At 38.1% G+C, this 252,262-nt stretch overlaps 2 protein-coding genes across 2 annotated transcripts; both read right to left on the bottom strand.

Annotated features, from left to right (window-relative positions):
- Window positions 1-4,260: 4,260 nt before the first annotated feature.
- LOC150085999 (solute carrier family 35 member G1-like) lies at window positions 4,261-5,388 on the bottom strand. The gene has a single exon (XM_090374765.1). It carries the CDS (start codon window positions 5,386-5,388, stop codon window positions 4,261-4,263), a length of 1,128 nt encoding a protein of 375 aa, XP_090230891.1.
- A 22,671-nt stretch (window positions 5,389-28,059) lies between these two features.
- Window positions 28,060-225,419, bottom strand: LOC150086000 (uncharacterized). Its single transcript, XM_090374766.1, is given in 14 exon segments — window positions 28,060-28,235; window positions 28,934-29,162; window positions 29,896-30,928; window positions 33,273-34,754; window positions 37,716-38,334; window positions 50,560-51,055; window positions 51,058-51,385; window positions 58,424-59,777; window positions 63,185-63,282; window positions 70,251-71,180; window positions 96,604-96,725; window positions 111,138-111,266; window positions 115,695-116,021; window positions 225,293-225,419. Coding segments are annotated over 14 exon segments (7,278 nt in total). The 3' UTR covers window positions 28,060-28,231.
- Between the last annotated feature and the right edge of the window lie 26,843 nt (window positions 225,420-252,262).

The raw sequence follows: 252,262 nt of genomic DNA on the forward strand, positions 1-252,262 counted from the left end.
TTAAACATAAGGAAGGCACCTGGGGTGGACGGGATCTATACAGTTATATTGAAGGAGGCAGCAAAGGAATTAAGAAAACCCTTAGCCATAATTATGACAGATTCCTTGGGCTCAGGGGAGGTCACCATGGACTGGCGGTGTGCAAATGTATCACCACTTCACAAAGGGGAGATTCGAAAGGTGACACAAGTAACTACACACCTGTTAGTTTAACTTGTGTTCCGGGGAAAATAATGGAATCACTGGTTAAAGAAGCAATGCATGATCATCTAGACAAGACTGCAGTAATAGTTAAGACACAGAATGGGTGTGTTAAAGGGAGGTCTTGTCTGACCAATTTGATTGGAAACTATGATGTGGTCACAAAGGAACTGAATGCCAAAAATAATTTTGATATACTTGGATTTCAGGAAAGCTTTTGATACTGTTGCATATGAAAGACTGCTGTACAAATTGGAGAGGTATGGAATTAAGGGTAAGTTGCTACAATGGATAAAGGGATGTTTTTTTTTTTTTTTTTTTTTTTTTTTTTTATGAAAACCCCAAACACCAAAGGTATCAAAACCTATAATACTTAGTACCGTGCATGGGTTGAACGAGAAGTATGGGGGGGAGGGGGATGCCGGAAACTTTGCTCTAGAGACTAAACATGGGTTTCACCACTTCAAGCCTCCAATAAGCAAAGTGGTGGTATTGTGGGAGACGACAGACAGTGGTAATCAATGGACACTGCTCTTCGTGGACAAATGTTATTAGTGGAGTGCCCCAGGGTTCGATGTTGGGCCCATTGTTGTTTTGTATATTTATCAATGATATTGATGAAGGTATATCAGGTTTAATGTCCAAGATTGCAGATGATACAAAGGTTGGCAGGGTTGTTAACGACATTAAAGACAGTATGCTACTCCAACTGGATCTAGATAAGTTGGGAAAATGGGCGGAAAAGTGGCAACTGAAGTTTAACATTGACAAATGCAAAGTACTGCATATGGGTAGCAATAACCGAAGAGAAACCTACCAACTGTCTTACTACACGCAGGGATGTAGAAAGTGAAAGACCTGGGGGTAATTGTGCAATCAAATATGAAGTTCGCTGAGCAGTGCAGACGGGCTGCCAGGGCAGGTCATGGAGTCTTGTCAATGATATATAGGAATTTTGCTAGCAGGGACATGGAGGGGTGCTCTTACCAAGAAAGGCTTAAGTTCTACAAATTTCAGCGCCTGGAAAGTAGGCACCTGCGAGGTGATCTGATTGAGGTTTATAAGGCCTTGAACGGGTTGAGCAAGCTGAATGCTGATGGAATTCTTCCTCTTGCTCAGACTAAGAACCTGAGGGGACACAGTTTCAAATTGAGGAAAGATAGTTGTAGAATAGATGTGCAGAAATTTGCCTTTAGCCAGCGGGTAGTAGATTGATGGAACAGGCTTCCATCTTTTGTTGTGGAAGCTAATAGCGTAAATAAATTTAAGGCTAAACACACATTTGAAACGAATGGAGGGGGTGAAAATGGGAGTTTTTTTTTAATTTTTTTTTATTTTTTTGCTGCTGCTGCTGCTGCATAAGCTTGCTTTCTTGCATCGTATGCCTCTACTAATACTAATGCTAATGCCAGTGCTATTACCAAAATCCAGTATGACGAACGATTGCATACGGCAAACATAGGTTTGCTCTTCCGGATGAAACTACAAGATGCCGTCATCGGATGAGTTTCAATAACAGTGATTGAGACATCACTGTTACATAGTGTGTGTGTGGCATTATTTTTTTTATTAGAGTCACCCGTAATTCATTACATAAACCCGTATTTGTATCTGTAAATTGCGTGTGTTCTCTGGTTGATTTGCCTGATTTTCTGGACGAAAAAACCCAGTTTCTGGAGGAAAAAAACCTCGCAATTTACGCCTGAGACCGACTAACTCAGCCACGGAATGAAAAAAGCCCATTAAAGTTCTTCGCGTCATCGACGGGATTCGAACCCGGAACCTTTCTGCTCGGTTTGGAGAGGACGGTGACTATACCACTCTGCTACCCGCGCAGACTACATGTGGCATGTATGTGTATAGTATTGTGTTGGGTTCTGCTGTTTCTCTGGCTACTTGGCAGCAGGGACCCTAGTTGGACTCTACGTTTTCCGTTACCACCAGTGGGAGGTGAGTAATCATCCTCTGGCTGGTCTCCGCCAGGGTCGCCTGAGCTTCCTAAACGGAGTCCAAAAAAAAGAAAGTGTGAGCAAGGGTAATAGTGGAAGAGTGGGAGTCAAAGCGGGGAGGAAGATTGAAGGACGAGGAAAGAATACATCCTCCAGATGAGGGAGACAGGGAAGGAACGAAGGGTTGGACGCCCTTGGTCCGGGAAACCCGCCGACGCCCAGGGAAAGTGAAAAAGTTGAGGGCAGAGAACCCTGTAAAGAGGAAAGTCATTTGCCATCCTACACCCGAAGGTAAGGTGTCAGCGGTACCTGACCCACTTTACGGTTTACAGGTGCATGTAATCTCACACCTGAGAGTGTCAGTAGCACCTGACTATAATGAACAGATGCATAGTTATCTCACACTCGAAGGTGTCGGCGACAAATCCTACCTTTGTGAGGGTTTGCAAGATAGATTGTTCCTGTTCAGGCCTGGAGGAGTATCATCTTGCATTAGCAAGAAGAACCTACCCCGAGGAGTATGCAGATGAGGTATCCCACACAGGGGTTAGCAAAGCGGAGAATCCCGCACTTAGGGAAACAAAGATTTCATATGCTGGCACTAAGTGACAGAGGTTTTCCTTGGTGTGAGATGCAGACTAGGTATTGATCGTTGTTTGTTTTGCTCGCTTAATTTGAATGACTGGGTGTGCGAACTCTGAAAGAGCTGCGTAGTGATGTTCATCTTGAAGGAAAACATGTTCATGATGACCGGTAAGGTCTTGAATTTTTGTCATCATCCTGAATCTAAATTCCTCAACATCACTGTTACAGTGGCCAGCCATCATCATAATACGTTCTCTGCCCTGTTACAAAGAAGTTGATAACGAGTTTTAGGCGTATCAGCAGCTTAGTCCATAATGTGCTGTATATAATATGTCTGTAAATTGGTTGTATTTTGTGGTAGATTTGCTGTTTGCTGGACGAAAAATACGAGTTTCTGAGAGAAAAAACCATACTACACTCGTCTGAGACCGACTAACGCAGTCATGTTGTGAAAAAAGGCCCATAAAAATTACTCGGGCCATTGACGGAATTCGAACTCAGGTCTGTCCCAGAAGATGTGGAGAGGACGGTGATTATACTAAGTGTGTGCCCACGAGGGCGCCCTGACACATGAGAGATCCATGACAGCCAGAAGTCAATAGCATCTTCATCCTTCTTCCTCTCTCTCTCTTTCTAGCCCTCTCCTTCAGCCCACAATATTCATCAACCTTCATCAAATCATTGAAAATTCCAGTTTAATTAAAAATGGAATTCTGTAATTTAGATGGATAACCAAACATTCTTAGGGCAGCGTGAATTTCTTCCTCAAAATCAGCAACAATATTTTCTTATGGAAACTGAAAATCGAAACTTTCACAGTAGTGTTTATACAAAGTTCAACTCAGTTCTGGTATGTATTTATATTTTTCCTCTCTGTCTCTTACCGTCACCTTCCTAGCCCACATGCAATGCTGAGTGGCCAGACATGAGGGTGCCGTGTGACTGGGGTTCAAGCTCTTGATTGCTAAATACGGTGCCGTTTGTTGTGTTTTCTCTATCTTGTGAACTCCTCTGACCGTGTGGTCGTCCCGGAGTGTTTTAATGTTATATTACATTATAATATAACATTAAAACACTATTAACTTCCACCACGTTCCAGTCATTTGAACTTTTTATAGTGCATAAAAGATATGCATAAAAATCATTTATAAATACTATATATAATTTTTATTTGATGCAATATAAATTACCTCATATTAAAAGAATTTATTTGTCAATGTTGCCGCAAATGCATTTTTTTTCTTCTTTCCCTCATCCAAAAATAAAGAAAGGTAGGAAAGTTATGAAATACTAATAGAAAGGTGCAACATAATCCAAGGTAATTAATTATCTGTAACACAGTGGATAAAATCTTTATTCATGCTAATTTATATTCATACATGTTATGTATTTTAGCTATTAATTTAACAAAACAACTAGCGACAGATAAACCTGATGATTATGTACAAATACGTTTTAACAGTCTTATAACTAAATATAGGTTGCATCGAAGATCCACCCAAAAAAAAAAATTAAATATTGCCCATTATAAAGTAAAGAAATGCATTCTGTTTCTAATACGTGACCCATCCGGTAGCGATAAAATCCATTTTCTCAAGCTAATTAATAGTACTGAGAAAGTTATCAGAATTGCCCCAGAAATGCTGTAAATATCTGGCAACTGTTCAAAAATCGTTATTTGCCAGATGAAGGCCAAAATAATATCAGTTGCAGCTCGTACAACTGACACAGGTCCTGCTTCTTCAAATTGGGTAGAAATAGTAACAAACGTTTGTCCAAGGAAGCTTACAAGTCCAAGTAATAAACAAAGCCAGCGTTCTTGACCACAGTTAGGCATAATAAAATTTCCACTCAAAGAGGTCAGCAGTGTCGTTTCAACAATGGCTACACACGAAAAATTAAAAAGTATTATAGAATGGTGGATTTCTTTGAGTTTTCGAAGCAATATAAAAATAATGGAACCGAATACTAATGATGATAGAGCAGCAATAATTCCCCAGTAGTACTGAGTGGTAAATTCTAGTTGTCTTGTGCTCAGAACCTGGGGCAATTTGGTTATTAACATCAAACCAATAATCGTTAAAAGAAGTGTAATAGTCTGTGTTATCCCGCAGGATTCTTTCAGAAATATCCTTGCAAGCAGTGAAACAAATACGGGAAAACTAAAGATAATCACAGAGGCGTCGGCCAGGGGGAGATAGCGAAAAGCGACAAAATTAAGAAACAGGTTGGTAGCTCCGGTAATACCCCGAATTAAAAGTAGAATCCTCAGGTTTGAAGGTCCTAGGATGTTATCCTTGACAGAAATGGCTACTGGAAGAGATAGGAGAAAAATTCCAATAAACCTAAACATAGCAAGTTCTCCAGGACTGATGTGACTCAGGTATTTAACGATCACAGCTGCTAGAGAGAAGAACACGCTAGAGATGGCAGAATAGATCATGCCTTTGAAGATGTTAAATTTGCTGACATTTGTTTGTCCCATTATACTGTCTAACCTCTCTTCTCCTTCTTCAGAAAAATTTAGTCTCTGAAATAATTTAAATAACTGCTGTCTTTGGTTTTCGATCTTAGAATCATTGTAAGGCACCAGTGATTGTTCTTCAGTAGGCAGATTCCACCGGACATGAAGATTTGAAGCTTTTTTATCCATAAGTTTATTCAGTCGGCGATGGATCTGCAATAATAAGAAAGCAACTTGAAATTTAAAAAATTATTTTTATTGAAAATTTGCAAATAAAATGATAGCATTTTTATGTCCAAGTTTTCTTAGATCTGTGGCGGAGTTGAACTAATGTTCTGGGACCGCTTTTACGTATATATTACATACATACATTTCTAAGTTTTCTTAAAATGCTTATGTTGAAATGAAAAGTTTACAAAAGCTAAAATATACCAAAAATGAAATTAAAAATATACCTACATTAAACTACCTGACGAAGTGGAGTGGTAAAGTGTAGCAGTGACGTTCAAGTCTCACTTGACTGCTAAATATTGTATTCTTTTAAAACATGATTAATTATAAACTCCTCTAGTTTATGTAGTAGTAGCAATAATGGCAAATGATACAGAAAAGCAAACTTATATAGTATCAGCAAAAAAAAAAAAAAAACACACACAGTTAGGTACCCAAGAATTTGTTTAGTTCTTCCTTGAATTTATTCAAACCCATCCACTTCCACAACAGATGGTTCCAACAATCAACAACCGCTGGCTGAAGGCAAACTTCTGCACATCTGTCCTGCAACTACCCTTCCTCAACTTGAATTTATGTCCCCTCACGTAAGGTGTAAGGTGTAAGGTGTGTTGGGGGTCTAACGGCTCCTGGGGTTTCCCCCATCTCCGCGTATTTTCTGTTTCGGGCAAGCCTGAGATTTTTTTTTTTTAAATATATATGGTTCATGAGCTATGTGGCGTGTTGTGCCCTTTGTTCATCCAGCCTATTAGCCGCCAGGCCCCTAGTAGAACCTGACGTTTCCACACCCTGCCACGGGGAGGCTGGCCGGGTGTACCCAATGAGGCTATTTTACTCTGGCGGGGCCTGCCACTTACTTTCCTGAGATTTCAGTGGCTAGGACCTTAAAAAAAATATATATATATATATAAAATAAATATATGTAAAAATATTTACCCCTCATGTGTGTAGTCTCAGCAAGTGGAAGAATGGCATTAACGTTCAGCTTGCTCAATCTATTCAAGGCTTTAAACACCTCAATCAGATCTCGCCGCAGGTGCCTAGTCTCGAGACGCTGCAATTTGCAGAACTAAAACCTTTCTAGGTAAGAACACCCTTTTGTTCCCTTCACCAGTCTGGTTGCCCTTCTCTGCACCCGTTCCCGAAGATCTACATCCCTCCTTAGGTCTGGAGGCCTCCTAAGGTGAGACTTCCAGAACTGTAAACGGTACTCAAGATGCGGCCTAACCATGACCATATACAAAGGGATAATCACCTCCTTATCCCTGCTAGCAAAGTTTCTGTATATCATTGACAAAACCCCATGAGCTGTCCTGGTAGCATGTCTGCACTGCTCAGAGAATTTCATGTCTGACTGCACAATTATCCCCCTAGGTTTTATTCGGTCTCCATTACCCTGAGTGTGGTAACACACAGTTGATAAGTTACTCTGGGGTTACTGCTACCTATATTCAGTACCTTGCATTTGTAAACGTTAAACTTTATCTGCCATTTCTCAGTCCATCGACCCAATTTTCCCAGATCTTGTTGCAGTAGCTCACCTTGATGCCTTTCGTTAACCACTCCGCCAACCTTTGTATCATCTGCAAACTTAGACATTACGCCTGATTTTTATCTTGATCAATATCATTGATAAATATTGAAAATAGTAATGGGCCCAGCACTGAATCCTGGGGAAGTCTACTAATAGCATTAATCTAGTAACATTATGCGGTAGTGCCGGAATTAAAAAAAAAAATATATATATTTTTTTTATTTTTTTTTTGCTTATGTGCCTAAATGAAACTCCACGGCTACTAAGGCATGTGCCTCAACGTTTTCCCTCGAAATCATTACTATTCATCACAAAGATGTCAAAACCAAATCAGAACTGTGAGTATAATGCTTCCCATCAAAACTTCTTTTAGGTTTTTCGTGTGGAGGAAGCCTTTTCTTGAAAGAGGATGATTTTCTTGGTTAAAAGACCTGGATGACTCAATTTTATTGCCAGCGTGGTGCAGCTTTTTTTTCAATTTTTATTATCTCTTCATCCTGAAGAAGTTCAGTGAACATATTCTCCGATGGTGCTTGATAATCAAAAAAAACAAACATTGGCATCACATTGCCTGCAGTTGGTATGGATGTAAACTTCTTTGGTAGTGGCTGTGGTTGGAAGGTGGAAAGACGTTGTGATGGCACTCAACTCACAACAATCCATTTAAGAAATCGTTCACTCTCCTGCCGATATTGAGTGAGATTGCATTTTTACTCATGTTCCATTTTGAACTTGCTGCAATTGTGCACAGCTGTACAGCCTAGGCAGTGTCCTCTATAAAACCTATAAAGGATAGGTGGATAGGATAGTCCCCTATAAAGGATAGGTGCAACAGGACCAGGGTACGTCTGCCAGGGGCAAAGGTTGATGACGTTGTAGAGCGAATATCATCTTTTAAGGGCACAAAAGGTGATATAGTTGTACACGTTGGCACTAATGATATTAAGAGTAGGAGACCGGCAGAATTACTTAACAAGTACAGGTCACTGTTGAACAAAAGCCGAGAATTAGGGTTGAATTTGAAAGTGTCTGCAATTCTGCCCAGACACGATAGGAGAGAGTATATGATGAGAGCCTTGTCGATCAATTCGGCCCTGGAAAGATTGTGCAAGGCTCAAGGGGTAGAATTTTTTTCAGCCTGGACTGTACTTGTTAACAGGAGAGATTGCTTCTACAGGGATGGGATACACTTAAATAGAAAGGGTGCAAGAATATTTGCTGATGCTATCGAGGCAGTGTTAGGTGGGTCGGAAAACTGCTAGCTTGGGGGGAGACAAAGACCAATAGATTGACAGTAGCCACTGACAGAGGTGAAAGAGATTCTTGCACTGCTTCTATTAGAATGAGCAGAAGCCTGAAAAACAAGATGCAGGATATTTCAGAGACTGCTGAAAGCCATTGCGGTACAAGTAAACACATGGGTTGTGTTAGGGTAGCTAAGAATAGAAACAGGTGCAGGTATACTTGGGTGTACATCAATGCTAGGAGTTAAGTAAACAAATTTGATGAATTTGAGGTATTGCTCAAAACATCAAAGGCAGATATTGTTGGGATATCAGAGACGTGGTGTCACACAGATATAAGGGATTCAGAACTGGAATTTGGGGAGTACAACGTCTACAGAAAGGATAGACAGGATAGGAAGGGGGAGAGGGGTTATGCTATTAGTTAAGAAACACATAAAAACCAAGGAAGTGAAGCCAGTCGACATCGCTGGACAGTGCAGTGTTGAGTCAGTTTGGTGTGGCATAAGCATTGGGAGATCAAAATTGAGAATAGGAGTGTGCTATAGGCCTAATGACTCTGATGAGTATAATAAGAAACTGTACAGGGAAATAGAGTGGGCCAGTAAATCAGAGAATCTTATAATGGGAGATTTTAATTTCCCAGATATTGACTGGAATTTGGGGGCTGGTCACTCACACACTAGCAGGGCTTTTGTGGATTTATTACGATTGTTTTCTACATCAGCATGTTCGGGAGGCAACTAGAGGGAGTAATACTCTTGATTTGATTATCAGCAGTGATTCTTCATGCATTAAGAATCTGCAGATAAATGAACCACTAGGTGCAGTGATCACAGTGTGCTGAAGTGGGATTTACTCAAAGAGGTAACTACCATTAGGGGTAAAGGGAAGGGTTATTGCTTTCGTAAAGGCGACTACGATGGACTGAGACAGTATTTAAATTCTATACAGTGGGACCAATTGATGATGTTACCAACAGCAAATTCAAAATGGGAAGCATTCAAAGAACTTATCTTGGAAGCTACTAGGCTTTACATACCAACTAAGAAATATTGTTCAAGGTTTAGGCCAAAATGGATGTCAGATGAACCAATGAGGCATATGGCAGAGAAGAAAAATGCATGGGACACTTACAAATTAACACATGACACAGAAGCCTATGATAGATACAAGTTGATATGCAACCAAGTTACAAAGGAGGTTAGGCAGGCGAAGGCAGATTACGAGAAATCCTTGGCAAGGGATGCAAAGAAAAACAGCAAAGAGTTCTTTACTTATGTAAACTCTAGAAGGAAGGGGATGAATCAGATTGGTCCACTTGATATTGATGGGTCAACTGTTGATGATCCTGCTCAGGTAGCTAACAAACTAAATGAATATTTTGCATCGACATTCACAAATGAGGAGTTATTCAGCGAGGGGAATGCCAGAGGTGTATTCAACTCTAGCAGTAAGCTACAGAATCTTGAAATAACTGGGAGTAAAGTGGAGGAGAAATTGTTGAAGATAAACACAAGAAAGGCACCTGGGGTGGGTGGGATCTATCCAGTTATATTAAAGGAGGCAGCAAAGGAAGTAAGCAAACCCTTAGCCATAATTATGAGAGCTTCCTTGGACTCAGGGGAGGTACCCATAGACTGGAAATGTGCAAATGTGACCCCAATTCACAAAGGAGGATCAAAGGCTGACACAAGTAATTATAGACCTGTGAGCTTAACTTCTGTTCCAGGAAAATTAATGGAGGCACTGGTTAAAAAAGCACTGAAGGATCATTTAGACAAGAATTCAGTTATAGCTCGGACACAGCATGGTTTTGTTAAGGGGAAGTCTTGCCTGACCAATTTGATTGGATACTATGATGCAGTTACAAAAGAACTGGATGCAGGGAATAGCTTTGATATTATATACTTGGATCTTAGAAAGGCTTTTGATACTGTTGCACATGGAAGACTGCTACACAAATTGGAGCAGTGTGACATTGGAGGCAAATTGCTGCTATGGATAAAGGGGTGGTTGAGGGGGAGAAGACAGAGAGTGGTAATCAATGGACACTGCTCATCGTGGACTAATGTTATTAGTGGAGTCCCTCAGGGCTCAGTGTTGGGTCCATTATTGTTTTCTGTATTTATAAATGATAATGATGATGGTATATCAAGCTTAATGTCCAAGTTTGCAGACGATACAAAGGTTGGCAGGGTTGTCAAGAACACTACTGACACTATGCTGCTGCAACAGGATCTGGAAAGGTTGAGTAGATGGGCTGAGAGGTGGCAAATGAAGTTTAACATTGACAAATGTAAAGTACTACACATGGGAAACAGCAACCCCAGAGCAACGTATCAACTCTGTGGTACTACACTGACAGTGGTAGAGAATGAAAGGGACTTGGGCGTGGTTGTGCAGGCAGATATGAAGTTCTCTGAGCAGTGCAGACGGGCTGCAAGAGTAGCTCATGGAGTATTGTCAATGATAATAATAATAATAAAATTCTTTATTAACATAAATTTTTTATACACTAGTGATTCCTTACACAGAAAGCCAGAGGAATCTTACAATTAGTTGTTTATACAAGTGATTTTGATTTATAAAAAAAATCATAATAATAATAAAAAATAATAATAATAACTAAATCATAATTAATAGATCGAAGCAAAGATAATAGTCAAAATGTAAAAATGAATGAAGTAGTAATTACAGCGAAAAAGGAATACAAGTTGAGCAGAAACAAATTACATAAGTTAACTAAGATCGGCACTTACACAAATGTCCTTTATAAACAGCAAGATAGGACAAGATGCCATCTCGGTATGCCTTGTGTCTATCGTCCTCAGGTCGATGTCAATGTTGAGCGAGTTGAGAGTGTCCAGAGTCACATTAGGGAAGTGTCTCTTGAAATTCTGTAACCTCTGGAGCCTTGAGCATAAGGAGGGAGTACTACGGAGATGTCTGCCTGGCAAACGCCAACCAACCGTGTTCCAGATGTTGATGTGATCCTGCTTAGCTGAGCACAGATGAAGGAATGACTTTATTTTTAGTACATGGGCTCTGTGGACTATGGGCGTATATTGCATGTTGCAGCAGAGAGTAGATTTAGATGTTGTGTAGTTCTGGTGCGACCACAAGTTGGCCCACTTCAGCACCCAGAATTCGAGGCCCCATAGTTTCCTGAGGCTGGTGGGTGGTGCCGCCGACCAAACTTCCACGGCATAGGATAGCACACTACAGAAGTAAGTTGCAAGGTACTTCTTGATTATTTTCTTATTGTGCGTTTTGCACAGATCAATTTTCATTCCCCAGAATGCTCTTAGGGCTTTGGAATACTGTGCTTGGATTTGTTTTTTATAGGTGAGGTTGGCATCCAGGATTACTCCTAGGAATTTGACACTGTCTGTGGGAGTCAGGACATTTCCTGCCAATACCGGAAGTAGAGAAGATGCAGTATCAGTAGAAGTCATCCGACTTGGCGTAAAGATGAGATAGTTTGACTTCTCTGGATTGACTGACAGGCCAAAAAATTTAGCATACTTACAGAATGTATTTAGGTAGCTGTTTAATGATTCAGAGGCGGTTTGTCTTTCTTGTGAAGGACCAACATTGCGTCTGCATGGCAAGTAGCAAACAATATCATCAGCATATGATAGGAACGCTGGAATTTGATCCATTAGTGGAACGAATATTGCTGCAAATAACAAGGCTGAGAGACAACCACCTTGTGGGATCCCTACTTCGACGCTTACAGGAATTTTTCCAGCAGGGATAAGGAGGTGATTATTCCCTTGTATAAGGCAATGGTCAGGCCACCCCTAGAGTACTGTATACAGGTCTGGAGGCCTCATTTCAAGAAGGATGTAGAGCTGCTGGAACGAGTACAGAGAAGGGCAACAAGATTAGTGAATGGAACAAAGGGGTGCTCTTACGAAGAAAGGCTTAAGTTTTGCAAATTACAGTGTCTGGAGACTAGGCACCAGCGAGGTGATCTGATAGAGGTGTATAAAGCCTTGAATGGTTTGAGCATGCTCAATGCTGATGGGATTCTTCCTCTAGCTTAGAATAATCACCTGAGAGGGCATAAATTCATATTGAGAAAAGACAGATGTAGGATAGACGTGCGGAAATTTGCCTTTAGCCAGCGGGTGGTTGGTTGGTGGAACAGACTTCCATCCCTTGTCATGGAGGTTGATAGCCTAAATAAGTTTAAGGCTCAGCTGGACAGGTATTTTGAACGAACAGAGGGGTGAAGTGGAAGTGGTTTTTTTTTTTTTTTTTTTTTTGGCTGATGCTGCATAAGCTTGCTTTCTTGCATCAAATGCCTCTACTAATGCTAATGCTAATGCTAAAACTGTTTCAGAGGTGGTGGAGAACCGTTGCATTCAGCCTGGTATAGTGGGCCACTTCAGATGCAAAAATAAAATAAAGAATGATTTGTAACAAGCATATCTGCATAATTTTATTTTGAAAGCATACATCGACATGTTGCTTCACTACTGATCAATATACAATATACAAGGTCGTCATAAAGTAACTTAAAATGTGTGTATGCTTTGACTTTATATTAAGCTGTATACAAGAAAATATAATGACCTAGTTATATTGCAGAGCTCAAAGGAAAAATAAAATATGTAAATAAGGAGCGCATTGATCAGTGTTTTGCAAATTAACTTCTGCGTATATTGCTAAAAAACACTTTGTCAAAGGTAAACATCACATGCCACTGTTTGTTCTCTTATGAGGAACGGGAACAAATCAGCTGAATTTGTAATCACCAAAGTGATGCTTTCTTTGGACCGATACCTTTCTTTTGCCCAGTTATTATTAAAATGATAATAACGTTCTCAAAGAAAGAGAAGAGAACAAAAAATGAAGAAAATTAAAAGTCTTTGCTCAATTTTTAAATTTCTAAGGCGTTGATATTGAATTTTGAATAGATTGGATGCGCCACTGTTGAACAATGAAAAGGTCATCCCTGGATACTGGTAGAAACCGTTGCTGAGATTATCCCAACTGTGAGAGAATTATCTTCAACTTAACCCATAGGAGAATGCAGCAGAAGAGATGTGTTCCGAAAATGGTGGTCCCAAATAAGGGCTGAAGCCCCGCTCCTCATGATAAAAATAATATGGATTTTTTACTACTACATAATGATTAAAGATCAGTGATTCCCATGACTGTTTTTTACTGCTCTCTGCAAAAAATCCTGGAACAGCCACTGCCTCCAGACGTTTACAAATGTCCAAGATATCTGTACCCAAAACAATGACCGAGATCGTTATCTGCACTCATAAGTTCAAGAGTTGTCTCCAACCCAGTAATCTGTGGGAATTTCGCCTACCTGTGTATTCCTACCATGTGATCAATAATGGCTAGATTGCGTTTTATGGTCCAACAAAGTCCAATTTTATCCTCATAGCGCTCTTGATGCGTATAAGAAAGTATATTGAAGAAAAGCCACACGAAATAACTAATAAACCATTACCTGATATTTATTCATTATTATCATGTAACCCCTGTCCTCAAACTGGATAGCTGTAAAGGGACACTTCTTTGGAAATAAATTGTTATTAATAATAATAATAATAATAATAATAAGAAGGTAAGAGGGTTCACATCATATGTGAAACCTCTACTAATTTGATGTATGCAGTCCAATTTGATGTGAAATCATAATTGGACTGCAGTTTTTGTTGAAGAAATTAACTTCGTTATTGTATATCTGTAAATGGACAGGGACACATTAGGAAATACAGTATTCCGGATTTGAAACAGAGAGGAATGTTACCCCCACGTGATCTTTCAACAGAATGCGGCGCCTCCTCATGTTGACCGGCGAGTTATTGCATTATTAAGAGAACTGTTTTTTGGAAGAAACATTGGAAAAGTATTTTTGAAACAAAGTGTCCACCCGACAGTCCTGATTTGGACCATGCTAATTAGTCCTGATTTGAACCATGCTAAAGGTTGTGGAATTATCTGAAAGCTTCGTCTACTACGAATATTACCCAAAAGATGCCGCACAACGAAAGAGGGCGATCCAAATAGAAAAAAAATGAATGTGTTCTCGAGATCACCTTTCCCATGCTGTTCATAATTTCATTACTGGAATCACATATGTTATTGAATCCAAAGGAGTCTGCGTGGGTAGCACAGTGGTATCGTCACCGTCCTCTCCATACCGAATGGAAAAGGCCCGGGTTCGAATCCCGTCGATGACGCGAGGAACTTTAATGAGATTTTTTCACTCTGTCGCTGAGTTAGTCGGTCTCAGGCGTAGGTAGCAAGGATTTTCCCCCAGAAACTGGGTTTTTTTCGTCGAGCAAAACAGGCAAATCGACCAGAGAACACACGCAATTTACATCATAATACATATATCGGTATATGTAAGAGATTACGGGTGGCCCTATTATAATAACAATTTGAATCCAAAGGACGCCATTTTGAGCAATATTTGTAGTCTTGTAAATAGGCTATACAAAAAAAAAAAAATTACGTTAAGTTACATTATGACAGTCCTGTATAGTTTAATAGTCGTTGTGCATAATTTTTAACGAAAATATGAATGTACACATTTCAGAAGCCACACCAAGAAAAACTGATTATTAATGAGACAAAATAATAAAATTGTATAATGCAACTTAAAATTCAAGCTCAGGCTGTCCGTGCCATACTCTTTCTGCAGCGCGTATCAAATTCCTGTTAGTGATTAACTTAGTAATAAATTTATAACTTACTGAAACTACTTAGAATCTTTCTTTCTTTGCAGTCCTCGTATTTATAAAGTGGTGTTCACAACTAAAATTAACTTATTCTCTCATAGACTTTTAAACTGCATCATGTCGATAAACCGACTGATGAAATGCCAGAAAGACACATCGATCCGAATACGAGCTTTCGCAGGTGTTGTAACACGTTTAACAACCTCATGCAGTAAAGACAGATGGTGGAAGACGGAATAAGTGAAATGAATATTTCGTAATAGCAAGCAATTAAAAGGAAAAATACCGCTTTAGCGTTATTATTACTATAGTTGGCAACTTGGATTGGTTTTTCATTATTTTTATATGCCAAATATTCTGGGGAAAAAACGATAAACTAAGCTCATTCTTGAATATTTTCAGTATATTTGGATCTCCTCGAAAACTAATTTTAAAATCTTTCGCTTACTACTCGAATTGGAAAAATATTAATAAATGGAACGTCCATATTTGGTAACAAATCCAAGAATATATTTTTCGCAATACACATAAAAACTTAACAGCAGTTTTCACTGCTGTTAATGGCAGATGTGCTCGAACTGAATGGGCATGAATGCACTCGAACAGCATTCGAATGCATTCAGGCCCCAATTTGAAAACTGCTCTTAATCCAAATAGGGAAATATCAATAATTTTTTTGTTTAAAAGACATTTGCTGGTATCTGCTGAGATTAATAAAGTGACTGAAATTAATAAGGTGAGTAAAAACACTTTTGTCTTTTTATTTCTTTGTATTTCATTTCAGTTTTTTTTTATTTCGAGACCGGAATCATTACAACTGCATTTCCAGTGTCAAAGAAACGGGGAAAAAATTTCTTAGTCTGGTTGCCTGTCATGAGCCCTCGTGGATACAGTTGCAAGGATCGCCGTCCTCCCCACACCGGGTGGAAAAGACCTGAGAGTTCGAGTCCTGTCGTGACAGGAAGAATTTTTATGGGCCGTTTTCACAACGTGGCTGAGTTAGTCGGTCTCAGGTGAGAGTAGCATGGTTTTTTCTCCCAGAAACCAGGGTTTTTCGTCCAGCAAACAGAAAATCGACCTTAGGCAATACACGGAGCAATACAAGCAGCTCAATACAGTTCAAAAGTTTATAGCTCAATTTAGCTGAAAAACTCAAAAATGCTAAATTTGGGTTTACTGTATTTTATTTCTTTATAAATTAAACCTACAAATTCATCAGTAACTTGCCCTTAATGGCGCACTGCTTCAATCTGTAGGCAATCTTCATGTGAAACAGTGTCAAAAAGCTTTATGATGTCAAAATTATATTTTACATCAAGTTCCTTTGTTACTGCATCACAGTAGCTAATCAGATTGATCAGACAAGATCTCGCTTTAACAAATCCGTGGTGCGATTATCGTATAACTGCACTCCTGTCAAAATGATCCTACATTACTTCTTTAACCACTCACTCACTCAAGATTTTCCCTGGAACGGAAGTCAAGCTTGTAGGTCTATAAATACTCACCTCACTCACCCTTTGATTTGCCTTTATGAATAGAAAAGACATTTATGTACTTCCATTCTGTAGGGACTCCCCTGAGCCCAATGACGCTCTCGTAATTATGGCTAAAGATTTACTTACCTGTATTACTGTTACCTTTAATACAGCTGGGTAGATTCCGCCGGCAAGATAATTTTAATGAAATAAATTTTCCGTTTATATTGCGGAACAACAACTTCAGGTCAGAGGAGTTCACTATACAGAACGAATACAATAACATCGGCGTATTTAAACTCAGTTATAACTTAGTGTAATTCTGGTATCTCCATCCTTAAAAACTTCCTCACGCGTGAATGTAAACAAAATGTTTATTCAGTTTGTGAGCAACCTGAACAGGATCATCAGTCGCTAAGCCATTCATATATGGTGGACCAATGTAGTTCATCCTTTTTCTTCTAGCGTTAACATAAACGAAAAATTCTTTGCTACTACTGGTATTTTTTTACGCATTATCATTCCATGCATTTTTTTTCTCTGCCACTGGTTTCTTCAGTTCATCTGACATCCATTTAGGTCTAAAATCCAGCATCTCTGTGTTGGTATAAAAAGCCTAGTAGCCTCTATAATTACTTCCCTGAATGCTTTCCATTTAGAATTTGTTGTTGGTAACATCATCATTTGGTCCCACTGAAAGGAGTTTAAAAACTGAGACTGTTGTAGTGACCTTTTCGAAAGCAAAAGCCTTTCCCTTTGCCCTTGACATTAGTTGTATCTTCAACAAATCCAAAATCAGTACACTGATCATTGCCACCGAGTGGTTCTTTAATTTGCAGATTCATAATGCACGAAAAGTTATTGCTGATAATCAGATCAAGAGTAATACTTTCTTTTGTTGCTTTTCTTACATGTTGATGTAAAAACAGTCATTTAATAAATCCACAAAAGTTTTGCCAATTGAATCTATTGGTGTTCATTTATTGGTGCAGCCGACAGGTTTGCAAATTTTCTAAAAGCTGCAGAAAGATCGAATGTGAGAATTTTGGCTAGAATAAACGGATTCTAGAATGAATTTGATGGGATGGTTTAGGGTGGATAAATTTATTTGTATTTTAATGTATTTTTGTAAGTTTAAAAATAACTAAATTAGTTTTAGATGTGAGTAAAGAGGGAGAAGTCAAGAGTAAAAAGACACGAAGGATAAAAAATGTAAAAGGATAAAAGATGAGAGTAAAGAGAAAAATATTAAAGAGTTGCTGTTGTGGTTTTTGTCTTATTGAAATTAGGTTGTACCTATTGTGTCTTCTTTATTGAGACAGCCATCCAAGCTTTATAAAACAAGTAAGTATTCGCTAATTTTTAAATTATAGAAGTTTATCACGTAGTATTTATGTAATATTATTCTGTAATATTAAGTAATTTTTTCCTATCCGATACTTGAGAGCTTGTTGAGACTGTGGAACTTGTCATACGGCGATGCAAATACGCAAAAGTGCATAACTGCAGCCGATCATCAACGGCTTATAGAATAAAAAAAAATTTGTGACTAGTACATTATTACCTAGCTGTAATAGAGGGGTTAGACAAAATAATGAAAACACCTGTGATAAGCGTTACAGGTATGCACTAATATGGTGTTGGGCCACCGTTTTCTTTTAAAACAGCTCGTATTATACGTGGAATGGATTCAAATAAATATTGAACTATCTTAAGTATAATATTGGATCATTCTTCATGGAAGAACGGTTCAAGCTCCTTGAATGATGAAGATGGAGGAAATCTGCGTCTCACTCTCCTCTCCAAATATGCCCGCAGTGACTCAATAACTTTTAAGTCTAGTGATTATGCAAGATTTGACACATCTGACCATTATCATCTTGAAACATGGCATTGTTTGTGGAAACAGCGTTTTCACTATGCGATGAACCTGGTTATTCGGAATATTAAGATAATCAGTGGCAGTAATTGGCCTGTTCAGGGTAATGATAGGACCTAAAGAATACCAAGATATTGCTATCAAATCATTGTTGATCTTCCTCCTCCATGTTTGACGGTTCGTACAAGACAGTCAGGATGATGCGCTTCCTTTGCTATTCGTCAAAACTCTCCCTGATCTTGGAAAAGGAATGAATGATGATTCGTCTGAAGTTATGACGTGTTTCCAATCATCAAGTGTCTAGTTTTTGTGCTTCTTACACAATCGCATCCTCTTTCTAGCATTGCCATCAGTAATGAGTGGCTTGGCAATAGCGTCTCTGCTATAAATTTCAGCAGAGTGGGAGAGCGCTCACAAATGCTCTACATGAGACCTAGCTTAAGTGTAGTGAGACGACAGAGAATGAAATTGGAGTTCCCTACGATAACACCCCTTCCTACGGCCAGGGGCAATTGCAAGAACTAAAGACAACTGAACTGACCACTAGCCTTCCAAAAGTACAGCCAGAACAAAGCTCAGGGCAGCAATCGCACACATTTCTCTTTGTGCAAATTTGCAGCCTCGTGAAGTGGGACCAACCTTGGCAGTTGCTAAACCACTAAGAACTACCCATCTAGAACCCAGGGTGCAATTGTAACATCTGTTACTTGAACTGTGCTCTCAAATGCTCTACATTAGAGGCCTATGAGACGGTGTAATGGTTTTGCCACTTGGCACTCGTGTGGAGGGTTTGCTTGTTTATTTGTTGTAGGGGGTTTTAGGCGCATCAGCAACTTTACAGACATATATGTCTGTAAATTGTATGTTCTGTGGTCGATTTGCTGTTTTATAGAAGAAAAACCGGAGTTTCTGGGAAAAAATCATGCCACCCTCGCCAGTGATAGACGGGAATCGAACCGATTCCCGTCTATCACTGAAGGAATTTAAGTCTTCTTCAATCGAAGTTAGCCGATCTCCAGTGGAAGGAATGGGATTTTCTGTCTACATCATACAAATCGGTTCGCGAACACGTTTGTACAGACATAAAAAACGACAGTGCAGTGTGGTCTACGTCGCTGATGCGCCCACAACAACAACTTAAGAACCGATGGCGGTTAGACAAAAACGCGAACCCCGAGTTAGAAACCTCTATCACGCGACTCTTGCCACAGACAACTACTGAACAAATCGAAGTTGTTGCCAAAAGAGACCTTCTTTGTTCCTATTTTTTTCCTTTTCAATTTTTTTTCATGGTTGATTTCTGTTGTTTTTCTTCTTTTTGTAACTGCTTAAGATATCACTGGGAAATATTATCTACATATCAAAATATAAGAAAATAACCCAACAATTAATACTCCCCGTTAAAAAACATAAATAAAATAAAACTTTAGTTACAGTGAAAAAAAATAATAAAAATACAAAAGGCTTTAATTCTGCCACTTCGCGTTGTGAAATTTCAAAACATTACTAAGATAGGCCAAGAGCAATTACTGTAATTGTTAAAGCTTAAATCCGCATCTTATGTTAGTGTTGTTGTTGGAGTGGGGTTTGATGGTGCAAGGCCAAATTGCGCCCTTATGTTAGAGAAGTCATGGCCACAGGTCTATTGGAACAATGGAGTCAGTTCGGTGACCCGCCTCCCGATGTGAAAAAATAACGTAAAAAAAGTGTTATTTTTACATAAAATAACGCCAAATGTTGTAACATTTCTTGATAACGAAAAAAATTATACAACCGATGTGAAAAATCAGCAGTGCAGCAAAACACATACCGCAGAGCTTTCCAAAGTGCTTGTTACATGTTCGAAAGGGTATCGTCAGATTTCTGCATCATATCAGCATTTTATTCAAAGTGATTCTTTTCATTGCATATAATCGATTGATTAAAATACAATTATTGATTAATACACAAAATGCTTCATACTTGGAAGTCGTTTTCTCTGGACACGTTCTTTTTCTTTGAAGGCTAATAACTGACCCAGTCGATTTCAAAATGTCCCTAGTTCATGAGGTACTACTAGAGAAAGCTGAAGATCGATCATTCTGTTCCCCTTCAGAAAATTATAGTCCTCATATCTCAGATATGAATAATTACTAATTTTGCAACGTTAACTTTACCGATAAACCATGACAATTCCATGGAAATTCGAAAACCATGAAAATTCGAAGTTACCCACTCTACCTCGCCACTTCGGTGAATATTCCTGCTTCTATCTCTTGGAAGAGTCACTTCTACTGTTATACTATCCAAGAATGTTTTGTACATAAATTATCTTTTGATATTTTGGTAAAATTTCTAATATATATATATCACTTGAATTAACTCGTTAGGCTTAGTTGTTGCTCAGCCTTAGTGCTTTCTGTCGCAAAGACCGTCATGCTTCTCTCTCTCTCTCTCTTTTTTTTTTTTTTTTTACAAGAGTTTTACTATTTGCAAACACCTGCACGACATTTTTCAGATCCACTAACCTTATTAAAATCATTAAAAGTATCATTTTTGTTTTACATTAAATGCAAGTGTGCTATTTCTTATCATCGTTATGCTTATTGGTCAAAGGTGGGCTTCCTTTCTAATTGCTTACTAGGTATTTGCCAATTTAATTAATTGGGCGCGGTGCAAAACCAAAACTATTGAATACCTCACCTGTAAACTGTGTCGTACTAAGTTTTGCATAAAATATAGCGAAGTTCACTTTAAGAAGAAATCTTTACCTTCGCCGAAAAATTTAAAGCGCTCTAAATGAAAAAGCCAAACTCTCAAACCACTTCAAGGCCACAATTCATTCCGTCTTCTTGTATCCCCGTACACAACTAACGCCTTAACCGCCTCACTGCTCATTGACAGTGATTTTATTCAACCAAATAATTGTTGATACTGCACATGATCAACGTGATTCATGCTGACTCAATGCTGCAAGAATTTCATAAATGACGAAAACACGTTCAAGAAAAGTGAATTATCAAATATAGGATCGGTTCACTGGAAGAAGTAAGCATCAATTAAAATACTTTTAAATAAAGCTATTGAGACCATAGCGTTACTTATAGCAGTCGATATTCTGCTGGCCTCTAAAGGCATAGTCCTCAGTTACTGATTTATTGCTGGAGACGCCCACCCCCCAACTCAAATCTTACCAACAACAAAATAACAGGTTTCCTAATATTCTTCTGGTACCTAACGTTAATTTGAAAGAAAATGTTTGTACTAGACCTTACGTGACACGACCACTGGAATAAGCTGATAACTAATTTTACCTGTAGACGAAGCTTCATGGCACCACCATGACAACTCTGCATGAAGGTTCGTCTATGAAGACTACAAAAGGTGGAAATTGCATCTCTAATTTCATTGCTACTACTGAAAAAGTTCTGAATGGCTCTATTATTATTATTATTAATATCAATTTATTTCCGAAGAACTGTCCTTTTACAGCTATGCAGCTAGAGGACATGAGTTATATACAGAGAAAAAAAACATAAAATACAGACATATGCATTGCATACAGAGCCAGATACAATATACGGCCTTAAACAGCCACTGGTGAAGATACAAAAACATAAAGTTATAAGAAATACAAAAACATAAAGTTACAAGTACAAAAACATAAAGTTACAACAAATAAAAGTGCATCCGAATACATCGAAGCGTGGATATTGCGGTATCACAGAGAGTCCACCTAGAGCTTGACTAAGGCATACATGTCTGCAAGAATGGAAGATCTGTAGGTTCTGTCCTTGCAAAGTTTCTCAGCGTCTATGGCTAATCTGTTAAATATTTGGAAGGAGTTGTGTGGAAACATGTTGTCCAAGGAGGACATGCTACGCAGCTTCGACCTGTATGGGGAGGTGTTGGACTGGCATCTTCTACTGTCGGACGGTCTGGCGATGATATCCCAAATATCGGGTGACTTCAGTTTTCCGGATAGAAGCTGAGAGAGGGTAAGAAGGTTCCTAGAGATGATGTGATACCTCCAAGGAAGCGTATTAAGATTGGTGACCAGAACAGATTTTGAGATTGTAGGTGTTAGCCCAGCAACCCTATTTAGCCATTTCAAGATCCAGAATTCCAGGGAGAGGAACCTGGCTTGGTATGATGAGGGTGCTGAGGACCATATAGTCGAGGCATATAATGGAATTGGGAAAATACAACGAAGAATGTATTTGATGATAAGGTCCGGGTTATGGAAGTTGGAGATCTCTTGTTTTACTGCCCATAAAGCCGAATATGTTTTCGTTCGAGTGGCATTAAAGTGAGGCAAGAAGGTGAGGTCTTTGTCCCAGATGATACCCAAATCTTTATGTTGGGTGACTTTTTTAACTGGAGAATTCGCAATAATGATGTCCACCTCGTTGGTATTTTTCTTCTTAGTGATAGAGAGTTGTGCAGTTTTCTCTTTATTAATGGAGAGCCCAATCGCATGAAGGTAGTTTTCCAGTTCATGTAGCTGTCGGTTGGAGCTCACAGTAATAGACTGGAGAGACTGGGGGCATTTTGTGATGACGAAGAACTTAATATCATCTGCGTAGGTGGTAAAATTAGTACGGTTTGATAGGAAGGGTTCTAAAGATCAGTACATACTAACTGAGCTCAACAACTTTATCAACAGTGATGCTTGTAGCCTTCCGTATCAGGGACAATAGTGGCTCTACATCAGTATCTTCACCTTCAGATTGAGTTGAACTGTCAGTTCAACTCAATCTGAATTTCCTGATAAAAACCGACATTGTTAAGCAATCGGTCTACGGCTGAAGATGCTAAATTATGAGTAATTGCTAAAGTACACGTCAAAATTACTACTCCTACTTCAACTATAAACATTATCTTATATCGTTATCACCAAACAAGAAGCATATTGCTTCTGTATTAGGTTCTAAAAAAAGCATCCTAATACACTCAGCTACTTTTGAGAAGTTTTTTGACATTAATCTCCCATCGGAGAGATGATACACCACTTTGCCATACAGCTTGGAATGAAACAATGATCGATCGTTTAATTGGTCAGAAGGTTTACAGTAGAACCTCAGTTATCTGAGCTTCTGTTACCGGGCTGACTGGCAAAACCAAAAGGAAAAATAAATAAAAAAGAATGTTAGAAGTTAAAATAATTCACGACTTATCCTGAAGTGAAAGATTTCGTGTCAGTCAATAGTGCTACTCTCAGAACTGTTTATTCAACGTGTACGGACAGATGAGCCATATCACTCTCAACCAAAACTCGAATTGGTAAATATTAACACCAGGCAATAGAATTCTTTATTATATGTACAAGGTACATTCGCTGTGTCACGAATACAAGCCAGGGGTTTACCCGAAAGGATAACATAACATAATGGATAATGATGAGAAAAAAAACCCCAAAAAAATAAAAAAACAGTATTATTTTACTAATTAGACAACCTTATGATTAAAGATTTGAGCACAGACATTAACGATTTTACACAGGAAAATGTGTATACACAACAGTGTGTTGGAAAATAAAATTGTCTAGGGAGAAGTCCTTTTATGGCGCAGGACAGTCATCTCAGCAGGCGCAGAAAAGTTGGAACACTGGTGTAATGGATCCGTAGTGGTGTTACTTTTATTTATCCTTTGGCAGTAAAAAAAAAAAAAAAAAAAAAAAAAATCGCATGCAGACAGGAGCAGATCCAGACTGTTTTTTCCTAAATGATGCGATTTGATGTGTGTATCCGATGATGTGTGTGATTTACGTTGACTGAAAATTAAACTCGAATTTAATTAGCTTTTATTAATATCATACCACATAGTATTTCTCAATTTTTGTATGCTTTCGTAGACATGCGGATTATGCCCTAATTTATCAAATGTTCACTTTTTATCAATAATTTGAAATTTTAAAATATGTAAGAACTTGATTGGACAATTAGAATATATCATCATTTTGTAAGTAGGAAACAGCAAACTAAGTTTGCTACTTAGTGAATCGATCCTGTTGTGGAGACTCTTCACCACAATTTTTAAAATTAACCTTCTATAGCAACTCGCATATCTCGTCACTGCGTTGTTCTGAACTCCACTGTGCCCACTTAACGGCCGATGAGACCCTAAAAGTGCCGAAACTGCGATATGGGTAATGGCGTACACTTTAAATAAATAGCAATATAGTTTTTCATTTGGGCAGTGCCATAGTGAGATCGATGCACTTAGTAACAAACCTAGTTATTTCTTTGCCATGCTCAAAACAATCATATTACCTATTTGTATAATGTTTTAGAGCTCTCGTAGCACGGAGGCTTCTGCCCTACATGTATACTTAAAATTGAATGTAATTAAGTCCTTAAATTATGTTTATCAATCTTAAAATATAAATTAAAAGAAACCATAAGCTTTATTCAAATTATGTATGTACGTCCATCATAATTAACTGAACACAAGTGCATACCTATTGTTACAACAGCAACAGAAAGGAAATTACACTCGTAAACCAATATTACACATTTATATAAAATGTAATACAATACTCATCGCTGTCATTAAACTGAATTAAGTAACTTTATTTCAAGCTTTTTCGAAACCAACCATTATAATAATCGGCTTCGTATTAAAAGCTGTTCGAGCACAGCAGTATAAGTTGCCCCAGCTTTATCTAGCAGAATAAAATACAGTATATACAAGGAATATTGATAAAGTGTCCATTGATAAATGATCAAAGGAACCAGTGGGAAACATTCTAAATAATTTTTATGGATTCCAAAACTAAAGTTTTTACCTGCACGATCGGAACACTATAAAAGGAAACCCTGGCCGTCCTTAGTACTCTTGTAATGAGACGTAAATGGTGAACGAAGGTTATTTTGATGCTGCATATTCAATTATCGTTGAAACTTCGTGTGTAATTATTTGTTGGATATTTCTTGCGTATTAACAGCAAGCGTCTGAATTTCTTGTATTTGATGTAATAACTTCCCATCTCGCTGGATCCGGTGCATAACCATGCACCGGATCCAGCGAGATGGGAAGTTATTACATTACCTCTTTCCGTAACACTAATTTTAGTCTTACATAATGCTTTGTGATTATGTGTTCACATTCATAGAATACAACTCTATTTGCTGATTTTTAACATAAAAATCGTTCAAAAAGAAGTTTCTTTCGGTTTATTAGAACTCAAACTCCATTATGCTTTTGGGAAGGAAACTGAACTACCTTAAAATAGATTGAGTCCCAAAACTAAACAAACTGCAAAATGTAATACTGGATCTATCCGCACCCGTTCACTCGTGATGTTAATCGATATTATATATATACTGGCTATTATATTTCGATCTGTATAATAGCCAGGAAGACTGAAGGTCATTTTTATTTAATATATATCAGGAGGATATTTTTCTGATACCTTTTGCATCACCTCATATCAATCAAAATCCCTTTATTGCCTAGTGTTATGCATAATGGATATACACTGAGTGATCACTGAATTATGACCACCTACCTAATACTTCGTAGGTCCTCCTTTTGCCTTCAGTACAGCAGCTATCTGACGTGGCATTGATTCAACAAGATGTCGGAAGCATTAGGGAGGTATGGCCAACCAAGCTGTGTTTAATGCAGCCAGCAATGCAGGTATGGAGGTGATTAATGTATCTAGACGCCTGATATGCCTTTCCATAGTGTCCCACATATCAATCTCTATGAGATTGATATGTGGCCTCCGAACTCCCCCAATATCAATCTCATAGAGATTGATCTCGTGGGAGTTCGGAGGCCAGTCGATATGCTGGAAGTCAGAACTGTGTTCCTCAAACCATCCCTGCACAAAAGTGCCCGATGGCTCGGTGCATTGTCATCTTGGAAGACACCATCGCCATTCGGCAAAAAGTGTAACATAGCGGGGTGTACACAGTCAGCAAGTAGTTGACGATAGCGGAGATTGGTGATGCACCAGGGGTCCAAGTTCCTGCCAGTGAAACAAGCCCCACACCATACAACCTCCTCCACCAGCCTGCACTTTTGATACCATGCATGATGGATGAAGAGCCTCATGTTGTTGACGCCAAATCCGTATACGACCATCCACGGTGTGGAGTAAATAAGGTGACTCATCCGACCAGCATACCTTCTAGTCTTCTAACGTACAACTCGCATGCTCTTTTCACCAGGCGAGTCTTTTACGCTGATCAACCTTGGTTAGGAGAGGATGCCGTAGGGGTCGCCTGCTGGTATAGCCCATACATGCGATCGTGTGACGCATGGTCATGGCAAATATTGTTCCGGGTTGGCCCATGTTGTATTGAGTAGTCAACTTTTGAACAGTGCTTCGCCTGTACGATACATCAGACCCGGCGCTCACGTCTAACATCAACCTTTTGCTGACCTTTGCAGTTTTGCCGTCGGGTCGTTGTTTGACCATTTTGACTACGGCAGCTCTCGAACACCCCACCAGTTCAGCCGTTTGGGAAATCGATATACCAGCTCGTCGAGCTGTCACAATATGTCCTTTATCAAAGTCCGATAAATCCTTCCTTTTACCCATCACGCTCGGAATTTTACTACCTACTGAACCACTGACACCTTATCTATTCTATGTAGGTGGACTAACTGCGCACTCTCGTAGTCAACGGGTCGCATTCACTTTTCATAAGGATGGTCATAATTCAGTGATCACTCAGTGTATTACTACATGCTGGAATACGCGTGTATAGGCAGGTCACAAATAGTCGAACCGACATCATGATAGTAGCTCCGTATAGTTAGAAGCGTAGCGGAAGGTTATTTAATAGTTTCGACAAGTACTGTGGTCGAATGACTACACAAGTCATTCGATTCCAAAGGAAATTAATGATTCTTTGCGAGTCCACATGTCCTTCATCTCGAGTTCATCGTCGGATTAATGGAAAGGGATCTTGTTTGATTATACCCACTGTTATGTTATCTTGTGGTGATCAGCGGATTACTCATAAGGATTCGAATGAACCTATATGAATGTTTTTCAGGGGTCAACTTTAATTATAAATTTCCTTCGCAACATTTCCATGGTATGAGAAATATTACATGCAAGTTAAAACGCTGTGGATTTGTGTAATTATTATTTAAATTCAATAGCCAATATATTCAGTGTATCCGCTTATCTTTTGATTTACCCACTTCTTTTGTTGAATAAAATATTCATAACTTTTTAAAAATTATTTTATTTACAATGAAATTTTTCTGTCGTCAGAAAAATAATTATAACAGGAAAATATCATTTTCTCTACGAACTCATCTCCTTTTGCAACGTTAAAAAAAATAATAATAATAAAATAAGTAGCCTTAAGAGTTTGAAAAATCTGCAGTTTATTTCTTGAAAACAGCCGTACTTTACCGCACTGAGGTAAAGTAAAAATAAAAAAATAAAATCTTAAAATAAAACAAGATAAAATTAATGACTTCATAATCAACAATTAAAATTTTAATATAGTTACATTACGTTTTAAATATACCCATCCCCACTAGAGTATTTGAGAAAGTGGTATTTTGAACACCTGCGTCTTCTTTATTTTCAAGGCATTAATTAACAAATACAAAATTTCAAGATTAGCGACTGCATTTATTTAATAAGTTATAATAAGTTAGGTTAATATTAACAATAAATTATTAATTATTCTGGTTATCACAGGTTTCAAAACAGCCGTAATGCATAAAAATGGCAAGATGTGCGTGGACTTCATCTAGATAAATGCTTTCAGATACGCACGCAGCAGTCGAGTGAAAATGTTTGTACAAAATGTAAAAGTGTTTCTCGGTATTCAGGTACATAGATTATCACATAGTTGTTTTTAAATTAAGTTTTGCATATGTTTACAAATATACATTTCCACAGCATAGTTCCTTCTCTGTACATCCAGATCAGCATGACAGTTCCTAAGATAAACGCTGATATGATTATGCGGTTCCTGGTAGTAATTCAACGAGTTAAATTACCTAGAATTTAAAAAAAGAGAGAAGATTTTGGTTAATCTCTAACAATGTAATATAAAATATACTTAGCAGAGCTAAAAAAATTTTGGAACTTTTTTATTTTTTTAACTAGTTGGCCAAAGAACTCAATGCTTGTGCACATTTTCTTGTCTGCACATGTGGGAACGATATACATTGTCAATAACTGGCTCAGGAATGCACGCTCAATCACTTTGTATAAGCTAGAAAAGGTAGGTGCTCTTCATCCCTCGAGTCAGGGTAGCCCTTAGCGAGTATTCAAAAGACAAAGGATGCCTACAACTGAGGCAGCATGGGCCTGATTCTCATACATCCGGTATGAGAATCCAAGAAAGTTTCTTGTAAACACACAGACGATGTTTACACATTGAGACATCTTATCTAGCCCAATACGAAAACTACACACTCACCTACTCACTACACACCTACCTATCAACTTCCTCCCTTTTCACAAACTGACTAAGCGAGCATGGCATGCCTTAGCCAATCACTGACTACGTATATCCATACGACTTGCATGTCTAAACAAGAAGATGCGTATGAGCACTGCATCTTTGACTCCTACGCATAATGAACATATTTTAGTTTTTTTCTAATACAAGTATACTCGCGACTCAAATATTGCAGAAGTTTGTACAGATATTTTAATAATATTCATCTGCAGACAGTGTATGGTTACCTACCTATTGTTAGTGCCCATTTCTTCTAAAGGGCCACTTCCATATATTGGGGTTACTGGTTGAAACTGACTTCCTCCATCGTACATGTGCAAAGGATAAAGATCTGTTGCTTGTACTTGTCCAGAACCCGAACTGTCACTTGTGCCATCATCTGAATTCGATCCGATTAGAGCCATACGCGAAGGACCACTGCATTCACTTCCGCATAGTTTAGCAATAGTTGATTCCGAGCCTGGATTGAAAAGTAAAAAAAAAAAAAAAAAAAAAAAAAATAGAATAAATAAAAAATTAATAATAAAATATGTGTGTGTGGTGAGATACAGTTATCAATTTAAAGGTATCATGAGGACGCTAAGATATGATATTAAAAAGAAACTTATGTAGGGCCACCCAAGAACTAACTTACCTGCCCATGTGTATTAATGTCCATAAATTGCGTGTGTTCTTTAGCTGATTTACCGGATGAAAAACCAGAGTTTCCGTCGGGGAGAAAACCGTCTACGCCTGAGACCTCTAGCCTCAGCCTGAAAGAGACCCATAAAAGTTCTTTTCGTCATTGATGGAAGTATAACCAGGACTTTTTCTACCCGGTGTGGGGAGAGCGGTGATTGTAACCACTATGATAGCCACTCAGATACTGAGGTATGGCAGAATGAAACGTCTAACCACTTATTGCTGTAATCTTAAAGTTTTGATCAGGAATTTCTACACTACAAAAAAAAAAAAGCAAACAGACAACGACAATATGCCTGTTTGCTTTTTTTGACTGACTGATCGAAACCTAACAGTAACATCATTCAGCGTGCATGAAGAGTCTACAACACTGAAAGATCATTTTAAACACAACTTACTTCCAGGATTTTTCATGTTCTTTCAGGTTTAGTTATTTCTCTTTAATTAAACTGAAAAATCGAAATGAAATTAATTATGTTGCTAAGCTAAACTAGATTTGTTTAAGTCTTTACCTTGGAATGTCGAAGGACCAATAGCTCCAACCCTGATGGTGCCATAGAGAGAAGAGGAACGCTGTGCCGCATGAATGTGCTGTTTTGCGTTGTGAGCTTCGTACTGACGACTGAGCTTACTGTACAGGTAAACTTTCCGGAGGTAGACGCACAGCATGACCACTGTAGCACTAATCAAATTTGCCACTACTATGGTAGCATCGCGCTTCTCCTGTGGTAGCTGTGTGGACAAAACTGTCCATAGTATCCACACCAGCGCCACTAAAATGCAACACGCTAGAATCCAGCGGGACTCGTAATTATTATCCGGACTCCTACATGTGAGACCGCCGAAAAGTATAGTAATTGCTAGTAAGAGAATCACGTACAGCAGAGAGATGATGAGGTCCTCTTCGAATCTCGCGGGAGGTGTGCATCGCCAAGCTTGTTCGTATACGCCTGTGTCGGGCGGGAAGAATATAAGCCACGAGGAGGAGATGAGCACTTGAATGATGATGAGTCCTATTGCTATCACCAGCACTCCCGCAGGACTGGTAAGTCGCGAAGTATCGGTCATAAGTCTATTTCCATGGTAACCCAGTAGTCTCCAAATATTGATCACTTTCACGAGCATTCCAGAGAATATGACTGCATAGGAGAAACCAAGCAGGAAACGGCGTGCAGCGCATGTGCCATCAGTAGGTGTTAGAATGAAAGCAAAATTTGTTGTGTAGAGTAATAACAGACCCAACAGGATTGTGTAACCAAGAACAGTGGTCCCCACTGTGACAGGGAAAGCCATGAGGAAGTAAATAGTACAGGTGACCACTAACACTACACCTAGTAAGGATAAGGCAGATGCAATGATTCCCCAGACAGTCTTCAAGTTAGCAAATAGCTGTTCCTTTGGAACTATCATATCTTCTAATCTCTGTGCCCGTTGATTATCACACTGATTGCACATGTCTTCGCAGAGAGAACTCGGTGGCTTATTGTTAATAAATATAACTTCATTTCCACTCATAACCAGCTGATCACTCTTCCATAAGCCCACCTAACAGAAAGAAAGAAAAAAAAAATGTGTTAAAATACCGCAAAGTAATATGCAATACAAGACACGCAGTGAATCTGTGGTAATAGAATCGCTATATGTCGATAGATTTAAAGCTCGAAATTGTGAAATACTGCGTTAACCAAAACAAAAGTATTTGGTTCTTTTAATGAGAAATAGATTGTCAAATGTTTTAAAATACCACTGATCCACAGCAAAACTGACTGTGAATCAGTGGTGTACACTATATACGCTCATCCTCTTTCCAGGATCCCACTGCGTAAAAATCTGTTTATTATGAGTAAATAATGATATGTAAATTTATTTGTTGAATTTTAACTATTAAAATGTAAATTTATAATTTTTTAACAGTCCACAATTTTTTTATTAAATCACGACAGGTTAGCCGGTTCTACGTTGAAAAGGGCTTTGTTTTAGAGCACTACTTCTAAGCTCCAGTTATTTCCAGTTCCAAGCTGTTTAGCAATATAATTATTGTTTCTAATTCGATGCGAGATAATACTACGATAGTAATACTGATAATACTAATAGTAGTGTAAGTTAGTTTTATGAGAATACGCTATTCCACCGATACATTTAGAATTAGATTTTATTTACCCCTATCTCCATGTTGTACACTGTCCAACTACTTTATTAAGACCGATAAAGACGTTTGCGTTGAGGTATGGTTATACAAATCTAGGTAAATGAATGTAAAAACAGTTATTTTTTTCTGGTGTTGCAAATTATTGTTATTTGAGTATTCCGAAAGAGTAGAGACAGAAAGATGAATAAAGACGGAGTGACATTTGGGATGGACTGTTGTCAAAGGATAATGGTATTGACTGAATGCCTTCAATGCAGTAACCTCGCAACTCAATTAGCATTCGCAGAGAAGAGAACACAGTCGGCGTCTTGGACGTTAAATGGGAATCTGAAGAGGCTTGTAATGGTGTTACGAGTGGTCTCAGAAAGAAAGTCGTATGGACTGATGAATCTCGCAAACACTTTCCAAAGCGTTTACGAGTTTCATAGATTATGGAGGAAACCACATGTAGAAATCCTTCCCACTTGCTACGTGTGATCAATATTACTGGCTACTAGTGGAGGTTGCGTGTGGGACATGTTTTTCATGGTGTACTGATTCAATTGCCAAGCAATATGGAGAAGGTAGTTGAGCACAATCCCCAGAATTCAATACAGTTGAGCAAATAAACCGGAACTTTGTAATCTACTCTGTTTATATCTCTGCAACAATAGAAAGATATTCTGCAGACTAAATGATATATACTGTTCCTCTTGACACCTTTAAGAACTTAGACTCCATAGGAAGACCTATTAGAGCAGTAATCAGCACTAATAAAGGGGCAAGGGCAACCAGTTCTATAATTAGTCATAATTACATTTCTACTCTCATCTTACACTTGCGACATATCGCTGTCACGTTGCTAAGTGATAATTTTCTTGCAATCGTCTCACAAAATGAATTCTAGATCGATAAACGTATTTATCCCTACATTCCACTATCATAATAGATTCACGCTCTTATATTCACCTTTTTTTTTATTGTTTTGGTATGCAATTTTTACGGCCGGATGCCCTTCCTCACGCCAACCCTCAACCCTTTATCCGGGCTGGGGATATGCGGTGGTCATTCCCTGACCTTCCGTCATCCTCCGTATTTGGTGGTCATGGGCTCGAACCCCAGTCTAATCAAGAAACGTGTGCTACGCACTACTGCTCCTGCCCACCTGACTACGGAGGCGCCTTAAAAATTCCTTGCGTCATTGACAGGACTCGAACTCAGGTCTTTTCATCTTTGGGAAGGCTAGTGATTATACTAACTGTGCTGCCCACGAGGGCACACTCTCTTATATTCACTAACAGCAGAAATAAGCAATTGTTAATACAGAGAGAAAATATATTTGATAAATTTTCAGGTTTCACACGGCTACAGTTGTTGTTGTTCGGTTTTTAGGAGCATTAGCAACTAAGACCATATTGCTCCGTATTGGTCATTCCCTGACCTTTCCGCATTCTTCGTATTTGGTGGTCACGGGCTCGAACTCCAGTCTAATCAAGAAGCGTGTGCTACGCACTGCTGCTCCTGCCCACCTGACTACGGAGACGCCTTTGTATGGAGATGCCTACCTTTTGTAGCATGTCACGGCTAAACACTAGTTGAAAGAGTAATTAAAAATGAATTAAACAAATACTGTACTGAACTATTCATTCAGTTACAATCGTGGAAAGGAATTTTTAACAAAATTTATAATAATGTTACTACAAGTATTCACGTGTCTGTTACATTATTTTTTTCCTGCCATAAACAAAACTATAAACTTACCTGATGGTAAAAATACTTTCCTCCTTTTTTCCTCACTTGGAAGACCTGGTAGCCAAATGGACGCTTAACGGGCTCACATCCGTCTGCACAGTTGACATTGCTTCTCGAGATTGTATTGTGAAATTCGTTGTACAAATATACTGAAAGATCATCTCCACAGTCGTCCATTGTTACACCTATAGCCCCATAGGGACAGCGTTTGATGAGAACCCTGTGAAGACTCTCTGCTATGGCGTCCACTGTTTGTACAGTATGGTACACATACTCATCCTGCAACAGCTTATCTGCTACGAGACGCTCTCTTCCATCGCAGATGTCTACATATTTCTCCTGAACGCTCATATCTTCGTTTAACCTACATCGAAAGTGATACTGCCAGTAGTCTCCGAACCAGGAATCTGGAATTGGCTCATGTCGACCTAGAGTCATATTTTCCAAATAATGCTTAAAGCCAAGGACATCGTAAGATTCTGATTTTATGATAAATAAGTCTGCAGTAGCGCCCTCTAAGGACCTTGCTAAAATTCGGTGATCTCTCCATTCTTCCATTGTTATCCACACAAAATGAGCAAGAAGTGATGCTATTTTAGCAGCCTCCACGACAGTTCTTGTCATTATGACGTCATTAAGTAAAAGAATAACCACATGAGAACCCCTGTGGTCGGATAGTTTTTCTCCAAGTACCACTGCAACATCCACTGATAATGCTTTGGGTTCAATCTGAATGGCTTCTGCTACACAAATGTCATTTACTTTAGCTATTTCAAAGAAATCCCAAAATGCAGTGCGCCCAAAGTCATTATTGCTGTATACCACATGAACAAATTGCCAGTTGTAATAGAGGAGGAGGGAGTGAATTACATGAATGTGAGGTATCGTTGGTAAGGCCTGCCGGTCTGTCTTTTCCCTCTTTTTTTGACTTGTCGTTGGTAGTGGAGGATTAATCACTTGAGGAATTCCCACTGCATCAAGAATTGGTGACAGTTCTTCGCTGACTGGTTCGCCAAAGGTAAGAGCCGCAAATACTGATTTCGGTTTAATGTCAATCTTCGGATAGAGAAGGGTTCCGTCGCTTGCGATGTAACTGAACAGCTGCTCTTCTGCTTTCTGTGGCCTATCGCAGTGATCAAATATTAGTGCACCGAGACGAATTCCAGGTAAGATAGCATCATTTCGATTAATCCGTTCAAGAGCAAAGGTCAGAGCGGCAAGATTTTGGAAAGTAGACTCTGACACCCCACCACAAGCAAATAAATTCCTGCCTGCTCTGTGTACTGGAACGAAAGCCACAATTGCAAACTCGGGAGAGCGAGTTACTTGCATTGTTGATACGCTCCGGTATGCAGCGTCACGGGGGCAGCTCTCCGTCTTTTTACATTTTGACTGCACATCCAGCAAGTTTACTTCATGACCAACGGCATCGTAAGCACGGGCACGAGAAGTATTTATCATTAAGCCTTCTTCACCACTGTAATGGCCAACCTATGGAAAGATAAATAATTAGCAGTACATAAATAATAACAACCTTTAATAGAAAACAAAACAAAATCAAAAAAATAATGGTACAATAAAAGAGAAACAGTTTTTAGTTTCTAATCGGTTCGCCAAAAGTTGAACCGATAAGAAACATCTGTAACGCCTGTTAATCTTATCGGAAAATCGATGCGACCGAGTTACTTATCGGTTCTTCAACAGTATAAGATTATACTTATACATCATTTAAATGATGTATAAGTATAATCTTTCTAGGATGGTCAGAAGGATCTCTTGAGGAGAGACTCAGTGCTTAAGTTTAAACGCAAATTTTTCTTCTCTTTAATCTGAGAAAAGTACAGTACTGAGGTGACAATATAAGAGAGTTGAGGAAATGTGTACAGATGGAAATATTAGTAATGAAATAGGAATTACATAAAATAGGAAGCCGGAAGTTAAAGTGCAGATGTGAGAATTGCAAACTTTTTTGTGCATTGGTTTAGGCACCTAACAAGATCTCACATTGGTATTATATGATTTTGCTATAATTTTTGTATGATATGCTTCAAATCAAATTATGAAAAATTCGATTACATTGTTATAGTTGAATTTATATTGTATAGTTGAATTTTAAGACAAACCGAAGTTTGTACATTATACATTACAGTATTATTATAACTTCTGATATTGTGAAATCCATCGCAACGAGTTGCCTTCCCCATTGGAGAAGTCTGCTGTTACCATTATGCCTGGCATTTGTGGATTATGAAAAGGCATTTGACTCCATACAGCATAAGGCAATGTTTCGGGCACTGGAAAGACAAGGCATAGATACTCCATATATTATGATTTTGAAGAAAATATATGAGAGTGCTACATCCTTTATTAGACTAGACAAAGACAGTAGCAAATTTAAAATTGAGAAAGGAGTTTGACAAGGAGACACAATATCTCCGAAGCTGTTTACTGCTGCCCTTGAGGAAGCTTTCAGAAGATTAGACTGGTCGCAGAAAGGAGTAAATGTGAACGGAGAGTACCTAAACCATTTACGATTTGCAGATGACATTGTGGTCATAAGCCACGATCCCAAAGAATTAGAGGAAAATCTTAATCAGTTATGCATAGTTAGTAAGGATTTTGGACTAAAAATGAATATGGCTAAAACAAAAGTAATGATGAACAAGTATGCCACGGAAAGGGAAATAATGATTGAAGGAGCAGTAATTGAAAAGGTGGAGTCATATACTTATCTGGGACAAGTTATTAGCTGTAATAATGATAAATGGCTGGAAGTCAAGAGAAGAATAAATTTTGGATGGATAGCATTCAGGAAATATAGTCACATACTGAAGAGCAATATCCCAGTTTGTCTGAAACGTAAAATAATGAATCAATGTATACTCCCCACCATGACTTATGGAAGTGAAACTTGGGCACTCACCAAAAGAATGGAAGAGAAGCTAAGAACTACACAGCGAAGAATGGAACGAATTATATTGGGAATCAGACTGTTAGATAAGAAGAGAAACACATGGATTAGGCAGCAAACTCAAGTAAAGGACATTCTTATCAAAACTAAAGAACTAAAATGGTCTTGGGCAGGACACATAGCTCGAAGACATGATGACAGATGGACTAAGAAAATAACAGAATGGTACCCAAGAGGAGCCACAAGAAAACCTGGAAGACAAAGGCGGAGATGGATAGATGAAATTCATGAGTTTTTGAGTAGTAAATGGATGGCCAGTGCTCAAAACAGAAGGAACTGGAAAGTTGCTGGAGAGGCCTTCATCCTGCAGTGGATTGAAAATGGCTGATGATGATGATGCTGTTACTTATTGTCACTTACAGTTGAGTACCACCCAGACGGCACCGTTTCGAAGCTATATAGCCCCTCATCGGTCGGTGGGTAGGTAGGTATCCAGAAGCATAAGTGCTAGCGACCCAAACTGTGTGTTTCTTATATTAATAAAATTTTTGGTCACTAAGCCTCGAACGATGAAAATTCAAGCGATGACACCAGGTACTTAACCCCCCACACACACATACATTTCCAGCTTGGACGCTGAAGTGTTTCAAATTTCGGTGCATCAAGGCCTGTCTAGTGATCACCAGTTGTGCAGGCGTGAGAGGATATTTTTAGCTCCTATTTTCTTCTTCTGGGTGGTAGAGGGGGTTCATAATGGTTATGTACACGAGTCTTCCTAGGTTTGCGTACATAACCGATCTGGAAATGGTGTAAGATTTTTTGTTCTCATCCACTTTACTAGCCAAAAATTTCTTTGAGTGGATTTCAAGTGCTGTAAACAAGATTATTGATGCGTATATGGAGATTGGCTACAAGCATGGTAGAGCGGCGTCGCGAATATCTCTGAGCAAAAAAAAAAAAGTCTTATGAGTTGGATTTCAGGTTTTCACTAAGTCTGGCTGGAAAGAATCCCTTTAATACCTTGGTCTGTGTGGGACTTGACAAAGCAGATTAACGCAAGTTCCCAATATGGACAATAGAGGAGTGTCCATATTGTCCATATGGACAATAGAGGAGTGTCAACCTTCGTTCTACGTGTTCGCAAAAAGGTTGTTCGATGAAATTCCTGAAAGTCTGCGCTTCTGTGTGATGTCTTTTTGCAGGCCAAGAAACTATTTTAACAGCAAGCAGTGGGCTAACAGATTTTAGTTTTCATCAGATACACTACCGGTGTTTAATTTCTAACTTAATTTTTTTTTTTTTATATAGTTCAATTTGGAAAAACATTAAGAACTTTTTTTAAAGCATTATATATACCTAAATCATCGGTCTAAAGACTTACCATGCGACTTTTGTTATATCAAGCAAATAAAGGTTTAATTCAAATTATTTTTTGAGTGAGTAGAAAGTGCTTATACATACAGGGATTGAGATAAATGAATCTTCCTTAGCAGGAATACCTTATTGACAAAGTTGTGTAACTAACTATGGTTAATACTTACCACTGTGAAACCACTGACTCCATTTCCGACATTTCGGAAATTCAGAATATCTAGACGTCCTACCCCGTAATTCTGGTTGGTAAACTTGACTTTCTTACCCTCAACACTAATAAAAGTTGAGTCTTTCGTAAAATTAAATAACATTTCTCTAAACTGAGGAGTTCTTTTCAGGTCTGGGCATATTCCTTGCAAGTAACCGGGACACTGGGCTTTTTGTAAAGCGTCTAAGCCATAGGCTAATGCAAACACTGAATCAATGAGTTTAGGAACGCTAGGCTCTTGGGTGAATTGCACATGAGTGGTTGTCTGAAGACTATCATCGTAACAAGATGCTCCACGACATCTGAACACTTGTTCCCAGTACTCTCGGAACCAAGGATTTCGCGCATTGTTCTTTATATGCAGACTTTCAAAATACTTTTGAAATGCTGACAATTTACTGGAGGAAGGAATGACAACAAGAGTTCCCAATGAGTGTTCCGGGTAAGAATTGAAAACTTCAAGATTATTATAAGTTAACCAGACGAGGTTTCCAGTATTGAAGTGCCCATCTTGAAGTGTTTTGGTAGAATTTAGCAAACAGCGGGTCTGTTCTGCATTGAGAAGTAGGACAACGGCTCTAAAAGAAAAGAAAAGAAATAAAATTATAACAGTTGGTTATTATTATTTTATTAAAGTTAATAAAGTGCAAACCAGAATAATATGAAGACACTGATAAAAGTTTTAACTGCATGCGCTAAATATTTTATTTCAAATTTCTCAAAAGAGAATTTAATCTAAGGAGGGTACAGTAGGGAGGGAGCGAAGTAAAGATCCCATGATCCCAGCAAGGTAGGGAGCCACTATAGGCAGATAGTCAAAGCCTCCTGCAAATTATACTCGTTTAATTTTGTTTAGTTGAAGAAGTTTTTTTTTTTTTTAATGAATAAATATAGTGTAAATTTAAAAAATCGTGGCCATGGGGAAAGTTATTTTAAATACTGTACTGTATTTGGAATGAGCCTATATATAAACAGTTTTCCTAATTCTTTGTTTGCATTTAAAATGGGAGTTTTATATGCAAAGGAAGATTAAGTGATATGGTGAATGTTAGCCACTAAAGCAAGTTGCCAAAGCTTTTATATACTTAAGAATAATTAGCAATAAACATATCATTCCCTGGCTCGCATTGCGCTAACCATAAAAACATTTTATATTTTTGTTTTATCTGTGCTTATTTATTTGATATATTACATCTTTGTACACTGTTTTTTACATATTTAAACTTTTAATTCATTCAATTAATGAATTCGGTTATTGGGCATTTTTAAAATCTGTTTCACCTGGGATAGTCTAAAAACAAACTCACTCAGTGAAATCCAATTCAGTTTTGCTTCAGTCCTTAGCTATACACTCCTGTTTTTGCGTATACTTATTTCAATAACCAGCATTGTGTACTGATGACAGAAGGAAATAATTACTCTGTACAACGTGAATAAATTTTTAATGCCCGAAAGGGATAACACAAAAGATGGAGTTCTGAAAGCATCACCTCCTTTCTAGGTCTTTTCCATGATAATGGGATAAACCTAACGAATTTACATAAGGAGTTAATAATAAGTTTATTATAAGAAGATATAATAAATTTCAGAAAAAAATTACACATTTATATGCAAAAAAGGCTGGCTCGGATTATCGGTAGATTTTATAGATTTATACAGATTATTATAGATATTGCACTGATTGGAACTAAGGAGAAATGAAGACCTTGTAGATAAGAAGGCTATCCTGTAATGTCTGATTTAAACAAACTACTATCAACGTGGTATCGTCGATATTTTGGCGATCGGAGTTGAAAGGATTATGAAGATTTCAGTGTCAATGGCTTTCTGTAACAGTATGTTGGAACAGTTTGTATTTTGTGATTATTTAGTGGACCCTCTATTGATTGAACTGTGGGTTCCAAGTCCGGTTGAGATCGGAAGCTATCCTGATTATTGTTGCAGCTGGGTTGAACAGTTATTTGGCTGTTATTGATGCAGGTAGATAATGAAAACTAGTTGCTGGGAAGGTATTGATACACTTTTGTTAGGCTTCCTTTCTAGGGAGTTGGAGAAGAGGGTTTAGCTGGTGGAGTCAGTGGTTCATCTATTTCTGTTGGCTGAGTTTGAAATAATCTTAAAGGATTCAATCAGTTCTCTTCTTGTAACGTATAGCAACTCACATCAAACACTATCTTCACTGTTTTGTCAGGGGAATTGGTACTAGAGATCACCTGTTATCTGATGAAGGCCCAGTAAGCCTGAAACAGACTTTCATAGCTTTTTCTGTCAAAATTTTCACATGCTCAAGCAGTGGCTCCATTATTATTATTTTTTAATGAAAATCCCAAGCACAACAGCAATTAGAACCTATAGTATTTAGTGCCCTACTTGGGTTGAAGGTTGAGAAGATACTTGTTAACATTAGACTTGAATTTTTGTAGATGTAATTTTCAGGAAATATCTAAGAAGGGAGGTTGTTCCAGAAAATGGAAGCTGAAGGAATAAATAAGGAAGCAGAAAAGTTCGTTCTGTAACTTGGAAGTAGGACAGTAAAAGGATGCTGACTGGTTGCGGCACATATTCGAATGGTTTGGAAGCGAGAGCGGGATTTATAGAATACAATTCAGAAGAACTGTGTCCATGGAATTATCTTTATAAAAGGCATTCAGCAGAAACAGAACGTCTATGAGAAAGAGAGTGGCGAGACTTTATTAGAGATGGTTATATTGATGAAATTCTGAACTGTAACCATAACATTTAAAGGAATTTCACTCTTTCTCAATGAACAAGATGACAACAGTGTCTTCTTCCTGAATACAGAAAAGAAGACCTTTCTTAAATGTTCTTATAAGAATCAAACAACAAAGCCATTAATACTTCCATATACCGGAAACCCACAGACAAAAGATGTGGAGCAATATAGCCAAAGCAGCTTCTGTACCATAAAACCACAAACAACTACAACACAAGACGTTTACTGAACGTCAAATTACAGGCAACATCAGAGCATCATCATCAAGTGCCTGACCATGAGAGCTCTAAAAATCTGCAGCCCTCAAATACCTGGCAACCTAGCTGCAATTCAAACATATCCCACAACTATCCGATCCAATTTATTGAGAAGACTATGCTTTAATACTTATCCATCCCTTCCAGTTCGGCAAGAATTGAGAAGAACAAATCAGGTCAATCGCCCAACGATCCACTCCTTCAAGCTGCTATTGCCAAAATATCGAATTAATAAATATTTATAGATCATTTTATTAAATATCTATTGGTTATTTGCTTTTTTTTTTGTAAATAAATATGTAATTTACTTGGACATTTATTATATTTTACCTTCTGTCATGTATATTTAAGTTATGCTGACTTATTTAAGTTAAGCTTAATCCCATTATCATTAATTATCTTCAGAGAGGGGATAAACGCATTTGATTATTTCAGAACTACCCATTTTTAAATTTCTGGCAATGGAAAACGCTGATTGCTTAGAGGCTTTCATTTTAACCCTGATCAAATAAGAATACTTATAAAATAATATACCATGAGTCAAGCTTTAACCTAATATACATAAAATTTTTGATTTCCATAAACAAAGAAATTAATGTTGTGATACAGTACACAATAAACAAAGCCTGAATTACAAAAATCACACAAGCACGGCAGATTCCCCCTTTTTATTTTATGATTTTAAGATTATTACTGAAATCAATATTTTTGTTCAATAAATGAAAATTGGTTCACTGTAAAAGCTAAATAATTAAATTCATATAATTCATTATAAGTTTATATAATGAATTGGCGCTGTAATCAAGTTTTTTTTTATTATTATTTTTTTATTTACGTAATTAAGGAATTCGTGCTACGGAAGTAACGATGTCGTTGGACAGCAAAATTGTTAATTATCTAACGTTGTAGAGATTTGTACTTAAGTTAAAGTTTTAATTAGAGGAATGTAGTTACTTCCTCAGGTTGCTATTATTTTTAATTGCCGACAACTGATATTTTCAGCAGAGAATCTAGTGAATATAATAGTCGTTAGCGCTTCAAATTATGCAAAATGTTCAGCAGCTTTCGTCGTCTGCGCTGATGAAGTTACTAAACTAGTGTGGTGGTTTCAGGGATAGAATGTATGGAATTATTACAATACTTAGGAAAATTGTTTTTTTCCTTTCATTGCTTTAGCTGCTTTGATATATATATATATATATATTTTTTTTTTTTTGAGAAATTATGTTGGTTTACTGAAACTTGTGGGACCTGCAACTATTTTTCGATGGAACTCTAACGTATGGATTAATTAGCAGACGCTGTTGTAGTGTGTAAACTTGGACTTCCCCATAGATTTGAGATGATTATAGCAAAATGAGCCAGGAAAATACAAGATATTTGTGACGTCTACAAAATAGGTAGGAATGTTTTATTTTACTTAACTATTTACACTACACTAGGGTAACCAGATCAAGAATTTAAAGGCTAGGACAAAATAGGAAAAAAAAAAAAAAAGACATTTTAAAATATATTTATTACTAAAAAATTACAATACATATATTTATCATTACTGCCAATCATTTTCAGTAAGATGTAATTATAAAATGTTTTACAATCCATTTTCAAATTATAAGTAACCAACAAAATACTATTGACGGTATTTGTTTCCAGTTTATTTCTAATGTTGCCCCATTGATTGCTAATTAATGAAAATACAGTACACGCTCAACATTCCTATTGTGGGCAAAAACAGAAAATGTATATTGAGCAATTTTTAAAAGCTCGGAACTCTTGTATTGATTAAAACATTTAGCCCACTTTCTATGGGCTAATAAATTTTCCCAATTATGAGCTTTGTTTTTTTCTTAGAAACAAATTCCTTAAAATTCATAAATTGGTCAAATAATCTATTATCATTGATTTTTACTCCTTTTTCATAAAAAAAAAAAAAACCCAAAGAACTCTGTATATCATCCCATTTTGGAACATCTTTTAATTCCATGAATTGCAAGATTAGAAATTATTCCCAATTTTTTGTTAGAGGTTTCTCATCTCATCGGAGTGTCATTTGAGTTTGAGAGAGACGCTTGGTAGCGAAGTTATAATCTGATTTGTGTCATTTTGAGATAATACAGCCCACTTAATGCAACCAACGCATTGTTTTTATTTATTCTGTTGTATTGACCGAAGGTACAATGCACAAAATATTTAATGAAAATTCATTTTATGATGAGATCATTTTTTTTTTAAATTACAAAAAACTAGGAAGCAAGTGTAGTATCCCTACACTATTAATATAGGACACCCTCCCCTTTTTTGCAATAAAACTTCCAATTTATGATACTGATTTTGCGCAATTTTATCTGTCAGTGAAATCCGAACGAATCGGCACAAGAATATTAAATTTTTCTTAAAATTACGTTTTCAATTTACGTTCTATATTTTCAAACTTTTATTAATTTACCGTGTTTTACGACCATACAAGAATCTTTTCAGTACCTCTTGACAATTGCACAGATTAATTTGCACATTGCTAAGATCAGTCTAACGGGTGGGGGGATAAAGCACTTTTCCGGAGAATCAAGATTTTCCTAAGGGTGAGAGGAGCTAAAGCAGTATTACGAAGAATAATTAGGTTTTAATCATATAGCAGTGAAAATCTACGTATAGTTTGATTATGGGGAGGGGGCTAATAGCCTCTTGAGCCCCTACCTGGAACCGTCACTGTCTACGTTCACAGTGGTATTGCCAGTGCCTTATTTTGTGGGGGAAGGGAGGGAGTAAGTAAAACCGAGAAAGTTATATAAACAAATAAATCTATTACGTTGTCCCATCGCCCAAACTCCTGATGATATCCGCTGAGTACTGTACGTATGGTGAGTCGACTTGTTCTCCAGCTGAAATAATATATATACACTGGTGTTCAAAAAAGTGCATCACCCCTTAAAATTGTAATTGTCGTCCGAATAACTTAAATATATGGCAATGTTTCTTACATATTGCATCAGATAAGATTGACACGCGTAGGTGATGACGTAATATTGCATCTGCTGTTACTTTCAGCTTTTTAAGTACGCTCTGCAAGAGTTGCAGTCATTCCTCGCTCGGCGCCTCCGTAGCCAGGAGCAACAGTGCGTAGCACACGCTTCTTGATTAGACCTGGGTTCGAGCCCGTGACTACCAAATACGGAGGATGCGGAAAGGTCAGGGAATGATCACCGCATATCCCCGGAGCAATATGGCCTTAGTTGCTAATGCTCCTAAAAACCAAATAACAACAACAACATTCCTTGCTTGTGTCAGGATGGCGAGTTTCGTGCAGTTGACGCCACGAAGAAAGAATGCTATTGTTGCTTTACGTAAGGATGATGTTCTGCCCGTCATACTGCTTATAGAGTGTCTTGTAATCAGTCGACAGTGAGAAGATTTCTTTCCAAAATCAAGAATACTGGTTCAGCTAATAGGAAAAAGGAACCGGACGCAAATACAGGACCGCGTTTTGATCGCTTATGCCTTAAAAACCGTAAAGCTTCTTCGTCTGAGCTGAAAAGAGAATGAGAAGAACATACAGGAGTGGTAGCAAGTGCAGTAACAGTCAGAAGACGCCTCTTCAAAAATGGACTTGTAGTCTGTCCTCCTAAGAAGAAGCCCCTACTCACACAAAAAAATGAAAAAGGCCCGATTAATTTGGTGTAAGGAGCATGGCAAATGGACCCCCGAGCAGTGGAAGTCAATTATTTTCTCGGATGAGAAGAAATTCAACCTGCATGGCTCTGATGGGAGACAAACGTTTCGCCGTAGACGTGGTGAAGAATACCATCCAGACTGTATGGTGTCTACAGTGAAATTCCCTACCAGCCAAATGATATGGAGATGCATTTCGTATCGCGGAGTAGGTCCCCTGCAGTTTATAAAAGGTTCCGTAAATGCCAATGGATATCTGGCTATACTGGAAGGCAAATTGCTGCCAACCATTAGAAACTATTTCAACCTGCCAAGTGACTGCATCTTTCAGGACGACTGCTCCTTGTCATTGGGCGAAAGGTGTAAGAAGGCACTTCTGTAGTTACTTTAGCTTCATTTCTGCATTACAGTTTCGACAGTAATGTGTTTACATTTGTTACCTGGCCGGGAAACAGCCCAGACCTGAATCCTATAGAGAACTGTTGGCATCGTATGGAATCTGCTGTTGTCAGAAAGAAACCAAAGACCCTTCGTGAACTTCAGGAAGCCATAATTCGTGTTTGGAACCAAGAACTATCAGTTGATTATCGTCTGAAATTGATCTTGTCAATGCCTCGACGGTGCGCTGCTGTCATCAGGGCCAGAGGCAGTTCAACTAAATAAAATATTAGTTTGCACCTGGTGAACTTTTCATTTTGTTTTCCGTTTAAAATGATAAACTGAAGCAAATTGTGGGCTTCTGATAACATTTCATCCATAATTGTCGTGTTTACCAAAACTGTTGTATAAAGGTTGCAAATGCTCATTTTGGAATGTTTTGAGAGCACCTGTCAAATATTACTTAGCCTTAACTATTAATAAATATCTTTTGTTTATATTTCTATTTGTGATGCTAGTCATTAATGTAACATACCATCGCGAAAAGGGTTAGAAATATGAAATTCCTAGGTTCATTTCTGTGTGTATATATATATATATTTTTTTTTTTTTTTTTTTTTCAAAAATTTTCACATATAACATCTCATTAGAACCAGCAGTAATGATAGCGTACAAATTGTTTCGTTGTACTGAAATTTCCTTCTAATGAACATTACTGACAATTATTTCACTTTTGAAATAAATTTTCAGCAATTCATTCATTGTTATTTGTTCAAATAAATTCTGCTGCTCTTTGCTGCACTTTTATAATACAATATGTATAAATAGTAATTTCTGCTTTATTTTTCTTAACATAGATCTTATATCAAATAAATTATATGTCAATAAATAAATAAAATGACAAAATAAGAGGACCACAAAAGTAAAAAAAAAAAAAAAAAAATTTTTTTTTCAGATAGTGTCGTTGGAAACATTTTGTTTATAATTACAACCACATATTCAGAATACGGTATAGTACAGGCGTGGCGAACCCATGGTACGCGTAGAAATTTTTTTTGGGCAAGCGGAATCCAGAGCGTCGCAATAAATTTTCAAACTTCATGTAGTGATAAGTCGATAATACTGATGAAATCATGAAACGAAATTAAGAAAAAATTCTTATACATATTTCACACATTTATTATCCACATTCAGTATTTAGTGTAGCCTCCTTCATTGCCAATTATGGTTTGTATGTGGGGTGGAGATTATTCTTCATTAATTCCCATAAATTCTCAAAAATATTTTAGTTGCTATTTGCCCTGCACAGATTGTTTAGAATGTCAGCTCAACCAGCAAAGAAACAAAAATGTTTAAATGAAGAGGGGAGAATTTAAAGAATCTTGGAGTGAAAGATTTCGTATGATTAAGAAGGATAATTAAGCATTATGCATTTTGTGTTCGAGAGTTTAAAAATATTTGGCCAATTTTGTGTTCTGGGCATGCGAGGGTAGCTTTTTAAACGATTTAGCCAAATTTGGCACGCACCCTTAAAAAAACATTTATCCACCTTAATATGGGAATTAAACTTTAGTGCAATTCAAAACATGCGGATTCAAGTAGTATAAAGTGACCAGACGTCCCGGATTACAGTCGTTTGCCCCGCATTGCAAACGGTCCCGTTATACCATTGGTTCCCGTAAAACATAATGCATATCATTTGCATTATATTTAACGGCCTCCGTAGCCGAGTGGTCAGAATCGGGAGTGCAGTAGCACACGCTCTTTGAGTAGACCGGGGTTCAAGCCCCTGATTGCTGAATACGGGCGATTTGCCGACCAGCGTGGCAGATTATGGTCCATTTCTCTCAGCATGAATTGTTGAGGAGGCTTCCATGCTGCAGTGGGTTGGTTGATAATGGCTGCACTTTATGTTATGTTTATGGTACAACGGAAAGAGTTTTTTCGGTAGTAAATAAGCTGTGGACATCAGCAAAAGCACCACTCCGTAGAAACGCTGAAAGCAATACTACAAGTTAAGTACAATTTTGCTAATTCTTGTGAAGAATTTTATGAAGAATTATTAAGAAAAATTCACTCAGCGGAAAAATATTTAATTTCTCCTGTTTTTTATTGTTAAAAGAAGTATGTATTATTATTTAAACAAAAATAAAAATCCATTAAAAACATGACTCCTCTAATAAGTGTTTGTTTTTTTTCCCTTCTAATTACAACTATTTTTCTCAGTTCACATTCTTCACGAAACCTTCTGTTCGTTATGTAGCGTAACACGGGGGGGGGGGGGGGTACCGTATATCGAATTTCAGCCTTTCTGTGGAAAAAAAAAAAAAAAAAAAGCTATATACATGATCATGATTTGATCATCAGCCATTTTCAATCCACTGCAGGATGAAGGCCTCTCCAGCAACTTTCCAGTTCCTTCTGTTTTGAGCACTGGCCATCCATTTACTACTCAATGTGTGTATATATATATATATATATTTATTTATTTATTTATTTATTTAAAAAGTGTGATATTTTATTTTATAAGTTTAGTTCGAAGAAGAGTATGTATTTAATTTATATTTTGTATGTGAATAGTTTTTATATATGAAACTTAAAAAAAAAAAGTGTATATTGTTTTCTAAGGGGGTTGGAAATTCTCCCCCGTGATGTCCCGCATTGGAATCTGGTTACTTCAAAGTAGTAACCATGTAGAATTCGGTTACTAATTCTTATCCTTTTTTTTTTTTTTTTTTTGCTGATCGAGTGAACTGCTTACATGAATATAAGCGGAAGAGTTTGAAATAATGAAAAAACGAGGTCTGTTTCTTTACTGCCCCAACTAGCTTTTCGTACGTTTTCTTCGATTTGATTATTATTATTATTTTTTTTTGTAGTTGTTGGCGCATAGGTTCTGTGGCCATAATGCACCTCCCAAGTTTTTTTTTGCAGTACTTTGATCCAAGCCCGAGGCGGTATTCGAACCCGCGACCTTTGTGGTTGCCAGGCAGGTACTTTACCCACCTGGATAGCCCCGGTCGGCCGATTTGAGTATTACAATTTACTCCACACAGAGGCTGTTAAAAAAAAAAACAAAAAAACTACAGGCACCCAAATTCCAAATATGCCGGAGAGGGGGAAGGGGAGCATATGATTCGTTCAGAAATGTGAAAAAAAAAAAAAAAAAAAAACCCGTTCATATTGTGTTTCAAGTGAATGCTCCCGTAACCGTATTTTCAAATTAGGGTACAAATGCCGCCCATAATTTTGTAAAAAAAAAAAAAAATTCTTTCGTTTGAACTTTGAATGAAAATTATGAGTCATTGAATTTTTCACCAAAACCATTTCGTTTAAAGGAGACTTACAAGCATCGACAATAAGGGAAGTCCAACGGGCATAGAAATATATTCATTACAGTGAAAATTTCGTTTAAAACGGTATTTCGCTGTAACGGGATTTTATTGTATTATATTACTTGGCAAGGCTATATTGTAACTTATATTTATGCGAGAAGGTGCAGCCCGTCATGGTTACTATTTATTCATTTGGTAACGTTTACTTCCAGCAAAGGTAATCTGCTATCTTACTAGGGGCTCGAGAACCAGTACGGGCTCCTGGTCCCGCCTTTCCCTTCCAGTTGACATTTTGTGTAACTTATGACAATGGTCCGGATACAGGGTACCGATTCGCCTCCCCATTCAAGACACTAACTATAGACACTAAACGGAGGGATCGTTGGGGGAATAGTTCCAGGTTAAAAAAATGTGCATGTGGATGACTTGACCGTACTTCCTTAACTTGCTCGGTCATCAGATCTCAACACGATTGAGCATCTGTGGAATGAGTTAGACGAGTGTTTGTGGCAGGAATCCGCCGCCGCCGCCCAATCTGAGGCAATTGGGTGATGCAATCAAGTGTACGTGGGTCGGCATCCCAGTGGAACACTTTCGGCGACTTCGGGCTGTTCTTGTGGGCTAATGGAGGTGATACTCGCTATTCGTTTGGTGTATCTATTGAAATGGCCACTCTTATATTGTAGTCGACGAGTTATAATGATAAAAACAAAATTTAAATTTATCATTATAAGTTGAGTAAAGGATAGATTTTAAGAACAGTAGTTTCTTTTGATTGTAATTTTATTTATCCTATGTTGTTTTGAAGAAACATTTGGAAAAGCACTTTTTTTTTTTTTAAATAGGAAAATCCCAAACACGTAAGGTATTAGAACCTATAGTACCATGTGTGGGCTGTTCTGCCCACTTATGTTTTTTCCGAATAGCAGTTTTTTTATTTTTTTAAAATACGATAGAGTAAATTCCTATACCAGAAATGGGCTTACTAATAGTGGCAATAAAAGTAGAGTACAGCATGCTTGGAGTTTAGAATACCATATTAATGGTGTATTAATAAATGGGCGAAGTCTACTGCGGGCTTAACTATAGATCCCCCAGGGGATCACATCTGGGGAGTATGGGCTTGGTGTTATCCTGAGCTGGATAACATCATTCTTCTCTTTCTTGGTGATTCCTTTCTATTTCTCTTTCTCAGGGTAACTCGGGATTTTTTTTTTTTTTTTTTTTTTTTGGCTGGTGCAGCATAAGCCTCAGGCTTCCTTGTACCATGTATGGCTGCTAATAATAAGCCTAGGTTCAAGTCTGTATATATATAAAATTTCCAACTTAAAAATACGATACTGCATTCGAGAGGTGCACTGTATGCGGCGGATTCAACTCTCGGCACAGAAGGAGGCCCTTCTATTCGTTTCTTAAATTGTTATAATGTAATTTATCAAAAAAGAAGGTGTTTCTAAAATCAACCATGCACGTTGTCCCCGGGATATCATTGCACGGTCTGTATTCATTTCAATATACAATACCATCTCTCTCTCTCTCTCTCTCTCTCTCTCTCTCTCTCTCTCTCTCTCTCTCTCTCTCTCTCTCTCTATGTATATACATATATATATAAAATGACAAAAGTTAAAATATAATAAAATAAATAAATAAATATTAAGCTTTCATTAGAGAACCAACATGCACATCCTCCATATGAAGCCAAGATATATCCAATATTTCAAAATAAAATAAAACAAAACATAAACCAGTAGTATGGCAAAACCTGTAGAGCGAAAATTAACATAAAAATAACCCAAATTAAAACGAACGAACGGGAAAGTAAAGATAAGACATAAACAGTAGCCGAAAACCCCCTATATAATTTAGCACTTTAAATCCAGTTAATAAAATCGATATAAAATTTAAAATAATGCCAATTATATAATAATTTAGCGGTATCCCCCCCCCACCCTCGTAAGGTACCAGTTCCGAAAGACGTGAAATATCACCAAAAGGGTTAAAGGACCTACTAAAAGAAAACAAAAAATCAAAATAGACTGACCATTATGGCCCATATCGACAGAGGACCACGAGGCCAATAATGGTCATGGAATCGCTGCGTTTCAATCGCTATACAAATCGTTGCAAAGGCAAAAAGATCGAAGAACCCAACCACCCAATCTTGCTCCGATCGATCCACCAATGCAGAGGATTTGCACAGCAGTGGTCCTTATGCAGCGAAAAATAAATTATAGAACAGACAGCACTATAGAGCAGAGCCACACCACTGACATAATGATATAAGCTGAACCAGCTTATGTAAAAGAAAAAGGAAAATAGATGGCGGCACAGGCGCTGCCTAATTAGCATATCAACCCACTACTACCATTAAATTATATTTAAATAATGACAAAAGTTAAATTACTGTATAATAAAATAAATATATAAACTTACCTTGCTCCATCCTGCTGCTTGATTATAAGCCTACGTACAACTGTATGAAAACTTTCATTAAGTTTTATTTTACAAGTGGGAAGTTTCTGAATCAGCGCGAGACGAACACCTTGTCGTTTGGCCGCATTTTCAAACGTAGTAAATATCTCTTTCTGACCCTTCTCTTCCGAGTACAAGACAGACAGGTAATCCCATTTGAAACGTTTTACCACTGCAAGAAGCCCGTCGGCTATTTGATCGTTTGGCAGTGAAAGCCGCAAAAGGTAAGGATACTTGGCGATATCGTTGAAGTCAGTCGATGTGGTCAGTGGAGCAAGAGTTGTAATGTTCAGTGGCATTGTGATGTCAGTTATAGGCTGAATTACGTCATCAGTCGGGTCCGCTACAAACCCGATCATATGATCGATCGGGGGAAGTCTCTCGTCTTCTGTAAGCGAGGTGAAGAAGTTGGCTACATCCCTTGCTACTCTCTCACGACTTCTGCACGTGTCAAAACCACAGCACCTAGCGTTATCCCAGGAAGGAGATCTGGATCAGAGTTAACTTGGTCCAGAGCCCACAGGAATGCCTCTAGATTCTGGAAACCAGACTGCTCTGCCGGCCCACAGGCCAGAGGATTGGTAGATAATCCATGCACACCAATAGCAGCTCCGATATACAGTCGATCTGGAGAGTCAATTAACAAATAATCCACGAAACCGGAGGTACAAGAGGGGCAGTCTGACTTGCATTCGGATGCTACACTTTGAAGAGGAATTTCACCATTGCCACTTTGGTATCCAACCATATTCACGAGGTCAGTAAGCTGATTATGATAGGAGCCAACCTGAAAATAGAAATTAATCTTCTTAATTCCGAAAAGTGTATATATATATATATATATATATATATAAGTATATTGTGTATGTAGAAAGTGTGAAGAAGATTTTGATTTAAACCTATTGAATATACGGTATACACTGTGAGCTCGACTAAATGGATGAGGAATGAAGTGATATATGGTATGAAAAAGAAGAAATAGCCAGGAAATTAAAAATAAAAGGCGACCAAAATAAGATAACATTGCGGTGTCTTTCACAATCTCAGTGTCATCATCAGAGGTCATCCACCGAAATTATGAAAAAGACAGCAATGTTCTTGCTTCTGTTTCCGACATGTTCTGTATGCTGTGGTGCACGTTTGCTGTTGCCACTTGTTGAGAACGAATTTAAAATTTTTTGCGGTAAGAATAAGGTCTAATAGATTGTGCCAATAAAAGTGGTTATATTACGTAGTGCATAGAGATTTATTTATTATTTATTTATTCATTTTATTACAATGCTTCACCCCTGAACAGCCTTCAGCTAGGAGGGTGCCTATATACATTTATACATTATAAGTTAGAGAGCAAACATAGAAATCGTACATCTAAAGTGAGCAAATAAAGCAGATACAAATATGTACAGTGACACAAGCAAGATAGAGACATATAAACACATACGCGTCCTAATATATGCATTTACAGCTAATACCTATACATACAAAACACAATGATTTAAAACAAATTAATTCATCAGTAAAGTAGAGTTCATGGGAGATTCCATCCTGAAGGAGATAATCAGGAAACTTCTACAGTTGTATGTGGTGGTACATGTCCTGTATCTTCTCAGATCTGTATCATGGATGACCTTAATATTTCTGAATTCAATTATTCTTTACTCTCTCTCTCTCTCTCTCTCTCTCTCTCTCTCTCTCTCTCTCTCTCTCTCTCTCTCTCTATATATATATATATATATATATATATATAAAAGAATAAGAGTTAAAATAAAATAATGCCAGCAGTATGGTAAGAGACAAGAGCGAAAATAATCAAAATTAAATCTAAATCAACCGGGGGGAAGAGAAGGGTAACAAGAGTAAAATATTGCAGCAGAAACTCTCTAAAATAATTTAGAAAATCTAAATGAAAGAATAATAAGCCATTGAATTTTGAAGGCCAATTAAATAGAAATTTAGCGGTACCCCCTCTGTGGGTACCAGGTCCAAATTTATGTGAAATATCACCAACAGAGGTGTTAACCACTACAATAAAATAAAACAAAAATAAACCAAAAATAGACTGACCATTATGCCCCATCTCGACAGAGGACCACAAGGCCAATAATGGTTAGGGAATCGCTGCATTTCGATCGCTGGACAAATCGCCGCAAAGGAAAATCGATCCTCAGATCAAACCACCAATGCAGAAGATTTGAACAGCAGTGATCCTGATGCAGCGAAAATTTAAAAAAATAGAACAGCTACGAGAACTCCAGTGCAAAGCCACACTACTGACAAAGTAATCTTAACCAGATTATATAGACGAATAATGAACTATGGATGGCAGCACATATATATATATATATATTAATTATAATAGTTTTTATATTATTGTACTCTTAAAAATTAGAAAATGTCAACGTTAACGTTTAACCTTGACAAATGGTACTGCAAAGTACTAACCGTGACAAAGTACTGCATATGGGTAGAAGTAACCCCAGAGAAACGTACCAACTGTATGGTATTACACTTAAGGTGGTAGAAAATGAAAGACCTGGGAGTAATTGTGTAGTCAGATATGAAGTTTTCCGAGCAATGCAGACAGGCTGCCAGGGCAGCCTGTCTGCATTGCTCGTCATGGGGTTTTGTCAATGATACAGAGGAATTTTGCTAGCAGGGAAAAGGAGGTGATTGTCCCTCTGTATAAGGCAATGGTCAGGCCACGCCTTGAGTAAAATGATAACGATTAATTCCGATAACGAACGAGACTCTAGCCTACTAAATAGGGGACGGATCAATGAAGTCGGTCCGTCTTCTTAGAGGGACAAGCGGCGTTTAGCCGCACGAGATAGAGCAATAACAGGTCTGTGATGCCCTTAGATGTCCGGGGCCTCACGCACGCTACACTGAAGGAATCAGCGTGCTCATCGCTGTCCGGAAAGACTGCGATGAGCACGCAGTCCGGAATTGAACGAGGAATTCCCAGTAAGCACGAGTCATAAGCTCGTGTTGATTACGTTCCTGCCCTTTGTACACACCGCCCGTCGCTACTACCGATTGAATGATTTAGTGAGCTCTTCTGACTGGCGCTCGGAGCGGCCACCGTGTTGCGCCGGCGTGCCGGATAGATAACCAAACTTGATCATTTAGAGGAAGTAAAAGTCGTAACAAGGTTACGACTTTTACTTCCAAGTTGTAATGAGGCCTCCATTTTAGGAAGGATGCTTGATTTGCTTGAGCGAGTACAGAGAAGGGCGACAAGATTGGTGAGGGGAATGAAGGGATCCTCTTACCAAGAGAGGCTTAAGTTCTGCAAATTGCAGTGGCTGGAAACTAGGCACCTGCAAGGTGATCTTGATTGAGGTGATAAGGCTTTGAATGGGTTGAGCACGCTGAATTCTGATGGGATTTTTCCACTTGTTCAGATTACGAACCTAAGGGGGCATAAATTCAAATTAAGGAAAGAGATGTAGAATAGATGTGCGGAAATTTGCCTTTAGCCAGCGGGTGGTTAATTGCCGGAACAAACTTCTATCAGTTGTGGATCAGTTGATAGTTTAAATAAATTTAAGGAGGAACTGGGCAAATATTTAGAGGGGATTGTTTTTTTTTTTTTTTTTTGGCTGATGCTGCATAAGCTCATAACACTTGCTTTCTTGTATCATGTGCCACTACTACTATTAAGAAATAAGTTCATAAAGTGAAGTACACGACGAAAAGGGATGAAAGAGGCCCGTGGATACATAAGTAAATGTGCTTTGAGTGACTGTGGTTAGAGCCCGCGTGATTACTAAATACGATGTTGTTTCTTGTATTCTGCTCTGACCGTGTGGTCGTTCGGAATATAAACAGAAAATTTATTTTTTAATTTATTTCGCAACATTTTATCATTATGCAATTTACATCCAAGTTACTATACCAGCCATGTGAAAACTTAAAATCGCCGCAAACAAGAAAATTTCGCCCCTTGATACTATTCATTATTATTACTAGCCATATGGTGCAAGGAAGCCTGAGGCTTATGCTGCACCAGCTAAAAAAAATTTTCCAAGTTACCCTGAGAGAGAGAGAGAGAGAGAGAGAGAGAGAGAGAGAGAGAGAGAGAGAGAGAGAGAGAGAGAGAGAGAGAGAGAGAGAGAGAGATCACCAAGAAAAAGAAGAATGATGATATCCAGCTCAGGACCCTGGGTGTGCCAAGCCCGTATTCACCAGATGTGAGCCCCTGGGGTAATTTTTTGTTTACATTGAGACGTACAAATTGTTGTGATAAAAATATCCCAGTGCAGTATGCTCAAATAAATATTAATATTTATTATAACATTTGTAGACGTAATTTGATATCATTAACTTTTTAATACTGGTTAAAAATCCCACTTTTCTGTTTAGAATAATAACTTTTAATAATAAATAATTTGATCATTTTCTTTGCTGTCAACGAAGATAAAAGTTACATTAAATAAAATATTAACAAATACGACAAAGAATTTTTTTAAAATGTTTTATATTACTGGTTCATTCACATTCTCAAGGAACGGAACGAGATATGTTTATGGCACTCCAGTTCACAATGTTTGTTGTGTGTGTATTTGAAAGGCTGATTATGCCGCATAAAAACTCAGAATGACTTATGAGGAAAACTACTCATTACGTCCGAAATCGCTTAGTAGAGCCCCGATTGAAGAAGTCTTTAGGAATTCCTCCAAATTTCGAAACCGGAGCTCTCTAAACAAATGACGTAGCGATTGACATGGGGAAAATATTCTCCCCCTCACCTCCTTCAAAGTTTGCTAGTCAAAACCCAAAAATGGAAGTTATGCTATTTTCAGCATTATTTTCCGTATGTAAGTACTACCATTTTAACCTCCATTCGCCGAATCCGCTACCGAGGCCGTAGCCTATCCGCGGTTATGTCAGAGAATGGGATTTTTCCTAACTTTTAGAATTCAATTTTGTTAATAAATAAATAAATAATAACCGAACAATAAACAATTCCTGTCTGGCCAGTTAGCCTCATGCAAGGAGAATCAACTTTGATTTTCTATCTATTGATCCTAATTGGATGAGTTGACATCCCTGCCACTTGGAGGCGTGCCACTACTACCCAGCAATCTAAATCTTCTTTTAAAGACTTCCGAAACGTACTTATTAAAATAAGTAAATAACCTTTTATCAGTGAACATAACATGGAGTCTCTCTTTCTCCAGATAGCCAATTGATAGTTCCAATTCCATTCTCAAATCAACATAATAATTGCAGTCAAGCATAACATGCTCAGATGTTTCAAGCTCTCCACATTTACACAACCCATTTTCTTTAAGTCCAAGCTGAAAGAGTCTCAATGCCAATCCATGTCCAGTTAACAAAAACGTAGAACAAAGACCAAACTCTTGCCACAACTTTCTTTTAACATCAATTATATTAATACTCGGCAAAAACATAAAGGTCTGTCGTCCTTTTTCAGATGTTTCCCATTCCATTTGCCATCTAATTTTAACTTCTTCTAAAACTCTGTTCTTTTCATTTTTAACATCTGCTCTTGTATAAATTTTTCCTGGTTCTGGACAAGTTCTTATGCTTACTATTGTCTTCATGATGTTTCGCTTAGTAAGATATCCAACTCCAGCTATTAATACTACATACTGGACTGGCAACCTACCTGATATTACCTGCAAGACTTCTGTGGACACCGTCCGACATGCCCGAGTAATCCCTAGTAATGCAAATCTTTGTGCTTGTACTAGGTGTTTTTGAATAACCTTATTCCCAATCCTATGAATCCAAGCTCCGGCAGCATAACACATTATAGGTGAAAATAAACAATCATATAACAGATTGAGGCCTCTACCTTTTATACCCCAATCTCTTCTAATCACCCTCCGGAGCTTGGCATATAAGGTTTTAATTTTAACTTTTAAATACTTAACGTGTTCTGTAAAGAACAAACGTTCTTCAATCATTAAGCCTAAATATATTGTTACTTGTGCATATCGAACGGCACTCCCCATCAGCCGTACAGTAGGAGCTCTATTCATGCTTAGTCTATTCCCTTGAGCAACATCTGAACCGTCTTTTCCTTTGAGACCTGCAATTTATGTTTCCTTGTCCATATTTCTAATGTTCTCAAAGCTTCTTCTGCTTTGCTTTCTATGGAAGATCTGGAATTTCCCTGAACCATCATTACCAGATCGTCAGCATAAGCTATCTTTGTGACACCAGGCATTTCTTCATTTAAATATTTATCAAAGACCATGTTCCACGCAAAGGGGCCAATCACCGAGCCTTGTGGACATCCTTTAATAACTTTCCTAGTTATCTCTGTATACCTTGTTTTAACTACTACTTCCCTATTGGAAAAGTAGCTTCTAAATACATTATATAATTTTGTTGTACATACTTCTTTAATTCTAGACATGATGTAAGTACTGGGTTACACTACATTACAGATGAGTTCGAATTTTTTCTTAAAATAATTTTTTATAATTACTGTACTTTTTATGTAGTCATCATCAGCCATTTTCAATCCACTGCAGGATGAAGGCCTCTCCAGCAACATTCCAGTTTATTCTGTTTTGTGCAATGGCCATTCATTTACTGCCCACGAACTCATGAATTTCATCTGTCCAACTCCGTTGTTGTCTTCCAGTTTTTCTTTTAGCTCCTCTTGGGTACCATTCTGTTATTTTCTTAGTCCATCTGTGATCATATCTTCGAGCTATGTGACCTGTGCCCAAGTCCATTTCAGTTCTTTAGTTTTGATAAGAATGTCCTTTATTTGTGTTTGCTGTCTAATCCATATGTTTCTCTTCTTATCTAACAGTCTGATTCCTAATATAATTCGTTCCATTATTCGCTGTGTAGTTCTCAGCTTCACTTCCATTCTTTCGGTGAGTGCCCAAGTTTCACTTCCATTAGTCATGGTGGGTAGTATACATTGGTTCATTATTTTACGTTTTAGACAAATTGGGATATTGTTCCTCAGTATGTGACTATATTTCCTGAATGCTGCTATCAATACGAAATTTATCCTTCTCTTGACTTCCAGCCATTTATTATTATTACAGCTAATGACTTGTCTCAGATAAGTATACGAATCCACCTCTTCAATTACTGCTCCTTCAATGATTATATCCCTTTCTGTGGCATACTTGTTCATCATTACTTTTGTTTTAGCCACATTCATCTTAATGTGAAATCCTTACTAACTCTGCATAACTGATTAAGGTTTTCCTCTAATTCTTTGATTATAGCTTATGATCACAATGTTATCTGCAAAAGGTAAATGGTTTAGATACTCTCCATTCACATTGACTTCTTTCTGCGACCAGTCTAGTCTTCGGAAAGCTTCCTCAAGAGCAGCAGTAAACAACTTCGGAGATATTGGTCTCCTTGTTGAACTCCTTTCTCAATTTTAAATTACTATTTAAAATTGAGAAAGTGAAGCTACTATCTTTGTCTAGTCTAATAAAGGAGGTAGCGTTCTTATATATTTTCTTCAATATCATAATGTATGGGGTATCTATGCTTTGTACTCTACATGTCTTCATTATGACATTTAATTAAAATCATCGGAATATAACCGGAGGTATGTTTATAAATAAATTGAGCTATTTAGAGTATTGCAAAAAATGTCAAAACTTGTTTGTCCAACTGAAATTTGAATTGACTCAAATGTTTCTAGAAGAGCCAAACAAAATTTCGAAAACCGCCAGACATGCTTGAACATAACAGACACGCATTTCTGAACGCATCTAAAACAGTAATGCACTTCAACAATTATTCAAAATTGATATATTTATAAAATTTAGCACAAAAATTGTGTAATTTCTTCAGTATTTCAGACACTTACCTTTTGATAAGCGAAACCACCTCCTGGAGCTTTCCTGAAATTGTAGATCTCAAGGGATGTGTCTCCGAATCCTTTATTGGTGAACTTAAAGGTCTGGCCTCTTTCATCCGGGCGAAGAGAAGGAGTGAACAGGATGTAGTGGTTAATCAGTTGTCTTAGCTGGGTTTGTTGGAGAATTGCAGAGCAGAGTCCTTGTTCCAAGTGACACATCTCGTTCCTCAGTTGAGCTAATCCTGCAGCCGCAGCGACCACTGCTTGCATCGTGTTCACTGGGGATAAACTTGGTTCATAATGTAAAGATGCATCCATATGGACCCCAGCTTTGCATGTCTTGCATTCAAACTGTTGTCTCCAGAATTCTCTAAACCACGGATTTCTAATGTTAGTATCGGGCACTAAGCGACGGAAATAGGTTATGAAATCGCGCACTTCCGCTTGTCTTGGTCGAATTAGTAATGCACCCAGAGCAGCCCTTTCTGTTTGTTTTACGAGATCAGGATTTTCTCCCCATTCTCCAGCTCCCAACCATACAAGATCACTGATATCCTGTTCTGAGGTTTCAGAAAGTTTCACTGCTGACAGCACAGACTTGGTAGTGGCCTTAGTTGTCCACAAGATTACTACCCTTGACCCCAGCTTCCTGGCAACGATCAGCTTTTCTACAATGGCATTAGCAGTTACTTCCCATTTTAAGGTCGTTGAAATAAAGTAGTCCAGTGAAAAGCAAATTCCGACTGTTCTTGCCAACTTTTTGAAAGCGTTGTATCCGCGCAGGCTGACAGGATCGTCATCATGTACAATAGCTACATATCTCCATCCCATGTATTTTAAGATTTCCACTGTTGCTGCAGCTTTTTTCTCTATGGGTACCATGATCTGGAAGTGATACGCGTCTTCTTCCGTTTGTTTATCTTTAGATCTTACGTCATTTGTAGATATGGTGGTAATGTTAAGTAGAGACAACATAGCGACAGCCGCTAATGACTGGTCCGCAGGTGTTGTAGCTACAAAAGCGAAAGATGTGATTATATCTGCCGTATCCTTTTGGGTTCCCAGATATTTCGCTAGTCTTTCAGCAACTTTGACCTTGGAAGAGCATGTGTCAATGGCCAGAATACCCAACTCGATTCCAGAAAGAAACTGCGAATCAGAATTCAGCTTGTCTACTATCCATAAAGCAGCTTCCAGGTTCTGAATGGCTTCCCTGTTAATAGCGCTACTACACTCAAGAGGACCGCTGCTGGCCTCTCGATGAATAGGTAAAAGTATTGGGATAAACACATCACCATTTCCAACAGCAACAATCCCTTCATTATCTTCTAAGTCCCCTTGTTCATGTCTGGAATAACGGATCCTGCAAATTAAAAGGGGAGAAATAATATTACCAAAGAGAAATATTTAGAAACTAAGATATTTAAGTGTTTGCAGTTTCCATCCGAACGTCAATGTCAATTCTCAATAACTAGTTTTACTATTACTATTAATTTTGAAATCCAGTAATTCAGTTAAAAAAAAAAAAAAAAAACAACACACTTTTTTTTTTTTTTCTCGATCTAACGTTTCCGTAGTGTACGATACCTCACCATTTTGAAAAGCAGAATCAAGGAAAAACCTAGAAATATTTAATTGGTTCAAGTTTTCTGGTGTTTGCAGAACAAAAAATTTAACCCTGGGGCTCACATCTGGTGAGTATGGGCTTGGCACACCTAGGGTCCTGAACTGGATATCATCATTCTTCTCTTTCTGGGTGATTCCCTTCTTTTCTCTCTCTCTCTCTCTCTCTCTCTCTCTCTCTCTGGGTTACTCGGGAACTTTCTTTTTTTTTTTTTTTTTTTTTTCCTGGTGCAGCATAAGCCTCAGGCTTCCTTGCATCATATGGATATTAATAATAATAATAATAAAAGGAGAAATGAGTGAGGCACTCGAGCATTGTTTCCGGTTACGTAAGTTGTTATGGCGCTTCATTTCTGATTTTGTTCTTAAATACCAGGAAACTTGAACGCGAAATTCTTAAATTATGCAGAGGAATGCAAGTAAACTTTTTAAAATCCGGCACGAATTTTAAAAAGTTTAAAAGTACTAGTAGTTAAAATGTAAATAACAGTTCAATTTGTAAAACATTAACAAATGAAAACATAGTTACAGCAAAACGTTGTCAGAATATTAGTGGTTGTGCTTCAGGGGAAAAACAAAAAACCTTCCGCAATGGAGAATAAGAAAAAAAAAATTTCTTGAGGAAGAATTATTATAATAAGGCACTCTTTTTCAGATTACATGGCAGTCTTCAATGCAATCAAGAAATACAATCAAATTCTCGAACGTCAATAATGCAGTTTCATTTTTGCCGCCATTATAAGTATGGTAGAAAAAAGCACAATGGACAGTTAAGGTCACTCACTAGTCCTTCTCTTCTGTAGTGTTGGTACAGACCGAGAAGCCAAGTGAGTGAACTTGAGTCGCACGTTGTTTTTCTTGATTTAGTCAAGCACTGATTAACTGTATGACTAGTTATAATGGTGGAAAAATATCTTGGTTATGTGGTATTAAGTTGGTTGTTTGTGCACCTCAGTAGCGTAGCCACCCTTTTTTGGGCCCGGAGGCAAAGAACATGTTCGGGCCCTACTTAATAAATGAAAATTGCAAAAACAGGAGACAGCCAAAGATGCAGGGCCCCGAGGCAATTGCCTTGCCTGCCTACATGGTAGCTACACCACTGCACCTCAGTTTGGTTTTTTGGTTTTTTTTAGGAGCATTAGCAACTAAGGCCATATTGCTGTGGGATATGCGGTGGTCATTCCCTGACCTTTCCACATCCTCCGTATTTGGTGGTGACGGGCTCGAACCCCGGTCTAATCAAGAAGCGTGTGCTAAGCACTGCTGCTCCTTCCCACCTGGCTGCACCTCAGTAAGCTGCTGTTTATGTAAGAGATTAACCAGAGATTTAATGAAGCATATTCATTTTCCAGCTGCACCCAAACTGGGCATTTTCAATCTCTTTGTGCAAATCTCAGTTGACCTAAAGTGGCGCCAAAGTCACTAACTCACGCAAGTTCTGTGTGACCAGCCACATAACTGTAATTCAGGAGCAGTTCGCAATAAGTTACAAAATGTACTGAATAAGAGAGAGATCAGTGTTACTCTTGTTCTTCAGATGGGAAAGGCATCAGACTTCAGAGAGTTTGAAAAAGGCCAAATTGTAATGGCCAGATGACTGGGTCAGAGCATATCCGAAACGGCACGGCTGGTGGGACGCTCGCGGTCAGCTGTGGTTAGTACCTACCGAAAGTTGTCAGAGGAGGGGGAACCCACGAACTGCCGGCGAGGTATTGGATGACGACAGCTCATTGATGCTTGAGGTGAGCGAAGGCTCTCCCAGATGGTACATGGCAACAGAAGGGCGACTGTGGCGCAACTTGCCGATAATTGGAATGCTGGTGATGGGAGTAATGTGTCACAACACACAGTACATTGAACCCTGCTGAAAATGGGGCCTGCATAGCTGCAGGCCGTTCTGAGTGCCCATGCTAACCACGGTTCACCGGTGACAGCACCTACAGTGGGCATGCAAGCATCAAAACTGGACCTTGAGTGATTGGAAGAAGGTCGTCTGGTCCGATGAATCACGTTTCCTGTTGCACCATGTGGATGGCCGGGTATGTGTGCGTTGTTTACCTGGGAAAGTGATGGCACCTGGATGCACTGTGAGACGAAAACAAGCTGGTGGCGGCAGTGGGGTTTCATGTATTTGGCAATGTTCTATTGAGATACCCTGGGTCCAGTCACCATGTTCCGGGCACTGTGATATCTACCACCTACCTAAACATCATTGCTGACCAGGTACACCCTTTCATGGCAACGGTCTTCCCCCTCTAGCAGTGCCATCTTTCAGCAGGATAATGCACCATGCCACACCACCCGGATTGTTCGAGACTGATTCGCGGAACATGAGGAAGACTTCCAGGTATTGCCCTGGCCTCCAAATTCCACAGAAATCAATCCCATTGAGTATCTGTGGTTTGTGTTGGAACAGTAACTCCGATCTGCGGCATCTCAACCACGGACCTTACAGGAATTAAAGGACCTGCTGGTGTTGGTACCAGGTACCACAAGACATTTAGAAATCTTGTAGGGTCCATGTCTCGCCGGGTACGAGATGTTTTGGCTGCGCATGGAGGACCAACATCATATTAGGTAGGTGATCATAATGTTTTATCTCATCGGTGTACATATTTATTCATATCTAAACAGGAAGTTCCATAAGTGAAGAAATTCGGGCTAACTTGTTTGGCTATAATGCCAGGTTATTGTAGAATCCACATGAAATGTCGGAAAATCAAAAACTTTTCCTTTCTTTGACATTATTATCGAAAAATTAGTGGTTTTTAGTACGGGTCGATAACGTATTGTAGGATGTGTTTTAAAATGTACTAAGAATACTGGCTGCTGAGAATTTATTTGAAAACATTTATCCTTCAGGGATTGGGGTAGCCTTTGGACAATATGTTGCTGTATCAGTTTTCGATGGGGAAGAAGACGGTCTTACAGTACAAAGATGCGGTAATCTAATTATGGCAGTAGAAAAATTGTGCTAAAATCTGAAGATAAAAGCACTGTGTACATACATTAAAAAATTGCACATACAGTATCTAGAACTGCAGTGCGAATAGAAACTACAATAAAATAATTTGAATATGAAGTGTTGTTAATGTTTTTTTTATGAAAACTTTTTAAAAATAAAATTATTTGGCCGGTATTACCCACCGTAAACAGTTTGAACAACCCGCTGCTGGACATGAAGATGGTAAAGGCTGAAAGTTTTCATCTATCACTTCTGTCTCCTGTCCGTCATAAACAAAAAGCTATGGAGAAACAGTTAGAGTTACTATACGACAAAAAGTATTTGCATACAAAAACAAAAAAGCTAATTACTATGTAAAGGAATTCAAAGCAAGTTTGTTATTTTGTTTTTAGGAGCATTAGCAACTAAGGCCATATTGCTCCTGGGATATTCGGTGGTCATTCCCTGACCTTTCTACATCCTCCGTATTTGGTGGTCACAGACTCGAACCCCAGTCTAATCAAGAAGTGTGAGCTATGCACTGCTGCTCCTGGCTACGGAGGCGCCATTCAATTCAAAGCAAGATTATGCCAATTTGTATCAAGGAAATAAAAAAAAAAAATAAAATAAAAAAACAACCCATAAGAGAAACCAGAAAAACTCAAATTTCTGTAACTCTCACCTGATGATCAGTGGCTGTTTCATTAATTCCAAAGTATAATTTTTTAATGCGCACAAGCCTAATAACGGTGTTAATTTTGGAGGTTTGTTATTGTTTGTTATTTGGTTTTTAGGAGCATTAGCAACTAAGGCCATATTGCTCCAGGATATGCGGTGGTCATTCCCTGACCTTTCCGCTACGGAGGCGCCAATTTTGGAGGAAAGGAGTGTTTCGGATGCAATTAACTCATTGAAATAAAAAAAAAAAAAAAAAAAAATTATATATATATATATATATGAACAAACAAACAAACAGATTCTCCATTACGAGGTTTATATAATATCGGTGTAGATACACCATAGTTTACCCATAAATTAAACTATGTACGTAGTGTAAAGGCATCGTTTTTAATTGTATCTCATATTGTGGCTACGTAGTTTAATTTATGAGTAAACTGTTGTGTATCTACCCTGCACTGATATTATATTGTTGTTCAGTGTTCTCCCCGGGACCCAGGTAAAATTTAAGCAATTCTCGCGATACCATATGGCACTGATCTCGATTAATATTAATTCAAATATACTATGCCATCGAGTTCAATGCAACAGGAGCATATAATGTTAAATTATGCTATCAATTTTTGTTCTGGATTACTTAAATCACATTTATAAATAACAGAAATTTTTATAATATTGCAAAGTATTGCACTTTCCACCCAGCTACTTCATAATGCCACCCGGCTGGCAAAATTTTCTGGGGAGAACACTGGTTATTTAAACCCATATGCTATTGCCCTGTGCATTTCATCATTAAAATACATTACTGAATTTTTAACCCAACCCACCTCACTTGTGTTTATCTAGTTTATGTTCAACACTTCTTTAAAAGTTGTCAAAATATCTTGTTTGCTCTTTAGAGATACTTTGACAACCAATCTCACTATAGTTCATTCTGAGTAAAAAAAAAAAAAAAAGTTTTAGTTTCAACTCTCTTGTGAAACTGTTTTGAAATATTTTCAAGGCAATTCGTGCCATAATGCATCGGGCATGAGTTTTTGAAAGACTATGGTTAGTCAGTTCGTGAACTGAAACAAATCTTGACAGGTAATATAGCCACTACCCTCGGTGGAGGTTCTTGGCAAAACTATTACAACTCGGTGGAGGTTCTTGGCAAAACTATTACAAGATACCCTAAACTTCGTATTTTAATTTAATTGTCAAAACCTATCATTATCTTCAGTGGCAGTTCATGACTCTGATGTATGAGGGTGCTGCTTCTTAAAGTTACATTAAATTGCCCTGGTTATAAGACATGTAGACATAGATGGTAATAATAATAAGCAAGTTAAAAATACTACAAACATTAACTGGACACTTGCCATTAACAGACTTATTATTATTAGCCATATGGTGCAAGGAAGCCTGAGGCTTATGCTGCACCGGCCAAAAAAAAAAAAAAAACATTTCCCTATTACCCTGTGAGTGAGTGAGAGAGAGAGAGAGAGAGAGAGAGAGAGAGAGAGAGAGAGAGAGAGAGAGAGAGAGAGAGAGAGAAGAAAGGAATCACCAAGAAAGAGAAGAATGATGATATCCAGCTCAGGACCCTGGGTGTTGGGTAATCTCGAAATTTTATTTAAAAATAAAATCCATTCTTCGTTTTTTATTTGTTGAAAACAGATTAATAACTTTTTCATTCAAGTTTGGTGCAGTGTTCAAATCGGCACTGCTAGGCCCTGCACTTCCTTTGACTCGTTTTATCACCTCTAAAATTGTATATTGAGGTTTGTTTCACAGTTTGCACAGTTTCACCTACGGCTAAACTCAAAGCTGAAAACGACCTTGTGTTTTTATTCATTTATTATTGAAATGATTATTGGAAATAGAGGATGAGTATACCATATGCTGGACCTGTTAATAAAAATATTCATTGTGTTGCATCGTTCTTCACAAAATTTCATATAACTCCATTGACTGTATATTTAGATTTAAAAAGCTGGGGGTGCTGCAGTTCTGCAGTACCTACCTACGAGCCACCCCTGGTTATCTTGTAATGCTCGTGTATTGATATTGGTACAGTGAGAACTTTCATGAAAATACTTCCTTGATTATGAAGGAGCAAAATTTATTTAACATAATAAAATTAAAAATGGAAAAGTTGCTTCTTTCCTCTTTATTAAAAATATTTTCTAAGTTCATTAAAAAAAAAAAAGCAGTAAGAAATTTGGCTGGCTCAAGAAAAACTGTCATGAGTCTGCTTTTGAAGTGGGGGGGAGAGGGTTAACTTTGAAAAAAAGTCTTTGGTAGGGTACTCCACTGAAGTGATATCGCAAATAATGACAATTGAGTGTCACAGTGAAGCGTCTGACAATCAAAAACTTTACAAATATTGTACATAAGTTCACTAAAATGACAGATAGCCAGGCAGAAACATGCCTGTATCCATGAGGATGAATTAGTCAGCCTCATAGTTGATCTTATGAACGCTGCTCAAAGGTGGATCCAGGGGATGAGGCATCATATCTTTTAGATTCCAAATGGGTGTTCGTGTATGTTCTGAGAAGAGTATCATATGTCGATCCTTGTCGATCAATTCGGCCCTGGAAAGATTGTGCAAGGCTCAAGGGGTAGAATTTTTTTCAGCCTGGAATGTACTTGTTAACAGGAGAGATTGCTTCTACAGGGATGGGATACACTTAAATAGAAAGGGTGCAAGAATATTTGCTGATGCTATCGAGGCAGTGTTAGGTGGGTCGGAAAACTGCTAGCTTGGGGGGAGACAAAGACTAATGGATTAACAGTAGCCACTGGCAGAGGTGAAAGAGATTCTTGCACTGCTTCTATTCGAATGAGCAGAAGCCTGAAAAACAAGATGCAGGATATTTCAGAGACTGCTGGAAGTCATCGCGGTACAAGTAAACACATGGGTTGTGTTAGGGTAGCTAAGAATAGAAACAGGTGCATGTATACTTGCGTGTACACCAATGCTAGGAGTTTAGTAAATAAATTTGATGAATTTGAGGTATTGCTCAAAACATCAAAGGCAGATATTGTTGGGATATCAGAGATGGGGTGTCGCACAGATATAAGGAATGCAGAACTGGAATTTGGGGAGTACAATGTGTATAGAAAGGATAGACAGGACAGGAGGGGAGGAGGGGTTATGCTAAAAACACATAAAATCCAAGGAAGTGAAGCCAGTCGACATTGATGGACAGGGCAGTGTCGAGTCAGTTTGGTGTGACATAAGCATAGGTAAATCAAAATTGAGAGTAGGAGTGTGCTATAGGCCTAATGACTCTGATGAGTATAATAAGATACTGTACAGGGAAATAGAATGGGCCAGTAAATCAGAGAGTCTTATAATGGGGGATTTTAATTTCCCAGATATTGACTGGAATTTGAGGGTTGGTCACTCACACACTAGCAAGGCTTTTGTGGATTTATTGGATGATTATTTTCTACACCAGCATGTTCGGAAGGCAACTAGAGGGAGTAATACTCTTGATCTGATTATCAGTAGTGATTCTTCATGCATTAGGAATCTGCAGATAAAGGAACCACTGGGTGGCAGTGATCACAGTGTGCTGAAGTGGGATTTACTCAAGGAGGTAACTACCATCAGAGGTAAAGGGAAGGGTTTTTGTTTTCGTAAAGGCGACTATGATGGTCTGAGACAGTATTTAAATTCTATACAGTGGGACCAACTGATGATGTTACCAACAGCAAACTCAAAATGGGAAGCATTCAAGGAACTAATCTTGGAGGCTACCAGGCTTTACATACCAACTAAGAAATATTGTTCAAGGTTTAGGCCCAAATGGTTGTCAGATGAACTAATGAGACATATGGCAGAGAAGAAAAATGCATGGGATACATACAAATTAATGGGTGACATGGAAGCCTATGATAGATATAAGTTGGTCTGTAACCAAGTCACAAAGGAGATTAGGCAGGCAAAGGCAGATTATGAGAAATCCTTGGCGAAGGACGCAAAGAAAAACAGAAAAGAGTTCTTTACCTATTTAAACTCAAGAAGGAAAGGGATGAATCAGATTGGTCCACTGGATGTTGATGATTCAACAGTTGAGGATCCAGCTCAGGTGGCTAACAATCTAAACGAGTATTTTGCATCTACATTCACACATGAGAAGTTATTCAGGAAGGGGAATGTCGTAGGTGAAGTAAACATTGGCAGTGAGCTAGATTATTCTCTAATAACTGAGAGGAAAGTGGAGGAGAAATTCTTGAGGATAAACATAAAAAAGGCACCCGGGGTGGATGGGATCTATCCAGTTATATTAAAGGAGGCAGCGAAGGAAGTAAGCAAACCCCTAGCCATAATTATGAGAGCTTCTTTGGACTCAGGGGAGGTACCCATGGACTGGAGATGTGCAAATGTAACCCCAATTCACAAAGGAGGATCAAAGGCTGACACAAGTAATTATAGACCTGTTAGTTTAACTTCGGTTCCAGGAAAATTAATGGAGGCACTGGTTAAAGAAGCACTGCAGGATCATCTGGACAAGAATTCAGTTATAGCTCAGACACAGCATGGTTTTGTTAAGGGCAGGTCTTTTCTGACCAATTTGATTGGATATTATGATGTAGTCACAAAAGAACTGGATGCAGGGAATAACTTTTATATTATATATTTGGATCTTAGAAAGGCTTTTGATACTGTTGCGCATGGAAGACTGCTGCACAAATTGGAGAAGTGTGGCATTGGAGGCAAATTGCTGCTATGGATAAAGTGATGGTTGAGTGGCAGAAGACAGAGAGTGGTAATCAATGGACACTGCTCAACGTGGACTAATGTTATTAGTGGAGTTCCTCAGGGTTCAGTGTTGGGTCCATTGTTGTTTTCTGTATTTATAAATGATATTGATGATGGTGTATCAGGCTTAATGTCCAAGTTTGCAGACGATACCAAGGTTGGCAGGGTTGTTAAGGACACTACTGATACTATGCTGCTGCAACAGGATCTGGAAAGGTTGAGCAGATGGGCTGAGAGGTGGCAAATGAAGTTTAACATTGACAAATGTAAAGTACTACATATGGGAAACAGTAACCCCAGATCAACGTATCAACTCTGTGGTACTACGCTGACAGTGGTAGAGAATGAAAAGGACCTGGGGGTAATTGTGCAGGCAGATATGAAGTTCTCTGAGCAGTGCAGACGAGCTGCAAGAGTAGCTCATGGTGTCTTGTCAATGATATACAGGAATTTTTCTAGCAGGGACAGGGATGTGATTATTCCCTTGTATAAGGCATTGGTCAGGCCACACCTTGAGTACTGTATACAGGTCTGGAGGCCTCATTTCAAGAAGGATGTAGAGCTGCTGGAACGAGTACAGAGAAGGGCAACAAGATTAGTGAATGGAACAAAGGGTTGCTCTTACGAAGAAAGGCTTAAGTTTTGCAAATTACAGAGCCTGGAGACTAGGCATCGGCGAGGTGATCTGATAGAGGTGTATAAGGCTTTGAATGGCTTGAGCATGCTCAATGCCGATGGGATTCTTCCTCTTGCTCAGAATAATCACCTGAGAGGGCATAAATTCAAATTGAGGAAGGACGGATGTCGGATAGATGTGCGGAAATTTGCCTTTAGCCAGCGGGCAGTTGGTTTGTGGAATAGACTCCCATCGCTTGTTGTTGAAGTTGATAGCCTAAACAAATTTAAGGCTCAGCTGGACAGGTATTTCGAACAAACAGAGGGGTGAAATGGGAGTAGTGTTTTTTTTTTTTTTTTTTTTGGCTGATGCTGAATAAGCTTGCTTTCTTGCATCATATGCCTCTACTAATGCTAATGCTATGTCAAATTCATTAAAATTATTAGGAGTGAGATTTATAGCAATTATCTTTGCATTTCTACACAATTTTACGTCAGTTTAGATCTAATTTATATAAAAAACTTCTCAAATCTGATTATATTTCAGAGTTTGAATGTTGTTGGCCGATTATATTTTAATATTTTTCACTTTGTATACCTCAACAGATGTGTATAGCCTGGATCACTCGGTATTATTAACAAAATATTACAACTTTAAATTTATTATTATGCATTTTATACTATAATCACCATAATCATATAAGTGGGAACTTTTTTTTTTTCCATCAGTTGATCTAAATAACATTATTAAATCTGGATTGTCTTTCAGTGTTAAGTAAAATAACTCTACAAAAAAAAAAAAAAAATGAAAAGAATCAAGTACTATGCCACTTACAGAAGTAGCAGAGAATCTACATTGTTGACATGGCCCAGACAATGGATAAGGTACAGTATTCACGTATGCCTTAGAACACACACATATAATATATATTATTATTATTATTAGCTATATGGTGGAAGCAAGCCTGAGGCTTTTGCTGCATCAGCCAAAAAAAAAAAAAAAAAAAAAATTTCTGAGTCACCCTGAGAGAGAGAGAGAGAGAGAGAGAGATACACCAAGTAAGCGAAGAATGATGATATACAGCTCAGGACCCTGGGTGTACCAAGCCCATACTCACCAGATGTGAGCCCATGACAAAAATGATTGATCGTATTTCCTCTCACTCCACAAAATAACCTTAAACCTAGAATCAAAGCAACCAAGATGTCAAAATTCTTACCTCTTTAAAGTTCACCTCGCTGTTGTTATAGCTGTAGACATTCAGTGCTATTTTCATTTCTTCCATGCCCGTAGATCGTCCTCGCCTGGTTAATTTCTGACGGATTACCTCTTGTGGGATTCGAACATCTCTCTCATGTTGAAACTCCAAGGGTTCAAGAAATTGTCCCACAAATTCTTGACGCGTCATTTGTTGAAGTTCAAGACACATCCCTGGTTTAAAATAGCATTTCTCTTCCCAAGCTTTGCGGAAAGCATGTGCAAAAGTAAACACAGAGGCAAGCACTGGCATAGCACGGGATGTTCTGAGAAGAGCATCAGCAGGCATTTCTCTCAACTCGAAAGATGAGCAAATCGGGAAACCATTGAATTCCATTTTAGAGAAACCAGATATTCTGCAACTTGCTCTTGAAGTAAGGTACTCAAGAAACCAGAGGTCTGCTGGATTTTTTGGAGAGGCTACATCAACAAGGTCTTTCCAGTAGTTTTCAAACTGTTCAATTGTACTGGGATGGGGCCCAAGGGAGTAAATACGTCCACTGTTTAAAACATCTCTAAGTTCTGATAAGCCCAGTGACTGTGGTACCCAGCTAAGGAGCCATTGCAGCCTTGACACTATTTCAGGCATACTTTTCATTGCTTTTAGTGCCCTCCGAAAAGCTTCTCCTTGACCAATTATAAGCACTCCAGTATCGTTAATTAGTCGGCTCGCCATTGAACTCATTGCTTTCTCAAATGCTCGGATAAATGAAGCAACGTTCTTGCTGCGAGTGTTCTCATATTGCGGAACGCTATGAATGCTAACGATACACAGCTTGCCATTTAATGCTACTTGTCCAAGCAGTTTCGTTATACGAATGCTGTACTCATCTTCTACATGAAGTATGGCTACACGTTCCCAATTCAAATCTTGAAGAGTCTGAATGATAACCTAAAAGAGAAGAAAGAATCATTTCATTAGAAAGTCAAAAAATTCTAATTTTTCCGTTGGAGGACACGTTTTAAACCTAGGCTTATAATATCACATTTTCACTGGAAGTAAATTTTAAAAAAAGTTGTAATCATAAAATCCATTAAACTGCATATTTTAATGTATAATTTTCTTTCACCATTTTCACGATATCAATAAGTAAGAAAATTTCAAAAATTTTTACACTGAAGGTCAGCTTTTTTTTTTTTTTTTTTTTTGCCTCCCTTTTTTTTTTGCTCAATGATAATATCAGGGTGTTTGGAATGGACTAAAGCACCATCATCACACACATCAATAATACAGTATTATGTGCATACTTGATTATTAAAAATAAAGTTTTTTTTTTTTTTTTTTTTTTAAATGAGCATTCCAGTTTCATAAAGTTTTCCATTTTTGCCACAGAAAGTCATTCAAAGTTCAAATACTTATTATAATGTATATATTTGCAGAACATTTAGTCAACTCTTGCTTCTTTACATTGAAATGGTATTTTCACTAAATTTATGAATCTTGTCCAAGAACAAATCACCTCCCCCCCCACCCCAGGTCTGTGAATTGATATCCGGAATCCAGGTGCACGTTTGGTTTTGGGTTCTCCCTTTCTTTTGTTAAATTATTATAATCACTTAAGAAATGTTTATGGGTACTTCTGTGATGGGGGGCCTGAATGTATTTCATCTGATGCCCCCTTTTGCAGCTCTGTGTCCCCACAAAATTTAAAGAGAAATGAGGAGTAGGCCAAGCGAAATGTATGGAAGTATGTAGAACAGAAAAAAAACATTCTTTTATTTACTTGCAAACCCCCCCACATCTTTAACATGTTCTGCATTCTTTCACTGATTCAACTTTTGATGAGTTGCTCCAAGTTGCATTTCTTTTCAAATAAACAGCCTTCCAATGAGATATATAAATCGCAAGGTTTCCCTACAATTCTTGAATGAGTTTCCCTTGCTCTAATTAATAGATTAGTGCCCAATGATGTAATCAGAACAGATCATATCATTGAGCACTGCAGACTCTTTATGGCATCCCACGGTGACTGGGGCACAGCCCCCTTCTCTCATAAAATTGAACCATACCATACGTTTTTGATTTTTTTTAATGTCATGGAAAATTAGTACTGCACCGGTTATTTTTTGGAATGTTCATTTAAACTGATGGCTTATTTCTTTGTTCAGTGTCCTGAGAAATCAAATTCTTTAAAGAAGAGGAAAAATGGGCTGAATAAATTTGGTGTAGCCATCATATATATATATATATATATATACACACATTATCCTGTAATTTTACCTAGTTTTTTTTCTCTAATGCAAATTTTAAAAATCTTCATTATTTATCTTAACCTATTTCAGACTCTCACTGGTCTGAAATCAGCATGTACAAACAGTCCTCCCCCGCACACTGGAGAAGGTGTTGATGCAGGTGTCTAAAATAAGATTAGAGTAGGGGTGAAGTGGTTTTTTTTTTTTTTTTTTTTTTTTCTTTTGGCTGATGCTGCATAAGCTTGCTTTCTTGCATCAAATGCCTCTACTAATGCTAATACTGTTGTTGTTAGCATTAGTAGAGGCATATGATGCAAGAAAGCAAGCTTACGCAGCATCAGCCAAAAAAAAAAAACCACCACTCCATTTCACCCCTCCATTCATTCGAAACACCTGTCCAGCTGGGCCTTAAATTTATTTAGGCTATCAACTTCCACAACAAGGGATGGAAGTCTGTTCCACCAACCAACTACCTGCTGGCTAAAGGCAAATTTCCACACATCTATCCTACATCTGTTGGTTGTTTGGTTTTTAGGAGCATTAGCAACTAAGGCTATATTGCTCCGGGGATATGCGGTGGTCATTCCCTGACCTTTCCGCATCCTCTGTATTTGGTGGTCACGGGCTCGAACCCTGGTCTAATCAAGAAGCATGTGCTACGCACTGCTGCTCCTGCCCACCTGGCTACGGAGGCGGCCCTTACATCTCTCTTTCCTCAATTTGAATTTATGCCCTCTCATGTGATTATTCTGAGCAAGAGGGAGAATCCAATCAGCATTGAGCATGCTCAAACCATTGTAGAGAGCAGATGGAAAGGCAATACATGTAGTTGACTATCAGGACCCTTCTTGAAGGGCAGAGCCATCAGTTCTTTGCCATTGCAAGCAGCATGCCATTTACTTACTTCCTTTTCTGTGCACAGGAAAAATCTTCCTGAAGAAGGTTCCTTCTGTTTTAAATTTTTTCTTCATTAAATGAAGTTGTGCTTTTGGGGTTGCTTATGATTTTGAATTAACTACACATGAATATAAATTTTTTGAAGGGGGGGGGGACTGGTTATTGCTTTAAATAAGAATCTTCGGCTTTTTCTTTTAATTTCTAATGAAATTAAAATATGCTTGATTTTATGTGCTTTAGTACTTTACTGAAGCACACAATGTTGAACTCATAAATCTTTATCTATATAATATTAGTAGCAATACTGAGAATTGACTGAAGCTTCAGTCAATCCTGAGGCTTGACTGAAATTCTAGGAGATTGAAAATGCAAATATCTGTATCATCCATAATAGGGAGGGGGAGAGGAATGTTCTAAAAATTAATTGGGCATATTAATTCCCCCATTGACTGGAAATCCTATACATAGTTTTACCGATAATAGCACATTGCATTCCACTTTCCGGTTTGAGAAACCTTGTCCAGCACAAACAGCTTCAACTTCTTGAATATCCATTACCAATTCCTTAAATGCTGATCTCCAGGTAATTCTCCAATGGGAATCAGTTGATTTCAATCCTTTTAAAACTTAGTTCTGTCTTATATTTTGCAAAAAGGTTTCTTCTGCTCCTATCCTTATCTTCAGTGACACTCAGATTTCTAGGCAAGATCACATATCTCTATTAGGGATTAACCTGATTTCTAATCTGTCTTAGCACAAGCACATCACAAATATTGCTTCCTCTGCATCTAAAAAACTGGGTTTTTTTCTTTTGCTCTTGCCATTACTTTTTTTTTTTTTTTACAAACAGCTGCTCACTCTATACAAATAGGAAATCCATCCTACCATGGAATATTGTTCCCACATCTGGGGCAGTGCCCCTAAAACCTCTCTCAGGCTTCTAGATTCCATTCAAAGGAGGGCAGTTAGGTTAATTAATGACCCATCTCCAACAGAGTCTCTCCACTGTCACACAGATGTTCTCCTTCAACTGCATGCCTTTTCTATAGATACTTTCCATGAGCACTGTTCTTCTGAATTGGCTTCTATAATTACCACTCCCTCTTGAAAAAAAAAAATCAGACTGAACATGCTCCACAACCAGTCAGCATCCTTTTACTGTCAAACTTCAAACTCACAGAACCAACCTTTCTTTTTCCTCATTTATTCCTTTAACTTCCATTTTCTGGAACAACGTTCCTTTTTACATATTTCCTAAAAATTACAATCTGTAGAAATTTAAATCTAATGTCAACAAGTACCTTCTTTCTCTTTTCAACCCATGCATGTACATACTAAGTACTATAGAGGTTTTAATACCTCTTGCTTGGGGTTTTCATAAAAAACAAACAAAAAAAAAAAAAAAAAACTGCTGGTCTTTTTAAATTATATGCTGTTGAGATCTGAGAAACCCCAGTACATTTGTACATACAAAAAAAAAAAAAAAAAAAAAAAAAAGTGATACTGTTTATTAGGAAATCAAGTTATATCCAGTTTTTCAAGAAATATTTTAAATGTGTTATATAAATTTCAATTCTACATTTTTGGCAATAGTTTTTGGTTTTCTGATCATCTTGACTGAGAGAAAACTAAGTAAGGCTTTTGCAGTGTTTCTCTTGTTAGGTGCATATTGGGGTTTAGCTTTACTCAGATACCTTATTATAGTTTGGAAATCTTGAAAGAAAGCTGCCTCAAATTTCATTGTTGAATATGTTCACTTGCAAGGTAATTTTTCAGCTACAGAATTAGTTCCCTATAACTAGGTACATTTCAGAATGTGAGGGAGTTCCAAATTATAATACTATCTGCTCCAGATATGTTTATGATGGCAAAAATCCAAGGTTTTACTAGTACCATCCAAAGATACTTCAGAATCAAAATCATGACTGCTAGCAAGTTATTTGTCAATTCAGCATCACTCTCCTCATCTGACACAAAGAAGGTCTGAAGGTTGTATCATTAACAGTATTCTTCTATTTATTCCATAACACAGTTAGAGGCTATGCTATGAAACAATTGCACATAAACCCCAATTTAGATATAGCAAAATACTAAAGTGAAATTTCACTGTTCAAGAAAAAAAAAAAAAAAAAAAAAAATTAAAATCAGGTATATATTTACATGCTGGTTGGATCCAGACACCTTAAAACAGCTTTTTTTTGTAAAAAAATTAAAATTCATGTTTAAATGTTTAATCATATACCTATTAGGTTATGCTATTAAGAGTTATATTAAAAAGAAAACTGCTTTAGGTCTTACAGATCCCATCAGCATAGTTAAGGGTAAAGGATGCAATGCAAGGTCATCTCGATAATAACAATAATATCATTGTATCAAGATGGCACTGCCAGTGTGGTAGGGTTTAATTGAGGTAGCCACATTATATTTCCATTTGTATTTGCAATATAATGCAAGGAAGCAAAGCTTATGTAGCACTATAAAAAAAAAAAAAAAAAAAAACCTCATATGCCTGTTCTTTCTAATAATTTGTCCAGTACCTCTTTAAAATTATTCAAATTACCCACAACATTACACAGAAGTTATTTCAATAATCAATTACCCACTGGCTGAATGCAAATTTCCACACAACTAATCTGCAACCATACATCGTGAATTTAAATTCCTTACCCGCTTTATGCGGATTGGTAGTTACTAGGAGGCCCAGGAAATGTTTAGAAGGGTCCTCAACATTTTTGAACTGCAGGTGTCCTTCACTGATCAGCAAAATTTCAAATGGCAAATACTTAAAATAATGGATAAATGGATAAAGGTTCAAGCAATTTAGAAAATTCAGAAACAATTTTTAAAGAATGCATTGATGAAAAATTTGTGTTGTAAATTATACATATAAAATGTGTAAGTGTTTTTATTGTTAAAATATGATAGAGGATTAGATGTAGAGGAGACAGAAGCAGTGGAGCTTGATGTAATGAAGGTAGAAATCATCTTCAAAAATTATTGAAATTTAAAGCTGTTGGAACATGCAGCAGCCTGAAAAGCAAGGTGCTGGGGATTACAAGGACTGCTAGGGGTAATCATAGAACAAGCAAATACATGGGTTGTGTTGGGGTTACTAACAATAAAAACAGGTGTGTACACTAATACTAGGAGCATAGTAAATAAATTTGAAGTACTGGTTAATGTAGACATTAGCAGAGACATGATGCAAGAAAGCAATCTTATATAGAATCAGCCAAAAAAAAAAAAAAAACCCTTCCCATTTCATCCATCCATTCACTCCAAATGCTGGTCTAGGTCTGCCTTGAAGTTATTTAAGTTTTTGACCTTCACTATGACAGATGGATGTTTGTTTCAACTATCAACCACCTGCTGGCTAAAGGCAAATTTCTGCACATCTGTTCTACAATTGTCTTTCCTCAATTTAAATTTATATCCCCTCAGGTGAGTAATCTGAGGAAGAGGAAGAGTAGATATCGTAATATGTAGCAATGTATTAGGAATCTGTATTAGCTTAGTATAGTATTGTCGATCAATTAAATTTATAAATCTTATTAATTTTTACTGTTAATTAATTTATATTTAAATGAAAATCATGACCCACACTAGAGCAGCAAAGCAACGTGCAGAAAGCAGCAGAAGTGCTGTTGTTCGGGGGTGAACTGAAGGGGGCAAATCTCCAACGCATCACAGTCTAAAAAAAAAATGTGCAAAGTGACATGTTTGTGGAACTTTCTGGAACAGGACATGATCTGGCCATGGAGGATGTCTTTGTGTGTGTGTGTGCGCGCGCGCTAGGTGCATTAGATCTGTGAAAATATGAAGAAATTAGGTGCCAGCTCAATGTTCTGATGGGTGTCTGAGAGTTGAAGAGTCAGGTAAATGCCCTCGAAGGAATTAAAATGGGGGAACCCATCAAGCTCTCAGCTGCCCATCTCATTGCCAGAGCTCACTCTTGTGCACCAGGCAACACAGTGGCAATCTTCAGAGCAAAATGCACTGGTCCTACAGGAGCTAGTTATTGTTGGTGACTCAATTATCAGGGGAAACGGAAAATACAAGGTGGGCCAAAAGTAGGTATACAGTACTGATCGGGTCTGTTTAGTCTCTTAGGTGCTCAAAATGTCCTCCATCAACGTTGCAACATTCCTGGAACCCGTCACTGACACACAAATTCTGGTTAGCACCAATGTCGATAAATGCTTGAGAGATGAACTCCTTCAATTCGTTCACTGTGTAGGGCTTCCTCTCAAAAACCTTTTCCTTTACTATGCCCCAAAAAAAGAAGCCCATAGGTGTCAAGTTGAGTGAATGTGGCCGCCATTCAATGCTGCCATGTTGCCCTATCCACCATTGTGGAAAAGTTGTGTCAAGGTAGCTCAGTACCGTCAAAGCAAAATGAGGAGGGGGCCCCATCTTGTTGAAAGAACAAAAAAGAAATAATGATGAAAAGAAATAAAGAAAGAAATAATAATAACTAAAAAGAAATAAACTAAAGAGAAATAATGAAAAATAAAATAAAAACACCATGACCCGATCAGTACTGTATACATACTTTTGGCCCACCCTGTATATATTGTGCAAAAAGAATAAGTGGAATAGGACCAGGGTATGTCTGCCAGGGGCAAAAGTTGATTACGTTGTAGAGCAGATATCATTCTTTAAGAGCACAAAAAGTGATATCATTGTACATGTTGGCACTAATGACATTAAATGCATCAGATCTGTGGATTTACTTAGCAAGTACAGGTCAATGTTGGAGAAAAAGTCGTGAGTTAGTGTTAAATTTGAAAGTGTCTGCAATCCTGTCCAGACACGATGGGAGGGAGTATATGATGAGAGCCTTATCAATCAATTTGGCCCTGGAAAGATTGTGCAAGGCTCATGGGGTAGAATTTTCTGTGCTTGTTAACAGAAGAGAATGCTTCTACAGGGATGGGATACACTTAAATAGGAAGGGCACAAGAATTTTTGCTGTTGCTATCAAGTCAGTGTTAGGTACGTTGGAAAACTGCTAGCTTGGTGGGATTCTCAGATTAATAGATTAACAGTAGCTGCAGGCAGAGGTGGAAGTGATTCTTGCATTGCTTCTACTGGAATGAGCACCAGCATGGAAAGCAAGTTACTGGGAATTTCAAGAATTGAAATTCCCAGTAACCCAAACAAGTAAATACATGGGCTGTGTTAGAGTAACTAGGAGTAAGAACAGGTGCATGTATACCAATGCTAGTAGTATAGTAAATAAATTTGATGAATTTGAAGTGCTCGTTAAGACATCAAAGGTGGATATTGTTGGGATATCAGAGACGTGGTATCACACAGATATAAGGAATGCAGAATTGGAATTCTGGGAGTAAAACGTGTAGAGAAAGGATAGGAAGGGAGGGAGGTGTGTTATGCTTTTAGCAAGGAAACACACAAAATCTAAGGAAGTTCATCCAGTTGACATAGATGGACAGATCAATGTTGAGTCAGTGTGGTGTGACATAAGCACTGGGAAAGCAAAAATGAGGGTAGGAGTTTGCGGGAGGGTTGTATAGGCCTAATGACCGATGAGTACTATGAACAATTATACAAAGAAATAGAGTGGGCCAGTAAATTAGTGTCTTATAATGGGAGATTTTAACTTCCCAAATATTGACTGGAACTTGTGGGTTGGTCACTCACACACTAGCAAGGCATTTGTGGATTTATTGGATGATTATTTTCTACAGCAGCATATTAGAGAGGCAACGAGAGCAAGTAACACTCTTAATCTGATTATCAGCAGTGATTTTTCATGCATTAGGAATTGACAGATAAAGGAGCCACTAGGTGGCAGTGATCACAGTGTATGTGGGATTTACTTAAAGTTGTAAATACCATCAGGGGTAAAGGGAAGTGTTTTTACTTTCATAAAGGTGAATACAGTAATCTCAGAGATTTTTTAAATTGTATATGGTGGGCTAACTGATGTCTTACCAACAGCAAATTCTTAATGGAAAGCATTCAAGGAAGTAAGCTTGGAAGCTACTAGGCTTTTTGTTCCAACTATGAAATACTGTTCCTAGTTCAGGCCTAATGGATGTCAAACGAACTTATGAGACTTAAGGCAAAGAAGGAAAATGCATGGGATGCATATAAGTTATCAGGGAACACAGAAGCCTATGGTAGATATACACTTGTCTGTAATCAAGTCACAAAGGAGGTTAGGTAAGCGAAGGCAGATTATTAGAAATCTTTAGCAAAGGATGCAAAGAAAAACAGCAAACACTTCTGTACTTATATAAACTCTAAAAAGAAAGGGATGAATCAGATTGGTCCACTTAATATCAATGGTTTGACTGTAGATGTTCATTCTCAGATAGTTGCCAAACTAAATGACTATTTTGCATCTACATTCGCACATGAGCAGTTATTCAAGGAGAAGGCCAGATGTTTATCAAATTCTAACAGGGAGTTAAATTATTTTGTGACACGAGTAATTACAGACCTGTTAGTTTGACTTCTGTTTCAGGGAAAATAATGGAGTCACTGGTTAAAGAATCATTACAGGATCATATAGATAAGCTTGCAGTAATAATTCAGACACAGTGGGTTTGTTAAGGGGAAAGGCTTGCCTGACCAATCTGATTGGATACTATGACATGGTCATAAAGGAACTGGATGCAAAAAATAATTTTGGTATCATATACTTGGTAATTATCCTAACTGTCATGATAATTAGGTGGTGGGCTTACAGCTTTACATGGAATCTGAACACCCTAAACATCCCTGCCCTCAATGAATTTGAGATTAGAACTGATGGCTTTACTTACCAGATTAACATATTAGTCGTTCTTCTTTTTTTTTCCCATTAAACACTCAAGTCTTTCTTTTTTTAAACTAAAGTTAGCTATACTACACCAAAAAGGAATGGGGCCAAAATTGCTGAGAACTGCTGGAGTGAAAACCTACATGTCCACCCATGATTATGATTAACAGACAAATGAAATTAGCTGGTAGAGAGGAAAAGAAAAAAAAAGTCTATGGAGGACTACCCAACTTCAAAACTGCTGAGAGGACACATTATAGCTCTGGTACTTGGCAGGCACTATTATATATATAAAAAAATCTGTCCTGAAATGATTAGATCTACGAAATAGGAGCACATAAATAAGAATTAGAATCATAAGGTTAAAACTAGCTATTTCAATTTAATGTATTGTATAGTTATATGTATATCAAAATAACATTCCTCAGAATGCTTCATGATGCCTTAGAAATTAGAAATTTCATGAATTTAATTCTAACAAAATTTTATTAAATGCCATATGAAGTCGTCGAAAATTACATATCGTATATATATATATATATATATTTTTTTTTTTTTCTCCAAGTATTTTTGACACGATTTGTTGTTATTTATAAAGATTAGGAAAGCATTTATAAATTCTGTTAGTGTTATACAGACAGGGACACGGAGGTGATTACCCCATTGTATAAGACAATGGTTAATGGCCACATATTGAGTCCTGCAAACAGGTTTGGAAGCCTTGTTTTAGAAAGTATCTGGATCTGTTTGATTGAATGCAGAGGAGAGCAACAAGATTAGTCAGGGACACCAAAAGGATACTATTATTAAGAAAGACAAGTTCTGCAAATTTCAATGCCTGGAAACTAGGCATTTGTGAGGAAACCTGATTGAACTGTTTAAGGCTTTAAGTGGATTGAGAAAAAAAATTACTGATTGTATTCTTGCTTTTGCTTGGTTGATACACATAAAGGGACACATTTAAATTGAAAAGTACAGTTGCAGGATAGATGTGCAAAATTTGCTTTCAGCCAGAGAGTGATTGATTGCTGGAACACACTTCCATATGGTGCTGTTGAAGTGGATAGTTTGAATAAATTTAAGGAAGGATCAGACAAATTATTAGAGGGTAGTGACAGATAACGTGGGTAGTGTAGTTGTTCCTCATTACTTTTTTGGCTGATACTGCATAAGCTTGCTTCCTAGCACTGCTTGTGACTACTAATAATGGGTGGTGGTGGAGAAGCTGCCCAGTTGGACCAAAAGTCTAGGATACAGATTTCATTATATGTAAAATCATATAGCCATTTTCAGTGTTGCAGCCATGTAGCCCTATTAGATTCTTTCAGTTCAAGGTCCATCTGACTATGATGTGTGTTGTTGAGTTTGTTGGGGTATCAGCAACTGTGGCTATAATGCACTGATTTCTGTCTAATATATCTTACTTGTTTGTTTTTCTACTGCTAAGAGTTCACACAGGGTGGTATATATCAATTGATTTTAGGAAAACAAAAATGTCATCCATAATTTGACTATCTCCTAGAACATTCTGAGTGTCAATTGATTGCAATTATTGAAATGCAATGAGAAAGCAGTTTTTCGTTCTCTTAGATATAGTGGGCATTCTATGATGATATGCTTTACAGTGAGTGGGCACAAACAGTTACTGCATTGTGGGGCATCTTCGTTTCTTAATAGGTAACTGAGTGAGGTATGTGTGGCCGATATGCAATCTCGCTAGTATAGTTTCTTCTTTTATATTTTATCTCAGCCTGGACTGCTACTCTTTGGGTTCTCTTTTTATTTCAAAAAGTTTATTATGCATTTGTTTTTCCCACATGCTTTTTCATTGTTGTTTAGAGATCTGTTGTATAATGGATTTATAGTCAGCATAAGGTGTCCTGAAAATGGGTGAGGTCGGGTTTGAAGCACTTTTAGCAGCTAAATCTGCCTGGTCATTTCCTGGGATTCCAGCTTGTCCAGGAATCCAACAAAAAATTATGTGATGACCACGTCTATGCATATCTATGAACTTAGCTCAGATTTTCTGTAGCAGTAGACGAGGATGACTAGAGCACTTACATTGTATACAATTCACAGCACTTAAGGAATCAGTAGATATGATGGATTGAGTATATGAGACTTCTTTTATATTCTCCCGGGTTAATACCATACCATACAGCTCTGTGGTATAAGTACTACATTCTAAAGGGAGCTGATTGGCAATGATAGCAGCTGGCAGGACTACAGCTGTGCCAACTTTACTGCCAGTCTTGGATCCATCTGTATATAGCTGAATGTAACTTTTAAACTGAGTGAGCCAGATGTAATTGTCTAACGTTAATATCTGGAAGATTATTTTTTACCCATTTCTGAAAATATCCATCAACATGTATTGTGGGTATCTGCCATGGCTGGGTTTCCATGTTAGTATCCTGCAGTATGCTATTCATGTTGAGGCCTCAGCTTATGTTTAGAGCTTGGAGCCTAATGCCAGATAGTTACTTAAATAGAAAGGGTGCAAGAATTTTTGCTGATGCTGTCGAGGCAGTGTTAGGTGGGTCGGAAAACTGCTAGTTGGGGGGTATACAAGGACTAATAGATTAACAGTAGCCACTGGCAGAGGTGGAAGTGATTCTTGCACTGCTTCTATTGAAATGAGCAGAAGCCTGAAAAACAAGATTCAGGATATTTCAGAGACTGCTGGGAGGCATTGCGGTACAAGTAAACACATGGATTGTGTTAGGGTAGCTAAGAATAGAAACAGGTGCATGTATACCTGCGTGTACACCAATGCTAGGAGTTGGGTAAATAAATTTGATGAATTTGAGGTATTGCTCAAAACATCAAAGGCAGATATTGTTGGGATATCAGAGACGTGGTGTCACACAGATATAAGTAATGCGGAACTGGAATTTGGGGAATACAATGTGTATAGAAAGGATAGACAGGACAGGAGGGGAGGAGGGGTTATGCTATTAGTTAAGAAACACACAAAATCCAAGGAAGTGAAGCCAGTCGACATCGATGGACAGGGCAGTGTCGAGTCAGTTTGGTGTGACATAAGCATAGGGGAATCAAAATTGCGAGTAGGAGTGTGTTATAGGCCTAATGACTCTGATGAGTATAATAAGATATTGTATACAGGGAAATAGAGTGGGCCAGTAAATCAGAGTCTTATAATGTTGGATTTTAATTTCCCAGATATTGACTGGAATTTGTGGGTTGGTCACTCGCACACTAGCAAGGCTTTTGTGGATTTATTGGATGATTGCTTTCTACATCAGCATGTTCGTGAGGCAACAAGAGGGAGCAATACTCTTGATCTGATTATCAGTAGTGATTCTTCATGCATTAAGAATCTGCAGATAAATGAACCACTAGGTGGCAGTGATCACAGTGTGTTGAAGTGGGATTTACTCAAGGAGGTAACTACCATCAGAGGTAAAGGGAAGGGTTTTTGTTTTCGTAAAGGCGACTATGATGGTCTGAGACAGTATTTAAATTCTATACAGTGGGACCAACTGATGATGTTACCAACAGCAAACTCAAAATGGGAAGCATTCAAGGAACTAATCTTGGAGGCTACCAGGCTTTACATACCAACTAAGAAATATTGTTCAAGGTTTAGGCCTAAATGGTTGTCAGATGAACTAATGAGACAGGTGGCAGAGAAGAAAAATGCATGGGATACATACAAATTAATGGGTGACATGGAAGCCTATGATAGATATAAGTTGGTTGGTCTGTAACCAAGTCACAAAGGAGATTAGGCAGGCAAAGGCAGACTACGAAAAATCCTTGGCAAAGGATGCAAAGAAAAACAGAAAAGAGTTCTTTACATATTTAAACTCAAGAAGGAAAGGGATGAATCAGATTGGTCCACTGGATATTGATGGTTCAACAGTTGAGGATCTTGCTCAGGTGGCTAACAATCTAAACGAGTATTTTGCATCTACATTCATGCATGAGGAGTTATTCAGGAAGGGGAATGATGTAGGTAAAGTAAACATTGGCAGTGAGTTGGATGATTTTGTAATAACTGAGAGGAAAGTGGCGGAGAGATTGTTGAGGATAAACATAAAAAAGGCACCTGGGGTGGATGGGATCTATCCAGTTATATTAAAGGAGGCAGCAAAGGAAGTAAGCAAACCCCTAGCCATAATTATGAGAGCTTCTTTGGACTCAGGGGAGGTACCCATAGACTGGAGATGTGCAAATGTAACCCCAATTCACAAAGGAGGATCAAAGGCTGACACAAGTATTTATAGACTTGTTAGTTTAACTTCTGTTCCAGGTAAATTAATGGAGGCACTGGTTAAAGAAGCACTGCAGGATCATCTAGACAAGAATTCAGTTATAGCTCAGACGCAGCATGGTTTTGTTAAGGGCAGGTCTTGCCTGACCAATTTGATTGGATACTATGATGTAGTCACAAAAGAACTGGATGCAGGGAATAACTTTGATATTATATATTTGGATCTTAGAAAGGCTTTTGATACTGTTGCACATGGAAGACTGCTGCACAAATTGGAGAAGTGTGGCATTGGAGGCAAATTGCTGCTATGGATAAAGTGATGGTTGAGTGGCAGAAGACAGAGTGGTAATCAATGGACACTGCTCAACGTGGACTAATGTTATTAGTGGAGTTCCTCAGGGTTCAGTGTTGGGTCCGTTGTTGTTTTCGGTGTTTATGAATGATATTGATGATGCGATATCAAGTTTAATGTCCAAGTTTGCAGATGATACAAAGGTTGGCAGGGTTGTTAAGGACACTACTGATGCTATGCTGCTGCAACAGGATCTGGAAAGGTTGAACAGATGGGCTGAGAGGTGGCAAATGAAGTTTAACATTGACAAATGTAAAGTACTACATATGGGAAACAGTAACCCCAGAGCAACGTATCAACTCTGCGGTACTACACTGACAGTGGTGGAGAATGAAAAGGACCTGGGGGTAATTGTGCAGGCAGATATGAAGTTCTCTGAGCAGTGCAGACGAGCTGCAAGAGTAGCTCATGGTGTCTTGTCAATGATATACAGGAATTTTTCTAGCAGGGATAAGGAGGTGATTATTCCCTTGTATAAGGCAATGGTTAGGCCACATCTTGAGTACTGTGTACAGGTCTGGAGGCCTCATTTCAAGAAGGATGTAGAGCTGCTGGAACGGGTACAGAGAAGGGCAACAAGATTAGTGAATGGAACAAAGGGTTGCTCTTACGAAGAAAGGCTTAAGTTTTGCAAATTACAGAGTCTGGAGACTAGGCACCGGCGAGGTGATCTGATAGAGGTGTATAAGGCTTTGAATGGTTTGAGCATGCTCAATGCCAATGGGATTCTTCATCTTGCTCAGAATAATCACCTCAGAGGGCATAAATTCAAATTGAGGAAGACGGATGTCGGATAGATGTGCGGAAATTTGCCTTTGGCTAGCGGGTGGTTGGTTGGTGGAACCGACTTCCATCACTTGTTGTTGAAGTTGATAGCCTAAACAAATTTAAAGCTCAACTGGACAGGTATTTCGAACGAACGGAGGGGTGAAATGGGAATGGTGTGTTTTTTTTTTTTTTTTTTTTGGCTGATGCTGAATAAGCTTGCTTTCTTGCATCATATGCCTCTACTAATGCTAATGCTAATTTGTTAAGGCATGGTTTAGTTTGATAGAGGTTTTTCCATTTTGGTGTGAAGAGATATCTCCATATGGGATGATATGAAAGGCTGCTGATTTTGATCGCATAATTTAGTAGTAGAATTTGTCATTTTGAAGGTGTAGCGGCGGTTCATGGGTTTCCATATATAGACTTAAAATTGGAGATTTGTGAAAGGCCCCCAGTGCAACTCTTAGTGCACTATGATGTATGGGATCAAGCCATTTCAGTACACTTGTTCTGGCTGAGGCATATGCAGGGGATGCATAGTCTAGACGGGATCTAATTAATGAGCGGTATAAATGTAGCAACATGTAATGATCTGCACACCCCATGACATAGAGGAGATTACTCTGAGAATATTTAGTTTCTTAAGACAGTTAGTATGAATATATTTTATATGCTCTAGGAAGTTTAGTTTAGTTTTTTATCAAGTATTATATCAAGAAATCGACTACTGTGCCGAAATGTAATACGGTGAGAGTCTAACTGAAGGTCTGGATCAGAATGTAAAGTACATTTACGGCAGAAGTGTACTGCAGTTGTTTTCGGTTTAGAAATTCGGTATCCATTGTTTTTGGCCTAAGAGATTATTCTGTTAATGGTGCCTTGTAGTTGTCTTTCAATAAATTGCACATTTTGTGAATGACAGGAAATGGCAAGATTGTCAGCATACAGGTATGCATCAACTGTGTCACGTATACACTTGGTTACAGAATCAGTCATAATGGCAAAGAGTGTGGTGCTCAGCACTGAGCCCTGAGGAACTCCCTCTTCTTGCACATTTGTTCCAGTGAAGTTGTGAAGAATCACATATCGCCAAGTTGTATCAAAGTCTTTTTCGATGCCGACACACATCATGACAAAGTGCTCATTTCCTAGAAAAGCGTTCCAAATATTTGCCTCAGCTTTAATAACGAGATCAAGTGGTGATCTACTTTTCTGAAAACCATACTGACTGGGACTCAAAAATGTTTCGAGTCTCCAGGAACCATGTTAGTCGGGTATTGACTATTTTTCGAATGTTTTTCCCCAAGCAACTGGTTAGAGAGATAGGCCGATGGTTTGTTGGATCCATGTGGTCTTTTCCTGGTTTCAGGAAGGCTAGCACATAAGAATGGCACCAGCTAGTAGAGTAATATTCCTCTAAGAAAATTCTATTATAGAGTTGTAAGAGAGCACTTAACGATCCTTCACTTAAATGGGAAATCATTGTGTTATAAATTTCATCAGGACCTGGAGCACTGTTCTTCACCTGTGTAAGTGCATTGTACAATTCAGTCATGGTCAGTGGCAGATTGTATGAATGTTGGAGAACGGTACTGAAATTCAGTTTATACTTTTCTATACTATATTTTAGCTACTGAAAGGCTGGTTCATACACAAAAACAGCTGTGAGTGTTTCAAAAGATGAGCCAAATGCATTAGCAATTTCTACAGGATCAGAAGTTTCCTTTCCTTTCAGAAATAGAATCAGAGAAGTCGCAAGTAAGTATTTGCCATTAATATGTTTGATTTTTTTCCAGACTAGCAATATCTGTGGATCTGTTTATGATGTATGGTGGTAGCATAATGCGCCCATGCCTCTTTTTTACTCATTCATCTTACATGACGAGCCTTAGCCCTTACTCTCTTAAACTGTAGGAGGTTGGCTGTGGTTGGATGTTTTTGAAACTATTTCCAGTATTTATTCCTTTCTCTTTTAGCAATGCTACATGCTTCATTTTTGGGACAGCAGATTCAGCTGCTGTCATTATTTGTTGTGTAATATAGCTTACTGTAGAATCAGTCTTGTCAGTTGCAATGATAGTGGAATCTAAACGAGCTATTTCTTGATATTTGGTCCAGTTGGCCTTGTCAAATTTCCAAATTGTACAGAAATTACAGATGTTCGGAAAGTGGTCACTATCATGAGGGTTGTCAGTAACTGTCCAGTCTACGAGAGGAAGTATTGTTGGAGAACACACTGTTAGATCAATGTCAGAGCTTGAACCAGATGGTATATGCACATATGTGTGATCACCGATGTTTAAAATAGTTAGATTGTGTTTATCTAAGAATTTTTCAATTATTTGTTCTCAGTGGTCAAGATGTTGAGAACCTCATAGGGGGTGATGGCCATTCCAGTCACCTAGAATACAGAAAGGAGTGGGTGCAAGGGTGTAAGCATGGTTTGGTGATAGACACAATGAGACTAATGTTATCATTATGCCAATGGTGATCGGGGGCTGCAATTGCCTCTAATGGTGTTTGCAGGGGAACAGGTCTGGAGGGAATTAAATTTACCAACAGCACTACTCCTCCATGTGCTGCATTAGAGCAGTTTCAATCTTTTCTATACATGGTGAAGTGTTTGATTGTTATAGATACTGTGTTTGTCAGGTTTGTATCTTGTATGCGTGCTGCAACAAGCTTATATTCACTAAGGAGATTTTATAGGTCATCTAAATTAGCACAAAGTCCACAACAATTCCATTGAATCACTGTGTGTATTGTTTGGTTTTAACTGTTGGGTTTGGTTAGTTACGGCAGATATTTTTGTTTGCACCTGTCTACTTTTGCTTTTTCTGGGAAGATTGGCCTGCCCGTTTCAGTGTCATACTCTGGATGAATCTCAAGAACTGAATCATCTTCCGTTTCATCAATATCCATGGTATCAGATATAAATTTAGCTGTGTTGTTTCTTTCAGGGCTCTTGGCTCATTCTTTTGGTTGCTCATTAGGTTTGTTATCTGGAGGTATTGTTACAGATGTATTCGCTTCTCTAGTAGCATATTTGGCAGTAAATTGTTCCTTTGATGAGGAGTGATTTAGCCCAATCAGATATTGAGATATCTGGAGGGACTGAGCAGTCCAGTCTGAGTTGTTACTCAGTGTAACCATTGGGTAACTGAAGCATATGTAAGTGACTTAGTAGGTACTATAAAATGTTTCTTATCTTCTTGATATGATACTTTCTGCTCTATCTTATATTTTTGAATATTCTTTTCTCTTTTCCATTGAGGGCATTTCTTAGAGAAGGCAGAATGGTTATCATGACAGTTAGGACAACTTTGCATTTCAGTGTTTACAGTTTGTGTGTGTATGCTCTTTTGATCTGCAGGTAGCACAAGTGGCTACACCTCTACAGACAGCTTGGGAATGACCAAATTTTTGGCACTGAAAACACCGGACTGGATTTGGAATGTATGGTCTTACTTGGCATCTGAGATAACCAGCTCTTACGGTAGTAAGTAGATTTTGTGTTTGAAATGTTAGTATGGAGGTACTGTCCAGGTAGGGAAAGGCTCTCCATCTTTTTTGATGACAATTCTTTTGGTGTGCACCATGTTTTGATCTCTTAATTCATGCACAAGTTCATCCTCTGATATGTTTAATATATCCCATTCTGATATTACCCCTTTAGAGCAGTTTAGTGTCACATGTGGGGTAACCTTTGTGAAAATTCGACCAAAGGTAGATACTTTCAAAAGTCTCTCAGCATGTCTATGTTCAGTCATTTCGACTAATAAATCTCCGGATGGATCTTAATTGGTGAACCATTTTTGGAGGGCCAGCCACATTTTTGAGAGAGTTCGGTATCAAAAATGGGGAGAGCTTACTCAATGGTTGGTCTGTGGAGGAGTGTAGTATTAAAAAGAGGAGTGGTATTATCCATTTCTTTTTTTTCTCTTAGCATGGGATATATTTGTGTTGTCATGATCTGGATTATGTTTATCCAGATCAAAAGATCCACATGAGGACTTTATTTTTGTCCATCATTGCTCCTTTTAGCTTTGGGAGGATGACTTTCTTCTCTCAGGTTTTCAGCCCCACCATGTGGAGGCAGGAGTGGTGCCACCAGTGACCAAGCGATAAAGTAAGGTTATTTGTTAGTGCGTTAGTAAGTTAGTCCTATGTACAAGAAGAAAGAAGTAAGCATGCCTTTATATTAGGCACGCTTACTTCTTTACTTTAGAAGAGCAAAATTAAATAACTCTGGAAAAAATGAAGAATCACACTATAATTATCAGCTGCTCTTTAAGAAAATTGCTTGGAAATCACTATAGTCACTCGCTTGGCACTAAGGGCCATGATGTCTGGCAAATCTTATTTAAAATTTTTTTTTTGTTGTCCTACAGGCACTTTTGTATGACAATTGATACTGCAATTTCAGCTTATTTGACTTCCTTGGAGGATTCAATTGCAAACTGAACTTAGGTTAATTTTTCCTCAGTTAACACTGGTTTAGAGGGCTACCCTTTTTTGTCATGAACATTTTTGAAAACTATTTTATCAAATGAGGGATGACAGACTTATTAGGGGTTCTCTTATTTGTAAAGGATTCTTAGAATTAACAACTGCAATTCTTGTAAGATTGAAGCTTGGACATATGCTTAACAATGAGCATGCATTCTTCTTGAGAAGAAAAAAAAAAAAAAAAAAAAAAATATATATATATACACACACACACTGTCGTGTTTTGCTCAAGTAAACAAATGCAGGATTTGCTTGCAGGACCTAGTCCCACTCCTAATAAGATAGCAAAACACTCACACATACCTATATTAAATTTCAGAATTAAAATTTGCATTTTTTTATGATCTAAACATATGGTTTTATTTTAAATGGATAACCCTGTATAACTTGAAAGTCAAACAGAGTTATATTTAATGGTGACACTGTAAAAGCATCTTAAGCTTTTACAGCTTCAGCACAAGTTAACAAGATCCTTTTCATTATCTACTATCTGGAAGAAATTAGACATTACTCTAGTATGTAATTGTAAAAAAAAAAAAAAAAAAAAAAAACACTTTAGTTTTGTGTTCATCTAAAAAATGCACTGTATGCTTCTTTGTGTTGATTTTCAGTAGATCATTGGTTTAAGTTTCAAACAGTCCATTATTAAAAAGAAAAATAATTTTTTCTTTTTAACATTTGCCTTTAGCCAGCAGGTGGTTGATTGCTGGAATAGACTTCCATCCCTTGTCTTGGAAGTTGATAGCCTAAATAAGTTTAAGGCTCAGCTGGACAGGTATTTCGAACGAACAGAGAGGTGAAGTGGAAGTGGTTATTTTTTTTTTTATTTATTCATTTAATTAATTGTTTTTTTTTTGGCTGATGCTGCATAAGCTTGCTTTCTTGCATCAAATGCCTCTACTAATGCTAACATGGCTACTGTTACTAAAGATATTTAGTCCTTATTATCCAACATAGCATAAATAAAGAGTATAATTATAAAGTGTAACATTTTTGATTTTTTGTTTTCTATAATTCCCCAAAAAAAAAACTGAATGAGGTGTAATGTATTTATCTGTTCTTGTGAATTTTTTGATACCCCTGCTAGAGCAGCATTTCTAAAACTGTGATTCACAGTCGTCCATGAGTAATGTCCAAAGTTTCTTATAAATATTTAGAAACTGAAAGAAGTTCCATTATAGAAAATTTCACTGGGCTTAAAGGTCTGTGAAAAAATTTTAAGCTAAAATTGGATCAATATATCACTAAAGTTTGAGAACCTATTAGACTTAAATCTATAGGTTCAATATGGCATCCTGGGTTTCAACCATTACTAATCTGTTTAACAAACTTATATCCAGAAGTGTTCCTCTGTCATTTAATGTTAATGATTAAATTGAATACACCTGAAATAATTTTTTGGCTCTTAAGAAAATGTCCAGTCTAAAAGGAAGGTATTTTACCAAGCACTTTTCTGAATTTCTTCTGCAATTCAACTTGCACCAACACTGTGGACATCAAACTAAAGAATCCTAGCTTTGGTGTCCTCACTGCTTTTGCATATTTTTATCATAAAAGTAGTGTCCTCAAAATTATAAACAATAGTTTAAAATTCCTAACTTCCTGTTTTAGTTATTATAAAAATATGATCCCTCATTCAAAAATTTTAGAAAAATTATCTACATTTTTACCAGCTTTGACAGTGATATTCCTGCCAACAAAAAGTCATTTTGTTTTACACGTTGGGAATAAAGACATGAAAGGTAGGTGGTTTGAAGTCTTACTTAACAAGTACAGAGTAATGTTGAGAAAAAGTTGCAAGTTAGGGTTAAATTTGAAAGTGTTTGAAATTCTGCCCAGGTATGATAGGAGAGAGTACACGATGAGAGCCTTGTCAATCAATATGGCCCTGGAGAGATTGTGCAAGGCATGTGGGATAGAATTTTTCTCAGCGGAGTCTGTGCTTCTTAACAGGAGAGACTTCTACAGGGATGGGATACACTTATTATTATTAATAGCCATATGGTGCAAGGAAGCCTGAGGCTTATGCTGCTCCAGCCAAAAAAAAAAAAAAAAAAAATCACGAGTTACCCTGAGAGAGAGAGAGAGAGAAGCAGAAAGGAATCACCAAGAAAGAGAAGAATGATGATATCCAGCTCAGGACCCTGGGTGTGCCAAGCCCATACTCAACAGATGTGAAAGGGCGCAAGAATATTTGCTGGTGCGATTGAGGTAGTGTTAGGTGGGTTAGAAAACTGCTGACTAGTTTTGGGGGGGTGGGTACACAGACAAATAAGTTAGCAACAGATGCAGGCAGATGTGAAAATGATTCTCGCACTGCTTCTATTGGAACATGCAGCAGCTCAGAAAGCAAGATACCATGGATTTCAATGTTCGCTGTGAGTCATTGTGGAACAAGGAAATATATGGGCTGTGTTAGGGTAAGTATGAGCAAGAACAGGTGCATGTACACCAATGCTAGGAGGAGCATTGAGGTACATGCAAGTTAAGAAGCATATAAAATCTAAATTGGTGTATATGAAAATTATGGAGCACATAAAATCTAAGGCAGTGCATCAATTAACATGGGTGGCCAGTGCAGTGTTGAGTCAGTTTGGTGTAACATAAGCACTGCAAAAACAAAAATGAGATTAGAAGTGTATTATCGGCTTAATGAATGCGATTAGTATAATGAAGAACTGTACAGAGAAATAGAGTGGGCCAGTAAATCAGATTGTCATATAATGGGAATTTTAATTTCCTAGATATTGACTGGAACTGGTGGGTTGGTCACTCACACACTAACAAGACTTTTGTGGATTTATTGGATGACTATTTTCTATAGCAGCATGTTAGAGAGGTGACAAGGGAGAGCAATACTCTTGATCTGATTATCAGCAGTGATTATTTATGCATTGAGAATCTGCAGCTAAACCCCAGGGGCTCATATCTGGTGAGTATGGGCTTGGCACACCCAGGGTCCTGAGCTGGATATCATCATTCTTCTCTTTCTTGGTGATTCCCCTTTTACTTCTGACAAGAGTCAGAAATTAAAGATGGAATTACCATCAGAGTAAGGGGGGAAGAGTTTTTTCTTTTGTAAAGGAGTCTACAGTTGGATCAGCTAATGTTGTTACCAGCAACAAACTCTAAATGGGAAGCATTCTGGGAAATAATCATAGAAGCTACTGGCTTTTCATACCAACTAAGAAATACAGTTCAAGGCTTAGACCTCAATAGATATCAGATGAACAATATATTCAGATACATGGTAGAGAAGAAAGATGCATGGGATGCATATTAGTTGATACAGAAGTGTATGGTAGATATAAATTAGTTTGCAATCAGGTCACAAAGGAGGTTAGGCAAGCCAAAGCAGATTATGAGGTCTCTGGCAAAGAATGCCAAGAAAAGCATCAAAAACTTCTTTACTTGTATTAACAGTAGAAGGAAGGGGCTGAATCACATTGGTCCACTTGATGTTGCTGGTGTAACTGTTGATCCTGTTCAGGTTGTTGACAGGCTGAATAAGCACTTTGCCGATGGGATCTATACAATTATATTAAGGGAGGAAAGGAGGTAAGCAAACCCTTAGCCATAATTATGAGAGCATCTTTGGATTCAAAAAAGGTTCCTGTGGATGGAGATGTGCAAATATATCCCCAATTCAAAAAGGGGGATCAAAGGGTGATATGAGTAATTGCAGACCTGTTAGCTAAATTTCTGTTCCATGAAAAATAATGGAGTTACTGGTTAAAGAAGAAATGCAGAATTATCTAGACAGGAGTGCAGTTATACTTCAGTCACAGCATGGGTTTGTTAATGAATGGAAATCTTGTCACAAATTTTATTGAATACTATGATGCAGGAGGATTGAATTGAAGGAGTGATATAATGCAGGATTGAATTGAAGGAGAAAGAGAGTGTCTTGAGACTACTGTGGAAATAGAGCACCAGTTATATTGAAATGAATGTAACAATTACTTGGTAAGGTGTGCTTGTGCTATTTGAATAGTAAACACCTTAACAGTCAAATTAAAATCATAAAAATGAACTCAAGTGATAATCATCTCTAGTAGTGCAAACACATGGCCCTCCCCCAAGGAGATGCACCCACACTTGCCAAACAAAGAATGCCACAATCACAGTAAATGAAATAAAGATAGGGAATCCACACGTACCACTTCTTTAGGGAAGGTAAGCACTTGTGAATTCTAAAAGGATCATATTTCAATTGACCACTCTACAGAAAAATGTAAAATATCCTTATACCATTAGAATAAAAATTAGTAAGTAACAGGGTTGAACTCAAAAAGGACATGTCATGGATGTTGCCCTCTATAGTTTAAATAAACAAATGTAACAAACAAAATGCAAATTTACACACTGAAAGGACACATTTTGCTGGAAAGAAGTCAATGACCAAAATACAATCCATATATAATAATCTTGTTAACACTTACAAAACAGGAAATTTGAAAAATTTTCTTTAGAATGGTAAAACAAGGTCCATTATGTATAAGAGAGTATGAATGGAAAACACAAAAAATCCAAAAAGCCCAGTGGGTCAGTACAGATTTTTGCAGGTTTAGGGTTTTTGCAATGAAGAAAAGTGAATAAATGGAAGATAAGTTTCAGAGGTAAAAACTCCAGAATGCCCAGTGAGATATGTCTTGTTGACTGGTAAAGCCATTACAAACTGAAATGAAAATTTAAAAAAAGTGAAAATGAATAAAATGAAGAATGGAAATACCCGCAAAAAAAGGAGAAAAAGGAATTTGGCTGCTGATGCACCATCTCTTCAAAGGGAAAGCTACTATGCATGCCAGTGGGCAAAGGAAGAACATAGTGTTTTGATACTACTAACCCAGACATTATAACAACCCAGTAAGCAAGAACAGTCTTGGCCAGCTAAGTACTTGAAGCTGTGAAAAAATGAAATAGAAAACATGCAGACAGAATATAAATATCCAAAGACAATAGTTTTCACCTCTGAAAGTTTTCTTCTGTTTTTTTTTCGTTTTGAAGATCCTAAACTGGCAAAGAACCATACATCAAATCTCTGTCTTTTTTTGGGCTTTTGTTCAGGCAGACTTTTATTTTATCACTCTAAATAATTTTTTTTTTTTCAAGCTACATTTGCTGTTTGGTTGGTGTTAACACAGGATTGTTAAATAAACTTGACTTCTGACCTCTATGTAAAGGTTATTTATAGTTTAATTGAAATATATATCTTTGTGGAACTGATAGGTGCCAATGTTCCAATGAAGAAGTGGAACTTATTGGTTTCCTTTATTTCATTTCATTTATTGTGTATGTGGCACTCTTCCTTTGATGAATTGTGGGGGTCTCCTTAGATGGGGGAGTTGTGTGCCTGCACTGATAGAGGCAATTTTTAAAATTAATTTATTTAATGTTTTAGGCATTTCTAGCCAACCTTGGGCAACCAAAATTTACAAACAGTATCATGCAGATTATGATTTAGAATATCATACAGAGAATTTAGAGAATGAGGTACAATATCATATCAACATCATTATCATACAGATTTAAAATATCATACAAAGATTTAATGTTCAATAATGCATTAAAATTAAAGTCTGACTCATTATATATCCATTTCAGAGATCACTTTAGTTTGTTTTTGTAATTTTATTTTAATTTGATTGTTAGGGTGTCTTGTTACTGAGGGTAGCAAGACTCATGTCAAGTGATTGTTTCCTTAATTTAATGCATTAATTTCATAATATAATTGGTGCTCTTTTCAAAATGGTCTCAAAGACAACTACATTTATCTTTATAGTAAAAAAGCAGTGGTTTCTTTTGCGGGATAAGGCAAGACCTCATATCACTCAAGAAGTGCAGAATGCTCTATTGAGCACTGGAAGAATGCCAACTCTATAATCCAGAACACACTCCCTTTCATTTTTGGGCTTTTCCAAACTTAAAAACATTTACAAGGCTAAACTTCACAAGCAGTATGGAAGTAAAATCATCTTGGCTGTTGTATCAAAAATGCGCTCAGAAAATAGCCTAAAGTACATCTTTTTCATGCTGTTGAGCCACTGTAAACATGTATTAGATTGTCAAGGATACTATTTTAAAAATGAAACTAATCCCCAGGTAAGGATACCTCTGAATAAACAGGTACAACCCATGTATTTTTCAGTCTGCCCTTAAACATATGTGCCACCACATCAAGAACTGTTGAGAGAAAAAAAAAAAAAAAAAAAAAAAACACTGCAACACATTACACGGATAGCAATGTGTTGCAGTGGTGGACATTTTGAAAATGTGGACTAATCTTTAGTATGCACCTCATATCCACTAAATGTGTAGAAATTATGTAGGATATTTATAATGTAGGTTAATCCATACAAACAAATGCAAAGAAATAAAGAAACTTTGCAAAATAAGTGCAAACCATGAACTCTGAGGAATAATATTCAAGATAAGCTGATGTACAAAATTTAGCTTCTCTCTTATATAACCATCCCTTATTATTATTATAACCCTTCTCTTATTATTAGATATTCAAGTTTTATGACTTCTTGAAAAAAAAGTTTTTGATTATTTTAGTGTCTACCTACCTGGGTAACATGCTCAGGAGTTACTACAGAAGATAAGGACAGGTGAACAGAAGGTATAAAATAGTCCCGTAATATTTCTGCAATGCGTGGAATGGTTGATACTCCTGACATGTCAACCACACCTATTAAAAAAAATATAGTCTCTTGTAAAAAGATAAAACTGGCTTTCTTTGAAAGGTGGATGGAATTGGATTGTAATCTGTATGAGTATTAAGTAAATTTTGAGCAAGCACACAAGAGCTATCAAACATTAATGTATATGGGTTGGCAAAAAGTCTTTATTTGTGTTTGTAGCTAAAAGCAAACAACATTTGCTACAAAGTGCAGCAGTCTCATAGCAAAGTAAGTCACCACAGGTTGTCAGAAATATTCTGTCACTGAATTGTCAAGTTTTACACTGATGCCCAGTAAGTAATTAATCGATGGAAGAATCTTTGAAATAGTATGTTAGTAACAGTATTCATTGCAAATAAACAGCTTACCTCTTCCTAGGGAGCAGTGCTGTTTATTTGAAGAATGAGGCAACTCATGGCTTGCTTCACAAAATAAGATGAATTTCATAACAATGCTTGGTTTACTTTTAGCTATATATATATATATACACACACACACACACACACACACACACACACACACACACACACACACACACACACACACACACACACACACACACACACACACACACACAATGAGGCTTTTGCAAACTCATGCATATTAATTTGAGACTATTTAATTGCATTCAGAGTAATGCTACATTTTCATATCGTAAGATTATTTAAAGTGTACTGTACATCTGCTGCACTGCATTGATTATTACAATAGCAAATTTTAATAATCATTTTAAAATACTGTACTAATAATTAATAAAAAATTATTAAATGCTAAGTTCATTTATTTTTGTATCTATTCTGTTAGCTTCATCACATTAGCTTGGCTTATTGGCTCACTGTGTTATTTGTTATTTGTTTTTTTTTTTAGGAGCATTAGCAACTAAGGCCATATTGCTCCGGGATATGCGGTGGTCATTCCCTGACCTTTCCGCATCCTCCGTATTTGGTGGTGACGGGCTCGAACCCCGGTCTAATCAAGAAGCGTGTGCTGCTCCTTCCCACCTGGCTACGGAGGCGCCTGGCTCACTGTGATTCAACTGAATCAGTAGTTTCTTGTTTTAACACAGTTGTGCTATAAGATGAACAGACATTTTTTATGATGCAATAGTATTATAAAGAATATGTTTGTTTATAAGGAATATCAAGAATGTTTGTTTATAAGGAAAGAGCATTATAAGGAATATGTTTATATTTTGAAAGATATTAACGTTTTTTCAATTGCTGGGATCATTATTAAAACTTATGGTAAGTAAAGTGCAGCCATTATCAACCCACTGCAGGATGGAAGCCTCCTCAACAATTCATGCTGAGGAAAATGGACCATAATCTGCCACCCTGGTCCTGTGCAGGTTGGCAGATTGACCGTATTCAGCAGTCAGGGTCTTGAACCCCGGTCTACTCAAAGAGCGTGTGCTACTGCACTCCCGCTCCTGCCCACTCGGCTACGGACTAGACTTTAAGTTAAATTAGACAAAATAGTTTGTGATTGATAGGCCAACAATAAAAACAAAGTTTTAACCAACTTAGAAATTTATTCTGAAAATACTTGTACGTCTTTATATGTCTGGTACAACCAGTGGTGAGCTATAGTGGGCTTACGAGAGCCCATTGTTATTTTTTTTTAAAATTTGCGAGCCCATTGTGGAGACGATAATTTATTTTACAAATAAAATCCTGAATGCAATTATTGAGTATCCAGAGCCGAATCTACAGTGTGGCGAGGGGGGCCCTATTCCCAGCATTTTAATGGCGCAATCGATCGGTTATGTATTTTAAAACTGCTTCATTTTTGATTTAATTACAGTCTGACCTCTGTTTAACGAACTTCTTTATAGCAAATTTTTTTGATTCCCCTTATTTTAAATGTAATAGTAATTACATTTAAAATAGTTTCTGCTGAACAAAGAATTTCCATGTAAAGAACGGATTAGAAGAGACAACTGTGTATGCATTGTTCTCACCTCTGGCCTTTAGGCAATTTAGGTAATTAGAAATTGCGAATTAAGGGTGAAAGGGATTACCGTTCCACAACGTTAATGGTGTCCGTAAAACCTGTACAGTCACATACCGAGAAGTCACGCTAGTCAATATGCTATCCATAGTCAGTCAGATTAAGAAGTTTCTCCGCATGGATTATAGCTTCTGGTCAACCTGTGTTGTGGTTCCCCTTTACTCCGACAAACAGGCATATGTTTTTCGGAGAAGTGAGTGATCCATGCCTTCCAATAAATTTCTCCTCTCTATGTTTACGTGGTCACAGTAGCAGAATATTCGTGTAATTCTGACATTTTGCACTGTATTCAAAGAACTAGTGACAATAGCAACATAGAGGGGGAAGATTGAGGTAACTAAGATATTATATGAACTGGTAAGAAGATGAAATGTTGGCAGATTTTGAAAAACTTTGTCGAGCCTTTCACTGTGTAGAAAATGTTCTAAAATATATTGGCATATACACAATAATTAAAAAAAAAAAAAAAACTATCGCCAATCTCCAAAAAACTAGTGCGAATTAAGGATGATTGCTAAAGACCTTGATGTGGAAACTATAAAGATCGGTTGTGTGTCTGGGCCACGATGAGCAGCTTGTAGCTTGCGGACGGCAATTGTGGGTTGGAGGAATTATTCCGCTTTGTGCAAACATTTTGAATTAGAAGTTAAATATTCCAGATTATTAAATCAATTTTTAAATCTAGAATTTCTTAACCATTTAGCACTAATGATCTATATCCTGCAGGAGCTCTCTTACCTTTCAGAAGCTTTACAGAATCACTATGGTAAAAGTAGATAAATTAATTATTCGGACCTATCAATGCTATTGTTAATTTGAAAAATTCTGAAGGAAATTATGAAGCTCTCAATAATAAAATTGAGAGCATGTCGAAGTGGAAAGAATTTGAATGAATCAAAATCAAAAGTAAAAAATTACCTTGTGACAAGTTATTAACCGCATTGTTTTATCCTCAAAGGATAAGTTATTAATTTAACAGAGTGATTTTAAATTAAATATAGAAAATAATGATACCATTGAAAGAAATTTTAAACACACGCTACTCGAAATCGTGGAACGTGAAAGAACTTTCGTCTCAGTGGCAAGATGGTGAAAACTGAATAAGAAGTTTAAGTTTTCATATTTTATTATTATTTATAATAATAATAAAATATGAAATAAAAATGAATGATTTCAGATATTTTATTGAAGACAGTGTATCTTTAAAATTGAGTGAAATTACCTTTTCAATTAAGAAAGCCAGAAAATATCTTTGAAACCACTGCAATTAGCAGTGCTGAAGCTCAGTGAGCTTTCAGCATAATGAATAATATTGTGACAATTAAACATGTTGCAGATTATGATGACCATACATCTAAATGGAAAACCATCTTCAATTTGATCTGGATCGTTACGTCAAATCATTCCTCTGTAATCATTGCTCAGCTATTGAGCAAAGCAGAAGATTGACAACAAAATTAATAAAGAAGTAAATTCTATGTGGCAATTTTTAGAATAAATTTTTCTTGAATATTTGTGAAATAATTTTTTTCATGTAATCTGTGATTTTTTTTGCATACTTTTTCTAGAAAGTTTGTTTTTTATGTAATATTTGTTTTCATATTGTGGAATGTTTTGTGATAGTTTTTATGTTATTTGTAATATGGGAAATATTTCATGTTATTTTTTATTCACAATATTAAAATTTTATCATAAAAAAAATCTATCCATTATATTTCCCTAGTTGTTAAAAAAAAGACGAATAAAAAAATTGCGTTTGTGCCGAGCACACATGGTATATGGTTTGTGCGAAACATCCTTCACATTTCTTTTAGGTATTTTGCTTTGTATATATCAACTACGAAATAAAAGCTTTTTTATTGTAAATATTTTAATGATCATTCACAGATTTTCATAATTTCTGGAAGACAAGATACAATGGATTTATGATAACTAAAGTAAGAGATGTATACTTGTGAGTGCAATGTATCTAAATATCTCTGTAAAATAGCACCGATTGATGTACTGTTCTTGTAGTTGAAGCAACATATGCAGCTGTTACGGAATCCCAACAATGGAATTTAACGAAAAGGCGAGACGAAAAAAGAAATTGTTGACAAATATTTGTGTTCTTGCAATCATACTTACTGCAGTAGTAACTTCAGGAAGCATAATTGTTACGTCATACTATTCAAAAATTCTAAAAGGTTAGAACTCCAGACACTGTCGTATCCGGTTATCTTGTAAGGCGAGGCATGACAAACAGGGTTTTAAGTTTTTTTTTTTAGATAGGCCTAGGAACATTTTACACATAACCTCTTTACCTTAAGGTGGTAATGAGCCACATCTGTCCCCCCCCCCTAAATCCACCCTCTGTCACAAAAAATGCGTCACGCGCTCTAATCACACTACAAGTAGTGTGAGCATGGAAAGCGCCTCTAGCGGAAGCCACAGATGATGTGACCAATCAAGATTTACTCGGTAGAAAGTCGGAAAAACTGCCAGCCCATTGTTAAAATATTCACAGCTCACCACTGGGTACAACCATTGCAAGTGGTCAGACACAAGTACAGAGTTACCCATGCCCACATATTTTAATGCCCACAAAATATGATAATATCCTTGTCTCCATCTTGTAAAATCCTCTGATCGTACTGTAGTTATCCTACAGTATAAAGAGAACTTTTATTTTTTTTAAGGCTGTGTTATGTATGGAGCAATAAATAGATATGGTATGAATAATGGTTTCTAGCATATGTCCTTTAAAAAACTCATAATTCATTTGAGGTCATTATTGTTATTTATAATAATAATAAAATTATTTATAATAATAATAATGACCTCAAATGAATATGAGAGTTTTTTTAAAGGACATATGCTAGAAACCATTATTCATACCATATCTATTTATTGCTCCATACATAACACAGCCTTAAAAAAAAAAAAAAAGTTCTCTTTATACTGTAGGATGGCTACAGTAGGATGAGAAGATTTTACAAGATGGAGACAAGAATATTACTATATTTTGTGGGCATTAACATATGTAGGCATGGGTAACTCTGTACTTGTTATTTTTATTATTATTATAAATAATAATAATGACCTCAAATGAATTATGAAAGTTTTTTAAAGGACACATGCCAGGAACCATTATTCATACCATTAGAAAATTCCACACCATTAGAAAATTCCACGTAGGAAAGATCCTGTAAGGATCTATTTACTCATTTTCGCAATGACCACTTCAGCTGGGCGATAACCCAGCTCAAGTGGTTATTGTGCTGACAAATACTTTGCACTGATCTTTACAAATGGAAGCATGTTTAGTCCAATGGAAACCACAGGCAATGAGCTAGAATATTGTAGATTAAGTGATAGAATGATGATGGAGAGGGGACAGGTGGAGAAACTACTCAGAAAACAAAGGCCAGAGATGCTCCTGGAGCTAGTAGGCAGGAGCAGCAGTGCTTAGCACACGCTTCTTGATTAGCCCGGGGTTCGAGCCCGTGACCACCAAATACGGAGGATGCGGAAAGGTCAGAAAATGACCACCGCATACCCCCGGAGCAATATGGCCTTAGTTGCTAATGCTCCTAAAAACAAAATAACAACAATAACAGCTCCAGGAGCTGATGGAATATATCTGGTAATTTTCAGGGGTAATCCCCTAATACTTCAAGTGTGATAGTCTTCAGTCTGCATACATGGATATAAAGAGTAGATAAGCAACTATAGGCCAGTATGTCTGATGGCAATGGCAAGGAAAATCAGTGATCTACAGTTAACTATGGGCGCATTGCAATATACTGTATATTAAAGTTATCACAGCATGAATTAGTTAAGGAGAAATTCTATTTGACTGATTTCATAAATTATCATAAAGAGGCAAGGAACAATTTTCACTTTATGATATAGACTTAAATTGGAGCAAGGTGGGATTACTGGTAAGGTCCTCGGATGAATCAAGGGATGGCTGAAGGATGGGAAATAGAGGACAGCTATAAATGATCATTCTTTAGGATTGACTAGAATTGATAGTGCTCTCCTCCCTCCCTCCCTCCCTCCCTCCCTCAGGGTTTAGTTCTGGGGCTGCTTTTCTCTATAATCCTTATTACTACTGACTAAAAAGTCAAAAATATTAAATAAATCTTAAGTATAAAAAGACACTCAAGAGCTGTATGAATTAGATCAAAATGGTAAGTTTATTGAGGTTTAGCCATGTAATTACATAAATTATATTAAGGATAACATAATTAAATCATGAAATTTTATGATGAGACACATGGCTACTCAGCTTTCAGTTCCACTTATGATAGTGTTTCAGTTCTTCTTTTGGGAACTGTTTAAGTCTGAAGAAAAGTAGAAAGGTGGATGAGAAACCAATTCAATTTTCATTTTAGACTACCCAAATGATTCTCAAAGAAGATTCAAAACATTGCCATAAGTGGTACAGAAAGTTGAATACCCTCATCATAATAAACTTACATTAATTATGTTAATGTAATTTATCAAATATTAAAAGTAGCAAATCTTATTTTTAAGTAATTCACCTCACTATCTTGTTTGTTAAATGAAAGGTATAGATGAATGAATTTTAAAACTTGTGAGGCACAAGTTTGTTCAAAAAACTGACCCTATTCAACCTGAAATGCATTTCACAGTTGAAGCATGTCTATTTTTATAAACTTAAACAAAACTGATTAGAAACTGAATTTAATTTTAATGACAAAATATGGCAGGAGTTACTTCTTTGAAGATAATATATCTTGTAGCAGTAAGACAAACCAGTTATTTTTCTTTTTAGCTTTAAAATCATTTTCAATTGCTGTTTACAGAAGGACAATGGAATTGTGGTTTATATGCAATGGAGCAGTTACTATATCTGCTCATCAGCTTGTGTGTGTGTGTGTGTGTGTGTGTGTGTGTGTGTGTGTGTGTGTGTGTGTGTGTGTGTGTGTGTGTGTGTGTGTGGTTTTCTATTAGTGAATTTATGCTGAACTGTGAATAATAATTAATTGTTCAAAGTGAACAATTAATTATTTTTATTGATTTTTAAATTAATTAACTGATTATAGTTTAATTTTAATTAAAAATAGTTTAATTAAACAGCCAAGCAGCTTTCATTTAAAAACATATCTATTGTGTCTACCATTAAACCATATAACTGGACCACGCATGCCCTATGCAGGGGTATGTTCAGTGCAGTACACTTTAAAATGATATTAGATATTAGGCAGAACTGTAGATAATGGTATTTGGTAATGTATAATGGAAGTAGTAGTAATCGTGGCATGTGATGCTAGAAAGCAAGCGTATGAGCTTATGCAGCATCAGCCAAAAAAAAAAAAAAAAAAAAAAAAATTTTTACACAACCAGTCTCTTTAAATGTTTGTCCAGTTCCTCCTTAAATTTATTTAATCTATCAACTTCCACAATGACAGATGGAAGTTTGTTCCAGCAATTAACCACCTGCTGGCTAAAGGCAAATTTCTGCATATCTATTCTACAGCTGTCTTTCCTCAATTTGAATTTATGCCCCCTTAGGTTCGTAATCTGAACAAGTGGAAGGATCCCATCAGAATTCAGCATGCTCACCCCATTCAAGGCATTATACACCTCAATCAGATCACCGTGCAGGTGCCTAGTCTCCAGCCACTGCAATTTGCTGAACTTAAGCCTCTCTTGGTAAGCCATCATTCCCCTCACCAATCTTATTGCCCTTCTAAGTACACGCTCAAGCAAATCTACATCCTTCCTAAAATGAGGCCTCCAGACCTGTATGCAGTACTCAAGGCATGGCCTGACCATTGACTTATACAGAGGGACAATCACCTTTTCCCTGCTAGCAAAATTCCTGTATATCATTGACAAAAACCCATGACCTGCTCTGGTAACCTGTCTGTATTGCTCAGAAAACTTCATATCTGACTGCACAATTACTCCCAGGTCTTTTTCATTTTCTACCACCCTAAGTGTAGTACCACACAGTTGGTACATTCCTCTGGGGTTACTACTACCCATATGCAGTACTTTGCATTTGTCAATGTTAAACTTCAGCTGCCACTTCTCAGCCCATCTTCTAGATCCTGTTGCAGTAGCACACTGCCATTAACAACCCTGCCAACCTTTGTATCATCTGCAAACTTTGACACTAAGCCTGATATACCTTGATCAATATCATTGATAAATATACAAAACAACAGTGGACCCAACACCGAACCCCTGTGGGACTCCACTAATAACATTAGTCCACGAAGAACAGCGCCCATTGATTACTACCCTCTGTCTTCTCCCACTCAACCATCCTTTTATCCATTGTAGCAACTTACCCTTAATACCATTCTGCTCCAATTTATACAGTGTCAAAAGCTTTCCTGAAATCCAAGTATATGATATCAAAATTCTTTTGCATCCAATTCCTTTGTAACCACATCATAGTTTCCAATCAAATTTGTCAGACAAGGCTTTTCCTTAACAAACCCATGCTGCGTCTGAATTATTGCTGCAGTCTTTTCTAGATGATCCTGCAATGCATCTTTAACCAGTGACTCCATTATTTTACCCGGAACAGAAGTTAAATTAACTGGTCTGTAATTACTCATGTCACTCTTCAATCCCCCTTTGTGAATTGGGGATACATTTGCACATCTCCAGTCCATGGGAACCTCCTCTGAGTCCAAGGATGCTCTCATAATTTATGGATAAAAGGATGATTGAGTGGGAGAAGACAGAGGGTGGTAATCAATGGGCGCTGCTCTTTGTGAACTAATGTTATTAGTGGAGTCCCACAGGGTTCGGTGTTGGGTCCACTGTTGTTTTGTATATTTATCAATGATATTGATCAAGGTATATCAGGCTTAGTGTCAAAGTTTGCAGATGCCAAGGGTTTGCTTAGTTTCTCTGCCGCCTCCTTTAATATAACTGGATAGATTCCATCCATCCCAGGTGCCTTTCTTATGTTTAACTTCAACAATTTATCCTCCACTTTGCTTTCAGTTATTACAAAATCATTAAGCACCCTGCTACAATTTGATAACCTTCTGGAATTTTCAATCAAAGATTGAAAATTCTTGATAACTCCTCATGTGTGAATGTAGATGCAAAATTCTCATTCAGTTTGCTATCTGAGCAGGATCATTAACAGTCAAACCATCAATATCAAAGTGGACCAATCTGATTTATCCTCTTCCTTTTAGAGTTTATATAAGTAAAGAAATCCTTGCTGTTTTTCTTAGCATCATTTGCCAAAGATTTCTCGTAATCTGCATTCGTCTGCCTAACCTCCTTTGTGACTTGATTACAGACTAGCTTATATCTGCTATAGGCTTCTGTGTCGCCTGATAATTTATATGCATCCCATGCATTTTTCTTCTCTGTCAGGAGTCTCATTAGTTCATTTGACAACCATTTACACCTAAACTTTGAACAATATTTCTTAATTAGGTATGAAACGTTTAGTAGCTTCCACGATTAATTCCTTGAATGCTTCCCACTTAGAATTTGCTGTTGGTAACATCATTAGTTGATCCCACTGTACAGAATTTAAAAACTGCCCAAGACCACTGTAGTCACCTTTACAGAAGCAAAAACCCTTTCCTTTACCCCTGATGGTAATTATATCTTTAAGTAAATATCACATCAGTACACTGTGATCACTGCCACCTAGTGGTTCCTTCATCTGCAAATTCTTAATACACAAATGATCACTGCTGATAACCAGATCAAAAGTATTACCCTCTGGTTGCCTCTCTAACATGCTAATTGTGCAATGGTCTACAAGTTAAACATAAACACAAGCCTTAGCACTGAGTACTTGCCACCCAGTCTTTAAGTGAGTGTAGAAAGTCTCTTTATGATTGACATCAAATGCAGGTAAAGTGTACGAAGTCCTTCTGTAAATTGGCTGTTCACTTAAACAAAATGATTCAGATCTCTTCACTAATAAAGACTACCAGCCGCCTGATGAGAAGCAAGTAAGCTTTGAAACAACTGACTCAGCAGTGTCTCAAATTTTTATATGTGTAGTGTATTCACCTATTCTGGCAATGCTATGTAATTTTAAAAGAAAGCATTTTAGACAGAACTGTGTATAACACTGTTTATGTCTAAGTTGAACGTTAGCCTAAGGTAAAGTAATGAGACATCCCAGATTATGCGAGGCAGTCCTGCTTTTAAGTTGTTTGCCCTGCATTGCAAACTGTCCGAAAATGTTCCGGATTGGGCATTTGGTTCTATAAGAAAGTGGGCTTTTTGACAAAATATCATATTTAAAAAAATATTATGGTTATTATTAGCCATATTGTGCAAGGAAGCATAAGGCTTATGCTGCACCAGCCAAAAAAAAAAAAAAAAAAAAAAAAAAAAAAATTTCTGAATTACCCTGAGAGAGAGAGAGAGAGAGAGAGAGAGAGAGAGAGAGAGAGAGAGAGAGAGAGAGAGAAGGGAATCACCAAGAAAAAGAAGAATGATGATATCCAGCTCAGGACCCTGGGGTTGATGTTTCAAAAAATAAAAGAATGTTATGACAAAAGAATGCCAAGAGATATGAGGTGGGTCGAAATATTTAAATATTTTGACACAAGGGACATATCATGCAGGCATTTGAAAAGAGTAATTGGATTTGCATTATGTTTGCCAGGAACCAATTGTGCAATGGAAAGAGTTTTTTCAGTAGCAAATAAGTTGTGGATGTCAGAAAAAACACAACTGACCTTAGACGTGCTGAAAGCAATACTACAAGTTAAGTGCAATTTTGCAAATTCTTTAGAAAGAAATACCTAATAATGAAGAATTATTAAGAAAAATTCACTCCGCTGAAAAATATTTAATTTCTATTGTTTTTATTGTTAAAAGATGTATTATTATTTATCTATCTATACATTAAGAAAGTTTTCCTCCTAGTGATATTTATTCGAGCCAATGGGAGAAGAGGGCAGGGCAATTACATCACTACAAATGTACAGAAATAATTACATAGGTCATTTCCTGATTAGATTTTGATCAGTGCGTTATAATGTTATTATTATACAAATAATAACAAAACTATACAAATATTTAGAAAAAATCTAAAATATTTACAAAATACTAAACTATTTACAATCATACCTCTACCATACTGGGATGATGGGGCCCTTCATTAGCTGACATTAATATACAAAAAATGTTACAATGGAACATCAAAATTTAACCCCAGGGGCTCACATCTGGTTAGTATGGGCTTAGCATACCTAGGGTCCTGAGCTGGATATTATCATTCTTCTCTTTCTTGGTGATTCCTTTCTACTTTTCTCTCTCTCTCTCATAACTTGAATATATTTTTTTTTCAGGCGGTGTTGCATAAGCCTCAGGCTTCCTTGCACTATATGGCTAATAATAATAATAATAAATGATTCCAGCCGTGGTCACATATTAGACAGTGAAGCACATGCATGAGGTTGGTGAACGTTAAATGGAACACAAATGGGTTACTAGGCAGAATCAGACACTTGCTGTTGACAATGTAGAGTGCACACGTCGGATGCATGCCAGCGTTTGTCACATTGCAAGATAACTGCCTCCATAACGTATTTAGTAAATATTTACATAGTTTGTAAATATTTTAGTCCTGCTCTTTCGGATGCAACAATATTCCTCATGTATTATGGAACCCGAAGCAAAAAACCTTTTCCTAAGTGACTGATATAAAAGCAGGTAAGCAATTACATAGTCATATTTATTCAACCTTGAGAATTCCACATGGTGGGGTAGCCAATGGTAAAAGATGGATGCGGGTTACGTGGTGAAACTGGGCGGGGCAATTACATCACTACAAATGCACAGGTAAATAATTACACAGGCAATTTCCTGATTAAATATTGATCAGTGCATTTCAACAGGTGTCTTTTGCATAGAAAAGATTTGATTTACTCTGTCATACCTCTACATTTTACATAGAAAAGCATGTGCGGGGATTGGTGAGCAAAGAACACAGGGGGAAAAGCCTCCTAGTTATTATTATTTGAATTTTATTATTATTTCAGAGTTGGATTTTAAGATTAGGCAATCACTGACACACTCAAATGAAATTTTATTTCCAGAGGTTTTTAATATTCATTGAGTTATCATTAGAATTTTAATTGTATTTGTTTACTTGATCTCTTTCTCGGTTTGGTGGTATTTTTTGAGGAACTGGGATTGAGAACTGTATAGTCAGATTTATGTTTGAGCAATTGTGTAACAATAACTTGTTGATAAGGATTTGGAAATCCTTAATGAGTTTGTGATATAATGTACTTGATGAAGACCAATAAATATTGAATTGTATTGTATTTCATAGAAATAGGTACGATATTTATTTCTGTGAAATAAAACAAATACATATGAAAAAAAATAAAATAATAAAATATATATATAGACTTTTTTTTTTTTTTTTTTAAGAAGTGTGATATTTTATTTTATAAGTTTAGTTCAAAGAAGTAAATGTATTTAATTTATATTTTATATGGGAATATTTTTTTATAAATAAAAAAAAGTGTGTATTGCTTTTATGGGGGGGGGTTGTAAAATCAATGTCCCGCATTGGAACACTAAGAAGCCGGTCACTTTAGCCTAAGACTTAGTGCCAAGTGTTTGGTCTTCAGTAAGGGATGAGTCTCTTCATGATCAGAATCAAATGCAGATAAAATGTATGAATTTTTATTCGAGAATGAAATGAACATCATGGAGATTAGAACTAAGGTTTACCTGTGAAGTAAATTAGATGTTTTTGGAAGGTTTAGATCTTTATGCAGATAAGTTGATTCCATTTAATTTGCCTATTCATGTTGGATGAATTAATGTGGATGAGGTAGAAGTTGAGGATCATTGAAGCTGTTGGTTTTACATCACATCAGCACCTTAGGCAGAATTGCACTATTATATCTGTACAGTGTTTTTGTGTTCATAAGCTGATATGAACATAATGCAAACTGAAAAACTTGTGGAGAAAGCCTACTCTGTCTGAGATTGGCTAATTACAGTCCCAAATAAAGAGGCTTTTAAAAATTCCTTCAGCTTTCAAATAGGATTCAAACTCAGACCTCTTCAAACAAGTGATGAAACCACTATACTATCATGGAGATATGCTGTATGTACAGTAAAGGTATACCCAACTCCTTAATGTAGCTCCTTCATACACTGCTCAGCCTCCTTCCACTTACAGCTGACAGAGTAGATGCAGCAAGATTATGCGCCAGCTAATCTGGATGCCTCCTAGAATGTTATCAATTGACCTAGCCTAATAGATATTTTACACTGGTGGACTATCTAGTGAACCGGAAGACATGATTTGTACATATTGATCAAAAAACAAAAAAATCAAATGAGAGAGAGAGAGAGAGAGAGAGAGAGACAGAGAGAAGAGCTCTGCACTGGTGGAGCAAAAAAAAAAAAAAAAAAAAATAATACATTGAGATTTGGTAAATTTAAGGGATAGGCAGTTAATTTAATTATCAAAACATAAAAAGAATAGAAAGAACATAGATTTAGACGAAGAAGACAGAATCAGAAAATTAATTCCATATTTCTTAAGTTCAGAACTGATTAGTATACATCTGTATTAAACTTGTTAATTAGTAGGATGCTGTTTCATGGGAACAGGTCAGCAGTTTTTAACCTTTAGAAGAACTTCCAAGATATTTAATCGAGTCATTATTATTATTAGCCATATGGTTGCAAGGAAGCCTTAGGCTCCAGCCAAAAAAAAAATTTTTTTTTTTGAATTACCCAGAAAGAGAGAGAAAGAAAAGAATGATGATATCCAGCTCAGGACCCTGGGTGTGCCAAGCCCATAACTCACCAGATGTGAGCCCTTGAGGTTTAAGATCCATATATCATGAAAAATCAAGGATAACAGAAAAATTGCGTTAAATGTGAAAGAACTGAGTTAAGGTTCATCAGTTAAGATCCAATTCGCAAGTCTTAATTAATGAAACTCAGCCCAAGTCGAACATTTCATGTGCAGCGAAGGGAGCACATTTTTCCAGGCAAAGCTCATATTCATAATTGATCCCTCAATTTTTATTTTTGGACTACTTAAAATGAGTAGTACTGCATACATCAACAATCCTTGTATATATTGGAAAGATTAAAAGTCAATATTGAATCAGAACTTACAACAATAACTGTCAAATACTATGTTAAGTTTCATAAAATTGCTGAAAACAGTTTGTTCTTACATTTGGGAAGGAGGATACTTCCAACATTTATTGCAATTTGTATCATAATTATGTTTACAACAAAAACTGAAATATAAATTATTATAACCTTCATTATAATTGAAAATGTATTATGAGTTATGTGCATTTTGAATCACCTAGTACTAGTAGAAAGAAGTACGAGGTATTCAAACCATAATGTATTTTTGTCTATATAAATTAATTCTCTTTGAAAAATGAATATTGAAGGACACTTACCAATAGTCATGATTGTATTATTTGCATTTGGTGCACACTGCATTGGTCCAGTCTTTAGTACTGGGAAAAGGTCAGTTAAGTACTGTACTGCTGTCCCTTCATGATTACAACTATCATACACTTTAAGTCCTAAGAAGAAAAAGTGTGTTTAATAAATTTTCAGTGGAGGAGAAGGAATAGCAATATTTATTATTATTATTATTTTTTTGCCATTTATAGATATGAAAGAAAGAAGTGTTTATATCCAGTGAGGTGGATTGAAACAGAAAATTTTATGAAACAATACTTATTAATAAAATATCTTATTTTTAATAAGATATTTTATTAATATTACTGATGTGACTGATGAACAGATATTCTGTTGCTTTGGTCCTCATCCCTAATCCATTTACTAATTGTGGGTATAAAGTGACATAACAGGAATATAACCAGGGATACAAAAAAGGCCATAACAGGCATAAAAAAAAGGGATATAAACTGACATAACAGAAAACATCTTATTTTTAATAAGATATTTTATTAACATTATTGATGTGACTGATGAACAGCATTCTGTTGCTTTGGTCCTCACCCCTGATCCATTTACTAATTGTGGGTATAAAGGGATATAAACTGACATAACAAGGCTAATAGAAACTTGATGTCATTCAGAAATATGATGAGAGTTTCATTATGGCAGGTACAATGTCTGCAGTAGGATTGGCAGGGTGAGATGAGCTCCCATTATTTTTCAACTTTGGCCCATTCACAAGTAGAGCATTCTGATATAGAACTAATATGCTAGCTGAGTCCATGCAGTGTAAGGAAAGAGGCTTGGGTTTTATTGGCGCATTAGTGACTAAGGCTATAATATGTGCAAGGAAAGAGGAAAAAGAGAATGAGGGTATGCTAAAAACTTAAAGATTATGAAGAGTACGATGAGAGCTCTACGTGAAAATGAAATGGCAAGCAAGTGCCTTGTTATGGGCGATTAATCTGCCCCGATCGTTGATGGGAGCAACTGAGACAAAAATTTGTTGTGATGGATAAAAATTTTAAACTCAACCAGCTCGTTATCTATATATTAGGGAAAGTACTAGGGAGCAAAAATATTCTGGACCTTATCATTACTTGTGATCTAAATTGTATTATAGAATTTAAAGTACAGGCAATCTTGGAGTATTGAGATAGATGACAATTGAGCAAGGTTAAAGGTAAAGACAGGTTTCAATTTCAGGAAAGGTGACTACTATGACAGTCAGATGGGATGGGGGAGAGAGAGAGAGAGAGAGAGAGAGAGAGAGAGAGAGAGAGAGAGAGAGAGAGAGAGAGAGAGAGAGAGAGAGAGAGCGAAAGTAAAATACAAGTGAATTGTGGAAACTTTAAAGCTGCCATCACTATTTATGTATATATACATTAAGAAAGTATAGCACAAGTAGGATTCAGAGATAATGAATAAGAACTAGCTGGTTTAATAGAACGCAAAAAAAAAAAAAAAAAAAAAAAAACTCAATCAAACTAATATGCCAGACTTCACTCATTCAACCTATGAATCAGGGTGTTATTTCAAATTTAAAAGCATACTTTTTACGCACAACATTTGTTCAGCCATTGTCTGCAGTAGATGATGAGAAAAATTTTACATTAAGAGACTTTTGGAAATCTTACAATATTTACCATGCCATCTTAAACATTAATAAGGCCTCAAGCGGGTTTGAAAAAGACGAATCATATGACAAGGTTACAGATAAGATTGTAAAGGTTGCAGAGATACTTTAGTTGGAGGTTGATGCCAAACTCTGGAGGAGTTAACAGAGGAAGAAGAGAAGGAATTATCTAACGAAGAACGTATTGACTTGCGGGCAGCGATAATGAAAGAAGAAAATGCTGACGAAGGCTCAAGATAAACCAAATGAGGAGTCGAGATGCTGCATCACCAGAGAAATGGCAATGGCATTTCGTGAAATTGCATCAGCAGTGGTGAGGTTTTGAGAAGATGGATCCTGACAGTGAACGATTCTTAAAAGTTAACAGAGGGGTAAATGATATGCTTGCTTGCTACAAAGAAATCTACAATGAAAAGAAAAAAGTCACTGTCCAATCATCCATTAATATGTTCTTTTGTAAGACCCCTTCTAAATTTCCACAGTCCTCAACCTCCGCAGCAGCGTACTTATCAGCTGAAAACATCTATTCTGGCAACAGTGCTTGAGAGGTAAAACTTACTGATGTTATGTCTGTCTTCTCTCTTTTTTGTAATTTTATAATTTTTTTAAATTGCATGCTTTTATAATTTTTCCTGCACATGAGATAAATAATTCTATTTACATGTTCGTTGAACATTTCTTTTTTGATTTAATCAATTCAGTGAGCACAGTTGTGAGCGCTGCACAAGCATGGGGGAAATTCCGACTTGTAGAGCGTTCTGCGGAACGCAACTCTTACATAAGTCAGGGAGTTCCTGTACTTTGCAATATTATAAAATTTTCTGTTATTTATAAATGTGACTTAAGCGATCCAGAGCAAAAATTAAAATTGCATAATTTAACATTATATACTCCTGTCGCATTGACCTTGATTGCATAGTATGTTTGAATTAATACTGATCAAGCTCAGTGAGCAGTACCGTATAGTGCTATACGGTACCGCAAAAATCACTTAAATTTTAGCCGGGCGGTCAGTTAAATTCACCAGGCGGTGTGCCCATTCGATAGGTCCTAGGGAGAACACTATGATTTATCGAATGTTATCCTGTAAAATTGGGAGGTCACAATTCCACTGTATAAGGCAATTGTAAGACCACATTTCGAATACTGTGTTCAAGTATGGAGACGATCTGAAAAAATACATTGAGCTATTTGAAAGGGTCTAAAGACAGGCAACTCAAATGGTGAGATCTGCAGAAGGATGACTGTATGAGGAAAGACTCCGATTTTGTGGGCTACAGATTTTTATCAACCAGGCATCTCAGAGGTGACCTGATTGGGGTTTATAACCCTCTAAGAGGGATTAGTAAAGTGAATGAAGGTGGAATTCTCATTGTTCTAATGGATTCCAGAACTAGGGGCCATAGATTCAAGTTACAGGGGTTGAGGTTTAGATTAGGTTGTGGCTTCCTTACACTGTATGGTGAATACTATTACTAAATAAGAAAATAGTATTATATTTAAAAACAATTTATATGGAAAGTTTTCATTTTTACAAATGTTCAAAATTTAATGAAGAAACTTGCTCTATATAGCCCGTGCTATCGAAATTCACCATGGGTACTAACTCACACACAAATGGCAAACAGTGAGAGTGTTGAAGGAAAGCATATACAGAACAAATCCTGGCACAGAAGTACTCAGGGAAGATGTTAAAGGTGAATCGAAGTGACCAACATATCCTAGAAATGGCTGACGTGTGTGATCCATAATATATACTCAGCAGGCGTATGTAGTGCACCAAAGTGTGCACCACTTGCAGAGTCTCCTTTAATGAAGTATGCATTAGTTTTATTAATAATTATAATAAAATACTAACTAAAACAAATAAAAAAAAATATAGGTAATAGGCACTATTCTTGCATGAAGTAGGCATCACTTAATGATAGCCTATGAGACCCTAAACAATATTTCAGCAATTTGTGCTTTATCTACTATGTACACACAACTGAAACTCCTAATAGCTGTTTTTAAAAAATGTTTGATAATTTCTCCACTGAAAATTCCAGAAATGTGTGTTAATTATTGTACAATTAGGAAAATTCTGTTATTCATGAATTAGGTTACACCTAATTATATGTACATGTTGAGTGGCATCTGTCATGTACAGTTATTGATATCAAGCTGGCTTTACAGAAGCGCACTCACCTTTAATCAGTAATGCTTTCTGGGCATCATCTGCAATAAAACCGTTCATGTGCATTTTTCACATTTCATGCAGTGAGCACTTCTATTATTGAAAGACTGGAATCCAAATATATGCATTTGTTGAAGCATGTGTTTTTCAGTTTGCAATTCACTCACGAACAGGTCTAAAGGAAGTTTTAATTTCAAAAAATGTTTTTCACAGTTTTTTTCAGAAAAGATCAAAAGTAAGGGTGGCACCAAAAAAAGTACACAATTTTGAATTTATATTTTGCTGAAATTTTAAATGCCTGCATGCACAGAGGATCACTCTTTCGCAAGTCCATTGTTAGATTAAAGTATTTCTGCAGTCATGCTATCAGTGACTAAGAAGAATGCCCAACAAATGATGTGCCACTTACTGCCACTATTTTGTTATCCCTCTAGGCAGACCTCAAAAAAACCTCACTGTGCAACATGTATAATGAAAAATATAGTCTAATTGAGTGAAATGAAGTGTTAATTATGCATGTTCCATGGATTACATAATGATCTGCTGGATCCAGGAAGAAGCATTAGACAAGGAAGGTACTGAGAAAGTCTTTTTTTTTGGGAGGGAGGATGTTAGTCTCCTCATAAGATTTACTAACAAATCCAAACAGGGGAGAAAAAGCCCTTTTAATAACAAATTCTATTAATGAGAAAGTTTTTTTTTTTTTTTTTTTTTTTTATAATAATAAAAACTCACCAAATTTCACTCCTGGAATAAACATTTCAGAGACCAGATGACCATTTAATTGACCAGTGTTTTGGTTTAGTATTGATATTGCCCATCTTAACGCTTCAAACACCTCAACACCATCTTGAGTTGTAGCCCCACAACCATAAATTCCTTTGCCTTGTAGATGAACAGGCAGAACTGCTGCAACAATAACATCAGTTGATAATCCAACTGTCACATAAGGTCTGTCTCTATGGCAAGTCTCCAGTGTCAGGCTATGACCAGAAGAGTGCTGAAGTGAAAATGCAAATAAAAATATCCACACTATAGGTACTTTCTTCTCGATGTGCATATCTGGAAAATAAATATACATTTTATTTAATTAAAAAGGTGGCATATGCTTAAAGAAACACTTTAAAACTATTAAATTGTATTTAATTGAATGAAAAGTAATTTAATTCAATGACAATGTTAATAGATCTTCATATTGTTTGTTTACTATTTTTGTAAAGCCTGTAATGACTTCTTTAAATAATTTCATTATAATAATAACAACAAAAAACTGCATAACACAAATAATGAATTAAGCATTGTCTTGCAGTTTTTAAAAAAAAAAAAAAATCTGCATTTATTCTCTTCTGAATATAGAAAGAAAGAATAAACTAATTACCTACACTGATATTGGACAGATATAGTTCTGAATTGCTTCCTATAGTGGGAACAGTTGTGCCAACCAATTATAATAACACAAAACTAAAATTAGCCACCTACAGCAGAGGCGCCTCCGTAGCCAGGTGGGCAGGAGCAGCAGTGCGTAGCACATGCTTCTTGATTAGACAGGGGTTCAAGCCTGTGAGCCACCGAATACGGAGGATGCGGAAAGGTTAGGGAATGACCACCGCATATCCCCGGAGCAATATGGCCTTAGTTGCTAATGCTTCTTAAAAAAAAAAAAAAAAAAAAAAAACCCTACAGCAGATGAGACTTATCCAGTTATATTAAGATAGGCAGCAAAAGAGGTTTGCAAACTTTGAGCCATAATTATGAGACCATCCTTGGATTCAGCAGAGGTTCCTATGGATGGAGATATGCAATGTCTTCCCAGTTGACAAAGGATGAAGTGAGTAATTACAGATCTTGACTTCTGTTTCAGGGAAAAAATAATGGAGTCATCGATTAAAGAAGTAATGTAGGACCATCTAGATAGGAATGCAGTTATGTAGCAGTGACAGCATGAATTTTTTAAGGGGAGGTCACATCTGACTACATACTATGATGCAGTAACAAAAGGAACTAGATGTAAAAAATCATTTTGACATCATATACTTAAATTTCAGAAAATCTTTTGAAACTATTGTTAGATTAAAGTATTTCTGCAGTCATGCTATCAGTGTGGTATTTAGGGCAAGTTAATGTTAGTTGATTTTGTAATAACTGAGATAAAAGTGGAGGAGAAATTGCTGAAATTGAGCATAAGAAAGGCATCTGGGGTGGATGGGATCTATCCAGTTACATTAAAGAAAACAGCAGAGGAAGTAAGCAAACCCTTAGCCATAATTATGAAAGCTTCCTTGGACTCAGGGGAGGCCCCCATGGACTGGAGATGTGCAGGTATGTCCCCAATTCACAAAGAGGGATCAAAGAATGACACAAATAATTACAGATCTGTTAGTTTAACTTCTGTTCAGGGGAAAATAATGGAGTCACTGGTTAAAGAAGCAATGCAGGATCATCCAGACAAGACTGCAATTATAGTTGACACAACATGGGTTTGTTAAGGGGAAGTCTTGCGTGACAAGTTTGATTAGGTATTATGATGCAGTCACAAAGGAACTGGATGCAAAAAATAATTTTGATATCATATATTGGATATTAGGAAAGCTTTAGATACTGTTGCACATGGAAGACTACTGTACAAATTGGAGCAGTATGGCATTAGGGGCAAGTTGCTACAATGGATAAAAGGATGGTTGAGTGGGAGAAGACAGAGTGGTAATCAGTGGGCACTGCTCTTCATGGACTAATGTTATTAGTGGAGTCACCCAGGGAATAGATGTGTTGGGCCCATTTTTGTTTTGTATATTTATCAATGATATTGATGAAGGTATATCACAAGCTTAATGTCAAAGTTTGCAGATGATACAAAGGTTGGCAGGGTTGTTAATAACGGTAATGACAGTATGCTGCTGCTGCAACAGGATCAGGAAAAGTTGGGCAGATGGGCTGAGAAGTGGCAACTGAAGTTTAACATTGACAGATAAAAAGTATTGCTTATGGGTAGCAGTAACCCCAGAGAAATGTACCAACTGTGTGGTGTTACACTCGGGGTAGTGGAGAATGAAAGAGACCTGGGGGTAATTGTGCAGTCAGATATGAAGTTTTCTGAGCAGTGCAGATAGGCTTCAAGAGCTCATGGTGTCTTGTCAATGATAGACAGGAATTTTGCTAGCAGGAATAAGGAGGTGATTGTTCCCTTGTATAAAGCAATGGTAAGGCCACATCTTGAGTACTGCATATAGGTTTGGGGGCTTCAAGAGTAGCTCATGGTGTCTCATTTTAGAAAGGAAGTAGAGCTGCTGGCACGAGTACAGAGAAGGGCAATGAGATTGGAGAGTAAAACAAATGTTGCTGTTAAAGCCTTGAACGGTTTGAGCAAGCTGAATGCTGATGGGATTCTTCCTCAGATTACTCACCTGAGGGTACATAAATTCAAATTGAGGAAAGACAATTGTAGAATAGATGTGTGAAAATTTGCCTTTAGCCGGTGGGTGGTTGATAGTTGGAACAAACTTCCATCTGTTGTAGTGGAGGTCAACAACTTAAATAAGTTCAAGCCAGAACTAGACAAACATTTTGGAGTGAATGGATGGGTGAAATGGGAAGGGTGGTTTTTTTTTGGCTGATGCTATATAAGCTTACTTTCTTGCATCATATGCCACTATTAATGCTAATGAGCTAATGCTAATTGAGTGGGAGGAGATAGTGTTTATCAATGGGCAGTACTCTTTTTGGACTTTCGATATCATTGATAAATACTTTCAGTATTTATCAATGATATCGAAGAAGGCATATCAGGTTTAATATCTAAGTTTACAGACAATACCGGGTTTGGCAGGGTGCTTAATGACAGTAATCAGGTTGAGCTACTGCAATGAGATCTTGAAAAATTAAGCAGATGGGCTGAGAAGTGGCAACTGAAGCTTAATATCGACAAATGCAAGGTAATGCATATGGGTAGCAGTAATCGCAGAATAACATAACTTTTGCAGCATAAGCCATAGGCTTCCTTGCACCATGTAGCCATTGCTAATACTAACATACCATTGGTGGTGGTGGTGGTGAGCAAAAAAGAACTGGGGTAATTGTGCAGTCAGACATTCAGTTCTCTAAACAGTGCAAGCAGCTCATGCGGGTTTTGCCAATGGCATACAGGAATCTTTCCAACAGGGTTAAGAAAGTGAGTATCCAATTGTATAAGGTGATGGTTAGGCAGCATCTTGAGTACTGCATACAGGTCTGGAAGTCTTATTTTAGGATGCATGTGGATGTGTTGGAACAGGTGCAGAAAAGGGCAACGAGATTAGTGAGGGAACAAACGGGTAGGGTACTCTTACCAAGAAGAGTTTCAGTTCTGCAAATTGCAGTGTCTGGCTACTAGGCACCTGAAAGAAGATCTGACTGAGGTGTTTAAGGCTTTGAATGGTTTGAGTAAGCTTGATGACATCCTTACTCTTGCATAGATACCAATGAGGGGGCATAAACTCAAATTGAGGAAGGATGGTTGTAGGAAGGATGTGCAGGAATTTGATGTCAGCCAGCAGGTAGTTGATAGCTGGAACAAATTTCCATTTGGTATTGAAGAAGTGGGTAGTTTGAATAAATTTAAGGAAGAACTAGACAAATTATTAGAGGGATTGGACAGGTAATGTGGGAAGTGCTGTTTTTTTTCTGATTCTGTATAAGCTTTCTTTCTTTGCATCATTTGCTACTTGTAATACTAATACTAGCACCCCCACCCAAAGAAAAAAAAAAGGTTAATATTATACACACAGTGAACTTTTAACATATTTAATTTGGATTGTAAATATAACCTGTATCAGTTTACAACTAGTGTTTTTCAAGAACTGCCCAAGTGTGCTGCAAAATGTTCCACCAAAATTTAGCACTAATCTACATTTTGATGCATTTAGTATTAGTAGTGACAAGTGATGCAAGGAAGCAAGCTTATACATCCAGAAAAAAAAAAAAAAAAAACCTACCCACTCATCTGTCTATTCACTCTCAAATAATTTCTCTAATTCTTTCTTAAATTTATTCAAACAACATTAGATGGAAATTTATTCCAACGATCAATTACTCTATTGGCTAAAAGCAGATTTTCACACATCTATCCTACAACCATTATTTTTCAATTTAAATTGGTCACCTTATATGTGTTGTCTGACACATAAGGAAAGAGTAAGGATTTAATCAACTCAATCCATTCAAAGCTTTAATCTTCAATCAAGTCTCTTTGCAGATGCCTAGTTTCCAAGCTCTGTAATTTGCAGAACAAGTCTCATAGAAAAACACCCATTTGGGTCCATAACTATTCCTTCTTGAGGATTCCAGACCTAGTTGTAGTGGCAAATGATGCAAGAAAGCAAGCTTATATAGCATTTTCAAATAAAAAAAAATAAAAAAAAAACATGCACACACTTCTCTCATCCATACCCTCCAAGAATTTGTCTAGTTCTTCCTAGAATTTATTCAAACCATCGACTTCCACAATAACAGATGGAAGCTGGCTGAAGGCAAACTTCCACACATCTGTGTTGCAACCATCCTTCCTCAATTTGAATTTATGTCCTCTCGTGTGTAGTCTCAGCAAGAGGGAAGAATGCTGTTAACATTGAGCTTACCTAATCTATTTAAGGCCTTAAACACCTTATCGGATCACCCCACAGGTGCCTACTCTCCAGAAGTTGCAATTTGCAGAATGCACCTTTCTAGGTAAGAGCACCTTTTATCCCTTCACCAATCTGATTGCCCTTCTCTGCATCCATTCTAGCAGATCTACATCCTTCTTAAAGTGAGGCCTCCAAGACTTGTATACAATACTCAAGATGCTGCCTAACCATGGCCTTGTACAAACAGATAGTCACCTCCTTATCCCTATTAGCAAAATTTCTGTATATCATTGACAAAAACCCCATGAGCTGTTCTGGCAGCATGTCTGCATGGCACAGAGGATTTCATATCTGAATGCACAATTACCCACAGGTCTTTTTTCATTTTACACTACCCTGAGTGTAGTACCACACAGTTAATAGGTTACTCTGGGATTACTGCTACCCATGTATGCAGTACCTTAAATTTGTCAATGTTAAACTTCACTTCATTTCTCAGTCTATTGACCCAATTTTCCTAGATCTTGTTGCAGTAGCTCACCCTGATTACTGTCGTTAACAACCCTGCTACCCTTTGTATCACTGCAAACTTCGATATTAATCCTGATATACTTTCATCAATATCATTAATGAATACGGAAAACAACAATGGGCACAGCACTGAACCCTGGTGAACTCCACTGATAACCTTAGTCCACTAAGAGCAGTGCCCACTGATAAGCACTCTATCTCTTTCCCCTTAACCATCTCTTTATCCATAGCAGTAACTTGCCCTTATGCTACATTGCTCCAGTTTATACAGACAAAAGGTTTCTTGAAACAGTAATCCAAGCAAGACCTGTATGTATGCAGTACTCAAGTTGCACCCTAACCACTACTTTATACAATGTGATAATCACCTCCTTGTCCCTACTAGACAACTTCCTGTATATCATTGACAGAACTCATTGCTCAACATCAGTGTTAAACCTCTTCAACTGCCACTTGTTATCCATCTTCAATTCCTCTAGGTCTTTATACAGTAGTACTCCTTGATTCCTGCCATTAACCACTTCCCAAACCTTTGTATCACTGCAAACTTAGACAAAGAGCTTGATATTCCTTTGTGAATATCTTTAATAAATATTAAATTAAAATAAATTTTCTCTATATACTCCATTTCACCCACATAAGATGAGAGGAATTCAAAATATAGTGAGAACACAAGAAAAATCACCATATTTAATAGTCTTCTGGGTTGGAACCATGATCACTCAAGCACATGCCTGCCTCTACCTGTGCTGTTGACCATTCAGCTGTGGTGGCCATTAAATAGTAAGGAGCCCAGCACCGAACTCTGAGAAACTACTATTAACATTAGTCCAAGAAGAGCAATATCCATTTATAACCACCTGCTGTCTTTTACTACTCAACTATCCCTTTATTCATAGCAGTACCTTGATTCTAATGCCATACTATTTTAATTTGTACAGCAGTCTTTCATGTAGAACAACATCAAAAGCTTTACTATTAAGTAAAGCTTTTCAGCCTGATCTGTGCTTGTTAACAGGAGAGACTGCTTCTACAGGGATCGGATACACTTAAATAGAAAGGGTGCAAGAATATTTGCTGATGCTATCGAGGCAGTGTTAGGTGGGTCGGAAAACTACTAGCTTGCAGAGATACAAGGACTAATAGATTAACAGTAGCCACTGGCAGAGGTGAAAGTGATTCTTGCACTGCTTCTATTGGAATCAGCAGCAGCCTGGAAAACAAGATGCAGGATATTTCAGAGACTGCTCGGAGTCATTGCGTACAAGTAAACACATGGGTTGTGTTAGGGTAGCTAAGAATAGGAACAGGTGCATGTATACTTGTGTGTACACCAATGCTAGGAGTTTGGTAAATAAATTTGAGGTATTGCTCAAAACATCAAAGGCAGATATTGTTGAGATATCAGAGATGTGGTGTCACACAGATATAAGGAATGCAGAACTGGAATTTGGGGAGTACAATGTGTACAGAAAGGATAGACAGAATAGGAAGGGAGGAGGGGTTATGCTATTAGTTAAGAAACACATAAAATCCAAGGAAGTGAAGCCAGTCGACATTGCTGGACATGCAGCGTCGAGTTTGGTGTGACATAAGCATTCGGAGATCAAAATTGAGAGTAGGAGTGTGCTATAGGCCTAATGACTCTGATGAGTATAATAAGAAACTGTACAGGGAAATAGAGTGGGCCAGTAAATCAGAGCCTTATAATGGGGGATTTTAATTTCCCAGATATTGACTGGAATTTGTGGGTTGGTCAGTCACACACTAGCAAGGCTTTTGTGGATTTATTGGATGAGTGTTTTCTACATCAGCATGTTCAGGAGGCAACTAGAGGGAGTAATACCCTTGATCTAATTATCAGTAGTGATTCTTCATGCATTAAGAATCTGCAGATAAAGGAACCACTAGGTGGCAGTGATCACAGTGTGCTGAAGTGGGATTTAATCAAAGAGGTAACTACCATCAGGGGTAAAGGGAAGGGTTTTTGCTTTCGTAAAGGCGACTACGATGGTTTGAGACGGTATTTAAAATTCTATACAGTGGGACCAACTGATGATGTTACTAACAGAAAATTCAAAATGGGAAGCATTCAAAGAATTTATCTTGGAAGCTACTAGGCTTTACATACCAACTAAGAAATATTGTTCAATGTTTAGGCCTAAATGGATGTCAGATGAACTAATGAGACATATGGCAGAGTAGAAAAATGCATCGGATACATATAAATTAACAGGTGACATGGAAGCCTATGATAGATAAAGCTGGTTTGTAACCAAGTCACAAAGGAGATTAGGCAGGCAAAGGCAGATTATGAGAAATCCTTGGCAAAGGATGCAAAGAAAAACAGAAAAGAGTTCTTTACCTATGTAAACTCTAGAAGGAAAAGGATGAATCAGATTGGTCCCTGGATATTGATGGGTCAACAGTTGAGGATCCTGCTCAGGTGGCTAACAAACTAAACAAGTATTTTGCATCTACATTCACACATGAGGAGTTATTCAGGAAGGGGAATGCTAGAGGTGAAGTAAACTCTGGCAGTGAGCTAGATGATTTTGTAATAATTGAGAGGAAAGTGAAGGAGAAATTGTTGAGGATAAACATAAAAAAGCACCTGGGGTGGATGGGATCTATCCAGTTATATTAAAGGAAGCAGCAAAGGAAGTAAGCAAACCCTTAGCCATAATTATGAGAGCTTCTTTGGACTCAGGCGAGGTACCCATAGACTGGAGATGTGCAAATGTGACCCAAATTCACAAAGGAGGATCAAGGGTTGACACAAGTAATTATAGACCTGTGAGTTTCACTTCTGTTCCAGGAAAATTAATGGAAGCACTGGTTAAAGAAACACTGCAGGATCATCTAGACAAGACTTCAGTTATAGCTCGGACATAGCATGGTTTTGTTAAGGGAAAGTCTTGCCTGACCAATTTGATTGGATACTATGATGCAGTCATAAAAGAACTGGATGCAGGGAATAACTTTGATATTATATATTTTAATCTTAGAAAGGCTTTTGATACTGTTGCACATGGAAGGCTGCTGCACAAATTGGAGCAGTGTGGCATTGGAGGCAAATTGTTGCTATGGATAAAGGGATGGTTGAGTGGGAGAAGACAGAGAGTGGTAATCAATGGACACTGCTCATTGTGGACTAATGTAAATAGTGGAATCCCTCAGGGTTCAGTGTTTGATTCATTATTGTTTTCTGTATTTATAAATGATATCGATGATGGTATATCAAGCTTAATGTCTGTTTGCAGACAATATAAAGGTTGGCACGGTTGTTAGCGACACTATAGACACTATGCTGCTGCTGCAACAGGATCTGGAAAGGGTTGAGCAGATGGGCTGATGAAGTTTAACATTGACAAATGTAAAGTACTACATATGGAAAACAGTGGTACTAAACTCTGTGGTACTACACTGACAGTGGTAGAGAATGAAAAGGACCTGGTGGTAATTGTGCAGGCAGATATGAAGTTCTCTGAGCAGTGCAGACTGGCTGCAAGAGTAGCTCATGGTGTCTTGTCAATGATATACAGAAATTTTTCTAGCAGGGATAAGGAGGTGATTATTCCCTTGTATAAGGCAATGGTCAGGCCACACCTTGAATACTGTATACAGGTCTGGAGGCCTCATTTCAAGAAGGATGGAGCTGCTGGAACGAGTACAGAGAAGGGCAACAAGATTAGTGAATGGAACAAAGGGTTGCTCTTACGAAGAAAGGCTTAAGTTTTGCAAATTACAGTGTCTGGAGACTGGGCACCGGTGAGATGATCTGATAGAGGTATATAAAGCCTTGAATGGTTTGAGCATGCTCAATGCCGATGGGATTCTTCCTCTTGTTCAGAATAATCACCTGAGAGGGCATAAATTCAGATTGAGGAAAGACAGATGTACAGAAATTTGCCTTTAGCCAGTGGGTAGTTGGTTGGTGGAACAGACTCCCATCCCTTGTGGTGGAGGTTGATAGCCTAAATAAGTTTAAGGCTCAGCTGGACAGGTATTTTGAACGAACAGAGGGGTGAAGTGGAAGTGGGTTTTTTTTTTTTTTTTTTTTTATTGTTGGCTGATGCTGCATAAGCTTGCTTTCTTGCACATCATATGCCTCTACTAATGCAAGTATATGGTGTTAAAATTAAGTTTTTTTTTTTTTTTTTTTGCACCCACTTCCTTTATTACTATGTCATTGTATCCACTCAGATTGGTCAGAAAAGTCATCCCTTAACAAATCCATTCTGTGGTTACTGTATAATTGCATGTCTGTTTGGATTGTCCTGCATTACTTCTTTAACCAGCGACTCCATTATTTTCCTTGGAGCTTTGCCTTTCGATTCCCCTTTGTGGATAGGAGAGATTTTGCCCATCTCCAATCTAGCGGTAACCCCCATGAATTCAAATGTGCTCTCATAGTTATGGCCAAAAGTTTGCTTACTTCTTTTGTTGCTTCTATTAACATAATTGGATGAAATTCATCAGTTAGAGGTGCCTTATTTACTTTTAGCTTCAAGTGATTTTAAATTTAAAAAAAAATTTAGTAAAACTAGTCTTGATATAATGAATGTAAATTTTTTGGCTTCTAAACATAAAATTAAGTTTTTTGTACTGAAAGTAAAAGAATGAAATAGTTTATAAAGGGATAAAGAGGTGATTATCCCCTTGTATAAGGCAATGGTAAGGCCACACCTTGAGTACTGCATACAGGTCTAGAGGCCTCATTTTAGGAAAGATGTAGAGCTGCTGGAACGAGTACAGAGAAGGATAACGAGATTAGTGAGTGAAACAAAGGGTTGCTGTTATCAAGAAAGGCTTAAGTTCTGCATATTGCAGAGTCTGGAGACTAGACACCTGTGAGGTGATCTGATTGAGGTATATAAGGTCTTGAATGGTTTGAGCAAGCTCAATGCCGATGGGATTCTTCCTCTTGCCCTGATCATTCGCCTGAGGGGACATAAATTCAAATTGTGGAAAGACAGTTGTAGAATAGATGTGTGGAAATTTGCCTTTAGCCAGTGGGTGGATGATTGCTGGAACAAACTTCCATCTGTCATTGTGGAAGTTGACAGCTTCCACATTCAAGTAAATAAATTCAAGGCTGAACTAGACAAACTTTTGGAGTGAATGGATGGGTGAAATGAGAAGCTTTTTTTTGGTTGATGCTATATAACTTACTTTTGGGACACGGTTCTGACTTCCAGCATATCAACTGGCCTCTGGATTCCTCCGGTATCAATCCTATAGAGCACTTGTGGGACACTATGGAAAGGCATATCAGGCATCTGGATGGACTAGATAGGAGCGTATGCTAATACTGGTGTTATATGATAAGCAGTGAGTGTAACAAAGTTGTTTTATTTTTTTTTTCAACAATCATTTAGTAATTCTAAAGAAAATATTTCGTTTTTAAAAAATAAAGTACAGTTATCTATTTTGTAATTAGCGTTTGTACACAAACGTAACTAAGAATTTTGACAACTGGGGAAATATCAGAAGTACACCTTTGTTTTCATAAATTATATTAATTAATTTTGTATAATACTCTTAAAAAATAATGTTGGGTCCTGAGCCAGATATCATCATTCTTCCCTTTCTTGCTGATTCCCTTTTATTTCTGACTCTTGTTTTCTTCTCTTTGGGTAACTTAGGATTTTTTTTTTTTTTTGGCTGGTGCAGCAAAAGCCTCAGGCTTCCTTGTACCATATAGCTAATAATAATAATAATAATAATAATACACTAATCATCTCACATTACAGACAGCTTCGATGGCCATACCTCCCGAACGCTTCTGACATCTTGTTGTATCAATGCCACGTCGGATTGCTACTGTACTGAGGGCAAAAGGAGGACCTACAAAGTGTTAGGTAGGTGGTCGTAATTCAGTGATCACTCAGTGTATATCTCTGTGAATGAAATCCAATAAAAAGACTCCACCTGATATACCTAATTGCCATAAATATCTTCTCAAAGGATAAAATGCGTAATTAATGGAAATATGAGAAATCATACAAATGGCAATCATGACAACCAAACATACATTTTATTTCATTTATGTGTACAAACTGAAATGACAAGTTAATGTAATAGTATTATGTACTGTAAATCAGCAAAATAAGTCTTCCATATTTTGTTGTTCCTCCTTGAGCTGCAAAATCAGCCTTGCAACAATCTGGCTTAGAATTAATCAACTTCTGGATATACTGTTGCCCAATTTCGTGGTACCACACCTTTAGAATGCTGTCCTGTAGCTAAATCTTACTTGTTGTCTTCTTCTGAGCAATTTTAGACAGCATTATGTAGCAGCAATTTTCAATTGGGTCCAACTCTGGACTGTTGCCAAGCCAGTTCAACACTAATGCCAGCATTTGAGGTATGACTGCACCTTAAGGGAGAAAAATGAGGGAAAACATTGGTGTATGTTTTAAGCTTTGTGAGACAAGAAGACAAACTTATCATTAAATCTAAAATAGCAAAAACTTACCAATTTTGCTGTGTGGCAAGGTGGTGAGTCCAGTAACATAGGAATGCCTTGGCATTGAGGTAGGTGCCAGTGGCGCCAGTATCAGAAAGCCACCATTGACAGGCCACATCAGTTCCGTGCCAAGCTGTTTCGATGCCTAAGACTAGCTGATGAAATGGCACATCTACATGATGACGTATCAAAATGCGAGCAGAGGGTGGGGTGAATTAATTTTTGCCAAATGGCGTGTTTTCAGAGGGCAAATCAAGCCTATATGCATATCAACATAGATTTATTTACTGCCAGACCGTAATTTTGAAGGAACCAATCAGGCAACCGCTTCATCAATGCATGCACGAATGCACATGCATTTAAGATACTGAATAAGTTAGAAGTTATAAATAACGTGTGTATAGTGTTTTTGTGCTTGCTATATAAAGAGGTAATCGTGAATATTGTGATTTATAATTTAAATAAAACCTCCCCAGGAATGCCATCAATTAAAGTGCAAAGTAGGACAAAACCCCCTTAGCTAAAGTAAAACATGACAAAAGCCCCCATTTTTTCCGTTTTCAGTCTTTAACAGCGTTATAAAAATTTTAGTAATGATGTAATCCTGAAAAATAATCTTTGCCTGTGTTGTTTCACCCTACTTGATCATTTTTTTTTTTTTTTTTTTTTTTTTGTTTATCTGAATAATCCTCCAAAAGTGACCTGATACACTCAGGTCACCATTTAGTGATCATGTGACCTCACTTTGTATCTTAGCAGCCTGCCAGAGGTTAAATCAGAATTAACCTCAAAAGTCAGTGCTGGGAGAGGGCAAGTCAGGTGTGTATATAAGGCTACTAGATTTAACTTGAGGCATCAGTTCCACTTAAGCTACCATAGTGTTGATGTCTGTGGTATTATACTGTTGTGAGCTTTGTAGTGTTTTTAAAAATTAGTTATACTCTTTGAGTGACCTGAAAAATCGGTCTTTCTTCAATCACCATGGAGATCATCGAGAATAATAAAGGAGGTTCTAAACTGTGTGGAGAAAGCTACTTATACACCAAGAAGAGCTCACACAGTAGACGAATAAGTTGGGAATGTTTGCAGAGGAATGCACTTTCTTGCAAAGGTTTTGCTCATACAGATTTGGAGGTGAAGCAACTACTTTCTGTGACTGAACACAGCCACCACCCAGATCCTAACAAGGTTAAAGCAGCCGAAGTAAGGAGCACCATAAAACAGCTGCTTTGACCAACAGGGTCAGATCTGCATATATTGTTGCAGAAGCCATATATTGTTGCATGTGGCTTCTGCAACAATATATGCAGATCTGCATATATTGTTGCAGAAGCCACATGTCAACAACCACTTGAAGTCCGTTGTGCCATTGGTCGGCTAGACTCTGAAACGTAACGTTCAAATGTTTACAGAAAGGAGCATTTCCAAAGGACCTAACACTTGTCGTTGCATCCACCAACAAGCTCTTCCTGATGGACTATTTCCAGTATTCATGAGAAAGATTCCTCCCGGTTCCACCACAGTTATGGAATGTCCATCAGGAAGCCATTGATGAGGAGGCTCGCACCAACAACCTATGGGAGAGTTGGAATTTTGCTTTCCATGGACCTGTGGGGCATGACCACCCAACCATCTAGAAGGCCATTGAAAGTATTAGAAAGGATCAGGTAGTATCAACAGCCCTGATTAAGGATTCTCATGGTGAACCTCCAAGAACACTAGTAAAATGTGCCACAAAGGAGTATCAACAGAGTTTGAAGAACCTTTGTCTAGACTATGTGAATAAGAGAAAGACCTTGAAGGAATTTCTGAATGGCATAGGTCACAGCATCAGGTGGAAGAAAAATGAACCTTAATGATATTTTCAATATTGTGCCTTATTTGTTTGATTTTTTATAGATATGGTAGGATGTTAATTTTTATGATTGTGTAAATAAGTTTGTTCTTCTGTAAAGCAGTGAGCTATAGATTTATAATACAAGTGTTTATAATGTAAAATATTAAAGCAGTGCAATACTTATGCCTTCCCTATTACAGGCTTATGACATAATGTATGTAATATTTTATGTCAGAGAAGTGTTCATAAACTATAAATAATAAGAATAAATATTACGATTTCAAAATTTCATATTATTGTTTGTCCCAGGGTTTTTTTTTGTCCCATACAGTCTTTTCCTAGGAGTGTTCAATCCTACGCTGCTCCTGAACATAGTGTTAAATACGTATCCTCTCACCAATGACCGATGTTTCAATAAATAGTGGAAATACAAAAATGAAGGTATTGAAAAAAAGAATGGAAATGGTTATTTTATTGCAAAAACAAGGATGCAATTATTGCTTTCCTTGTCTTTTATTTGTATCTGGCACAAATAATGTTCCATTTTACAGGTCAGATAGATTTGGACTGGAAACAAGTAAATCCAAAACGTTCTATTTTATGAGAATTTGTTACAACACATAACCAATTTTTGACCATAACACATAACCAATTTCACAAAATGGAAATTGGTAGAAAAGGGTCTTCAAAAATGTGAACTAATTGACGAGCAGCACTAAGAAGCGAAATGTCGCCATATACTGAAAATAATATTAAAATGTATATTGTTCTGTGCCGAAAATAATTTGACATTTCGTTAAACAGAGGTCCGATTGTACTTATTATTTATTATGATTTTACTAATTATCGAAAAAAGGCACGTAGACACGAATTTGCCAAGGGCGCCAAAAACCTAACTACACCTCTGGTTAAGTCTTGTTGAAAAATGCAGTTTTGAACATCTGTGTGGTGATCCCTAATAACAGATTTCAAGCACTCCTCCAAGATAGGATAGCAGTGTAGATTTCTGCATTCACTGTAGTAGTAGTGCTCATGGCATGTGATTCAAGAAAGCAAGCGCATGAGCCAAAAAAAAAAAAAAAAAAAAAAATCACACAACCATTCCCTCTAAATGTTTGCCCAGTTCCTCCTTAAATTTATTTAACCTATCAACTTCCACAACGGCAGATGGAAGTTTGTTCCAGCAATTAACCACCCGCTGGCTAAAGGCAAATTTCCGCACATCTATTCTACAGCTGTCTTTCCTCAATTTAAATTTATGCACCGTTAGGTTCGTAATCTGAACAAGTGGAAGAATCCCATCAGAATTCGGCGTGTTCAACCCATTCATGACCTTATACACCTCAATCAGATCACCTCCCAGGCGCCTAGTTTCCAGCAGTTGCAATTTGCAGAACTTAAGCTTTTCTTGGCAAGAGGATTCCTTCATTCCCCTCATCAATCTTGTTGCCCTTCTCTGTACACGCTCAAGCAAATCTACATCCATCTGTTCCATTAATAAACTTAATTCGCCCCATCCCTTTGCTTGTTATGCATCTCCAGACCATCTGGTGGAGAACTTTACTTGGTTTTGGTTGGTTGGTTGTTTTTTTTTTTTTTTTTTTTCAGAAGCATTAGCAACAAAGGCCATATTGCTCCGGGGATATGCAGTGGTCATTCCCTGACCTTTCCGCATCCTCCGTATTTGGTGGTCACGGGCTCGAACCCCGGTCTAATCAAGAAGCGTGTGCTTCGCACTGCTGCTCCTGCCCACCTGGCTACGGAGGCACCGGAGAACTTTACAGTCGGTGTTATGCAATCAGGATTGTATGCTTCCAATTTTCGTCTTCTGACATATCACTTCCCATCCGAGCCAGGTTGAATTTAGATTCGTTAGAAAAGATGACGGCATCCCATTGCTCTTTTGTCCATGAAACATGTGTTTTAGCCCAAGCAAATCACTTCTTCCTCATTTGTTGGGTCAACAAAGTCTTCTTCTTGGGCCGATAGGCATGTAGACCACATTCCGAAAGCCGTATTTGGACCGTGCACTTGTTTCAACACCAGAGGCCATATCAAAATCCAGTTTTAGATCAGGAGTACTAGCATGGCGATTTCGAAGGCATAGTCGTTTCAGATATTGATCTTGGGAAGGCGTAGACACTCTTACGGCCTGATCCAGGTTTTCTCTTCACATCACCTGTTTCACACTTTAATTTCAGCACTCGGGATACTATTGACTGGTGGCAGCCTATTTTATCAGTGATAGCACGCCCTTCCTGGGACAGAGCAACAGCTGCACTTTTTTTTCTTGGTGTCAACTGAACATATGGAGCCATGCTTACACCTCCGCAAAAAGGATATTAATGAGCGTATCCAACCTTATTTAAAGAAACAGCTGATGCAATACCTTGCAATTACTGCTGATGCAATAGAAGCGTTATATGATGCAATACCTTTGCTTTGCGACAAAAAAAATGACTGTAGTCAAGCAATATCTTATACGTTTCACTCCAAATGTTACTTTTTTTTTTAAGGTAATAACAGCTTTTTTGGCCACCACTGTACCATTTGCAAATCGTCCTGTGCCTCACGGTGAAGTACTACCTATTCCTGAACTACCCGACCGTTTTTCTGTACACTGATGAACACTGCTTGATGTACACGAAGATATTTATTAGTTCGAAGAAGTACAGCAGCTGTCTACGACAAGGGATCCACCACTTTGTCCAAACCTTTATCCTTCTGAACCACATAAGATCACAAAGTAAGCTTATTGACCTCATGAGGGATCTCTAACTGCTGGAGAATAAGGTAGAACTTTTGGCTTCGAGGTTCCGACAGTGGAATTTCTACATTATTCTGTGAAAGTGACATTTCATACTTGAAATAGACTATGATAAACTCTCTCAAACAGAAGGTGAACTCTGTTTCTCAGGATTTTGATGGCGCGCACTGACATGCTGCTATTGTACTAAGTTGTACGTTGTCTAATGGCAGTAATGAACATTAGGCACGTTCCCGAAGAATGGCGACTATTTATAGACGCTTCTAAGGTTAGCCTTAAGGCTGTGTTATTACACAATGGCTGCCCTCAATACCTCTTGCTTATGCTATCCACAAAAAAGAAACATACGCAAACATGGAGAACATCCTCTTAGGTGTACGCTATCGGACGTATGAGTGGCAGATATGTGATAGTTTAAAGGTAATAACCGTTTTGTTAGGACTACAAAAGGGTTACAATAAGTATTGTTGCTTTCTCTGCGAGTGGGACAGTCGTGTCAAGGATATGCACTACGAGAAGAGGATTTTAAAATTTTTTAAAAATTATTTTAAGTCACCCAGAATTTCTTCTCAATACCCACATATGTATTATGTCTAAATTGCGTGTGTTCTCTGGTCAATTTGCCTGTTTTGCTGGACGAAAAAAAACTCCAGTTTCTGGGGGGAAAATCCTTGATATCTACGCCTGAGAACGATTAACTCGTCCACCAAGTGAAAACACCTCATTAAAGTTCCTCGCGTCATTGACGGGATTCGAACCCGGGCCTTTTTCCACCCGGTGTGGACAGGACTGTGACGCTACCACTGCTAACAGGGCAGACTACTATGAAAAGAGGAGTTGGCCTCAACGAAAATCATTAACACCTGGATTGAAGAATGTAGCGTTTGAACATCTAGTAGATCCAAATAAAGTTTTCTTCCACCACTCCACATCAAATTGGAGCTCATTAAAAATTCCCTGCATTCACACACTGGCAAGAGAATTTCCCAAGACTTAGTACAGAGAAGATTAAGGCAGGCGTTTACATAGATCCACAAATAAGACAACTTATTTTCAAAGACGAACAGTTCGAATGTGTCCTTAGTGACAGCGAGAAATCAGCGTGGAAAGCCTTTCGAAACGTTTCGACTGGTTTTCTGGGAAATGTTAAAGTCGATAGCTACAGTAACAGGCAGCTTGTGGAAGATCTCCTTACGTCTTACGAAAAACTGGAGTGCATATCATTGAAGATTCATTCCTTGCACTCACACCCGGATTTCTTCCTGCAAAGCTGTGGTGCCGTCAGCGACGAACATGGTGAGCGCTTCCATCAAGACATCGCAGCGATGGAACAAAGATACAGAAGCAAATGAAGTGCCACCAATACAAATGAAAGGTGAAAAGATCCAGTGTTTGATAAAGTTGTTTCAAAGTGCTTGTAATTAAAGCGGTCTCCAGGGCTTCCCCTATAAGTGATTGTAGCATCTGTAAGACAGAACCCTATGCCGGTAAATGTGTGTTTAGCGTTGAAATGTTTGTATATGTGTTGTATGTTGACCGCCGGCACGCCGTGACTTGGATTGACGTGGGATGAGGGCCTTACCTTTAAAAGGCACTTTCAGTACACCAGAACAAAACTTTCGCTGCCATTTGGGTTGTAAGACAAGAGATAACTGGGATTCGGAATAAACAACTAGTGACCCAATACATCCAAGATGTATTGTTCCTGTTTCCCTCTATCCCTCAATTATTTGGTCTTCTGTCCCAAATACCTATATTAGGAAGTTTCTCAGCGTGGAATACTGGGTGCTCCAGTGATTGAATAGGACTGCCAGGAAGCCCTTTACAATTTCAAAATCCATACTGTATACAAACTTAAACGTAGCTCCATGGATACAGATGGTCACCATGCGTAACATCAGCACCCTTGCACAACTTCTGACTGGGAGTTTAGATGCCCCACAAATTGATAACCTTGTGGTCAGGCCACGCCCTGGGACCCAGGGCCTACAGGAAGCTGACAGCAGCAGACTTGTATACTACACTACAAATTTAATGAAGAGGAGAGTGTACATGTCTGTGGAATTTGTGCCTGTGTACTCTTAATCGTCTGTAATGAACGATTTTTGTGTCAAGTGACTGTTGATGTATTTATTCTTATGCATTTATTGATTTATTTATTCTTATGTATTTTCTGATTTTCAAATGTTGCCGTCTAATTTGTTGTAGGATGTCTGTATTAGCCACCCTCCTAGATAATGTCTGTGCAGGGGCGTTAGAAAAATAAACTGATAATAATAATAACGTCCAACTTGCATGCTCTTTGCACCAGGCGAGTCTTTTACGCCGCTGAACCTTGGTTAGGAGAGTATGCCGTAGGGGTCGTCTGCTGGTATGCCCATACACGTGCGACGCAAAGTTATGGCAGATATTGTTCTGGGTTGGCCCGTGTTGTATTGGGTAGTCAACTCTTCAACAGTGTTGCGCCTCTTCGCCTGTACGTGTTTGATAAAGTGTTTCAAAGTGTTTGTAATTAAGGCCGTCTTCTTGTCGCATACATACACACACACTTGATTCATCACTTCTAACATCAACCTTTCACTGACCTTTGCAGTTTTGCCGTCAGTCCTGGTACACTTTAACTACGGCGGCTCTCGAACACCCCACCAGTTCACCCTTTTGGGAAATCGAGCGCCAGCTCGTCGAACACCCACAATGTGTTCTTTATCAAAAGGCGCCTCCGTAGCCAGGTGGGAAGGAGCAGCAGTGCGTAGCACACGCTTCTTGATTAGACCGGAGTTCGAGCCCGTCACCACCAAATACGGAGGATGCGGAAAGGTCAGGGAGTGACCACCGCATATCCCGGAGCAATATGGCCTTAGTTGCTAATGCTCCTAAAAACCAAATAACAAACAAACAAACAAACAAACAAAAACTTTATCAAAGTCCGATTAATCCTTGCTGTAACTCATCACGCTCGGAAATTTACCACCTACTGAACTACTGTTACCTTATCTATGCTACGTAGGTCGACTAACTCCGCACTCTCGTACCTCACGTGGTCAACGGGGTAGTCATAATTCAGTGATCACTCAGTGTGTAACTAAGTAATTCTGCCTAAAGGAACTGTGCTCCACTGAATTTGCCAATCCCTGAGAAATTCAGATTTTAATCTGGCAACATCTTTTTCTGACAGATCGAAATTCCAATTATATCATCTATATTAGCAGGAAGTTGTCTTCTTCAATGATATATCAAGTATTGTAAAATAACGTCATAATATATTGGGACTGGTCCATTTAACTTTTTTTTTTTTTTTTTTTTATGTGAACCCCAAACACGAGAGGTATTAGAACCTATAGTACTTAGTACCGTGCTTAGGTTGGAGGTTAAGAAGACGAAAGAAGATATTTGTTGACATTGGACTTGAACTTCTGTAGATTGTAATTTTCAGGGAATACGTATGAAGGAAGGTTGTTCCAGAAAACGGCAGTTGAATGAATAAATGAGGAAGATGAAAAGTTGGTTCTGTGGGTTTGAAGTTGGACAGTAAATGGATGTTGGCTAGTGGCGTGTTCGGACTGTTTTGAAAGAGAGAGAGCAGGAATTATAGAAGCCAATTCAGAAGAACAGTGCCCATGGAAGTATCTGTAGAAGAGGCATGCAGCAGAAACAGTGCGTCTATGAGAAAGTGAGTGGAGGGACTCTGTTAGAGAGGAATCATTAATTAACCTAACTGCCCTCTTCTGAATGGAATCAAGAAGCCTGAGAGAGGTTTTGGGGGCACTACCCCAGATGTGGGAACAATATTCCATGGAAGGGCGGATTTGCGATTTATACAGAGTGAGCAGCTGTTTGGAAGAAAAGTAACGCTGAGAGCGAAAGAGAAAACCAAGTTTTTTAGATGCAGAGGAAACAATATTTGTAATGCGCTTGTGCCAAGAGAGATTAGAAGTCAGGGTAATCCCCAAAAGAGATATATCATTTTGCCTAGAAATCGGAGTGTCACTAAAGATAAGCATAGGAGCAGAAGAATCCTTTTTGCGAGATATAAGACAAGACTGAGTTTTAGAAGGGTCGAAATCAACTAAGTTGTCTTTGCCCCACTGGAGAATGAAGATCGGCATTTAAGGAATTGGTAGCAGATTTTCGAGAATTTGAAGCTGATTGAGCAGGACAAGGTTTCTCAAAATGGAAAGTTGAATGCAATGTGCTATCATCGGCAAAACTATGGATAGGATTTCCAGGCAATGGAAGAAGGTCATTGATATACAAGAGGAAAAGAGTGGGGGAAAGAACTGAACCTTGGGGGACACCGGCATTAGTGGAGAAGTTAGAAGACAGAGAGCCATCTACCATCACCCTCAGTGAGCGATCAGAGAGAAAACTGGATAACCAATTACTAAAAACAGTTGGCAAACCATAAGATGGAAGCTTGTTCAGAAGACCTTTATGCCAAACACGATCAAAAGCCTTTGAGATGTCAAGAGCAACTACTTGTGTTTCACCAAACCTTTCCATTGAATTAGTCCATAAATGGGTGACATAAGCCAGAATATCTCCAGTGGATCAACACTGCAGAGCAGCAGTAGAAACAGTACTATATGCTCTGCAGGTAGCTAGAAGAAAAAAAATCGCTGTGATTGAACTAAGTATTTTTTAATTGTTACATAACCCCAAGGACCTGCCGCATAACAGATGATGGGTAAGAAAAGACATTTGTAATACAACTTTAATGATGAGGATTTTAAGCCCCGAACATAGGTGGACCATACGTCCCGAAAAAAAAAAAGCGACAGTGTCGCTTTTTTTTTTTTTTTTTTTTATGTCCCGGCCGCGACATAATTTTAAAAAAGTTTGAAAAACCCTTAAATATTGGCTCAACATAACCTATAATCGTGATTATATCGTAGGATAGCCGCCATCGTGGGTAGTAATCATTCGACGCGCCTCTACTACAGGTAGATCGAATGCTGAGAGTTCCATCTCCGGTGGTTATCATCACTACGGAAAATCACATATACATGACAATTTTTGTAATGTATATGTGGCGCCCGGATGCCAATCGCAGTTTAGCGCCCCTTTAAAAATTTCTACATATGTATATGTAAGTTTCAGTTTTTCAGACGCCCCTCGCATGTTGCGGCCCGGGTGCTGTGCACTCCTTTCAGCCTCGGGATGGCCCGCACCTGCATAGTCCTTTAACATCAGTTCAACAATGTGTTGCGTGTCAGTTGTTGATCAGTAGTCTGTAGCGGCATTTATTCTGTGTACTTGTCACATACACGCACTTAAAATTATAAAATAAAAACTTTCAAATCTCAAAATTTAAAATGTCAAAAAGTTCAAAAATTTATTAAACATGCCAATTGGTATAGTTATAAAAAAAAAAAAAAAAAAAAAAAAAGTGGTTTGTCAACATTGTAATGCCTCATTTTTCTGTTCCTCATGAAGGTAGGAGTGATATTAACCAACATTACGTTGTCAGAAACATAAGGATGTCGAGAAAACTTTGAATTCGGCTCAAAGCATCAGCTCGTTCATCGTCCCCGTCCCGTTTGGGCCTCAAGGAATTATGGTCAGTCTAGCTTTAGCATGTGATGCAAGAAAGCAAGCTTATACAGCATCAGCCAAAAAATAATATCCCATTTCACCCATCCATTCGTTTTAAAAGTTTGTTCACTTCTTCTTGAATTTATTTTGTTTAATTCTAAATGGTAAGAATGCTTCCAAATTAGAATTTGCTGTTGGTAATATCATCAGTTGGTCTCACTGTAGAGAATTTAAAAAAAAAAAAAAAAAAAAAAATATATATATATCTCTGAGAACATGTAATCACCTTTGCAAAAGCAAAAACCTTTGCATTTACCCCTGATGGTAGTTAAATCTTTAAGTAAATCCCGCATCAGTACACTGTACTCACTGCCACGTAGTGGTTCCTTTATCTGAAAATTCTTAATGCATGAATATATTTTTAAATTCTGTACAGTGGGATCAACTGATTATGTTACCAACGTTCAATTCTTAATGGAATCCTTCAGGGACTTAATCTTGGAGGCTACTAGGCTTTTAATTCCAACTAAAAAATACTCTTCAAGGTTCAGGCCTAAATGAATGTTAGATGAATTAATGAGGCTCGTGGCAGAGAAGAAAAACGTATGGGATGCATATAAATTATCAGGCGACACAGAAACCTATGACAGATATAAGCAAAGGAGGTTAGGCAGGCGAAGGCAGATGACGAGAAACAGCGAAGAGTTCTTTACTTATGTAAACTCTAGAAGGAAAGGGATGAATCAGATTGGATCACTTAACATAGATGGGTTGACTATTGATGATCATGCTCAGGTAACTGATAAACTGAATGAGTATTTTGCCTCTACATTCACACATGAGGAGTTATTCAATGAAGGGAATGCCAGAAGTTTATCAAACTCTAACAGGGAGCTAAGTGATTTTGTATTAACTGTGAGCAAAGTGGAGGAGAAATTGTTGAAGTTAAACCTAAGGAAGGCACCTGGGGTGGACGGGATCTATCCAGTTATATTAAAGGAAGCGGCAAAGGAAGTAAGTAAACCCTTAGCCATAATTATGAGAGCTTCCTTGAACTCAGGGGAGGTCCCCATGGACTGGGGGTGTACAAATATATCACCAATTCGCAAAGGGAGTTCAAAAGGTGACAAGTAACTATAGACCTGTTAATTTAACTTGTGTTCCAGGGAAAATAATGGAGTCACTGGTTAAAGAAGCATTGCAGGATCATCTAGACAAGATTGCAGTAATAGTTAAGGCACATAATGGGTTTGTTAAATGGAGGTCTTGTCTGATCAATTTGATTGAATACTATGATGTGGTCACAAAGAAACTGAATGTCATATACTTGGATTTCGGGAAAGCTTTTGATACTGTTGCACATGGAAGATTGCTATACAAATTGTGGAGTTATGGCATTAAGGGTAAGTGGCTACAATAGATAAAGGAATGGTTGAGTGGGAGACGACAGAGAGTGGTAATCAATGAACACTGCTCTTCATGGATAAATGTTATTAGTGGAGTTCCCCAGGGTTCGCTGCTGGTCCCATTGTTTTGTGTATTCATCAGTGATATTGATGAGGGTAAAGGTTGGCAAGGTTGTTAACGACAGTAAACGCAGTATGCTACTCCAACTGGATCTAGACAATTTGGGAAAATCAGCTGAGAAGTGGCAACTGAAGTTTAACATTGACAAATGCAAAGTACTTCATATGGGTAGCAATAACAGTACAGAGAAGGGCAACAAGATTAGTGAATGGAACAAAAGGGTGCTCTTACGAAGAAAGGCTTAAGTTTTGCAAATTACAGTGTCTGGAGACTAGGCACCAGCGAGGTGATCTGATAGAGGTGTATAAAGCCTTGAATGGTTTGAGCATGCTCAATGCTGATGGGATTCTGCCTCTCGCTCAGAATAATCACCTGAGAGGGCATAAATTCAAATTGAGAAAAGACAGATGTAGGATAGACGTGCGGAAATTTGCCTTTAGCCAGCGGGTGGTTGGTTGGTGGAACAGACTTCCATCCCTTGTAGTGGAGGTTGATAGCCTAAATAAGTTTAAGGCTCAGCTGGACAGGTATTTTGAACGAACAGAGGGGTGAAGTGGAAGTGGGTTTTTTTTTTTTTTTTTTGGCTGATGCTGCATAAGCTTGCTTTCTTGCATCAAATGCCTCTACTAATGCTAATGCTAATAACCCATGAGAAACGTACCAACTGTTTGGTATTACACTTAGGGAAGTGGAAAGTAAAAAAAAAAAGACCTGTGGGTAATTGTGCAGTCTAATGTGAAGTTCGCTGAGTAGTGCAGACGAGCTGCCATGTAGGTCATGGAGTCTTGTCAATGATATATAGGAATTCTGCTAACAGGGACAGGGAGGCGATTATCCCGTTGTACAAGGCAATGGTCAGGCCACACCTAGAGTACTGTGTGCAGGTCTGGAGGCCTCATTTTAGGAAGGACGTAGAGTTGCTAGAACGAGTACAAAGGGCAACAAGATTGGTGAGGGGAACAATGGGGTGCTCTTACCAAGGAAGGCTCTACAAATTGCAGTGCCTCGTGAGTAGGCGCCTGCAAGGTGATCTGATTGATGTGTATAAGGCCTTAAATGGGTTGAGCAAGTTGAATGATGATGGGATTCTTCCTCTTGCTCAGATTAAGAACCTGAGGGCATAGATTCAAATTGAGGATAAGACAGTTGTAGAATAGATGTGCAGAAATTTGCCTTTAGCCAGTGGGTGGTTGATTGGCGAAACAGACTTCCATCTTTTGTTGTGGAAGTTGATAGCCTAAATAAGACTGAGCTGGACAGACATTTGGAACGAATGGAGGGATGAAATGAGGGGGGGGGTTTGGCTGATGTGCTGCATAAGTTTACTTTCTTGCATCGTGTGTCTCTAGTAACAGGCCGCCGTAGCCTAGTGGTCAGGCGCGCGGGTGCATAAGTACACGTGCCTTGTGTGACCGGGGTTCAAGCCTGTGACTGCTGAATACGGTGCTGTTTCTTGTATTCTGTCTATCTTGTGAACTCCTCTGATCATTTGGTCGTCCCGGAGTATAAACAGAAAATTTATTTATTATTTAATGCTAATCATTTCTGATAATCAAATCAAGAGTATTACTCCCTCTGGTTGCCTCTCGAATATGCTGCTGTAGAAAAGAATCATCCAATAAATCCATAAGAGCCTTGCTAGTGTGCGGGTGATCAACCCACAAATTCCAGTCAATATCTGGGAAGTTAAAATCCCCCATTATAAGACATTCGGAGTTACTGGCCCATTCTATTTCTCTGTATAATTGTCCAGAGTCAATTAGCCTATAACAAACTCCTACCCTCATTTTTGCTTTCCCAGTGCTTGTGTCACACCAAACTGACTCAATATTTCGCTGTCTATCTATGTCAACTGGATGCACTTCCTTCGATTTTATGTGTTTCTTAACAGCATAAACCCTCCTCCCTTTCTATCCTTTCTGTATGCATTGTACTCTTCAAATTCCAATTCTGAATTCCTTATATCTGTATAACACCACGTCTCTGATATTCCAACAATATCTGCCTTTTGATGTCTTAACCAGCACTTGAAATTCATCAAATTTATTTACTATACCCCTAGAATTGAGGTAAATGCAAGTATACATGCACCTGTTCTTACTCTTAGTTACTCTAACACAGCCCATGTATTTACTTGTTTCATGTTTCATGACTCCCAGCACTTCCTGAAATCCCCAGGATCTTGCTTTCCAGTTTGCTGCTGATTCCAATAGAATCAGTGCAAGAATCACTTCCACCTCACCCAGCGGCTATTTTTAATCTATTAGTCTGTGAATTCCCCACAAGCTAGCAGTTTTCCGTCCCACCTAACATTGTCTGGATAGCATCAGCAAAAATTCTTGCGCCCTTTCTATTTAAGTATTTTCCATTCCTGTAGAAGCATTCTCATCATGTACTCCCTCCTATCTTATCTGGGCAGGATTGCAGGCACTTTCAAATTTAATCCTAACTCGCAACTTTTTTTCAATATTGACTTGTACTTGTTAAGTAAATCTGCAGATCTCCTACACTTAATGCGATTAGTGCCAACATGTACAACGATATCACCTTTTGTACCCTTAAAAGATGATATCTGCTCTACAACGTCATCAGCTTTTGCCCCTGGCAGTCATACCCTGGTTTTATTCCACCTATCTCTTTTTGTACATTATTATTATTTTAGGGTTGCCCGTAATTAAATACATTAACCCATATTTGTGTCTGTAAATTGCGTATGTTCTATGGTCGATTTGCCTGTTTTGCTGGACGAAAAACCCCAGTTACTGGGGAGAAAAACCTAGCTATTTACGCCTGAGACCGACTAACTCAGCCACGGAGTGAAAAAAGCCCATTCTTTTTTGTACAATATATTTCCCGTCTCCCTTACAATTGAGTTACCAACAATAACTAGCTCCTGTGGAACCAGCGCATTTTGCCCTCATGATTGCCGCTGTGTTGCCTAGTTTACAAGAGTGGGCTCTGATGTTGAATTGGGTGGCTGTGAAATTGATGGGCCTCCATTTTAATTCCTTTGAGGGCATCTACCCGATTCTTGAAACCTCTCATAGATGCTATAAGAACTCTGAGTTGGCGCCTAATTTCTTCACACTCTCTGCACATAACCAAACATTCCCACTAATTTTTGGTATTTGTCCCGCCATAGTTTTGATTTTCTGTAAAATATATTTAACGTATTGAATAAAGGACAACCCATCATCAGTCATAACACCAAGGTATTTTTAATTTCTTTCCAGTTTAATACTATGATTATTAAGTTTTATGACCAGAGGTCTGTTTACACTTAAATTTCCTTTGAGAAGGACGTGTTTAGTCTTTGTGGCCGAAGTAACAAGCTTGTGCATTTGCATCAAGCATTTAAATCTTCCAAAATATTATTGGATTTCTGTTCCAACCTATGTCTGGAATTGTCTGAAATTAAAAGGGCCAAGTTGTCTGCGTATGGTTGGAAACCAGTGTTCGACACGTATGTTCGGAGCTACACTGGTGTGCAAAACTTAAGGGGCAACAGTATTTCTAAAGGTTACAACCACAAAATCTTTACTTAAGGTACACTTTACTGATGAGAGTAGATTCGTTTGTTTGTTATTTGGTTTTTAGGAGCATTAGCAACTAAGGCCATATTGCTCCGGGATATGCGGTGGTCATTCCCTGACCTTTCCGCATCCTCCGTATTTGGTGGTGACGGGCTCGAACCCCGGTCTAATCAAGAAGCGTGTGCTACGCACTGCTGCTCCTTCCCACCTGACCACGGAGGCACCAGTAGATTCAGTCTCAGCAGCGATTCTGGACGTCAGCTACTCTGGCGAGAGGTTGGCACACGGTATCACCCCGCAAACATCACTGAAAGGGATCGATATGGCGGTCGACGTGTTCTCGTCTGGGGAGACGTTATCTTGGATGGACGTACACAACTCCAGATACTGGAAGGCGGTACTGTAACCGGTGCACGCTACTGTACTGAGGTAATCCTTCCCCATGTGCGTCTGTTCCGAGGTGCCACTGGCCCCGAGTTCGTGTTTATGGATGATAACGCCACACCCCATTGCACTGCAGCTGTTGATAGCTTTTGGCAAGTGATCACATTGTTCGTATGGATTGGCCTGCCCGTTCCCCAGACCGATCTAAATCCTATCGAACACATATGGGACGCTCTGGGGGGCCGCCTAGCGGCACGTCCACACCCACCAGAAAACGTTCACCAGCTGAAGATGGCGCTACCAGAGGAACTGACGATGTTACTGCAAGAACTTATCAACAACATTGTTCTAAGTATGTACAGACAATGCAAAGCCTGCATCGACATTACAGGGGGGTGGCCATATTTCCTACTGAGGACCACCTGTTCCCTTAAGGCGCCTCCGTAGCCAGGTGGGCAGGAGCAGCAGTGCGATTCCCGTGACCACCAAATACGGAGGATGCGGAAAGGTCAGGGAATGACCACCGCATATCCCCGGAGCAATATGACCTTAGTTGCTAAAGATCCAAATAACAACAACAACCTGTTCCTTTTGTTCCATCTTTGGCAGTGATGCATCTGTATCATGGCAGCCAGTGCTATGTTGCCATTTTTGAATCAAGTCCCTCTGTATCGTTTTGTTTCCGTTATGTCGGTGTTGTTTCCTTCATTTCTGTACCTCACGAGGTCCCTTTGGTATGCTTTTCCCATATCCAGGCCACTCCTATAAGAAGCTATAGGTGAAAACCTGACTGGTCCTTAAATTTTTCACACTAGTGTATATATATATCTTACTGCCATATAAATAAAAAATGGCTTGTATAAATATAAAAAAACTACTTTTCTCGAAAACAGCTAATCTGCCATTTTAAGCCCTATTTCTGTGTTTACTTTCATGCCGTGAAAAGATATGAACCAAAATTTATTGTTCAGTGTAATCAATACTCTCTGGCTAAAGGCACATTTCTGCATATCTGTTCCACAACCAGCTTTCCCCAAATAAAAGTCGTTTCCACCTATGTTTGTTGTCTGAGCTAGAGAAAGGATGCTATCATCATTTATTACTCAATCCATTGAGAGCTTTAAACATCTGAATTCAGGTGTGTAACTATGTGTACTAGCCATACGGCGCAAGAAAGCTAAGCTTCCGGTGGAAGTGTGTTTACTGTAGATAGAAAATATATAAAACAGCAAAATAGAAAATACATATACAGTATACGAAACAGAAAAGTGGAAGACACTGAAAGGCTTGCACTTGTGTGCTATAGCCCATTAAGCCCAGACGGCACTGGATATGAGACATCGACATATAGTGCTTGTAAATTGCGTGATTTGCTGATTTAAAGATTTGAGTTTCCAGTATGTGAGGGAAAAAAAAAAAAAAAAGCCATGAAACCCTCATTCGAGCCGAACCAAAATATTGCAAAACTCGGCCATGCTATAAAAATCATCCATAAAATTTCCTTTAGTCTGGAGGCATTCGAAATTCACAGATTAAATAGGAACAGATAGTCGAAGTGAGTATGGCATTGATATACACTGGTGTGCAAAATCTAAAGACCAGTCAAGTTTTCACCTGTAGCTTCTCATAGGAGTGGCCTGGATATGGGAAAAGCATACCAAATAAATCTCTCTCTCAGGACGATTCAAATGCTTTGTTCAACACCAAATTGAACAATACAAAATTATTTTCTGCATGCAGCTCATAGGGAACGAGCCATAACTGATCAAGTTGGTTAAACAAGGTTTGGGTTTGCTAAATAAGCAAATTCAAATCCAAGACAGTTTTATTTAGTAAAACCTGAAATACCAACAAATCGTTTCCCATTGTGCTTTGCGTAAAGCGATGTCGTAGATATAACGTTATGGTACCTGCCATTGATGATCAATATTCTTTTGGCAGCGTGGTGTGTGTGTAGGTATACAGAAGGCCGCCGTAGTCTAGTGGTCAGGCGCGCGGGTGCATACGTACATGTACCTTGAGTGACCGGGGTTCAAACCCGCGACTGCTGAATACGGTGCTGTTTCTTGTATTCTATCTTGTGAACTCCTCTGACCGTTTGGTCGTCCCGGAGTATAAACAGAAAATTTATTTATTTATTTTATATCAAGAAATGTAAATTTGTGAAATAATGAGCACTTCAACTTTGGCTATATTGATATCAAAGAAAAGAAAAAGACGATCATGGAAGTCAAAATCGGGCTTAGTATCGATTATGTTAAATATGTAACCCATGTCCATGTGTCGTCATACACAAAGGATAATGGGAGGTTTTAGTGCACCCTGTTTTACTACTGGGTTTTCGGATGTAACAGATGCATTGCTTTCGAACAGCCCACGAATGAAAAGGATCCCCCTCATCTAGGAGAAAACTTCTTCTTGCTGTCCTTTTCCCAACATTAATTCTTTCACTGGTCCAAAAAAACTCAAGGGCCGACTCTGCCCCTGAGAATGCCATTTTTGTTTGGTTGACCTTCTTTTGAAAGCATTCTTTTTCATCAATGCCATGATTTTTCATACCACTAAAGTTTGGTCGGTCTGCACATATTTTGTTTCTAGTACGTACTTCCCTTACAGTTTGGTGGTATACTAACATGTCTTCAGTCCAAGGGAATGATGCGCCCCTTCACGTCTACGATTAAGAGGCTCATATCTGGTGAGAATGGGCTTGGCACATCCAGGATCCTGAGCTGGATACAGTGCCGGATTAAGGGACGGGATAGTAGGGGCGCCAAAAAATCTTTCTGACCGGGGCACGACAATACCTTGGTCTGGCACTGGCTTGATATCATCATTCTTCTCTTTCTTAGCGATTCCCTTCTACTTCTGTGGTATGCTTTTAAAACATTAATCACAGATGCCTTGAATGCGTATTTACCATTAAAAAGTACTCCACGAGGAGGGTTCCAAGTTGGATGAATAGTGAATTTGCCACATTACTTGAGCAGAAAAAGGTGGCATGGAAAGGTTACAGGGCAATAAAAAGTACTGAAGCCTATAACAGCTACAAGACGATCTGTAATAGAGCCACAGAAAAGGTTCGACATGCAAAGGCAGTTTATGAGAAATCACTAGCAAACAGAGCAAAGGGGGGGGGGGATAAGGAATTCTTCATATATAAATGCCAAGAAGAGGGCAAACCAGATCGGACCTTTACGTAAGGGAAAAGGGATAGTATTAAATACACCAGCTGCCGTTGCATATGAACTGAGTTATTTTGGATCGATATTTACAAATGAAAAACCTTTTGTGGCAATGGGAAATTGTGGGAGCGAAGTTGAAAAATTTGTAATGAATGATATTGAAATTTCGCAAGATTATTTAATGAAAAAAAAAAAAAAAAAACTTTCGAGCCTACAGGCCAGCAAGGCTCCTGGAGTTGATGGAATATACCCTATAATCTTAAGGGAGGCGGCAAGTGAGTGCATTGAACCATTGAGGCTAATAATGCGAGCATCACTAGACTCTGGGGAGACTCCCTTGGATTGGAAAAGTGCCAATGTATCTCCCATACATAAGGGTGGCTCTAAGAGTGAAGTGGGAAATTATCGACCTGTCAGTCCGACTTCAGTGGTAGGGAAAATCATGGAGGCAATGATCAAGGGTGGAATTCAGGATCATTTGGATCGAATTGAAATTCTCAAGGATACTCAGCATGGTTTTGTAAAGGGAAAATTAATATTTAACAAATCTGGTTCGCTATTTTGAAAGGGTTACTCACGAGCTGGATTTAGGGAATAATTTCGACATTGTTTATTTAGATTTCAGCAAACTTTTGACTCAGTCCCACATGAGCGGTTGCTTTATAAGCTGGAACGGATTGGAATCACTGGGAAAATCCTTAGATGGATAGCAGGATGGCTTCAGGGCAGGAGGCAGAGGGTTGTGATAAATGGCTATTCCTCAGATTGGATTGATGTACGAAGTGGGGTTCCCCAAGGATCAGAATTAGGACCACTGTTGTTTTTAATTTTTTTAAACGACATCGATGAAGGGGTAGAGGGCGTGATGTGTGAATTTGCAGATGATGTTAAAATTGGCAGTGTAGTTAATGATCACTGTCAAGCTGAGCTTCTTCAGAGAGACCTAGATAGACTTCAGGAATGGTCAGAAAAATGGCAGCTATGCTTTAATCCAACAAAGTGTAAAGTATTACACCTGGGAAATAGTAGTCCCAAAATAACTTATTCACTTGGTGGAGTTCAACTAAACCCAATACTGGAGGAAAGGGACGTGGGTGTTACGATACGGTCAGACATGAGCATTGTAAACAGGTTACAAGGAAGGCCCATGGTGTCCTATCAATGATCTATCGAACTTTTGCAAGTAGAGATAGGACGTGATAATCCCATTATATAAGGCTTTTGTTAGACCACACTTGGAATACTGTGTTCAAGTATGGAGACCGCACCTAAAGAAAGACATCGAGCTTCTTGAAAGGGTGCAAAGACGGGTAACTCGCCTGGTGAGATCGGCAAATATGAAGAAAGACTTCGAATATGTGGGTTTGGAAACTAGACACCTTAGAGGAGATTTGATTGAGGTGTTTAAGGCCCTGAGAGGCATCAGTAAAATGAATGAGGACAAAATTTTCAAGATTATAAATGATGCTAGAACTAGGGGACATAAATTCAAGTTACGGGGGGGAAATGTTTAGATTGGACTGCAGGAAGTTTTATTTTAGCCAGCGAGTTGTAAATTACTGGAATAGATTGCCTACTTGGGTGGTAGAGGCTGACAGTTTGGGGAAATTCAAAGGTCATCTGGATGGTACCTTCGGGTGAGGGAAGCGCATAGGATGATAGGCTTAATTTCCTATTCTTTTATTAATTATTTTTTTTATCATTGTTTTATTGGTTTTTTTTTTTTTGGCTGGTGCAGCATAAGCCATAGGCTTTCTTGCACCATGCGGCCATTAATAATACTACTTCTTGACCCTTGTGCTCTCGCTCTCTCTCTCGTACAGCAAAAGCCTCAGGCACCATATGGCTAATATTAATAAAAGTGTTCACCAAAACAAAGTGAAGCGTGCGAATCGGTCGGATTGGTTACAACGTCCGTGAATAACAATGCGAAGCGTACAGTTCTGTCTCAAAAATTTAGAATATTCCTGAAAATGTTTTAGTCCATGGTTTAACAGCAAATTTTTGCATAAAGTACTGGAACTATTTAAATACAGTATTGTGCAAATATGCTTGATATGAGTGTTGAGAACAATACAGGAATAAAGTTGATAATTTTAACTGATTTAAGAAAATATATGATCAAAATAGTATCACGAATTTAGAATTATTATTGTAATTAAAAAATTATTAACTTAGAATAAATAATTTATTTTTAACAAATATTCATAGTTCTTCGGCCCTAATAAAAAAAATTCTTTGCATATGTTTTGAAGCTTTAAATTCCTTGCGAAAGAACTACGTTAACGATATTATTTATTTATTTATGTTTTTTTTTTTCCAATTAAATGTGGTATTATATTCCAAGTTTTAAGATTTCAGGTAATACCTCCACCCTTTAACCTTTGGACCGGCCCAAATTTTGATTGGCAGTTACTATCAATAGTCATTTGGGACAACTAGTGAAAGACATTTATCATGCTTTCCATTATCATCGCACCTTCTAAAGATATCATAAGAAGACAAGTTTGAGTGATATCGGCCAACTCACTGGTTCCGACACTACCAAGTTCTCATGGTAGTATATAAACAACGTCTAAAAATTGTACGGCATAGGAAACCCTCAATTTTTGAGGAAGGCGCGCAATAAACTTTGCTTAGCCACTCTACGCAAGCTTTGGAATGTAGTTTAAGGTACGAGTAAATACAGAGATAACCAAGGCATCAGCATATCTGGGTTACAAATCGCCTCTATTCTTGGTGTGTTGACATATATTTAAGGAAGGGGGAATTGTTTCCAAGGGATCATAAACAACATCTGCATCTAAGGCAGGCTAACTGTAGGGGGGGAGGGGTATTTAAAGAAAATTTTTCTAGTTATATATGGACGCCCATGATAGTTTCCGGGACTGGCAGAATATGTCAACAAACGATGTCATGAATAGCAGAACAGTAAGGCAAAGGAAGCTTCCACTTGAATAAGTGCTTGATGTGGCCTCGTGGTCAAGTGAAAGGGTGTAGTAGCACATGTGTTTGAGTTGATCGTGGTTCAAGCCTTCGTGACTGCTAAATACGACGTTAATTGTATTCATTGTTGAAATGATTTATTATAAAATCCTCTGACCCAACAGTTGTGCTGTAGTACAAACAGCAGAACTGGCCCTCGGTCTTTCAACGCCCTATGCGAGATTTTTTGGAGCTTTTTTTTTTTTTTTTTTTTTTTATTTTAGTGCATCAGCTTCTGTGGCCATAATGCACCTCCCAAAGTTTTTGTATTTTACTCTGATCCAAGCCCGAGGCGGGATTCGAACCCGCGACCTTTGGGTTGCCAGTCAAGCACTTTACCCACCTGGCTAGCCCGGTCGGCATTTTTTGGTGCGCCCTCTCCAACTTCCTATTAAGTTCATGCATTATATTTTTACTATTAACTGAAAAATACTTACGTTTTTATTTTAAAAAAGAAACAATGTATGAGAGCCCCTGAATGATTTTATTGGCGCAAAAACGACTAAGGTTATACTGCGCCCCCTGAAGGACAGAATCAAATATATTATTTAAGAATTAAATTTATTAACCCCATTTTCAAATATAATAATGTTATTTACTATAATATAAATCGTATCAACGAATAAAACAGCATAATTATTTAATGTAAACTCCCAATCAGTAAATTTTCGGGGTATTTTGCGACCCCTAAATTTTGACGCCCTGTGCGGCCGCATCGCTCAGTCGCCCCTGATAAACAGAATAACGTGCTCTGGAAAATTTCCCCCACCCCCACACAAAAAATTTATCTGACACTAATCCCTTCCTTATATGACAGTTCCCATTACGAGAGAGAGAGAGAGGGAGGGAGGGAGGAAGGAAGGAAGTCCTGTTGGGCCTAATTTCCTGGTTAAGGGATGGGAAACCTGATTTCTGAATTATTTGACAACGCGAGACTCTATCCGTGACCTAAGGAGGTAACGCGGTGAACGGCTCTTCACTTAGCGGTATTTTAACACAGCGTTCCAACGATCGGTAGTGAAGGTAGTGTTGAACAGTACTCTACTTGCTAACTAGTCCTCTACACGTTCCGCAGCGGGTATGTTAACTGTTCCGTTAATGACCTCGTTTTACTTGCCGCCTTGTAGGTCGGGTTCAAACAAAACCAATTCATGTCATATATTTCTTTGTTGGGAGGAAAAATAAAAAACTGCATACGTTGTTGTTTCCTTCAAAATGCGGATCTAGAAGGGGAACGCGTACTTATTACAAAGAATCCTCGAAGCTAAGAACTATGATGCTATTAGCAAGGATTAAAAGAGTGAAAAAGGCTTTTATCCTTCACTGAACATTCTTGGAAAGAAATTTTTATTTGTTTATGTTTACTAAAGTGACTTTTCTATTGTATGGAACTGCTGTATGCATGACCCACTTTTATTCTTTTTGTAATTAATTAATGCCTGTAGCCACAACATCCTAAAACAACTCACCACTCCACGTATAGCTAGATATTCTGTTTTAGTAGATTTTTGTGTAGTGGCTGCATCCCATCCTTGACTGCTATTTAAAATAATAGTTCTCGAAATCTTAATTATTGGGCAACGCTTAGGAATTGACAAAGAAGCGTTGCAATATATCTATCGAAAACCTGAAGGAATTTACATCATAGATACAATCGCAGCTCTCTGTGTTGCCCTTTGTCATTCGTTTCGAGTCCTATTGTCGACGGGAGGGATTTCAAAAGTCATCTTCAATCGCCGATGAGTTAGCCCAGCTCTAATTTGTTTATTTTCATGTCGTACAACGTGAAAATCATGTTGTGCCTGTGAACATGCACCAGAGCAGATACAGGTAGGAAGGTAACGGAAAGCCACCGCACCAAACTTGTATAAATCTCTCTAGGATATTTTGGCGCTTTGCAGCTTGAGGACGGAGGTGAATCGATAGGTTTTTTTTTTTTTTTTTTTGAGCATTAGCAACTAAGGTCATATTGCTCCGGGAATATGCGGTGGTCATTCCCTGGCCTTTCTGTATTTGGTGGTGATGGGCTCGAACCCCGGTCTAATCAAGAAGCGTGTGCTACGCACCGCTGTTCCTTCCCACCTGACTACGGAGGCGCCCTGAATCGATAGGTAAAGTGTCGTCAGAGAAGTAGCATGCAGCATATCAGAATCCACGTGACATCATTAAAATAAGTTGTAGTCTAACTTGTTTTAATGAAACCCCAAACACAAAAATTATTAGAACTTACAGTAGTTAGTGCATGGGTTGAAGGCTGAGAAGGAAGAAAATACTTTTTTGACATTAGGCTTAAATTTCTGTAGATTATAATTTTTGGCAAATACATGTGAAGGAAGGTTATTCCAGAGAAGAGATAAATAAAGAAAAGTTAGTCAGAGAATGGATGCTGACTGATTTCGGAGAGAGTGAGGGAATTACAGATGCCAATTCAGAAGAACAGTGACCATGGAAGTATCAATAGAAAAGGCATGCAGAAAAAACTAAATGTCTATGAGACAGAGAGTAGAAAAACTTGTAAGAGACGGGTCATTCAGATTTTGGTAGCACCATCCCAGACGTGAGAACATTATTCCACTGTAGGGCCAATTTGAGATTTGTTTGTTTGTTTGTTATTTGGTTTTTAGGAGCATTAGCAACAAGGCCACATTGCTCCGGTGAGATTTGTACACAGCGAGTATTTGCTCTAGAAAAAAAGTAACGCCGAGAGCGAAATCGCAGATTTTGTAGATGCAGAGGAAGAAATGTTTCTGATGTGATTATGCCAAGAGACATTCGTAGTCAGGGTAATCCCTAATAGAGATATGTGATCTTGTCTAGAAATCTAAGTGTCACCAAAGACAAGCATAGGTGCAGTAGAATGTTTTTTCGAGACATAAGACAGGACTGAGTTTTAGAAGGACTGAAATTAACTAAGTTATCTTTGCCCCATTGGAGAATTACCTGAAATTTCAGCATTTAAGGAATTAGTGGTGGATATTCGAGAAGTTAATTGTTTTTGCAGGGGTAAGGTGTCTCATACTGGCAGGTGGAATGCAATATGCTACCATCAACAAAATTATGGATAGCATTTCCAGCTGGTGGGAAGTCATTAATATACAAGAGGAAAAGAGTGAAAGAAAGAACTGAACTTTGGGGAACAACAAGATTAGTGGAGAATTATGAAACGAGAGAGCAGTCTATCATTTCTTCAGTGCACTATCAGAGAGAAAACTAAATATCTTGTTGCAAAAAAGTATTCGGTAATCTATAAGATGGGGCGCCTCCGTAGCCGGGTGGGCAGGAGCAGCAGTGCGTAGCACACGCTTCTTGATTAGACCGAGGTTCGAGCTCGTGACCACCAAATACGGAGGATGCGGAAAGGTCAGGGAATGACCACCGCATATCCCTGGAGCAATATGGCCTTAGTTGCTAATGCTCCTAAAAACCAAATAACAAACAAACAAACCATAAGATGGGAACTTGTTTAGAAGGCGTTTATGCCAAACCCGATCAATACCTTAAAAATATCAGGTGCAACTGCTTAAGTTTCAAATTGGATTTTTGAATTGGAGTTTTCAATTGGATTTGTCCAAAGATGACTAACATAAGCCAATATATCACCAGTGATTCGGCCCTGATGGAATCCATATTGGCGATCTTTCATGAGATGGAAGGTTTCGAGACAGTGTAAGAGTCGATGGTTGAGGATTTCTCCATTACTCTTTGGCGCCTCCGTAGCCAGGTGGGAAGGAGCAGCAGTGCGTAGCACACGCTTCTTGATTAGACCGGGGTTCAAGCCAGTCACCACCAAATACGGAGGATGCGGAAAGGACAGGGAATGACCACCGCATATCCCGTAGCAATATGGCCTTAGTTGCTAATGCTCCTAAAAACCAAATAATAACAACAACAACCACCATTACTCTCTCTATGGAAAGAGAGAGGGAAGTACAATAATTGGAAGGGAGGGATTTGCCACCCTCCCCTTTTTTTTTTTCTTATGTGGGAACTGGACGGATATGAGCAAATTTCCAAGCAATAGAAAAGGTACCAGTAGATAAGAAAGTATGAAAAGTTGACACAGAACAGGAGCAGGCACAGGTTTTGACAAGTGGAGAAATGCTTGATGATCTGGAGCTTGGCATTCAAATTGTTCAGAATTTTTCTAATATCCTTCTGTCAGAAAACCATGGAGGGCATTTAGTAGTGTATATTGGGTTTTACAGGAGGTGATTTACAAAAATCGTTGATACAAGAGAATAAGAATAGGATGCAAAACTTACCACATTACCTGCCCATCCCCTCGAATAATTTGTCTGGTTCTTCCTTGAATTTATTTAAACCGCCCAATTCCACAACAACAGTTGGAAGTTTGTTCCAACAATCAACCACCCGCTATCTGAAGGCAAGCTTCCACACATCTATTCTGCGACCATTCCTCCTCAGTTAGAATTTATGCCCTCTCACGTATGTAGTCTGAGCAAGAGGAAGAATGCCATCAGCATTGAGTTTGCTCAGTCCATTCAAAGTCCAACTCCTTAGTGAGATCACCTCGAAAGCGCCTCGTCTCCAGGCTATGCAATTTGTAGAATTGAAGTCTTTCTTGGCAATACTACTCTTTTGCCAAGAAACTCTTCACCAATTAGGTTGTAACAGAGTTGGAAGTATTTATGGACAGAAGTTGCTCTGAATAATATAGACAAGAGACTAGAAAGCTCGAATACCATTTGGACGAGAAGCAACTGTTCTACTTTTAGTTTGCTCAGAATCGGGCTTGAATTGATTATCTGATTGTTGATTGTCTTGTAACCATGTTGTCTTAAGAAAATTTATTTATATCCTTTGATATATCCATAATGGAACAATTAGTCTATATTGAATGAACATAAGTTTGCTTTAGAGTGTAAAATGAAGGAACATAGTAATAGTTAGTTGAGGAAAGCACTTCTGAGTAACTGCCTCAGGTGTAGAAATGCCTTTTCCCGTATCTGTTCATTTACTTTTTAGGAATTTGACTAACTGAATACTGAACTAAGTCGCGGTAGAATGCAATGCATCCGGAACGCCAACGGCGCTCATATAACAGTAATCTGCACATAAGTATCTGTAATCCATAAAACAGTCTTGACTAAAAGGGTCATGTTGAGAAAATTTAACTCATGGGAGCACGATCTTAAAAAAAAAAGTCTGTGCAACAGATTTAAGTCTAATATTTATATTGCATAAAAGTAGGGCTCACCTGATTTGACCCTCGTCCTTCGAAATGAGAGCTTTGGGCACAAAATCATGATTACCTGCAACGAAAACACAGGAGACTCACAACCCAATTTCCCCATCTTTTGTCCACATCCTTCGGAATAATGAAATGGTAATGCAAACACCTAGAGCAACTGATGACTACGCTTGAAGACGAGAAGTAACAAAATGCGTGTGCGCGCGCGCACACACGCACCGATGTCCTACCGCTGCTGCCAAATAGACTACTTAGCTCTTAAAGATTCTCGCAATGCAATAAGAAGAGCAAACATTTTTTCGCTCAAAAATGTACTCCGCAGGAAACGCATGCAGCCACGCGAAAAAAAACGTCACCCTGTACTAAACGCTGGAAGCACTAAGACGCAAAGACACCATTTCTAGACGGAAGTAGCCATCCTCATGAACCGGTTCTATGAACAATTTAAGGAGGAGGTTACCAGTCTACTGCCAGTCTCTTCGGTCGTGCTTCCAATATTACGTAACCGGACGTCACAAAAGCACATGCCGCAACAGAAGTTTTTCTTTGGAAATAATATTAGATATCTCTATTAAAGTTTCGTATTTCACGAAACTTTAATAGAGATATTCAAACTCCGATTGAAAGCTATTTCATATGAGTAGGACATTTGACAGTTCGTTTTCTGAACTTTATTCGAGATGATTAAAATGAAATTCTTGACCCTTGTGCTAGAGTCAAATCCAAAAAGTTCCCAGGAACTTTCACTGTTACAGATTACACTGTTACAACCTAACGAATGTATACTCAACCACGAAAATGTGCTGCCTCTTATTAAGTTGGGTTAACACCATCGATACTTGGTGGAGTTTATTGAAGTTTTATGAAACAGTACGTTGTCTATAAAGTAAAGTCCACTCTCTCTCTCTCTCTCTCTCTCTCTCTCTCTCTCTCTCTCTCTCACACACACACACAATGTCCTTCCAACAGCTTATTCTTAAGTTCCTTTCAAGTAAGGTTGCTGTTGTTGTTTGGTTTTTAGGAGCATTAGCAACTAAGGCCATATTGCTCCGGGAATATGCGGTGGTCATTCCCTGACCCTTCCGCATCCTCCGTATTTGGTGGTGACGGGCTCGAACCCTGGTCTAATCAAGAAGCGTGTGCTCCTTCCCACCTGGCTATGGAGGCGCCTTCAAGTAAGGGAGGGTAAAAGGATTATGAATGCGCAATTTTTTTTTTTTCAATGATCATATTTTTCTTTAGGAATCCATGAAAAAAAAATGTTAACATTTCTTTCTTTATAAGATGTTTGATCCTTGTCCCTTAAACGGTTTCTGCGGCCAGCAAGATTTAAATTACGTAGATAAAATTATGCAATGGTCTTATTCTCGCATTATAACAAACTTCTGCAACTAGTTGCCTTGGTATATTTCACTGCTTTCAAGTAGACGACCTCACCAATAGGTTAATCGGCCACAAGTTTTAATGGTGAGACTGTTGTGACAGTCTCTTGCAGGCCTAACTGGCCCCTCAAAAGAAGGCAGGTGATCTCCAGTGCTAATATGCAGACTGGAATAGCTGATTTTTTTTCTTGCTCTATTACGAAAATATTTATTCTAACAGAATTTTATTTGGCTATGTTTATTTTCATTTGCTTACATTTAACAAATTGAACTGGTGTTTACAATTGTACTATCTTTTAATCAATATAAACGTTTACAGCTATAAATAAATTGATATTCAATGAAACGTGTGCTGCTCCAAAACTGCTGCGCTACTAGATACGCCACTCTAAGGTCCAAAATTTTTAAAATCAGGCACGTCGCAATCCCCGAGGGTGCCGGATTTTAAAGAGCTTCCCGCATTAGAAGCGCTTGGCTGTTTGAAATGTATATTACCAATTATGAAGAACATAGCAAGTGATTGAAGTCATTAGCTCTTGACATCATGCCGTAAGTTCGACAATTCTCTAAATTCTAAGGTCATGAGCTGCCTTTTGCCTCCAACTGCTGGCATAATCTTTGAACAGCAAAACGCCAAGTACAATATAGTGTAAAGGTTATAAATATATATGTATATGATATCGTTTCGTATACACGTAAAAATTCAAAATGCACACGTTCAGAAGTCGGACATTTTAATTAGTTAAGCTTTACAGTCACGTTGTTACTATTTTGTCATTTAGTTATTTTTAGATATGTCGAGGCGACCAGTTGTAAGTTTGCTGCGGAAAACTTACAACTGCTGAGCAAAAGTCCTGTAACTTTTGTGCGAGCATAGTGTCATACGTCTACATTCAGAGTACATGTACTGTACAATTCTATTACTTTACTGGGAAACATCGATTTAATGCTGGATTTGTACTTCATTCAGAATTAAAGTAACGATCGAACTCAACGTTTGGAGCATCAAGATTAACGGAAAGCGGCAATTTGATTTACTTGTAAAAAATAAATCAATTTAAATTATAATATTGTTAGAATAAAAATGCATGTTACAGCAGTACATTTGGTCGAGTGATTGAAGACAAAAAGGAATACAATCAGATAAATAAAAACTGCAGCCATTATCAACCCACTGTAGGATGGAAGCCTCCTCAACAATTCATGCTGAGGGAAATGGACCATAATCTGCCACGCTGGTCCAGTGCGGGTTGGTAGATCGACCGTATTTAGCAATCAGGGGCTTGAACACCGGTCTATTCAAAGGGTGTGTGCTACTGCACTCCCGCTCCTGACCACTCGGCTACTGTACAGTATATCAAACGGAACATGAAATAAATAGATCTGTATAAAGGAAGACCAATGTAGAGTGTAATGTAGTTAATTAAAGTTCGAGTGTAGTCATTTTATTATTATCACCTGCCTATTACAAGTTCTTTCCTAAATCTTTTACGAACCTGTACGGCTATTACCGGACTAATATGGGTCAAACACCTGATAAGACGCTTAACTGACGTTAGAATGGCCGGTTACGTTTGTTTAGATGTACGATGCGCTGTGCAGCAAAGCACGAATGACCTCGAAGTGCCTGTGACCTGTAGAAGAGACTAGATAAGAACGGTGATAAAGCTGAAGTTCATCAGAAAGACCGGAAGAGATGCTAGCTAGAGGTCAGCAAGCAAGTCCTGCGAATGCGGCATTTACGTAATAATATGCAAAAATTTTGTCTGCAGCTTCGTTTATTACCGTTTTCACAAGTGTACTGAAATATAAATTCGAGTTATTTACAGAAGCCGGATTCTCCCACTCCCACCGAGATGTTCGTGCTCCTGAATTAAAAAAAAAAAAAATATATATATATATATATATAAATAAATAAAAAAAGTTAAATTATTCGTTCAAAAGAAAAACTGGAAAATCCAGACTGATTGTATTAAAAACTTATGCGAAAAAAAAAAAAATAATAATAAATAAATAATCAGTCATAAGATTCCTTAGTGATATTTTACATCATAAATGAAAGTGCTTCTTTAAAAGAGTTAGGTGGGAGAGACATCACCGTGGAACAGTCAGATCAGGGTTTTGTTAAAACGAAGGCAGCCACATCCAAGTCTCTATCAGAGGCGTCAAAATCAACAGGCCTTTTCATGTCTGCGTGGAGAAACAGCAAAATGAACGCAGATCATTATGCTCTGGTCTTGGGGGGGGGGGGGAAGCACATTTTCTTGTTTTCATCCAAGCGCTTAAAAAAAAAAAAGTCTTGACAGGGCTATGAGCCAGCTGTAAGCGTTACTGCCAGGAATGGAAATACTGTAGAAGGGAGGAGAATGATATACCTCTAATTCCAGCGATTAATGCAATTCTTACAAAACCCATATCAGTGGCAAACACATGCTGAACGGTGGTTGAAAAGTTACAAACTAATAGCTGACTATATACATTTTCAATATCTATTATAAAATTTTATAATTACATATTTATTATCATTATAGTTATTATAATTACTTGCTTACATAATCTGATAGTAACAGAATTAGTAAATTTTAATATTTTGATGTTTGTATTAGCGAATTTGAATCACCCTGAAGAATATTAATCTCTTACGTACAATTTAGCACTGAACGTTTTTTGTTTTTTTTAAGTCGTGTGAATTTTCATTAAAAAAAAGGAAAAAGATTGACATAATTGATTGCTTTAAATTTTACAATATATAAAAAAAAATGGAAGTTATAAACTAGGTAATAGTGGCCAATGCGCCATAAAACAACAAATCAGACAACCCAGTGTCGCTTATAATAACTGCTGTAAACGTCTGAGGGTGGCCTGAGAACAGTAGAAACGCCACATATATCTATTTCAGTGGTACCTCAAGCGACAAAAGTTTGAGAACTTTGAACCGATTCCATGGCTACTGTCAAACTTACGATCAATGAAATCTACGTTCTCTCAAAAAAAGTAAACTCTTGTATCCAAGATGTATTAATCTGTTTTTTTCTTCTTCTTTGTTTTTGTGCCATAGAAACTAAGGTTATGATTCGTTATTGAAATTAGATATGGACATATTCTAAGGCAATAGGAAGTCACCAGTGAACTAACATTGGGGGAGGGAAAGTGACCGAGTTGAATTAGGAGTTAACTCTGGAGCGTTTGTAACAATTAGAGTACGGCTGTCTACTAGCCCACAGACTCGTGCAAGAGTTTCTCCCATTTCCCAAGATGTCTTAATGTTTTTTAATTGTTAAAAAAAGTAGCGAACGTTGTCTAAAAATTTTTTTACGAGAAGTGCTTACTGAAATGTTGCATATCATTTTTCAGTTACTTTCGCATGACTAATAACTTTAACAAAAGCAAATGCATTATTTTTAATTATTTTTTTTTCTTTTTAAATTTTGGTAGGCAATGTTACATTATGAACTTTATCGTTCTAATTCTTATTTATTTGTCTTATTCTTATTGGTACTTCATAAATCTAATCATTGCAGGGCAGCTAATAGGCCGCCGTAGCCTAATGGTCAGGCACGCGGGTGCATAAGTACACGTGCCTTGAGTGTCCGGGGTTCAAGCCCGTGACTGCTGAATACGGTGCTGTTTCTTGTATTCTGTGTATCTTGTAAACTCCTCTGACCGTTTGGTCGTCCCGGTGTATAAACAGAAAATTTATTTATTAGTATCGGTGTATTGGAAATAAATATTTTGTTATAATGCGGTCCGAGAATAAGCACTAAAAGGTAGAGTGCGACTCTCTCAGGCAGATTGAAGTTGAATATCCCTGAACTAGAGAAATGCGGGCAAGACTCAAATACTTGCTTATATTAAGATTATGTAAAATTCTATCTGCTGAAGTAAAACAAAAACTAAGTCGAAATTAAATTTTTATACCCTTCGAGGGCGCCCTGGCCAGAGAAGTTTATAACTTTATTAAATAAATTTTGTTTCTACTGTGTGCCGACCACAGAGATCACAGGAGTTTGCAACTAGTCATTTGACAAGGATATTATCATCAATAACAGTATTTCGTGGTCAAGTGGAGATTTGCTTCGCGGTTGGTTCAAACTTTGTACTGCTGTACTTTGGTATTGGTAACATCAATTCTTGTAACGGAAGCTGAGTTCAGCAGCGCTCAGTTAATATTAATGGACCATGTACTTTTTGTGGCACCGTACAAATTTGTGGTTGTGACTACTCAAAAGATCGAAACCTTGCTTCGACTGTTTTCAATAGAAATCCAAAATTTTCCATAAATAAGAACACACACGAGGGCTGATAATCAATGGAAATATCAATATTAAACTACAGGAGAAGAGAGAGGAAAACAAGGTTTAGTTCGCATGTTATTTCGATGTGCAGTTAATTGAAATGCAAGTTCCGAAAAAAAATAATAAATAAATAAAAAGAAATAGAATAAAGAAACATATTGGCTTAACTAAGAAAATCGCCCTCATCCCAAAAGCTATAATATATATTATAGTGCAGCATAATAGATGAAACTAGATTCACAAATAGCTAGCTGCATTTTATCGCAATTTGTTGACTTTATAAAACTACTGTAAGTTCCGCTACAATGTGTTTTTGGACCAATGGAAGCATCTGCTTGCAAATAAGATTTGAGTATCACAAGTGCTGAGTTGGACCGGAACCGTTCCGATTGATATATACTATTTACTTTAAGTGTTCCGTTTGCTAAGCTTCCCGAATTGTTAAGATGGCCATTACCGATTACAGGTCGAGCATACATTTCGTAATTAACCGTAGCATTCAAAGTCAGAACCAATGAAAAATGGTGCATAGTGTTTGCATGGGTTGAATGAACGTTTGAAAAGACATTTAATATTTATAAATTTATTTATTAATATAAAAATTTAATATTTTTCCATTTCGGGCACTGAGTATCATGATTACAGTCCGATGCCAGTCAAATGTCAGAACGCTATCGTTTAGTTTACACGCGTGCGTTGAGTTCTAAGCTTAAAATCTTTCCATTTGTGAGCCCCAGATCGATTCAATCCAGACGCGCCGTGCCTAAACATCCGTTGACCCCGGGGGGAATATTCACTCTTGGGCCCTCTCGCAAAAATTAAAAGGTGTAATTCGTAAAATTGGGAAAAACAAAACAAAAAAGGAAACACCCAAAAATTATTCAAATCATAATTATTTATTTAAACTTTAACGACTAGTACATTATTTATATAAACTTAAGTTTTCACATCATTACCTTACGATATTTACTTGATATGAATTTGTCTATAGCATCTGATGTTTTTATATCTTTTAGTACATCTTGTTGTATTGACATAATGGCCAATCCATTCATTCTTTCTTGGCCAATTGTTGCTCGTGAATATGTTCTAACATTTTGAGTCTTGAAAAACTCCTCTCTCCAGACGCAACCGTAACTGGCAATGTTAATAATATCCGAAGAGAAATGGTGATGTTGGGATATAATTCAACTAATAAATTAATAATTAATTCAACTACCGAATAAATGTCAATAATTCTAAGCAACAATTTTTTTTTTAAATAATTCAACTAAAAAATAAATATCAATAATTCTATGCAACCAATCCCCCCCTCCCCCTTTTTCCTTTTAAAACATGTTGCAAAGATTGGATTTCTTGACGTAACTCTTTGGCATCGATGTCGCTGCTTCCATCTTCGCCAGTGAGAATTTCTTCAAGGTGTTGACATTTCGTTTATATTGCATTTTCAAATAAATTCATTAAGTTTTCTGATTTTAGAATAAGATGAAAAGCCGAGGATATTTCATTCATCTGATCAAATCTTTCTTGTAAGCTAACGATAGCTACATCGATCATTATATTAAAAATTTCCGTTTCAAACCATTTGGTTGGATCAATAGAGCGTTCATCTGATGAAGGGGGCGCCTCCGTAGCCAGGTGGGAAGGAGCGGCAGTGCGTAGTACACGCTTCTTGATTAGACCGGGGTTCGAGCCCGTCACCGCCAAATACGGAGGATGCGGAAAGGTCAAGGGAATGACCACCGCATATTCCCGGAGCAATACGGCCTTAGTTGCTAATGCTCCTAAAAACCAAATAACAAATCTGATGAAGTTTCATAGGTAAATTCGTACTTTTTTTTTTTTTTTTTTTTTAATAGAAACTCGCACTTCTGGTAACACTGACGGTACTTCCAACTCATTTGCAATGTGATGCACAATTTATATGAATCCTGATGTTCTAAATTTGTTTAGTTGACTAATCAATATAATTGCAGTGTTCATGTCAATTTTACTACTCCGAATGGCTTTACTTATTTTATTTATAATACTCACTCAATATTTCATACCAAACAACTACACTTAAAATAAATTTAAATAAAGTAATTTTTGTTAAGAATTCTTGTATTTCAGTCAGCAATTTTGCATCTTTTCCTTTGGCCTGTTCCTTGATTTCATTTAATGCGGTTGTAATATTTCTTAACTGATATCGTTACATTCAGAGCAAAGCAAACAGTTTTAAATGTAAATCTGCATTATCGTGAGTTTTTGTTGCATTAAAACTAGGTTTAAATAATAAAAATAGGCAAAATTTAATTTCTGTTAAGATCTTGAACATCTGATTATAAAATAAATAAATTTAATGCAATATAAATAAAGCAATATTGAATTTTTTTTTTTTTTTTTTTTTATTCAGAAACAACCATTTTTTTTTATATTTACAAAAATAAAAACATTATGGAAATTCAGGTTCCCTACATTCCCGGGCCCCGGGCGACCTCCCAATCTGCTCGTACTTAGGTACGACACTGAGCCAACCGATTATGTCACGAATTTGATGTTCAGTGGCAGACCACATTTCAGTTGGAACGTACAAAAAGAGAGGAGTGCACAAAATAAGAGATTAATATACAGATTGTTGTTCGTGCGTTATCAGCAGCCCATTCATTTTATATCCTATGATTTGTTCGATTGTGTAATTTAGAAAACAGAAATCTGTTTCCAAATTTATACAGACGCCTGCAAGTTTCAATTAATGTCAAGATTTAATCCACCACCACTTCAGCTAAAGTCATTTTCAAGGAAAAGGTGACCTTTTGCAGAAAATAAAACTAGGATCGACACCGTGCTATGTGTATTATGAAATGGTTCAGACCTTACGAAGAATGTTTTAATTAGATAGTTATTAAAATTATATGGCGGAAAGGAGTTGAAAGAATATAATTGAGTAGTCGAGGGAATCGTGATGGATCTACTTAAAAGGCGGCAAGTGAAAGAGATTGTTGGAACTATATCGCGTCGTTGGAAAACTTCAAAGTTTGTCGGTTGTACTAGTTGAAATGACGTACAGCAAACATAATTGAAGCTTTGTGGATTTCTCTCGTGCGTGCCGGGCTGTGTAACGAGGCAAAAGTTGTACAGTGATGTAAACGCTAGCTAATTAGCATCGGAGTAATCAAGAAAGAATAAGCTAAGGAGTTGTTCATTCTGATTTTTCATGAACTTTTGTTATTTTCTAGGAATTTTAATTATTTGGAGGAATATGTATCGATCCTAGTTTTATTCTCTGCAGAAGGTGACCTTTTCTTTCCTAAGAAACCATTTTTTTATTATTACTTTTTTTTTTTTTATTTATTTAAGACACTTCACAATGTATATATATATATATGCATTGCCAGTTTCTCTCTGTTTATGTTAAGACCATGCTCATAATTTTAGCCTTCTATGGTAGAATTAATCCAGTTTAGGATGGGTGATTATTTTGAAGAGGGATGGCGGGCGGAAAGATTTCGGTCACCATGAGCAGGAGTACCTCTTTTATATAGAGATTTGAAAACTGCCGATTTTGGGATAACACCATAAATACACAAAAATAGGATTCTTAATAACCAATGAAATGAATATAATAAATATTCATGTCACTTAGTTGGCTCAAAAAAAATAAATAAATAAATAAAAAAAAAATATCAGCAAGTGCCGTAAAGTGAGAAAAGTTATTTGCTACTTTAGAATACAAAATATTTGCATTGGCTTTATCGTTTTTCGGTACTATACTAGGAAACCTTTCCAAACTATGTAAAAAAAAAAAAAAAAAAGCAAGCTAAATTTTGAACTCCTTCCCAATCCATGTAATACTCTGTAACAACAATGTGGTATTCCTCTTCCATTATTACTTAACAAAATACCCCAAGTCATTTATTTTTCCTGATTTGGAGAGGACCTAATTACCTACGCATCGTGTTAACATTCCTGTAACCTTCCACCCATAACGTTCTACCAACCCTCCTTCCTTGCGTTACGTAATTTGTTAATAACCTCTAGACTAAATACATACATACTCGTTAAGTTATAATAGAAATAAATTCACCTAATTAGAAATATGAATAATTGAGTCAGGGAAAGAGATTAACTAATACTAGGTTTCGAATATGCGAAAAAGAAAAAGTGTGATCTTGCATAACCTTGTACAGTAAATCTGTGGAGTCAGATACAAAAAGGTAAACAGACTGGTTTCTATACCTGAACATATTTCACTGGGATTGCTTCTTGTCATATTTCTTCTGAAAGACTCCCTTCTTCAGACTTTTATTTTTTGGAAGACAAAATTTACTAAATGGATTGATTAAAAAATAAAAAAAGGTCGGTGAAACTATGAATAGTACAACGGAAAACGATTACCAACGATCCTAAACCTTCTTAATGCTTGAAGCATTGAGATGGTTCAAGGTCGCTGAGATTTGAAGTGATGCTGGCTTTGATATCTGTGACCTCGTTGCTCGGATTGATTCGGGTTAGTATCTTTATATTGTCAGCATAGATAGCGTATGATGTTGGATCTATTCTCATGAAGGTACTGTGACAGTGGTGAATAAGATTGCAGAGAACACCTTCCCTTGTAATACCCCTCCAGTAGCGGTTCTTGAGATCGTACGTTGGGTAGCGTTGAGGATTATGGTTCTGTCACGAAGAAGAGCACCGATGACCAGTACATTCCCACAGATTTCAAAATATTGTTCCTGGAGGTTGACGAGTATCGGAATGTGGATGGTATCGAAGGCTGCTTGAAAGTCGAGGTGGTGACCATCTCTGCGCTATTCTCAAGAATAGATCTACCAGATGGATCCATTCTTGAGATTGCATAATATATCGGTCAGCTGACTGTTGGTCGGTACTGGCTGATGATTTTGGCTGCTTGAGATTTTGGGCGAGGTTTTATTGTGTAGCGAACAGAGAGGGAAAGTGGCGTTAGTTGTTGTAGGGTTTTAAGAGCATCAGCAACTAAGGCTATATTGCTCCGTGTATCCTGTCTGTGAATTGCATGTGTTCCGTATCGATTTTCTGTTTGCAGGACGAAAATTCCTCACGTCATCGATGGGACTCGAACTCGCGTCTTTTCCACCCAGTGTGGGAAGGACGGCGATTCTACCATCTGAACTACCGCGAGGGCAGTGGCGTCAGTGGTTGCCATCAATAAGCATTCCTGAGTCGAGTTATGTTTAGTAGGCTGTAATTTCACCGCTTGAATGTTAAAAGCATATTTTGTTGGTTTTTTAGTAGAACACGAATTGAAAGATATTTGTGTTAACAACTTAAAGGCTAATATTTATTCCAAAGAAACCATTTTTTCTGACATTTGGACGACGCAATTAATTACGAATGTGCTCGAACTTCCAATGCAATGAAATGTTTTAACAAAAGGAATAATTGGAGCTTAATTTAAAAAAGTAAACTTACCAACCGGAGTTTTGTTCAGGCCTAAATCGAGCATTGTGGTTTAGTAATTTGAGAAACCTTACTCCTCCGTTTAAGATCGGCTTAACTACAGCCCCGATTGAGGATGAGTTTTAAGAATTCCTCAAATTTCCGACGTGATTCGAACTCAGACTTCTCCAATGAGTGAAATCACATGTATCGTCGAGTGACCACAGATACTTTCACGAAAATTGGTGTCATACGTGTTGGTAGTGTCTTATTTCAGAGGATGCTTATAACAGTATTTGGATAATTGGTAATATTCTTAAACTGGTTTTGAAAATTACGGATAATACAACAGTGAAATTTTTTTTCAATGGAGAAATATGGTGGACTGTGTATTTTAACGCTGATTTCGAATGAGAAGCCCGGAATTTGTTCTTAACATCCTCAGTTCGCAAGATAATTCATATTTTACCTTCGGGTACCTCGATTTGCTTGTCTATTTATGTTAGTTGGACTGCCGATTGCGAAGTTTAAGTCAGGAGTTTTCTAGATCTTTCTGCAGTCGGTTTCTGGCAGTTTCTAGACTATTCTACTGAAAACTTCTTCTTGTATGTCAGACAGATATATAAAACAAATCGCCAGAAGTCAATCAGTCAGCGATAAGCGTGTGAGTTGCTACATAGTAGTAAGCTCGTGCTCCTTTTATAGTTTTCGGTGTTAATTGCAGTTGAACGTACTTGTGAAATATTACGTTAATTTGCCAGATATCTTTTGTTATGTGTGCAGTGATTACACAACTCCGGGGGCTCACATCTGGTGAGTATGGGCTTGGCAAACCCAGGGTCCTGAGCTGGATATCATCATTCTTCTCTTTCTTGGTGATTCTTTTCTACTTCTCTCTCTCTCTCTCTCTCTCTCTCTCTGGGTAACTTGGGAATTTTTTTTTTTTTTTTTTTTTGGCTGGTGCAACATAAGCCTCAGGCTTCCTTGTACCATATGGCTAATAAAATAATAATAATAATAACTCACAGAGAGTCAGTCAGAGAGTCTAACGGCCAACGGTCTATAACACTCTTATTGAAAAGGTGGCATGAACTTTTAGTTTAAAATTAGGTAAGCAGGATAGGAAGTGGGCTTCTCATACATGCTGCACTAATTGTGCTTCTGCCTCAGAGGCTGGTCAAAAAATAAACGTAAATATCACCGCCATTCACTGTTCCTATGGTGTGGCGAGAGCCAATTAGTCGTGATTTAGCATTCTGTTGATCAGATTGGCTCGTAATTATTACAGACAAAACAAAAGGATATTAGCTATTTTTATTTGTCTTATAATATTTGTTAAAAATTTTCATTAAGCGATAACCTACATTCCTCTCCAATTCTGGGTACTAGGAAATATCGTACTTCAGTTCGTCAAAATCCGTGAGATGTAACATACTTCGGTAGGGGGGGGGGGGGGGAATCAAAGCTAAAAATTTTGTCAGTACAATAATAAAAAAAAGTCAAATCTTGGGAAGAATCGATTATGGAATTTATACTTTGCATATTTCTGACATATTAACGTGGTTTATTGTGTATGTAATCTCGCCAAAAAAAAAAAAAAAAAATACTTGTGCTGTTCCACTCTTCATAAGTACTGATTCAGTTTATATTCGCTTCCCTAAGATGTCGACCTCAACTACGATGGAGGTGCCTTATTTCAGTAGGGTGACAATGATTATTTTGTTTAAAATAGAATTTTTTTTCCCATACTCCTCTTGCCATTATTCAAGTACGTTGACAAATTACATTATTCACACGGAGCATTAGAATACGTTCGCTAATAGAGATTACCCATCCTCCAGCTCTTTAAATGTGTCTCTTTTAAATGTATAGCGGATTCACTTGTTTAGGTGATGCTATATAATTTGAAAAGATATTAGTATTTTAGGTTAAACCGTAGATAATGGTATCTGTCAAAGTTGGACATCAGCTCCAGCCTTGGCGTAAATCTTCAGAGGGAATAGAAGGATCACCGTGAACAACATTCTGTTCCCTCTGAAGATCGACCCAGTAATGCGTCCCAACTTTGATTTCAACTTCTGCGTTGAAATATACCCTGTCATCATATAATATTGTAAAACTTTCTATATTCCTGTTTATACCTCTTCCCCTTTAATTTATGTCTGTCATCATTTATAACCGTGAAAATTTCATTTTTCAGGGAAATCTTCAATTTTATTATCCCTTGCCAGAGCCTTAGACCTCAATCAGATCTCCATTTCTAACCCGGTTACGGGGCTTTACATACCATTCTAAGTAGTCGCTCATATGAGCTGTCTTTGCCGATCTCACTAGGCGCACATCTTTCCCCGCCTTTGGATCTTTTTAAGAAACTCAATCTTTTTTTTTTAGTTGCGGTCTCCATACTTTGAACAGTATTTCAAATGTGGTTTCACCATTACCTTAATAGTGACATTGTGACTTCTGTAACTATATTCAAATGTTAGATAAATTATCTAAAGACGACAAGCAGGGCCCATAGTCCTGCGTGTCGTTTATCTAAAATGCATCTAGAACTTCTTATCTGGCTATAGCAATCCACAAATCATTTTCTTCTTATACTGTTTAATTCATTCCCTCTACGTGTATAAGTTATTTTGGGTTGTTATTTCTCAAGTGTAAGACTCCGAATTTTTCAGCATTTGATGGTCGGATAGCTGTCACCATCTGATCATCCTTTAAGCTTATCCAAGTTGTCCTGAAGGAGCGCCGCTTGGCTGATCATTAACCACTCTTGGGATCTGCAATTTTTTACATCACGTCTAGTATACTTTCGTCAGTGTCATTTAGAAAAAATAACAGAAGCAGTCCCAACACTAATCTCTGGGGGAACCCGCTCTAACATTCGCCCAATATGAAGGGGTAAACATCAATAATAAACCTCTCTCTCCTGTTCTGCACTTACAACTGCTTTTATGTTGACCATACGTTGGCAGTTCTCCAATCCAAAAGCAATCTTTAATGAAGAGGCTAGCGGACAGTTTGGAGGTGACACAACCACACTGAAAATACTAATATAGAGTATTTAAATTCATTCTAGAGATTGCTATTGGTTTTATAGAGCATTAAATATCTATAGCAACTAGCTTATGAAAATATGTTGCTAAGCGATTTTGAAATTTGGCTAGAAGTAAAAACGAGGGAGAAAAAAAGGACCTGGCAGCCTACAAAGGTATGCCGGATGCCTTAAAATCAACGAACTGTTTGTTTGCTACTATATTTACCCCTACTACAGCACATTCTTCTTCATTCTAGATTATAGTGTCATCCCAAGGTATGAACACAATGCGTTTTTTTAAGAAGTGGTACGTATTCAGAAGCGATATTAACGAGAGAACAGCATGCGTGCCAAGAAAAATTTGTTGGCATCTTTGTTACAGTATTTGTTGGCATCACAAACAGAAATTCATATTGGGAGGGTGCAAAGTTTTTGTTTATAAAAAAAAAAAAGTCAGCGGATATATGTATATCTGTTATATTAATTTATTTATTATTGCATATGCGAAAAAGTCAATTACTATTTTAACTTAATTTCAAAGTTTAGTTTCCTTTTATCTTAAAGTGGATAGCAGCGAAACTGATAGTAAAACGTTTGTAATAATTTGAAATGATAATGTAAAATTATGAGTGTCTTGGGGAGGAGGATAAATGAACAACTCCCCCTCCCCGTTTCACTGCTAGTAATAGTATTAAAATGGCCAAATTATGCAAGGTAGGTAATGGTTAATGCATTCTTTATTTAATGTATACACTTATTTTATTTTCTAAATTTTCTGTATAATGCAGCTTTTATGTCAGTTAAAAAAAAAAAAAAAAAAAAAGTGAGGTATACTGATATACCATGTTGCGCTATGATAAATAAAGGCGTATAAGCGTCAATAAGGTTTCATCCCGAAATCTGTCAATGGTCAAGCCCAAGGTTTGAGGAGAGTTTATGCTATATTTATTTATTTATTGAAAGTTCTCAGTTGTAAATCATCGATAAATATTCCTTTATAGTTTTCTGATCCCTTTCCTCTGCCTCACGATAAAATGATTGCATGTACATAGTGAAATAATACTGAATAAGTACTTAATTATTAGTAGCTTCGTGAATTTTAATGCTCTTTTCATACAGAAGTTCACGCAGGCCCTGTTAGATAATAGAAAACTAAGAAAATATCGTAGTACCAACACTAATTTTACGAAATTAAACTGCTGTACTGTCATGTCTGTAAAATATAGGTTAACTATTACCGGATGTGATCAAAAAGTTAGGAGACCGGACTAATATTTGTGAAATGATGAGACCTGCTATTCGGATGGATCTTCTTTGAAGTAGTCTCCTGGATACTGTGTACACTGATTCCTTTCGTCACGTTCTGAATAATTTCCTCAATCGTTGCACATGTGTGGTCTTTCAACAGGGATTTAAGCTTGTGTGGAAAAAAATCTCAAGGAGCTAAATACGGTATGGTGAATGGGACACCACAACCATAGATTATAAGTCTTACACGTTATTATAGCCCACATCGAATGTTTAGCTATCTATTTCTTTGCATAACTGAGAAGCTATCCTTTTTCGATATACATATTTTATGTATCTTTCTTTCTTTCTGTGTAAAGTTGTACATAATATATTTATAAATTACAGTACGTTTGCAAATTTAGTAGCATTACTAGCAAATGTATGTATATTTTTAATGCAGGATGAGAAAAGGTATGTATTTAAATCTCCACATTTTCTTTCCCCCCACAAGCAACAGCATACCGAAAGTCAGTCAAGTAGATCCGAACTTCGAGGCAGTTGGCATGTTAATATGTTACTCGCCTATCAGGACAATTACCTCTTAAGAGAGAGAGGTAACTGTCCGGACAGGTTCGCAGTTCTTTTAATTATGTATTTAAAAAAAAAATAAAATTAAAAAACAAACAAGACATATCCTGGTGAAACAAATATACGTACATACTCTAATATTATATGTCAAAAATTCACGTGTCTTGTGTATGCGTTACGAACACGGAAGTACGTAAATTCCCGTTTCTCTATCAGATATTGGTAAATCGAATATAAAATTAGCGACAACACATGAAATGGTAGTGGGTTAGTTTAAAACGGCACAAAGTTAATTAATGTACACATTGCGTTAAATTTCACGCGCTTTCTATTTTTTATTTAAATTCAATGATTTTCCCCTTTTCAGTGATTAATGTAAGTGAGAAGTAAATATCATTATCACCTTATCAGTTAATTACTATGATTGATAGAGATTATAACTTTATGGAACACTTAATAAAAGTCTGTTTACGTTCTTTAAAATCAGCCATTTAGATACTATAAGGGTGAGGAAAGTAGAAAAAGAAGAGTAGTAGGTTAATGAAAGAATGTTAATATCCTAGAGGTTATGATGAATTAAGTAAATTATGGGCTGAATTGCCAAGCCAATATAAAGTGGGGAAACTGTAAAGTAAAATTAGAACAACAAAATATTAATAAAATGCAAATGGTATAGCTGTCATCAGATAAGGGGGGAAAACAATTTTAGTAAAAGGTCTAATACAGGTAATGCAAAAATGCTTGATCTGATGTCAGCAGAAATAAATATTGATACATAATCAGGTATTTCACATCCATTTATATTTACTTAATTTAATACAAATTACATATATTCTTGCGTCCTTTAATGCTGCTTTGCTCTTTTAGGTGCATCTCTCATACCTAATTTATTAATCTTGCTTTCACCGAAACCAATTTCATCTACTGTTTTACCTCTTTTCTATGCGACTCTTTAAAAACTTTTCTTTTAAAGAGTTACATGACCAACAAAAAGTTTGAAATAAAAACATTTCCAACCATTGGTTAAGTTATTTGGGGAAATGCCTTTTCTTACTTACAAATGAAATATTGCGCTTATCAGTTTTCATTGGCAAAGATATATCGACTCGAAGGGGACCGTGATATGAGTATAGGAGGGAGTTGCTCTTTGAGAGAGAGAGCGACTACAGCATAGTGAACGTTAATTAAACCTCGTGTGAGGTGAAGGCAGTTTTGCGCATTGCATGATCTCCATCTGATCTATAAAGTGCTTAGTGGCATCGGTATCAGGCGGGAGTAGGTTGCTAAATTTTATTTGTTATTTGGGTTTTTTTTTAGGAGCATTAGCAACTAAGGCCATATTGCTCCGGGGATATGCGGTGGTCATTCCCTGACCTTTCCGCATCCTCCGTATTTGGTGGTCACGGACTCGAACCCCGGTCTAACCAAGAAGCGTGTGCTACACACACTACTGCTGCTCCTGCCCACCTGGCTACGGAGGTGTCTAGGTTGCTAAAGGACTTTCCTGTCGTCAGTCCTATTTTTGTGTTCCGATAGAAGGGGACAACATTAAACTAAGAATTGTTTACAGGAGTAGCAAGCTCATTGTCAGGAATAAGCGAATGGCTATAAAATCATAAGCGCTGGTGGATAGCAGATCACTAAGTGTAAAGAGTTTTTCTGATACTACTCCGCACATTTTGGTAGAATAATACTCACGTACTTTAGAAAACGTGAAGAGCTCGACTACCAAAAATTTAGTTTTATATCGCCAGACACGGAAGGTCATGAATAAAGTAACATGATAAGCTCTATAACGCAGTAGACAATTTCAGTACCACAAATTGGGACTGAAGTCTTATTTCTGTAGTTAACTGTCTGGAAGTATTATATACTCTACATACTTACTTGAGAATAGGCTACATCACATTAGATGATACTGTATTCGGCTTATCATTATAAAATATTATTTATTTATTTAGGCCTCTAAAGAAAAGCCAACTACAGATGACCCAAGTTACTCTTGTTCCAAAACAGCCTAAACTTTTATTCAAACAGGAAAGAAGCTACTCTGATACCACCCAGTGCATTTCTTGCAATATGTGGGAAGCATTCAAGTTGATACAAAATTTAAAAAAATAAATAATAATAAATGAAAATAGTTTTTAACTTTTTAAAACTATTTATTGCAAGTATGGCTAAATCCTTATGCTGCAGACTATATACGTCATTTTACACGAAGGGCTTAAAGCCTCATTCCGTGCAATGACGTAAATTCGGTGCATTTGATTACTTTCTTGGTAATGTGTGCAAGGAGTAGTGATGTGGATAATATGCACTTTTGCTCTAGTTCGATAAAGAATATTAAACATTACAACATAGGAACTCCAACTTGGAATGAGTCCCCCCACGAGCCTAGCAAAAGAGGTGGGAAACTTTCGTCTACACCAGAGTGGCTCACCTCAGGGGAAATGAGTAGACTTCCCATAAAATTTTTGCTTCGCTTGATCCTTTAAGTTGTTGTTAGTGGCAGAAGGTAGCTTTAACTTTTTAAAGAAGTCCTTTTTAAAATTGAAATTTTCTGACCATTATTTCATTTATAGTTTTGGAAACTCGAGCAAGGGAGTTGAGGTGTACGACAAAATTGGAAGGGGAGGTAACTGTACAAAAGATTAATGTCTACACCATTGCAACAAGGTGTCAGTAAAGAACAAGCTGCTTTCAATTCAAGAGACGTTTAAAGATTCCTTTATCTCTCAGTAAAGTTGAGTGAATGGAGCATTTTTTTTTTATAATTATAAATAAATAGTTTATACAAATGCATTTTATTGCACTATTTAATTTTTACAAATTAAAATAGGCAAATATTCCTCTCCGCGCTCCCCCTCTTATATAATAACTGCGATCCACCCTTGACTGAATGAGAAAGTTGTCATTACTGGGAGTACGTTGGGAGGGAAAAGTTGATCTGTTCTTATATTATTTAAAGTACGTTATCCTCTGAAAAATTAAGTGGTGTTTATGATCAATAATTAATTTCTTTCGTATAAAGTTAATTTTTATACGCAGAGAACGATATATGCGTATAAAACAATATGCAAATTTCTCAGATTCTTGAATAATTAAGGCATTAATTTACTAGGTAAGGAACTAATAAATAACAGTTTAACTCATAATAAATCTGGATATGACTTTCAAGTACATTGTAATAAGTCATTATATCGACCTCTATTTTAATCAACACTCTTCGAAGGCAACATTTGGCTTGACGAATTTGTTTTAAGGGATTATTGATGTAAATTAAATATGTTGTCTGCGTACTGTATATAAAATAGTCAATGTTTCAATAAGCATGACCGTATCAAGGCTAAATCATCTGGATGAAAACAAGACAGTACCTTTTCTCCACCCAAACATGAATGGTTCATGTTCATTTTATCGTCTCTGAGATCTGGAGCCGATAAGGCTGCTTTCCTGTTAACACGTCCCGAGCAATAGGGCAGAATAAGTAATCATTGCAATTTCTGTGTCAAAACCAGCTTGGATTTTATTTAATTCTAATAAGAGATTAAAAACACTGCACTCCATGTGATTTTTGAAGGCAAAAATTAAAGGTAAATTTTAAAAAAGCAGTGTTGTTTAATCTCGTATTAGAATTAGTTAATTCCCATGTACGTCTTTCCCTAAGAAATTAATTATTTAATTAAGCCAGTGTAGCCATGTACTGTGGTTGCTTTGTTATTTATACAACGCATTAGCATCTAAGACCAGGTTGCGTTGTGTGTGTACACAAATGTTTTCCGTCCGATGTGCACGTTATGGGGGCTGAAAAAATATACTCACTCGGCCTGAGATTGGTTAACAACTGCACCTGATTGTTCACTTATTTAAAGTCTTCCGAATTCTTCCAGTCTCTGAACTTAGACTAGTGGCGAAACCACACTATACATTCACGGCGCGTTGTATCGAATGTAGTTGGTTGTGGAATGTAAAGCTGCCTACAAAAATTTATAATAATCATAGCAACCAAAAACTTGTGGGGAAGAGCATGCATGGACATGAATCACGTATTTCGACGATTGTGGTTGGCAGGGTTAGAGTTACTATTGCATTCTGAGAGAAATCTACTTATTTTATTTACTTATTTTTTAAATTCGGTGTAGGAGGGTGGGAGGTGCTTTCTTACTCGTTCTTCATATTTATGTTAATAAAATAATGCATGCCTGGACGCGATTGTTTTAGTAGTGAGAAACGAATAGCATATAAATTTTATTTTAAATAAATAAAATCATTGAATGGAAACTTTCGAAATAATTTAATATTCCGCCAAAGCAACACTTCCCTGAATGTCACACTGATCGAGTATCCAGAATGTAACTATTCCTGGTTTTCTTGTTCGCGCAAGTATTGGATCTTTTTCTCCTTATTTTTCTTTTATTTGATAAACAAAATCTTCGGAAGCTTGCAAATATATATTGCAACGTATTTCCCTTTCTTACAGCTACTGATGCTATTTCTTAATTGCATTGATTTCATGTCATATTTTAGAATAAGAACTAATGGCACTGGTTACATGTTATTTAGAGTTAGGGACGTTGATAGTCGTTGACTAAAATGACTCGTTTACTAATGCAGACTTACCAATATTAGGAGATGTTCCCATCTCTGATGTATCACAGGAATCCCAACAGTTTAAAAAACTCCACTGAAGTAAAACTAGGTGGTTCGCTGTTTATGACTGTGACAGTTTCCCAACTGCCGCTTCACCTCTACTGACACGTTTAACAACAGTGGCGAATTTTCTAGTAAACTTATTTCCCTCTATTACACTTGATTAGCACCAGGGATTACCCTACTTGAGATAGCATCCTTGAAATGATACAAATCTGTGTACATTGTTGAAACAATGAAAAGTTTTATAAAGCATAAAAATAATAAATTTTTCAAATCCGTATTAAACTGAAAAAAATAATAAAATAAAATAAATAATCGAGAAGGCGAAATTTCGAATAGAAATTTTTGAAATACTATAAATACTACTCTCCTTTTCGCGCATGCTCCTACTCTCATTTTAATTTTGACTTGTCCTCCCCTTTTGTCAACGAATTTTTGTGAGACAAAACTATTAACTAAACAGAAATAAACCGATTTTCAAATTTCCATTAAGGATGTCAGTGGAAAACTTGGTGAGGAAGGAGGAGTTCGAGGGATATGAGTTCACAAAATCTAACACGCTTGTTATATATATAAATATTGAAATTACTTTGTCGATAAATAAATAACGTAAATAAATTATATTTATTTAAGTTATTTTAAATAAATGATAATACATAAATAAATAAGTAAAAGTTGTGCATTTTACAGCAAACGTCACCGAACTCAAGCAATACGTTAGAGAAAAAAAAATTTCTTTTACCACCAACAAATGGCGGTGTCTTAGGTTGGAAGTCCCTATTTTAAATAAATTATATATACTCTTAAATCATAATGTACCTTTGTACTTTCAAAGCATGTTATTGTGAAAAAGTTAACTTTTGGATATAAAATATAATTACATAGAATTTTTGATAAGTAAAATGAAACGTTAATAAAGAATCATTTGAAATTAATCAATAACTAGAGTCGATTGTACCCGACTCTGGTTTGCTATACGTTCGTAGTTAAAAGAAGTATAATTTTAAATAATTATCTGGATATCCTAAACAACATAAAGATATTCATACCTGGATTTAGTCTTCTCTTTGAAATAAGATTATTAATATATATATATATGCATATATATCGTTATTATTATTACTATTGTTTTTTTTTTTTTTTTTTAGGATGTTTGTAATTTACGGTAGAAATAAAAGATTTTGCAAGTCGCGGTTATACCAGAGACAAGTAGACGGATGTTGAGAAAAAAACATCTGTACACTGGAAGCGCTGAATTCGTCGATGGCGGCTGCCAGTAAAAGTGATGCTGATACCCCCTGGTAAGTCAATAATCAGTTCTCGTACCGTGTAATTATTAGACTGCCTAAAGTGAGAGTAATGTACCATTTGTCTTTACAACGAAACATGGTCGTAAGTTTCGTTCAACGCAATTACCTTTAATGGTATCACAGCGCTGAATAATGTTATGTGTAAACATGAAAGGTATTTCCTCTCTAATTATCACAGAATTTCTTAGTTAAGTTTGATGACCCAACATTCCATTTCCACGAGAAGACAATGCGGAAGGTCACGTGAGCAAAGTTTCTCCATTCCTCCGTTTAATTCAACAAGCTTTCCTAATCAACTATGGATGTTTTTCGTGGGAGAAAGCGTACCTCCCGCAACCAACCAACTGGTTGGTTGGTTGCGGGAGGTACTAATTAGTATTACTAATTCCTGGATAGCAGGAATTAGTAATACTAATTATTAATGCTCGGCTATGAACTAATTTAGCTCTTTGATCATACAAATTTGATTTGCCACGATAACGAATGTTTCTGATACAGTGTGGCCCTCACGGAGTATGTATGTATATATATATATATATATATAAATATCATCGCGGACCAGTAATGTCCACGACAAATTTACAATTCATCGCGGACCGGCACCAGTCCGCGGATCACACTTTGAGTAGCACTGCTGTAGATCGTCTCTTGCTGTATATCAGTGTTGAAAAAGCTTGCTGTCACTTTCTATGAGGCAGCAAACTTATTAGAACGTCCCCGACCTCTTCTTTAAAGAAGCCTTTAAGAATTCGAATAGTGATTTCGCGGTGGGTTGTATAGAATGTAGTTGGTTGTAAAAAGGTGCCTCCAAAAATTCCATAATGCCTATAAGGAACCAAGAATTCGTGGGGAAGAACGTGCGTGGATATGAAGGCAGAGACGACTGTAGCTGGTGTTTATAATAATAAAAAAAAGTTCTTGTTTATTATACTCCGGCATGACCAGGTCAGTCGAGTTTACAATAAATCAATCAATAAAAATGTTAATCGTATTTAGCAATCACGGGCTTGAACTCCAGTCAACTCAAAGAACCTGTACTACTGCACTCGCGCTCGTGACCACTCGGCTACGTCATAGACTAGTTTCGAGTTACTGTTGCATTATGAGGGAGGTCTCGCTTATTTTATTTATTTAATAAATAAAATAAGCTAGAGAAAACAGGTAATATTTAAATGATTTCTTACTCATTGTTCACATTTATATTATAATTATATAAATACATGCCTGGATGCGATTGTTCTAGCACCGAAAAGTTAATGTAAATATAAACTACATTCGAATATAGCTAATATCCCACTCTGTGTCCTTGTTTAAAAAACGAAAAACAAAAATCGAGAAGTGCGAAAAGGGAAATAATAATAGTAATCATTTCCTGCTTCATTCACTTTTTCGATTATTACAGAATAATTGAAAAGGGGGAGCAGGTATATGAGGAGGTATAGGGGAAGGATATACAGTATCTCCTATTCCTGCAAGGATGTTTGGATAATACTCGCTATATTCGGAGGCGCTTAATTGCAACTTTCAATCATAATAGAAAAGAATTTGCAAATGTACCTCAAACTATTAGTAGTGAAAACGATGCAAGAAAGCAAGCTTATACAGTATTAGCCAAAAAAAAAAACTGATATCACCTGTTCATCCAACGTCTTCTTAGCTTCTAATAGTTTTTCTAGTTATTTCTTGAATAACTAGAAAATTTATTCAAACTAACCACTTCTACAACACCAGTTTATTCCAACAGTCAACTACCTGCTGGCTGAAAACAAACTTTCACGCATCTATCCTGCAACCATTCTTCCTCAGTTTGATTTATGTATTCTCATGTGTCAAGTAAAGGCTGTGTAGGGTCAAATGGCACCAGGGATTCCCCCCCCCCCATCTCCGCGTGGTATACATTGTCTTGTGAAACAGAACACTGTAAAGGCCAGAAATTTAAAAGTATATGAGTATTGTTTACGTGTAGTGTTGTGTACCGTTGTTCCTCTGGCCATTTAGCCGCCAGACCCCTACTGAGGCCCGACGTTGCCCGCACTTTTCCCCGTGGAGTAGTTAAAGTTAGTCACTCTGGCAGGTCCTGCCACCTAATTTCCTGAGATTTCAGCGGCTAGGACCTAAAAAAAAAAATAAAATAAATAAAAAATAATAATAATAAAATAATAAATAAAAAAAAAAAAAGCACACACGTGGAATAATCGGGGCAGCGATAGCGCTAGAATTCGAGGGCCGAAAGTTTTGTGGCCGAAGCAATTTGGGTGTAGTTAAATTTGGACGTGTAGGGCGTTCGCTGGCATACAGATCGTGGGGGGGGGGCTGAAGGCTTGGGGGGCAGAGTTAGAAATATGGGGACGATAGAGAAGGCGACTCCAGAGAGTCAGTGAGGCAGACCCATGCCTCACCAGGCGAAAGGAGGGGGACCGTCTCCTGCCCCTTGCCAAGGGAAGGGGATTTGAAAGGGAACCAGGCAAGAGAGTCTGGTTCAGATCGCTAGTAGTGGCGTAGGGCAGTGTAGCTGCACTGTCATTTGTTTGGTCCGATATTTTGTCGTGCTTAAGACGCAGGTCTCAGTTTGGGATGTTGTCTTCTAGTCTAGTTCTTGATGTAGGTGTCTTTTTAGTTTCTTTTATGGTCACGTGCGATGTGTTCGGTCCTGCGCATTTCGCTTGTTTGATGACTTTTGCAGAGTGACGTCGCTCATTCGTTGTTGGCTAGGGTCGGTTGAACTATCATGCAGTTGTATTAGGTTGTGTTTTACGTTGGTCGTTGCTGTTGTCTCGGTGGGACAGTCCAGCGTCTCGCAAAGAGATTTTGGGCAAATTTTGAGAAGGCTGTGTATTTTTCTTCTGACTCCAGAAGGTAGTGCTCTTGGTCTCTGGGGATAAATTGTATTTCTGTAATCAGGATAGATCAGAGATCCTCATAGAGGGGGCAGTGGTGCATGAGATGGTCCCATGTCTCCAGCTGTCCACATGAATAATGTGGGTTGTCAGTGAGCCCCATTCTGGCAAGTTTCTCATTAATTGAACCGTGGCCAGTTAACAGATATGTAGTCCTCAGGCCTGGGGATAACCAGGGTGGGAATTTCGGAAAGGTTTTGGCTACATCCGGTATAAATTTTTTTGGTTATTGCCCCTTTTCCAGAGGTCTCCCATCTCTGCTGGCAAATATTTTATAGGTAGGGGTGAGTTGTCTTTCTTCCATCGGCCGGCTGTTAGTTATGTCTGTGGTATAGTCTAGGAAAGTAGTTGTTTTCCCATTGGACAGATTTGTCAACATGCCCCATCGGACGACCTCCAGGTCCAGCGGGAAGGCGCCCACAAGGACCCGGAGGGCATGCGTACTGACGGTGCGGCATGCGCGTGTGGTAGTGAGCAGCATGGAACGCTGTATCGTGTCCAGCTTTCTTTGGTTGACTGTAGTGGTTGCTTTTCTGTACCAAACGGCAGCAGCGTAGGTGACGGTTGGTATAAATACTGCTCTATAGAATAGGGCGAGGGTTCGCCTTTTTAACTCCCAGTCCCTTCTTGTTATTTTTGCGACTAATGAGGTGTATCTTTTCATCTTATTTTGTATGTAGAGCAGGTGAGGTTGAAAGGAGAGGTTTTTATCCAGGTATACGCCTAGGTATTTTAGCTGTGCTACGAGCTTGATCGTTTTATTGTGAATCTTGATTTGTGATGGTCTGTTCAAGGCGAGATGGCCTTTCAGGAGGATTGATTGGGTCTTGGTAGGGGAAATTGCTAGATGGTGGTGCATTGCCTAGTCCTGCAGGGTGGAGATTTCCCTATTGGCGGAGGCCTCCAATTGGACCCTGTTATCTGCAGCCAGCATCAGTACCAAGTCATCGGCATAAGCCTGGGTTTTGACATTGCCCAGGTCCAAGTTGAGGAACTTATCAAGGACTATACTCCAAAGAAGGGGACCGAGAACAGAGCCCTGTGGGCAGCCTCGATGGACTTGTCTGTTTACTTGGCAGTAGGGCGCTCGTACTTCTATGCTCCTTTGGGAGTAGTGTTTTATGCAACTATATAAGTTGCTTGGTAGTTTAGCCTCTCTGAGTCTGCCGAGGACACTTGGTCACCAGAGGGTGTCAAACGCACCGGCAAAATCAATCGTTATCATTAGGAAGTATTTTTGGTTGCAAGCGTTGGCAGCGTTAATTATGTTATCGAGGGCATCTGTTGTTGATTTGCCTTTTTTTGAAGCCATACTGTTTGTCATAGGAGGGGCCAGCATTATTCTAGTGGATATCAATACGTTGTCGTAGGAGGTGTTCCAAGGTTTTGCTTATGACAGAGAGAAGGGCGATGGGACGGTAGGATTTTGAACAGTCTTGAGGTTTCGATGGGTTCTTCAAAATTAGTTGGACTGGCTTTTCTCCAGTCCAAAGGGAAGTATCCGTTTTGGAGGCAGTTGTTAAAAAGGTTTAGGAGCAGGTGAGGTGCGTGATAATCTCTGGTTCTAGTAGGTCCACTCCCGGAGTTTTCCTGTTCCGTAGTTTGTAGGCTACCAGGGCGAGTTCGGTCTTTGTGAAGGGGGGGCCTCCGTTTGGTCCGTGTGGTAGTTTTCACCTGCACATAGGGTGTCTTGTTCCAATGTGTTTGGGAGCGTCACTGGTTTGTAGACAGTGTCCAGGATATTTCCAATAGATTCTTTCCATGTTTTAGTCGTGCTGTTTTGTGGGGTTTTTGTCGAAGGAACAACTTCCCCCCTGGGGAGCTTGTTTGTGGTGATCCTGTAGACCACCCCCTCCAGGGGGTTGTCATTTCCAATGGTGGATACAAGGTGCTCTCAGGAGAGTTTTTTTTTCTCTGCCTGATCATTGCAGTGTATCTATTTCTTGCCTCCCGGTAGCGCTGGCGCAGAACATCGACTTCTGCCAGAGGCCAGGATCTGCAGGTGCGTTGGAACGCTCGTCTCTTAGTATTGACTTCATATCTGAGAGTCTGGAGTTCCCGGCACCACCAGGGGTGGATATCTTCTCTTTGATGGCGGAGTCTGCTGCCTTTGTGATGGCATCAGTGACAGCTCATTGGTATAAGTCCAGGCGGTTGGTAGATCTATTGTTTACGTCCATACTTGGTTGGATGAGACCGCTCTGCATATGCCAGCCATAATGGCAATCGGTGCCGGCGCTCTTGCTGGACCCATCTTTCTTTTCCCCCTCCCTCGGCGGTAGGGGAGGAGACAGGATTTTTTTTTTTTTTTTTTTTTTTCCCTCCTGCCTTCTCCCCTACTCGCCAACCCAGATTTCCTCCTGGTGGGGCATGGGCATGCCCCACTGACTTATAATGGGGTCGCCTCCTCTATCGACCCCATTTCTTCTGTCTTTCTCCCGCTAGTCTTCAGTCTCCTCTCCCTCTCTACCTGCTCGCCAGCGTATATCCCACAGGTCAAAATTTAATAGCTCCAAATTAAGTTCGCTCACATTTCGGTCTTTCAATCTAGCGATCAACCCACGCAAACGTTTTTTTTTTTTTTTTTTTTTTTTTTTTAAAGGTCCTTGCCACTGAAATCTCAGGAAACTAGGTGGCAGGGCCTGCCAGAGTAAATAACTGTAATACTAGTGTACCTGGTCTGCCTCCACGGGGCGAAGTGTGGGCAACGTCGGGCCTCAGCTGGGGTCCGGCGGCTAAATGGCCAGAAGAACAACGGTACACAACATCACACACCTCAAGATCCATATACTTTTAAATCTCTGGCCTTTACAGTGAACTGTATCACACCACAATGTAAACTACGCGGAGATGGGGGAAACCCCTGGTGCCGTTTGACCCTAAACACACTTTACACTTTACACTTTACTTGGTTGGATATTTTGAATGGCTTCTTTAAAGCAGTTCGAGTCTGCTTTGTTAATGGAATATCTTTGCTGTCGGAGTCTTGCTGTGGCAGTGTGAGCGATTGTACGGAGAAGTTGGTAGCTGATGGCACGGTGATCAGACGTTGACTAGTCTTCGTGTACTGTCCAGTTTGTTATGCGGCTTGCTAAGGGTCTTGTAGCGAGTGAGATATCTATTGTAGACTCCCACATAGTGGTGGAATAGGTAGGGAGATTATTTGGCTGGTTCAGAATAGCGAGATGTCTGCTCCGAACAGGATGTTGGCGTTTGGTAGCTGCTGTGTGAGGTTTTGCAGATAGTTGATGGCTGGGGAGATATCGTCCCCAGGTCTGCAGTACATTGACATGGCATAAAATTCTCCGACTGGTCCAATTATGTGGGCACATGCAACCCAAGAGTGGCAGAGGTGATAAATCCTGATAATCCTGAGGTTGGGGTTATGTACAAATGTGGAAGCCCAAGGGGTATCATTCTGGCAGTGGACTGTTTTATATATATATATATATATATATATATATATATATTTTTTTTTTATGAAACCCCCAAACACGAAAGGTATCAAAACCTATAGTACTTAGTACCGTGTATGGGTTGAAGGAGAAGTATGGGGGAAGGGGGATGCCGGAAACTTTGCTCTAGAGACTAAACATGGGTTTCACCACTTCAAGCTTCCAATAAGCAAAGTGGTGGTATTTCACCGGTTGATGAAAGTCATCTACCACCTACAGGGGATAGCCTCTGACTTCCTTTGCATTAGTGTATGGCTCTTGAAGAAGGAGAAAATCGATGTTCTCCTCGTCTGCTTTTTGGCGGAGTTGTCCTGCTACAGCGATTGCTCTCTGGGCATTGTTTTGCAAAATTTTTAACTTGGTGGAGTTGTGCTGTTTATGGATGGTACCCATAATTTATTCTGGTTTGTTGGGCACTTTTGGCTTTTAGGTAAACTGGGCATTTATTATCTCTTATTGAATGGGTGTACTGTAGATTTTGTGCCTTACAATTGGCGCAGGTTTGATCGTTCGCTTTGTTCTGGCATGTATTGTAGCCATGACCTTTTTGTCCACAATGACCACAGATGGGCTTGCTTTGAGTGCATGTGTGAGTCGTGTGGCCAAAGCGACAACATCTACCACATATAAAAAGGTGCTACCCCCCAGACCTGCCTGGGATTTACTATTGATATAACCAACAACAGGAATGTGGAAAAGAAAAGGCTATACGCTCACCTGCAGCGGGCGTGGTAGGAAAGATGGACCACTTCTCACAAAGGAGACATTATAAGGAAGTTTCTACCAGACATCGATCGAAACTACCCAATCTCACCAACCTGGTTCTCCCGACAGGTCTCCAAGTAACTTACCCCCCTGACTAAATATGGGGCAATAAATGCCAAACTATCACAACTCGGAATCCAAGATGACCCAACTTGCACCTGCGGGAGGTTGGAGAGCTGGCAGCACCTCGTGCATGACTGCCAGCTCTATGATGACCTATGCAGTGTCCTCATCACTAGAATCCAATACTTACCACAGGGTAAGTATTGGATTAATAAAACACAGTGACAAGAACATCACCTCCTAGACACGAAGGAGGAATATCAAGCCTTCTCAAACTACGCTTAGGCTTTATTCGCGAGGAGGAGAACCCAAATGGCTGCAGCCAGTAACCTACGATCACCATAAATCAGCGAATAGATGTAAACCCGGCACGACCACCAGATTGGGCTAGGAGCGCGATGCAAGTTCCACCTCCAAGAAGTGGAAGATTAAGGAAGCAAACCAAATCAAGATAGTAACTAACATGGAAGGAAACCCTGTCCCATGGATGACATCCCGAATATGACTACCAAACTTGACTCTGTAGAGAGCTGGACCAGTAGCAGAAATCCTAAAGTAGATAGACAGTGCAGAGTAGCAGACTCCCTCGCCTGGATCCCTCCTTACCTCTCCAAGAAATGGAGAACTAAGGAAACAAACTGAATAAGGACAAGCAACAAACACGGACGGGAACCTGTCCTATGAATGACACCTTGGACATGACTACCAATCTTTGACTCCCCACCAGCTGGGTCAATGCACAGCATTTCCGCAGACGCCAGTTGGCGATTGTACCAGACTCTCTTGCCTGGTACCTTTCTCCTCCCACTCCCCCGATGGGGGGTATGTATGTATGTATGTAACTGTCGAAGGGTGGCACCCGGACATACATCCATCTCCACCAATTTAGCATATAATACCATGTTCTCATAATGGCCTGTAAGTGTGTGTAATGTGTTTGTAAAGTGAAACAGGCTGCTCTGCCACCAGGTGATAGTCAATTGGGCAATTACCACCTGGTGCCCATTGCACCTAGATCCCGCACCCACCAGTAAGTGTGCAAGACTGGTGGGTCTTGCACTGATTTCCACTAATAAAATTTAATAAACTAATATAATAAAATTTCCACTGATAGTGTTATTATAAAAAAACATTTTCGTGTAGCTAACATTACTTAAAGTTCTTATAATAAGCAGTACTGAATGGATTTTCCATGAAGAACTAGCAGTAGAAACATCCTAGAAACAATTATTTAATGGCGCCCTCCCGAGATAGTGGACTGTGAATTTCCTTACCGTGAGTACGGTGTGTTCAGAAGTGATAGGGAGAAGAGGTGGAGGATGGGGGGGGAGCATTCTGCTTATCAAAAACTGCTTGAAAGTAACAAGACCATTCACAGAGCCAGAGGAAGTTTAGACAGATGGATTTTCCATGAAGAACTAGCAGTAAAAACAATTATTTAATGGCGCCCTCCCGAGATAGTGGACTGTGAATTTCCTTACCGTGAGTACGGTGTGTTCAGAAGTGATAGGGAGAAGAGGTGGAGGATGGGGGGGGGGCATTCTGCTTATCAAAAACTGCTTGAAAGTAACAAGACCAATCACAGAGCCCGAGGAAGTTTAGACAGATGTTGGGCCCCTGTTGTGTGAGATGATCATTGGTAAGTGAAAATGAAATACGGGTGTGTTACAGACTAAATGACTCAGAAGAGCGCGATAAAAATCTCTTCAGGTGAGCTGGGTGGCCAAGCAAGCAAGCAAGCAAGAGTGGGTGCATCATAGTGAGCGACTTTAATCTTATAGATAACGGACATACAGTACATATAATGGGAGTAGTTTCTTGAATCAACTAACGACTCCTATTTATTTCAACATGTTCGAGGAAGCACAAGGGGAGGGGAATCAAATATCTTTGACCTAGTTCTCATCATGGATCCAAGCATTATTAAAATTATGACGGCTCAGGAACCGATAGCGAAGAGTGATCATAAAAGTAGTCATAAAATGAGTAGTATCCAAGGAAATTTCAGTGGTCAAAGAGAAAAGGGCTTTAATTACAGAAAGGCCTACCTTTCTTTGGTGGACTCAGATCCTTGAGCTTTATTAACTGAAGTATTACTATATGATATTTGATACTAATGCGTTATAGGAAGCATTTAAAAGATTTGATGGGCTACCACTTTCGCTGCTGGCTTTCCGACCGCGGTTTCGAACCTGGGATTGAAAACCACGGATTGAGTCAATCTGGATTGTAAAGGACAGAAACATTTTTGGGCTTGCTTCTCACTGTGGCTGAATTAATCACAACCGGTGAAGTTGCTTGAATTAATTTAGATTCGTTTTTCCCCCTCCCAAATTGAAAGAAAAAGTTCTGAAAGTAAGGTGGTTCCCCTCCAAGTGAATTAAAATCTGAAGCCGCATATTTGCGCTCGAGAAGTAGGGAACATGTTATTTGCACAATCAAAGTGGTGGGATAATCGACAATCCAGGAGCAATAGTGGCCGAGTTGAACAAGTGTTTTGCAATAGTCTTTACTATTGATATACCGTAATATAATAACGTAGTGATATAATGATATCAGAGAAGTGCCTATCTAAAAAGCTACTGAGGCGTTTAGATAGGGGCTTATGAATTGAATAAATTAAATTAATTCCATTTATTTAATAATTTATTTAAAAAATATGAAAGTTGAAGACGCATTCCTCATTATTTGGCCACAGCGCCAAAAATCCTAGTTGCACTGGTGATGTGCAAAAATATTTTTGAGGTGTTTCTCAGGTTAAATTTAAACATCAGCGAGATAAGCGGCAGCTTATTATTTCAGAATTTGTCTCAAAATGATTCTAAGGTAAGTTTTTAATATTGACATTGAGACATTCACTTGCGATATTTTAATGCTCATTGAAAATTCATTAAAAACAAACCCCTATTTTATAAGTAGGTGTATACGTCAAATGTAATTTTGTAATAAAGTTGGAATGTAGGCCAGTATAATTCTTTTTGTGGGTAGTCAAATATAAGTAAATTTTTCAGTTGTATATTAGGAGTAGTAGTAGCCAAACCTGCTGCTGTTCCTAATATAAATTCGACTCATATGCAAATGTTGTTTATGTTATCTTAGTGCAACAGAACAAGGAGTAAAAACTGTGCACTAGATGGCGCTGTAACGAACATTCAATAAGTGTTCTTTAATTTCATGTGACAAACTGATAAGTACACTAATGTCTAAAAACTAAGAGAAAATAAGTAAACTTTAACAAATGAGTGCTGATATTTCGATAAGTTACTACGAAGCTCCTGCATTAAATTCAAAGTTTGTGGAACAGCTTTAGGTCGACACTTATGGCAAAAAACTTCAGCTCGCTGTATCCTAGTGTGAGCTCCAGTATTTAAATGTTTTTTTTTTTTTTTTCTGTTTAAGCTCCGGGACGATCAATGGAATTCGCAAGATAGACAGAATACTGTACAAGAAACAGCACCGTATTCAACCGTTACGGGTTTAAACCTCAAGGCACGTGTACTTATGCACCCTCGCGCCTGGCCACTAGGCTATGGCGGTTCTGATAATGATATATTGAAAGTTAATAACTCTTGTTAAATAGTTATTAAAACTGACAATCAAGTAGACAGGAGTTCCTGTCCATTTCAAGTCTAATTTTAATAGAAATAAAACGGCAATCTGACTTGCTAACTTTAATTTAAAAATTTAATTTCTTACTAGAAAAAAAATGACATTAATGAAACACAGTATTAGTAGTATTAGCGGCAGATGATGCAAAGAAGCATGATCGGGCAAAAAAAAAAAAAAAAAAGAAAGAAAGAAAAAACCCTACGCACATCATTTTTTCATATCTCATCTAATAATTTACCTAATTTTTCCTTAAATTTATTCAAACTACCCACTTCCACAACACCAGACGGAAATTTGTTCCAGCAATAAATTACACTCTGGCTGAAAGATAACTTTCATATCTATCCTGGAACAATTCTTTTTCGATTTAAATTTATGCCCCCCCGTTATATGCTTCTTCCCAAAAAGAGAAACATAACATAACATGTATCAAATACATACATATCATGTATGTGTAATCCTGTTGCAAGGTGGCACCCAGACATGCGTCCATCTCCATCTATATAAAATGTGGGCAAATGATCTCATAAAAGTAGTTGTGTTAGTGTGTCTCAAAAAGAGGGAAAAAAAAAAAAATTACTATATTAGGGTTACCCGTAAATGATTACATTAACCCGTTTCGTGTCTGTAAATTGCGTGTGTTCTCTGGTCGATTTGCCTGTTTTGCTGGACGAAAAAACCTCAGTTTCTGAGGGAAAAAAACCTTGCTATCTACGCCTGAGACCGACTAACTCAGCCACGGAGTGAAGAAAGTCCACTAAAGTTCCTCGCGTCATCGACGGGCTCAAAAAGAGAAAGGATGCCATAATTTAGTTTACACAATCCATTTAAGCCGTAAACACTTCAACCAGGTCCTCGTAGGCAGCACAGTTTGTAGGATCGCCGTCTTCTCCGCACCGGGTGGAAAAGACCTGAGTTCGAGTTCTGTCGTTGATGTGAGGAATTTTTATGGGCCGTTTTCACAATACGGCTGAGTTAGTCGTTCTCAGGCGAGGGTAGGTAGCATGGCATTTTCTCCAGGAAACAGAAAATCGACCTCAGAACACACGCAATTTACAGACAATATACATGGCGCAATATAGCCTTGGTTGTTGATTCTTCTAAAGCCCTACAACAACAACTTCAACCACTTCCCCTCGCAGGTGCCTAATTTCCATGCCCGCTGAAATTCACAGAACTGCAGTCTTTCTTGGCAAGAGTACTATTTTGTATCCGTACATAATCTTGTTTGAGGAAAAAAAAAAAAAAAAAAAAAGCTCAAAAGTAGCGGGAATGCTTGACTCGGAGAGAACTGTCTATGCCAATTTTCTCGCGAGCCAGTTGCATTCAGTGTGCTCCTTGCCGTCTTTTTGCAGAGTTTTCTCCAGTGGAAAAAATACAGCCAGAGTGCTTTTTTGCAGGGAGGGTAACGAAATTAATGGTCAGTTAAGCGTTCTAATGGGCTTATACAAATTTTGTATGAGCGTTTGCAGAACAGGATTAATGCTCTCGAAGGAATAAAAGAGAGGGACCTATCACGCATTCAACCAGCCCAACAAAATGCTGGATAATACACTCGTGCATCATCATAAGACACAACAAAGTCCTACATGGCAGAATGCACAGGTTCCATAAGATATAGCTATCGTGGTGACTCTATTGTTGGAGAAATAGGAAATGTATTGTTCAAAAAGGATAGGTGAATAGCATACTTGCATATCTGCTAGGGGCGAAAGTTGATAACGTTGTAGAGCAGCTATCACCCTTTTAAGTGCACAAAAGATGTTGTCGCTGGTATTAATGATACTAAGACTAGGAGATCTGAAGAGTTACTTAACGAGTATAAGGCAATTTTGAGAAAACGCTCGAGCTAGGATTAAATTTGAAAGTGTCTGAAATTCTGCCCAGATACGATAGGAAGGAGTACATAGCCTTGTCAATCAATTCGGCTCTGGAGATACTGTGTAAGGCTGATTGGGTAGAATTTTTTCAGCATGATCTGTGTTTGTTAGCAGAAGAGACTGTTTCTACGGGAACGGGAAATACTTAAATATAAGGGGTGAAAGTATATTTGCTGATGCTATCTCAAGGCAGTGTTATGCGTGTAGGAAAACTGCTGGCTTGGGAAGATACACAGGCTAGTAAAACTAATAGCAGTTATTGGCGTGATCGACGTCTTCGGTTTCCTCTCCATAAACTGCCATCCCCTGGCAGTTTATGGAGCTGTCAGGCATCGTTGTGATTGTCATGGGCAGTTATGAGATATGTATACGATATAGAGCGTGATATATATCGTACAGAGTTCCAGATCCTTGCGCTAGCAGCTCTATCCTAGGCAGCTTGTGGTGTAGACTGTTCTCAGCAGAGGACTTAGTTCCTACTGACTCTGGGATGTAGATTCTTGAGTAACTCATTGTTGCAGGCTTTATATTCTTGACGTCGTGAGGATTTCCTTATTCACTTTTATTTGATTTGTAGTTTGGTATGGTTTGCCGTAGCCATCTTAATTGATGAGGCTGTGGATTTTGAAATATGCTGACAAGTATTTATAATTTGGAGTTAAGCACTAAGCTGGATGTTGAACTGTCTTCTATATGTATTTGTGTTCCTTTAAATTATCGTTTTAGAGGGTTTTCCCACCCTGCTTGGGCAAAATAACTATAATGTAGTCCCTATAGTTATTCATCTGTATATTAGATAGTGGTGTTGTCAAGCTTTGGCAGGGAACGCTTAATACAATATATAAAATAAAAAATGCTTCTGTTCTAACTTCTACCCTTAGTTCTTGTGTGTAGAACAGTGGTTATAATTACTGTCCTCCCCACGCCTGGTGGAAAATGCTCGCGTTTAAATCCCGTCTATGACGTGAGGAACTTTTATCGGTTTTTACGCTCTGTGGCTAAGTTGTCGATCTCAGGCGAAGATATAAAGGTTCTTCCCTCCCGGAAACTGTATTTTTTCGTCTAGAAAAATAAGCAAATCCACCAGAGAACAGACGCCGCAAATGATGCACATAATACACATAAGTAGATTAGGTTGTTCTCGGGTAGCCATAATATGGCAGTTTTTTTTTTTTTTTTTTTTTTAAACTTCTGTTCTATCCAGACTAATTCTGCAAAGTGGTTCAGCAGCATCACAGAGAACGGATATGTGGGAAAATACAGGAGCCACCTAACAATCATACATAATATGCTTTAATTGAGACATACAGCAGTCTGGAAAGCAAGGTATTGAAGATTACAAGGACTGTCAGGCAGATGCTCAGGTACAAGCAAATACATGGGCTGTGTCAGGGTAATTAAGAGTGCAAATAGGTATACTTGCTTGTACGCTAATACTAGGAGTTTAGCACACAAATTTTATGAATTTGAAGTAGTATCTAAGTCATGAAACACGTACATCGTAGGGATATCAGAGATATGGTGCCACTGAGACATAACCGAGGTTATGTCTCCTGTCATATCCTTCCACATCTGCAACAACAATTGCCTTATATTTAAATAACAATTCCCTTTATTTTCACGAAAACTAATTTTCTTATTTTTTTTTAACGTGTGCTGAAACCTTTAGCTATCATGATAGTCTCTGTGGGAAAGTGTCCACCAGTTTTTTGTAAATATCCTCCGATATTTTCCTTCATTCGGCCTTAAAAACGACAACCAGTTCAGCTCTGTTTTTTGGCAGTCTCTCTTCACACTCACTTGAACCAATTCGGCACAGAGGTTCGCTATAGGACAGAGATAAGGAGTATGAGCTGGCTAATCCAGCATTGACGTTCATGTCCTTAAATGAGACCATCACCACGCGAGCAGTATGACATGGAGCGTTGTCTTGTTGGTACAAGTATAGGCTTTTCCCGACATTCTGACATAACGTAGGTAACGTATTATAATTCAGGATGTCCAGATAGACTCCAGTTTTCATGGTTCCAGGCTAGACCATGAAGCACAGCCCCCGACCATCATGCAGCCTCCGCCACATGTTATTGCATGTGGCGGAGAAAGCTTGTGGAAAGCTTTCTCCTGGCATCTGTCATATCTAAGCACTGTCAGACTGGTAGACCATGTATCGTGAGTTCGTGACCACTCCAAAGCATAGCTTTCCATAGCTCTACAGTCCAAGAATGGTGTCTTAAACCAAGCCATACAGTGTCTGGCTTGTGGATGACTGTACGACAGTGGTAACCCATATCATGCAGCATTCTGCTCGTTGTACTGGTGCTGAGATGTGTGTGTGCGTGTGTATGTATGCTACAATAACGTCGCACTGCGTTCCGAGCAGACAATTCTTTGCAGGGTTCTCCTGTCACAACTCTCAGCTTCAGAGGTTTTCCGAATTGTTTGGTGATTGTTTCAGCATTCTTTTCCGGGTCGTTTCGTGATTTACTAATTGACTTGCTTTGATTTACTAATCACATCACTAGTTGTTGACCTAGGGATCTTCAATGCCATTGAAATATCACATACAGACCGATTGCTTATGTGGTATTCTGTTATCATTCTACACTGGAAGTCTGTTAATTCCGTCGATCGCGGAATCTTACATCGCAATCGTATTACTGTCGCCTCGAAGGCCTAACATATTTTTAGTTGTGTCTGACGCATGGTGCTGGGGTACGATGTGACCAGCCAACAAGGGAGGGGTGTCTGAATATTAATGTCATGGGCAGTATATAAATAATATTTTTAGTGGACATTGAAAAGTAATCTTTTGTTTCACGGTGACATTAAAAGATAAAACTTGATAACATCAGTACTTTCTTAAGAACGAAATGTGTTATCGCTGTTATATAGCATTTTAGCTCTGTGATCTACAAGGACGATGTCCTTGTCCTACTTTCTTGAATTACAAAAATGAGAATCCTCTGATTCTCATTAATTTGATAAGCAGGGCAAAATAAATTCTATTTGTAATTCTATCTTTCGGCTTACTGCCAGTGACCTTTTTAGATCTTCAAGGATCAATTGAGCTGATGAACTAAATGACTGTTAAATTAATGTTTATTCCCCAAAAACAAAACACAAACACTGTACTACATAAACATGCCACTATGGAGAAAGTGTGTTGCGTAAATATTACCAAGTTATCATGAACTCTCTTTTGGTCAATATTTCGTTTGTGTAACATTGACCTGAATGTCGCATACCACTTTTAGTAAAACAGAAATGAAAAACAAATTGTAACATGGAGTCCTGAAAAGTATAGGGATCTTGTTTTGTTATATTTTCCTAAAATATTGATAAAAAAGATTTTGGTTTGCTACAAAAACAGGTGTACATTTAAGGTAAAACTTACATTTTACCTTAAATGTATTATAAGTAATTTCTGGTTTTTTTTTTCTCTTTGTTAGTTGATGGCACATCGGCTTCTGTGGCCATAATGCACCTCCCAAAGTTTTTTTGCATTTACTCTGATCCAAGCCCGAGGCGGGATTCGAACCCGCGACCTATGGGTTGCCAAGCAGGCACTTTACCCACCTGGCTAGCCCGGTCGGCGTAATGTCTGGTAAATGTATCTTTAACGTGTAGCCCAGTGCATATAAGCACCATCCTCCATCACACCGGATGGAAACACTGTGAGGCTTTAGTATATTGTGTCTTAATTATGTGTATTTTCTGGTCGATTTTCCTGCTTGCGCGACAAAAAAACTACAGCTTCCAGGAGATAAACCCAAGCAAAAAAGTCCCATAAAATTTCGTCGTGCTATTGACGAGATTTAAACAATTTTTCCAGCCGTTGTGGGTAGAGTGGTGATTATATTGACTACGCTATGCCCGAAGATACATTGAGCATCTCTTTTGGCTCGACTTTAGCCTTCTCTTTGTTCTCCCTGTTGTTTTCCACCTGAAATGATCATCCAAACCAGTGGTTTTCGATCTTTTTTTAATGGTAATTTATTTTATTTTGTGGTAATTTATTTTATTTTCTTCCTCAATTTTCCGATTCTCCCAGGGTTTTCACCTCTAGCTTCTCAGAGTCAGCTTTTCACCTCTAGCTTCTCATAAGAGGGGCCTGGATATGGGAAAAGCATACTAAAGGAACCTCGTGAGGTACAGAAATGATGAAGGAAACAACACGGACACCACAACGGAAACAAAACGGTACAGAGGGACTTTATTCAAAAATGGCAACATAGCACTGGCTACCATGATACATATGCATCACTGCCAAAGATGGAACGAAGGAAAGAGATGGTCCTTAGTAGGAGATATGGCTACCCCTAATGTCGATGCAGGCTTTGCACTACCTGTCCATACTTAGAACAATGTTGTTGATAAGTTCTTGCGGTAACGTCGTCCATTCCTCTGTAAGCGCCATCTTCGGCTGGAGAACATTTTCTGGTGGGCGTGGACGTGCCGCTAGGCGTCTCCCCAGAGCATCCCATATGTGTTCGATGGATTTAGATCGGCAGAAACGGGCAAGCCAATCCATACGAACAATGTTCTCACTTTCCAAAAGCATATCAACAGCTGCAGTGCGATGGGGGTGTGGCGTTATCATCCATAAACACCAACGCGGGGACAAAGGCACCTCGGAACAGACGCACATGGGGAAGGATTACCTCAGTACAGTAGCGTGCACCGGTTACAGTACCGCCTTCCAGTATCTGGAGTTGTGTATGTCCATCCAAGATAACGCCTCCCCAGACGAGAACACCTCGACCGCCATATCGATCCCTTTCAGTGACATTTGCGGGGTAATACCGTGTGCCAACCTATCACCAGATTAGCTGACGTCCAGAATTGATGCTGAGACTGAACTACTCTCATCAGTAAAGAGTACCTTACCCCATTGCTCTGCTGTCCAGTCCTTGTGTTCGATGCACCACTGTAAACGGTGTCTCTGATGCGCAGCTGTTAAAGAGACACAGCGTACTGGCTGTAGGGCAAACAGTCCACCTTTGTGGAGTCGCCTGGTTAAAGTAAACCGCGATATCCTGCGTCCTGTGCAGCTGGTTTGCAATCGATCCCGCTGTCTGGTGTCGGTCTCTCTCTTGCCTGTAGGAGTATATAGCGGTCATCATTGGGCATTGTTTTTCGTGGACGACCACCACTGGTCATTCGAACAGCTGTATCTGTCGTTCTGAAGGCCGACAACGCACGTCAGACGATGCTATGGACGACACCAAACTCTGCAGTCACACTCCTCGAGCTTCCTAATTATTCGACCCCGGGTAAAGTCATCCAGATGTTGTTTACTGGCCGTTTTGTTGTCTGTACCACTGTATTTTTTTTTTTTTTTTTTTATGAAAACCTCAAACAAGAGAGGTATTAGAACCTAGTGTACTAAGAACCGTGCTTGGGTTGGGTTGGAGGTTGAGAAGACGAAAGAAGATATTTGTTGCCATTAGACTGAACTTCTGTCGACTGTAATTTTCAGGAAATACGTATGAAGGAAGATTGTTCCAGAAAACGGCAGTTGAATGAATAAACGAGGAAGATGAAAAGTTGGTTCTGTGAGTTTGAAGTTGGACAGTAAATGTTGGCTGGTGGCGGTACGTGTTCAGGCTGTTTTGAAAGAGAGAGCGGGAATTATAGAAGCCAATAACAGTGCCCATGGAAGTATCTGTAGAAACGGCATGCAGCAGAAACAGTACGTCTATGAGACAGCGAGTGGAGAGACTCTGTTAGAGAGGGATCATTAATTAACCTAACTTCCCTCTTCTGAATGGAGTCTAGATGCCATTTTGGGGGCACCGCCCCGGTTGTGGGAACAATATTCCATGCTAGGGCGGATTTGTGATTCGTATAGAGTGAACAGCTGTTTGGAAGAAAAGTAACGCCGAGAGCGAAAGAGAAAACCAAGCTTTTTAGATGGAGAGGAAGCAATATTTGTAATGTGCTTGTGCCAAGAGAGATTAGAAGTCAGGGTAATCCCCAAAAGAGATATATCATTTTGCCTAGAAATCGGAGTGTCACCAAAGATAAGCATAAGAGCAGAAGAATCCCTTTTGCGAGATATAAGACAAGATTGAGTTTTAGAAGGATTGAAATCAACTAAGATTTCTTTTCCCCACTGGAGATCGGCATTTAAGGAATTGGTAGCGGATATTCGAGAAGTTGAAGCTGATTGGGCAGGGCAAGGTTTCTCAAACTGGAAAGTGGAATGCAATGTGCTATCATCGGAAAAACTATGCATAGGATTTCCAGTAAATGGAAGAAGGTCATTAATATAACAAGAGGAAAAGAGTGGCGTAAAGAACTGAACCTTGGGGGACACCAGCATTAGTGCAGAAGTTAGAAGACAGAGAGCCATCTACCATTACCCACAGTGAGTGATCAGAGAGAAAACTGGATAACCAATTACAAAAAACAGTTGGTAAATTATAAGATGGAAACTTATTTAGAAGACCTTTATGCCAAACACGATCGAAAGCCTTTGATATGTCAAGAGCAACTGTTTGTGTTTCACCGAACTTTTCCATTGAATTTGTCCGTAAATAGGTAACATAAGGTAGAATATCACCAGCGGATCGACACTGACGGAATCCATACTGGCGATCGTATATTGATCTCTTTCTGTATATTGATCAGACGGACGGTTTCTAGGTAGTTTAAGAGTTGCCGGTTAATTGATTTCTCCATTACTTTAAAAAGAGTAGAAGTAATTGCAATGGGACGATAATTGGATGGGAGGGATTTGTCACCCTTTTTAGGATATCAGCAAATCTGGATATGAGCAAATTTCCAAGCAGAAGGAAAAACACCTTTGGAACAAGAAAGTGAAAAAAGGCGGCAAAGGACAGGAGTAAGTTCAGGAGCACAGGTTTTGAGAACAAGTGGAGAAATACCACCAGGACCTGGAGCTTTCTTAACAACAAGGTTCTTCAAAATCCTTCTGACATCCTTTTGACGGAAGACCACAGCAGGCATTGAATGGAGCATGGTGGGAGGTGTTTTACCAAGATCATTAATACATGAGTTGGAAGAAAAATTGGATGCTAGCAGATCAGCTTTATCGTTGGCTGAAGGGACAACAGAACCCTCTGGTATGAAACCAATCGAACATCTGTAACAATCGTGTTCACCATTTGGTAATCGAGTGACTGCTGTGTGAATAATACCATTTTTCCGACATTAAATAACCCTAATGCGGTAGGTCCTAAGGCCAGATATTTCAACACAAACCAACCAACTGAGTTTTAGAGAGACCACTTAACTCATATGGGAAAATGCATCGACAGATCCACAACAAATAATCCAGTGGCAAATTGCCTTAATGAAGACTTTACTGAGTGGCCGTATCAAGAAGCTAAAACTTCATATACCAGTCTGCCGGATTGCCCGCCAATCCAGAATGCTATACACTGTCTCAGTAGCCTTATGCCGAATAGAGTGAATAACAAATCATATGGGAACAGAAATTAAATTTTCTTCGAAAGAAAAGTTGTTCAAAGACCTCCAGTCCCCTCCTACTCATCTAGTCGTAGCGGGTACAGCCGAAACAACTCCATCTTGGCAGCTGGTACACAATACCCTACCAATAACAATTGCGGTAGATAGTCAGGTGCATCATTCTCCTCTCGAATAAAACAATGATCACAAGACCCATCCAACAATCTAAAGCCATCTTTGTTTCCCGATTCGACCCTCAGATTACTTCAGACCAAATTGTGTCCATAGAGGGCAACTACATATTCGTGGTTCAAAATTGATTGTGATGAAAAAGATATTAATAATGTTGCCGCCGCTTCCTTCTGGCCAGTGGGAGCCCTCATCAGACCTTTTTATCACAACGGCCAGCCGAGATTAAAACTACCTCGCTATGTATATCCCAGTAAGCCAACCACAAACTCACAAAAAAAAAAAAAAAAAAATACTATATTAGGGTTACTCGTAAATGATTACATTAACCCGTATTCGTGTCTGTAAATTGCGTGTGTTCTCTGGTCGATTTGCCTGTTTTGCTGGACGAAAAAACCTTGCTATCTACGCCTGAGACCGACTAACTCAGTCGCAGAGTGAAAAAAGTCCACTAAAGTTCCTCGCGTCATTGACGGGATTGGAAGCCGGGCCTTTTCCACCCGGTGTGCGGAGGACGGTGACGATACCACTGTGCTACCCACGCAGACCCACAAACTCACAAAAAAAAAAAAATAAATAAATAATAAATAATAAATAAATAAAAAAATTATTATTTTAGGGTTGCCCGTAATTAAATACATTAACCCGTATTTGTGTCTGTAAATTGTGTATGTTCTATAGTTGATTTGCCTGTTTTGCTGGACGAAAAAATCCCAGTTACTGGGGAAAAAAACCTTGCTATCTACGCCTGAGACCAACTAACTCAGCCACGGAGTGAAAAAAGCCCATTAAAGTTTCTCGCGTCATCGACGGGATTCGAACCCAGGCCTTTTCCACCCGGTGTGGGGAGAACGGTGACGATACCGCGCAGATCCACAAACTCACAAGTATGACGCCAAAGGAACGAAACCAGGCCATCGCAGAATATACGCACCCCGTCAGTTACGCAGGATATCGAACCTCAACCGGATCGCCAGTCAGATGTCAATCGAATTTCTACAGTAGTCACTACCCGACACATGATACAAAGTAAGACTATACCCCATAGAAGACCTACCAGGATACAGATAAAACCATTATCCATAGGGAAGATTTTTTATCAGAATGTTAGGAGCATACAAAACAAGTTGGACACATTGGAACAAATGCTGTTGTCACGGTCTGTTGATGTTATCTGTCTTACCGAGACCTGGCTCCAGCCACATCAAGAGTCTCTAGTCGCTGCTGGCTCTGCTGGATATAATGCCTACTTCAAATTCTACTCAAATGTGATGCCTTATTTGCAACAACTCTCTTAACAGTTGGATCAACTCTATTACAGAATTTGCGGCTTCCAAAGTAGTAAGGATATCATCAAAAGTCATCATCTGTTGCGAGGGGTGGAGGAGTAGCCCTTTTTGTACGTGACATAGCACTTCAAATAATCTCGGTCGCCTACTCGGATTCAGAGCTTTATGAGGCATTACTTGTCACTTTAAAAGTCCACACAGCACTCTTAGATATAGCAGTCTGTCCCTGGTCTAGAAATGATAAATAATGTAGTAGACTGGCTTCTCAACAAATTACATGTGTCAGCCACCCATATAGTATGTGCAGATTTCAACCTTCCACCACAGCTCAATAACCTACTGGACACCATGTTAAATGAACTACAGCCATGCTCCATTTCTCTTATCAATGACCAACCTACAAGAGGTGAAAATAGACTTGACCTAATTCTGTCTTCTGGTAAATGTGTAATTGATGTACCCCCCGAAATGTTCTTTCCATCCGATCATAGCCCAATTTAAATACTCATAATGTTTCCGTATGTGGACTTCAATGCCAAGGAAAAAATTAAGAGCCAGCTTGTCACTTCGCCAGCCTTTCTGGACCCAAATAAATGCTTATTTGCTGCCCGTTGTATCCCTTGGGAATGTCTACTCAAATGGGATGCCTTATTTGCAACAACTCTCTTAACCAGTTGGATCAACTCTATTACAGAATTTGCAGCTTCCAAAGTAGTAAGGATATCATCATATCATATCATCAAAATCGAAAACCTGGAACTCTAGCCTAACTGCATTGTTTAAACTAAAGCAAACTCTGCACAGAAAATGGAAACTGTCTAATGACACACAAAATAGAATTAACTACTCGAGGGCCAGAGCAATATTCAATAGGGAAAAATCTAGAGCAATCAACCTCTACATGAAAGACACACTTGACAGGGGAAAGCTACCTCGTTGCACACATAAAAGTGACACAAATCAGAGGATTGACAAAGAAGCGTGGATGGACCACATCAGCAGATTCTCCAGCATATATCATGAGTCGGCGCCTCCATAGCCAGGTGGGAAGGAGCAGCAGTGCGTAGCACACGCTTCTTGATTAGACCGGGGTTCGAGCCCGTCACCACCAAATATGGAAAATGCGGAAAGGTCATGGAATGACCACCGTATATCCCGGAGCAATATGGCCTTAGTTGCTAATGCTCCTAAAAACCAAATAACAAACAACAAACATATCATGAGTCTCAAGTCAGGAGTTTGAGTGGGATCAATTAGTTGACAATGAGATGGAGCCTGTTCTTATCACTAAAGAAGCACTAATACAGAATATTAACTCCCTCAGGGCAACTAAGACAGCTGGAGTTGATGGAACCCCCCACTTCATGGTAAAGTGTCTCAGTCCTTACCTAATTGAACCACTCCAAGCAATTTATAGCTCTATCCTTGCTTGCCGAGTTTTCCCTGAGAACTCGAATAAGTACGCTGTAATTCCAATGTCGAAAATTACAAAGCCTAACCTTGTGGAGCACTATAGGCCAATATCTACTGCATCTACCCTGTTAAAAGTACTGGAGAAAGCTCTTTTGCCAAAGTTTTCGAATCAGATACTGGCTGGGCAGCCTCAACAAATTCATTATTCAATAACTGCAAGATCAACAATTACTAACCTCCTCACAGTTCAAGCCGCGATACTAAATGCTTTCCAAGCCAGAAAGGAAATTTCAATAATTTATGCCGATATAAAAGCAGCCTTCGATAGCCTGGATGTACATGCCTTACTTCATCTGCTCCAACACGCCTTCCAAATAAAAGGAAATTTGCTGAAGTTCCTACAGGCCCTACTTACTTGTCGGTCCATTTATTACCGCACAGATAGTCAGATCCTCCAACGCCAACTCCATGCAGGAGTTCCACAGGGTGGAGTTTTATCTGGACTCCCCTTTACCGCCATGACGATCCCGTTCTGCAAGCGTAGGGATGACGTATGCACTTATGCAGACGATATTAAGACCCTAACACCCATCCAACCGTCCATGACCTATAGTGCATTGTGTGAACAGATTAATTATAAGCTTCTGAACTTATTCGTGTACTTAGACAAATTTGGCTTGGCCCTAAATCCGCAGAAGACTGTAATCATGGTGTACTCGCTCAAAAAATCGCCTACGCTCGTACACCCGAAACTTAATGGCGAACCTATCCCAGTTGTTGAGACGCATAGAGATCTGGGAGTAACATTTGATACGAAACTTACGTTCAAGTCTCATATTGACCTGATTGTAAAGAAAATGAACTTACGTTGGGCAACAAAACAGCACCTCATGCACATGCAACAGACTACAACAACCTCACGATATTTAAGAACCATAGTGTAATCGGCCATTTTGTATGGCGCCGAATTGTTGGCGTCAGCCACCCCTACCCACATTAGGAGAATATATGCGAGTGAATTCTGGCTGCTGAAGTGGGCAAACCATAAGAACCATCTCCCTCACCAGTTAAGAACCACGCAGCTCTCTGAGCAGTTTAATCTACAGCGTTTACGAAACATCGTTGCCTGGAAACGATTAATAACCACAATCAAAATGATGACTGGCACGATATCATCACCATGCTTCTGGCAGCTTTGTGAGTGGCACATCCCACCATCTGCATTAAGAGGCACAAAATCCTTGAGAATGAAGACCAACAGACTGAAGATGGCCGACAGGTTTATACCCGCCAGTGCGTTAGAATAAATTCAGTGCCTAACACGTATAGGAATTGACCTACTAAGGCTCATAGAAGATCTGAAATATAGGAAACAAACCGCAGTGTGGTTCGCTGAGGCTACTGTTGCCTAGTAGTTATGTGAATTTCTGTCAAGAACTGTGTGTACGCAATTGAATAATGTATATCTCGCACAAGTTGATCAGTGGATGTGATGTTAAGATGAACTTTTGTATTACAATTGCCAGGACTCTACACAGAAATGTAGTGATAAGTAATGCAGTTTATATTTCATTTTTTCTTGTACATTTAACCTTTCTTGTATATTTTAGACATTCTTTTATTCACATTTTATGGTAATCCCCTGCATTTTCTGCCGTGAAGGGAATTTGTCACTTACCAACGTACAAAATATAGTACACCTATATTTTAAATTTGGTAGGACAAATAAAGATTTATTTATTTATAACTGTTGAACTGCTGATTTTGTCTGTTTATTTGAGCCCTCTCATCACGCTTCAAATTTTTTCATGTGCACCAGCTTTCTACTGAACGGCCACAGTTATACAAATCGTTTGATTTTGTGTTTGTAACCTTTAGAAATAGTGTTGGTCCTTAAGTTTTGCTTTGCACACCAGTTTATATTAACTCAATTTTCTGCATGTTAGATCCGCTTCTCTCTCTCTCTCTCTCTCTCTCTCTCTCTCTCTCTCTCTCTCTCTCTCTCTCTCTCTCTCTCTGTATATTGTATATATATCCCTAACTCAATTTTCTGCATTTTAGATCCGATTCTCTCTGTCTCTGTCTCTCTCTCTGTATATTGATTACCACAGAGGGTGGTAATCAATGGGTGCTGCTCTTCTTGGACTAATGTTATTAGTGGAGTCCCACAGGGTTCGGTGTTGGGTCCACTGTTGTTTTGTATATTTATCAGTGATATTGATGAAGGTATATCAGGCTTAGTGTCGAAGTTTTCAGATGATACAAAAGTTGGCAGGGTTGTTAATGATAGTAATGGCAGTGTGCTACTGCAACAGGATCTAGATAATTTGGGCAGATGGGCTAAGAAGTATCAACTGAAGTTTAACCTTGACAAATGCAAAGTACTGCATATGGGTAGAAGTAACCCCAGAGAAACGTACCAACTGTGTGGTACTACACTTAAGGTGGTAGAAAATGAAAAAGACCTGGGAGTAATTGTGCAGTCAGATATGAAGTTTTCTGAGCAATGCAGACAAGCTGCCAGGGCAGGTCATGGGGTTTTGTCAATGATATATAGGAATTTTGCTAGCAGGGAAAAGGAGGTGATTATCCCTCTGTATAAGACAATGGTCAGGCCACGCCTTGAGTACTGCGTACAGGTCTGGAGGCCTCATTTTAGGAAGGATGTAGATTTACTTGAGCGTGTACAATGAAGGGCAACAAGATTGGTGAGGGGAATGAAGGGATCCTCTTATCAAGAGAGGCTTAAGTTCTGCAAATTGCAGTGGCTGGAGACTAGGCACTGCGCGGTGACCTGATTGAGGTGTATAAGGTCTTGAATGGGTTCAGCACGCTGAATTCTGATGGGATCCTTCCACCTATTCACATTACGAACCTAAGGGGGCATAAATTCAAATTAAGAAAGGACAGATGTAGAATAGATGTGCGGAAATTTGCCTTTAGCCAGCAGGTGGTTAATTGCTGGAACAAACTTCCATCTGTCGTTGTGGAAGTTGATAGGTTGAATGAATTTAAGGAGGAACTGGACAGGCATTTGGAGGGAATGGTGTGATTTTTTTTTTTTTTTGGCTGATGCTGCATAAGCTCATACATTTGCTTTCTTGCATCACATGCCACTACTACTACTACTACTACTATATTGTATATATATATATACATACCGATGAGCCAAAACATTATGACCACCTAGCTAATATGATGTTGGTCTTCCACGTGCAGCCAACACAGGTCGTACCCGGCGAGGCGTGGACGCTACAAGATTTCAAAATACGTCTTGTGGTATCTAGTACCAAAACGTAGCCAGCAGATCCTTTAAGTCCTGTAAAGTCAGTGGTTGAGACGCCACAGATCGGAGTTGCTGTTCCAACACAAACTACAGATACTCGATTGGGTTGATGCCTGGGGACTTTGGAGGCCAGGGCAACCTGGATGTCTTCCTCATGTTCCGCGAACCAGTCTCGAACAATCCGGGCGATGTGGCATGGCGCATTATCCTGCTGAAAGACGGCACCGCCAGAGGGAAAGACCGTTGCCATGAAAGGGTGTACCTGGTCAGCAATGATGTTTAGTTATTTTATTTTATTCTATTATATTTTTATGTTAGAGTGTCCCGTAAATGATGACATATACCCGTTTATGTGTTATGTCTGTAATTTGCGTGTATTCTCTCCGATTTCCTGTTTTGCTGGACGAAAAACGCGAGATTCTGGGGAAAAAAACATTGCTCTCTATGCCTGAGACCGACTAACTCAGCTACGGACTGAAAAAAGCCCATTAAAGTTCCTCGCGTCATCGACGGGATTCGAACCCAGCCTTTTACCCCCGGTGCGGGGAGGACGGTGACGATACTACTGTGCTACCTGCGCAGACAATGATGTTTAGTTAGGTGGTAGACGTCAGAGTTCCCAGTATATGGTTGACTGGACCCAGAGTTATCCCAGCAAAACATCGCCCAAAGCATGATACCGCCGCCACCGGCTTGTTTTCGCCCCATATTTTCGCTACAGGTGTCATTTCCTGTCATCACTTCCCCAGGTAAACGGCGCACACATACCCGGCCGTCCACATGGTGCAACAAGAAACGTGATTCATCGGACCAGACGACCTTCTTCCAATCACTCAAGGTCCAGTTTCGATGCTCGCGTGCCTATTGTAGGCGCTGTCACCGGTGAATCGTGGTTAGCATGGGCACTTGGAGCGGCCTGCGGCAACGCAGCCCCATTTTCAGCAGGGTTCAATGTACTGTATGTTGTAACACATTACTCCCGTCACCAGCATTCCAATTACCGGCGAATTGCGCCACAGTTGCCCTTCTGTTGCCAAATACCATTCCGGGAGAGCCTTTGTTCACCTTAAGCATCGATGAGCCGTGGTCGTCCATCACCTTGCCGGCGGTTCGTGGGTTTTCCCTCCTCGGATCACTTTCGGTAGGTACTAACCACGGCTGACCGTGCCATTTCGTATATGCTCTGACCGTCTGCGTGGGTACTATTACTTCTGAATCTCAGCCATTTACGCAGCAGGAGGTGGACACAGCTGTCCTAAAAATTCACAACTTTGGTTGTCCAGGCCTCGACCTTCATGAGGGCATCTTTATCAAACAATTCCACAAGCTACGTCCAACAGTTCTTCCGACTCTATTCAAGAAATGTCTGAATGAAAGCACATTCCCTGTTATCTGGAAGACAGCTCTTCTTAAATTCATTCCTAAACCTTCAAACATCCAAAGTGGCAAGTCCTTCCGCCCTATTGCTCTGTTATCGCATTTGGCCAAACACTTGAAAGGCTGATTGCTATAAGACTCACTTCACTGTTCACGAACACCTCTCTTGTGTCAGACGATCAATATGGTTTCCGAACTGGACGAGGAACTGAAGAAGCAGTCGTTGAATCCCTTTCTCGAGTTAACTCTGCAAATTCTAAATACGTACTTTGTTGTTGATTTTTCTGCGGCGTTTGATCTGTTATGGTGGTCTAGTTTGCTCGCTTACGTGCTGCCGATTGTCCTCTTCCTCTCTATAACCTTTTAAGAAGTTATTTTGAAAACCGTACAGTTTCTGTTATTTCTGGATCTAACTCCGTCTCCCGCTCTGTCACTAGGGGCTACCCCCAAGGCTCTGTTCTTGGACCACTCGTCTGGAACATCGTTCTTGACGAATGGCTTCTTAAAACTATTCCTTATACTTCCAAGTTGGCTTATTCAGACGATCTTACTCTGCTGATCCAGGGAAATTCTCGTGCCTCCCTTGAAAGTACTGCCAACTTAGTCTTGTCAAATCTCTCTCATTGGTCCACCATAAATAGATTATCCATATCCTCTACGAAAACTAAAATGATGCTGGCTAAGGGTTCTCTTAATATTTCACGGCCACCTGTTGTAAAACTTCAAAACAAATAACTTTCCATGGTTTCTTCTCTAAAATTTCTTGGTCTGATCAGTGATAGTAAACTTACGTTTTCTAAACACTTGGAAGATCTCTCAGAGAAAGTCAAAAAACTTACCTTCTCACTTCTGTGTCTCTCTAAACAATCTTGGGGTCTTAATTCTCGTTCTCTACGGTTATATTACAAAGTTGTGTTTCTACCAATTTGTTCCTATGGCGCGGCCGCCTGGTTCTGGCATGTTAAGAAGGTTTCAGTACAGACTGACTTCACAGCATTCAACGTAAAATGTTTTTAGCAATGTGCAGGGCCTGTAGGACTGTGTCTACTCTTGCTTTGCATGTCCTTAACGGCTGTCTGCCCCTCGATGTCTTTCTTATGTACCGAGGCCTGTGCTTCTACATTAGGCACGCTGTCTCTATCACCTTTCTTGGCGTTACCATCGATATCACTGTGGATCCCAAGGCAGAGAAAAGACGCTGTTGGAATATTTTGATGCAGAGCTGGCAAGACAATTGATCCGCTACCTCTAAGGGTCTTGTTACTTTAAAGTTCATCCCTAACGTCACCTTTGCCACGTTCGAGTCCACTCAGAAATGGTTTCATCCCGGTCTGTACACTCTCTACTTACTCTCTGGTCATGGCTCCCTTAATGCCAAACTTGCAACTTTCAACCTTTTTGAATCACCTCTCTGTTCTTGTGGTAGAATCTCCGATCGGATATATATAAATAAATAAATAAATTTTCTGTTTATACTCCGGCACGACAACCAAGTCAGTAGAGTTTACAATAAATCGTCAATACAAATATTTATCATATTTAGTAGTCACGGGCTTGAACCCCGGTCCACTCAAGGAACGCGTGCTATGCACCCTCGCTCCTGACCACTGGGCTACGTCAGGCCTATTTATATATATATATATATATACTGTATTTTTCCCCCTCTTTTTTTCTTTTCTTTTCTCTTTATTTTTTTTAATTTTATATTTTATTTATTTATTTTTATTATTCTAATTTTTTATTTATTTTTTTTATTTTATCATTTTTTATTTTATTTTTTATTATTTTATATTTTATCTTATTTAATTTAATTTTTTTCATTTCTTTTTTTTTTTTTCTTCTTCACTTTTTATTTGTATTTATTTACTTATTTATTTTTGCTGGTTCCCTGGTTTGGGCTGCCCGATGGACAGGATTTTATTATCTTGTTTTTATTATTTTCTTACATATATATATATATATATATTTTATTATTATTATTATTATTATTATTATTATTTTATTATTATTATTTTTTTGTTATTATTATTTTTTTTTGTTTTGCTCTGATATTAGGGCAGTAAGAGCTGGTAAACCAGAGCGTTCGGAGGGCGGTCGCGATACATGCGTAGTTGTGGCCTACCTCCCCGTGGTGTAGATGGACACTGGGCAGGCTTTCCAGGTGATCGCCTGCCTGGTGACAAAACGGCCAGAAACAACTAAACAACACGCAACACACACTGCATGAACATAATATTACACACATTTCTGGCCTTTTACAGTGCTTTCTGTAATCATCACAGTGTACAAAGGCTGAGTTGAACTTTCGTTTAGGTGCCGTCCTACATAAGATACTATACATGTCTACATGCGTGGGTAGCACAATGGTATCGTCACCGTCCTCCTCACACCGGTAGAAAAGGCTCTGGTTCGAATCCCGTTGATGACGCGAGGAACTTTCATGGGCTTTTTTCACTCCGTGGCTGAGTTAGTCGGTCTCAGGCGTAGATACCAAGGTTTTTCGTCCAGCAAAACAGACAAATCGACTATAGAACACATGCAATTAACAGACATATGACACACAGCACAGCAGATGAATTTAATTATTCGGTGGCCTAAAAATAATAGTTTGGTTTTTTTGGATATGCTCTAACCCAGTCGTCTGGCCATTACAATTTGGCCTTTGTCAAACTCGCTTAAGTCCGCTGGCTTTACCATCTGAAGAACAGGAGTAACACTGATTAACGGAGCTCAGTATCAGGTGTTTTTTATACCGTGTCTCGACCCGCGCACGCGCCGTAGTTCACCTGCAGTTGCTTCGATTTGCATAACGACTCGCTGGTCATAATGTTTTGGCTCATCGGTGTACCTCTCCATCAGAGGAGTTCTTTTTATTAAGAGTAAGTCAATGCAAAGGCAAATTGTGGCAAAGTGCCATAACAATATGAGATCGATGCACTAAGTAGCAAACCTAGTTTGCTCATTGCTGTGTGCACAATGAGGCTAAATCCTACTTGTACAATAATAAAGTTTTACATAAAGAGACTTCACAGCATATCATTGAAATCGTTGTGTTAAGGACAGCCCGGTCGGAAAACTGTCAACGCGAGCAGAACAAGAAAATCATTTCGGAAATTGTCATTGAACATTGATTTTCCGATGGATTCTACATAGTGGCATAGTATTTTGGGTCAGGCGCCTCCGGTGGCTTCCCACATCTGCGCCGTATGTACTCTGTGATGGAATGTAGAACAACTGCAAAGGCCAGAAAAAAGTGTAATGTCTGCTTTATGAAGTACTGTGTTTTGTTCTGTTGTTGTGTATCTGGCTGCTTGGCCGCAGGGCCCCCTAGTGGGATCCTACGTTGCCCGCCACCACCACTGGGAGTTGAGCCAGGCTGCCCCTTGTACTCTTGGTGGTCTCTGCCAGGGTCGCCTGAGCTTCCTGACAGAGACCAAAAAAAAGAAAAAAAAACTTTTTGTTGAAGAGAGCACACTAGTAATTAGAGTAAGAGTAGAGTGGGTCAGAATGTAGGGTAAGGAACAGAGATGGACTAAGGTGAAGGGCCCATCCAATGATTTAAGGCGATGTGGGGAGATTGTATAGGGAATTAAAGTCACTGGGCAGGTGCCCCCGTATGAGCGCGATTGGCCTTGCGCTCTGAAGGGATATCCCACACTCAGCAGAGTGCCAGCAGCATAGATCCCGCACCCACAAGAGGGTACCAGCATAATATTACCCCAGAGTGGGGTTTGCATGATAGGTTGGTTGCTATAATTTCCTGCCCACTAGGAATTAGAGTAAGATGTGGGTATGGATTCTACAATGAGATATCAAGTCACCAGAGAACTCAGCATTGTTAGTGAAATTGTTAATGAATTCTGAATCAAGCCATGAAGAAATGCCTTCGCACGTTTCCTAGTAGTTCTAACAATTTCTGCTCGTGGAAGAATGTGCTCTAAGTGCAATTTCCTTTAGTTTTCTGATACCATCAAGTTTTATATTTCCTTTTGGTATTATTTTATGTTTATTAATAACTTACACGATTTACTAATGAATATTTATTATGATTAGAAGGTTCAACTGTTTTATCGGCCCAATTTTATTTTATTTTATTACTATTACAGTAGTATTATTATTATTAGCCATATGATGCGAGGAAGCCTGAGGCTTGTGCTGCACCGACCAAAAAAAAATTCGCGAATTACCCAGAGAGAGAGAGAGAGAGATCCAGCTCAGGACGATGAGTTTGCGAAGCCCATGCTCACCAGATGTGAGCCCCTATTACTCTGTATTATCCAAATTGTTAATGATACAAAGTTCTGTTTCTCAAAAAATGTTCACGTTAGTCCTGTTCTTATGGAAGAGGACATACACGAGTATTGAATGTCGCGTAATACAGGTGTCCGCGATAAAAAAAAAAAGTTGAATTAAGAATGTGATCACATTATGCAATCATAAGAAAAGAAAAAATAATTTACGCTAAAACACCATGCCAAATTAGATCTACTGAGTGGAAAAAAAAAAAAAAAAAAGATTGCTTTATTCTTTCTAGAAAATTAAGTTATTGAGTCCATAAAATATTCAGCATTCAATGACTGAATGTTACATTTTATCACAATTATTTTTATTCACATTTGAAATGTTAAAAATCATTCTACTGTTCTCGAATACGAAACTAAAATCAAATGAATTATATATTAAACATTTACTTAGGGCAATGTTTCGACCTTGTATTTACATCGTAACATCTAAATGAAATATGAATTGTTGAGGTGTCTTCCATCCTGCAGTGGGTTGTGGTTTGAGTGACCGGGGTTCAAGCCTGTGACTGCTGAATACGGTGCTGTTTCTTGTATTCTGTCTATCTTGTGAACTCTCTGACCGTTTGGTCGTCCCGGAGTATAAACAGAAAATTTATTTTATAAAATTTATAATGACTGCAGTTTATATTTTTTATCTTTTTTTTTATCTAAATATTCAGTGGTAACAGTAAACGTTAATTAAGGAGCAAAATGGTTAAAAAAAAGAAGAGCCAAATAAAACTGTTATGAAGGACTGGAATTTATAACATCCAGAAGAAACTTGCCCGATGAATGAGGAAAGAGGTGAAAGACATGAAGGTCGAAACAAGTTGCCTGTTAAGCATCGTGATATGTTTGTAGATGGAAATCGTGACTTAGTGGGTTATCAGTGTTGTATAATTTTGGCCAACTCCTGCAGAAGTCTGCAAAATCGTGATTCTTCTGTCTTTATGGTAACCATAGAACTGTCATCATAAAGATTTATTCTTTGAAAGAAACACGCCATTGCAGATTTCTTCAGTATGGTTGCTATTTATTAAGGAATGCAAAACTTCTTGTTGTCTGGCTTCGTTAATTTCATCTTTTGAGAAAGAGGATGTAGTAATTTCTTTTGCGAATCCGATTAGGGTTAATAAATCAAATCTGATATATGTATTACCAAGACAGCATTTTGGTTTCCGCTGGCTCGCTCGAAATAATAACATTTTCCCACAAATGGAAGAAATTCCCTTCCCTTTATTGTAAATGATTTTTACCCTAAATGGAAAACTTCTAAATGGATGTATTAAAATGAAACTAAATGCTACTAGACCTACTATTTTTAGAGTTTAAGATTATCTATATAATATCGGTATGGATACCCCATAGACAACTCTTAAAGAAAAAAAACTACGATAATAGTGTTAAGGGCATCATTTCATCTGTATCTCATATTGTGCTCATCCTTTACAACGAGTTACCATGTATTGCACTACCTCGAATAAGTAACGCTTTACTAATAGAGAAGACTATTGTTACTTATTCTCGGTGGGCACAACCACCCAGACAACATCGCTTCAAGGCTTGTTGGCCTTTCATAGGTGGGTGGGCAGGTACCCTGGTATTTTTACACTACTATCGTAGTTTTTTTTTTTAAGAGTTGTCTATGGTGTATCTACACCGATATTATATAAAAGGATATATTGTATAAAGGTCCTTTAGCGTTTTTGCAAGTTTATTAACGTATTTTTCTGTGGATCGTGATCACGGCACAAGCATTTCAGTCAGCTGCTTGATCGATGTGTCCAGACATACTAAGGTGAAAATGCATTATATCATCATAATTTAAGTATTTTGTAGAAAGTTGGTTAGTTTTAAAGTTATTTTTTTATTTTTTTTTATCGCGCAGATAAACTGGCCTTAGAACATAATTTACAGACGATCCACTCACGGCCAGAATTATATTAATCCAAAACATTCAACCCTATCACCTAGACGTTCAGATTCATATAAATTTACTCCCTTTCTTCTTTCTTCACCTCCTATTTCCTTTACGGTTGGGAAGCGGCTTATTGCGGTTGGCTGAGCCCCACCCCCATGCTTACCAGAATGACAAAAAAAAAAAAAAAAAAAAAAAACCCACCAGTTAACTCATCCTCAGTGGAAGAGATCTTTGGAAATTCCTCCAGTCAGTGATGGGATTATACCCCATTCCTCTCGAAACGAATGACAAGTAACGAAACCACTGTATCTGAAAACAGTATAGTGGTCTCGCTATATGAATTATCTATTATATACAATACTTATTACTGGCCTTAGTAATAAGTATTGTATATAATAGATATTATATTATATACAATACTTACTTATACACTACTTTCTTCCGAACCGGTAGAACACTTTCTGCAACCAGCTGGCATCCATTTATCATTCAATCCTTGACTTAGCGTACTTGACTTCTTTATTACCCTCTACTTCCATTCTTTATAACTCATTTCCTTCATATTATATGATAGCTGTTTCAGAAATTTATTGTGTCGGTGCCAACGTGTAATGGCTTGCGCAAATCATCTCCCGTTAGTACTAGTATGGGTTGTTCATTGTATATAGTCCTCCATAGCACCTTAGTCGGCACGAGACATGCCGTTTGCTACCACTCGTTTAGAGAGATCCGGGTTTGATTCCATTTGATGACTAGAGGAATTTCTAAAGTCCTCTTCATTCGAGGTTGTAGTTAGCCAATCTCAGGTGGAGGAAGTAGGGTTCCTCCCCTTACCGACTGATTTATTTCGGGTTTTTTTCCCGCCACACAACATGCAAATCAACTACAGAACACACGCTTCTACTGACTTAATACACAACCACTTATGAGCTTGTGCAAAATCAGTCCTCAATGTGGTCGTGGAAAAGCGCAAGTGAGTTTAATGCATTCGGCTCGAAAGTGATTAAGTTTCATTACGGTATATTGCTGTGTGATTGTAGATTGTCTTTCCCTCAGTTTTTTCCAGTCATTGATTACCTTTACAACAGCTATGGAACAACCCATCAAATGATGTCTTAGAAAGCGAGGCACCAAAAATTATCCCTTGTTCAGACTTTTTTTCACAATATACCTGAGTTAGTCGGTCTCAGGCGAGGGCTGCATGTTTTTTCCCCTCCTGGAAACTCGGTTTTTTTTTGTCTAGCAAACGACCAGCAATGAAAACTACCACCAGTAGTTTCACCAGTAGTGAAAACTACCAGCAATTACAGACACAATATATTATCCCTTATAGCCTCAGTTGCTTTGGCACTTAACACACGCCTAACAGTTATTACTACATGAACGTTGTTGTCAAAAGCGCTGGAACATCTTAATATAATCATATGATATGGAAAATATCGACTATGCTAATTATGTAGAGCGAGTCCCACAGAGTAGGACTTGAAGGACTTCAAAAGCTCTGAAGTTTCCATGGACCACTATATGAAATATCACATGGAAGTGGAAAAGAAGGAAGAGTCTTCTTACGAGCAATGACACAAAATTATAAAGCTGTCGTTTATTAAAAAAAACTATTTACATCTAGTATTCAGTTACATTTACTTACAAGTATATACATCTAGTATTCAGTTACATTTACTTACAAGTATATACATCTAGTATTCATTTACATTTAAACTATTAATTTTCCTCATTTAATCTGTTAATACATAATACATGCTATCGTTTCCATAAATTTTCTCTTAAACAGCAATATCAATTCTCTTTACAACTTCAACCAATAAACCAACTCAATTTTCCATACATTTCTCGTAATTCCTTCAACCTTGCTGTAAAATAATCTAAAATTTTATTTAAGCACCCTTTTCAATACAACGCAGTAAGCAACATTTTAGAGGACTTACGTTCCTTCTCTTTCACGGTGGGGTTTCTTTCTGCATATTCCTTCCATTTGTTGTTGAAACTTGTTATTTGGTTTTTAGGAGCATTAGCAACTAAGGCCATATTGCTCCGGGAATATGCGGTGGTCATTTCCTGACCTTTCCGCATTCTCCGTATTTGGTGGTGACGGGCTCGAACCCCGGTCTAATCAAGAAGTGTGTGCCACGCACTGCTGCTCCTTCCTTTTCCTAATTGAAGTCTGCCATATAGCTCTTCTAGTAATGGCTTATCTGGAAAGTTGCTGGAGAGGCCTTCATCCTGCAATGGATTGAAAATGGCTGATGATGATGATAATTGTCTTGTTTCGGGACCAGTTCTCTGTCAATACTGAAGGAAATTACCACAACAGTAGTAGAAGCCAGGGGCACTATCTGACTGACCTCTTACTGAGCCTTTTAAATTTGCCCTTTCTTTTCTCGCATAGCTTTCCACTTCCCATTTTTAAACACTCGAAGGACTCCGCTACTTTGTCTGTTCCAAAGCTTTTAATTTTCACCTACTTCCACACCTGACCATACCGTTGTTTACCACATTCTTTAAGTGCCCTACCGCCAGGCCTACTCCCACTAATGGAAATATTTCCGTAATGGTTTCTTTATTCCTTAAGTGCTTTACTTCCGCACTCTATTCTTACTAAGAGAAATATATTTGTAAGATTTTATCTTACAGGGGTTTTTATCAGTTTGGCCCGGTCTAATAATTGGAAGAAATCTTTTCTGTACATCTCAGTTGATACCGCCATTAGAACGACAAGGAATTTTTTATTATATCTTTTAAAATACCGATCAGACAAAACAGATTAGGATCCCGTAAGTCTTTTTAAAAATATATAGTGTTTTTGGTCGCGACTCTTTCATGTTCGATGGTTTCCATATTTCATTTATTTTCATTTCTTCATTGATCCAGTTTTAGTCGATTTTATTTTTCGCTTTTTATTGCAGCTTTATTCTTTATTGCATGTTTTGTATTATCATACTGTAACCGTAGCCGAGTGGTCAGAAGCGGGAGTGCAGTAGCACACGCTCCTTGAGTAGTCCGGTGTTCAAGCCCCTGACTGCTAAATACGGTCGATCTGCCAAGCCGCACTGGACCAGCGTGGCAGATTATGGTCCATTTCTCTCAACATGAATTGTTGAGGAGGCTTACATCCTGCAGCGGGTTGATAATGGCTGCAGTTTTTTACCCATGCCCCCAGTAGTCATGTTAGCAAGAGCGCAGGGCTGCACTGAGTGGAGTGTGCGGGGTTAGAGACCAGTTGTCGGTAGTCGTGGATTTCCTCCTCAGTACCTTCAGTTAGTCAGTCCTTATCATCACGTAATAAAACCTTATCACGTGATGTGCACGCAGTAGGTAACTGCGAGGTGAGATTTTTTCGACAGTTGTTATTTATTTTATTTTATTATTTTTTTTTTATTGGGTAGTGCATCGGGTATTATGGAGTAACATATTGACATGATATTTGGTACAAAGAGTCAGAAGAATATTTCAAATAAGTTCTGAAATTTGAAAAGGATCAGAGCTGTTATTCCAGATTTATTGAAACGTTTCAGAAGGAACTGGGATTTGAAATCGGAATTGGTTCTAAAACCATAAGGACAAACAAAACGTGATGAAATTTTATTGTATAATCTGACTTTCGCTTCTCGAGTAATGTCCGAAACATACTCTCATTTATATAAATTTCTTGAGGTGGACGGTGGGGATTGGGGGGTGCTATGGAATCGTAATTAGTCTTAAAAGCTTCACAACAATACATATACTGAAAATTTAGTGTCAGTCTGACTTGTCCTTCCCGAGTAATGCTCGAAAATCCGAAATGTTAATACAGATTTCTGTTGTGGGGGGGGGGGGGGAATTGAATAGGAATTGATCTTAAAATCTTCCAAGGGAATGAAAATTTAGTCTCAGTGTGATATTTCATTGTCAAGGAACCGTTAAATATTTGAAACTTACTTCCATTTATGTATAGAGCTATAACTCAAAATTTTAAAAGATTACACTAAGGAGGAAAGAAGAAGCTGAATTTTTATTCGTCCGATTTTGATGAAATTTTGGGATGTCTTGACAGATCTTTCTAAAAGATCTAAATATAAAATTTTATCCACATCCGCTGTGAGGCGAATAGTTACAAATGGACGGAGAGACGTGATGGCGCTTTACGTATTTGTGAATGCGCCTAAAAACTTCTTTGTGAAATTTTTTCTGAAACATTTTTTTGAGTTTTTGTGAAAATGATAAATCGTTATAAGTTACTTCATCTTATAAACGGGTTTCAATTATTTTTGCTCCTTTTATTCGGGCCTATAGTTGTTCGCGTCGACTTAATAGACGACAGTTAAGTTTCCCTGCTGATTACAAGGTTGAGTTAATTCATCCATAATTGAAGACGCTTTTAAGAAATTTTTCTAATCACGGATGGAATTTGAACTCGGATTTGAAACAAATGAAAAGTGGCTGGCATGGGCGGATTGGGGAATTTGGAGGCTGGGAAATTTTCCGGTGTGTCGGTGGCTTATGTGGGCCAGTGCCGCCGTGATAAACGTTCCCTAGAAACAGTAATACAGTACTTTTTTTGCGTATAATTCAGATGTTAAAAAATAAATTTTAAGTGTTGCTTTATAAAATCATTACATAATCAAAATACAATTTATTAAGTTTGCTTTTGATTTTGAACACAATATAGCACATTGTTAATTTCAATCAACTACTAATGCAATAACCCTTTCAGATGGAGAATAAGCGTAAGAGCGGAAAAAAACTACGTGAAAAGAAAAAGAAAAGTGTTCAAAAATAATAGATACCTTTCAAGTTCAATCTACTGACTTAGTAACAACAATTTATTCGGAGAATGAGAAAGAATCGCAAAACAGAATTATTAATGAAGCAGAAGTTAATAAGCTAATTTAAAAAGTCAATTTAGAGAAGCCTTCTGCGATCCAAGAATCGCCTTACAAAGCAAAAAATTAAAAATTAATTAACAAGAACCGAAGATTCAAACGAAATAATTACAAATATTGAAATCGCCACTAAAACTATAAGTTATCAAGAAAGAACTGATACAGCAAATAGACGAACTTAATAATTATTTTGTACGAAAATGAAAACGAAAGATTTTTTTTTTTTTTTTTTTTTTTTCAGTTTCATCTAGTTCAGCTTCCTGAAGCTAATTCTCTGCCATTTTCATCAAAAAAAGATATTTAAAAGAAAAAATGATTCTCAACACTATCGGTTATCGTATAATAATTTAAAAAATGCTCTGAACTGTACAATACAGCAAGGATTCTGAAACAAATGTACAAAAATAACAAGTTACTCAATGTCTATATAGAAAGTCACCTAAATTGTAAGGACGAAGGGATTGAAGACTTGCTCTTTTCAGAACATTCCCAGACAAGACGGAATAAAATTAAAAACAATAGACAAGTAATGGAAAGGGTTGTCGATGTTATTAAACTAATTGGAAAGAATGGTTTAAGCCAGGGGTAGGCAACAGCCGGCTCGCGGGCCACATCCGGCCCGCGACTATGTTGAATCCGGCCCCCTCGGTAAATGCATAAATATAGAAAATCCATACCTGACTACACTCGCCGTAAACGTTCGGCTTAATTCGGTTCAATCGGGAATCGCGGTCAGTACAACAGTAACCAAGTGATTCTACGCAGCGTCAAAGAGTTATTTCCTAATTATTATTGTAGCATCGATCGAACGAAGTTCCTTTAGGTTTGACTTCTTATTGAAAAAAATAATATTGGTGCGAGATATTTTATGTTTTATGCCTTTTCTAATTATTACAATTTTTAATTTAATATAATTTATAGCCCATAAAATGAGCCAATTAAAAAAAAAAGAAAAATTGATGCCGAATGCCGCATTTTCAATGATAATTGGACATTCAGATATTTTTTTTAAAAATACATTAATAATTTGGTAATTCAAGTAATATAACATTTTTTAGGTTTTGATTTTTTTTTATTAAATCGTTCAATCTATTCCGGCCCGCATCATGATGCGAAAATTTCATTCGGCCCGCATCATGATACGAAAATTTCATTCGGCCCGCTGACGAAAAAAGTTGCCCACCCCTGGTTTAAGCTATAGTGGAAGTACAGCTGAAGAAGCATATTTTCAGGATTATGTCATGGAAAATTTTTCTGAATTGCTCTTGCTTCTATCCAAATATTATTCGCTATTAAAAATACATTAAGATGAAGTAATAAAAATAAGTGAAGACGCCCAAAAACCAGGTAGCAAAGGACGTGGCAATTTATTAACTTTTATACCGAAAACAATGGTAAATCACGTTATTGTAGCAATTGGATCCATGATTCAATTGCTACAATACTGTATTTCCCACGAGGGCTCTCTCTCTCTCTCTCTCTCTCTCTCTCTCTCTCTCTCTCTCTCTCTCTCTCTCCGGTGAGAGAGAGCCCTCGTGGGAAGTACAGTTGGTAGAATCGCTGTCCTCCCCACATCAGATGGAAAAGACCCGAGTTTGAGTCTCGTCGATGACGTAATGAATTTTTATGAGGCTTTTTCACAACGTGGCTGAATTACTCGGTCTCAGGCGACCCTCTCCTGAGACCATTTTTCGTCCAAAAAACAGAAAATCGATCATAAACCACATGCAATTTACAGACAGTACATATGGAGCAATATGGCCTTAGTCACTGATGCTCCTAAAACCCTACCTTACAACAACAGTAACAACTAAACAACAGGAAAAAAAGGGAACTTATTCGCTTCACAAATAGACGACCAGAAGACGCTTATTATACAAGTGAAAAAAATCCTGTTCACTATACAAGTGAAAAAAATCCTGTTCACTATACAAGTGAAAAAATATTCTTTACCTGATAATGCTCTGCAAAAAGTGATATACTGATGAAGTTTTATGAACAAATAAAAGATAGATTGCAAGAAGGGCTGATAAGTTTGGCAAATAATTGGGACAGACTTAAAATTTCATTAGAGGAAGAATATATCTTAAACAGTGCGAATGATGAATTTTATATAATTACTGAAAATAATGATTTAGACTTTCATGACGTAAAAAAAAAAAAAACAGTTTGTCAGCGTTGCCTCAATAAATTGTGCGATATGTGTATATATGATATTGGAGCGATACAATTTATTTTGCGAAACCTACAAAAATATAGGTTTGGCATATAAATAGCTATTAAAATTATCAATAAATCAGGTAGTATGTGAGAGAAGTTTTTCTACACTTAAATATATCAAGAATAGATTAAGAGGTATATTAACGATGAACGTCTGGAATCATTTATTTTAATGGCCATTGAAAAAAATATACTGCATAAAATAGACAGTGATTCGGTCATTGATAAAGTATCTTTGTAAAGTTCGTTATTAAAAAATAAGCTCTATTTATGAATCAAAATTTTAATATCTAAAATATTAATAATTTTATGTGATGGTTAATAAACATTATATGGTTGAACTGGGCCCCTTCACAATCTCCAAAGCGGCACTGTTCTCAAATCTGAACATCCCACCGTGGAACCATCTCGCAGTTAAACGGAATATTATGACCCTTAGTCAGCTGTTTACACACACTTTGGATGCCCCGGCATTGACAATATCCTATACAGCAGGAAGGAAAGAAGAGACCAAAATTACAACTTTACTATCTACAGAAACTCACTTCAAAGCCTAACATGTATTTCATACATGTATCCCCCTAATACTATCAATTTCTGCAACATCCTTGAAATAGACCTAAGGAAAATATGTTTTGAAAAGAAATACAGAAAACAAATTCTGGCTAAAACCTTCTCCGTGCTTCAATTCTGACGTAACACGACCGATTCCATGGTTGATTAGCTCTACGAACTAGAAACCCAACGTCGTCTGCTGCAAGGGCCAATTCGGAATTCTGTTTTCTTCTTGGGATGTGCCAATGGCCACTTTTTATGATGGAGTTCGAAATGGACCTCAGACTTTCCCCTACTAATCGCATTGATCAAATTCGGTTCATTTTTATCGAATTAATTTAATCTAATTTTCTCATTTTGTTATACATATATTGTTATTTTGTTTAACTCACAAATAACCTATTTTATTATTGTTACACACCAGCGGTTCCCAACCGGTGGTTCGCGAACTCCTGGGGCTTCGCAATAAAAATTCTATAATGGCATCTGCTTAGATTTACATAGGTATATTATTGTAAACTACAAAATATAACTAATAATAAACAATAAAGTAAAATGAAATTAAATAAAAAGTAAAAATTGCCAAAGAAAGAAACCAAATCTCCTATAATTCCTTATATTATAATTACTTTACTATCTTGTAGTATATCATGTTAAATAAATACGTTTTCCATAGTAAATTTTTTTTCATTCTCAAGGATCATTGTTATGTATAGGTACTTTTTTTTTTTAGAACCTATAGTACTTAGTATCATGAATGGATTGAAAAGTTGAAAGAAAATACTTGTTCACATTAAACTTGAACTTCTGGATTGTAATTTTCAGGAAATACGTATGAAGGAAGTTGGTTCCAGAAAACAGAAATTAAATGAATAAATGAAGAAGAAGAAAAGTTGGTTCTGTGAGTTTGAAGTTGGACAGTAAATGGATGTTGGCTAATGGCGGCACGTGTTCGGACTGCTTTGAAAGAGAGCAGTAATTATAGAAGCCAATTCAGAAGAACAGTGCCCATGCAAGTATCTATAGAAAAGGCATGCAACAGAAACAGAAACAGAAAGTCTATGAGACAGAGAGGGGAGAAACTCTGTTAGAGATGAGTCATTAGTTAACCTGACTGCCCTCTTCTGAATAGAATCTAGAAGCCTGAGAAAGGTTTTGGGGGCACCGCTCCAGATGTGGGAACAATATTCCATGGTAGGGGGGATTTGCGATTTCTACAGAGTCAACAACTGTTTGGAAGAAAAGTAACACCGAGAGCAAAAGAGAAAACCCAGTTTATTAGATGCAGAGGAAGCAATATTTGTAATGTGCTTGTGCCAAGAGAGATTAGAAGTCAGGGTAATCCCCAAAAGAGATATATCATCTTGCCTAGAAATCAGAGCGTCATTGAAGATAAGCATAGGAGCAGAAGAATCCTTTTTGCGAGATATAAGACAGGACTGAGTTTTAGGAAGATTGAAATTAAGTTATCTTTGCCCCACTGGAGAATTACATGGAGATCAACATTTAAAGATTTGGCAGTGGATACTCGAGAAGTTGAAGTGTTTGAGCAGGGCCAGGTTTCTGAAACTGAAAAGTGGAATGTAATGTGCTATCATCAACAAAACTATGAATATGATTTCCGGTCATTGGAAGAAGGACATTAATATACAAGAGGAAAAGAGTGAGGGAAAGAACTGAACCTTGGGAAACACCAGCATTAGTGGACAACTTAGAAGACAGAGATCCGTCTACCATCACCTGCAGTGAGCAGTTAGAGAGAAAACTGGATACCCCGTTGACCTTTATGCCAAACACTATCAAAAGCCTTTGAAATGTCAAGAGAAATAGTTTGAGTTTCACCAAACGTTTCCATTGAATTTGTCTATAGAGGAGTAACATAAGCCAGAATATCACCAGTGGAACGACATTGACGGAATACATACTGGCGATTAGGAGGCATTGAATGGAGTGTGCTGGGAATGGTTTGAGGTGATTTACCCAGATTATCAATACATGAATTGGAAGAAAAATAGGAAGCTAGCAGGTCAACTTTATCTTTGGCTGATGTGACAACAGAACCACTGGTTTTGTCAGAGGTGGAAAAAGAGATGGGCAAAAATTGCTGTCAATAGCTTTGGCAAGAGACCAGAATGCTCATCTACCATTTAGACTAAAAGCAAGTTTTCTGCTCTTATCCTGTTCGAAATCTAGTTTGGACTGATTAATAACTGTTTTACAAAGTATAAATAATATTTAATAATAATTTTTATTATTATGCAATATCGCTTATAAAAACGTAGTACTGGAAATATTTTATAATAAAAATTCAGAAATGTTATACGATTTCAGAGAATATAGGCTTAGTGGTTCGCATTAAAAATATTATGTTGAAAGGGGTTCGCGAGTCAATAAAGGTTTGGAACCGCTGTTATACACTAATCATTTATCTCTTGAGTCTTGTAATCATTGTAATTACTGACGTGTCACTAAACCCCACTAGCACTTTGCTGTCCAGGGGTGAGATTATGATCTCTAACTAAATAAATAAATAAATATTACTGTTTATAAGTTTTTATTTTATCAACCCGTGAATATACAAATATTAAAAATGTTTTTATTGTAAATTGAAAAATTTTGTTAGGATCCGAGGCCGCTTCTTAATATTTTGCAGGGCCGATTTGTACTCTTAATTCGCCTCTGGTGGCTGGAGAACTATATTTTCACAGAGGACAAAAAACAAACTTCCATAAAGCTATTAATCTAATAAGAATAAAAATATATTCTTACAATAATAAGTTCTCTCGATTTCTTATCCCTTTTGTTAGAAATTTAATGTGATGTGTTTCTAACATCAATCCAGTTGAGCGTGTGCAGTGATCATGAATCATCAGAAATAAACTCATTTCAGATTTTAGAAATTTACCCAAAATGATAAAAGTAGAACTCAGTAATAAAGCGGTAGCTGATGTTTATGATCTGCGTGCTGCTACTCTAGCGACATAACTCAAATGAAAAACACTACACGCCACTGCTGAATTTCGTATTTCGTTATTCCAGATTGGAGATTCTTGTCTTTACTTGTTGGGAAATCTATTAAGTTTATTATCCACCTTGAACAACATCTGTACATAATATGTGGTTACAAAATAATAATGCATGCATCGTGAATTAAGAAAATATTGTAGAATTAGGTTTAGTGTATACACCTAATTCTACAGGTTCAGGTTTAAACGATGTCTCTACTACATCGTTGCTTAACACATGTACTCGTGTATAAATAAATTTATTTTTATACTCGATTAAAACCTTAAAAAGAAGTCGCGAATTTGATCCGTGGACCATGACGCATAGGGGGTACTCATTTCATAAGAAAGAATTAATGTGATTCTTTGGAGAAATGTGATCGCTGAATCGCATAAAGAAACCCTGCGCTTATTATTTAAAAAAATAAATAAAGTTCCCGAATATTAATATTTCCTTTGTGTTTTACCAATAGAAAATGAATCTTTTATTCGAATACCAAGGGTAATTCTTTGGTCACAGAAGCCCGGAAATGCCTTTCTCTTTACTTCTGGTTATCCTTGTAATTAGAGATACTATTATAGCCCAACTTCATCATTGTCGCCCTTCCTGGCGCCTCGTATTTCCCCCTTCTTTCTCCCTTCCTTCGAATCACTCATCACCATCCGACCTTCGATAATAAAGCTTTGTACACTCCTACACTGCTCATATACGATACACCCAGACTAAATAGCAACGTTTGTTACTTTATACAGGAAATTCCGAAGGATCAACGCAGATAAAGAGACTGGTGGCAGACGTGGGTAGCGGACGGGTATTTAAAGAAGTCACCCGTGGTGAAGGTTAGCCTAATTAAGTTTAATGACCCATATCTGTGAAAGCCTTTGAACTTTGTTAAAAACAATGAGAGACAGGGAAAAAAATGGGAAAACTATTCATGACGGATTATCTCTCGCAAGGTCCAGTTACCAATGTTCTTAGAGTAAAGATTATTTGTAAGCTGTGCACGCACACATTCAGATCTGCGCTACATTTAATCAAAATACCACAGTGATAAGAAAACCAAGTGGCACTTACTAAGGAATATATGTTCAATATAACAGGTTCCTTTTATCTTCCCATATACCTTCAGTTTATGGATATGAAATTCTGCTGATGATCAATAATGAGCGTAATCGCCCACACAGCCTAATAGCTTTATAGACCACTGCCTAGTTTAACTAGTGGCGAACTAGGTAGTGGTCTATAGTTTTTATTTATTTACTCTATTTGAAGTACAGTATACAACTTCATCCCGGTACGGCAATATATTCTAACGTACATAGCAGTCAACTCCGCTCAGGAGATGTTGTTGTTGTTTCTCTGCCTCTTTCTTAGTCACCAGGAACGCGATCACTTGGAAAGCCTGCCCAGTGCCGTTTTACCTCACTGGAGGCGGTCCACAACTGGTAAGTGTATCTCTAACCACCAAGAGGTGAGCCACTATATTCTATGTCTGTCCTAAAATTTATGAAACTCGCACCCACTGGAGGTGGTGTTCTACCAGTGGGTGCCTGCAAATACCGTACCCATGGCTGCCCAAACTGGGGGTACCAGCAAAAAAATAAAATAATATAAGATAAAGAATGAAAAAAGAAATAGTAAAATGTAAACTAAAAAAAAAAAAAATAAGAATTAAAAATATAAAAAAATCACTTAAGTACGTACAGTATATCCAATAAATATACTATATAAAATGACGATTGCGGGAGCTGCTGCACGCCGAACGAATAGGACCTCTATCAGCCCGAGTTCATCATCTGGTAAATTTGCAGTTATAATTATAGTCTTACTAGCAGACAAAGTGTTCGATATTTATGCCCGGCTGCTTTAGGAGTTTCATTGTATTGAACGGGAACATCCGTTGAAGACTTCTTAGCTGGTCATGGAGACGTAGACCCGTAGCGGTCTTGCCTCAATTCCTTCTATTGTGCTTTGGCTGCAAGGAAAAGAATTTCAGAAAGGGTGTGCGTCTGTTCTGAATGTAAGCAGTTTTGCCGGGGTGCTGATATTTTGGTCCTGGTTATGATTAATTCCCAATGGGAATCCAGTTAAAGGTGGTATGTAGAATGCGTCTTGAGATTGTGAAAGGTTTTCCGATTGTCCTGTTTAGCCACCTTAGGATCCAGTGTTCTATACTAACGAGCTCATGAGTCGAGTATACCATGCAGAGGACCAAATATCAGATGCGTACAGTGCAACTGGAGAGACACATCTTATTACATATTGTTATGACTAGGATGGTAAACACCAGTGAGTTCTAACTTTACTCTCCAGAGGGTTACAATGGTCTTTTTTTTTTTGTTTTTGTTTTTGTGTGTTTGCGAAATTACGTGAGAAGGTGAGTTGTTCATCCCAGGTGACTCCTAAATTTTTGTGATGCGTGACTCTGTCGACCGGGTAAAAAAAAAAAAAAAAAAAACACCTATTATACTAGGGTCACCCGGTAATTCCTTACATATACCCATATGTATTGTGTCTGTAAATTGGGTGTACTGTATTTTCTAGCCGAAACAGGTCGTCTGCATACGAAATAAAGTTCTTATGCAGTGACATGAAAGGGTCGAGGGCTGCCGCAACGAGGAATATGAACAGAACGCTCGAAGAAATTGTTATGCATTACAAGGGTTTTTCTTCCAGTCAGGAGTTCTTTAAAATGCTTGAGTGTGGTGGCCTGTAATTGAGGATTATAAGAGGAAAATTGATGGAGACTCTCATATGCTGTTTTGATATCGAGGAAAAGTATATCCATTTGTCCTCTACGGTTTAGGGAACATTGGATACTACAGAAGGTCCTAAGGAGGTTTGAGGTTGTTGATCTGTTCTTTATAGCGGAATGTAGGTAGCCGGGTCTGTGGCCAAAGCAGTGCTCATTTATGTGTTTTAGGATGGCTCTCTCAAAGATTTTTAGCATATTACATCCAATGGAGATCGGTTTCTATTCGTTACTGGATTTTTGTCCGTTATTTTTGGTATGGACTTTGCGATATACTGCTTCCAGATGGAAGGTAAAGTTGGAGATTCGAGAATCTTGCTGAAAGTTAGCAGGAGGAGATCTATTATGGATTGCAAGTTTTCAGCATGAATAAAAGAAATCCATCGGGTCCTACAGTGCATTTACTTTGCAGGTTATTTATTGAGTAGACAAGATCCGGTTGCGTCAGTCTGATAGAAGAAAGCGGAATTTTGTTATTTGTCAAGATAAATTCGCCGTCGGAGCAGGGGGATTGGAGGCTTACCCTCGAAAGGTGTGATTTGCCCAATCTGGGTATGCAGTCTAGTCCAGAGAGCAATCAAAACATGACTTGGGAACAATGCACTTTGAGCTGGAAAAACTCCCCGTAACAGCGTGTCTATGAGTTTGTCGCTTAGCACACACTGCTCTTCTTTTTTTTTTTTTTTGTATTTGATGGAGCTATTAAGGATCGGCAAATTCTGTAAGATCCTGAAAGCATAGATTGAAGGTTTTTTGTGAACAAAGATTTTGGTCCACTGAGAGGTTTTGATCTTTTTCAAGCTCCTGCTAATGCAATTGTTCTGAGATGTGAGATTCATCGTTTTAATGTTTCTTCACCGAAGATTTGGCAGATCGCCCTCAAATATACTGACTTTAGCATCCCTATGATTATATCCTACTTGAAGAATTTTGTGGAGAAGTCAATCTTCGAGGAAATTGGGTTGGTCTGTTTTTCCTTATTGTTTCTGGAGTTTCCAAGGATGTATAGGGCGATGGGAGGATGATCGGAAGTGAACTGACAAAAGTTAGTGTTTTGGAGAAAGATTTTATCCATATTGTGGAAGATTAAATCAAGGCTTTAAGTTCCTCTTGTGGGTTGGGTGTGGAGTGTAGTCAATCCGAGGGACAGCAAAAACTGCTCAAACTCGTATCTGCCTTCCTTGTTGAGAGCAATTCACATGTTGAAGTCCCCTGCTCTTATAATTGGGAGTGAATGCATCATACATCATATGCAGTGATATCCAGCATGACAGCGCTATTCTCTCGTGTAATGTGTGCTCTAGCGGGAAGAAGATGAGCCCAATTATGGAAATTTTGATGTTTATATGAACATACGATGTTCAAAGCTTCTAAGTTCTCAGATTCTCTTTTTCTGGTGCGTTGTGTTTTTACGCACTTGCGTGAGCAAATAAAAACGCCTTTTCCTCGCATGTGAGTTCTCTTATTCGAAGTGATGTCGTAGGCCGTACACACACTTGATGTGTTATCTGTTCTTCGGAGGTGAACCATGTTTCGATAATATATAAAAAGATAAAACTTCGAGCATTAGGAAATTCTGAAGTGAATGAAGCGTGTTTCCAATACTTTGAACGTCCTGGAAGAAAACCATTAGAGGCTCTGCAGAATTTGTGCCTGACTCCATGTTTTCTTTGCTGTCATTTCCTGTTGTCATGAGCTTTGGAATATTTTTGCTCCACATCTGAAAAGCCATATTGCTGGTTGAGTATGGTGCTGCAATGTCGAGGGTTGCATGTGATATCGAATGAGGATTATAATGAATGTTTGGTCCGCATCTGCTTTATGTATGGCTGTATTCCACTTCTTTCCGATATAAGAGTCTGAAAGCCGAGGGGTGACGGTCCTGTGTATAAAGCCGTCTTGTCTTGCTGGAGGTGAAGTGTTTTTAACAAATATTACCGTTGTCAGCAGGCAGGTTCCCTATTGTGAAGGTTAGATTGTTGACATCGGTGACTATGTGCGTTCTATGGTTTCGAGCATTTTGCGTGATTCCAGATGGTTGCTTTTGTTATCTGAGGTTCCTTGGGTGGGGAACTAAAATATGGATCCTACAAACTTCCATCCTTTGGGTACTCGGGTATTCCGTGTACTCAACGGATGCAAAACTACGCAAAAAAGGGCGGGGGGGACACACACGCTGTAGTTTTGCTCTGCTTCTCTGTGACCAGGAATTTTCTTTCATGGTATACGACTGTGCAGACTTACAGGTTACCGGATGCTCTTTTATGATATTATTGTTCCTGTAATTCGAATGACTGGTTTGGTACTTGCGGCTCATAATGGGTAGTAGGGCAGTTGTTGTCTGAGCCTTTTTTCTTTGTTTTTCGAGTTGCTTTTAATGCAGCGTTTCAATGGCGCATCAGCTACTAAGGCTATAATGCAGCAGTCCAATGTCCTAATATATAATGGACATGTATCATTGGTGAGAAACGGGATGGAATCCTGAGCTGAAATATGGTTCTGCTTCTGCCCCGTTTGTACAACTTCAATCAAAGGTAAATTGATGGTGTCCATAGGGTCACATTTAACATTTAACTTGTCATACTAAAAAGTTGCTGTTTTATAACTGTTTTTTACTTTGCTATAAACAAATTTTACAAAAAAAAATCATAGTTTATAATAATAATTGTTTGTCAACAACACAGCTAAAAAATAAATAATTACATAAGAATCTCTACTCTAGAGACAAATGGCGATGTGTGATATAAATAATTGGTTATGGAATCAAGACAAAGAAATTTTAAAAGTGGAATCCCTGATTTTGGGCACAACTGGACCAAGAATATTTCAATTCGTAGAGGTTCTGATAAATAATAATAAAATATACTTTGGGTACATGTCATCTTTCGTGCATTTTGAGTAATCCTCATTGCTGAACAAACAAAAAAATTCTTAATCAGCCACCAAATGGAAAAATGACCTGCTCAAGAAGCATATGGCTAGTGTCAAACTCGAGGTTAGAGCAGTACACAAGCGTGTGAACTGACCCTGGTTCCAAATTACATGACTTCCAAATACGGTGAAGTTCTTGTATTCTCTCTACTTTGTAAAATCGTTTGCTCCTCTGTGGTCGTCCCACAATATACATAGAAAATTTAATTTTTTATTTCTCAGTTAATTTACAGGGAAAGCTAAATGAAACTGATCAATAGCCATAATAGTTAAACTACAGGTCTTTAAAATTACAAAAAAAAATAATAACCCTCCTAAGACGGATTTATCACACTGTCATCAGGCTGTTCTTTCTGTGTCTTCAGAGATATTTTGGTAGCTGCAACCGTCTGACGTGATCTTTGACCTCTGTAAGGCGTTCACTGCCAGCTGCAACCGTGTTTGTGTAACTACATCCTTGACCCCATTCATCATCAGAATTAATTAATGCTGAAGGGTTGTAGGTTTGAGTTTTCTAAACACCTGAAACTCACTCACAAGACCACAGATTTGGACTGTATAAAACAGGCATTCCGATACTTGCTATCCGAATTAATTTTGACCTATTTACACAAGGTCATCAAAAAACAAGCACAATGGGGATGAATTTTGTTCACGATTATGCCAAACCCTGTACGGCGCTGATAACAACTGAGATCTCAGAAAATTGGATTGTCTTCTTCAGTTGCTGGGGTTTTATTTCTCAGAAATTCCGTGAATGAGGAATTTACATTTAGAAAACTTATTATACTATACTCGTATAATGACGAAATAGAAGTTAGGTCATCCAGGGTTTATCCCAGAAGACGTATAGTGAAGATTCATATAAAATGACAATCTGAAATATAACCTCTATTATTAGGCATAAAATTGATTAAATTGTTGAATGAACAGCTCGCAATACACCGAAATATACACCACAAAACCTATGTCCATGATACCTATAAAATCATCCACTAATAATAGACGGATATGTGAGGTTACCTTTCAAGCTCAAGAGACAACGCAGAAATGTAAAACATATCTAATCTAATCTAATATATATATATATATATATATATATATATATATTTCCTATTATTAAACTTGTCACAATCTATATTTTTTTATTCGTTTCGCTCTGAGCAACTATAATTTAATAATAGTAAAACATAGACGAGAGAAATTAATAAAAATTGCTGCTGTAAGTTGTAGCGTTTTAGGGGCATCAGCAGCTTAGGCAATATTGCTCCTAAGTTGTCCTCATTGTAAACTGCGTGTATTCTTTGGTCGATTCACTGTTTGCTGGGCGAAAAACCCAAGTTTCCGGGATAAAAAACATGCTACCCTCACCTGAGACCGACTAACTCAGCCATTTTGTGAAAAAGACCCATAACAATTCATTTATCGCATTTACGGGATTCGAACTCAGGTTTTTTCCACTCAGTGTGGGGAGGACGGTGATTATACCAAATATGCTACTCACGAGGGTAATAAAAATAGCAAAATTCTAAAACTAAGCACCTAAAGATAAAAGAAAACGTGATCCTATAAATTCACTGAAACAACATAAGATACGTGGTTTGTTTGTTTTTGTTTTTGCATTAAAGCAACTAAGACTGTGACATGTCAGTATATTCCTTTTGTGTTTATTCTATGGTTGGTTTGCTCCTTTTTCTGGATGAAAAATTCATCCAGAAAAAGGAGCAAACTTTCATGCAGAATTACGGGAATTTGGGAAACGTGCTCTCCTCCCCGAGACCGACCAACTCGGCCACAGTGCGATAAAAATTCATCCATTATTGATGGAATTCGAACCCTGACTTTTTCACACCATGTGTCAAAGGCTTTGAATACAGTACGAAATTGAAATATTTTAATTTTTTTAATGACATTTTCAAAACGTCGAGTACTTTTAGAACAAAACATCAAATATTTGACGTCATATCATTCTTTACTTTGATACCAATGTCTCGCGCTGAGAACGCTTTCCAACCCCGCACACGTGCAGAGCTGGAAAGCGATACCACACTTACGGAGAGGGCTACTCTTATAATCAATATTTTTTCTGCCTGATCATTATATTTGAACAATACTGTTGCTTTGAGGACTATCAAAAAACAGGCAAAAAAGACAAAGGTCTAATTCAGATTAATAGTAAGTAACATTATACTTCTCCTTTTACATTGTTTTTGCGTCATAAAAATCCAAACAAGTACACTTCTGTAAAAATCCTTTTACAGAAGTGTACTTATTAAAATAAATAGATTTTCTGTTTATTCTATAAACTTTTTAAGGACGGCCATATATGGTCGGAGGAGTTTACAAGATAGATATAATACAATAACATCGCCGTATTTACGTTGACGGGAACCACAGTCAACTGAAATACGTGTGATACTGTACCTTCGCGTTTCGCCACTCGGTTACGACTAACGCAGCAGTGCAACAACTCGTGGTAGTAGCCTCACAATTTGAGAGATAAATATTTTATATTGTTAGGCCTTGTTCATTTTTGCTGTGTTCTGTGATTAATTAATCACTGATTAATTAATAATTAATTAATCAGTATTAATTATTTCACAGTAAACATGTTTTTACACCTTTTGACATCTGTCACCCTGGTCCTCTGTGACCGTATAGTGGTTTTGCCACTTGTATCTTGTGGGGGTGGATATCTTTTCCTTATATTATTTTGTTTTTATTTAATCAGTGTTATCCTGGGAGTTCTCAGGATTGTGCTTTAGGAAGAGTAGAACCCTCAATCCTCCAAGTCCTACTTTCGCGACCTGACTACTCCACGTTGTATTATAATCAGAAAATTTCAAAGGTTCTGAGGGTATTTATATTTTCCCTGCTCCTATCCGCAAGAATTACCTGGTAGGCAAGTGTCTGTGTCTCTGAATAATGTTACTCAGTACAAACCTTTGAAGCCATTAATTTATTACATTTTATAAACAATATACATTTTATATACATTGATCGTCAAGATTTGGAATATTTCGAATATACTTTAATTAACAACAGCACAAATATGTTATACTAGATATTTGAAACTAGGTTATTATATTTCCCTTTCATATTTCAAAAATTCAAGGTACCTAGATTTACTATTGTTGCGTGTTCTATTACCCTTCATTACATTAACGAGGCGGTGATGAACTAACGTTCCAGGTGCCGCCCTACACAAATACATACATAATCCTTTCAGTTTCCATTATCGATGACTGTGCTCTTTATCGTCCCTTTGTCGAAACTTCATGCTGTTCTAAACGCTTTCACTTAAAGTTTTACTAACATTTTCGTTAATGCTAAATCTGTCTTTTCTTAATTACACATTCTCTTGCCGAGATTCAAATACACCTACCCATGTAAAATCTCTCTCCAATCTTCAATGAGATTGGAGAGGTATCAGACCTCTCCAATCTCATTTGGAGAGGTCTGGGTTCAAGTCCCGATCATAAATTGGAGAAACTGCAATCGGGGCTGCAGTTAGCTGATCTTAGGCAGTGGGGGAGATTTTTTCCCATGAGTTATTCCGAGTTTTTCAGTCCGAACAACATGCAAATCAGCCCTCGAACACACACTTGTACCGGCATAATACACAATGGCGTAAGTGATTGATGCGCCTAAAAATCATCAACAACAACTCTTATTTTTAAGTTAAATCAACACTAAATTGTCAGGTATACCATCTGCTTGTGTGGCGCTGAGGAAACCTGGACGCATATTCTGTATCGCTGCAACCTGTATCACGACGACAGATCTACGCTACAAAGTGCTGTTAGCAATTTTTTCTGAAGAAAATGAAGTAGCACTGACTGAACATTCTATATCGTTCTGAGCTCTACAACAATTCACCTCTTCTGTTTTCAACAAAAGAAAGCAACTCTTCTCGAGTCTATCATAATCTCAACAACAACCAGGAACAAACCCAAATACCTGCAACGTCTATAGATATATCTAGAAACTTACTTCACCTGCCATCTCATGATCTACGTTACAGCATCCTTGTTGCTATAAATCTAAGCCATTTTAAACTACACTGCTACACTTACCTTTTATTATTCTCTCTCTCTCCTTTCTGTTTCTTTTGTTTTAGTTATGCTTTTCCCCTTTGTATTTATTTTTTCCCTCTTTTTTTCTTCCCCTTTTTCTTTTTATTTTACTTTTCTTCTTTATTTTCTATTTCTATGTTTTTTTCCTTTTGCTTTTTAATTTACTTCTCTTTTTCATTTTTATTTTATTTTCTGTTTATTTATTTATTATTTTTTTTACTTATTTATTTATTTATTTTTTTTTTACTTATGCTGGTACCCTAGTTTGGGCAGCTGTGGGTACGAGATTTGCTGGCACCCACTGGTAATGCACTACCTCCAGTGGGTATGCTTTTCGATCCTTCATAGGACAGACAAAGACTGTCCTATGACTGTCCCCCAAACCACCAGGGGGGCACCTCCTGGTGGTTTGGGATACATTTAACATAACATTACACACATTTCTGGCCGTTTTTGCAGAGTTTCTTATCATCACAAAGTAACTGGGTGGAACTGAACTAAAGTTTCGGAGCTGCTGTAAGATGCCGTAGCCTAGTGGTCAGGCGCGCGGGTGCATAAGTACACGTGCCTTGAGTGACCGGGGTTCAAGCCCGTGACTGCTGAATACGGTGCTGTTTCTTGTATTCTGTGTATCTTGTAAACTCCTCTGATCGTTTGGTCGTCGTCCCGGAGTATAAACAGAAAATTTATTTATTTATTTTATATCATCTTATAGTGTCATGCACTATAGGATGATGCGGATGATACGTCACTGGTGCTCTTCTCCTTTTATTAGCCGGACTTTTTTATTTATTTATTATAATAGGCCATCCGAGCCAACCTTCTGTAACTCCACTGTATATTTACAGAATCATACAGATAAAAATTTTCAGTATTATACAGAAAATGCAGAGAATTAGATAAAATATTATACAACCATTATGATACAAATGCACTTAGAGTATCACAGAGAGACAGTTGGCATAATCAGTGTCCTCCCCACACCGGGTGGAAAAGACCTAAATTAAAATCCCGTCAAAAGCCGTGGTGGTCATTGAACACTCGCAGCCAGCCTACAAGCTTTTCTTAAAAATGCATCTAACCATTTCAAAAAATTCACTTTAACACCATATCAGAAATAAGCTATTTTTCACTTCCAAGAAGCTTTGAATTTGTACTTATTGTTCTCTCTCTCTCTCTCTCTCTCATCTCTCTCTCTCTCTCTCTCTCTCTCTTCTTCTATTTCAGAGTCTCATTTAGAGGCTCTGAAATAGATCAAGTGATTTTAAAGAATCACAGCTCCAGACCCCTCTTCCACAATTACAAGTTCCTTAATCACGTATCTTCTTCATACATAAATACACACTTTAATGAAATATTCCAATTACTTATGCAGATATCTGCAAAGTCCTTATTGGACAATATAAACTGTGCTCTTAAAAATTCGCCCTTTCAGATGTGTCAATTGATTTATCTATGATCCATCTGCTATAATTCTGTAAGATCCCAAGTCTTACAGAGTAAAAAAAAAAAAGGAATATTATTTTTATTAGTTAGAAAAAATTTTCTCTAACTAATTTCTCTAATCTCTTGGTAGTTAGCTACAAAGAATCTAAGATAGGATAAGCTAAGTGCTTTTGCAACTAAATCTGCACAGATATTCATCTGAAGTAGATTGCTGATAGTTATGTCAATGTGAGCAAGTACAGAACAATTGGAAGGTGACAATGGATGGCAAGTTTGATTTCTAAAAATATAATGGTTCGGAATGCAGATAATGGCCGGAAAGATATGATCGGAAAGGGATAAAGTCACCGTCCCAAATTATCCATTAATCTTGGTATGTTCACGAGTAGAGGGTTGTATTGTGACCCTGGTAATGGTAGGTAACTTAAGCTTCTGGTACCGACAATGAAACTGGTCCTAGAATGCATTTGGGAAACAGAAGCGCGTCTGTTTTTGACTACTACGAGCATAACAAACCAGATTTAGGGAAAGTACAGTTCAATGAAAGTTCCAGAAGGAGGTGACTCCCCAAGCTTTGTACTTCGGTGGGACGGGGGGATGCCCAGCCATACAGCATACGATGGAAACAAAGTTTTGAGATGAAGGACGAATTAGAGTAGAGATGCTGGAAGAGAAGGCGATTGGTTAAGAAAAAGGCGGAGCACGGGAAAAGAAAGATTTTGGTATGTGTGGGAGAAGAGAAAAGTTGATTGTTGGTGAATGGTGTCGAAAACTGAGTATTGTAATTTCGTGTCTGGAAGGAATGGTCATGTAGAAGTGCCTGTGTTTAATGTGAACGTTTGGAGGAGTGAAGATAGTCGCTGGAAATTGAGATGTTAGTCTGGTGAACGGCCTGCTGCCTAAGAAGCCCAAGCCTCCTCATAATAAGAAAATAAAAGATAAATGGATGCAAATCATCGCCATCGGTTTCTCTAAAGGAGAACCTTGGAAAGAATGACTGAAAATTCGTAAGCCAAGTACAAGGAAGGCGGCTGCTTAGAAAGACCAGAAGTGGAGGATCATCCGTCGGATGTCTGCGGAAATAAAGAAAACGCAAGGAAAAGTAAGTCTCCTGACAATTATATTGGCTAATGTTTAGAATTCGCTCAGGACTGATAATTGTTAGCCTTATCGACCGATAGCTGGAGATAGGCCTAGAACACAGGTACATAGTAAGAAACTGGGTTAGAGAGAGAGAGAAAACACTATCTATCTGAGATATAAAGGCATTGTGAAGAACATATAAAATACATGATCAGGATTATGTATAAATGCTTTAGGGAGAATCTGTTTGTGAGGTATTTACTGATGCACTTGTAGAGGTTGGTTGGCAAGTTAGCCTCTTGAGTCTGCTGAGGTCGCTTGGCCATCAGAGAGTGCCAAATTCCCCGGCAAAGTCGATGCAATGACGAGGAAATACTTTCTATTTGTTGTTGTGGCAGCTCTGGTAATATTCTCTAGGGCATCTACAGTTGAGCATCCCCTTCGGAAGCCGAACTGGTTCTGTTGTTCAGGTACAAAGTACAAAGTATGTTGAGGGTCAAACGGCACCAGGAATTTCTCCCATTTCCGCGAGTGTTCGCTGTATCGAGGGACAGTACTCTGTCAAGACCAGAGATTTAAAAGTGTGTGGATCATGTGTTGTGAAGTATGTTGTGCCCATTGTTCTTCTGGCCTATTGGCCGTCGAGCCCCTGATGGGACCCAACGTTGTCCGTATTATGCCAACGAGGAGGCTGCCAGGTGTACCTTGAAATTTATTATACTCTGGCAGGTCCCGCCGCCCTAATTTCCTGGGATTTCAAGCAGCTGGGTCCTAGAAAAAAAAAGAAAAAAAAAAAAAAAGATAATCGCGGTGGTATAATTGCAAGATTGCTATTAAGAGATAGTATATGGGGTTTGTTTGCCGAAATGACCATGGGGTTGTACGCTAAAATGACAAGTTCTAGAGGCCTAATGGGGCGGGCAATAATTTTGGTGCTAATTTAAATTTGGATGTGTGGAGCTTTCGCGGTGTATAGTCAAAGAGAAGAATAGAGAGACTGAAGGCTGGGGGGGAGGGGGAAGAAAGAGAAGTAAGGGGCCGATAGGGTAGATGGCCCCTGCAGTCAGTGGGGCATGCCCATGCCCCACCAGAGGGAAAGGGGATGGCAGGAGGAGGAGAAGACAGCAAGCCATCTTCCCCCCCCCGCGCCAAGGAATAGGAGTGAAAGAAGGCTGGCTGGTCAAGGTTACTAGCCCAGATCGCCATATGGCTAGGTGGCAGCAATGTGCTGCAGTCATTTCTCTGAGCCCTTGCATGGTAGTCTTGTTGTCTTGACCAGGTTGTCAAATGCCTGTGCTAGATGAGGTTGTCACAGTGTGATTTCTTTTTTATTATTTTTATTTATTTTTTTTTTTATTTGGTCACTTCCAGGTCAGGTCCAGTTACCTTATTCATGTCATGTTCATGTATTGAATGAGATTGTCACGTAAGGTTGATACATCTGTGGGTTGTCATAGAGATTGCGACTTCAGGTAGACTCAGTTGTGAGTCTACCTGAAACAACCAATTCCTTGGTTGTTTCACCCTGGTGTCAGTTCATCATCTGGGAAGGTTTCCGTGGTTGTGTAGACTTTCTGCTGGTCTGCACGGCATGGTTGTTTACTACTTTCGTACGGGAGACAGTTTATTTATCTACCGGACTCTGCAGTTCAAGGGACCTAGGAAAGTCCCGTAGATTCCAAAGTGTTTCCTCAGATTTGTTGTACTGACTCTGAAGATAGAAAATGTCGATAGTCACACAAAACCTATGGAAAATGTATTACATAAATATGCATATTAAATTAAGTGCAATGCAGCCAATCACGTTTACACAAAGCAAATTTACTGCTGAACACCGGAACGTCTGCTGGAATGAATGTAATTTTCATCACATGCATAAAATTATTCTCCCTTCACTTCTTCTGATGTGTTCAAAACGGCAGCTGTGAGGAGAAACGAACCGTAGTCGCCAGCTGCTCTATGTCAGAATAAACTGAGGTCATCTAACTTCTCTGTCATTGCGCTAGCAAGTAGTGACTGCGGTAGTCATTGAAGTGAAGGCTTGGGGCACGCGGAGGTCAGAATACCAGCACATAAGCAATATGAAAATTGCTTATGTGCTTAATATGGCGAAATTATTTGGATGGCGATCCACATCTTACGTGAATTTTATCTTGAAATGAATGTGGGGTTATGGCTATAGTGATTAAACAACATTTAAAGCAGTAGTCCCCCTTCGTTTGGTAAAACGGTGATGGGGGCTACTTTAAATGTTGTTCCATCTCAGAAGGATAGGTGAAAAAGGGATTTTCAATACTAGTATTTCAAATTTGGATCAAGTTGAGGGGCCCCATATTACTTGTTAAAATACACCTTTGTACCACTATTACTTTTAGCACTGTTAAGCTCGGAGCACTTAGCCTCTTTCCTCCCATTTCCTCCCTACTGGTAATCAGTTCACTCCTTTTGGCAGGGAGCATGCTAATTATACATAAGGGGATTAAATTAGTCCAACTTTTTACTCTACAACGTGTTGATGACCATTCAACTCACCTGTTAGCCTTTAGACTAGTAGTTTCCCTTATACTTATATCAAATTGGGATTTATGAAGCAAGTCCATTTGTGAATACTACTGGTATTATCGATTGGATTATTTAATTTAAAACCGAAAATTCTCCAAATATTGAACGAGTGGATTACTAGAAGGTAATGGCTGAATTCAGTTGACTTGTCATATCAGTATAGTCAGTTTTACTGATAAAAATATGGGGGATGTGAAAGAATCAGCCTCAAAAGTTTCGCACATTGCTTCTAGAACTAAATTGAGTGCAGCATAATATACTCGTCGCTTTAATGAAACCTTCACAGCTGTCATATAACTGGCTGTGAATAGTTTGGCTTTAAAGTCAGCTAAATAACCATGCACTCATAGTTATTTAACTGACATATATTTCCTAAATCATCAGCGTGAAATTTGTCACTGTGTTTTCAGATTGCTATAAATATTTATTTTATGTTGTCAAGATTCTCATTCTGAAAAATCATAACTGGACAATTCAGTACATTATACTGTTGCTAGACTGCGTATGCTCGTTTAAGTATATATAAAGTTCAGTTGAAATAAATTGAAAAACCACAAAACAAACCAACAGCGCGTGACTCACCACTGATCAGTTGTCGGAGCCAAATTAGTAGATCAACAGTATCAAGGGCGAAAAGTAGTTTAATGGCTCAGTTTTAGTGAGGGATTAACGTTTCCTCAGAAGAAAGAAATTATGTAAGAAGACTGACTCAGATGAAATCTTCAGCATTCGTGATTTTTCTTGATTGTTCATGGCTTTTGTTTACACGTCTCATCTGATTTTGTAATAACGGAGAGCAAAGTGGAGGAGAAATTGTTGAAGTTAAACGTAAAAAAGGCACCTGGGGTGGACGGAATCTACAAGTTATATTGAAGGAGGAGCAAGGGAAGTTAGCAAACCCTTAGCCATAATTATAAGAGCATCCTTAGATTCGGAGGAGTTCCCCATGGACTGGAGATGTGCATCTGTATCCCAAATTCACAAAGGGGGTTCAAAGGGTGACACAAATAATTATAGACCTGTTAGTTTAACTTTTGTTCCTGGGAAAATAATGGAGTCGCTGGTTAAAAAAGTGATGCAGGATCACCTAGACAAGACTGCAGTAATAGTTCAGACACAGCATGGGTTTGTTAAAGGGAAGTCTTGTCTGACCAATTTGATTGGATACTACGATGTGGTTACAAAGGAACTGGATGCAAAAAATAATTTTGATATCATATACTTGGATTTCAAGAAAGTCTTTTGACACTGTTGCACATGGAAGACTGCTTTACAAATTGGAGCAGTATGGCATTAAGGGCAAGTTTCTGCAATGGATAAAGGGATGGTCGAGTGGGGGGACTGTAGAGAGTGGTAATAAATGGACACTGCTCTACGTGGACTAATGCTATTAATGAAGTCCCACAGGGTTCGGTGTTAGGCCCATTGTTGTTTGTGTATTTATCATTGATATCAATGAAGGTATATCAGGCTTAATGTCCAAGTTTGCAGATGATACAAAGGTTGGCAGGGTTGTTAATGACAGTAAACACACTATGCTACTGCAACAGGATCTAGAAAAGTTAGACAGATGGCCTAAGAAGTGGCAACTAAAGTTTAACATTGACAAATGCAAAGTACTGCATATGGGTAGCAGTAACCCAAGAGAAACGTACCAACTGTGTGATACTACACTCAGGGATGTGAAGAATGAAAAAGACCTGGGGGGGGATAATTGTGCAGTCAGATATGAAGTTCTCTGAGCAGTTCAGACGGACTGCCAGAGCAGTTCATGGAGTTTTGTCAATGATATATAGGAATTTTGCTAGCAGGGATAAGGAGGTGATTATCCCCTTGTGTAAGGCAGTGGTCAGGCCACACCTTGAGTACTGTGTACAGGTCTGGAGGCCTCATTTTAGGAAGGATGTAGAGTTGCTAGAACGAGTACAGAGAAAGGCAACAAGATTGGTGAGAGGAACAAAGGGGCCCTCATACGAAGAGAGATGCTTAAGTCCTGCAAGTTGCAGCATCTGGAGACTAGGCACCTGCGAGGTGATCTGATTGAGGTGTATAAGGCCTTGAATAGTTTAAGCAGGCTCAACATACAGTTAGACTGTGGTGCTCACACTACATTTTGTATTTTTAAAGATAAGTTAAGGAAAATTCAAAAAACTTACGTTATAGATTTCGAAAGAATTATTGGCGTCTACGGAAACGAACATGCTATGAAGAAGCTGGCCGCAGAATAAGGTCAGTAACTATAATCGGGAAAATATAGAACATCTTCGTGGTATATCCTACAACTACAAGATGGATTAAAAAAGTAAAGGATTTGTAGTTTTATAGTTTATTTTCCAGGATTATTAAAAAAATTCAAAGATGTGTACTAAACTACGTATTAAATTCTCTTCTAATAAATATGTGTGTTCCTAATAAATAGCATACTGCACTAATATATTTGACTTAACAAATTTCCATTAATAGATTTATTATAACTCTAATGAAAACATGTATATAATTTTATTTTCAAAATAATTTTTGTCTTCGAGTTTTCGCGTACATAGATGATGAGGTGACATCGCTGTTAATGTTGTGTTTTCAGGGGAGACTTTGATTATGTAATCGAGCCATTCATTATTGTCTGTTTAATATTATACCGAAAACTGCTTTCTCTATAAGCAATGCTTCAATGTGGAAGCGTTTGCTATAAGAAATTTACAATCACGAAAATTTACTTTTTAAGAACTCGGAAAATAAACCCGAAAACATACTCCCGACGAATTGTAGATTATTATTATTATTTTATGTGATGTCTTAAGAATATGAGCAAATTTTTGGATTTAAAAAGGTGAAAATAATGTGTCTTGTATATTCAAGTTTAGGATTTTATACTGGGCGTATAAATGGATAGTAAAATTTGAGACGATTTTTTAATGCTTCGACGGTCGTCTTATACTCTGGAATGTACGGTAACTAAACAAATCAATACAGGAAAGCAATCATACGTATTATACTACATACATAAATATTTGTGCATGAAGTATAATGCATCTTATTAGTCATATAAAATTTATACGCTTTAAGAAACCAAGGATAAGCGTTTTAAGAGTTCTGCCACTTCTCTTGATACAGTTCATTACAGCAGCACAAAAAAGATCGTTCATTCCTGGACTTAACTTCCTGCTCCTTTCCATGTTTGGGTCATCTTAAATGAGCATGGTCATCCCTTTCTCTGACAAACCGAAGGCTTCAGTTATCCTTTTTTGTCGTAAGCTGTTTTTGGCGGGAAGGGGAGGGGGAGCAGTGCTGGCTGCATTTCCTCTTTCTCCTGCACTCTTACCCCTTTTTGCTCATACTCACGAGACTAGATCAGTTCAAGGTCTTGCAATGGTATTGCACTACCTCCAGTGGGTGCGGGATTTTGTGCACTTTGGCATGTAAGAGGTCAAAGAAGAAAAAAGGGGAAAAGAAGCAAAACCCGAGGCCCGGCTATTCGTTCCTGGGGACATGCACCAGGCAGAAGCTGCCCAGGTGTTGGCTGCTCCTTTGCAGAGGTCCTACATTCAATAGAGATCCATTAGGTGGAGATGGGCTATGCCTAGGGGATACCAGAACACACACTATGTGTTTTGTACAGTATTTTCTCAACAGTATTCTAAACAAATATATATAAATTATTGTATATGTTTCTTGAGATTGTACATAATATTTGAGTGTGTAAATAAATGAAAAAAAAAAAAAATGAAGTTCAAGGTCTTGTGGCTCCTGCAAGCTAATCATCGAAGCTAATCTCATTTGCCATTTACACAATACATAATGGAATTTGGGGGGGGGGGGGGGGAGTGACACTGAGAAATTCTTGAACATCGTGAACACACTACGACTTTTTATTTCACAAATACCACATATGTTTGAAATGTCGCTGTCATCCCTTGGTCTTTCGGTTACATAGAGAGGTATTGGAATGAAAACGACTTCTATATTGTCATTCAGGTCTTCAGTATTATTAACAAGGATGGCCAGGCATGTTGTTAAAAACAAGTAAGATGCTGTTGTTCATTTTGTTCCTTCCAAAGTTTCTTGAAAAAGGGAGAGAAGCGAAAGTTTTTTTTTTTTTAATTAGCATTTAAAATTAAACACAACATATCAAAATGGCATAATTCAGAACGGCTTAAATCGAAGAATTAATAATATTTATTTAATTTAGGTATACGGGACGCAACATTTTTTATTTTTCCTGGCGGAGGAATACCTAGTTACCACTCTGATTGTGGGTAAATATAGACAAACTAGTTCAACCTGCTACCGGAATAGATATTTATGACTTAAGCGTTCGCTGATCCAATGGCTCAACAACTCTAAAAAACACGATTTAAAATTTATCCACTTAGCCCCCTGCCACCACATGAGCCAGTCAGACATAGTGGCAGGGATACGGCCCCTGCCGCGAGGAGGTGGGATTCTACTCTTCAGAATACCACTCTTAACACCGGAACATAGCGTATAGTGTTTATTGTCCAGCAGCACCAGGAATTTCCCCCAATACAAACTCTGTAAATGCCAGAGATAGTGTAGGTTATAGTGTAAGTTTGCGTTATGTAGGTCTGTTGTTCCTCTGGCGTTTGGTCTCCAGGGCCTCTCGTGGGACACTGCGTTTCCGTCCACCGCAGCTGGGTAGAGTAGGAAAGAGTTCTCTGGTGGGAGTGGGCTGTACCTCAGCTTGCCAGGGAGAGCCCCAGTAAAAAAAAAAAAACACCGCTAGAAGTTGACGACGTGAAGAGGGAGTTACAGTAAAGGGGAGAGAACAGAACAAAAAGATTAGGGGCGATAGGAAGGCACTCCACCTAGAAATAGGATGTTAAAGGGATATAAGGGCAAAGGCACCACTGTGGAAGGAGCCTATCCTCCACGGGGGAGCCTATCAAGGAGGAGTGAAAGGTTTGCGGCGGTGAGAGTCCACCAGGCGAAAGGTGGGGGAAAGGAGGGTGGATGTTTGGGGATTAAAAGCATAGGGCCAGAGTGTGGGAGGAGATCGCACTGAGGGCAGTGGTTCTCTGTGTGTATTCTCACACCAGCCAGACCAGCTGTAGCCGATGTTAGCATATCCCACGCCATGCCATAATAGAAACACATGATGTCAGCAGGGCAGGGGGTTCCAAGTAGGTTGCTCCCGCTGCAGTCTGATTTGGGAGGGGACCTGCCAGAACAACACACACACAAACCATTTATTCCCCTCAAGTATACGGCTATCATACTAACAGTTACAAAATTATATATATAACAGTATACAACATTCACTCACTCATTTACCTTGTTTCATCACACACTCAGACAAGCCACAGGTGCCACTTAAATAAGGATAACTATTAAGACAAGCACTTTTATATATATATATATATATATATATATATATATATATATATATATATATATAAGTGCTTTATATATATAGTATACCGTATATAATCTCAAATCACAAAACATCCACTCAGCCACCGCATAGTTTACACAGGTGATGACTGCTTTCATACACGTTTGTACAACATAACTCAGGGAAATTTAACACTTTATATATTTATATATATAGAATACTTAATAAGGGTACAATAGTTGTCATATATCGACACCCAGAACAGTAGCCTTCAAGCTATAATACTACAAAATATAGCATTGTCTAGTAGGCAATTAATAATTCTGAGAATCGAAATGTTTTATCATCGTCGTTTTACTCTGATGATAATAAACATTACATTTGGGTGAAATTTTGAAAATACAGAATATGACATCAGTAGGATTTTTATCGGACTGAGAAACAATTTCAAGAAAAAAAAAAATAGCATTTTTCAGGGAATTCCATAAAATCACAGGAAACATTAAATCTCAGATTGTAATATCCAAATCTCACTGTGTAGGTTATGATATGATTACGATTATGGTTCAGTACATTATGATTAAATCATAATGTATTAAATAATATATTATACCGTCCATATAACCATTGAATCTAATTACAGACAAAACGGGAAACAACCCGGTAAGGAAAACCCTAAATCATTAACAAAAAGGAACAGCTTCCTGTATCTATGGGCCTCTTTTATTAGGAAACCCGGAGAGATAGAAGTGTTTCTTTTCCCAATCAAAACATTTACTTAGGTCACATGTAGCTAGTATGCACGAGCATGCATGTTGTACGATTGGCCTGAAATAACCTGTTGCGACCGGACAGGTTCAGGAAGAGAAACAATAATAAGGGGAACAGAAAACAACATTCGTTGCTCTCGCTCTGTTCGAATTTTAGATTTTCCGGGTGAGGTTCATTAATGGAATATTTGGATTTTGTAGATCTTGAATTATGCGTAATGAAAGAAGGATGCTTAATAAATACATTTGTAGACACTGTGTGATGCTACTAATTTTGTTGCTGATTACAACAGATAAATTTAGTTCATCGTTAAAATTTATTTTAAAGATAGGTTGGGAAGTTGATAAAAATAATATATACAAAACTTAAAATAAAAAATAATATATACAACTTAGGCCATATTTCGCCAATATGTAATTATGTCTATGAACGTGTTCACGGTATGATTTGTCATTCAAAATGTCACTCAAAAAACCCGGAATGACTTAGTAGGGAAAATCCCTAATCCCTCCGCCAGGGATCGGCTAAGTACATTTGCAGTAGAAGACAACTTTTAAGAATTTCTCCAGTCTTTTATTGCAAATTTGGAATACCTAGTAGTCACACACACATACACACACGGTCTGGGGAGTACGGTGGTTATATTCACTGTGCTACATGCGGGACTAAAATGGCTATAGACCGATTTCAGGTCTATCAACTGGGTTCTAATTTATACACTTCTCCAAGTTAATATTCATTTTTATAAAGTAAAACAACTAAAAAAACTTTCCAAAAACACTAATACTGTATGATATTCTTCAAATATCGTACAGTATTAAAAAAAGATCTTACTTTAAAACTAGTTTCAAAAGTTTTGTGACATGTAATTGATGAATGATGTGAATAATTACTGTTTATCCTTGAAAAAATATAATTTTTCTGTTATTTATGATAACAACAGCCTTTATAAACTAAACGAAATAGTTATACATATTCGCCATTTTTAAAATTCTGCTTCTGTTGCGATCCTCTCTTACAGAAGATTCACGATTCGGGTAAGATTCGGATACAAAGCGTACTGGGATTCTTTCTTACCTTTCCTTAATCATCAGTCGAGGTCAAAATAGGTGATAGCCATTTAGATTATAAGTATTATTCTTTTAAAATTCATGGTTTTAGGACCCTTTACAAACAAATTTTAAAGCTCGTGTGACGAGGTCCTAGAGTAATTTGATGGAATGTGTCATTTCGATGCTCCATATTGAACAAGATGGCCAGTCAAATTATAAGCACAATCACCCACTTAGAACTGCTGCTTCTGCAGCGTTTCCAAACCAGCCTTGTAAGGGAGGTACTCTTATTTCGATCCGTCATTTTGACATAAGCTAGTTCCCATTTAAATTATAAGCACTACGTGTTTATAAGTTCGATAGAGACCAAATAGTCTATGCGATGGTGAATCCTTTTCTGCCTGCGTGCCAAAATTATGGCTGAAACAAACAAAACAAAAAAAAAATAATAATAAATAAATAATAATAATAAATAACTGTAGCGTGCCATGGAAAAACAAAGTAACTAAAATTAGTAAATAATTTTTATTGATATTAAAAAATGGTAACAATACTTGGTTTCAATGAGACTTTTGTTGCTGTATAATTTTTTGCATAGTTACTACAGTTTGCACCACCACTAAATGCGAGAAGAAAATCTTTATTGTACAGTAAAGATACAGATACAATAATGTGCCCGCCACAGTGGTTGTGATGCAATAAAAATTTGTCTTCAAATAAAAAAAAAATACTTTACTTCTTATAGCATGAACTTTGAGTGGCCGGGTGCCGATATTTTTCTGCCTCTCCCTGCATGCTAGCCATTGATTCGCCCTCATAGGACTATGCAATTAAACGACTTTTAGACAAATTAATTCATATAAACTAAACCACAAACAGCTGAAACATGGTAGATAATCTAACTACATTCCTAGACATAAAAAAAGGTTCTCATAGATCCGGGTTGAACGCTTACCGCCATTTAAAGCTCCTACGATAACAATGCATATAAATGAAATTAAATAACATAAACTTCTCAAAAAAAGGTCTCTGCTTTGGTCTGTTCTGTCTTAAGACTGGTAATTTGGAACTAGTATTGGGGTGTTACTTCTAAAACGGTCACGTACAAACGCACTTTCACTATTTCAATGAGTATTTATTTATTTATTTTTATTTTTTTTCAGTTGACAGTTTGTTATGACACTAGACAGTGCCGGATTAAGCGACGGGCCAGCAAGGCTCTTGCCCGGGGCGCCATTTTGTAAGGGCGTCAAATTTTAAAAATCATGAAAGAAAAAAAAAATAAAATATATATATATCCTTAGTAAAGGGAGCGCCGAAAATCTTTTTTGCCCGGGACGCGAAAATACCTTGGTCTGGCACTGACACTAGAAATAGCAAATTAGTTATTGTACGCAGTGAGTTTCATTTCAGGCGCGTTAGCAAATACAGTAGTAATAATTCATGATTTATTAAAAACAAACGAAACAAAAAAACCCCAAAAACCTCGACTTATATGCTCGAACCGAGAACATTTCTGGGCACCTGCCACACCACCCATTCATTCCTCCAATCAGCACACGGCAACAAGCATAGTATCCAGTGCTTCTGCTATAATGTACAGTATATGAATAGCCTTGTGTGATAATGTATGGGGGGGGGGGGAAATAATTGCCGGATTTGTATTAGTCTGATCTGAATGGAATATGGGAGAACTCGACAAACAGTTCTGAAAGGTCTATTAAAATTTCATGAAAATCCATCAACCGAGAGTCCAGTTATCATATGCGGACAGATGGACAAAGAAATAATTACTGGATTTGTGTTGATTCAATTTTAAAGAAATTTTGGGCAGCTTGAAAAATCTTTCTACTTTTACTACTCCACGTCGCTACGGTCCTTGTAGAACCTTGGCCTCCTCAACAATTTTTCTCTAGCTGTCTCTTTCTCTGGCTATTGTTCTCCATCGTCTCACCCTAAGCTCTCAAACTCTTCAAAAGCTGTCCTCAGAATATGTGGGTTTCTGGAAGTCATCACTACATCATCTGCATAGGCTAAGTGCTGGTAGAGTTTGTTATATATGATCCCATTGGAGGTGGCTGATACTTTCCTCATAACCCTCTCCAACACCAAGTTAAAAATGACAGGTGAAAAAGGGTCCCCCTGTCTCAGCCCTCTCCTCACTTCAAGGACTCAGAGAGATTCCCTTGCACTTGCTTGCTTCCTTCCAGCATGATCTTCGTCAACCTTACAGGTTTTTTTGGTATGCCCAGGCTTCCCATCGTTTCCAACAGCTCCAATCTATTCACACTATCATATGCCGTGCTGAAATCAATAAAGAGATGGTGCAGATCTAGATTATATTCATAGCACTTCTCCAAGATCTGTCTGAAGGTGGAAATATGGTCAACAGTCGACCTCCCTGTACGGAACCCACTTTGCTATTCACCAATTATTCCTTCTGATAGACTTGCTATTCTTCTAATCAGGATGAAGGATAAAATCTTGATATGTAGGGCAACTCCTCTGTAGTTTCCACACATTAGTTTATCTTCTTTCTTGTGGATTGTGATGAGTACCGCTGTCTTCCAGTCATTTGGCAATTCTTCTCTTTCCCATATGTCCGATATAAGCTGATGTAATTTTTGGATCAATTTCTTGCCACCTGCCTTTGAGTTCTTCTAGGATGTTATCTTCTCCGGGTGCTTTGTTATTTTTAGCCTTTTGGGCTGCATCCCGTTCCACTTCTGTTGTTGGGCCCGAGATACCTTCAACATTATATGTTTCTTCTTTTTTCTTCTGGGTGTGCCTGTTCTTTATTAAGTAAGGAATTAAAATGCTCCTTTCAAACTTCTGTGATCTCCATTATTCCCCCCCCCCCACACACACACTATTTCTCCTTTGTTATTCTTACACAGGTTAAGACGGGCTGGAAATCTTTTTTTTATGTTTACTACTGCTTTATAGAATTTTCTGATCTGTCCTCTGTCATATTCTTCTTGCATTTTTTATATTCTTTTCTTTTCCCATTCTCTTTTCTTTTGACTACATACTGACTCTGCTTCGGCTCTTTTGACCCTGTAATCCTCAGTATTCTTTCTAGTTCCTCTCTGTAACATTTTCTGCCTGGCTTGGTTTCGCTCTTCCAGGATCTTCTCACAGTCCTGATCGAACCAGTCATTTCTCATTCTTTTTTGTGCCACTCCAAGTGCCTCTTCTGCTGCTACACTCAGTGCTTCCTTAATATCTTCCCATTTTTATTGATGGGCTCACCATCCTGTTGTTGGTGCTTCTCGAGTTGTTCCTTGACTTTCATTCTAAATCATTCTCTAGTATCTTCATCTTCTTTAAGCTTATCTTGTTGATATCTTTTCTTTGTTATCTCTCCTTTCCGTCTACATACCTTTGAGAGCTCATTTCGCAGATGGCACCGTACCATAAAATGGTCCGAATCGCAATCTGCCCCCCTGTAACTCCTCACGTCCACTACATCCGCAGCATGACGAGTATTAATGAGGATGTGATCTATTTGATTACGTGTGACACCATCAGGTGATATCCAAGTTTCTTTGTGGATATTCTTACGTGGAAAATGTATGCTACTAATGTCCAAGCCTTTTCCCTCTTGCAAAGTCTATTAGCCTTCCCCATTTTCATTACTTGTTTCGTGTAAACTGTTTCTTCCTATAGTTGGTATGTGCACTTCCTCTCTCTCCCTACTTTGGCATTAAAATCTCCAAGGATGAATTTAATATCGTGTCTTGGGGCTTCATCTAATGTTCTCTCCAGTGCTTCGTAAAAGGCATTATTTGCTTCATCCTCTGCATCTTCTGTCGGAGCATGTACGCTGATCATGAATGTGTTAAAAAAGAACCCTCTAAGCCTTAGCATACATATTCTTTCATTGATTAACGCATCATTCGTGCTTTAGTGTCCTTCTTAATCATAAAGCCTGTCCCCAGAATGTTGTCTCTGTTTCCACTATTTATTAGGGTGTAGTCTCGGAGGTCTATAATTTCTAAGTTTCCCCATCGTATCTCTTGTAATGCTGCTACACTTATGTTATATCTCTTCAATTCTTTCTCCAATTTCTGCTTGTTCCTTGTTGATACAAACTTTGGACGTTCCACGTAGCTACAAAAATTTCTTTAATAATCCTTTTGGCATGCTGGGGTCGAATTCCATATGAGACAGTCCGGCTATTTCCTTGAGGTTTCGTAACGTTATGTTTGTTTTGTTGGGTGGGGTTGTTAGCCCTACGCCCAACCACCCCAACCTGGAGGACCAGGGTATCTCTCTTAGTCTGAGTCATCACCTGTAACCTGTCCAGCATGGAAGACCCTGCTGGTAGTAAGAATACCGCCGTTTTAGCTCACAGGATCATTTGGCCGCACAAGCCCCACCACTACGTGGTGGGGCTTGTGCGGCCAAAGTGGAGATACCTTCAGGGGGAAAAATCTTTCTAAGAGAATTGAATATAAAGTTTCGTGAAAATCCATCCACTAGGAGTCCAGTTATTACGTATTGACAGTCAGACGGACATGGCGAAGACAATACAATAGACGCATATATGCTAACGCGCTTAAAAATCGGTGATTGTCTGAAAAGTAAAAGCTAAGTTTTGAATAACACAGAAAATTAAATATACTATTACAAATTTTTACATTCTAGGAACTAAATACTAATTCCGTATACGAAATATCTCCACTTTACACAAGAAGCAACTGGTTGCTATTTTCTCCTTTTAGATAACGAGTGGGGCAGAGAAAGGTTGGACATCGTTTTAATCTCACGTTTTATCAATATTACTTTTAAGGTTCTTCTTCGAGTGCCACCTACAATTGAAAAGCTTAAGACTTTTTTTTTTTTTTCATGTTAATAACGGTTATCTGTAACTACGATAATGGCTGTTAATGATTGTAATAACCATTTTAATTATTAGAATGTCGAAAACACTATTTAATATCAGAGATGGCGGAGAGGAGAGACACAGGAAGTATGATGATAAATTTTCGTTATAAAGTCACGGAATTCAGTAAAATAATTGAAACAAGATTAATTATAAAATTATATTTATAACGATCAGAGTGAAACGTATGTTATCAATCATTACTGCTGGTTATCAGTTTCAAAGTGAAATGTACAGTAGTCCAGAATTTATGCGCACCGCCCGTTGATCCGTGTCGCATGAAATATAGCCCTCCTAGGTTTTTATTTCTTTTTGAGGCAGCCAAGGCCATGAGGCGTATATTTCGTGAATTCTATGGTAATTTCTTTGTGGCGCCTCCGTAGCCAGGTGGGAAGGAGCAGCAGTGCGTAGCACACGCTTCTTGATTAGACTGGGGTTCGAGCCCGTCACCACCAAATACGGAAGATACGGAAAGGTCAGGGAATGTCCACCGCATATCCCGGAGCAATATGGCCTTAGTTGCTAATGCTCCTAAAACACCAAATAACAACAACAGCATTTCTTTGTTTTGAGGGATGGAAAGCGCAAGTTGCATAGAAAAAAAATTCAGTCTTTCTGGAGACCGACTAATTACTAATTATGCCACAACATGAAAAAACGTCCATAAGTTACTCCTGTCGAGACAGAATTCGAATCCTGGCTTTTCCAGACTATGTGGAAGGACATTTCCTCATACACGTGTTTCACTTTGCTAATACATTAGCATTAGTAAAGGCACATGATGCAAGAAAGCTTTCTTGAAAGAAAGAAAGCAAGGAAAAAAAAAAAAAAAAAAAACCTCATTTCACCCATCCAATCGCTCCAAATGTTTGTCTAGTTCTGCCTTCAATCTATTTAAGCTATCAACTTCTACAATGACAGATGGAAGATTTTTCCAGCAATCAACCAACCACTGGCTAAAGGCAAACTTCTACACATCTATCTTACAACTTTCTTTCCTCAATTTGAATTTATGCCCTCTCAGACGATTATTCTGAGCAAGGGGAAGAATCTATGAGCATTGAGCATGCTCAAACCATTCAAGGCTTTATACATCTCAATCAGATCACCTCGCAGGTGCCTAGTCTCCAGACACTGTAATTGGCAAAACTTAAGCTTTTCTTAGTAAGAGCAACCCTTTGTTCCATTCACTAATCTTGTTGCCCATCTCTGTACTTGTTCCAGCAGCCCTACTTCCTTCTTAAAATGAGGCCTCCAGACCCTTATACATGACTCAAGGTGGAGCCTGACCATTGCCTTATACAATGGGATAAACTTCTCCTCATCCCTTCTAGAAAAATTCCTGTATATCATTGACAAGACAACGTCTGCACTGCTCAGAAAACTTCATATCTGCCTGCACAATTACCCACAGGTCCTTTTCATTATCTACCACTGCCAGTGTAGTACCACAGAGTTGATACCTTACTCTGGCGTTACTGCTTCCCATATGCAGTACTTTACATTTGTCAATGTTGAACTTAACCTCTCAGCCCATCTGCCCAACCTTTCCAGATCCTGTTGCAGTAGCACACCGCCATTATTGTCATTAACAACCCTGCCAACCTTTGTATCATCTGCAGACTTGGACATTAAGCCTGATGTACCATTATTAATATCATTAATAAATACAGAAAACAACAATGGACCAAACACTGAACCCTGAGGGACTCCACTAATAACATTAGTCCACGAAGAGCAGTATCCATTGATTACCACTCTCTGTCTTCTTCCACTCAACCATCCCTTTATCCATAGCAGCAATTTGCCTCCAATGACACACTGCTCCAATTTGTGCAGCAGTCTTCCATGCGCAACAGTATCAAAAGCCTTTCTAAGATCAAAATATATGATATCAAAATTGTTCCATGCATCCAGTTCCTTTGTGACCACATCATGGTATCCAGTCAAATTGGTCAGACAAGACTTCCCCTTAACAAAACCATGCTGTCTCCGAGCTATAACTGAAGTCTTGTCTGAATGATGATCCTGTAGTGCTTCTTTAACCAGTGCCTCCATTAATATAACTGGAACAGAAGTTAAATTAACAGGTCGGTAATTATGGCTAAGGGTTTGCTTACTTCCTTTGCTGCCTCTAATATAACTGGATAGATCCCATCCACCCCAGGTGCCTTTCTTATGTTTATCTTCAATAGTTTCTCTTCCACTTTGCTCTCAGTTATTACAAAATCATCTAGCTCACTGCCAGAGTTTAATTCACCTCTGGCATTATCCTCCCTGAATAACTCCTCATGTGTGAATGTAGATGCAAAATACTCATTTAGTTTGTCAGCTATCTGAACATTTTCATCAACAGTACTTGAAAGTATCGATATCAAGTTGACCAATCTGATTCATCCCCTTTCTCCTAGAGTTTACATAAGTAAAAAACTCTTTGCTGTTTTTCTTTGAATCCTTTGCCAAAGATTTCTCTTAATCTGCCTTTGCCTGCCTAACCTACTTTGCGACTTGGTTACAGACCAGCTTGTATCTATCATAGGCTTCCGTGTCACCTGTTAATTTATTTGTATCCCATGCATTTTTCTTCTCTGCCACATGTCTCATTAGTTCATCTCACATCTATTTAGGCCTAAACTTGAAACAATATTTCTTAGTTGGTATGAAAAGCCTAGTAGCTTCCAAATAAGATTAATTCTTTGAATGCTTCCCATTTTAAATTTGCTGTTGGCAACATCATCAGTTGGTCCCACCGTATAGAATTTAAATACTGTCTCAGTCCACCGTAGTCACCTTTACGAAAGGGGAAACCCTTCCCTTTACCCCTGATGGTAGTTACCTCTTTGAGTAAATCCCACTTCAGCACACTGTGATCCCTGCCACCTAGTGGTTTCTTTATCTGCAGATTCTTAATGCATGAAGAATCACTGCTGATAATCAAATCAAGAGTATTACTCCCTCTAGTTGCCTCCCGAACATGCTGATGTAGAAAACAATCATCCAATAAATCCACAAAAGCCTTGCTAGTGTGTGAGTGACCAACCCACAAATTTCAGTCAATATCTGGGAAATTAAAATCCCCCATTATAAGACTCTGATTTACTGGCCCACTCTATTTCTCTATACAGCTGTTTATTATACTCATCAGAGTCATTAGGCCTGTAACACACTCCTATGCTAAATTTTTTTTTCCCAGTACTTATGTCACACCAAACTGACTTGACACTGCACTGTCCAGCTATGTCGACTGGCTGTACTTCCTTGGATTTTTTATGTATTTCTTAACTAATAGCATAACCCCTCCTCCCTTCCTATCCTGTCTGTCCTTTCTGTACACATTGTACTCCCCAAATTTCAGTTCTGCATTCCTTATATCTGTGTGACACCACGTCTCTGATATCCCAACAATATTTGCCTTTGATGTTTTTACCAACACCTCAAATTCATCAAATTTATCTACCAAACTCCCAGCATTTGTGTACACGCAAGTATCATGCCATCTGTTCCTATTCTTAGCTAACCTAACACAGCCCATGTATTTACTTGTTCCGCAATACCTCCCAGCAGTCTCTGGACTCCCCTGCACCTTGTTTTCCAGGCTGCTGCTCATTCCAATAGAAGTAGTGCAAGAATCACTTTCACCGTTGCCAGTGGCTACTGTTAATCTATCAGTCCGTGTATCCCCCCAAGCTAGTAGTTTTCTGACGCACCTAACACTGCTTCGATAGCATCAGCAAATATTCTTGACCACGCATGCATCATTTGGTGCGTGGTCAAGCGCAAACATGACCACGAAGAAAGGACCAGATATAGTATATTTGAATATACTGTAGTTTGTATATTTGAAAATAGTTTAGTATTTTTAAATATTTGAAATATTTGTATGCTGAGAAGACAAAATACTATTTTGTCTTCTCAGCATATTTGTATTATTATTAATTTATATTAATAATATTAATATAAATATGCTAATTATATAATAATTATTATCATATTCTTTCTTCTCCTTATAGGTTTCTTCTATCCCTTGATGGGTCCTGGTGCCAGTGGATGGGATGGTTATGTTCGGCTGTTATTATTATTGGTCGAGGAATGCTATCGTATAGATGTTCAAGATTGCTGCATTCTGGAGTTCCTTGTAGGTATATTATTATTAATAATACAATTATAACAATATTTGTAGTGTTACAGTATTTTGTTTCTAACTCGCAATGTTTTTTTGTTCTTGATTTTAAAAAAATCTTTCTGCATATAGTTTGTGGGAAAAACAACTGATGTGCCACTGTAGTAGGGGTTGCTGCAGTCCTCGTCGTCCACTCATGCAGTTTCTGTTTCAGCTAGACTATTTTAATATTAAAAGATTCCTTAATATGCATATTAAGTTTGACTATAACTTTGCTTAATGTGCATATTTACTTC

This window comes from Mastigoproctus giganteus, chromosome 5, assembly GCF_048544385.1.
Source record: "Mastigoproctus giganteus isolate SK-2022 chromosome 5, ASM4854438v1, whole genome shotgun sequence".
NCBI lineage: Eukaryota > Metazoa > Arthropoda > Arachnida > Uropygi > Thelyphonidae > Mastigoproctus > Mastigoproctus giganteus.

Excerpts from the sequence above, each read along its gene's own strand:
- LOC150085999 (XM_090374765.1), bottom strand. The coding sequence starts at position 5,388 with ATGGATAAAAAAGCTTCAAATCTTCATGTCCGGTGGAATCTGCCTACT.